The sequence below is a fragment of the Anolis carolinensis genome, chromosome 2 (assembly GCF_035594765.1).
Source record: "Anolis carolinensis isolate JA03-04 chromosome 2, rAnoCar3.1.pri, whole genome shotgun sequence".
NCBI classification, from domain to species: Eukaryota; Metazoa; Chordata; class Lepidosauria; order Squamata; family Dactyloidae; genus Anolis; species Anolis carolinensis.
Window position 1 is genome coordinate 315,999,776 of NC_085842.1, and position 288,358 is coordinate 316,288,133.

A 288,358-nucleotide genomic window follows, 5' to 3' on the forward strand; every position below is an offset into this window, starting at 1 on the left:
GGGCAGGTGTGTTTTCTGCCACTCTGAAGACTAGGGACCTCTCCACATGGGGATTTTTGTGCCTTTTTTTCCTTCTTTTAGATGGGACCTGCCGAGTGTCATCAGATGATGGTGGCTTGGTCCCACTCACATTCCTCCTGAAGTAGAGGGGATTCAACACATGGTATTTCTACCTCCATGACGGAGAGGAAAGTGTTTTTTGGGTAGCTCCAATGGAGCTACCTGCACTTTCCTCTCATTTTTGCTATGTGATGGGGGAAAGGGCGATGAGGCAAGGTGCATTGCCACCATTTCTCCAATATGATGGGAACAGGGACAGGATGCCAACTTGCCTTGTCCCGTCCCACCATATGATGGGAGAAGGAAGGAGGGTGCACAGAGTGCCATGAGCCACCCCACACACCTTCCATTTTGCAGGCAACTGCTTGTAAAATGGCACGGCCCCAGGGGCCAAGTGAAGAACTGGCTAGACACCTAGCAATAGATTTGAAGAAAGTCCTCCTAAATATTAGGAAGAACTGATGGTAAGAGCTGTTCAAGAGTAGAATATGCTCCTCCCTGTGAGTGTGGCAAAGTCTCCACTGGAGATGTTAAAGTAGAGACTGGATGGCCATCTGTTGGGAGTGCTTTCATTGTGTTTTCCTACATGGCAGAATGGGGTTGGATAGGATGACCCTTGTGGTATCTGTTGGGAAAATCATCAAAATAGCAGAGTGTTTAAAAATACAAAACAGGATACTTAACTGAGCAGTTAGCTCACAGCAAGCAGAAGGTGTAGTGTTGTTGCTGTAAAAGAATTCTTGAGCTAAGGAGTTCAATGCAGAATTCAATCCTTAAAATTTCAAAAGGTTTATTTTGAAGTATAAGAACTACATTTCTTGATAGAAAGGATTGGGTTTCAGCTTCTCTTTAACTCCATTACTTCTAAGGTTCAAACAAAAGGAACAAACCTATAAATACTATGTTTTCTCAATCACACAGAGTAGAGCGAGGTCTGAATGAAACAGTGGAAAAAGAAGGAATGTGACCATGAGGTCTTAAAATGAAAGGACATGCATCCTAAATAAATGCCATTCTACATCATCAATTAGGATGGGAGGAGAAAGAGAGAGAGAAAACAGATCTTCAGGAGAGAGGAGATTTCCTCAGCCTAGCGTAATGCTATCTTGTTGCTTCTCATTGAGAACTGCAGAATTGGGAAGTGTGTAGTTGAATTCCAACAGTATCTTCCAACCCTATGATACTATAACCCTTTATTCCCAATCTTAATCGAGATTTAAATAAAACTCGATTCTTCCATCATTAACTCATGGACAGTTGTCATTCACACAACAATGTGTGCACATCAGGAAGTAGGCTTGTGTATGGATTCGGTTTGGTCTGTTCCCTTCGGCCAATCCGGCTTGTTTGGCTGGCCATAATGGCAAGGGTTCAGCCATCATGTTTTTTCTGTGGAAACGGGCCACGTGGCTTATCCTCTCCTATTCGGCATCACATGGCATCCAAAAAGGCTGGCACAGGGTTTCCCTGTGAGTCCTGCCTGTTAGGCCAATCAGAATAGAAGAATGCTGTCACGTGTCTTATGCAAGTTGTGTCTATTTAATGGGGCAAGCTCCTCCATTGCTCTCAGTTGCCTCCTGGCTCTAGAGATGGAAGGATGCTTCCTTAACCCCATTGCTCAAACCCATGCTCCCTTGAGAGGAAGAAAGAAAAGGAGTCCAGGAATGGAAAGAGGAGCCCCATAAGTGTCCCATTAACACCAATGGGCCGGATCTTCCTGGATCTTTCGGCTGCCTAGCTGAAAACAGATTTTTCCATTCATTGATATTTGGAAGGCTTCCGAAAATGGATCTGGATATCCAACAAAATTCGGATACCAAAAATGGATTGCCCTCCAGCTTATCAGGCAGTGTTCTCTCATGAAATTGAGCTACTGAAGTCTTCCACAAATTCATTGCAGAGCCTTTGCCATTCATATCCACCAAGCTGTCACGACCCAGGCAGCAGAGCACCAATAACCATACACAGAAGCCAGAATCTATCTAATATCTTTATTAAGGAAATATATAAAGTTAATAAAAGCAAGCGTATGAATTAGTCCAGGAGTAGACCTTTCAGGAAAGGTCAAAATTAGTCCAAGGAAACAATGTCCAATATGAAATATTAAGGTCCAAAGTTGTAATCCAATAACCGAAACACTCACTTGCCAAGCAAGTGAGGGGAGATGACAAGGTCCTTTAGTCCATAAACTTGAGCAAGGCTAGGAAATAACTTGATTCTTGGAACACAAGGCTTGATTCAAGGCAACAAGGAAACGAGGAGCAAGAATAGGATCCGTGGAATTACTTGGCGAGGTCCGGAAAACAAGGCAAGATCCGGAGAGAAAAACAAGGCTGGAAACGAAGGCTTGAAATCGGGAACAAGGCTTGAAACAGGAACGAGGCTTGGAAACGGAGTAGCTGTCCACACACGCTACTCCGGTAGCTGACGAATTGACTCCGCAAGATCCCTTTGTGGGTAAAACACCTAAATAGGGTCCCGTTTTCCCGCCAAAGAGCAGTTCTCTGGAGAACCAGAAACGAAAGCTATTCTCTGAGTCCAGATGTGTGACTCCTTAAAGTTTCCCATGGAAAGCAGACTTAATCAGCTGAATGCTTAGCAGCTATCCTCGCACTCCTGCGAGAGGCCGCTTGAACTCCCCTCTGTTGTTTACAAAACTCATGGCGAGAAAACGTAGGAGATTTAGGTTCAGGGCTTGTTTGACAGACTTCTGGAAGACAAATCTCTTGCAGGTGCAAGGTTTCCAAATCTGGCTGGGAAAGTTCCAATTCTGACTGAAACGGTGAAAAACCCAAGTTTTCCTCTTCATCTAGCACCACAGTGCCAGGAACGGGACTACATGGCCCATGACTCATCACACAAGCATTAACAGCTTCTTGATATTAGCTTTCTTGAAACTGTATGAGGCTGCAGGAATAATTTCTCCAAATGAATGTCATGTTGGAATGCATTATTCATACACCCTGGTAGGGAGTGTATGTGTTGATGTTGATGTTTCAGACAGTGGTTAAACACTCTACGGCTACCCAGAGCTCTGCGCATTACCTGCTGGGAAGGGTTAGAATGTTGCAAAATGTAAACTTGAAATGTAATTTATTGTGATTAAGTGTCAAGAGAAAGGCAAACAGAGCTACCACTGCGATTTCAGATCTTTTTCCTTCTGAGCAAAAAAGGGCATTCACTCGGAATTTTCATGTATTTTGCTTCTTAAAAATCACAGCTTTCCTTTTAACCTTTCACTGTCATTTTGCACTTTCTGCTAACAGCATTTAATTGCATCTTTTAGAAGTATCACATCATTTTTTTAAAAAATAAAGGAAAGTGATATCATTTAATAATAACATCCCTCATCATTTCTTTTATTTACAGATATAAATTTTCCATTGAACAAAGCATTTGGTGTGAGTTGGGAGCTAGATGCGTTGATTGTTCCAGATTTTTGGTTTATCTTTCTTTATTTTATCATTCATTCAATTTTATAAAAAGTAAAAACAAAGAGATCAGTAGTGCTCAAAAGTAATGAGCTATGAATATTTTTTTTCATATAAGAAGCAGCTTGTGAAACTGCAAGCCGCTTCTGATGTGAGAGAATTGGCCATCTGCAAGGACATTGCTCAGGGGATGTCCAGATGTTTTTAATGTTTTACCATCCTTTTGGGAGGTTTCTCTAATGTCCCTGTATGGAGCTGGAGCTGACAGAGGGAGCTCATCCATGCTCTCTCCAGGTTGGATTTGAACTGGCAACCTTCAGGTCAGCAACCCAACCTTCAAGTCAGCAGTCCTGGTGTCACAAAGATTTAATCCATTACACCACTGGGGGCTTTTAATGAAATAACTTGTCAATACTGTGTGAGAATGAGTGTCTGCGTATACTGTAGTGGTTTGAGCACTGGACTAGGACTTCGGAGATCGAGGTTTAAATCCTGCCATGATTCAAATCAAAACCTGCCAGATGAGGCAAGTTACACTCACTCAGCTTCAGAAGAAATCAAAGGCAAACTTCTTATGGACAAAGTTAACCCTAAGATAGGTTCATCATATGTTGCAAACAACATGTAGGGACACAACAACAATATGCATGTTTGCTTAGGAGGGTTGTCTTGTGTGGAATCAAACACAAAGTGATTTCACCACAATTCTGACACTACCCACCACTGTCCATGTGACTCCTTTCCTTGACCAGCAGGTTTCCTTATATCATTCCTTTGTGAATGTGAGAACTAGATAGAACATTATCTTTGTGTGATGCTTCACAAAAGATAATTACAAAGGTTGCTGCCAATAAAAGCCCATTTAGTCCCATCAATACTTCCTGTTTAATCCCAGCAAGTGCCAAGATGAGCATACCAATTATCCATAAGGACTGGTGGGGAAAGTCAGAAAAAGCTAGCCTCAACATTCACATAATATTACAGACAAAGGCATAGTCTGGGAAGTCCATGATTCCAAGTTAGAAAGCTGTCCTGAACAAAATCTATAGCCAAGGTTGGAATTGCTAGAAATGACCGTTCAAAAGTTTGCACTGAAGGTTAGAGAGCCAGAAAGTTAAAGATGTTAGAGAGGGTTGAAAAGAGGTGAGAGATCTGTTGTTCTGCAGCAACAGACGGACTTAGGCTGAGCTAATTTATAGTCAGCAGTTCTTCAACACAACAGACCTCATTAGCTAACAGTCCTCTATTCAAGTGGAGCAAGGCTTTGCCTGACCTTTTACTCTCTGAGCTTCAACTTATTTTGCTTCAGAGTTTGAAGCACACCTGCTTCCTATCTGGGATGGACTAGGCTTTGTCCTGTCATGGTTCCTATCATCTTGGTGCTCCTCATCCACATATTCACAAGCTTTTTGCAGATAGGGTTGTTGTATGTCTTTCGGGCTGTGTGGCCATGTTCCAGAAGTGACCCTGACGTTTCGCCCACATCTATGGCAGGCATCCTCAGAGGTTGTGAGGCATGGATAAAACTAGGCAGATAGGGTATGACAACTTCTAGATTTCTCAAGACAGGTAAAAATATGGGGAGAAGCCATTTGAGCAGTTTCATGGCCCTCTTGGCAGACACTCACTAAGCTGTGATTTTTGTTGTGCTGTTGTTCTTTGTTTAATTTGGCTCATTTTGTCCTTAATTTTAATCTCTTATTGTTATGATGTGGTTTATATTTGGGTACTGTTCTTTTATGGGAAAGAATATTGTATGTAAGTTTTTTATTATGTATATGCATCTGTCTTGAAAAACATACAAAGAAAGAGAGGATGGGAGAGAGAAAAGCAATGAAGGATTTTGTGGCACCTTAAAGACTAACAAATTTTATGATGGCATAAGCTTTTTTGGACTGGAGACAATACATAGAATGTGATTCTCAATCATCTATATGCACCTGATGTAGGTGCTGAGGGATGAGAAGATTAAAGTCTGGAGTTAACTGGCAACAAAATGCAATAAGTACACCTATGACAGTTCAATTCAGTCTTGAGAGTTCCATTCAGTAAGTAATTTATTATGTAACTTGTAAAAAAGTTCTTATAGTTGGTGGGATTTTGGAGGAGATGGGTTTTCTCAGCATAGTGAAACAGCTGTTAAGGAATCTTCTATGATGAGAATGAAGAACTAATCACTTTTATCCTGCTGTATTTTTCTCAGTTTCCAGGCACAAGAAAACGATGCCTAAAACTTGCATCATCTCCCTTTTCCAAGTACTGTATACAAACTCATGTATAAGTTGGACTTGTGTATAAGTCAAAGGTAAGTTTTGAAACCAAAATAATGTGATTTTGTTATTAGTAAGTCAAGGGCAATTTTACAAAGTAGGGAAAGTGCCAGAGCTGCCTCTGGCCATTACTGTTTTCTTGCCCAGGCATTGAAAAATACCAAAAATGGTGCTACAAAAGAAAGGATTGGTGCTTCTCTTGGGTTCCTCCATGATGGGCTTTCTCACCTTTCACCATTCTACTCAGAGAAGGGGGTGTTTCTTTTTTAAAGAGAATTTAAGGTACCAGATTAACATTGGCCTATGGATATGTTGACCCATGTTTTGGGGAAAAAATGACTATGATTTCTAGACTCATTTATGAGTATATACAGTAAATGTTCACACAGCATGCACAAAAGAATAGACTGAACAACCAAAAGGATGCAAAAAGGTAGATTGGTTACTACTTGACATACAAAAAAGTAATGTGTTGCATTACTCATGTTCTCATTCTCATGTCTTTCAGTTACTTCGGACTTACAGTTTTTTAAAATTGTGTCAGAAGCAACTTGAGAACATACTGTAAGTCACTTTTGGTGTGAGAGAATTGGCTGTCTATAGATACGTTGCCCTGGGGACGCCTGGATGTGTTACCATCCTGCTGGGAGGCTTCTCTCATGTCCCCACAAGCTAGAGCTGACAGATGGGAGCTCACCCCATCTTGTGGATTCCAACCAGCAACCTTCAGATAAGCAACCCACTCTTCAGGTCAGCAGTGCAGCCGGCACAAGGGTTTAACTCATTGCGCCACCATAACTCTCATTGACTTACAGTGATATCCTTTTTTCTGGAACAAAGATAATTTTAGGTCTCCAGAGATTTTAGCTATCGGAGCTGGAGTCTGGTTAATTTGCAAAGGGCAAACTAACATTTTGTTTCCCTCAGCTCTGCCAAGTGTAACATGTTAAGGATTTACACTGTTTATTATTAATAAAAGTAATGTTTAATTCTAATGATTGCATATTTTGAGGTTTAAAATTGTATTAAATTGGTTGTAAGTCACTTTGAATCTCATTTGTAAAGAGAAAAAGCAGGGTATAAATAACAACAACAACAACAACAACTTCCAAACTTTAGTTAGCCTGTGGAGGTGGGGGAGACAGAAGGGAAAGAAAAACACTGCTTCAATAAATTTAGGTGCCATTTTTCACATTATCACACTGCAAACCTTATATCAGAGCTGTACGGCAAATCAGCATTATAGCCTTGGTGAAGATACAGAAGAAACCTCATGGCTAATATTCATAGATCTCAAAGCATGACCTCTCTTCTCCAGTCCTTAGAGTAAATTGGAATAATATCAGTATGAGACTGCTGCCTTGAAAATGTCTATGTGTCTGTATATTTCACTTACTAGATCATTTTTTCTTTTCTTTTTATTTAAAAGTCATTTTCTGTACAATAGTGGTTGACCCAGTATACCAGTAATGTGGTTCACAGCTGTGTGGCCACAAAGTATGCTACACAACCCCTGTGTCCTCACCAATGTGTCCTTCTATGGAGAAACTCCTTGGTAATTGACAGAAATGTCAGAGAAAGTATCAGAAATTTAGACACTGGGAGGGCTCAGCAAGCAATGCACGTTCTGTCCACCTATATATGGTCCACTCTAAAGGCAAAAATTGTACATCTTATTTAGAAACATCAACCTGTAAACTGTAACTTGTTCAGTCAAGTTGCTTTAATTTTACTGATTGAACTCAGGGGGTGGAGGAATCATTCCAATTGAATTTTTATAGATCTTTGAATGTTAAATCTAGTAAAGTTATCTTATTCCTGTAATAAGAAGGTCAGTCCTTACCTGGGGCTCTTCTCATCCATCTTGGCATTTACTAAATCAAGCATTGGTTACAAATTAAAGCAGGAAATTAAATGAGCTCAATAGCTGGGAGTCTCAGCTTGAAGGTTGAAAGTTTAAATACCATTTGGGGTGAAAATATGGCACGGCTCCATATGTCAATGCTTTAACATGTCAGATAGAGATGTTCTGTTCTGTGTTTGAGGGGCAGTGCATGCAAAAAGAAATAAAAGGGACACACACACCTGGGATTCTATTTTAAAAAAAAGAAGAAGCACTGATTAGAAGAGTTCTTTTGGTGCAGGACTACAACTCTGGGAAACCCCGAGTCAACATCATTCCGGGTGAGGTATTCTGGAATCTATAGTCTTAAAAAAAGTAACTTTTTGGGATGTAGCCCTGATGCAGGAATAAGTGGCTGAGGTCCTGTTGGCTGTGGCGCAGCTGGCTAGTAACCAGCCAGGCTGTGGCGCAGCTGGCTAGTAACCAGCTGCTATAAATCACTACTGACCAAGAGGTCATGAGTTCGAAGCCCGGGTCGGGTTAAGCCTCCGACCATTAAAAAAAAATAGCCCCGGCTTGCTGTTGACCTATGCAGCCCCGAAAGACAGTTGCATCTGTCAAGTAGAGAAAATTTATGTACGCTTTATGCGGGAGGCTAATTTAACTAATCTACAACACCATAAAACTGTCAGCAAAACATGAGGAAAAGAATGAGGAAGAACAGCCACCAATGGACGGTGAAGCAACAGCTCCCCCTGTGGCCGGAATCGTGAAGCTGGAAAGATGTTAAAATGCCTCTGTGTCTGTCTAAAACTGAATGTTGTTTGTCTGTTGGCATTGAATGTTTGCCATATATGTGTTCATTGTAATCCGCCCTGAGTCCCCTTCGGGGTGAGAAGGGCAGAATATAAATACTGTAAATAAATAAATAAATATTGATGTAGCATTAAATTATGTTGAAGTTACATCACTAGTGCACTTGCATCTAGGACTGCCTAACATGACTGATTGCTTTTCTGCATCATGACAACACTCTATGAAATGGTTATCCCAATGTAGAACCTCTTGCTTAGCTATAACTGAAATATAGGTTGAATTTCACTTATCTAGACATCCAAATCCCTCCGAAAACCAAAATCTTTTGCCTCCAACTGGTCACTTCTGCCTTTAGGGAAAGGGGGCTAGTCGCTCAGTTTATATCTGCTATTTTTTCCCCTCAGGAAACCCTTGCTATGCCAGTAAAAGAGGTTTGGTAGTTGGAGGAAAGGGTGAAGTGAGGAGGACTCCAGGAGTTCCAGAATATCCAGGCTATTTTGCAAAAGAGGTGAGCCAACTTCCTCTCTTCCTGCAATCCTTGAAGCTGAAGTGGAGCTCCAGCACTCTTTGGCACACAAGGCTAAACCTTTTAAAGCTGCAATTCCCATGATTCCATAGCATTGAGCCATGGCAGTCAAAGTGGTGTCAAACTGCATTAATTTTACAATATAGCTGCATGCCAAGAATATCCAAATAAGACCTTTGAGACTTGGCAGCCCTACTTTCCTTGAGACTCACTTCTTTAATATGCCAAAAAAACCCTATAAACTCATGTATATGTCTAGGAGTTTTAGTCACAAAACAACCCAAGAATCTTGGTTCAACTTATTCACAGGTCAATGTAGGTTGGCGAAAAGTAACCTACAGGAGAACCTAAAAGAAGCACCAAACCCGCCTGTTCTCTTTGCCATGGAACCACTTCTGGCTTTTTGGAGCCCCAGTAGTGAAGTGTGTTAAAGCACTGAGCTGCTGAACTTGCAGACCGAAAGGTCCCAGGTTCAAACCCTGGGAGCGGCGGGAGCGATTGCTTTTAGCTCCAGCTTCTGCCAACCTAGCAGTTTGAAAACATGCCAATGTGAGTAGATACCACTCCAGTGGGAAGGTAATGGCGCTCCATGCAGTCAGGCCGGCCACATGACCTTGGAGGTGTCTATGGACAACGCCAGCTCTTTGGCTTAGAAATGGAGATGAGTACCAACCCTGAGTCAGACACGACTGGACTTAAAGTCAGGGGAAACCTTTATCTTTTGAGTGAGGAAGATGCTGGCACTTTTTCCTCTCTGTGGAATGACCCCCAACTTATGCACAAGTCCTAGCAAAATCTCTCATTATGGCCCCCAAACATGCCCTCGGCGTACATATGAGATCAATTTATAAATAAGTATCTATGTTAGTCTTCCTTTGCCCAGCCAAACATTTTTTGAGAATAATCATCTCATGGCTTGATTTTATTTAATAACTGAATTGAAAGTCAAAGGTCTAACAGCAGGACTCACAAGGGACAAAAGAATGGGGGGCCGTATTTAAATAAAATCCCCAGGTGAATAGTTAACTGCAGAGTGGTTTTTTGGCATGCAAAAGCATTTCAGCCTGGAGAGTCTCATGCATAAGGCAAGATGCTTTGTCGAATCGCAGTGGGATCATCCACTAACTGCCTGCTTTACAATGCCTCTTGTCTTCCCAGAAGCAGCCACTTGAGCATGCTAAAAATGGAAATCCTCAAAGACGAAAGGTAATTAGAACAAGGCTTTGTTTTCCCTGAGAATAAGAAAGCAGGACAAGGTTACAGTTCTTGGGATTAACCCTTAGTTGTACACATAGACGGTAATGGCATCTTTTAACAAGTATATTTTTAAAAAATGCATTTATCCTCCTGCTTGATGATTTAAAACAATGCTCAGAATGGGCGATGAGCAATTAGTCTTCTCACTGCATTCTTTGTAGTGTCTAATTATAATCGAGCACAGATGTATCTGTCAAGGATGAGAAGAGATATGGAGAACAAAACATTTGCAGAAAGGTAGAGGGTGTTGGGTGAAGAGAAGACGTGGCAAAGAGAAAACTTGGAGTTATATGATTGTATTCTTTAAATACCTCGAGTGCTGACATAAAAGGGAAGGGAGAGGCCTGTTTTCTGCTGTCCCAGATGGTAGGACCACATGTAATGGTTTGAAGTTGTAAGAGGACCATTTCAATTCAACGTTAGAAGGATGTTTTTGGTGAAAAAGGTTCAGTAAGGGAACCAATTGCCGAAGGATGATGCAATCTCCTTCTCTGGGTGCCTTCAAGAGAAGCTGGACAGCTACCTGCTGGAGGGAACTCAAACTTTTAAAGCTGAGGGCCAATCACAATGACTGATACCCAATAAAATAAGATTGGGAGTAGAGTGGTGATTGGGTTAAGAAATACTACTTAGACTATGCCTACACTGGGCATGTTATTCCATGCATGTTGAATCTGGAATTGATGTTCAGATGGACTGGATTCATTTTGGTACCACTGGACTATCACCGCATCCTCTGTGTAGCTGCTGCTACTCCCTGCCAACCACACAGCTCTGTGCCCGATGTCAAAACAGGGTGACCATGCAATCAGATAGAAGGAAGGAATTAATTGACCACTTCCTTTTTTTCTTGCTGGTTGTGTGGTCACCCTCTTCTGAAATCAGCAGATGTGACTGCAATCGTCAGACACTCACAAGAAGCACAGAGCAACTGCAGTAGCAATACAGACTTAGGCTTCCCCTGTGCTGATCAGAACATAAAAATTGTGACAATGTTGTTATCAGCCGCATTGCCCCTCTAGACAAGTGATCAGACCAAAACAGACCCAGTCCATCTGTCCATACTGCCACAAAGCCCAGGATATTCTGGAATCCCTGTAAAACCCAAAATTATCCTCCAACTTTGCCTCACGTAGCCAGATTAAGGCATCTTCTCCACTGAACATTTAATGCCATTTCAAAACCATATTGAAGAAAGTGGTTTCAATGTGCATATGATTATCTAAGAAATTCTGGAACCAGTTTGAGGCTTGGTAATCATAGAAACAACAAAGCACCAATGCACATCAAGGTCTTTCTTTCACATGCTTTTGTGGGAGTTTGTTGTCTGGTTCACATATTTTGAAGTGAGTTTTGTACTGAATGAAATGGTAAGTGTAGATGGGACCCTAGGGAGGAAAACGGGGCTGGGCCGTGGCGCAGGCTGGTTAGTAGCCAGCTGCAATAAATCACTCTGACCAAGAGGTCATGAGTTCGAGGCCAGCCCATGTCGGTGTAAGCACCCAACAATTAAAATAAAAAATAGCCCCTGCTCGTTGTTGACCTAAGCAACCCGAAAGATAGTTGCATCTATGAAGTAGGAAATTTAGGTACCACTTATATGTGGGGAGGCTAATTTACAACACCATAAAAATCACCCAGCTGCCATTGGAATGAGGAAGTTGCCGTCGCAGTGGATGATGAAGCAGCTGCTCCCTCTGTGGCCAAAATCAAGCATACCCTCAGGAAGCTGGAAGTCTCTATTCTATGTTATATGGCATTGAATGTTTTCCTTATATGTGTCAATGTGTAACACCCCTAAGCAGCGCGAACACTGGAAACCAACATGGAGGCCAATAAACAATCTAATATCTTTATTAAAGCAAATAAAGTTCTAAACTAAAATAAGCAGAGTATATAGTCCAGCAGATCAAAAATAGTCCAATATAATGAAATTATGTGTCCAGTATTAGAGTCCAAAGTCTATAATCCAAATAACCGCAACACACTGAAACTCTTTGAAAGTTTGAGTGGGGAAAGAGCAAGGTTTTACAGGGAGATTCTTGAAGTAAAGTCCAGAACAAGGATTCAAGGCTAGGCAAGGTAATTCGTGGTGGATCTGAATCACAGTCCAAACTTGACCAGGAGTGGAACGCAACTCCCAGTCTACTCATGAGTAAGCGCACCGACGGGCTGCTTGGAAGCTCAGGAACAAGAGACAATGTTCTTCTTTGAATAGTCACGTTGACACCGCAATAGGGAAAGCTCAGTGCAGAACTTTTATGGAAGTTCAAAAACTCCCCCCAAGCAGGTGTTTGACTCCCCAAATGTTCTCAGAGAGCGGAGCTGTTTCAACATCGTACCAGATGCCTGCCTCCCGGAAACTTCCCAAGGGAAATGGTTTAGTCACAATCGTCTCTCTCCGCTAATCTCGCGCTTCACCTAAAAAACTTCTGCTTTTGGGAGCAATGTGTTTTGAGAAAAGCCTTCCTATCAAACACCAAGCTTTCTGGAGAAACAGGCTCTGTTTCAAGGGCGTCCCTAATTGGCTCTGGCACGGAAATGTCAACAGGAGACATCTGGAATGGAAAAGAATCTTGCTGAGATGGAAAAAAGCCCAAATCCTCTTCAGTTTGATCTATGATGGCTGCGGGGTCATGGGGCAAAGGTCCCTGAGACATCACACAATGTGATCCACCCTGAGTCCCCTTTGGGGTGAGAAGGGCAGAATATAAATACTGCAAATAAATAAATAAAACCCACGGTACTTACTGGAAGTCTCTGTGGGCCCTTCCACACGGCCATATAACCCAGAATATCAAGGCAGATAATCCACAATATTTGCTTTGTACTGGATTATCTGAGACCACACTGCCATATAATCGAGTTCAATGTGGATTTTATACAGCTGTGTGGAAGGGGTTTGCGTGTCATGAAGACAGACAGTGGTGATTTTACGGTGAGTCCAGGTTTTCTAGTTCATATGGACATGCTCTTAGTTAAGTATACTAAGTAACTGATCTAGAGTCTCAGCCACTGACTATAAACAATAGTTTAATTTAAGCATAACCTCAATTACATAAAAGCATCAGACTCCCAATGCAAGGTTGAATTAAGAGAGAATCTAAAACCACGAGGGTGGAATTACAGCATTGTCTGCATTCTTTTCTGTAATTGGATATCTTTATTTTACATGGCTCATCTTTCCATTTGGAGCCTTGCAGCTATTTTGGCCCCGTTGTAAGAACCACACGGATTCAGTAATTAATTTCCTAGTTGCGTTGTAAGCTACATTTCTCATGCGCACCTCTCCCCAGTCTGTATGTTGCTCTTGGAATTAAAGCTTCATTCTTTAAGACTGATCTCCCCTGTTTACTCCAAACCAGTTGGCTGTCATCTTTTTTTTAATGGCTCTGCATGAAGATTATGTATAATTCAATCAATACCTTGGGGCAAACTATTTGATGATTACAATAAAAAAATCTCATTTTGCTGTACTTTGTTGAAAAGGTTTCATTACTGTATGTCACTCTGTTACAAGACTTTATGATACCGTAAGCCCCACAGGACATTTTAAAACATACGTTTTTTACGACGATTAAACTCCAAGATAAACGAAAACATTAAAATAAGGTATTGGGCTCATTTCCTTTTGTCTTTGATGGATACAAATGGGGGATAGGGAGGGGAGGAAACAGCAGAGCTACGACCATTGCCCATGAAAAGTAATGTGTTACAGGGAGACCAGGAGCAATCCTTTCCCTTGTGGCTCATGACTGATTGTTGGTAAGGGGAAAACAGCAGAGCAGAAACACCCAGAAAGATAAAATGTTGTCAGCAAGATAGAGAACCAAGGCAAACACAGAACAAAAGATCTCCCCGCCCAGCATCCAACCTTGCTCCAGTTTAATCATTTACTTGGATGGCTTTATTCTTACAAAATTTATAAAGTATTACAACCATGCCTCATGGATTTCTTTGGTGTATCTAATGAGCTTAAAATAGCATGCACAGCTTTTCTCAGCTTCAGGACTGAGGAGAAAATATCCAGGTAAGCTGAGAAACTGTAGGCTTTTTGACCTATGCTCCAATTCTGTGTAACTCATTGCCTCCATATATTAGAGCAATGTCGGAGTTGCGACCTTTTGTAAAAGCATTCAAGACTTGGCTGTTTGGTTGTGCATTTGAGTAGATCAGATCTAGTTTGCCTAATAGTTACTGCTGAATGTTTTTATGTTGAATGTTTTTATATTGTGGAATGATATTTTAAATTATAAGTCACTCGGAGCACTCTGGTGGAGAGCGACTAATTAAGAAATAAGTGAAGTGAAGTGAAGTGAAGGCTAGACAGTGGCCCCTTCTACACTAACATATAAAATCCAGATAGAATCATAGAAACATAGAGCTGGAAGAAACCTCACGGGCCATCCAGTCCAACCTCCTGTCAAGAAGCAGAAAAATCACATTCAAAGCACCCCCGACAGATGGCCATCCACCCTCTGCTTAAAAGCCTCCTAAGAAGGAGCCTCCACCACACTCCAGGGCAGAGAGTTCCACTGCTGAACAGCTCTCACAGTGAAGACGTTCTTCCTGATGTTCAGGTGGAATCTCCTTTCCTATAGTTTGAAGCCATTGTTCCGCATCCTAGTCTGCAGGGCAGCAGAAAACAATCTTGCTCCCTCCTCCCTATGACTTCCCCTCACATATTTATACATGGCCCTCATCATGTCTCCTCTCAGCCTTCTCTTCTTCAGGCTAAACATGCCTAGTTCTTTAAGCCGCTCCTCATAGGGCTTGTTCTCCAGACCTTTGATCATTTTAGTCGCCCTCCTCTGGCTGTTTTCCAGCTTGTCAACATCTCCCTTCAACTGTGGTGCCCAGAATTGGACACAGTGTGATTCCAGGTGTGGTCTGACCAAGGCAGAATAGAGGGGTAGCATGACTTCCCTGGATCTAGACACTATACTCCTATTTATGCAGGCCAGAATCCCATTAGCTTTCTTTGCCACCACCTCACATTGTTGACTCATGTTCCCCCTCCTCCCCACAAGGACTCCAAGGTCTTTTTCACACACACTGCTGTCGAGCCAGGCATCGTCCCCCATTCTGTATCTTTGCATTTAATTTTTTTCTGCCTAAGTAGAGTATCTTTCATTTATCCTTGTTGAACTTCATTTTGTTAGTTTTGGCCCATCTCTCTAATCTGTTAAGATGGTTTTGGATTCTGTTCCTGTCTTTTGGATTATTGGCTATCCCTTCCAGTTTGGTGTCATCTACAAACTTGATGATCATGCCTTCTAACCTTTCAAGTCATTAATAAAGATGTTGAACAGAACCGGGATCAGGACGGAACCCTGTTTATGGCACTCCACTCATCACTTCTTTCCAGGATGAAGATGACGCATTGGTGAGCATCCTTTGGGTTTGTTCATTTAACCAATTACAGATCCACCTAACCGTAGTTTTGTCTAGCCTACATTAGACTAGCTTGTTTGCCAGAAGGTCATGGGGGACCTTGTCAAAGGGTTTACTGAAATCCAGGTACGCTACATCCACGGCATTCCCTGCATAGACCCGGGTTGTAACTCTATTGACAAAAGAGATCAGATTAGTCTGGCATGACTTGTTTTTGATAAAATGTTGTTGTTGACTTTTAGCAATGACCACATTTATTTCTACGATTATGTGCTTAGACCTGGATTGTATGACAGTGTAGCCTCATATAATTCAGTTCAAAGCAGATAATGTGGATTAGCTGCTTTGAAAATCTGGATTGTATGGCAGTGTATAAGAGGCCAGTGTTATATTTAGATTGATCAGAAGTTGGTTAGCAGACCAAACAAATGAGACTGTTTACCAATGGCTGCTCTACATCCTGTTGAGAACAGATGAGTGGGGCGCCTCAGGATTCTGTCTTCAGCTCAATATCTTTCTACTTTATGCACATCTTTCTAACTATCTTAGGACCCTTCTACACTGCCATATAAAATCCAGATTATCTTCTTTGAACTGGAGTATATGCCAGTGTAGACCCATATAATCCATTTCAAACCAGATAGTGGGGATTTTATAATTTGATAATCTGGATTATATGGCAGTGTAAAAGGGGTCTTAGATGAAGGGATATCAGATTTAAAGATGGCACCAAAATTTGGAAGGGGGTATTGATTCAAAATGGTCTTAACAAATTAGAGAGGTCAACCAAAACTAACAAAATGAATTTCAACTAGAATAATTGTAATGTATTACCTCTCACAATATACATTGTTGTCTTTGTTGTTTATTCATTCAGTCACTTCCAACTCTTTGTGACCTCATGTACCAGCCCACGCCAGAGCTCCCTGTCAGTCGTCACCACCCCCAGCTCCTTCAAGGTCAAGCCAGTCACTTCAAGGATACCATCCATCCACCTTGCCCTTGGTGGCTCCTCTTCCTTTTTCTTTCCATTTTCCCCACCATCATGATTTTCTCCAAGCTTTCCTGTCTTCTCATTATGTAGCCAAAGTACTTCAGCTTTGCCTCTAATATCCTTCCCTCCAGTGAACAGTCGGGCTTTATTTCCTGGAGTAAGGACTGGTTGGATCTTCTTGCGATTCAAGGCACTCTCAGAATTTTCCTCCAACACCACAGTTCAAAAGCGTCTGTACTTGTGTTAAATTTTTCTAAGGCCCCTTCTATACTGCCTTATATTTCAGGATCTGAATCCACTTATGGTCAATCTGGCATCTTCTAGCCAATCTTCTCCTGATAAGTGGGCACTGGTCACATCATCCTGCAGTGCCCTGCCCACCAGCATTACAGAACTTCATTGCTCTGGGTGGTTGACTTGCTTCTAGATTTCCAAGAGCATTTATGGTAGCATGGTGGTAAATGTGATAAGAAACAGGTACACATCAATTCATCTAAATTCTGTCAATCCATGTTCAGAAAAATCTTGTGAAATTGGTCCCTCGACATCATTTGATCACCCCAAATTTGCCGCCCTGTTTGCACTTGAGATTTTCTACTGCTTGGAAAAGCAGAAAAGCAGGAAATGCTATGTCGGATGCTTGGAACAGTAAGTGCCCCCCCCCACCCCCCGGTAATGGGAAAATGAACAAAATTTAATTTTCAGCAGATCCAATAAAAACAGCCACCTGGTATTGCTCCACTTTAAAACACCTGGAGCAATACAAGTTTGAAATTCTCCTTCAGTTCTAAAGTGAGTATAAGAAGAAGGAAGCAACAGAAGCTGCAAAGTGCTGAAACCCATAAAGCATTTGTCTGAAATGAAGCCTTGATAGACACTCAGAGATAGAGCATGTTTTAGAGTAAAAGATTTATGAAAGGATAAGACTTTTGAGAACCAGGCGAAAAGAAATGTAACCTAGTAGCTTCCAATTAGACACTAAGCCTTTGTCAAGTTCAAGTGTCCTCAGAATATTAATCTACAACAGTTTGAATTGTCCATTATTTCAATTATATCTTCTGTAAAAGAATCACCAATACCACAGAGGAACACAGAGAGAGAGAGGGAGTATGGAATATACTGGATGGCGCTCTGGCTTTGGTCTCTACACTTCACAATATCAGTACTGATACCACTGTGGCTGGCCTGGACCCACATTACAGTCTAAATGTCTCCCACCAAACTATAATCCCAGAATTCCATAGTAAGGAAGCATGGAGGTTAAAATTGTGTTCAGATGATATAACTGCATAGTGTTGATGCTTTGCTGATCTGTAGGCTGCAGGATTAGATGGCATCCCTTTATCACAACATAATACACAGGCTGCTTATCTCCTTAGTTGACCTGAACTTTGGGCATTTTACCTTCATGGATTTTTATTTCCTACCAAATGACATCACCAGTTAATGGAACATGCATTTGGGCTTTATTGAAACATTGAAGAATCCATCCAACTCACTTATTTGTATTTTGATTGTACTTTCCTGCATCGCAAGGGGTCGGACTAGATGGACCTTGCGGTCTCTTCCAACTCTATGATTCTGTTTCTCTCACTTAGGGAGCAGAGCTCAGTACAATGAACAGTTTCTGTAAAGTAAAACTCAATGCAGATGAGACTTTCCACTAATATGATGCCCAGTAATCATTTCTTGTTCTCGCATTCACTCTGCTTTTCAACCAGATGCAAATCCATCTGGTAAGGGCTGCATCGTATGCTTCTCCAGCTCTGTTAATCAATCACAAGCCATCTTCAATTGCATTACACTGTATCAGTCATTTGGTATGCCAGAGCAGTTCCTCTCTAAACTAACATGATGAATTATCTTGGCTGTGGACTTCCTTCTATGCTCCATGCTTGCTGTAGCCCATGAATGGTTACTGTGGCAACAGTGGGAGAAAACATCTAAAGATGGTATTTGGGCTTTACATTCTCTGACAGCTCAGGTCTCCTTTAAACAAATGCCTATGAGGAAATGTTGGAGAATGGAGCAACAGTGATTAGAAAGGAACAGCTGTAAACAGCAAGGCAGCTGACAGAATTCAGGGGAAACTAACACTGGAAGAACTTATTGATGATATGAGATGCTCCACAGTGGAGTACACACCTTCTGAAGGTGGTGGACTCTCCCTTGCTGGTAGTTTTCATGATGAGATAGGAGACACACCTCACAGGGGGTAGTATAAGGATGAATATCTGGAAATCCCAGGAATCCATAGGATTGAACCATGGCAGTTAAACTGGAACAATAGTGCTTATAATTGTACTATATTAAAAGTTCCCAGCACTCAAGGGCATAACTGCAGTAAAGGAAGCAGTGGAATCTGAGGTTGGTGAAAATGAGATCAAGGTGCCCCCAAACTTGTTTTTGAGACTTCAAGGACCCATACTCCCTATCTTGAAAGTATTAACATTGTCATCATCGTCGTCGTCGTCGTCATCATCATCACAAACGAAAACTCCTGCTATAATTGTGCTTTATCAACTTTGTGCAGTAAAGTCCTCAGCTACAAATCAGTAACTAATTTCTTGGAACCTCATCACATTGTGGTCCACAATTTGGGTGATAATGGGGGGATTTGTCATATATCATGGCAAATCTGGTGGGGTCCAGCATGGGGCATGGAGAACCCATTGTCCCACACCCCACATCGCCCCTCATCTTATCCCATGGGGGAATTGTCACTGCCGGCTTCCACCCGTTGTTTTTTATGCAACATAGGAAGCTTCCCATATTGCCGGCACTGTCTCCTGCGATGCATGGACCTCTCTTCAGACATGGAGCCCTGATGGAAGTAGATAGATATCATGTGATGAGAATTGGCAGGCTCCATGCTTGAAGAGAGGTCCAAGTGTTGTAGGACAAGCAATTTTGCCCATCTGAAGTCCTACTCCAACAGCTACTTTAATAGCTATCGGTAACGCCAGTGATTGAGGTATAGCAGGATGGCTCTTATTACACTGAGGAAAAGAAAAAGAGGTCCTACTTCTCACTGTTACAGCTTTGGCCAGATCTACACTGCCCTATATCCCAGATAATCTGATCCCAAATTATCTGCTTTGAACTGGATTGTATGAGTCTACACTGCCAGATAAACTGGGATAAGAAGATAATCTGGGTTCAGATCCTGGGATATAGGTCAGTGTAGATCCAATCTTTGTCAATGGTAAGAAAAGACTGGAAACTTCATCCTGTTGCACCCTGATCACCAGCAAAGCATGGAAAACTCATTGCCCAGAGTAGCTCCTTGGAGTTTAAGGAAACATAGCACCTACTTATTATGAATACATAGTATAACCGGATACTGAGCAGTTACAAACCCATAACCATTGGTTGCTATTTTTTACCTGAAATATGGGGTGCCAATTATGATTCTAATAACTTGTAAGATACCTTCAGCCCCATTATTTAGAAAAGGACCAAAATAAATAAATAAATAAATAAACAACAACTTTAGTGATACATTCCCAGTATTGGCACAGTCCACCAACACGTTATGGACTTTCTATTGCCATGAAATAAGTAAATATTTGTTTAATTCCTCCATTTAGTTTTATTTAAGAGTGTTGTACTCTGTCTCAGTTGTGGATATAGTGCTCTCTATATAATTCCAGCAATATATATGAGACTTGGTAGAATACGTTAAAGAAGGTCAGACACTATCTAAAGTTAAGCGGTAGACTGGGTTGAAAAAAAGTAATGACTCTTTGTTACTGTTTTATCATTCCCGGAACAATACAGATAATGTCAATATTCATCCATTTCCCTTTCTCTGACTAGTCTTAAATTATTGAGGGCTTAAACAAACATATGCAAACAGATGTAAGAAGGAAGCAATGATTTTAATAAATAAATAATAAACCATTCCTTTGAGAAGAGACAATTTAGAGCTTGAGTGGATTATGTTTGCTTCCTCCACACCTTGCTGTCTGTTTCCCCACAAACCACTCCCCCCCCCCAGCTCAACAAATTAAGATTGCAAATGCATGGATAATTTTGGAGAAGAAAAATTGTGAGCAGGGAAAATATCACATGTAGCCACCTGTCTCTCTCCAAAATGGTTACTACCCAACATTGGTTGCTGAGGCTTAATTATACATTTTTGTGTAATGTGTAGAATAGATTGTTTCTGATACTATGAAAGGACTGAACTGATCTGTGAATGGATTGTTATTTGTTATTTATTTTACTTTTCTCCTGCCCTGCTTTTCCCCCTTTATCATGGATTTCATGTGGATTTTTTTCCAGGTTCTTGTGATTATAATTATGAAGGCACTCTAGTGCCATCACTGGACCCCACTCAATTAGTTAACTTCTGGCCAGTTTCCAATCTCCCCTTTTTGGGCAAAGTCATGGAACGAGGTGGTGGCCTCACAACTACAGGCATTCTTGGTAGACACTGATTATCTGGACTCAGCACAGTCTGGCTTTAGGCTGGGACACAGAACCGAAACAGCTATGGTCGCCTTAGTGTAAGATCTACTCCAGGAACCGAACAGGGGGAGTGTGTCCCTGTTGGTTCTGCTGGACCTCTCAGCGGCCATCGATATCATAGACCACGGTATCCTTTTAAGATGCCTTGCAGGAATGGGCCTTGGAGGTACTGTTCTGCTGTGGCTCCTGTCCTTCCTCGAGGGCTGCTCCCAGAAGGTGTTGTTGGGGGACACCTACTCGGCCCCACAGCCTTTGTCCTGTGGGGTTCCACAGAGTTCAATACTGTCTCCCGTGTTGTTTAACGTCTACATTAAGCCATTTTGGAGTTCGATGTCATTTGTACACAGATGACGTTCAACTCTATCACTCCTTTCCACCTGCTACTAAGGAGGTTGTTCAGGTCCTGAACCGTTGCTTGGCCATTGTGATGGTCTGGATGAGGGTGAACAAATTGAAATTGAATCCAGACAAGACAGAGGTACTCTTGGTCAGTCACAAAGCCGAACAGGGCATAGGGTTACGGCCTGTGTTGCACGAGGTTACACCCCCCTCCAAAGACACAGGTTCACAGCTTGGGAGTTCTTCTGGACTCATCACTGAGCCCAGAACCCCAGGTTTCAGTGGTGGCCAGGGGAGCTTTTGCACAATTAAAGCTTGTGCGCCAGTTGCATGCATACCTTGGGAAGTCTGACTTGGCTACAGTAGTCCATTCTTTGGTTATATCCCAAATAGATTACTGCAACATGCTCTATGTGGGGTTGCCTTTGAAGACTGTTCAGAAGCTGCAACTGGTCCAACAGGCGGCAGCCAGATTGCTCACCAGAGCTGCATACAGGGAGCATACAACCCCCCTGTTGCGTCAGCTTCACCAGCTGCCAGTTTGCTACGGAGCACAATTCAAAGTGCTGGCTTTAGCCTATAAATTCCTAAACAATTCTGGCCCAGCTTGCCTATCCAAATGTATCTCCCCTTATGAAACATCTCTGAATCTAAGATTGTCTGGGGAGGACCTGCTCTCAGTCCCGCCCTCGTGCCAGGCGTGACTGGCGGGGACGAGAGACAGGGCCTTCTCAGTGGTGGCTCCTTGACTGCTTTGTGGGCACTGTAGTCCCATCATGCCTCTCTCACCTCGGCGCCCTGCGGAGGTGGGACTACGCTTCCCAGCCTGGTCTGGGTGAGCTCTTGTTTCCACAGGGAGTGAGCAGGCACAGTGGCCTGTCGGGTTTTGCTTGTTCTCTTCCCGGACGGTCTGGGCTTCCCTCTGACTTCCAAGGACCGAGGATGCAGAGGCAACGGTAAGCCCCGTAGAGGAAACCGCCCTCTGTCTTGGTGGCGAAAATGGCTGTGGCGGCAGAAGAAGGCAAGCGCATGAGCGACCATTGAGGGTGGGGGTGTGCTGAGCGCGCACCAGTTCTGTCTGGTGCCTGCGCAGATCGTTTTTGTCTGTTTTGGGGGTTTGTGGGTCCCAGTTTGATTCTAGATGTTCGGTTTCGTGGTAGGAACCTAGCGGCAAGGCCATTGGGTGCTGTTGCCAAGTTTCGTTGTTCTAGGGCATTTAGTTTTGTTGCTTACTTCTAGGCCCCCAGTCCATTACCTTTATATATATATTCAACAGGACCTGAACTGATGAACATTCTTCTAATAATCAAAACAATGTCATATATATTCAGCTAAATATCCCAATGTGGCAGCATTAAAAGTCAAAATGAGATACAGTAGACTGGGGTTTGCTTCCAGAAATCTTATGAATATCAAAATCAATGAATACTCAAGTCACATTAAATACAATGGAGTAGTAAAATGTTGTCCTTTATATAAACTCAAGTAAGGTCTATGTTTTGGAGTTTTCTGCTCAAATATTTTCAGGCTCTGGTCAATTGAATCCATAGATGGAGTATCTGCAGAGATACTACTGCTTCCAGATCTCTTGGTTCCACCAGAGAAAGAGTGTAACCCATGAGGACTGCAATATACCAGCAATGACTTATATAACAGAAGTGATGAAAGAGGCATATAGTTAACAGAGCATTTCTAAGTCTTCTCCTCCGTCACTTGCTGCGATCTCTTTGCATCAATGTCCGGTGACTCATATCTTGCTTCAAGGTCTTTGTCGTCAGCAGAGGTATAGACCCTGCTTGCAAAGTGACGCCCTTTCATCATCTCCTCCTGAATGAGGCCGTTTCAGCCTGACTATAGCCCTCTGATGTAGGAGAAGGGGAAAAACACACACAAACTATTATTCTATCTTCTGGTCTTTTTTAAAGCAAAAATTCAGGCACTGTCATCCATCAGCTTTCCAGATATTTGAATATAATCTTTTGTTAACAATACAAAAGCCTGCAAAAGCCTGCAAAATGGATGGTCATGACAGTTTTAAAAAATAAAAGTTTGTTGGCTTTATAGAAATTTAGCCTTCCAAATACAAAAACAACTCCATGATATACAAGGGTTGTTTTTTTTCAACACAACTCATTTTGATATTTTACTATTGCAGTATGCGGTTGAATGAAATTAGTATTGAAATTAGTAATGAAAACTTGCAACAGAGCTTTGTGTGGTATGACACTTGTATTGTACTTTTTGAATTCAGTATTTAAAATATATATATTTAAAACAATTTTAATATTGAAAAAAGGTGTGTGTTTTCATTGCAGGCCTGTGTAATGTTTGTTTGATTACTGAATTTGTGGAGCACAAAAGAAATGAGAATGCTGGAGGAAATATGTATTTTGATTTACACCTTTCATCATATCCAGTACAGAAAGAATGTTGATTTTCCAGGTAAAATGAAATATTTGATTTTTCCAAGCCTAGGGAAGATGAAACCAGAGCACTTTGTGGTCAAACAAGATCAGAAAGTGTATCATCCTTGGTAGATCCATTTCTCTCATCACACCTTTAATGCTGGATGAAAAGACGACAGAAGTCCTTTAGACTAGATATGAAAATCAAAGAATCCATTGCTCTATTGTGTCCTGGTCTCCAGAGCACCAGAAGACAAGCTTGCTTCCTTCTCAATGTGACATCCTTTCAAATATTTAAACATGGCTAATCTAGCATGTCTCCTCTCAGCTTTCCTTTCACCAAGCTCAACATGATCAGATCCCTAAGATGCACCTCGGAGGTTTCCAGACCTATAACCATTTTGGTTGCCCTTCTCTGGACATTTTCCAGCTTGCCCATATTGTTCTTGAATTGTGATGCCCAGAATTGGGTGCAGTTTTCCAGGTGAAGTCAGACCAAAGCAGAATAGGACTATGACTTCCTTCGATCTAGACACTAGACTTCTATTGATGCATCCTAGAATGGCATCAATAGTAGCATAGTGTTTAGATAGAGGGAGTATGATATTGTTTAATGTTTTTATTGAGTGTTTCTATACATAAAAAGAGTGAGAACAATGGTTGGTTTAGGAAAGATAGAGGAAAAAGAGGGGGGGAGAGAAAAATATATAGAGAGGGGAGAGAAAAAAGAAAAAAGAAAAATGAAAAAGAATAGAAAAAAATATTAAAAGTGTTTGTCTTCCAATTCATTCCTTTCAGACATGTTTCATATCCATCTTATATAGTTTCCACCTTCTATCTTTTATGTTTATAAGTATAATTATTTTTCTGACTTCTTATATTGATTTTATAATTAATGGTGTTCTTTGAATCTCTAGGAAGTCCTTGACTCTTGACCAATCTGTTATTTTATGTCTTAATTTTATTTTTTTCTGTCAAAATGTCCATTTGCATAATCTCAGGTACTTTAGTAGTCCATTCATGTGTATCTGGAATTTCTCTTTGTCTCCATTTTTTGGCTACCACAATTCTAGCGTCTAAAGAACAATTTATCTTGGTTTTTGTCTAGTTTGATGCCAGTGATACACAAGAGGAAGTATTCTGGTTTCTTTTTTATATTAACCTGGAGGACTTCTTCCATACTCTTCCTGACTTCTTCCCAGAACTTCTGGATATTTTTACACAACCACCACTGATGGAGGAACGTTCATTGTTTCAAATCTCCAGCATTTATTATTCACATTCCTATAGAATTTTGCCAATTTCTCAGGGATAAGATACCACCTATGGAACATTTTAAGCCAGTTTTCTCTTAAGTCTATTGAAGCAGTGTACTTTAGTTTTTTGTTCCACATGTTTTCCCATTCCTCAAGCTTAATTGTCCGGTCAAGGTCTTTGGCCCATTGTATCATGCAGGGCTTAATCAATTCTGATTCTGAATCCCACTCTAATAATTGATCATAAAATATTGTATGGTTTTTTGTTTCTTTTTCATTGTTTTATCCCAAATATTCTCTTTAACCATGAAGCCCTTTACTTTATCTTCTTTATAACATTCTTTAATTTGGTAATTTGGTAAGCATGATAATTCGGGAGCATGATAATTTGATATAGAAATGTGTTGGGCAGAAACTCTAAACCTACTACTGGCATTTAAAGTACCAGTTTGAGAACTTTGCAAAAAAATAAAAGATACTCTCTGGGACAGACAGTGGCTTTTTATAGCTGTTGCTGAATTAACACCTTAGAATCAGCCATTCTCCTCTTACACAGATAAGCTAGAAGAACTGTTAAATGCACATCCATTTTGCAGTAAAATTGTCAGATGGGTTTTTGTGCTTTCAATCATTTGCAGAATGCTTGTTTTATGGGTTTTAAAAAAGAGACATATATTCCCTCTTTGACCTTATTAAAAGGCAAGAGGCAATTGTGGAATGGGTTTAATTAATTTTTTCAAAGCTTAAAATTGAGTCAGGTTCCCATGGAAAGGAGCTCAATTTAGCAAACAGCATCCTCATAAATTTCCAGATTTTAATACGTCTCTTTTATCCATTTCACCTCCCACCTTCCCCAAATGCACTCTGACATTCACAGCAATAATGAGGCTTTGACAATCAATAAGTCCCTAATGAGAAAAGTCGGTAGAAGGACCACAATAATAATCTTTCGGTAAATCAATAGAGAAAGCAAACGTGAAAATGGTTTGATGAGTTTTGACTTCCTCCGTTCCCATCTCCCGTAATATTCTCTTCCTCCTCCTCCCAGGGGACTGGGAGATTTGGCATCATAGAAGATAATCACATAATTAAGATGTATGAAATGTGTCTGCATGTGACACATGAAATGCAAACAAAATGAAAGGAACTGACATTGCGGGCATGGCACCTTTTTCCTAGCATGAATAATTGCATGTAGGGCCATAAATGATACAATAACCCAAGGAAGAAAAGATGAGAGAAAGGAAGATGATCAATCCACTATATAAAATAATAATGATAATTTAAAAATCATGATATCAACACAGCTGTTTGAGAGACACCTGTGCAGTGGAAAGATGCAAATCTTCTTCTTCTTCTTCTTCTTCTTCTTCTTCTTCTTCTTATTATTATTATTATTATTATTATTATTATTATTAAAAGGTAAAGATAAAGGTTTTACCTTGAAATTAAGTCAATTTGAGTCTGACTCTGGGGGTTGGTGCTCATCTCCATTTCTAAGCCAAAGAGCCAACGTTGTCCGTAGACACCTCCTCGGTCAAGTGGTCAGCATGAATGCATAAAGTGCCATTGCCTTCCCGCCAAAGCAGTACCTATTGATCTACTCACACTTGCATGTTTTTGAACTGCTAGGTTGGCAGAAGCTGGGGCTAACAATGGAAGCTTACCTCATCCATGGATTTGAACTGTCAACCTTCCGCAGCAATTTGAACTGTCAGCAATTTCAGCAGCTCAGCAGTTTAACCCGTTGTGCTATTATTATTATTATTATTATTATTATTATTATTATTATTATGTGACCTGTCAAATATGTGCATATTATTATTATTATTATTATTATTATTATTATTATTATTATTCCACTTTTCTCTCTTGATTGAGACCCATAGTAGCTACCAAGGCTCCTGAGGGTGAGAGAAGTGAGGACATACCTCCATGATGCAGGAATATGTGGAATTGATGGAAGAGAATTTGAAAGCAGTAAAAGCAGGAGAAGCATAGTTTAAGCCGCTGGGAAGAAAGACAGCAGGTTCAAAGGTGATCTGATAAAACAATGTTAAGATTTATAGAGTAAAGGTTCATTTTGTAAATGAAATAATTGATTTTTGAACATTTTAGTCAGTCCATTTTGGAAAGAAATAGAGAATAGTACCATCAAATAATTTTACAGCTATAGACAGATGTGTCCAAAGGGTACATTTTTCAAAGAAATCTATTCATGTCACTTTTTAAGGAATACCAGTACTGCAACTCAAAGAAGTTCTTTCAACATTTTCAGCCAACCAATGAATCTTATTAAATTGTGGGTTTTTATTTTTTTGTAAGAGGGGAAAGGTATACCAGTAGTTTCAGCAATAATGTAATGCAACAGTCTTGTTACTGTGTTATGAAGATTAAAGTTCTAGCTCACAAGGTCATTGGAAGAGGGGCTGAGGAAAACCAAATACAGTACAACCTGCTTATCAATGCGGTATACATTCTTGAACTTACTGATTTATCCTCAGATTTTTGGTGAATTCCCAATTTTTTTGGATCTGAGCGAGTTTAAGATCCCCATAGAAATGCCCCAGGCAGGGAAGGGGGATTTCTCTCCTGGGTAGCACCAGGCTTAAGAGCCCCATAGAAACCAACCAGGAAGGGAAGGGGATTTTCTCTCCCGGATAGTCAGGAGAGAAAACCATCCAGGCTTGGTTTCTATGGGGCTCTTAAACCCCAATGCTAGCCAGGAGATTGGTTGAATTAAAACACTTTCTCATATATCCGAAGGTTATCCAAAGGTATTCCGAGGCATGGGCGTCAACGCTTCAAATTGAAAGTTAAATTCGAAGCACCAAACCACCTCAGAACTCGGTTCAGAACCCAAAATAGATATGATTTTATTACGATTAACAACAATTCTGATAAATTCGTCCATGCCTACTAGCTAGCTATAAAATGCTTAGAAAGAAAGTCCCCTGGGTGTCCTTGGACAAGTCGCACATTCTCAGCCTCAAATGAAGGTCCTCGGAACAAAATTCTGGTAGAAAACCTCATGATAGGTTCACTTTAGGGTCACCATCATTCAGAAATGACTTGGCAGCACACAACAATTACAGGGATAAGGAAGATCGGGCCAGTAACATCCATTTTGTCAAATTGGATGTTCTCCGCTCTAGCTCTCATCCTCTCCTTTAGCATCAAGATGTCTTGGTCTTGAAATGAAGTGTCAAATATCATTTTGCTCCAGATACACAAAATATATGGCTGCCCTTGGCAGGAGTTGATAGCTCAGCGCTCTCCGTGTCAAATGTGTATCTACCTGATAGCGCCTTCTTATAAAAATCTTACCTTGCTCTTCCATTCAACTTCATAAAATGAAGTCAGAGTAGATGCCTTGCTGCCTGCAATTTCCACAAATAGGCCCATTTGTAAGAGGATGAGGGAGGCATCCTCCCCACCCTCAGGAAAAAATAGCTTCTCAGTAGCAAGCTCCAGGTTAAAATGTCAATGCAATGACTTCAGGTATCAGCATAATGTGCACAGGAAGATGATTATTACCTCAATTCTTGGTGCTCTGTTGAGGTGTACTTCCCATTTCCTTGCAGAAAGTAACTTAGAGTGGGGGTCACTTCAGAGCAGATTTTAGGCTTCTTTCTGTACTGTTTTACATTTGGAAAGGTTTTTGCACTGGGCCTCTTTAATACAAGAAATTAATCATAAGTTGCTAAATGCTCATAACCCCTTGCATGCCAGAATTCTGATGGTGAACCGTACTAGAGATTACACATTTTCATAAGTTATAATGTTGTCTGATTATTATATATATATACACACATATACATGCATCACCCTGGTCACACACCCACCATCACAATGGACTCCTCACCGAGCCCATCTTCTGCAATAACCATCCATTCTTCAGTCAAGGAAACCTTCCTCTCTGCCATCTGATATCGATCAGCAAACATTGTTTCTCCTGAAGTAATCCCATCCCAGGCTCATGAGCTCCAGCAGGCAGAAAGAAGCACCACAGATATAGAAGACAAACTCAAGAATTCTTCCTATAAAAAGATTTATTAAGTTACCCACCATACTGTACACCAATCACAAATGTACTTTTGAACCAATAAGTGTTATGGTTGAGCCTTATGGCTCCGATACTGGGAGACGAGGTCGTAAGACTCCTCGAGAGTCAGACTCTCTTGAGGAGCGCGAAAGGAAACGGCTCAGAGACTTATTTGCAGAACCAACGGACGAAGACTCCTTTGAGGGTTTTACCGAGGGAATGGAGGAAGAGATGGTTAGCTCAGAGGAGGATGGCATGGAATGGACTCGTGTGAGGGAGGATTTGGGTGTCACCGGCAATGATAGCATGGGAGGCGACTGGCGGGTTGCAGGATCGGACCCGTGGACGGGCTGGAGGGATGGAACGGGATCCACAGCTGTGGGGCGTAGTCAAAGGTGTTTTAGCTCTGATGAGGATGATGATGATGAGGCACCTGGAATTAGGATAGCAGCTGATAGTGATGAGGAGTTATGAACTGGCATAAAATGGGGTTTAGAATCAATGGCTAATTGCGTTGGGCAAGGTAATCTGGACGAACGCTTGGGCTCTTGTTGGGGAATTTCCTGAAGACGGGTGTGATTCGTTTGCTGAATACCTTGGACCTCCGTCGTCTTTTTGACTGACATTAATTGCCTACTCTGGATTGACGCTGGACTGACTGACTGACTACGACCTCGGACTATCCCTTCTGTGGCTATCGGTGGAACTGGTGAACTAAAGACGTCTGTACCTGGCTTTCGACCTTGGACCGGATTGGGATCCTGCTGACCGCTGCTACCCTGATTGATGTGTTTGGACCCGGAGTTCGCTCGTTGCACGGAGGAGTAACAACTTAGTTACTCAATCGTAGCTTTTGAGTAGCAGAGAAGAATCTGCTGCCAGTTATTTGTGTTTCATTGAATCTTTGTTTACCAACCTTTGTTTGTTTAAAGTGCCAGGCTGAAGTAAGCATTTTTGATTTAACCCGGATTAAGCTCCTGTTTAATCCAGTTTATCTTTTGAACCGTTTTTAGTATCTTTTCACATTGAAGGCAAGTGTTTGCCTAGCCCTTTGTTTCTTACGGGCATTTTTTGGTTCTGTAACTTTAATAAACTGTGTTGAACCTTATTTGGTGGCGTTCTGTCTTTGACAATAAGACTGTGGGTGGTCATGTGAACCAATCACAGCAAATGTATCTTCTTTCACGTGTCTATAAAATGGCCATGTCTGTAACTGTGGATTATGTCAGATTTTGGAATGATTCCCCTGGCATCCTTCTTTAGCCAATGGAGCAATAAATCATTTCTGGTTCTGCCCTCAAACTCTTTGTGTCTCTATTGGAACTGATTAGAGCCAGCATGCTGGGAAATGGACCCCATGATTTTAGATAACAGTACAGAAGTGGAAAGAGACAGCAGACAAAATCTGGCTCCTTTGAGCAGCAACCAGGAATCTTACATATGAGGGTTGAATGAAAAGTAATGCCTCCACCTTTGTAACTCCTCAACAGGTGGCCATCCTGGTATGTGGCAGGTACTGGCTTGTTCAGTAGACTCTCCTCTGCTTTCAAGAATTCAGTGACTGCGGGTTCCTTAAGTCGCATTGACTGACCGTCTGCGCAGATTTCCATACTTCGCACCTTAACAACACAACCACTCAATGCTAAGGCTTCCCAGCAAATGGAACTGTAGAGGAGAGTCTACTGAACAAGCCAGTACCTGCCACATACCAGTACTGCCATCTGTTAAGGAGTTACAAAGGTGGAGGCATTATTTTTCATTCAACCCTCGTACAAATGACAGTCATATAGTTTGGTTGCACACATGTTTGCCATTGCTTTCCTCTGAGGCAGAAAATGGGCTTCCAGGACTGAGTGGGGATTTGAACAATGATCTCCAGAATTGTAGCCCAGTATCTAAACAGTTGTCCAGATGGCCATCTGTCAGGGGTGGTTTGATTGTGTTTTTCCTACATGGCAGGTGATTGGATTAGATGGCCCATGTGGTCTCTTCCAACTCTATTATTTTATTATTCTATGTACCACTCCCGCTATCAAAAGGTAGTTGTACCACACTTAAACCAGCAGACTCTTCAGGTTTACAATGCATCTAAACTGTAGAATTAATGCTGTTTGACTCCACTTTAACTGCCATGGCTTAATGCTCTGGAATCCCAGAAGGTCTATTTTTACAAGGTCTTTAACCTTTGCCAAAAAAAAAAAGAAAAAAAAAAGCTTGTGCCTCACCAAGCTATAAATCCCACTATTCCATAGCATTGAGCCTTGGCACTTAAAGTTATGTAAAACTATAATCATTCTACAAGGTAAACATATCCTTATGGCCAGAGTTTAACATTTGGGAAAACATTCAAACTGGTAAAGGCTGAAGCATCTGTTGGCCTAAATTTATTATCCTGCCATGCAATATTTGATTTGTAGAACACTGAAACAGGTGAAGTTTTCAGCCACAATATTCAACCATTCAGTATGTTGTTTACACTTTTCCTCTAACCATAGCAAAAAAATAATAGAAGCAAGTGCTTTTTCCACTTAAAAAGTTGCAGTTTTCTGTGCAAAATGAAAACACTATGAACATAGTTTTTTAAACAGCAAAAGTATGCATTCAAACAAAATTTTACACAGTTGACATACCATTTTTTTTCTCCCTGAAGATGTTTCCCAAAGGAGTTGGAAACTCCACCTTTCACTCCATTTAGGGAAAATGTGAGTTCTGTTTCCATCCTTCCCACTTGCATGGTGCTGTTTTGCTCCCCATATCTTTCTGGATTTAAAATGCCCTCAGTGCTTACCCTATCTGTTTCTGTTGCTATTGTAGTTTCTGTTGCTACTGAGGACTCTATAAATAAACACACAATATTCTTGTCAATCACTCTTGATAAAAAATTGGCATATGCTTGAATAAAAGATTGTAGCAAGCTGTACCTTTTCAGAGATAAGGGAGCTGGCTGATGGACTGGTGAGTAATACATTCTTTTCCTCTGCATAGACTTTAAAAAACCCAGTGGGTTAAACCATCAGTACTATCTTTCAGTCAGACCTGCAGGGAGACAAGCACTTTATTTTAAATGAATGCAATGGCATTCTGAAATTCCAAGAAAGAGAAATATCTTCTCCTTTTGTGGTGCGTCATCACCTTAAGAAGGTCATGGCCAAACCACTGAATTTGGAGAGGGCTCATGATGTATGGACCTGCCAAGATCTATTTTCCTGTACGAACACAGGTTAATTTACTTGGATGTCTGAGAACTGGATTTGAATTCTGAACTGGATCAGGAGCCGACTTGACTTTTGGGCTCTGGGCTACTTTCCCTGCTTTGGTTGAATCTTTGGTTGAAATCCCATCTGATCTTGGAAGGGTCAGTTCTGGTTAGTACTTGGATGGGAGACAACCAACATAAATGAGGTACTATAGACTATATTTAGAGGAAGGAACTGGCAAAATCACCTCAGACTATTCTTTGCCTAAGAAAAGCAAAGAAATCCATTGTGGTTGCCATGAGTCCTAAGATGTTTTGAAGTCACATACTTACACGAATACACACATGCTGCTAGCAAGAAAGTGGATGTAGAACAAATTAGAGCATGTCATCTATGAATGTAAACAAGATGTTGATTTTTACAGAGAAACATATACCGAGGCTTACTGAAATCGGTATTTTAATTTGGCATTTATTTAGAAAATACCAAAGTCTAAATATTCCAAAGGCTCTGATCTTGGAATCTTAAAAGGATCAGCCCTGGTTAATACTTGGATGGGAGACCACTAAGAAATGCTAGGTATGATAGGCTACATTACAGAAGAAGGAATTGGCAAAACCTCATCTGATTATTTTTTTGACAAGGAAACCCCTATGAAATTTGTGGGGTAACCACAAATCAACAGTCAACTTGGAGGCACATATACACATGCACAATTGCACATTTAGAATTCTCAACCCAAGATTCTGTGAAATTGTCAGTTTTTATGCTGGGATCGTTAGGAAAAGAACTGAAAATAAAACTGCCCATTTCACAGTGACTTTATGTAAATGTATAGTGCAGCCAAATTTGAAACACATATGTGTTTTGTTTGCTGCACCTCACAGGATAATTGCAGATATATTTTATTGAAAAATTGGACCCCAAATTATGAATTATGAGATGTGGCTCCACTGAGAAATACAGCGTGGCGATGTTGCCTTCGCATGAATTGCCTTGGAGTGTTGCTCAATGCATCCCGAAGTCCAGGAAACAATCCCACAAATTACCACAATCCTCTCACAACAAACTGGGAAACATTATTATTATTATTATTATTATTATTATTATTATTATTATTATCATCATCATCATCATCATCATCATCATCATCATCATCACCATCTTTGTTTATATCCCACCTTTCTCCCTGTGGAGACACAAGGCAGTTAACACCACCTTGAGGAACACACAATGGGTTTGTGTCAGAACCACCTGGGTCCTTTTCCCATTTTGCCTGATACGATCTAGGACTGGTTCCTCCCCTATGCCCCAAGCCAGACCCATCCTTGTGACACCCATTGAGATAGAAATCACCCTAAAGCACCTTTTGTTTATCTGGAGTAACACCATTGTATCCACTGGAGCCAGAACATAAAGCCCATTATCTATAGCCACACTGTCTCAAACTTGGCTGGTGGGAACAAGAGTTTCTCTGCAGTTGCCCTCATCTCTGGAACTCTCTCCCGAAGGAAATCAGAATGGCCCCATCACTGTCCTCTTTTAGGAAGCAAATAAAAACCTTCCTATGTACCCAGGCATATGGAAATGAGAATGTTTAAAGTTCTGACTTTTTGTAATAAGGATTGGAATTTGGTTACGGTTTTTAACTTTTTCTTTTAATTCTGTGTAATTTGCTAATTATTGTTTTTATGAGATGGGTTTTTATTGTTGAACGTTTGTTTTTATTTATTGGAATTGTCACGTCTATTGTGGTAATTTTATGGCATTGAATGTTTGCCTTTTATGTTGTGAACCACCCTGAGTCCCCATGGGGAGATAGGATGGGATAGAAATAAAATCTTACTTACTTACATTTCATTCTGTCTGCACCCTTCTCAAGGTTAGATCAATAAACGGGTAGATCAATGTTTCCTGCCACAACAAAGACCAACCAGCGATGTTGTCAGAGAGAATACCAGACTAACAACAGAGCAGATCCTAACACTTTCTATACCAATAATGAGCTAGCATAGGAATCTTGAATAGTTGTCAAATGTAATAAATACGCTCTGTATTCACAATTCTTTAGAGTGCTGTCTCCACTAACATTCTCTCTGACCATTGAGAATAAACCTCTGATTTTGCCTTTGACCTATCTGTGTCTCATTCAGACTTCTGGAAAGCTTGACACATTGGGCCCCCGAACCCCCAGTCTTAGGGGAGCTGAAATCACACACCAAATTAATTAAATATATGGAAACTATCAACCACATTGATCATGGAAGTAAAATAAATATGAGATGAGTTTGTGGTATCTGGAATTCTTCAGCTTAAAAACAAAGGTGAGGGATAGATGGAAGATGATAGGAATGGATAAAATTATGGAAGCTATGAATCAAATAGACAGGGAGTATTTTTCCATCCTTTAAAATACTAAATCTGAAGTCATCAAAGGAACCTTGATGGTAGATGCAGGGCTGATGACAATGTTTTTTTTTTCTTTTTTGGATGGCCAAAACAAAAAACATAATTAGTTAGTGTGAAGTAATAGTGTGAATATCAGAACATGGCTCTGGAGACCAGAGTTCGAAGCTATGTAAACTCATGGAAAACATGACCTTTGGCAAGTCACACTCTCTCAGGTTCAGAGGAAGATCAAAGAAAAATAATCCTTGAACAAATCTTGCCAAGAAATCCCCATGATAGGTTTGCCTTAGGATCACCAATTTCAAGTTGCACAACAACAACAAAGAATACATTACTTATTACTATTTCTGTTCCTTGGTCTTGATAGTGTAATTTCTATATATTGCAATTATAATATAAAATAATTATGCTTTCAATAAATTATAAGTAACCAGTTGTTTTTTTCTAATCTTGAAGGTATAATTGCTTTATATTAAAATTGTAATAACTTCAATAAGCTATAAGAAACCTATTCTTTGATTTATCGCTGGTGTTGCTGTTGATTGCCCTGGGGATGCTCTTATTCTAATCGTATCTTATCGAATTACAGTATTGATATTTATATTTAATATGTTTTATTTATATTGATATGTTTAATATGCAAGATATATATGCTATTTATTTCATGTAGTATTTTTATATTCTTGTACTTTTAAATTGTATATAAAGCCATTAATGTTTAAATGTTTGTTTATGTCTTTTGTTTTAATATTGTTAATGGTTTTTAATTTATAATGATATGTTACTATTTAGATATTATGCTTTGATTTTCACATGTATGTTTGGCATTGAATTTTGCCATTATTATGTTGGAAACCACTTTGAGTCCCCTCAGGGGTGAGAAAAGCGGTATAGAACTATAGTAAATAAATAAGAACAAATTCATACATGATTGGTATTACAATTGTAACTTAACGGAACAACTTCACTTTTTTAAAAAATCAGGACTACAACTTTAAAGTTTTCTATAAGAAATATGGCTCCAGTACATGGTGAAGAAAGAATATAACTTGACATTTTGTGTTAAAAGCTGGAAGTGACTGGGGATGTTGGGGAAAACCAGTTCCTGATAAGTCACATTTATCAGACTCCAGAAGGTGAGTTATGACACATATTTCAAGGGATGGCTTGTATATGCGCTTCATAACACAATATTCTGTTTTTAAGAAAATGTTATTGCCTTAGTAATAAGTAATATTGATTGTGCATTTCACAATATTCTGCTTTAAAGCATTTTTAAAACTCTTCAGACTTTATCATATGAATCCACTATTCCAAGGCAACCATATGATCCTATGATCATATAGTGGATACAAAATAGGATGAACACCTTCGATAGCACACTTCTCTTTGTTGGTGAACTTGTACTGATTCAACCATCTGTGATCCAAAGTCATACTTATTTATTTATTTACAGTATTTATATTCCACCCTTCTCACCCCGAAGGGGACTCAGAGCGGATCACATTATATACATATAGGGCAAACATTCAATGCCCATATACACATCGAACCGAGACAGAGACAGACGCAGAGGCAATTTAACCTTCTCCTGAGGGGATGTTCGATTTTGGCCACGGGGGGGGGGGGGGGCAGCTGCTTCATCATCCACTGTGATGGCACTTCCTCATTCCAAAGTCGTAAATTAGTTAAATTTGCCTCCCTACTTTATAGGTGGTACCTTATTTCCTACTTGATAGATGCAACTATCTTTCAGGTTGCTAGGTCAGCAATGAGCAGGGGCTATTTTTAATTTTTTAATTGACAGGTGCTCACCCCGCCACAGGCTGGTCTCGAACTTATGACCTCATGGTCAGAGTGATTTTTTGCAGCAGGCTGCTCACCAGCCTGCACCATAGCCCGGCCTACTTCTGCATGTGGGAGGCTTCTCTCATGTCCCCGCATGGAGCTGGAGCTGATAGAGGGAGCTCATCCACACTCTCCTCGGGTGAGATTCGAACCTGGCAGCCTTCAGGTCAGCAACCCAACCTTCAAGTCACAAGGCTTTTATCCCCTAGGCCACCGGAGGCTCCTAATTGCAAGATAATATGTTTTGATGGAATATTAGAAAGAATGTCTTAACAGTGAGAACCAATTGCCTAGAAAGATATTGGGGTCTCCTCTGGATATTCCCCATAAACATTAGGGTAATATCTATTGCAGATTGTTCAGTGCGTGTAACCCAGTAACACAATGCACAGTTTGCCAGTTCAAAAAATGAGCAACACAAGAATGCAAAAAAAAAAGAAAAAGAAAAAAAGAAAGAAATTTACTCTTGAGTATTCAGAGCAGTGACTTCAAAACATAATCAACAGTAGAGTCACACTTTCTTCTGAGTTGTATTGCACTCACATATAGTTCATAGACTTCAAAGAAATAAATCCTCCAATGCTTCTTGGATGTAGAGATGCAGGCCAGCATGAAATGTAGCTGCTACCAGTCAAGAGCTTTGTGGTTCCAGGAGCAAACATAAAGTAAGCCCAACTCATAGGACAAACTCTCCCCAGTTGTACACCCTTCTGGGAATCACTCAAACTGATCAGCCTTGATTATTGAAGCCTGTGGTTGCACTTAACCCAGGCATGTTTTTGTCTTAACACACACACACACACACACACACCTGCACACCCAGTAGTAATCCCACTGTAACTTACCCATATACTTTAACAATATCTGTTTGACTGTGCATGGGAATTTTATCCAATTTTTTTGTGAAAGTAATTTTTGGGATATTTTTATTAAGTATAATAAGAAAAAAGTCATAAATCAGTTCAGAAGGAATGCAGTTCCTGCTAGCTTAAACTAGTCCTTTCCTACCATTCATGTCTGACTGTAGTCATAGAAACCTCCTAAGGAGTAAGCATTGCAGTCTCATCTGTATCTGTATTGAAACTTCAAAGAATACTATTGTTTTTCCTTTCCAAATACTACAGTTTCAAGATATAGGGCAGCACACAGAAATTGAGTGCTACTGAGGTGACTCATTGGAAAAGCCAATAATGCTAGGTAAAGTAGAAAATAGTACGAAGAAGAGGAAGAATGCACTAAATGTGGATCAACTCTATCAACTGATACCAAGGTCTTCCTTGCAAGACCTAAGGAAGGAAGGAAGTGACGGGCTCTTGGAGAGCTCTCATTCATAAGGTCAACATAAGTCCAAGGCGATGTGAAGGTAAATAGAAACAACTTTATAACTACAGTAACGAAAATGTCACCTTCCAACTATTGTTAGGTGTAACCTTTATCAGTGCCAGCCAGCATGACTGAGGGATAGCCACCTGAGTCTAAGAATGTATAGATTTCTCCACTCTTACTTTAAAGGGGCATAAGAATGCACCTTAGACAGTGTCAGAACATGGATCCATCTAGCTTAGTACTGTCTACACATGAGGATGCTGCATTCTGGGAGTCTTGGGGGCATTTTTGGCATTTGAGAAACCTCCGGAGTCTATGCTTGAAATTAATGTACAAATGAAAGTGATTGATGTTCTGGGGTGTGGAGCTGTGTGGAAGGGCCCTTAGAGACAGCTGAACACCTTACAAGAAAGAGACAATAAGAAGAAATAAAAGATTCAAGAGCCTCAGTTTGGCCAGAACTATGTCTATATGTGACTGAATCCGAGCTCAAGCTCCAAGTCACCAAAAAACTGGACTTCAAGACAACATACCTCCTGTCTTTCAGTTCTGTTCTGTTCTGTCCTGTATATCCAAACGGTGTTGAATGTTGCCGTGTATGGGTACTGTGATCCGCCCTGAGTCCCCTTGGGGAGATAGGGCGGAATATAAATAAAGTGTATTATTATTATTATTATTATTATTATTATTATTATTATTATTATTGGCACAAGGACATTGTAAGACACAGCAAACAAGATACCGTGTTTCCCCGAAAATAAGACAGTGTCTTATATTAATTTTTGCTCCCAAAGATGCTCTAGGTCTTATTTTCAGGGGATGTCTTATTTTTCCATGAAGAAGAATTCACATTTATTGTTGAACAAAAAATGAACATTTATTATATACTGTACAGTAGTTGTCATCATAATCCAGCATAACCAGACAAACTGTGAGTCCTATCAAGAATTTCTTGTTACTACCATTATTTCCATGTACAACACTTTATGGTACATACATTTACCCATCCTGCATGCTCTGGTGTTCTGTTTGGCGGGCATGCTTCCAAACACAAACTTTGCTAGGTCTTATTTTCGGGGGAGGTCTTATATTTAGCAATTCAGCAAAACCTCTACTAGGTCTTATTTTCTGGGGATGTCTTATTTTAGGGGAAACAGGGTAGATATGCTGGATTTCGTATCACAAAATCACAAGTTGAACACTTCCCAAGTGTTTAGGATTGTGTGATGTATTTTCAGATGATGCGTGCAGATCCCAGTGGAGTGGCCTTTTGCAGTTACCAGATCATAATTGTTTCCAAATGCTGGCTGAGATCTTTTGGCACAGCACCCAATGTGCCGATTGTGGAGAAGTCATAGTTTTTATGTTTAATTTTAACTGTTAGAGTATGTATTTGTGTTTAGTTGACACAGTAGCTGAAACAGAAGCCATCTTGTTTCAATCCACAGTAGTGCTGTTACCAAGGAGACGGAGCTGGCTAGCTCACCAGAAGGAGAAGTGGGCGGAGCCAAGAAAAGGAAAAGGAGGGAGTTTAAAAAAAAGAAGCCAGAGAGTGCGTGGCGGAAGGCTTTTCAGTCAAGAAGGGCTGAGGAGACAGGTCTGGCAAAAATCTTTAGTCAAGGCAGACTAAAGGGAGCCTAGTCAAGATCTCTAGTTGGGAAGGACTAGTGATCAGGAATTTGATCAGTAGTAGATCAAATTAAAGGCTTTTATTGTAGTTGGGACATTGTTCACTAAGGAGCTCAGCTGAGATTAGAGTTCACTACAATTTATATCATCAGTAGGAGAGTGAGAGTGGAATTACACCAAAGACTACTGGTGTGGTGGTTATAAGAGTTATTAAACCACTTGTTTATCTAAAGTTCCATAAGTAAATCAATCAACCTGCAACCATAAGCTTTGTACACAATAAACTTGTTGTTCTTTGCTAACAACTGACTCATTACATCTCATCTGCGTCTGTGGAGCCAAATTTCATCGGTGATAATTCAAAAGCCTCACGTTGGTGGCAGTTACCTTAATAAATCACCTAATTGGGGAAGAGTAACAGTTATAGTTACCTCAGAAAGGGAACAACACACAGAAATCCCTAACTACAGAGACAGAGGCTGGGATCTTGAAATAAAGATCACCCCCTGTAATCCTTCCCCTCATATAAAGGTGATATATAAATAATCTAGAGGGATTAAAAGATTCAAAAATTCCCTCAGTAATAATAATAATAATAATAATAATAATAATAATAATAATAATACTTTATTTATACCCCGCCACCATCTCCCCGTGGGGACTCGGGGCGGCTTACATGGGGCAGAGGCCCAAACAACACAAGGACAAAATATAAACAACATAATACAATCACAATATAAAACAAATAAAACAGTAATGCAATATATCAATTAAAACAACAATACAGGATAAAAAATTACATTAAAAACACATAAAAGGCTAAAGGCCTTCAGTAGTGGAAACAGCATTTACAATTTGCTTTGACACCATTATAATTGGCTTGAGTCTTCCTAATTGGCTTTAGCACCTTCACAATTGGTGGCAGCGTCAGGATTGAGTCTTCGTAATTAGATTAAACCATCCCAATTGAAGTAATGTCCGCGCACCGGTCACCACCGGGACCACCTGCACTGGTTTCTGCCAGAGTCTTTGAAGTTCAATCTTGAGGTCCTGATAGCGGCTGAGTTTTTCCTGTTGTTTTTCGTCAATGCGACTGTCACCTGGGATTGCGACGTCAATGATCCAAATCTTTTTCTTTTCCATAACTGTGAGGTCTTGTGTGTTGTGTTCCAGAACTTTGTCAGTCAATAACTTTTGTTGTTGTTGTTGTTGTTGTTGTTGTTAGAAAGGGTGCTTCCTATTTGGTAGGAGAAAAAAAGCACATCTGGTTTGGGAGGGGAATATCTTTTCCTATAGTTGGACTATATTGCTCCATTGTCTCTGGAGTAGTAGAAAGCAAGATAGTTTTCACTTAGCCATTTAAACACGTCTGTCTTGTCACTTGTCAAAGGTGACAGTCCTGTTTTAATGCTGCTTTGCCTCCTTTGCGTGATAAAGTCCTTAGTAAATAACCATTGGTCTTTAGCAAATAGAGTTGCAACATAAGCCCATGTGCTCTGCATTATATAATACATTGTGCAATACAAGACAACCCAAACAGTTCCTTGACATCAAGTGTGGCATTTCTTCTACATCATGTACTTTCCAGCTTTTTTAAGACACAGAGCATTAAAGTCAGCAGATTATCCCAGCATCTGCTAGGCTGTTATCACACCCTTAAGCTCAGTAGGGACCCTGAGACATACTGAATCCCATGTTGTGAATCTGCAAGACTTTTTCTTCAGTTTAACATTCATTTAAAACATGTCAGCTTTAGGTTTGCTGGCACCTTTGGATTGTTTCGAATTTTGGCAGAGGTCTCCGAAGCTGTCAACTGTCAAATTCCAAATGCCACAAAACACCGTCTATCACACCAGAGTCAGATATTAAATGCCATCTCATGCCAACCCTCAAATATTGTGAAAGATGAAAATTGCATTATATGTCAGCTATCTTGCATGGCCAAATATCAAATAGGGAAATCAGATCAGAAAGGTAAATACCAAGCGTATTGCAGTCCAACCTGCTCAGGTGTCAGGCTTGCATCTCAAGCATTCAAGGAAGCAAAAATTTAGGGGAACAAATCCATTTCACTGTTAGAAAAGGGCAGGTGCACAGCAGGAGTAAATTTGCAGTGATACATCAGTCTTGACTTACTCCGGAATGAAATTTCATGGGGAACCAGATGGTCTGCAAGAGGTAAAACACAGAGTGAATTTGCACCATTTTACAGTGCTGATTTTTATTCCTTGTGAGAGAAAAAGAGAAATCTTACGGGAGAATGCTCTTTAAATCCAAGACAACTGTAAAAGATTTGGAGTGCAGAGCAGCTCCAAAGTGATTTGTGCAATAAGTTTGCTTTAAAAAAGAGAGAGAAAGAAAGACAGACAGACAGAAAGAAAAACTTATGTCGCATTTCTTTCCACTTTTTTATTTTTTGATACAGATGCAACTTAAATGGAATTACTTCTTTCTGCACTAGGGGAAAAGTGAGATTAAAAGTTTGCAGACACTAAAGGAAAGCCAAGTTGATTAAAAGTAGTAAATAAAACTCAAGGCTCATTCTTCCTTTTTTCCTGGAAGTCTCTGTCTTCATATTCTGTATTTGTGTGCACACAGGAGATTAAAAATCACCACTATTTAATTGCAAGAGCAAAAAGCAAGGACTGTAAATTCCTTTCAGCTGTCACAAGAGGTAAACAATTTTATAAGGAGTTTTTTCCCTGAGTTTTTGCATTCACATGTTTCCTTGCTTTATGTTACTTCATTTTGCAAAACTTTTTCATGAAATGAAGTGAGTTTTTAAAGGATAGGGGAAATGTAAACTGGAAAGATGTGGAGGAATTTAGAATCCACGTGAGCCAGCTGTGATTCCCTTCTACCCTTTATTTTAATCAGACTTTGTGAAATCCTTTCTTTATTTGGAATCTGGGAACTCAGAAACATATTTCTAATAATAGATTAGTTATCATTTCCAGGATCTTAAGAGGGATCCTTTTGGCACAGTGCAGTAAAGGATAATTGAGTGATTTTTGTAGGTTTTTTAAGTTCCTAAGATAAACATGGCAAGGAGGACAAACTGCTTCACTGAAGGATATGTTAGAGTTAGAATAGAAGTCTACTACCCCCAACCCAATCTCAATGTGAACGTAAAGGGAAAATTAATAGCTCATTGTTTGGTCACCAGTTGTGTCTATAGATTGTCCCAGATTCTATCCTTCATCTTTGATTCCTGGTAAGGCAGGAATCACCTTCCTAATGCCATGACCCCTCAATACAGTTCCTCATGCTATGGTGACCCCCAACCCTAAAATTATTTCCGTTGAAACTTCATAACTGTAATTTTTCTACTGTTATGAATGTAAATATCTGATATGCAGGATGTATTTTCATTCACTGGACCAACGTTGGCACAAATACCCAATATGCCCAAATTAGAATACTGGTGAGGTTCTTGGGGGAGTGATTTTGTCATTTGGGAGTTTTAGTTGCTGGAATTTATAGTTCACCTATAATCAAAGAGCATTCAGAACTCCACCAACAATGGAATTTAACCAAACATGGCACCCAGGACTCCATGACCAACAGGAAATACTGGAAGGGATTGGTGGGTGTTGACATTGAGTTTGGGAATTGTAGTTCACCTACATCCAAATAGCACTGTGGACTCAAACAGTTATAGATCTGGTCCAAACTTGGCAAAAATACACAATATGCCCAAATTTGAACACTGGTGGAGTTGGGGAAAATAGACCTTGACATTTGGGAGTTGTAGTTGCTGGGATTTATAGTTTATAATAATAATAATAACTTTATTTTTATATCTTTGCCTCTAATATCCTTCCCTCCAGGGAGCAGCTGGGCATTATTTCCTGGAATATGGACTGGTTGGATCTTCTTGCGGTCCAAGGCACTCTCAGGATTTTCCTCCAACACCACAGTTCAAAAGTGTCTATCTTCCTTCGGTGATTCAATGCACAAAAACTTCATTAAAAACATTGTACCATAAAACTTCCAGGCATATAAGGTATAGATGAAATATGAATGAATTTTCTGTTCAGGCTTGGGTCCTTCTCAAGATGTCTTATTTTATACAAACACATACACATGCGCGCGCACACAAATACAGGTATTTTGAAATCTGGTAACACCCAAAATCTAAACCACTTCAGGACTGGAGTATTTCAGTTAAAGGATGCTGAACCTGTAATAACATTAATTTTAAGCCATTTTGGAAAGGCTTTGGAAAGGTGAAGATGGTGCAATAGCATATTCCAAATTAAAAACCTTCTGGAATAGGCAATGACGCTTTAAATCAGAAGTTCTATAGTCTAGGATCAGTTACCAAGAAGGCTTTCCATTCTGTCTTTCAGATAACAGGATCTTGTACCCCTAAAGGACTTCCACCCATGATTATCCCTATGACATTTCACCCTCAATGTTTTGTTGAAAGCCTAATTTGGGAGGAAAGCATTGGACATAAGAGCATTGTGGGGAAAGACGAGGTTTAATAACCAGTGGAGAAGAGTGTCTGAAGTACTTCCCCATGGCTAATTGCTTCTTCTGACCCCAAACTGCATAGAAGAAGGAGTTGACGGGTTCTTCGAGAACCAAGGTTGATGGGGAGCATGTTGTTCTGCCTGATATTTGTCAGTTCAATTAGAAAGTTCCCGGCCTGATCTAGGAACAAAGCAAGTTTCGTAATTGAAAATTAATTCATACTGGAAAGTGCAGTCAATAGACAATTACCAAGATACAGTACTGTGTTTATTGCTTGGTGGAATTTGGCTGACGATTTATAAGAGCTGACGGCAATTATCTTCACATTCAAGGAATGGACAGCAGAGATAGAACTTAATTACTGCATAACCCTTCACGACTTCCTTATTAGGTGTAAATAAGTATCAGTCGGGCACCTGTAAAAATCAGAAACCTATTTTGAATGGCCAAAAATTGGCAGCAGTGTCAAATTATTAAGAGGTAGCAACCAGATAGGGTGATTCTTATCCCATCGGAATTCATCTTAGCATGAATCTTTATAGATCCCAAAGCAAGTGGTCTGTTTGCTTGTATAATGTTTACAAAGCATAAGATCATTTGTGAAGCTGTTGTGGAGTCACAAATAGCCAGATGACCGGCTATTTGTGTGCGGAGTCCAGCCACATTGCGATGTGCCCCAGCATGAATGGCATGCTATGGGAATATCTACACAGGCATTTTAAAGAAGGATGAGTAAGAAGCAACGCCATGGCATCCACATGACACATGTGCCCTTTTCATCCCTATTGTGAGACAAGGCCACTTAAGGCAGTGTTCCCCTGCATTAGCCAAAGTTGGGGAATGCTCTGAAACTTTCCTGAAGTTCTGGAGCAGCCATGAATTTCAAGGCTGTGTAAATAGTTGGACTGGTTCTGAATTGGAACCAGCTCCTCTTTTTATATTGCCATTCCACTTTCCAAAGGCTCTGCAATGTGGGCATGGGGGAATGACATCGGTGGTCCTGTCACTATTGTTGTGTTGGCTATGGAGCTCAAAAGAGGTCCTGGCCATCCTTGGGTGTTATTTCTGACATTTTCAAGGATGCCAATTGAACTCAAAAAGGAAGGGGGATTGCCCTCTCCCTCTTGAGTCATGCAGATGCCCTTGCAAACATCAGCAATGACACCAAAGGATGGCCAGGAGCTATTTGAAACTCCATGGCTAGCACAACAATGGTGATAGGACCATGGAGGTAAGGATGGTCATTCAGAGAGGTAGTAAACACTGCACTTTGCACCATTCCCAGGGCTTTTTGTCCATGTAGATGTGCTTTATGTTAAAGCAATGGAGAAAAAGGGGAGAAGAAGCTACTGTTTCCACCTCTTCCTATTGTATAGCAGTTCTACAGTAAATCTGACAGAATGAATAAAACTTAACAATGTATTTTGGTAATAACTGGTGACTTCCATCTAAATGTGGCAGTGAATCCATTGATGATTTTAGTGAAAAATGTAAATGTGTTCTTTATGGTACGCAGATGATGTCCAGCTCTGACACTCCTTCCCACCTGTCACTAAGGAGGCTGTCCAGGACCTGAACCGGTGCTTGGCTGCTCTGTCGGACTAGTTGAGGGCGAACAAATTGAAACTTAATCCAGACAAGATGGAGGTCTTCCTGGTCAGTCGTAAGGGTATGGGGTTGCAACCTGTGTTGGATGGGGTCACACTCCCCCTGAAGACACAGGTTCCCAGTCTGGGGGTTCTCCTGGATTCATCGCTGAGCCTGGAGCCCCAGGATTCGGCGGTGGCCAGGGGAGCCTTTGCACAACTCAGACTTGTGCGCCAGCTGCGCCAGTTCCTTGGGAAGCCTGACTTGGCCATGGTGGTCCACGCTCTGGTTGCATCCCGCCTGGATTACCACAACGTTCTCTACATGGCATTGTCTTTGAAGATGGCCTGGAAGCTCCAGTTAGCACAATGGGTGGCAGCCAGATTAATAACTGAGGCAGCATACAGGGAGCGTACCATCCCCATGTTAAGCCAGCTCCACTGGCTGCCGATATGCTACCAAGCCCAATTCAAAGTGCTGGTTTTGACCTATAAAGACTTAAACGGTTCTGGCCCAAACTCCTTGTCTGAACGTATCTCCTCCTATGAACCAACTAGGTTGTTGAGATCATCTGGAGAGGCCCTGCTCTCGGTCCCACCTGCCTTGCAGGCTCGGCTGGTGGGAACAAGGGACAGGGCCTTCTTGGTAGTGGCTCCCTGGCTATGGAATGCTCTCCCCAGTAGTATTCAACAAGCCCTGATACTCCTAAGTTTTAGGAAAGCAGTCAAGACATGGCTGTGTACTCAAGCGTTTGAGGAATAAATATCTGAGATGATATGGCCGAATCAAGGTGTACGCGAAAGGCATCAGCGGATGAATCTACTCACACATTTTAATTTTTTATAATTTATGTTTTAATAGCGTTAATGTAACTTTTAATTTATTTTGGCATTGTTATTGTTTTATTGAACTGCAGTTGTTTATTGAATGTGTTTTTGGGGCAATGGAATTGCCGACTGTTGTAAGCCGCCCTGAGTCCCTACGGGTGAGAAGGGCGGGGTAGAAATGATGTCAATAAATAAATAAGGTACTGAACCCGCCTCCCAACAGATTCAGCACCTTAGATTGCTCTTTTAAAGTTTGGGAAAAAATAAAGAATGTGCTTAAGATGTCTCTGATAAGAAACCAGAAGTTTCATTTATTTGTTTCTTAGGAAGCAAAATATATATATCTCTGTGTTGATTTTGCTGAATGTTTCCAAATACCAGTTGGACTCTTATATTTTTGTTTGACATTGAACCAATTGTCAGGCAGAACTACAATAGATGTTTAGTCATCAATGAGAGCATTTTAAAATAAATGTTTGTAAATTAAGCTTATTCAAGAGGTCTGGGGTAACAATTGGATTTTCTTTTGACATGGAAATTATTACATATTTTGTAGTCTTCTCCAAATAGTGCACATCTACACTGTAGAATGAATGTAGATCAGCACTACTTTAACTGCTAGGGCTCAATGCTTTGGAATCCTGGAATCTGTAGTTTGGTGAGGCACCAGCAGTTTTTGATAGAAAAAGCAAAAGCCGTTAAAAACTAGAGCTTTCATATTTTCATGGCATTGAGCCATGGCAGTCAAAGTGGTGTCAAAGGGCATACATTCTACAGTGTAGCTCAGTGGTTCTCAACCTGTGGGTTCCCAGATATTTTTGGCCTACAACTCTCAGAAATCCCAGCCAGTTTACCAGCTGCTAGGATGTTTAGGAGTTGAATGCCAAAACATCTGAGGACCCACAGGTTGAGAACCACTGGTGTAGATGCCCCCCAGGTTTCTGGTGCAAATGAAAAAAAGGTAATCCAAGCTAAATATACTCTCTCCCTCAGTTGTTCCTCACAAAGCTTCTTTTCCAGACCTTCATTCTGACTACTGAATTAAAAAATAGTTGTAAAATATTTACAATGTTTGCTTAAAGCAATGTGTATCATTATTTGAGGTTACTAAATGAGGACTAATGGCCTTGGTGAACTGTTTTCATTTAATAGTGCCAAAATGAAATGAATGTTGGTACCAATTGGGCCTCAAAGTGGAGAGCATCCATATTTGGAGTTGCTTCAGTTGAGAAGGCCCTTTCTTACATCTCTCAAACTTTGTATGAAACCAGCAGTTTAGCAATACCTAAAGGCCACATGGCTTCATAAAAAGCAAGTCAAGCATGGCTTATGTCAAATTGATGAGAATCCCATTGAGCATATATTGGTATTAAAGAGAGACAGCCAGATGCAGACACAAAGGAAACTTATAACAATCTGCATTTAAAAAAAAACTTTCAATGAAAACTCAATAACACCCAATGCAAATCAGAAAGCCGATCTGGCTTCAGATGGGCAAAAGGCAGCACATTTTTCATACACTTCTGAATTATTACCTTTCTTCTCAAATTAAACCAAAAATGAAACATTGGATCAGTTAAGTTGCATCAGTTTGATAAAAGCTATGCAAATCTCTATGCGCAGACCCCATCTATAATGCTGACAGTTTAGATAAAGTATTTGATTCCACTTCCAAAGAGAACATCCAAGTATTTTATGTAAACAAAAGCTATTGTTTTAAGGAGAAAAAAGGCATTCTGTCTTGGCCTGCTATTTCTGACAGTTATAAATTACATATATAATTTGCTATGCTTCCCTGAAATAATTAATATTACAGGACAATATCTAGGAAAAAAATCTTCCTCCTCTTCCATCTTTCTCTCTCTCATTCCATTGTTTTCTTTTTTGGTAGCTTTTGATGATAAGAGCACAATTGCATTCAATTTGTTGTTTTTCAAAACTTTGGTTTGGGCATTGGAATGTAAGGTCCTTTTGGACTCTCATAGTATTTTGAGAAGGATTGCAATTAGGTCAAGATTATTTTTATACAGAATTTCCAGGTGAAATTCCTCTTGGCTGTCAAAATGTGTTGTTATTCTCTGAAAATGAGCAAACAGATGACTGAAGGGGCACAAAAATCTCTGGATTGGGAGCATGAAAAACAGGAATCACTGGGTTATCAAAAATGAAGTTCCATGTTATCGGGACAATCATGTAACAGTCTAGATCTGTGACATCAGATTTTATTGTTCCTTTTCTTTGCCTCCTTTTACACATGCTTTAGCTTTGGTTTGGATGGAATTCTGTTGGCATCTGACACATTCACCAGATGCAGGTGGATGGATATTTTTGTCCTATGTTGGAATGTCCAAGGTGGCAGAAACAGAGCTGTACATGTGGCACCATTCTGATTGCAGGTGTCCATTGTGCATGGATGTAGATCATGTTGCACAGTGATGTACACTGGTTTTTTTATCATGTCAGAAGTGACTTGAAAACATTGCAAGTCGCTTCTAGTGTGAGAGGATTGGCCATCTACAGAGACATTGACCAGGATGTGTTGCTGGGAGGTTTCTCTCATGTTCCTGCAAACTAGAGTTGACAGACGGGAGCTCGTCCCATCTTGCGGATTTGAACTGGCAACCTTCAGGTCAGCATCCCAATCTTCAGGTCAGCAGTTCAGCCAACACAAGGGTTTAACCCATTGTGCACCATAGCTCTACATAAGTACATAGGTGTATGTTATACATTTGATTGGGAATTTGGAGACTTCGTTCAGCCCACATTGAAATCCCCCAATGCCATTTTTATTGAAAACATCTCAGATGGAGTGTAGGCCTATGAATCTAACACCATCACTGATTTCCTTTGTGTATGAATATTTGGATGCTTGCAATAATGTATTTTGTGATTTCGAATCAGCCTCAAAATAGTGCAGGATGAGCATCCCTTATCCAGAATTTGGAAATATTCCGAAATCTGAAATTGTCCACATTGGTGGCTGAGATGGTGTTACTTTTGCCTTCTAGTGCTTCATTGAACACATATCTTATTTTATGTGCAAAAGTATTGAAATACTGTGTATAAAGGTATCTCCAGGCCATGTGTATGTATAAGATGCATATGAAACATTAATGAATTTTGTATTTAGACTAGGGGTCATCTCCGAGATATCTCATTATATACGTACAGTAGAGTCTCACTTATCCAAGCCTCTCTTATCCAAGTTTCTGGATTATCCAAGCCATTTTTGTAGTCAATGATCAATATATCATGATATTTTGGTGCTAAATTTGTAAATACAACATAACATTACTGCGTATTGAACTGCTTTTTTTGTCAAATTTGTTGTAAAACATGATGTTTTGGTGCTTAATTTATAAAATCATAAACTAATTTGATGTTTAATAGGCTTTTCCTGAATCCCTCCTTATTATCCAAGATATTCGCTTATCCAAGCTTCTGCTGGCCCGTTTAGCCTGGATAAGTGAGACTCTACTGTATATGTAAGTGAAGGTATTTCAAAATCCAAAAAAAAAAAAAAATCAAATGCAAAACCTGTCTGCTCTTAAGCATTTCAGATAAGCAAGACTTAACCTTTATCACCTGAATGTGGATTTTATTGTAGCATCCAAGGTTGCAGCTATTGGGCAAGCTGAGCCATTAAAAATAATAAATCACTCTCCACCAGTTTCTTTTCTTCAGAAAAAGTATTGATTCCTCAATTATGTTCTCCCTCTTTCATCTCCCCAATGAAAGCCTCATTTTGCATTAGCTCTTCCAGCTAATTTGGTCACAAGGAACACCTGGTATCTCCATGGAGGAACAAGCTACGACACCTTCTGCATTGCGCTGACCTTTTGCTGCGTTGCCTCATTTAGCTTGCATCATACAGCTGGGTACAGCACTGAAGCATCTCTTGAACAGATGACAGATGTTCTGCTCTGATACCAAGCCCTTCCCTCAGATTCAAGGCAACAGAGACTCTCTGTGCATTGCTGTGCTCTGCAGCAAAATCATTAATTTAAGGAAAAGGTAATCTATATCGCTGACAGACAGGTTGTAGCAGTCTGAGTTTGAAAACTGGATTTCATGGACCTGAAATGCACAAGGCCATTTTCATGTGTCTCTAAACCAACTAAAACTTGGGTGCCTTTGATTGTTTTGAGGCTTTGGTGACACAAAGGACTTTATCACACTAACCTGCTATTCTGCTTCAGTAGTATTATCATAGGTAATGGACACATACCAGATTGAGCACCTTTGATGTCAGTTGTGTTGATTTGCCATTCTATGGTCTTGTGATCATGGGTGATCACTCATGGCCGAATATGATTGTCTTCCAGAGGTAGGGTCTTTGTTAGTAGTGGACCTGTAAATGACTATAAAGTCTTATTCTGGATCCATGTGGTCTGTCACAATTAAGACACAGATTTCTAGGTGGAAGGTGGTCATGACAGAGACTTGCTTGATGTGCCTTCCTCTTAGCAAATTTTGCCCTGAATTTGTGCTTCTTCAGAATCCATAGCATGCAATTCAGTTAAGAGCTTTTGACAGGCTTTACTTTGGAGTTTTACCTGTCAATGGTGAGGGACAGGTGGGAGGTAAACTGGTAGTGGGATGTGTACAGTGGCCTGAAATAAATTGTCTGCCTCATGTGATAAAACCCAAAGTTTATTTACATCACGCAGTTACGTCAGTTTAACATTGCTTTAATTGTTATGTCTTCATGCAGAGGTATGGCTAGAAAATTCTGGCACTATCATTCACAGAAATTCACTTACTGTCTTTTGCGGAGAATTCCAAGTAGCTTGTTGCTGTGTGCCTTCATGTCAGTTTTGACTAAGAGGTTTCTTGGCAATATTTGTTCAGAGAAGGGTTATCATTGCTCTCCTTGGAAACCAAGAGAGTATGAGTTTTCCAAGGTTTCCATGGATGAGTTGGGTTTGGAACCTGGTCTCCAAAATTGCAATCAAACCACTGCACTACACTGGCTCTTCGTTTCAAGTACTTCATCCAACTGAAATCCTGAATTTCCTTGTTTTAACCATGACAGCTAAAGAGGCATCATACTTGTTTAGTTTAAACTGGTTTGCAAAACAATGAAGAGTGAAAATGTGGCAAGGACTTCTCTCCTTGGAAGCCAAGACTGTCATACTTTGGCCATATCATAAGAGATGACTCATTAGAAAATACAATAATACTTGGTAAGGCAGAAAACAATACAAAAAGCGAGAGACTGCATTGTAGGTGGAAAGATTCAATCAAGAAAGCCATGTCTTGAGACTAAAAGACTTGTGCAGGGCAGTTGAGGATAGTGTACTCGGAAAGCTCTTATTCATTAAATTACCATAAGTCAAAATCAACCTGAAGACAACAAACAACAACAACAACAACAACAACAAAGAAATAGAAATTTGTTGTGTTCCGAGTGATTATAGGATCAAGTCGACACACAGCTCTAAATAGGAATCTGCTTAAAACCAATTGCATTAAATAATTACTCACAGAGAGACACACTAAATTGGGCCCATTTTTCAGGAAAACAAGAAGCTCATTCACTGCTAATGCACATTGATCTATCTTCCTTGTTAGATACTGAGTTCTTCTTCCTTTGGAATCTCTCTGTGCTTACCTCCATTGCTCCATCATTGCCATCACATCCCTGTTCCAGAAGTTTCCTCTCGTCCAAGGTCACATCCATCCTCGGAGCCTCCTCTGAGCAGGAGTTCCCTTGGAAACACATGCAATTACGTTCTCCACAGCACCTTGACCTTGGCCATCCAAGGGCAGAGCATGCCTTAACCTTTCTGTGAGTTCTTTGCTGGCACAGTGGGTGAACAGATGAGATGATTTATTCTAATGGATAAAAAAATGGGTTTGAGTGCATATGTCAATTCATTTAAAAAGTCTTAGTCTTGTTTTTTGAAAAGTCTGCTTCTCACCTTCATGGCCTGAGGAGCCCAAGCTGAATGAAGCACACCACCAAAGGTCAGGAAATGACCATAAGTCCTTTTAAAAGAAGCCATGCTGAAGAAAAATTCTGCTTTGGCACAGAGGAAAATATTGTAAGCGCTTAGTGCCTTCAAGTAAAGCTTAACCTTCTGAGTCATATTCTATAACACTATGGCACATTATGCTGATAAAATATTTTGGGTATAAAACAAGAGTAAGACACACAGGAAAAGTTGAACATTCCTAGTCTGGCAGCCACTGCAGTTTTTCACTTATGAAGACTGGGATCTGAGTGTCCGAACTACATCAGAATGAGTGCAACCGGGCAACAACTATTATTAAGGAAGAAAATAAAGCATATGAGAGGTTTTTTTCCTGAGCCTACGGGAAAATGCATTTTTTTCCTTTTCTCTCCTCTGGCTGAGTCAATTGAGTGCTCACAACTTTTACTAGTACTGTTACTGCTGAATTTTAATTCTTACTCACCTTTCTCCAAGGATCAACATGAGATACTGATAAAATAAATGCCTGGATTTACTGGTTTGCGGAAAAGGCTCTTCATGGCATTTTCTACAGGATCTTCAAGGCTGACAGCTTTAGAAATGGACAATTATCTCAATAGTGACCTCAGAAAGGAAAATAAGTCTAGTAAAACAAAATTATTTCTTTATTAAGTAGACAGAAAAAGATAGGGGTTTCCCACTCACAGATTTTTCTCATCTCCTGGTATGAAGAAGGGTTCAAATACAGCAGGGAACAAGTTCTGGCTGAGGGGGTCTTTAGAGGTTTCTGCTGCTCTTGCTTCTGTGGGACCTCTCTCTTCTTTTCTGGGATCTCTGCCTTTGCTTGGTCCCTTAGGAAATCTCTCTCTCTTTTCCAAGGTCGTCGTCTTATTTGCTTTGGAATTTTCTGAAACCCTCTGCCTATATTTAGTCTTATTTCTAATTTGGAGGTTGTCACCTGGAGTGGAGGAAACCCTTCTGGGTTAGGCAAACCATAGTCTTAATGTTGTCCTATGGAGAGTTCAAACTCAAAGGCACTATGCACTTGGTGTGAAGAGAGCAGGAAAAATGCAAAGGGCAGATGTAAACATGACCTCTGCCATAGTGATAATATCTCCTCAAGACTCTTAATTTGTCATCTGAGCATACAACTGAGTTCCCACCTGGGACTCACCCAATCAAATCTAGACAAGTACTGATGTACCATTCAGAACCAATTTCACAAGATCTCCCATTTATTAGGAGTAAACAAGATGTTAAGCACTGATTGCTCTCTTGAATGCAACAATTGTGACATTTCCTTCATATCATCAGGGGTAGGGAGGGCTCGTGGGAAACTTCCAGTTTGTAACTTTAGAGAATTTTGTCTTTCCCCAAGATGGCCAAGGATGCAAGAGGTAAAGGATCCCTATCTGTCCTCTTGTCCAGAATATGGCATCTCTCTGCCTAAAAGCCTGCTTGCAGGTCATGTTCATCAAGCATCAAGTTATCAATAATATATAACTTAAAACACATGAAATCATTTAAAACACGTAAGATCAGTTGATTCAGTTGTGTGTGTGTGTGTGTGTGTGGCTGCACACTTTTCCCTCGCGCTGGATGGGGACAGAGCTAGGGTAGTCCTGTTACTTATTCTTGGTTGTTGTTTTTTTTTTGGGGGGGGGGGTAAGGATTTTGGGTTGTGTTGCCAAGTTTCGTGTGTTTGGGTCATGTTGTTGTGTTGTTGTGCATCTTTGCCGTTTTTTTCAGTTTTGTGGCTCCAGATTGTATTTTTGTGGTGTGGTTGTGTTGTAAGAACCATGAGGCAAGGCTTTTGCATTGTGTTGCCAAGTTTCGTATTTCTGGGGCATTTAGTTGTGTTGTTATAGTCACGGCACAAACAACTTTACCCTTTTATATATATAGGAAGATTGTCACTTTAATTGAGTTGCTTTTGTTAATCTTGTTGTTATTTTATGTTAATTGGTGCTATTTATTATTAATAATCTTAAAGGAAGTGGAGAGAAAGATGAGGTGTGATGGTGGTAGGAAAATCTTCCATTTAATTTAAATGCTGAAGCTTTATAGAAAACAACTCTGCCATATTGTGTAGATTTTTTTGAGTGGAGTTCATACCTTGGATGTGTTGGTGTACTGTGGCCAAATTTGGTGTGATTTGGCCCAGCGGATTTGTTGTTCACTTGGTCCTACAAATGAACAGTACATTTATATATAGATAGATAGATAGATAGATAGATAGAGCGCACACATTTGGCAGTGTTTCATACACACACACACACACATGCTGACACACACATATATAGGATTTGGACAGATTTCATCTCTACATCTTGAAACAGCCTTACCGAGATCCAATCTGTTCTAGTGATTTGTTTCTCCCAAGTGCTTTGAAGGAAGCTTCCACTTCACTTTCTACAGTTTTAGGTTCATGCTTAAATGTTTCTTCCGTAAAGAAATCTCTCATCTTTTTGTCTCTTTTATATAATTCCTCAGCTATTATTTCAGCAGCGTTTTTTCCTCTCTTTTGGCATGAACTTTCAAGAGAAATCAGACCTTTTGCAAATTTTTGTGGATGTCTTTTGCACCTCTCTGCAAAAAGGGCAGTACTGAAAGATGGGGCGCGACTTTATCATTTAGACCAAGGGTCCCCAAACTAAGGCCCGGGGGCCCGATTGCGGCCCTCCAAGGTCATTTACCTGGCCCCCGCCCTCAGTTTTATAATATAATATTTTTATATCAGTTTTAATAATATAATATATTGTATATACATATAATATTGATAATATTGTTATACAATATAATACTAATAGTAATACCATATAATAATATTAATTATATGTTATATACAGTAGAGTCTCACTTATCCAAGCCTCGCTTATCCAAGCCTCTGGATAATCCAAGCCATTTTTGTAGTCAATGTTTCCAATATATCGTGATATTTTGGTGCTAAATTCGTAAATCCAGTAATTACAACATAACATTACTGCGTATTGAACTACCTTTTCTGTCAAATTTGTTGTCTAACATGATGTTTTGGTGCTTAATTTGTAAAATCATAAACTAATTTGATGTTTAATAGGCTTTTCCTTGATCAGTCCTTATAATCCAAGATATTCGCTTATCCAAGCTTCTGCCGGCCCGTTTAGCTTGGATAAGTGAGACTCTACTGTATTACATATTATATAATAGTATAGTGGTATAGTTCAATATAGTAATATATAATGCTAATATTGTGTTATGCTAATAATATAATATATTGTATGTACATACAGCTGCTCTGAGTCCCCTTTGGGGTGAGAAGGGCGGGATATAAATGTAGTAAATAAATGCAGTAAATAAATAATTAATTTTAGACTTAGGCTCAGCCAAAGTCTGAAATGACTTGAAGGCACACAACAACAACAATCCTAATTAACTTGACTATCTCATTGGCCAGTAGCAGGCCCACACTTTCCATTGAAATCCTGATAGGTTTATGTTGGTTAAAATTGTTTTCATTTTTAAATATTGTATTGTTTTGTTGTTGTTGTTGTTGTTGTTGCACTACAAATAAGACATGTGCAGTATGCATAGGAATTTGTTTTGTTTTTTTCAAATGATAATTCGGCCCCTGAACAGTCTGAAGGCCTCTGCTTCAAAAGTTTGGGGACCCTTGATTTAGACAGTGGTGCCTCCTATACTGTAGAATTATTTCACCACTTCCACTGCCGTGGCTCAGTAATATGGAATCCTGAGATTTATAGATTGGTGAGGCAGACTGGGCTAAAGACCTTGTAAAACTACAGCTCCCGGGATTCCATAGTACTGGGAAGTTAAAGTGGTGTCAAACTGCATTAATTTTACAGTATAGGTGCACTCTGACCTTCTGGGAGGCAACTTCACTTGACCTGAATTGTTACTATAGACATATATTGGAGAAGTCCATTTCACTTACTGTGTTATATTCTATCCAGGAAAAAATGACCTGGATTCAGATATATCTGTGAAAGAAAAGAGAGTGGCATTTTGATGAGGGTGTCAGAACAGACAGATTTTTTTTTTGGAATGGAAATTGGAAGTGAAATCCCATTCGTCATCCTCCTTTGCTGCTGTCAAGACATTGCATGGCTGTGCGATTTCAGAGAAACTCAATAGAAAGACACAGGAACGGAGTTTCGTAGGAAGGGCTGGAAAGTGCTTGGTTACTAGAATATACCAGAGCTTTGAATTTCAAGCCTCATTAAAATAAATCTTACATGTTGAAATTATACCATAAATAGATTTGCAAAGATGGTCAAGCGACATTCCTTAAGCTGTAATTCACTGTCTGTTAAATGGGTTGATGTTCTGCAACCTTGGATCTAAGATTCCACCTACATTTCACCTGAATTTAAAGCAATGCAAAAAGATTTAAATGCCCACATATTTAAATAATGGAAAGACCAACCACTTTCTTCCTCAGAACAGCAGTAAACAGAAATATGCCATGTTCAGGATAAAGCAAGGGAGGTTTAAGGCAGGTGGACTGCACCTACCAGATGTTCTAGTCACTATTGTAAGGCATACTGGGAGTTGTGGTTCAGTGTTTGGAGGGCTGCATAGTTATTTTGGTTTAAGCAAGCTATTTGTTATCTTATTAGGTTCTACAAATTTTTCTTTTGTATATGAGTGGGAGTGCATCTAATGTGTAGAATGAATGTAGATTGACACCACTTTAACTGCCATAATTCAGCCCTATGGGATCCTAGGATTTTTAGCCTGCTGTGGCGCAGGCTGGTGAGCAGCCTGCTGCAATAAATCACTCTGACCATGAGGTCATGAGTTTGAGGCCAGTCCGTGGCGGGGTGAGCACCCGTCAATTAAAAAAAATAGCCCCTGCTCGTTGCTGACCTAGCAACCCGAAAGATAGTTGCATCTATCAAGTAGGAAATAAGGTACCACTTATAAAGTGGGGAGGCAAATTTAACTAATTTACAACGTTGGAATGAGGAAGTGCTGTCAAAGTGGATGATGAAACAGCTGCTCCCCCCTGTGGCCAGAATCGAATATCCCCTCAAGAGAAGGTTAAATTGCCTCTGTGTCTGTCTCTGTCTCGGTTCTATGTGTATATGGGCATTGAATGTTTGCCCTATATGTACACAATGTGATTCGCCCTGAGTCCCCTTCGGGGTGAGAAAAGTGGAATATAAATACTGCAAATAAATAAATAAATAAATACTCTTCCCAATAGAGCTACCCTCTTCATCAAACTACAACTCCTGTGATTCCATAGCAAATAAAGCAATTATTTTTCATGGGCTGTGTTTATTTTATTGTTTGATTGCTGAGGGGGTGCAAGGAATGATTTGTGCTTCTTCTATGTGCAGGCTGAACCAGTCATATGGGAGACATCATAAGCTGACATTGCTAGGGTTCTATTCCCAGCTGACATGTGCCAGGCATAACATGGACAGTTAATCTGGATTCAGACAAGAGCTCTATCCATCTTGCTCAAAATGCTAGCGGTATGGAACATACTTCCGAAAGACCTGGACGTGGCTGAGGCATATTTGGCATATTTGTGTACTTCTCATATTTAGGCTTCTAGGAACAAAAAGAGATTACAAACAGATCCAAATTTTGCTAATGGTCTTCAGTCATCTTCAATAATGGGTTGCGTCCAGCTTCACCTTTTCACAATATTTAGATTTTAAATCAAGTAAGGAGAGAGAGAGATGTGGGTCCAGACTATTCGAAGCATGACATCTCTCTTTATGAGCCCAGCAGGGCATTAAGGTCCACAGGAGAAACCCATCTGACCATCCCACCATCTTCTCAGGTTCATTTGATGGGAACAAAGGAGAAGGCCTTCTTGGTGGCTGCGCCCAAACTTTGGATTTCTCTTCTTAAGAAGGTCAAAATGGCCCACTCCTTGGTTTCCTTCAACTGGTAAGCCGAAGCTGTATCCAAAGCTTTTCAAAACTGACTGGGGTGAGTTTTAATGGCGTCATTTGCTGTTTGTAGATTATAAATAAATGTACAACAACCATCCACCCCTAGTAGTTGGCATGAGGGACACAGAGCAACCATGGAAGTGGAAAAAAACATGAATATTATTTTACCTGAGATAATATCTCTGTAGGAATCTAGGCTATATAACATTGGCCATCCCTGTCACTAACGGATAAATGCCCTAACAAGCCTCACAACCCTGGGAGACTTGGATGACATTGAGTTAATAACATACAGTGGCCATGTTGTTGCACCAAAAATGAATGGAAGAATTAGCAAAGTCTTCCACCATATCAGCAACCAAGATTAGGAAAAGCTGAGGTGAGCAGAAGGAAAAAAGGGCTCACTAAGTAGCAAGTTCCCCCACCTTGGGACAGGGATGTTAATTCAAATGGTTGGCATGTTCTGATGAGCCTGGGAGTATGGTGAAATCTCCTTATCTGGAGGATTTTAAACAGAGGTTGGATGGCCATCTTTTGGGAGGGCTTTCTTGCATGACAGAATGGGGTTGGACTGGATGTGTTATGATTCTATGTGATAGAATAAAATTGTTCAACCCAATTATAACATCCCATGATCTTATTCCAAAGCTGTGGGAGCAGCATTTGGCTTTTTGGGTTGCTATCCGAGGTCCTGAAACAGAAAGCAATTGGATTCCTCTTCACTTTAAACTATTCAAAGCCCACTATATGTCTTGAACACAGAATATCAGGTTATCATTTTTCACACAAGTGTTCAATGAAACATTCAGTTTCACAAGTTCTATTCAGAGCAAGCTTTTAGGCTCCCAAGTTTTATATTGCGTATCCATTTTTCAATGTTATGTCTTCTGGATCTTTGTGGTGGAGGCTGCTGATGAAAACAGCAATATTGCTGTATGTAGCCCATGAGAACCATCTAATTTTATGGTTTCTCTTTTGCTAAAAGAACAACATGTTTTGAGCACTAGAGGAAAAAATGGATAACAAAAAAGTAGCATTTGGATAAGGGGAAAACAGGTTGATGGTAGAATAACTTCGCACATACACTCATATGTAACATGGCATTGCCACATGAGCCCCAAAGTAGGCTTCCCAACAAATGCCTTGCCAGACTTACCGGGCAAGGGCCGTTACATGGATGGGGGCCCTCCAGCAGAGCATGGTATCGGCAGGGACTTCTTCCTCCCAGAAGGCTGGCCCCAGGCTGCCCTGGGGCTGGCACAGGTATTGGGCTTGCTTTCGTTGTTCCATCCTACCCACCCTACATATATGTTATGTTTGTGGTTTCTGTTAACTGTTTGTTTTCACAACTCCAAGTTGGCATGTGGCATGGGTGCTGGATCTGGTTTGCTTACTCCCTCCCCCTCAATGGTTGGGGGGGGGGAAGTGTCTGGTGGTTGCCATGGGTGCAGAGATATCATTAACCTGGTATGGTTCTGGTAGCACCCTGGTGTAGATAGTGGTATTGATCAGCAGTGGGCTGCCCGATTCATGATCCAGGACTCATGCATGGCAGCCAACCCTTTGTTCCTATAATCAGTAAACAAGCTGTGGCCATTTTATATCCCAATCCTGTGTTGTGTCATTATTGGTTTTGTTGGACAGAGGTGTGTCACCCATGCACACACAATATCCATTTCATTTTAGTTCATGTACTGGTATTATTGCAATATAATACTTCCTCACCTCAGTTAACTAATTTGCAGAAGTTGGAAGGATCATTACCATAATGAACCATCTGCAGTTGATTATTAATATACAACAAATTAAATTACTTTTTTTCCTTGTTCACCTATTTGTCCTCTGAGGAACATGTAAAGTAACCATGGCAAAATTACAGGGCTTCTTCAACTTGAGGCAGCATTTCCCTGTAAAAAATACAATGGTGTAGTCATTTCTCCACTGGGAAAGAGACTAAGGGCAGGAGATGAGATTTTATATCTGAGGATCCAGGGCTGAGAAGAACATTGAAAAAATTAAAGACAACGTAAGGATGAGTCAAAAGAATTTTATTACAATTGGAAAATTAAGTTAATGTACATTTTTGTCATTTTATCCAAGGATACAAACTGTTGGATCTTTCATGTCAACATCCTTTAAAGGGCATCAGGAATATCATTCAAAATTCTTTGAGTGTGTGTGTGTGTGGGGGGGGGGGGGTGCTTGAATTTGACAGAAACATTTGTCTCTGAAAGACTAGATCATACAACTGCTTCTTCCAAAAAGGTTGTTGGGCCAAGTTTTATAAATAAGTCCATCCAAAATGTCAACCCCAAATCCAGGATGCTTCATTAATGCTATAGGTGAAAACAAATAGTCTGTAATATCCTTCACTCGGCACCATATGGGGATCTGTTAAGTGCATTAGAAAGCTCCGGTTTCTCAGCAACAGCAAGTGTATAGATATACTTAGAAAACTGCAAGACCTTTGTCTGCTTGTCATCTTTAGCTTTGGATGATGCTCTTTTCCAAATGTCATGGCTGAGATACTGAGACAGCAGAACATATTCTTGACCTAGTTTTTTTTAATGAAAATCCAGGCGAGGTGCACTATCAAAGTTGGTAAAAGAATCAGTACACTCCACTAGATGCCATCTCATAAAGTATGATGGGCAGCCATATCTATGAATTCTTGTCTGCAGAATTTGATGGTGATCATTTTCTCCAATACTGGGTGAAAAAGAGAAAGAGAGCGCAAATCAGGCATAAAATGAGACATCGGTTTTATTAGCATGTTGAAGGCTGTTCTACATTGTTTTCTACTATTGACTGAACAGTTAGACCCTCATAACCATGGAGGATATATTTCTGAACTAATTTGGAAACAGGCAACTGGATAATGCTACTGAAACGAAGACATTTACAGGGAGTCATTACAGAAAAACACCTTGTGGAACCTACAACATTCTTATCCTCTTTAGGAATCAGACAGGTATTCCAGGTTGACTGGATATAGGTAGATGAACAATGGGTACAAGAGTTGTATCATACTGGAAGAATAGTTAATTTGGGTAGAATTATGATCAAGGTTCTGTTTCAATCCTTCATTTACTATCAGAGAGCATCCCCATTTTTTCAGACCTATCTTTATAATCTTTATCTTTTCATGAATTTGTTTGGGGCTTAATTGGAGCATATATGTATACAGCAAAATGTATTCAAGACTGAAGAAGCTGAGAAAAAAATCACTGCTGCAAAAAATGTCTTGGTTGTTTCATTAATGCAGCAAGACTTTTAATGGTGCAGAGGGAGAATTACTACTACGTAAACTCCTCTGATATGATGTCTCTCTGTCTTTGAAAGTAGGAATTAGACTGGGTTAGATATCATGTGGCTCTATCTTCTCCAGTGGCTATGCCGGATGGGTCAGTTGGGACTTGCAATTCAACACAGTACTGTATGATTTTCATCCCAGGTTTAGGACCCAGTTTGCACCTTCTTCCTAAAGCCGTAAGCATAAAGGAAGAAGTCCTGAGTAGATGTAGGATTTATACAGCTGCAAGTGTAGAAGTGTTTCATGTTCCAAGATGAAAGATTCAATCTAAAGATAGATTCAATCTTTCAATCTATGTTTTTGAAAGTAAAGAATTGAGCTTCTTTACTTTCAGAACTGCCAGGCAGTTGGATAGACAGAACTAGACTGTAATGCAATCTCCTTCTTTTGAGATCTTTAAAAAGAGGTTGGATGAGTCTGTAGTGGTGTATTCCGGCATGGTAGAATGGGTTTGGACTGGATAGTATTTGTAGTCCCTTCCAACTCTAAGTTTCAAGTATTATTCTATATAAATTAGTCTGAAAGACAAATTACTAATCTGTAAAAGAAGTCTGGCACTACTGTCCCCATACTGTTGCCATCTTAAGAGATCCATTTACCATTGAGATTAGTTGATTCATAGTTCTTCTAGCCATTATGTTACCAAACACAAAACACTCAGATGCAATGCTTGAGTAATCATCCAGTTACATAGAAGAAACCCAATGTGACTTTGGATTCTTTTGTTGTCAAAATAAAGAGCACAAAAAACTGCTGACCGTCTTTTAATTTGGATCATGTTGCAATTCTCACATACAAAACTCAATAGAAAGAACAATTTGGACACACATCTCATTTACAGCTCCAAATAATCTAATAAACCAGAGAAGCAATAGACTCTGTGTTTGCATTATGCACAATGGTTCAGTCAGTTTTTGGCTCCGTTCATCTGGGAATGGCAAAAACAGATTTAGAAATGTCCTTCCTCTGAAAAGAACCAGTGGTGGCAATAAAAATAATTTAATGTGGTTGACATCAAATTTTCAACATTATTAAGTGTGGAAAATACAAAAACACATTAGAAAGGGATAAAACTTACCCAAAGTCACCCCAAAAGTCTAACCAATAGCCTAACCTGTCCTTTGGAAAAATTAACATACACTCATAATCTTGTTGCTTCTTTTGATATAAGGCAGCACCGAAGTCTTTCAGTAAATAATCATACAAAAATCCAATTAGTATTCTTTTGACTGTCATACAACTGATGCATTTGGATTACAGCTACAAAAGCTGTGACCACTTCACATATGTTAGAATCCAATCACTATTCCTAGAGTAGAGTAGCCTCATTGGATCACTTGGATTTACTTACATTTTGACTTACTAGTCAACTAATGACTGAATGGGTTCACACTAGATGGCCCTAACCACTACGTTTCTGTCCATTCAGTTTTGCAGTCTTGGTGTATTAATTTGTTATCCGTGCCTTCAGGTCACCATGTCTTTCCCCGACTGATGATTGCAATGAATTACCCTCTGCGTTCATTTGCACATGATTGCATTCTTTCAATTCCTCAAGGGCTGGCAAAAGTGAGGAGGTGGCAGGCCCGGTTTCTGCTGCCCAAGAGGAATGAAGTCCAATGGTTTGAATTTATAGGAATGAAGATTTCAATTGAACATGAGAAGAACCTCTTGACAGTGAGAGCAGTTTGGCAATGAACCAAACTGCCCAGGGAGTTGGTAAAGTCTGCTTCTCTAGATGCTTTCAAAACCGGACAGTACCTGTTAGGGATGTTCTAGCTGGAGACAGGAGGTTGGACACAATGGACCAAGAGGTCCCTTTCAACTTTAAGATTCAACAGTATTGCAAAAATATCCATCGTGTGTTCTTTGTTGCACAACGGAACAATAAGATGGTACTGGTAATTGCACATTTGGATGCACAACGTCAAGACTCAGCGGAACATGCCACAAGCACGCAACTATGAGAGTAGAGATAAATCCAAAAAGATTTATGATGATTGATGAAGAAGTCAGCAAGGAGAAAGAGTATTTCCCATAGTCCAGGAGGAATGTGCTGCCAAGATCCTTCTGAGTCAACCATAATTGGGGTGGGAGAGTGATAAGTAGCATCATCATACACTTAAATCTATCTTACTTGACTGATTGCACAAGTTTAGTCAAGTAAGCAATTAATTACACCTACATGAATTTGCATATGAATAAAATGATGTTGCTGGGAAAAAGAAGCTTGAAAGGGATCAAATTTCTACTTCCCTGAAAACTGGATTTTGTGACCTGTGCAAATTGTTGAGTTCATTCTGCTCCTTGAACACAGTATCTGTATGCCTATATGAGTCCACAAATTAGAGGATTTGCTTCCACCACCTCAGAAAGAGCCATATTTCATTTAATTAGGAAGGAAAATGATATTTTCCCTCATTTTAGAAGAAACTTTAAAAATTGGTTAATGATTATTAACTAAAGAGCTTTCAGAAACTGTGAGTAGAAGGCACCTTATCAGGAGAAGTATGGCACCTATGTGTTACTGAGTTATGCTTTTATGATGTTTTATGTTTTATGAGCTAATGCATTGACATTTGCAATGTATTTTATGCTGCCATTTTATAGTTGCTTTACTGGGCTTGGTACCCATGTAAGCCATCCTGAGTCCCCTTGGGGAGATGGGGCATGACATAATAAAAAAGCTGTTGTTGTCATTATTATTATTATTATTATTATTATTATTATTATTATTATTATTATTTTAAACAACACCAATGTAAACCTTTGCTTTTTAAATGATAACTACACATGATCTTGTGAAAAAGATTGTTTCAAGTCCTAGGCCAAAGAAGTCCTGTCAAAGAGAATGTAAGTACTGAACCTTTATTTGATCACTTTTCTACCTTCCTGATTTTCTAGTTTCTCACAAATAAAAATAAAACTTGTAAGGTTCCTTATTGTCTCATTCACTTGCCAGACAGGTTTCTTTATTACATTGCTAATCCGGCAGATGACCCTGAAATCGATTCTCTGAGACCCTTTCCTCTGCATTTCCCTTCCAGTATACGATTTAAGTTAATGTTGATATCGGCAGGAGAATCATAATGCAGTCGGCCCTCCACACTTGTGGGTTTGCCTTTTGCAGATTTAATTATGCATGGACTTGATTAATATGGTATTTCTAGGACTAAGTCTTCCAGTATAAGTATATGATCAACATCCAATGGAAGATGACCATAAGGTTATTTATCGCAGGATTTTCTTGTAGAGGTTTCCCATTGGCTTCCTCTAAGACTTGACCAAGATCATTAGTGGGTTTCCATGGTTGAGTGTGGATTTGAACCCTGGCCTTCAAACTACTCCACCACAATGGGTCTTGTTTCAGCTTCTACTGAACTCTATTGAAGGAATTTCACACTCCAATATAAGACATCACTCCCACACACTGCTAGCTTTAGTGATTCAAAGCATGTTGCTCAGCAGCACAGCAGTTGGCCCGGAGTGCTGGTCTGATTTAAAAAGAAACTTTCCTGTGCTTGACTATTTTTTTAGGCTACTTTATCATGCAGATTGGTCTCCAATGGGAAACTGTCAAGGACTGCTGTACCGCTTGAAATAAAGCACCAAAAAAGCCACCTGGAAAAAAAGAGAGCAAAAGCTTGGTGTTGACACTTCCCTGTTAATTAAACTTGATATCCATCAGTAATAATATATATTTACTTTTGCAAAAAGAGGCTCGTAAACTGCAGGGGGTGGGGGAGTAATTGGGGCTGTTGCTTACACTTGTTGAGATAAGAGAGTTTAATAATGCCAGCTGTTGGAGAAACCATCGTATTTCATTTGCTCAGTGTGCCAGTTTGCACAAGAGTGAAAGCGACAATTTATTCGGCCCCTAATTAAAAGACGTCTGGGAGAAAATGGTGTCTGGAATTTTGTTAATGTCTTAAGTATGTGTATATTTTTTTCAGATGCAGAACACCTGTATTCTGCAAAAGCAAAATGCATATTGATGTGTATGTTGATGCATGTGCAAAATGCATATTGGACACTCAGTTGCACATTTGAGCATGAACTGAATTTGCATTACTTTGCTTAAGGGTTATGTAGCACAATCAATGTCTAACTCTTCACAGAGATTTATGTTATGCAGCTTGGCCAAGGGATGTTGTGGGATGCATCCCCAAGAATAACAATTTGAAAAATCAACCAAGTTGTGACACGGTTGAGGGGCACCGAACCATTGCCTGAATGGGCCAATTGAAACAATGGAGTGACTGTTGTCTGGTCTTAAATTAGGGAAGGCAACAGCAGTGGGTTTGGGTCCCAATTTTCTGGAGATCACATGGACTGACAGCAAATCAAACAGAATAGAAATGGCCAGAAGTTTTAAAAATAACAGTATTTTTTGAAAAAAAAATTGAAGTTAAATGTTCAACAGTATGTGCAACCTATTTTAAAAAAATTAAATGTTCAACAGTGTGTGCAACCTATTTAAAAGTGAAATTAAACCTCACTGATGCTTCAATATCAGGCAAAATTTCAGAAAAAAGATTATTTTCAGGAAAAAAAAAGGCAGTTCAGGGAGTCTGGAAGGGTTGAGCGCCACTCAAATCGTTCCAAAAGTCACATGAGGGATGGTCACGTTGCCCACTTCTGAATTAGGGAGCTACAGCTTTCCATTCATGGATACTGACACCCTCCCTGCTCCAAGGATTGCTATTTATCTATATTGAGAAAGTGCGATGAAAGGAAGTATATTGCCTCCTGGAATTACTCAGCCACTTTGTTCATTTCTACTGCAAGCTCCATAGTAGAAGTCCACAATGTGGTGTTAGTTACATCACTGCCATATTTGCTTCTGCCTGCTGAGTAAAAAGAAAAGGAACAAAGGGCCAGGTAGGGTTTACCAGTGAAAACTGGAGAAAGCTCATATCTTTACTGCAGGAGTACACAACTGTAGAGGGTAGGGAGGCACATTGGCTCCCCAGGATACTGTTCCTCTCTCCTCTTGAAAAAAAAATCATTTTTGTAGCCCTAAATAGATGGCGTTTCCACTATGTTCTGGGCATTCCCGGGTCATTTTAGATTAAGGACCCAAGTACCACACTGCAAGCTAATTGTGAAGAATATTGTGTAGAAAAATCAGAGTAGCTACACAGAAAATATGATCCTTTTAAACCTGTGCAGCCCTCATTGTACTGAAACAGCCGATCAGGAGATACCGTTTAACATAGGGATGGAAACCCCAATAGTCTGAGCCCTAACAGATTGTGGCAGACGATGTTCAATACTATTTCAACAACATGATGGTTCCCACCTTTGCCTTAAAGAAGACTTCAGCATCAGTGCCACATCGCACTACATGCACACTCCAATTTTGAATTACTTGCAATGGAAAGGGAGGAAAGTAAAAACTAAGGCATTCCAAGAAAGAGCTGTGTTTTTTTAAAAAGAGATAAAGCAAAAAAATGGATGTCTGAGATCAAAACTGTAAGCTCTGATTTATTGGTACAACCCAGAAAACACATTACTGGCAAAAGAACTCTGAGAAATGGAAACCCATCACAAAGTTCTGAAGAAGGAACACCTGCCATCTTCCCTTTGGAGAGGAGAAAGCAAATGGTGTTGGTTTGTCTCTCGCCCACTTTGGATCCAAATAACTGTCTCCAATCTGCCAAGGTGTATTAAAATGAAAGAGGCAGAGGAAAACAAAGGGACACTGCATGCCATTGGTATCAAAGGAAGCCCCAGGCTATGCTCAGATTATGTGATTTTATGCTCAGAAGCAAAAAAATAAGCCTTCTGAAACCTATTGGGAACTGACAGTTTATGAGGATAAGGCTTTGAATGATATGCTGCATTGTCCATACTTGTTGTTTCTTTCAAGTATTATATTTTTAATTTCAGTGTAATTCTATTGATAGCTCACGTATAGTCTGGCTTGGATCCTATTGGTTGGTCCCAAATAGAGTAGATCCCATTTACTGATCTGCTGACAGTTAGATCTTATTGGTTTAATGCATCAATGCTAGTTGGGAAAGTCAACAGGCTTTAAACTCTTTTGAGTGTTGAATGTTTTTACTGATACTGATTGATTATCATTTACTGAATTGCTTGGGACCAGAAGTCTTTGGGATTAAAAAAAAAAGACTTTTTGAGATATCTATATTTGCATATGGGTACATAATGAGATGTGTTGGAGATGGGACCCCTGAATATGGTTTTGCAATTTGAAATTTCAGAATTCTGGATAAGGGATGCTCAAACCATATGAATTTAGTTTTAACTTTTGTAGGATGGTGGAGTCTCAGGGCTGGGCAAAAGGCAGGATATAAATAAAATAAAAATGCAGATTAATGGAATTAAAGTACAGTGTTCCCTCATTACTTCGCGGTTCACTTTTGGCGGATTCGCTGTTTTTCGGTTTTCAATAAACTCTAAAGTACTATTATAAATCATAAAAAATTACAATTTACAGCCTAAGGAAGGGAGGAAGGAGAAGCCAAAGGGAGAGAAAAGGAGCCCAAGTGGCAACGGGAGGAGAAGGAGGCGATTTATCAATACACAATTGGTTGATAAAAACTTAAAATAGTGTATGACTAAAATAATGTATAAATATTAAAATAAATATAGTGCCCCTACTTCGCGGATTTTCACTTATTGCGGGTGGTCCTGGAACCTAACCCCAGTGATAAGTGAGGGAACACTGTAGTAGACAAAACCCAAATGCAGCTGCATAGGAGGCAGTCAGGTTGGGCCAACCCAGTGTCGACAGCAATCATAAACATGTCGGAAACCAACAGATTAGAATCCCAAGAGAGTCAGACTCTGAATCAAAACCTTTCCAATCAGAGAAGTCATGCTTCCCAATGCAGAGATAATTGAGTGCACAGCTGTAGCTAGGCAGACTGCCCTTTTAGGATTCATAGCTGCATATCCTATAAAGGGGATCAACATCAAGGATGGCATGAAGACTCAACTGGAGCTGAGAGACACAGCAGGTAAGGGCACCTTTGCATCTTTACTTTCAAAATAAGTAATCTCTCTTTATTGGAAGAGTTAGCATGACATAGTGGTTTGAGTGTTGGACTACAACTAGTGAAAACTGGATTTGGCCCCACTCAGTATGGAAACCTACTTTGCTTGAGTCACACACTCTTAGGGTACATCTACACTGGAGAATTAATGCAGTATGACATCACTTCAACTATAAGGGCTCAATGCTATAGAATTATGGGAGTTGTAGTTTGGTGAGGCACTAGCATTCTTTGGCAGAAACGGCAAAATGTCTACAATTCACAAGATTCCACAACTGCTATGATATCTTTTTTGATACACAGCAGGATAGAAATATCACTATCATCATCATCACCAGCCATACCTGGCTACATTGTTTTACAGAAATTTTGAGTCAGGCATCAGGTTGACAACACAAAAATTGCCCCAAATACATCCATCATCTCAAGGTCTGGCAAACCTGGATAACATTACAAATAAATCTTTTTGCACTATGATGACGCACAGCCTAGATTTTTCTGTAACTTGTCAAAGGAATTGGGGGAGACCATGTAGCTTTGGACTCTTTAGAATGACACACTGTCACTAATTCCTTACCTAACAGCAATGCTAACTGATATAAAAACATTTCTTCTACTAAGCAAGCCAGCTGTTGGAGACACTTTTGGCAGTTTCAATTAGATTGACTGGAAATCCACAGGTAGGGGGGGAAAAATCAGTTCTTTTCATATAACTCTAAAGTTCCCTCAACCATGCTGGCTGCAGGATTCAGTGACTTATAATTTGAAAAGAATCCCACCTCTCCAATCTATGATAATCCTAGTTTGAAGGAAAGGTATGGCTACAACAATTATAACCATGACAGGCAAAAATAAAAGCACATTAAGCTCTCACTTTTTATGCTGTTAGGGGCGTAGGGTCCCTGAGAAAATGGAAAAACTACAAATAAAACAACAGCAACGTTTTTCAGCTGATAGAACACTTCTCTAGGGACATCGACTGCAAGTTGACCACATATTTGTACAGAAAGACCTACAAATGTCTAGGTATGTGTTCTCTATTTGAATCATTACGTTATCCAGGGAAACTCTTTGGTCAACCTTTGGCAGAAGTTGACCACAGAATCATACTGGAAGACCCAGAGATTCCTAAAGAGAACACATTAATGAAATTTGCTAAAATTAAACTTGTGAATGTGTACATTTTTGCACAAAAAATGATTAATGGCTGCAATCCTGAATGGCTCAGTGTATCATAGTAAGTCAACATGCCAAGTTGAGACATATATCCTCTCCCTCCTACCTTCCCTGGTCATACTCAGCTTCATAGGGAGCAGGCAGGAACTCAGAAGCAGTTGATAGATGCGAAATACATATATTCACATGGAAACATCTGGGAAATGTCAGCACTGAGATAATTATTTCAGACTAGGCTGCAGGGAGATGCTTCTAGGAGCCTGTGTGTTCTCCATGAAGCATGGCATAGTCATGGGGACATGTGTATAAGGGAAACATGGAGAGCTTTACCTTTTCTCCTCTACTTCCAAAATAAATGTTCCGTCTGTTTTTAGAAAGAGCCAGCATGATGTAATGGTTTGAACATTGGACTATGGTTCTGGAGATCAGGGTTTAATTCCCTGCTCGGCCATGAAGCCCACTGGGTGAGTCACATACTTTCAGCCCCAGAAAACTGCTTAGGATTGCCAAACACCAGAAATGACTTGAAGGCGCACAATGACATTAAGATACATGGCACAGTATGAAATTTACTGTTGCAAGAGGCAGTGATGGTCATGTTTCTAGCTGGCTTTCAAAGTAGATTAAAGAAGTTAATTATCTAAATCATATCATTGTATATGATCATCATCACTGAACTGTGGTAGAAAAGATCTTTTATGGATTGCTTAATATCCCAGAACTACCTATCTTGGCATTCCTGGAAGACTAACGAGACAGACACTTTGCTCTGGTCCAGAAAAAAAAACCTTTTGGTTGACTTACCTGGGCAAACTTGTGGATCTGCTCCACCATAGCTGCGAAAAGTGCATGAACACTTTCATCAATAAGGCTTTGCATGTAGTGGACAGCTTCTTCATCGGAAAGATCCAGGCGGAACTTGTCTTGAACCTGGGAAGAAGAAAGAAGCTGCTAGGACCATATTTTAGAGACACACGAGACATACACATATACTCCACCTAGCAAGCAGCAAGCTAAGGACACGTTTGCTCTTGTGGCTCAACAAGATCCTTGCAGAAAGAAACTTTGGCAACAGACTTCAATATTATGGCCTGGGCTGAAAATATTTCTGCATTCTATACACATGCTGGGTGTTGTGGTTACTACTTTTCCTTATTGTAAGAAATAAAACTTAACAACCATAAAGATCGAAACTAAAAATTGCTGAATATATTACTTGCAAATAAAATACATCTCTGCCATGTTTATGACAGGTGTTTATAACTTAGGTCTATGAAAACTTATGCTACTAACAACTTTTTCTAAGCCCCAGAGATGGTACAAGATTTCTTTGCTTCCTCACCACTATATGGGGCTGTGTGTGTCCAGTTTTTGACAATGTTTGTGAACAATCTGTTTTGACAAACATTGTTAATAATAAAAAAACTTTATTTGTATCCCACCCTATCCCCCCAATGGAAACTCAGGGCAGTTATCAACAAATATACAGCGGCAAACATTCAATGCCAATAAGGTGCAACCAACAAATAATTTAATAATTTAAATAATAAAATATTAAACATCAACATCAGACAATAAAAAAATTACAGCAAATTAGACAGCACACACTAAATATTATATTTTAATTGAGTCATTATTATTATTGTGTACACAAAAATTATTTGGGCTATGTCCAAGATGGCAATTTGGGAAAAAAATGCACAAGGTTGTAAGATTTCTTTCTTTTAAAAATGCACAAGTGACTTTCCCATAAAAAATAACAAAATTACAGAAAAATCTCATGGCAACATCCTCCTTACAGAGTTGGTTATCACAATGTGTTGAGGTGTCCTTTTTATATATATACTGATGGTGAGCCAAGCTCGGTCTTCAGGACGACCAATAAAATGACTGGGAAGCAAAACATGTGTTTATCTGGGACAAAAGAGAAGTTCATATTAGTAGCATCCTGGACCAGAGTTGGTTACGACTTGGTACTTTTAGCCCCTATATAAGCCAACAGTGTAAAGTGAAATTTTGCTGGATCTACAGAGTTTTTGTAGTACTGAACTGTATTCTCCGGCTTCAGTTCAGGCTCAGAAGAAGATAGGGAATAAGGGGTTAAACCAAAGTATTTTCTTGAAGGTCGATCATGCTGAAAACACTCTGTGGCTGCTTAGTATTGAGAAGAAAGAGCCTTTTGGAAAACCCTCCGGCAATTTAAGGAAGGAACGCAGAAACAGCATAACAGATGACAACAGCAGCCCTGTCAAAGCCACTGCTGTACAGTAGGCAAGAATTAGATTAACTGGGGATTACATTTTTCATCCGTGAATTAGTTAGCTGGAGAGGATTTTACACCTGTTTTTATTTCCTCTGTGGACAGCCGTGGTGGTGTGAAATGCGGAGCTGAGAGGTGTCGTGCTGTGCTTAAATACTGTGCAAGCTAAAAGCCCAAAGCCCTCAAACTAAGGGGAGAAGGAAAGCAGCAACTTCCAAGCCGGCCTCCTTGGCTCCTGCAGGCAATGCCTTGACTGCTCTGCATGGGGTGAGAGGGAGAAGAAGCATTTATCAAGAGCCATTCAAGGTTGCTGTGTCTTGATGCTGAGCCATTTCCTCCCTACTGTTAGGCCAAAATAATTTCACGGAAGGACATGGAAAGGAAGGAGGACCCAGGCTTTGAAGTAAAAGGAAAAGACTGTCGAACTCAACCTCCTACTCTGAGGCAAAGCTAAAAGGAATCTTGCTGGGAGTCATCACCGTAAATGTTGGATCCTTGCCCTATCTGGCTCATTAAAATAGGTAGAGATGGTCTGGCTGAGTGGGTATGAAAAGGGATGAATGCATCACTGTACCAAAGCAGGATTCCTTTCTGCCCAAAAGAGACTGTGGTGAGGTTATTTCTGGAAAAAAACCAACCTTCCTTGAACCTCATTGTCCAAGACAGTTACTGAACAGTCTGTAATGTTCCCCATTTAGCCAAGGTTCGTTCTGGAGAATGCTGTGGCTTCCCATTTTCAGGGGTTCCTGGATAAAACAGATTATCTAGATCCATTTTAATCTAGTTTAATCTGGCTATTATCTTTGGTTAACTTGTTAGATGACCTATACTATTCTGTTGGTTCTGACAGAATAGTGTAGGTCATCCACAAAGTCTCAGTAGCTCTGATATCATCGGCCATAGCATCTTGGTGACCCACTGTGCTGGGATGGGGCTTGGAATGTATTACAGTGGTTTCCATCCTTCCTGGAGGAGTGCAATCAGAAGGTGGCACTGGGGGACTCCAACACCCTTGTCATTGGTTTGTAGTGTTCCTCATGGTTCAGTTAAGTCTCCTGTCCTGTTTAAGATCTAAATGTTAATAAAATACAAATAATATTGATTATCCCCCTTCCTCACAAACTAGGTCACAGCTTGTAAAAAGCAGAGAGGTAGTGAACCCTGGCAATAAGGCTGTGGAAGATAAAAGTCACACCTACTCATGTTATTCTGTTTGGTTGTCTGGAGACGAGCACAAAAGTATAAACAGTCATTCAGTCTACTGAAGCTCTTCTCATTTGGCAAAGTACCCAGAACAGTCTTCCCTGAGTTCTTGGTGCTCTACAACTGGCAGACCAACTGGTAGTGACATTTAGCGTATACCATCTCCTGCTAAATAATTTTACATTAGCCTGGCAGTTTAAGGATCTAGAGCAATGGTTCTCAACCTGTGGGTCCCCAGGTGTTTTGGCCTACATCTCCTAGAAATCCCAGCTAGTTTACCAGCTGTTAGGATTTCTGGGAGTTGAAGGCCAAGGTTGAGAACCACTGATCTAGTGGCACCTGGGAATAGGATTTTCTATTAGCAACTTGCTTCTACCATTTTCATAGTTATTACAATGTGTGCTTAAATCACCTTTGTTTGGGTTCTGCACAATACAACCTCCTGAAGACATCTTCCATTTGCCTTATCCTGGGGATTGGGTGACATGCTAGCCCACAGGTTCTGCTATCCAGTCATGGGAGTTGGGAGTTTTGACCCTGGGGAAATTAGTTGGTTAAGAGCTTGCTGTCAATGTGATGTTCCCCTTTGTTGTGGATTATCTGCTACATCTATTTATCACCAATAAAAGTATTCTTCTGGCAGTGATGTGGATCCATTGTCCATACCAAACACAAATCTGTGGAAATCTGGAAGGGGGTAGACTTTTTGCCAATTCTGTGTTTGAAAAGGGAATCCAATAAATCCTTTATGTTCACAGGAAGGGAAAATCTTACTTAAACCAGAAGGCAAGATGACTAAGCTCAGACAGTCATACCTTGGACATTTATAAAAGGCATAGTTCACTCAAAAGGACAAAGATTCTTGATCAGTTAGAAGGCAGTAGGAAAAGAGGAAGGAAGCATTACAGATGGACGGACTCAATCAAGGAAGCCATGATTGACCTGAGTCTGCAAGTCATAAACAGAGCTCTTGATAACAGGTTTAGTTGGAAGTCTCTTTTTCAAAGGGTCATAAATCAAATTTGCCAATGGCAATTAACAACAAACAAATCCTTAAAAACAAAGAAAATGTGAGATGCCCTCTTTTGAGAGTGTCATATTATCCTTCTGCCCAAAACCTTTGAGCAAATTAACTTCTCCCTGCTCTTTTCCATTTCAATACCCATTTTAATGGCTTTATATATTTATACCTGTTTTGTTTTTATAAAGTGCTTTGGCTCCTCTCATGGAAGGTAGTACAGAACTGTTGCTAATGTGCTCATATCATTCACTTCTGGTGAAGGTACAATTATAAAGGGAGGGAGGGGAAGGAGAGCATTCACGCTCAGAATGGAAAAACAGTGGCAAGGTGACAATTTATTTCCTGGGAGTCATTGTGGGTCCAAGATTAATGAACACAAAACCCCAGTCGCAAAAGAACCTGAGATGGGTAAGATCTTGGAAGAAAGTAATGTCCTGGGCGAGAAAGTGAAGCCAATTTGTCTCTAGACTGAACATTTCTAAAATCATTCTATTGGAAGTGGAAACAAATACAGGAAAAAAAACACTACCCCTCCGCCTCCAGCGTTACTTCACATAGAGGTATTGGCACACTTTTTTTGCATTTGTATTAAAATGTTTCTTTTTGTATAGTTGTTAAAATTATTAATGCTTTCTTAGCAGCAGTATCTTAGAGGCAGAAGATGGGAAAGAAATTGGGATATAATTTCTCTGTAGCTTATAGAAAGGCTGTTACAATTATCTTTCAAACAGCATCTAATTAACTATGGATTTTAGAACATTCATAAGACCTAAAACTGAAGTAGTTGGGGAGAGGAGATGACAAAGTAGGATGAGAACGTAAGTCATGGTTCCCATATTGGTCCCATTCAGTGTTTTATATTTGACCAAATCCTACATCCAGAAAGTTATGCAAGAATTTTGAAATTTATAGAAGGAGAGAAAGGAAGTGCGAGAAAAAGAATTTTTAATTCACAGGGCTTTCTGCATTTTTGAAAATAAGTCTTCATGCACATAGACCATGACTAGGAAAATGCATGAGGAACAGGATCAGTTCTTTACCCTTGTGAGTCACATCAAAATGTTTGAGCACATTGAAAATAATAACGTATTACATCTGGTCACCATTTGGGCCATTTTTGGCTGCTTTTCCCCTATCTTCAGTGCTTTTGAGGGGTCACTTTGAAAGGTGAGAGACCACCATACTTGACAGTGGTGTTGGGAGGGAGCAAACTTTCACCACCCTTGATCTAGATCAATGTTCTTCAAATTAATGATACCAAGGAATAATATTTTTCGAAAGTTGAAATATACTCTGCTCTCAAATAGTTTAGCATATTTATTCTTGCAATCAGTTCTTAGAACAAGATGAAAATGTTGACCTTCCCTACAACTGCTATATAAATTAGTCAAAAGCCCTTACCAAAGTCCTGTTCCTTTTCCTACCAGGGAGCAACATTGCCAGGTGAAACAAGACACCGAGCATGTGTTCCTTTAATGGCTTTGTAAAAGATGGAATCAGCAAGTGTAGAAATTCTGTTGAAATTCTGTCTTAGACATAACCAAAGAAATTGGATCCCTGTCATTTATGTCCCCTATCAACCCAAAATCTAAGAAATTGTGAGATCCAGGGGTTTTTTTGTTAGGTGGCATCAGACAATGTGTCCCGTGCATCCTGGACTTCCTCATACTCAAAATTGATGTTACTGAAGTTATATTGACAAAAAGTATAGAGATTAGTATTGCATGAACTCTTCCCACCAGAGATCAAAGTATGCAATTTGCAAATCACAGCTGGCACGGCATGAAGACCAACATGGTATAGTGGCAAGGTCATTGGAAGATCAGGTTTTACATTTGGACTTTGCCATGGAAACTCACTGGGTTGTGTTAGGCAAGTCACCCGAACCCTCAGAGGAGAGCAATGGCAAACTCCTGCTGAACAAAACTAGTGATAGGTTCACCTAGGAGCAGAGGCGGTTCAACCACCAGGCCAACTAGGCAGTTGCCTGTGGCGCCATCTTGTTGGGGGCGCCATCGAGGCAACTCCTGTCTCCTGCGGCCTGCCTCCGCAAGGTATTGAACTGCTTTTCTGGTGATTTGTTGTAAAACATGTTTTAGTGCTTAATTTGTATAATCTTAATGTAATTTGATGTTTAATAGGCTTTTCCTTAATCCCTCTTTATTATCCAACATTTACGCTTATCCAATGCTTTTATTTTTCAGTGATTGGTTTTTTTTTTGGGGGGGGGGGGGCGCCAAAATTCTGTTCGCCTACACTTGAAAAATACCTAGGGCCGGCTCTGCCTAGGAGTCACAAAAAGTCAGAAACATCTTGAAGATATACCACCACCACCACCGCCACAACACAACTCTCATGGCTTATTGTTTGTGCACAAGCCAGAACTTTCCTCAACCTTGCTGTTCCTGGGTTTTGACTTGGTCCCATTTTCAGGAATGCTGGGAGCTAGGATCCAAAGCCACACAGGAAGGGATTTCAACAGATATAGGGAATCTGATTTAAAGGCTGAGATCTTCTTGGGACTGATGTTCAAAATAGTGGCTGTCAAACATCAAAATGTGCTCAGTTGTTCCTGGCCTTGAGTTCTCAGACATTCCAACCAGGAGGGATAATAACAAGAAATTATGGGAACATAAGACCAGCAACTCCTGGAATCTCTCTGGCCGAGAACCACTTGCTTAAGAAATCATGCAGATCACAGCTAAAAACAGTTTTAAATAATAAAAGTGTGTATTTCCATTGCATTCTTTTCTTCCTTCAGGAGGGTCAGAATGGGTTCCCAAGAGGTCTCCCCTTCACATATGGGTGAGATGCTGATTTGTTTCGGTTTCAGAGGCTGAGGCTATGTGATCTGCCTTCAGAATACTCTCTGGACAACGAGTAATAATAAGGGCATAGTCTGAAAGCATGTAATACAGTAACCTTCCAGAAGGTTAGTCCCCAAATGAGATGATGTCCAGAGAGTTCTGTCTATTTTAAGACGGAATAAAGGCAAGGAATAAATGCAAGCATTGAAACACAGGAAACATGCTTTCTCCTAAGTCAGATCCTTTGCCCATTGATCCCAGTATTGTCAACCGGCAGTGAGTGGCTCTCCTGGATGTCAGGTGGGATTCTTTTCTGTTCTCACCTAGGGATTCCCTTGTGGTATTATTAAGGCCTGGCTCACTCAGCTTCCAAATTGGACAAGATTGGTGTGCTCAAATTGGCTTAGTAGCAAATAACTAGCAACTATTCCAAGACCGAGGAAGATGCTTCCTTATATTTCAGTTATACTTTTCCAGTTACCGTTAGAGTCATAGTTGGAAGACAGCAGAAAGAACATCCAATCTAACTCAATTTGTCCTTGCAGGAATATAGAATCAAAGCACCCCCAACAAATGGCCATCCAGTCCCTGTTTAAAAATCTCTAGAGCAGGGGTCCTCAAACTTTTTAAGTGGAGGGCCGGTTCAGGGTCCCTCAGACATTTGAGGGGCCGAATTATCATTTGAAAAAAAATACAAATAAATTCCTATGCACACTGCACATGTCTTATTTGTAGTGCAAAAAACAAAAACAAAACAGCAACAATAAAAGAACAATACAATATTTAAAAATCAAAACAAATTTAACCAATATAAGCCTATCAGTATTTCAATGGGAAGTGTGGGCCTGCTTCTGGCCAATGAGATAGTCAAGTTAATTAGGACTGTTGTATGCCTTCAAGTCATTTCAGACTTTGGGCAAGCCTAAGTCTAAAACTGAGAGTGGGGGGCAGGTAAATGACCTTGGAGGGCTGCATCTGGCCCCCGGGCCTTAGTTTGGGGATCCCTGCTCTAGAGCATCAGACAGCAAGTCAGATCCAATTTCAACCAACATTATGCAAAATCTTTAAACATGGTTACCATGTCACATCTTAACCTTCTCTTAACCTTTTTGTCTCCATACTAAAATATACTCAGCTCCGTAAAACTTTCTCTCGACTTGAACATGAGACCAATTTATACATGAGTATATAGGGTACTCCAGTTGAGACTAAGAACAGAATGAAGTCACTGAATTCATTAGATTTATCTACACAATAACTCACAATTCTAAAACTCTTGTTGGACAAAAAAGAGCTAGCCACAAAGTGACAAATAAATAAATCCCCAGACTGTGACCCCATTCATCCCCTCAATCTAAACCTACAAATGGCCTACTTAACACTTGCAAGACGTTGTCACAAGATATAGGACATCATTTTTCAAAGTTATCCCCCCCTTGCCCCTGGCCTCATGCAGACTTGGAAAATTCAGTAACTATGAAGACAGTTCTTTAGGTGATACGCATCAAAGCTCTCCAGGTTGTGTTCCATCAGTGTCAGACTAAACCACAGATTCCCTTCAGCAACTCAAGAGATCATATAAAACAGCTGAGTTCTTGGTTTGGGGGAAAATATGTATTTCCAGCACTTTTTTTTTTTTTTACTCTAGCACAACATGAACCTTTGACCAAATTGTTTGCTTTGCTCATTCTTTCTCAGAGCCAGAGAAAGGAGGGCTTCCTCTGAAGAAATCCTGCCATGAAAACCCTATGAAGGGATCATCATGGTAGAGCCAACTTGGAGACATTTACAAATGACGATTTAGTTACACAACGAAAATAAAATGGTCACATCATATTGTGTCTCACACATAATGATATGATATCTGGTGAAAAGATAGCATACTTATAGGAGTTAACTCTGCCAAATTATAGACAGATAGCTCCTGTTTCCTTGTTGCTGCCATCCACTTTTAAGGTTTCCCTGAATTTCATTTCAAGAAAATGTCTGGAATTAGGAAATATGGCAGTTATATGGCAGTTCTTTTACGAGAAATTAACCCTGGAAAACGGCAGGGTGCAAACAGTAAGAGTGCATATTCTAGCAATTTTAAAACTTTGATCAAGTATGTGCTGTTACTATGCTAAGACATATTTTGTGCAACAATTGAAATAAAAATTTATGGGTACAGATACATAAACTGAAAAAATGAAAGAGAAATAGAAATAGAAATTAAGACTAGAATTTGTCCTTTAAACCAAGGCCAAAATATTGTGTGAGAAAGTGAGAAGTACATCTGCTTAACAGAACTACTGTTCTTTTGGGTTTCAAAAGATTTAGTTGAGTATTCTACATGTTGGGGTTTTGGACTAGATGGCCCTTCTGCTCCCTTTCAGCTGTTACGATCCTATAATTCAACTTTTAAGATAATACTGACATCAACACACATATTTACTCAATCATCCACAAACACAGAGAAAATAGCTGTAATAATTCATGACTGAATTGGGAAAGGACTCATGATTTATACTGACTGAATGAAAGATAAGTTACCACCAAACACTTGTAAATGCTCTTTCAAACACGTTCTACCTGCTAAGAGAGAAATATGAAACCGCAAAAGAATACTATTCCTCCCTACAATACTGTTTGGAAGGTCATCCACATCAGAAACAATCCCCGTCAATCAGCAATGTCCAATTTCCCTCCCTTCTCTGTTGTCTTGCCACATTTTGTAGGCAAACATGTTTGAATTTCAAATTAGGATCTAATTCAGTTTAACTAGATTCAGAACCCATCCAGAATGGCCCATATCAGACTCCTTTTATTTAGGACTTGTACTAATCCAGTAGGATAAAAAAAAAAAAGACTGGCCAAAATTGTTCCAATGTGGTTCTGAATTCTGCCAAGTCTATTTTGAGGCTGTAGCTATTTGTCATTAAGACTTGGAGAGATCTCCGATATCCCTAGGCATTAGGCTTGCTCAAATAATTCGTTTTCCCCGTTTACCGTTATTGATTCGTTTTTTTCGGATTTTTTGAAGCAATATTGAATCTTGGCTGTCCACACGCCTGGATATCGCGGTTTCGAACCGCGATTGGCCGTTTTCCGTAATGGCGCCTTTTTTTTCGTTTTTAAAAAATGCTTTGTCAAATCATCCAAACTTTTTTAAGTCCACTGGGGCAATCTAGTGTGTTGTTTGCCCCTTGTAGCCAATCAGAGAGCACGTTTAACCAGGGGGAGGGGCTGGTAGGACGTGCTTAATGAAAACAGCGTGCACACGCCTCGTGGCTCAGTCGCACTGGGACTTTTGGAGAGGGTGGAAGGGTAGAGATTCATTGGTGTAGGCAGGCAGGAAACATTGCTGCGTCACAGCATGGCTGTGTGAAGACCAGGACAGGAGAAAAGGTGGGGTGGTCTGTGGCTGAGTTTGGTGGTGTGGGTCTTAGGTCTTTCTATTTGTTTTGTTGTTGCAAACTTGCAAAGGGCTGTCCTGTGGGTGTTTTTCCTGTTCAAAATACAACTCCTTTTGGGGAAAGAAAAGCTTGCCTTTGTGCCTTGCCTTCCTTGTGTGTGTGTCTGCCAGGGACGCTTTGAAAAAGAGTTGCATATCCCATCCTGTTCAAAATACAACTCCTTTTGGTGAAAGAAAAGCTTGCCTTTGTGGCTTGCCTTGTGTGTGTGTCTGCAGGGACGCTCTGGGAAAGAGTTGCATATCCCATCCTGTTCAAAATACAACTCCTTTCGGGAAAATAAAAGCTTGCCTTTCTGCCTTGCCTTCCCCTGGGCTACGGGTGTGTGTGTGTCTGCAAGGAACGCTTTGGGAAAGAGTTGCATATCCCATCCTGTTCAAAATACAACTCCTTTCGGGAAAATAAAAGCTTGCCTTTCTGCCTTGCCTTCCCCTGGGCTACGGGTGTGTGTGTGTCTGCAAGGAACGCTTTGGGAAAGAGTTGCATATCCCATCCTGTTCAAAATACAACTCCTTTTGTGGAAAGAAAAGCTTGCCTTTCTGCCTTGCCTTGTGTGTGTGTCTGCAGGGACGCTTTGAAAAAGAGTTGCATATCCCATCCTGTTCAAAATACAACTCCTTTCGGGAAAATAAAAGCTTGCCTTTCTGCCTTGCCTTCCCCTGGGCTACGGGTGTGTGTGTGTCTGCAAGGAACGCTTTGGGAAAGAGTTGCATATCCCATCCTGTTCAAAATACAACTCCTTTTGTGGAAAGAAAAGCTTGCCTTTCTGCCTTGCCTTGTGTGTGTGTCTGCAGGGACGCTCTGGGAAAGAGTTGCATATCCCATCCTGTTCAAAATACAACTCCTTTCGGGAAAATAAAAGCTTGCCTTTCTGCCTTGCCTTCCCCTGGGCTACGGGTGTGTGTGTGTCTGCAAGGAACGCTTTGGGAAAGAGTTGCATATCCCATCCTGTTCAAAATACAACTCCTTTTGTGGAAAGAAAAGCTTGCCTTTCTGCCTTGCCTTGTGTGTGTGTCTGCAGGGACGCTTTGAAAAAGAGTTGCATATCCCATCCTGTTCAAAATACAACTCCTTTCGGGAAAATAAAAGCTTGCCTTTCTGCCTTGCCTTCCCCTGGGCTACGGGTGTGTGTGTGTCTGCAAGGAAGGCTTTGGGAAAGAGTTGCATATCCCATCCTGTTCAAAATACAACTCCTTTTGTGGAAAGAAAAGCTTGCCTTTCTGCCTTGCCTTGTGTGTGTGTCTGCAGGGACGCTTTGAAAAAGAGTTGCATATCCCATCCTGTTCAAAATACAACTCCTTTCGGGAAAATAAAAGCTTGCCTTTCTGCCTTGCCTTCCCCTGGGCTACGGGTGTGTGTGTGTCTGCAAGGAACGCTTTGGGAAAGAGTTGCATATCCCATCCTGTTCAAAATACAACTCCTTTTGTGGAAAGAAAAGCTTGCCTTTCTGCCTTGCCTTGTGTGTGTGTCTGCAGGGACGCTTTGAAAAAGAGTTGCATATCCCATCCTGTTCAAAATACAACTCCTTTCGGGAAAATAAAAGCTTGCCTTTCTGCCTTGCCTTCCCCTGGGCTACGGGTGTGTGTGTGTCTGCAAGGAACGCTTTGGGAAAGAGTTGCATATCCCATCCTGTTCAAAATACAACTCCTTTTGTGGAAAGAAAAGCTTGCCTTTCTGCCTTGCCTTGTGTGTGTGTCTGCAGGGACGCTTTGAAAAAGAGTTGCATATCCCATCCTGTTCAAAATACAACTCCTTTCGGGAAAATAAAAGCTTGCCTTTCTGCCTTGCCTTCCCCTGGGCTACGGGTGTGTGTGTGTCTGCAAGGAACGCTTTGGGAAAGAGTTGCATATCCCATCCTGTTCAAAATACAACTCCTTTTGTGGAAAGAAAAGCTTGCCTTTCTGCCTTGCCTTGTGTGTGTGTCTGCAGGGACGCTTTGAAAAAGAGTTGCATATCCCATCCTGTTCAAAATACAACTCCTTTCGGGAAAATAAAAGCTTGCCTTTCTGCCTTGCCTTCCCCTGGGCTACGGGTGTGTGTGTGTCTGCAAGGAACGCTTTGGGAAAGAGTTGCATATCCCATCCTGTTCAAAATACAACTCCTTTTGGGGAAAGAAAACCTTGCCTTTCTGCCTTGCCTTGTGTGTGTGTCTGCAGGGACGCTTTGAAAAAGAGTTGCATATCCCATCCTGTTCAAAATACAACTCCTTTCGGGAAAATAAAAGCTTGCCTTTCTGCCTTGCCTTCCCCTGGGCTACGGGTGTGTGTGTGTCTGCAAGGAACGCTTTGGGAAAGAGTTGCATATCCCATCCTGTTCAAAATACAACTCCTTTTGTGGAAAGAAAAGCTTGCCTTTCTGCCTTGCCTTGTGTGTGTGTCTGCAGGGACGCTCTGGGAAAGAGTTGCATATCCCATCCTGTTCAAAATACAACTCCTTTTGGGGAAAGAAAAGCTTGCCTTTGTGCCTTGCCTTCCTTGTGTGTGTGTCTGCCAGGGACGCTTTGAAAAAGAGTTGCATATCCCATCCTGTTCAAAATACAACTCCTTTCGGGAAAATAAAAGCTTGCCTTTCTGCCTTGCCTTCCCCTGGGCTACGGGTGTGTGTGTGTCTGCAAGGAACGCTTTGGGAAAGAGTTGCATATCCCATCCTGTTCAAAATACAACTCCTTTCGGGAAAATAAAAGCTTGCCTTTCTGCCTTGCCTTCCCCTGGGCTACGGGTGTGTGTGTGTCTGCAAGGAACGCTTTGGGAAAGAGTTGCATATCCCATCCTGTTCAAAATACAACTCCTTTTGTGGAAAGAAAAGCTTGCCTTTCTGCCTTGCCTTGTGTGTGTGTCTGCAGGGACGCTCTGGGAAAGAGTTGCATATCCCATCCTGTTCAAAATACAACTCCTTTCGGGAAAATAAAAGCTTGCCTTTCTGCCTTGCCTTCCCCTGGGCTACGGGTGTGTGTGTGTCTGCAAGGAACGCTTTGGGAAAGAGTTGCATATCCCATCCTGTTCAAAATACAACTCCTTTTGTGGAAAGAAAAGCTTGCCTTTCTGCCTTGCCTTGTGTGTGTGTCTGCAGGGACGCTCTGGGAAAGAGTTGCATATCCCATCCTGTTCAAAATACAACTCCTTTCGGGAAAATAAAAGCTTGCCTTTCTGCCTTGCCTTCCCCTGGGCTACGGGTGTGTGTGTGTCTGCAAGGAACGCTTTGGGAAAGAGTTGCATATCCCATCCTGTTCAAAATACAACTCCTTTCGGGAAAATAAAAGCTTGCCTTTCTGCCTTGCCTTCCCCTGGGCTACGGGTGTGTGTGTGTCTGCAAGGAACGCTTTGGGAAAGAGTTGCATATCCCATCCTGTTCAAAATACAACTCCTTTTGTGGAAAGAAAAGCTTGCCTTTCTGCCTTGCCTTGTGTGTGTGTCTGCAGGGACGCTCTGGGAAAGAGTTGCATATCCCATCCTGTTCAAAATACAACTCCTTTTGTGGAAAGAAAAGCTTGCCTTTCTGCCTTGCCTTGTGTGTGTGTCTGCAGGGACGCTCTGGGAAAGAGTTGCATATCCCATCCTGTTCAAAATACAACTCCTTTCGGGAAAATAAAAGCTTGCCTTTCTGCCTTGCCTTCCCCTGGGCTACGGGTGTGTGTGTGTCTGCAAGGAACGCTTTGGGAAAGAGTTGCATATCCCATCCTGTTCAAAATACAACTCCTTTGGGGGAAAGAAAAGCTTGCCTTTCTGCCTTGCCTTGTGTGTGTGTCTGCAGGGACGCTCTGGGAAAGAGTTGTATATCCCATCCTGTTCAAAATACAACTCCTTTGGGGGAAAGAAAAGCTTGCCTTTCTGCCTTGCCTTGTGTGTGTGTCTGCCAGGGACGCTTCCTGATTTTCCCAAGACAACTTTGGGAAAGAGTTGCATATCCCATACTTTCCTGTAGAACTGGAAAGTACAGGTATCCCCTTGTAAATAAATAAAAGTAACTAAATGTTATAGACTACGCTTTTGCAACAGTAAATTGGCCAGAATATAACACGTTGCCAATCAAGATTCAAGAAATATTTCCCACCAGTAACACAACACCTAACCATCATCCCTTCTGTTACCTGAAAACACTCCCCTTGACATGAAGCGCTCAGCTGTACGCGGGTCTGGGGGAGCAAGTCCTAGTAGTGGTCAAGCCACGGCCAGGACACTGTGGGGGGCCAAAAAAGTTAAGGTGGGTCCCATACGTCTGGAACGCCGAACTATGGGAGTGGGTGGACTTGATGAAGAACCAGGCTGTTCTAATGCAGACAGTTCACAGGCATCCACCCGGAGCCGGCTGTCGCATGGAGCTGAGACAACTGGACGATCATTGGAACATACAGGTGTTGCCGTCGTGGAAATACAGGTGGTGGATAGTGAGGATATAGATAACCCCACCCCTCCACCCGCTACTGACAGTGAGGAGGAGGTAGAGGAGGTACTACCATCAAAACGTAGACTTCCTCATGCTGCTGAAAGGGTGCCCACGACTCCCATCTCTGAGGGCGTCGCCACAGTGGCTGTGGGGAGGCCAAGGTCATTTATTTGGGACCATTTCCATGTCCACTCTCAGAGTTCTACTTTGGCAGTTTGTAGACACTGTGGGGCAAATATCAGCAGAGGCAGAGACACGAGACATCTTGCGACCTCGGGGTTGAGCTCTCACATGAAGCGACACCATCCCTCCATTTCGCTGGGAGGGGGAACTGCAAGCCCTTCCAGTGGCAGCCTTAGCACGCAAAGTTCTCCAGGTGAAGATAGTGGAAGGCGGACACAGTCCACCATGGAGGATTGGGCCATTCCATTACCCAGAAAGAAAACGGGGGAAACATTGCTCACACCCCAGCAGATAACCCAAACTGTGGGAGAGATGATTGCCCTAGATCACCATCCCTTCCGCCTGGTAGAACAAGAAGGCTTTGTACGCCTTATGAAACGACTGTGCCCCCGCTACAAAATCCCCTCCCGTCACACCTTTTCCAGAAAAGTAATCCCCGGCTTGTACGAGGGCTGTAAGGAACGCATTATCCAGATGTTGCGTAGCGCCATGGGAGGACACATCCATTTTACCTCTGATATTTGGTCAAGCTTGGGAGGAGGCCACTCCTACCTCTCTCTCACGGCACATTGGTGGGAGAAGGAAGGCACTATGGATACATCCCATCGTTGGGCACTCCTCGCATTGGAGGTAGTTGATCGTGATCACAAGGCAGAGACCATCTGCAACTATCTGGAAAACATGATGGGGGAATGGATGCAGTGTAGGCCGGAAGAAATGAGGAGGGGCTTTATGGTGACGGACGCAGGGAAAAATATGATCAAAGCGGTTGAAAGTGCCGGGTTTCAGAATGTGTCCTGCATGGCCCACTTGCTTCACAATACCGTCAAGGAAGGTTTAAAGAGCCAGGAAGAGCAGTCGGGCAGCAACACAAACATCTCCCTGCTGATCGAGCGCTGTAGAAAGATCGCGGGCTACTTCCACCGGAGCATCAAGGCAGCCCGGCAGCTGAGAGACAGGCAGAGCCTTGAAGGCCTCCCGCAGCACAAGCTGCTCCAGGACGTCTCGACTCGGTGGAATTCAACCTTAAAAATGCTCGAACGCATGGTCGAGCAGCAGAAGGCGGTACACGGCATCTCCCTCACTTTGGTTGCGCCTGTTAGCAAGCTTGTTCCAACTAAGCAAGAGTGGGACACCATCTCCCAGCTTGTAGACGTACTAAAGCCATTCAAACATGCCACTGAGACACTTTCGGAATCAAAAGCTCTTCTGAGCCAGGCAGTGCCCATGGTCTTGAGGCTAAGGAGGCACCTAGAAAGGCTTGGGGCCGGTCGAACAATGGACTCCCTGGCTGGACCGCTGACACCGCCGGTCCAGGAGGTGGTGAGGAGGTTGTCCTTTGCTGTACGGAAACGGCTAGAGCCACTTCTTTCCAGCAAGGTCCATATGCTGGCGGCCTTGTGTGATCCACGGCTAAAGTACAACGTCTGCCCAAAAGACTTTACCATGTGGAAGGCCCAACTTGTTGACCTTGTGAGGGAGGTCTTTGCTGCCAGGGTGGAGGAAACGGGCACAGCGGCCCCTCTTCCAGAACTGCCTGTCACCCCAAGCACTAGCGCTAGTGGCGAGACGGAAAGTCCCGCGGAGCCGGTAGGGGGTTGCCGTAGGGATACGGATCTCCAGCCGCGAACAGGAAACGTTTTCTTTGCAGAGACGGTGGCCATACTTGCCTGCTCTGAAGAATCCTCTTTGCTGGCTTCTGCTCAAAAGGTAGACTCGGCCGAATGCTCGGTCAACAGGTACTTTGAGGAGCCTCCGGAGATAATTTCTTGTGATCCATTGTCCTATTGGGCTTCACGCGAACACATGTGGCCGGATCTGTCGCACGTAGCCCGCCAGTTCCTCAGCTGTCCTCCCACCAGCGTCCAGAGCGAAAGGGTCTTCAGCATAGCGGGAGATGTAGTCACGCCCCACCGCAGCTTGCTGGACCCTCAAACAGTTGAGAAACTTGTTTTCCTGAAGGCCAACCTTCCTGTGTTGAATTTCCCAGATTTGGATTTTGAGACCGACTGCTCCTAGAGCAACAGTTCTCCTCCTTTAACCAACTCTGCTTCAGAGTAACTTTGGCCAATTTTTTGGGCGTCCGGGCGGGGGGGTGGCCCCTTTGGACTCTGTCCAACAACTCTCTCCTCTATCCTACAATGCTTTCCTCTCTCTTTTCCCTTCCTTTCTCCTCTTTTTCATCACTCGACGTTGCCCCACTGACGTTTTTGGGTTCATCCATCTCAAGGGGCCGTTTCACGAATCATGTAATCATGGAATCATAGAAAAGTAGAGTTGGAATAGAACTCATGGGCCATCGAGTTCTCCCCCAAGAAAGACGCAGGAAGTATCATTCAAAGCATCCCCGACAGATGGCCATCGAGCCTATGCTTAAAAGCTTCAAAAGAAGGGGCCTCCAACACAGTCCGGGGGAGACAGTTCCACTCCCGAACAACCATCGCGGAGAGAAGTACTATCTTTCATTTGTCCCTGTTGAACTTAATATACTTTTGGCCCATCTCTGTATTCGGAAGTTACAAAACGTTTTCTCTCATGTAATACTGGCTCTGTAGAGGTTGAAGGATATTCTGTGGAAAATTAGACCATAAAAGCCAAGGTAGATAATGCTTCCTCTTTGTGTTCTGTTCGGATTTCATTCAATTCCCTTTTTATTTGGGGGGGGGGGGAAATATTACCATCACGAGCCATGACTGTTTGGTCTTCTACAGATCCTCGCAGCTCCTGTACAGAAAGAGCACTGTTATATTTGATGTGGATACTTCAGATAATCATTTCAGGTGTAGGAATACGCCAGACTCTCACTTTACAGAGGTATACTATCTGTCCATCTGAACCTTTGAGGATGTCTTTATCCACTGGAATTAATACACCTCGACTTGGGACAGAACTTCTCTAAATTGTCATCTTTCAGTGTCCCATTGTCTAGAGCGGGTGTGGTTGCCGCAGTGGTCATGGGACGGCCGCCTTTGGGTCCCCTAGCCCTCTGCCCGCTTACGCGGAGGGTGCCTTTATAACTCGGAGGGGGGAATCATCAAAGACAGTGGTACTCCTCCGCCTTTGCCAGGATTTCTCCAAATGGTTGTCTAGTGTCCCTTCTCCTTTATATGCCGTGGTCTACGCTGTGGTCGTTAAACGGCCGCTTTTGGGTCCCCTCCCCCTTTGACCTGGCACGCAGAGGGTGCCGTTCCCCCTTCAGGACGTGTGCCTTGCGGCTGCTTTAGATGTTTGGGCGCAGGTTACGCCGAGTGGGAATTGCCTTTTGCTGGCTTGTTGGCAGGACGATAGAAGAGGTACACGGCCTTCCCCTTGGGTGGTGGGGTGTTGCTGTGGGTAGAGGCTTAAATCGCAAAAACAAAAAACTTTGTGGGAGGGCCGTGCCGAATTCTCCGGGATGCATGCCGGCCAACTGTGGCCGGCTGTCTCAGGGTGGGGTCTTTGCTGCCCTTTGTTTTTTTCCCTTACTTTTCTTTTCTTTTTGCTGCCTCTCGGACTACGTGACGCCAGACTATAGAGGTATATGCCCTTCCCCCTTCAGGGCGTGTTCCTTTGCGGCTGCTTGCAATGTGTGGGCGCAGGTTACCCAGAGTGGGAACTGCCTTTTGCTGGCTTGTTGGCAGGACGATAGAAGAGGTACATGGCCTTCCCCTGGGGTGGTGGAGTGTTGCTGTGGGTAGAGGTTTAAGTCACAAAAACAAAAAACTTTGTGGGAGGGCCGTGCCGAATTCTCCGGGATGCATGCCGGTCAACTGTGGCCGGCTGGCTCAGGGTGGGGTCTTTGCTGCCCTTTGTTTTTTTCCCTTAGTTTTCTTTTCTTTTTGCTGCCTCTCGGACTATGTGACGCCAGAGTCTAGAGGTATATGCCCTTCCCCCTTCAGGGCGTGTTCCTTTGCGGCTGCTTGCAATGTGTGGGCGCAGGTTACCCAGAGTGGGAACTGCCTTTTGCTGGCTTGTTGGCAGGACGATAGAAGAGGTACACGGCCTTCCCCTGGGGTGGTGGAGTGTTGCTGTGGGTAGAGGCTTAAGTCGCAAAAACAAAAAACTTTGTGGGAGGGCCGTGCCGAATTCTCCGGGATGCATGCCGGCCAACTGTGGCCGGCTGGCACAGGGTGGGGTCTTTGCTGCCCTTTGTTTTTTTCCCTTACTTTTCTTTTCTTTTTGCTGCCTCTCGGACTATGTGACGCCAGAGTCTAGAGGTATATGCCCTTCCCCCTTCAGGGCGTGTTCCTTTGCGGCTGCTTGCAATGTGTGGGCGCAGGTTACCCAGAGTGGGAACTGCCTTTTGCTGGCTTGTTGGCAGGACGATAGAAGAGGTACACGGCCTTCCCCTGGGGTGGTGGAGTGTTGCTGTGGGTAGAGGCTTAAGTCGCAAAAACAAAAAACTTTGTGGGAGGGCCGTGCCGAATTCTCCGGGATGCATGCCGGCCAACTGTGGCCGGCTGGCACAGGGTGGGGTCTTTGCTGCCCTTTGTTTTTTTCCCTTACTTTTCTTTTCTTTTTGCTGCCTCTCGGACTATGTGACGCCAGACTATAGAGGTATATGCCCTTCCCCCTTCAGGGCGTGTTCCTTTGCGGCTGCTTGCAATGTGTGGGCGCAGGTTACCCAGAGTGGGAACTGCCTTTTGCTGGCTTGTTGGCAGGACGATAGAAGAGGTACACGGCCTTCCCCTGGGGTGGTGGAGTGTTGCTGTGGGTAGAGGCTTAAGTCGCAAAAACAAAAAACTTTGTGGGAGGGCCGTGCCGAATTCTCCGGGATGCATGCCGGTCAACTGTGGCCGGCTGGCTCAGGGTGGGGTCTTTGCTGCCCTTTGTTTTTTTCCCTTACTTTTCTTTTCTTTTTGCTGCCTCGCAGACTATGTGACGCCAGAGTCTAGAGGTATATGCCCTTCCCCCTTCAGGGCGTGTTCCTTTGCGGCTGCTTGCAATGTGTGGGCGCAGGTTACCCAGAGTGGGAACTGCCTTTTGCTGGCTTGTTGGCAGGACGATAGAAGAGGTACACGGCCTTCCCCTGGGGTGGTGGAGTGTTGCTGTGGGTAGAGGCTTAAGTCGCAAAAACAAAAAACTTTGTGGGAGGGCCGTGCCGAATTCTCCGGGATGCATGCCGGCCAACTGTGGCCGGCTGGCACAGGGTGGGGTCTTTGCTGCCCTTTGTTTTTTTCCCTTACTTTTCTTTTCTTTTTGCTGCCTCTCGGACTATGTGACGCCAGACTATAGAGGTATATGCCCTTCCCCCTTCAGGGCGTGTTCCTTTGCGGCTGCTTGCAATGTGTGGGCGCAGGTTACCCAGAGTGGGAACTGCCTTTTGCTGGCCTTTGGGTAAAACGATAGAAGAGTGTGGAACGATTCAAAGTCTCCCATCACCCTGAGAGGCTGTGATTGACGCTATTGCTGCGGAACGGCCGCCTTTGGTTCCCCTTGCCCACTGTCCGCGCACACGGACGTTGCCGATTGCCCGTCAGGGCGTGTGCCTTTGCGGCTGCTTTCAAGGTGTTGGCAGAACGTTTCGCCGAGTGGTAAATGTTTTTTGCTGGCCTGTGGGTAAAACAATAGAAGAGGGTGGAATGATCAAAGACAGTGGTACAGTCTCCCATCACCCTGAGAGGTTGTGATTGACGCTGTTGCTGCGGAAAGGCCGCCTTTGGTTCCCCTTGCCCACTGTCCGCGCACACGGACGTTGCCGATTGCCCGTCAGGGCGTGTGCCTTTGCGGCTGCTTTCAAGGAGTGGGCGCAAGTTCCGTCTCGTGGAAACTGTTTCTTGCTGGTCTGTTGGTAATAACGAGGGTGGAGTGATCACAGACTGTGGGACAGTGTCCCATTCACCTTAAAAGGAAGTGTACTCAACGATGTGGCGGCAGAACGGCCGCCTTTGGTTCCCCTTGCCCACTGTCCGCGCACACGGACGTTGCCGATTGCCCGTCAGGGCGTGTGCCTTTGCGGCTGCTTTCAAGGAGTGGGCGCAAGTTCCGTCTCGTGGAAACTGTTTCTTGCTGTTCCCCTCGCCCTCTGGCCGCGCACGCGGAATCACTGAAAGAAGTGGGACACCTTGGCCTTTACCACTTCTCAAAATTGTCTTCTTTTACTGTACCATTGCCTTGTGCGGGTGTAGTCGAGAGCATGTGATGATAATCTTACGCAGAGTAAGAAGTAGAGAATCAATCCACTCAGAATCTCTTTTGCTATTCAAAACAATTACTTAATAATGCCTTCATGTTTCCTTTGGAATCAACATTTCTGCTTTGTTTCTACTTTGAATTACTTTCTACTTCATTACACACTATATCTTTCATAATTGTACTTCCTCAAGTTTACTTAAACTGTATGTATACCAACTGAAGACATTTCCCTCTATCCAGGTTATCTGCAGGAGAACTTTAATAACCCCTGAAGAACACACTAGTCTTACCTGCAGTGGAACTGCATGGAAACATGTGCCTAACATCAGAGCCTTAAAACCTTCCTCCTCCAAAAAGCATTATAGGTCTGTGTGGTCGTTTGTAGCCTATTTAAGAATAGCTTGACAGGCCAATAGTATTTCGCACTGTATATTTTTTTAACTGTCAAACTACCTCCTCTTCAGTCCTCGGACTCGAGCCGTGTTTTTACACCACTGTTTTTTAAGCTGGTAATGCTGTATGCTGACTGTGACTTCAGTTATATCTTATGTCTTATTGACCCAACATGAACACAGAAGAGTCTCACTGATCAAAGCCAAACGGGCCTACCACTGCTGAAATAAGCAGATTTCTTGGATTGGACTTGTTGAAGAAAAGCATATAACACATCATATCAGGTTATTATTATCCAAATAAAGCACCATAAATGCATGTTATACAACCAAGGAGACATAAGAAGTCGTTCTATATGCTGAAATGATATGTTGCTATTGCTTACTTTATGAATTTAGCTTCAAAATATCACAATATAATGGAATCATTGACTACAGAAATGGCTAGATTTTTCCAGAGGCTAGACGGTTTGCTGTTATGGAGTGTATCTTTGTGTCATGGGTTGTGGTGTGTGGGCGTGGGGCCGGCCAACGGTGGCCGGCCCCCCGGGTCTGATGGGCTTGGGCCCACATTTTGAAAGCAGACGTGAAGAAAGCATGCCCTTCCCCCTCTGGGTTCAGCGGTGTGGGCGTGGGGCCGGCCAACGGTGGCCGGCCCCCCGGGTCTGATGGGCTTGGGCCCACGTTTTGAAAGCAGACGTGAAGAAAGCATGCCCTTCCCCCTCTGGGTTCAGCGGTGTGGGCGTGGGGCCGGCCAACGGTGGCCGGCCCCCCGGGTCTGAGGGGCTTGGGCCCACATTTTGCAAGCAGATGTGAAGAAAGCATGCCCTTCCCCCTGTGGGTCCAGCGGTGTGGGCGTGGGGCCGGCCAACGGTGGCCGGCCCCCCGGGTCTGAGGGGCTTGGGCCCACATTTTGCAAGCAGACGTGAAGAAAGCCTGCCCTTCCCCGTGGGTTGCGGCGTGTGGGCGTGGGGCCGGCCAACGGTGGCCGGCCCCCCGGGTCTGAGGGGCTTGGGCCCACATTTCCTTTTTTTTGGTCTTCTCTCTCTTTCTCTGGGAAGGGTGCCGGCCAACGGTGGCCGGCCTAGTATTTTAAAGTGTGGGCCTTTTTGGCGGTGGCTTTTTCTGTCTTTTCTTTGGTCTTTGCTGCCTCTCGGCCTACGTGGCCGAGTTTCCCCGATGTACCGCCTCTCTCTTCTCTCGCCGGCTGTCGTTCTTTAGCCCTTTATGCTATTTTGCACAGAAGCCTCCTTTGGGGCGGTGTCCTCTGGTTTTTTTTTTCTCTCTCTCTCTCTCTCAGGGATGCGTGCCGGCAAACAGTGGCCGGCCCGGCTTAATGTATGGGCCTTGTCGCCTGTGGCTTTTTTCTTTCTTTTCTTTTCTTTTCTTTTCTTTTTGCTGCCTCTCGGCCTACGTGGCCGAGTTTCCCCCGATGCACCGCCTCTCTCTTCTCTCTCGGCTGTCGTTCTTTACCCCTTTATGCGAGTTTGCACCGAAGCCTCCTTTGGGGCGGCGGCCCCTCTTTCTTCCTGTCTGGGAATCGTGCCGGCCAACGGTGGCCGGCCTAGTATTTTATAGTGTGGGCCTTTTTGGCGGTGGCTTTTTCTGTCTTTTCTTTGGTCTTTGCTGCCTCTCGGCCTACGTGGCCGAGTTTCCCCCGATGCACCGCCTCTCTCTTCTCTCTCGGCTGTCGTTCTTTACCCCTTTATGCGAGTTTGCACCGAAGCCTCCTTTGGGGCGACGGCCCCTCTTTCTTCCTGTCTGGGAATCGTGCCGGCCAACGGTGGCCGGCCTAGTATTTTATAGTGTGGGCCTTTTTGGCGGTGGCTTTTTCTGACTTTTCTTTGGTCTTTGCTGCCTCTCGGCCTACGTGGCCGAGTTTCCCCGATGTACCGCCTCTCTCTTCTCTCGCCGGCTGTTGTTCTTTAGCCCTTTATGCTATTTTGCACAGAAGCCTCCTTTGGGGCGGTGTCCTCTGGTTTTTTTTTTCTCTCTCTCTCTCTCAGGGATGCGTGCCGGCAAACAGTGGCCGGCCCGGCTTAATGTATGGGCCTTGTCGCCTGTGGCTTTTTTCTTTCTTTTCTTTTCTTTTCTTTTCTTTTTGCTGCCTCTCGGCCTACGTGGTCGGGTTTCCCACGATGCACCGCCTCTCTCTTCTCTCGCCGGCTGTCGTTCTTTACCCCTTTATGCGATTTTGCACAGAAGCCTCCTTTGGGGCGGCGGCCCCTCTTTCTTCCTCAGAGGGAAGCGTGCCGGCCAACGGTGGCACGCCTAGTATTTCAACGTGTGGGCCTTGTCGGCCTACGTGGTCGACGTGTTTCCCACGATGCACCGCCTCTGTCTTCTCTCGCGGCTGTCGTTCTTTACCCCTAGGTGCAATCTTGCACAGAACCCTTCTTTGGGGCGGCGGCCTCTATTTCTTCCACTCAGGGAAGCTTGCCGGCCAACGATGGCCGGCCTAGTATTTCAGTGTGTGGGCCTTGCCGGATGTGGCTTATTCTTTCTTTTCTTTTATTTTCATGAAATCAGCGGGGGAGGATGGGCGGGTTGTGTTTCCACAGAACACCACTCAAAGAAACAGTTAGCGGTATCCTATACTGTTCTAAATTGCTCGACAACATAATGATAGAATCATAGAAACATGGCACCAAACATCATATAATCATAAAGCTAGAAGAGACCATCCAGTCCAACGCCATTCTGCCATGCAAAAACAATATACAGTAGAGTCTCACTCATCCAACACTCGCTTATCCAATGTTCTGGATTATCCAACTTATTTTTGTAGTCAATGTTTTCAATATATTGTGATATTTTGTTGCTAAATTCGTAATTACTACGTAATATTACTGCGTATTGAACTACCTTTTCTGTCTAATTTGCTGTTAAACAAGATTTTTTGGGGCTTAATTTGTAAAATAACCTAATTTGCTGTTCAAAAGGCTTTTCCTTAATGTCTCCTTATCATCCAACATATTTGCTTATCCAACGTTCTGCTGGCCCGTTAATGTTGGATAAGCGAGACTCTACTGTATCCAGAAATATCTGGTGCTGTAACCGATATATCATTTACCGTCCCGGAATACTAGCCGGATGGCCCATGAATGGTCACAAAAGTCATAGAAATATGGTCACAGAAGTCATGGAATAATAGAAACATGGTCCCTAAAGTCATAGACTCAAAGAACCAAGTAACAGAATCATCCCAAAAGTCCTAGAATCCTAAAATGATAGAATCATAGAGTCATGGCGCCAAACATCATAGAATCATAAAGGTAGAAGAGACCATCCAGTCCAATGCTATTCTGCCATGCAAAAGCAATATAACACTCTTGCAGGCTTCATCATTACTGGATCCGTCCTTCAGGACTTTTGCAAACGTTGGATGTGCAATGTTGCTATTTCATCCAAGGCAGAAATTCAACTCATTCTTGGATGGACAAACAGAACCACAACTGCTAACGTTCCCTTAAGGCAGTGTTTCTCAACCTGTGGATCTCCAGGTGTTTTTACCTACAAGTCCCAGAAATCCCAGCCATTTTACCAGCTGTTAGGATTTCTGGGAGTTGAAGGCCAAAACATCTGGGGACCCACAAGTCGAGAACCACTGCCTCAAGGGAGAAACTGTGGCATTACCTCCGAAGTTAAAAAATTGGAAAAACCAAACTCTTCCTTGAAAAGCTGTGATTGTCTAGACATGTGGGGGTTAAATCTAGGGCAAAGGAGGGTAAAAATAGATGGGAGGGTCCAATGTGAAAGGTTTGGAACCCCTCCCCTTATATATAAAACAAAGACTCCGCCTCCAATATGTGGCATTCAGATCAGCCATGCACGTGCCACATTATGCCCCTTCCATGTTCAGGGAGTTTGACAGATGGAAGGGCTATCTGAGCCTTGCGAAAGTGGTTACGGAGATCATCGCGGAACGCAAGAAGGTCCCATTTCCATCTCAGAGTTGGGACACAATGGAGTACGACATGCAGCTAGTCCTCAACGAGGACAACTTTGAAACAGCATCACAATGGGTTAATGGAAGCAGTTCCAGCAGCAAGAGCTCCAAAGGTAGTGCCAATGGCCAGGCTTCCCAAAACAAGGAGATTTGCAATTTCTGCAAACACAACGGGGAATCCAAGCAGGTCTATTCGTCCCACCGGCTGAAGGGGATGGACGGCACCGTGGAGTGCCCCATCTTGCGCAAATACACCTGTCCGCTCTGCGGTGCCACGGGCGAAAAGGCCCATACTTTAAAATACTGCCCACTGAGCCAAGGGAAGAGGTCGCTGTATCGCAAGTGCGGACGTAACTCGGCTGGACGCAAGGTGAGGAGATAAGAAGATCAGGAGAAGACCGAAGCATTTATTCTTAGTTTTAGTTTGACTTTGTAAAAGAACAACATTTGATTTCGAGCATCATTAACACTCTTTACATTTCCTCCCACTTTGTTTCAGGTTTGGAGAATGGAAGCCCAATTCTCTTAGACTACATTTGTGAGTCCAGAAATGTTTTTTTATGTATATTGTTGCCTTCTTTCACATTTGTTGTACCTAGGTTAATTATATTGTGTTTCTTTTAGATGTGTCAGTTGCCTAGTGTGATGACTCATGGGCCCTGCAGTCCTATTCCTGACAGTATTGTGGCAGATGAGGAGGAAAATATGGAGTTTTCCCCAGATTTCCGGTCGGAGTCAGAGCCTTGGCAGCTGCCTGAAGTTCTAGTCCAAGAACCAATTAAACCTGACCTTGGTGGGAACTCTCCCCCTTATGGGAGAAAACAGGCTTACACGACTGATAGAGGATCGAGAGAAAAATTTAGAAGTAGTGCTCGCCTTGCTGCCAAATATGCCACTGATTAGAAGTATTTCCCCTGAGAAAATACGGGGAGTCTTGCACCTGCAAGCTGGTTTCCTTCGCTCCCTGTTCTCTAGGGAAAGTGATTGTTGTTTGGGGAAACGAGACCCAATATAGGGAAATTGCGCGAAGGATTCCTTGCGGAGTCAATTCGTCAGCTCCTGGAGAGAGGTCATGTGTGTGTGGACTTCGAATCCTGTTCCTTGCCTCCTGAATCTAGTTCCAAGCCTTGTCCTCGTCTCACGGATTTACCACAGATCTTGTTCCATGCTTCAAGTTGCTTTGCCTTTAGCCACAGCTCCAGCCACGTTCCAAGTAACTTTCAGCCTTGTGTCAAGCTTCATTGGATTCAAGACTTTTTCTGTTTTCCCAACGCTTTGCTTGGCAAACCGTGTGTTGCGGTTATTGGATTATAATCTTTGGACTCTAATATTTCATATTGGACAATAATCTGCTGGACTATATTTGGCCTCATTTGAAAGGTCTGCTTCTGAACTTTATTCTACACTTGTTTTTATTGACTTTATATATTCCTTTAATAAAGATATTAGATAGAATCTGGCCTCAGTGTATGGTTATTGGTGCCCAGCAGCCTAGATCCTGACACCTTGTATCATGCTTTTTTATACATATAATCATGTTTTTTACATATGTAATATCACGTTCCTTTGACATCTGTAATTGCCTTATATCATATTTTATATTGTGTTTTATATATGCAGTTACTTTACATGTTTCTTTTATGTATGGATGTATAATTTTTACATGTTTAATTATATTATTTGCAACTATAATTGCCTAATATCATGCTTCTTTTATATATGCAATGACATCATGTTTATTTAACGTATATAAGTGCCTTATATCATGTCCGGGTTATCATGTGTGTCTCCAGAGGGATGCAGCCCTATCCTTTGCAGGGAAAATATAGAAATATCTTCTAAATGGCTACTGTCTAGAATTTTGTTTTGTAAAGAAAGGAAAAGTTTATATGCTATTGGAAAGAAAGATACTATTTTATGTTTAAATTTTGGAAAGGAATAGAATTGGTTATTATTACTGTGGTCTAACCTTCAATTGTTTGCAAGTTGTTCTAAAGTTTGGATCGTAGAGTTTAATAAACAGAGTTTATGGTTTTGGCATCAAAACTGTTCATGTTGTGCTTAAATGGGATTGAATTTTCTTTAATTTGTGGCCCATAATAGGCTGGTTATAAGCCTGATCTGGAAGGCAGCCAAGGCAAAGACCATTGAGCTGCTGAACTTGCAGACTGAAAGGTCCCAGGTTCAAATCCCGGGAGCAGAGTGAGCGCCCGCTGTTAGCTCCAGCTTCTGCCAACCTAGCAGCTTGAAAACATGCCAATGTGAGTAGATGAATAGGTACCGCTGTGGGGGGAAGGTAATGGCACTCCATGTAGTCATGCCGACCACATGACCTTGGAGGTGTCTATGGACAACACTGGCTCTTGGGCTTAGAAATGGAGGTGAGCACAACCCCCAGAGTCAGACATGACTGAACTTAACGTCAAGGGATACCTTTACACACACACACATGCAGGGACTACACCAATTTAACAATGTTTCAGCCACAAAAACAAATTTTCTAAAGTAGAGCAATGACTTTCACAGTAAAGACAACCCAATTTAACAGGAAATAAGACTTTCAAACCAGGAACAGATTTCTGCAATTATTAAAAAATGGTTCATTATAAAAGCTATGAAAATTTGCCAAAAATCAGAGGATAAGGGAAACGTTCCACATTTTGGTGAGCTATCAGTGTTAAATGTGTTCTACCACTGTACCAAGTTTGAAGAAGATCACTCAAAAAATGAGGGCGGGAGAGCCCCCTAAGTCCCCCCCCCCTTCGGGCTGTTTTCGGGCCACCGCGCATGCGCGTCCGCCATTAACGAATTAATTTCGAAAATAACGAATTTTCGTTAATTTCGAAAAATTTTGGGGGCCAAATTCGTTATTAGCAACAAAAACGAAAAACTGCCCCCTCTAGTTTTGAAACGAGTTTAGAATCAAATTTTTCATGGATCGATCAAGCCTACTAGGCATCAACTTGAAAATGGCATCCTTGATTAAATCAATCATAATATAGTTCCCAATTGCCTTCTACTTGCAACTATTATCCACTTTTCAGTAAGTAAAATCATGTCTAAAATACAATAGGCCAAGTTTAGTCCTATTTGAGGGAAAGTTCTGGTTTGTTTTTCTCTAAGAATGGTTAATTTGTCTTAGTAGTCCATAGTATCCTCAGAAGTCTTCTCAATCTCAAATAATAATGTCTCTTTACTTCAATGTCCAGTTTCACAGCCATCTACAGAAAGCTGGTTCCACAGACCTAATCTTAAGCAAGGGAGGTTGACCCACATTTGGGAATGGGGAGATAATTCAATTCTCTAGTATGCTATTCCAATACGCATGGGCTTCACAGTCGATTCTCACTATAATACTGACAATGAGACAATGTCATCTATCATACCTGTGACAAGGAGGCTAGCTTGGAGGCATTGGCCGCACTTGTTGCTACACCTGCATCTGTCCCTCGACAGAAGCCAGGACTTGAAACCTAATTCATCTTCCGTAGCCAGACAATGAAACAACTGGCATAACTGAGAATTGCTATATACAAAACCCACAGTAGTGTCTTCTTCTGTATCAAGTCCTTAGTTCATCTAAATTGATTCTAGGGTTGATTTTTAGTAACAGGGGGTTTGGGGAGTCTTAGGCATGAGTCTTTCCTATCACTGTCTATCTGTTCTTTTAAGATGGAGATGTGGAGATTTGATTCTTGGACTTTTGTTTTTGCAAAGCAAATAGACAAAATCTGAATTCTGTTTCCTTTTTGCATACAACCACCAGAAACAGCAAGGGGAGGTAGGAAATAGATATAGTGATCTTTATGCTGATGAAGCTACCAACTCAGCAGAAGCAAAATGAATTTCAAAGGGTCATCTAACCAATCCAGGGGAAGGATCTCCTGTCTTTTAGCTCCAGGCACAAGAAAACCCATAAGGTAATAACTGGCCTCAGAGGAACAATGGATTAAAGAAGTGGGGTATACATTCCAGCCCAGTCTTTTCAAGAGAAAAGCTAACAATGCTTGCATCAGCTCTTCAGGGCAATTTTGGTATCAATGTTTAATGACTGCATGTCATGGACTCAAGAGTTACACACCAAAAATCAGTGTTCACATCAATTCCACAGCTTGTCGGACAAACTATTTCTATAAAATGCTCCTTACCCTCCCCACTCTCTATTACTATCTTGATATTTCATTCACAAGACTAATTGCAAGTCAATCACTCTGCAAGCCCTGTTGCTACTGCAATCTACTTCCAGCAAGGTTAATATGGCAGCACTGGGGCTCACCATGATGAATGTATTGCTTAACAGAAATTTCAACACTTTGCACATTGTAAAGCCAACAAAGCAACATTACAGAAGGCAACAAGCCGCTTTATTCCATTAAAGCAGAAGAAAAGACGGTGTTCATTATCCCAGGATAAAAGTCATCTTGCAACACTGAAACTCCAGTCTCAGTGGGATGACCCTATTACACTATGAAACACAATTTTTGTTCCTGGGTTATAAATGTCATTTCCTAATTGGTTCTATCATAAAAAAAACATGAAAAAAGTTTATTAAACTGCAAAAACTTTGCTGCGATCTGCACACTGAAAGATTAAAATGGCATATTTTCCTTTAGAAAAATTACAAATCAAGTGCCTAGACTGAAGGAAACAATAGTATTACCCTCAGCCACAAAAATGAAGTTTCTGGAGTAGGACAACTACTTTTAAAGCAAGGACCACACAATTAAACAGGAAATAACACTTTCAAACTAGGAACAGAACAAATTTCAAATTTTGTTAAATAGTGTTATTAACATCAGAGGTAGGTGTGACCCTACAGCTGATATTAAAATCCCATTAGTCTATGCCAGCATAGCCAATGATGAAGCATGCTGGGAGCTGCAATGAAACAAACAAGATGACCACCTTTGGGTAGGCTTAAGGCATATAGAATCGGCTTTGTTTTTTCCTTGAACCACAAGCTTTAGCAAAACAAATACATTTAAGACCTCTCATATTTGCCTGATGGTGAGGGTGAAAATACGTGTAGAGAAATGGCCATGTGCATTCTAGCTTTGGTACCATTGTTCATTTCCACCTAGTCAGTTCCCAGTCTTGCTGCATTATACACAAGGCCATCAAATAAAAAAAAAGATGGAAGATTCCATAGATCCACCTTCTCTAACTCTGTCATGGAGGAACTCACTGCTAAAGAACTTTTGAGAGGTAGGCTCCTAAATTCTATTTGAAAGCTTGCAATGGAGGAGAGTTGATCACCTTTAAAGATATGCTTATTTTATACTGAACAGTTGTTATTACAGTGTTCTTCCTAACAGTTAATAGGTCTGGAATAGAAAAAAGAAAGCAAATTCACTGTTTTCTATGTGACAGAGTAAGTATCACTTATCTGGAATTCTGAAATCCAAAATATTCCCTAACTGTCCACATGAGTGGCTGAGATAGTGACGCCTTTCCTGTTTGATGGTTCAAAGTACACACATTTTGTTTCACACATGGAAATATTTCAAATGCTATGCATAAATTGCATTTGAAACAAATAGGAACCCCTGGTGTCTCAATGGGTTAAACCCTTGTGCCGGCAGGACTGCTTTCCTGAAGGTTGGGTTGTTGATATGAAGGTTGCCAGTTTGGATCTGGGGGGTGCGCGGATGAGCTCCCTCTGTCAGCTCCAGCTCCCCATGCAGGGACATTAGAGAAGCCTCCCAAAAAGGATGATAAAACATCAAAACATCCAGGCGTCCCCTGGGCAATGTCCTTGTAGACGGCCAATTCTCTCACACCAGAAGCGACTTGCACGCTTCAAGTTGCTTCTGACACACACACACACACAAAAATTGAAATAAATATATTTCATGGTTAGACTTGGGTCCCACCTTCAAGATATTTCATTGTGTATGTATATAAACATACAGGTAGTCAAAAATCTGACAATATCCATAACCCAATACATTTTGGATCCCAAGCATTTTGATAAGGAAACTCAACCTGTATTTAAATATCATTTTATCTCTGAAGTCATTTTGTGGTTATCCATATCCAACACCCTGAATGTCTAGAGAGGATGCCTATTTCCATTAGTTTGGACTTGTGTAGTTGATATGAACACAGAACTCAAGACAACAGATCTCAACTGCATGTAAGTTCTATTCACATCCCACTGGACATGAATATAGTTCCTGTCCCAGATTTTCAGCTGAGTGTGGAAAGGCTGGAAGTGATGGTATATGGAGACATGGGAATGGGAAACCCAGATTGTGAGTTCAAAGGGAATCCATGATATGCAGTGTGGTGATGTCCCCCTCCTTCTACCTCTCTGCTTTCCCTCCTTCTACTTTCAACTCCTTTCTTCCTAAAACCAGCTATTTAAAGAGAGAGAGAGATAGAAAGGAATATACAAGAGAAAATATTTGTGTGTGTGTGCAGGGATTTGTAATCTTACAATGTTTGGTAAATGCAACAAGATGCCCTAGCTTACTATATGAATAGAAACTTGCCCGTCCGTTGGGGCTGCTTGAACTCGGCGGTTGCCTTCTGTCTCGGAGACGGATGCTTTCAAAAGTTAAAAGAGGGCTACTTTTGACAGCTGTGACTGGGTTCGAAGAAAAGAAATAGATGGCCTTAGCAACACTGGGGCTCCTGAACTCTGGGTTTATAAAAATGGTGAGGCAGCGGCCCCTGCTGTAGAACCAGGAATATTAGGCGCAGAGAGTTTCAGCAGCTTAAAGCATTGTTCTTTGAAGCACTGGACGGATTTCTTTTGTCTGGCAATGAATCACTGGCTCAAATTGCTTTCTCATTTAAAGGTCATGTTTGCTATATAAGATATATGCTGGACTATGACGTGGTGCAGCTCAAAAGAAAAAAGAAGCGGCATTTTAGATAACCAACTATCAGTTATTTGCACCGAGATGTTAAAGGTAGAACTTTGTGCCACAGACCCTGCTTTCTCCAACACTTACATTTTAAAGGATAATGAAATTCAGAGTTGAAAGGGGGAAAAAGGACCTCCCCTAAGCAGACACAAGCAGATAAATGCAACAATTTATTTAGGAATACAAGAAAGTTCTTCATATAGACTCAAATTGTCAGTCACCTAGTCTAGTGTTGTCAATTCTGAATGGCAGTATTAGCTATAACAACAACAACAACAACAACAACAACAACAACAAAAACAACAACAACTTTATTTTTACATCCTGCCTCCATCTCCCCAGAGGGACTCGGGTCGGCTTACATGGGGAACATGCCCAACAGAACAGTAAATAAAGGACAACACCCAGAAACTAGAGGAATTCCAGAAAGGAAACAATTAGGGCCAGCCAACACCCCCAACAAAAGATTCCCCCAGGCAGGAAGCAGCCTCACCCCGAATGCCACTCAATGCTCTAATCAAGCTGGCCAATTGCAACATTCACACCTGCAGACAAGAGTTCTTTCCCCCACCCTGGACGCCACCCCACAGATACACAAACCCCACCTGCCTTGTCTCCAACAGACCCCACAACCCCTGAGGACGCCCGCTACAGATGCAGGTGAAACATCTTTTATTTATTTATTTATTACATGCATTTATACCCCGCCCTTCTCCCCAAGGGGACTCAGAGCGGCTTACATTCTGCCACGAGGGCCAGCAACAAGTATACTATAAAACAAAACAATTAAAACATGATAAAAAGTATACAAAAATTAAAACGCTGCAAGGCAGCGATATTGCATTATCCTCAGTCATTTAATACTGCTACAATTACAGATTTGCGACCCGATTACATCGGCCAATGAACTTATTCGCTGAATGCCTGGGTGCAGAGCCAAGTTTTTAGTTTTCTTCTAAATCCCAGGAGGGATGGGGTTTGCCGGATATCGCTGGGGAGGGAGTTCCACAGCCGAGAAGCCACCACCGAGAAGGCCCTGTCGGTGGTGAAAATGCCTCTGGAACATCAGGAGAAAATGCCTCTGGAACACAGCCATACAGCCCAGAAAACTCTCAGCAACCTATTAAGCGGTCTTAAGTTTCAGGATGAATTATTTCATAGCCTCTCCCTGCAGGCTATATTCCAGAGGAAAGACCTGACAAAGTCACCTCCAAGTATTCCTTGCATAATAAAACCCCATGAAAGCCATAAGTTGACAGATGACTTGAAGGTACATTAACACACTTGGAGACTTCAGGAATATCCTGGTACTCTCTCATTTAATTATTAACTAGGTTGAACCCTGTACAAGTTCTCAGAGTATTCGGGGTGGTATGATCCTTTAACATGCACCTTCTTGTTCCTCTACATAGGCTGAAGGAATAAGAACTGGAAATATATACTTTGTTTTCTCTATGAACAACAATGCCATTCCTCCAGAATTCTGAACCCAGTGATATGTTGTTTAAATAAGCATCAAGCTTAGGATTCTCGTCTCCCTTCTTAGATGACATCCCAACAAGTATCTAGATCAGAGTTTCTCAAACTGTGCTCCTCCAGATGTTTTGGACTTCAGCTACCCTAATTCCTAACAGCTCATAAACTGGCTGGGATTTCTGGGGACACCTTTGGCAATCAGTGCAGACATCTGTTTTTACCCATCTTTTCACAGGAAAGTACTCACGCTCACCAACAACATCTAGAGACAAGATAATTCTGAGTTTTTCCTTGATTTACATCTGAGGTTCTCATTCAGCCCACAGTACCTTGAATTCACTATTATTTGTTCCTTTTGCCATAGTTACAGCAATTCACTGTTCTTTTTATCATTTTTAGCCCTGGTAATCTCACTCATAGCCTGAGACCCACCTGCATTGCACCTCATCTCTATTCAGATGCTCCTTCTATTCATGTCTGAAGCTATCTTATTGATAAAATATGAAAAGTCTGAATGGGAAAGATTCCAATATTTATGTGAATTCTCCACGTCAGAACCTTCTTTTTTCAGGGGTCTAATTCATACAGGGGAGGCAGGATGGAAAAAACAGGCTCTATAGCCAGATTTCATGTATATTTAAGTTTAATTTAGATAGTATATAAGAGTGTTCACTCCTTCCATTCTATCCGATCTAGCAAATCAGACTTTCTACCCAATGCGCCAGCACCATGCATTGTTATTGTTTTCACGATATAATAATATTGTAGGCTGCTGTTATCCATGGAGGTTCAATTCTGGGTCCTGCCAAGGATACAAAAAGAGTGGATGAACACATCACATACTGTCATAACCCAGCCACCTTTGGTTTCTGAACCTGATTCAGAAATGAACTTTGACCAGGATGAAGCTTATTCTGACTTTTTACCTAGTCCGCAGAACTCCTTCAAAATACAGCTCCCAGCTGTTGATAGCTTGGATGCTTCCTTAATTGGGAGAGATACTGGAAATATTACTCCCATGGCTGAACCAGATGTTCTTAGTTCCCCAGAAAATGTGTCCTTCAACAGAAGGGAGTTTCTGCATCGTCAGAGATCTGAAAAGCAAGGGCTCCGCAGGAGTAACCGCTTGGCATCTCGAGGGGATAATGGATAGAAGATTTCCCTTGGGAACCTTTAGGGAGTTTGGCTTTCCTTCTTGTGATCAGATCTAAGTTCCATAAAAGTGTCTTGTACCGCGAACACTTTGCGGTGTCAACGTAGCGATTTCCTGAGTAAGGTTCACCGACTCTAGCTCCTGTTTCTCCAAGCCAGGTTTCCTGATCCTGGCAGCCAAGCCGAGCCGCGACTTCCGAGTAGACCCGGAGTAAGTCTATTTCCTTGCCTTGTTCCTGAATCAAGTTTGGCCTCAGCCTCGTCTCATTCCTGCTTTGATATCAAAGACTTCCAAGTGACTTTGGACTTAATATTTCCGTCTTGCTTCCTTGTTGTTCCCTGCTCAAGAACTTTCCAACAGTTTTGAGCGGGTTTCGGTTTCTGGACTTTGGAAAATAATATTGGACATTTCTCTTTAACTCTTTGGACTAATTCATACCTTTTTATAAAGGACTATTATCCACTCAACCTTTCCACTTATTCTTTCCTGAATTTATAATTGTTTTAATAAAGATATTATATGATTATTGGTCTCTGTCTGGTTTCCAGTGTTCACGCTGCCTTGGAGTACAACACATACTTTGAAATGGTGGTGACATGAGCATGCATACCTTAGCATGTCCTTGTTCACATTGCCACAATTTACTAATATGGGGCATGATGATCCACAGTTACTGAAGATTGTAGATCCACATCCTGTGGACTCAGTGGTGGCAATGTATACCATTATTAGAGTCGGCCCTCCATATTTACAGATTTTGCAGCCATGGATTTAACCATCCATCCATTAAAATATTCCCAAAAAAAAAGAAAGAAAAAAAAGAAACAAAAACACAGAAAATCTAAAAGACAGACTTTTTTTTGCAATTTTATTTAAGAGACACCATTTTACAGTGTATAAATGGGACTTGAACATCCATGAATTTTGTTATTCATGGGGTCCTGAAACCAAATCCCAGCATTGTATTACCTCATATTCCAGAAATTCATTATGGACTGGCAGAAAATTGCTCAAAGACAAGCACCAGCATGTAGTTGGTGAGCAATTATCACTTTGACTAATACTGGCAGGTAGGTAGGTAGGTAGGTAGGGGGAGAGAGCGAGAGCGAGATGGCAGATGAACCCTCTTTTATCTCTTTGTCCTGGGTTCTATTCACACTACAGTTATAGTTATTCCATTTTAACTGACCTTGTTCTATCCTTTTGAATCACGGATTTTGTGCAGAAACAAGACTAGGAGCAGATTGTGGCACAGAACATAAACTTCAAACATCAAAAATTAGAATAAGGCTAAAGTACTCTTACCAACCATTATGCTGAAAAAGGTTTATAACTGATTATTAAGAAAACACAAATAACAACCAGATATTATTTGCACAATTTTCAAGTATATGATAAAGATATTTGTCCATGCCATTGTTTTTCAAATTTCTGTGTACGGTTGTGAAAGCTGGCTGTAAAAAAATCTGTCAGGAAGAAAATAAATTTATTTGAAATGGGGAAGAGTTCTTCAGATGCCATCGACTACATAACAGACAAATAAATGGGTCCTAGAGCAAATCCAACTGAACTCTACCTAAGAAGCCAAAATGACTACACTGAGGCTGTCATGCTTTGAACATATCATGAGAGCACATGACTCACTAAAAGACAATAACATTTGGTAAGGTTGAAGGCAGCAAGAACTGCACAGAGTTGTTGTAGGTAAGGTGACTTGGAGGTCTCTCATTCAATGCACTGCCATAAATTGAAGTCAATTTGACAACAGTTGACAACAACAAACAATAATGTAAAAATTAGGTTTTCCTCTTACTTACCCCATACATAAATGGGACAGATATGGGAACAGATGGAGCTCCTGCTGGTGTAACTAACTCAATCTTGTAGGCTCAAAAAACTAAACACAATTTCAAATTAGAACTAATGTGTACTGGCTCTCTGCCATTCATATATAACAACATGTTTGGAATTGTGCTTGTTAATTGATGCAGGGCTGGGGAAGCTTCCCAGTACAATACAGGTTCATATTGGAAAGGATCAGGACCAATGATTAAGGCATGGTGGCTTTCGCTTCCCTGAGATGCTTTTATTATGGCATTTCTAAAGGAAATTTTGAAAAAGCAGGTAATCGTTTGTTTTCCAGTGATAAATATAATGTTTAACACAAATGGCTTATGGTGTGTTGACTAAATTTCAAAGAAGGGAACTAGCGAAACCACTTGTGAATATTCCTTTCAAAAACAACAAGAACCAACACACAATGGAATTAATGGTGCTGCTATAGGTTGGCAGTCAAAAATATGATGATACTGGTAAAAAAGCCAGTGCTATTATTGACTATATCAATTGAAGGTAGTAGTAGTACCACACTGTTCTGCTTTGGTCAGGAATGCTGATCAAAGAATGACTGAAATGCTGTGCCCACTTCTGGGCACCACAATTTAAGAACATGTCCGAAGGAGTGTGACAAAATGGCCAAACATCCAGAAGCCAAGCAGAAGGAAAGAAGCTGGTTCCACCTTCTTCTCAAATATTAAAATATGGCTATCATGTCTCTTCTTAACCTTCTCTTCTTCAAGCTAAACATACCCAGCCCCCTAAGCTTAATCTCATGGGGATCCATGATTCCTAGACCTTTGACCATTTCAGTCACCCTCCTCTGAGCACATTTCTACCTTGTCAATATAGAAGATGTTTGTTTTCTGCTGCTCCAGAGACTAGAATACAACACAATGGATTCAAGCTAAAGGAAAAGGTATTCCACTTGAACATTAGGAAGAATCTCCTGATTTATTTACTGTGGCAGAAGACAATTGAGACTACAGTTATAATGTATCAAAAAACCCACAAACAAAGTTAAAATTTAGCATAATACTAAATGTCTTTTGACCAGAAGCTGGCCACTTGGAGTACTTGTTGGGAGTGCTTCAACTGTGCATTCCTGCATGGCAGAAAAGGGTTGGACTAGATGCTGGATTGCTCTTGTGGTCTCTTCCAAGCTTATGAGTCTATGAAGTTCTCTAACACTGAATTTGGTTTTCAGGTTCAAACTTCACCCTTGGTTTGAACCAGAGATTAGACCTGTGTGACTCTCCAGATGTGGTTGAACTAGAGCTCCTACGAACATACCCACCACTGACAATTATGAGGAATGTTGAAAGTTGCAGTTGATAAAGGCTGTACCATTCTCAGCCCTGGTCTAGAGTCTAAACCTGTGTTTCTCAAACTCTGCTCCTCCAGCTGTTTTGCACTTCAGCTCCAAGAAATCCCAATCAGTTTACCAGCTGTTAGGAATTGTGGGGGTTAAAGTCTAAAACATCTGAAGGAGCACAGTTTGAGAAACTCTGGTCTAGATGATACATCTAGCAATCCTGTAGTTGCTTTGCTGAAGTGTTATTGCTAATATTTTAACTTCCAAAACAGAAAGGTTTCAACAACATCTTATTTTCTGCCTGTATAGTGCACTTGTAACAGCAGCATTGTGGCTGGAATCAGGCTCATTGCATCAATGGTTGAAAGGTATGTCAACATTTATGTCAATTCAACAGGTCTATTCTAGATAGGATTATTAATAGGTGTTTGCATGTGTCAACATGAGCCGCCTGCCAACTTATGTTGTCTCCATGAATTTCATAGAGTTTTAGGAAATCAGAACTATTTTTGAATATTCAATGTGAAAGAATGACTGAGGCTTGGAGATCGTCATTGGGATTACGCTGGTTGATATCACAGATAAAAAAACAAACAAATTGTTCTTGCAAAATTAGCCTATTTGAATATTATGCCACTGTGTCGTTCTGTGTCTGAGGACACCTGATGGGTAAGTGCTCTGGATAAATGGGAAAGCATAAAGTGTTGATGTCCTGCTCTCTATCCAAGAATAGCTATTGTTTGGCCTCTAAGCATGGGTTTGAAGAAGACCTAGTTAGCTTAAAGGACTCTCAAGAGAGCAAAGAAACAAAGATGATAACATGACTTTATAACTGAAATATGGAAGAACTAACTGCATTAAACTATTAGGCAAACTCAGCACTAGTTATTTCCCAAAACCCTACAGCAATAAAAGCTTCAAATCTATTGTGACTTTTGACTGCAACAATCACGGGGAACAGAGAACTCTAATAGGGGCACAGTCATTACTCTGTCGGGATTTAAAGACGAGAAGATTCCAAATACCCAAATTACAAAAGTGTTCCCCCACATTTTGGGGGGTCATTTCCCAGTCTCTCTGTGTTTAAATAGACCAATTTACACCCACGGATCATTGCGAGTTGCATGGGATTTTGTCTAGCAAAATCTTTCTCTGTGTTGATCACTATGGAAACTGTATTCCTCATTACAAATAATCACAGCATGTTAACAGTAAAGCCTTCTTCATGCACAACACACTCGGGGTTTTTTTTTTTTAAGTGCAGCAAAACCTATGATTTCCATTTTCTTTCCACATGCCTCATTGTCTCTGTTTCATTTCTTTTAAATATAATTATAAGGGAAATCAATTGAAGTTTCCTTTAATGTATGTGTATGTGTCTATTTGTATTACACAGAATAATAGCTTAGGAAGACACCCATCCAGTCCAACCCCATTCTGCCTTGCAGGGATACACAATCAAAGCACTCCTGACAGATAGTCATTCAGCATTTTTATAAAAAAAAAACCCTCCAAAGAAGGTTATACCAACTCACTAAGGGGCAGCAGCATATTCCACTGTCAAACAGCTCTTCCCTTGAATTCATCCAGTAAATGAATTCTAATATTTTTCAGACTCTACAAAGTGCTGAACCCTATTCCCCCAAATGGGTTTAACTAACTGAATTATTTGTTTTATAATTGAACTAAGCACTGGAATAAATTTGCTACATTCCTAAAATGGAGAAAAATTCACTTCTATAATTTCCCTTCCCTGCCATTCTCCTACTGTATTTTACATGATGAGATGAGAAAACTGACTTAGAATTACTACTTATGTAAGGTAAATACTACCTACTTGCCTTGTTGCCAGGCAAACACAACATTCTACGCAAGTCTTTACCCTTAAGTGATATTATTGGCAAAATGGGCCATTGACTTAATTCAAGCATAGACAGGTAATTTAATTTTACAGGTCAAAGAAAAATGGATCCTTATCTTGTTTGAGTTTCTTCAAAGATATATATGGATTTCTTGTTCAGAGATGAGAAGAGAGACGCAGGGAAAAATCGATCAAGACACCAAAAACATCTCTTTAAATTCTTCTCGGCACAATGGACTGTATTATCTTCTTTGAATGAGTATCAGCAAGTTTGCTACTGGAACTCAGAAAGGATTGAGGCTTCTTTATCTCTACCTTACATCATCTAAAAGTGTTACAACAACTTGGAAGACTTGTTTATAATGTCTCCATTACCTTTTGTGGGCAAACATTAATTTATGAAGTGGACTACTGATCCAACTCATTCAGTATGGTTGTCTCTGATTAGCAGGGCTTTCCTGGCTTTTCAGACAGGATTTCCTCCCAGTCCCAGCTGGAAATGCCTCACCTGTGTTGAACCTGCTTAGCTTCTAAAGTCAAACCAGAACCAATGTGTTCAAGGTGTTGTGCCTGGACACTTTCCATCTTGCCAAAATTCTCCTTAAATTATGGTGATCAGAAGTAGACACAGTATTCCAGATGGAATCTGATTGAAGCAGAGCAGAGATGTATTATTATGTCTCTTCATCTATATGCTATAGTCCTACCAAAGCAGCCTAGAATCACATTTGTTTCTTTAGCTGCCACATCACACTGTTGACATATTTATATTCTACCCAAGTTTGTTACCTTACATTCCTCCCTGCTCAAATTCATTTTGTTAGTTTTGGTCCAAATCTTCAATCATAATTTTGAATTCTGATTTTGTTTCCTGTCCTGTTAGCTATCTCTTCTAATTTGGTGTCATTTGATAAAGTTGCCCTCTATTCTACCATCAAAACCATTTATAAAGATGTTGAGTAGAGCTTCCCAGTGGCAAATATCCTCTGAACAAACCTTTCCAAGAAAAAGGCCCTCCACAAGTCAGAGTCAGCTGGAAAACATACAGCAGCAAGAAGTAATAGTAATAATACCACCACTACCAGGGACAATTGAAAAGGGAACACAAAACTGGGAATTCATAAGACAGAATAGAATAACTTGATTGTCACTGTATATTTTACAACAAAATTAAATGCTTTTCCCAGCACACATCATGAAAAACAACACACCCATCCCTCCACACTCCAACCACCAGCACACAACCCCCAATGCAACATCAATGTGAAACCATGGAGTTCAATATAGTTACTGCTCTAGGATAAAAGCTATCTCTCAGACATCAGAAGAGCTGCAAGGCCAAGAACAAGTCACGAGAATAAAGACAAAGATCTAACCAGAGGAAAAGTGTTCTTACCAGACATCAAGGGAACCACTGACCGTATAGGGAAGCTATGAAGAAACACAACCTACAAACAATCTACAGACCCAGCAAGAAAATCCAACAAATATCTCTCAGCAAGTTTGTCCTTGGTAATAATTAAAAAAGGAATGTTCTGAGCTTTCTTAAGGCTTGAAGAGCTTCAAAGGATCATGTCCTGAGTGGGAATTTGAGCTCTGGGATCGAGAATCACCACTCAAACCAGTACATTACACTGGCCCAAGGTGAGTTTAAGCTTATATAAACCACTAACAAAATGCTCGACTTTGTGTGTGTGTGTGTGTGAAAGATGAAAGGCTAGAAGAGAAATAGAGGTCTAAGAATAATTCTCTACACACTAAGGTATCCATGCCACAAAGCAGCAATTTTATATTAGCATGTATTGCATTCAACTGAGTTGAATGAAGTACACATTTGTGTATCATTAGAGCAACCTACACGGTTTTGGATTCTCCATTACATTTTTATTCTTAGGCACAAATTAAATCACAATAATGTTCAGTTAGTGTTCTTTCCAGTCTTTCCCTCCTATAATATTAAGACACAGCCATACAAGATGAGAAAAATCTCACAGTCCCATTGAGATATTGATTACTAAGCTGACTCAGATGTCATAAAAGATGTCATGCACTGAGCTTTTTGTTTTTCTTCACCTGGAATTTCACTTCTTTAGGTGCAAACCTAAAGAAAATACGAAGAGCTCTCCCTCCTCCACTCCTCACTTACAGCTACCTGGTTATTAAATCAGAAAAAGGCTGTGAAGTGCAATTTAGAGAATTCAGATGCAAAAGTGTGACAATTGTATAATGAGTTAGGCCTTCACCCACGCTGGGAAAAACTCAAAGAAGCTGTTCCATGAAAAAGACCTCAAGAAATACATCTCAGCAGCTGGCTTATTTAAATAAAGCCTGACTGCAAGAAAAAAAAAAAAAGAAATTGGAATGGATTGCTCACTTTAAACTTTTGGATGGACAGGAATGGAATTCAACCAACACAAAAGATGTTGCCCAGGTATTAACAAGGAGCCAGTTGCATTGTGCATTAATTGGCATCAAAACACAAACAAGGAGACTAACAAAAGAATGTCAGATTGATCCAAAGGCAGCGTCCAAGAGGAACACAAATACCATCACGTCAAGCAACAATGAACTCCTGACTGAGTTGAAAGGGATTAAGCTAAATGGTAAGTCAGAACTTGAAGGCGGCAGATGAGGAAGGGAAAGACTCTTAACATCCAAAATGACTGCAATTTCTGTTTCTTGATACCTAGAGTTTGTTTGTTTGTTTGTTTTTAAAAAAATAGGAATATGAACCGTTGCCACAGGAAAATGATTTTTTCCCTAAAATGGATATTTCCTTCACTATCCACTACCTTACATTTAACATGAGTTAAGATATATTTTTTAATTATCAGAAGACAGTGAAACAAAAGTTGTTTGGCACTGTTGACTTCTTTGCAAAATAGCTAGGACTGCTTCCAATTTATCTTTTTGCTATTCTCTCTTATGGAGCCAGTGTAACATAGTGGTTTGAGTGGTTTGGACTATGACTCTTAAGACCATGGTTTGAATCCCTGCTCAACCATTAGAACCCATTGGGTTACTTCAGAATCCCCCATGATAGGTTCACCATATGTCAGAAATGACTTGAAATCACAAAACACCAACAATTGTCTTTTGAGCTTATTTACTCTACTGAATTTATTCATGTACTAGTTACATCAAGAGAACCAAGGAAGGACTGGTTAGTTTGACTTAATGGATATTTTTTTTATCAAAGGTATGGAGTGAAGGGACTGAAATTATATTGAACATCACAATGACATGAACAGCTATACCACTGAACCCAATGGCCATGCACCACTAAACAACACCACCCAAAGTACTGGAAACAACAACAGCAATGCGTAGTTCACTGCTACATATTCAGATTAATCCAAATGTGCTCTCCAATGTACCTCTACTGGGGCAGAGCACTGGATAACATTAATGCACTTGGGATGAACTGGAGAAAGGAACCTAGAGCAGTCCAAATTGTATAGGGACATAATTCTACATTCATTTAGTTCGTGGGGGAAGCCATGAGATATTTTTAGGAAATTTATTTTTGGTGAGAGAGTATCCTTTAAAATCACAGTTTTGAAGCCAATTCATAATTTAGGATATAGCCTGCACAAAGTTGCTTGTACAGAAATATTTTTTTTTCTGTTCAGAAATGATGTTTTCTGTGCAAAATGAACACAAGTGGGTTTTGCACAGAACAGGTATCAAACATTGAAGATTATTACCTAGTTAGGTTTCTTTATACACACAAAACAACACAAAACCTATGCTTTTCAAAACCATGTTTGAAATATCTTTGGATATTATTTCAATCCTACGTAATGTTTGATAAAATGTTCTGAACGGTTCAAACACCAAGCTGTGCCTCTTGAGACCCAGTCGCAAAACAAATGCAACAATAAATACATAGTTACAAATACCTATCAATGAATCAAGAATGGATGCAGTAGGACCCCTGTATCTCCAGGACTGGTATCCATAAATTTATCCATGCTCAATAAAATTTAGGTATTTTCTAGGTCCTTCACCATGGCTCTCTGGTTTTCTTATTCCAGGTGCCCTTCATTTAAATGGAGTTACTTATTATCCAAAGTTTTGCACATCCAGGAATGTATACACCATGGATAATGTTATTCTTTATCTAAAATTTTGAAAGTATTTGAGCACAAGCATTTTTTTTTGCACAACCTCACTGCCAATTATGAAACTATGATCTGCAAAATTCAGTGACAGAACACTGGTATTGTATGCAAGGCAGGGCCACAAGTAGCAAATAATCTCTGAAGCAACTTCTAGTTTTAATGATTAATATCTAACAAGTCCGCTCTTTTGCACCCATTTTACCATAACTGTATAATTAAAAGAGGGCATGTAAGAAGCAGAAGTAGATAGATAAAACCGAAATGAAAAGGATAAGGAATGGGGACAGAAAAGCCATGACAGAAAAAGATGGGGGATGGAAGAAAACTTTCAATTAATTATCCAAAAGCCTAACGTTGTGTGAATAAGATACTAAAGAACTGCCAAGGGGTTCATTGCAGGTCAGCTAGGATAGTACTATGCAATTACATATGATATAATAAAATGCAATAAAAATCAGTCCTGAATATAATATGCTCAGGCACAAATGGCCATTCCATAAGAGCACAAATAAAAAGACGAGCTTTGAAAGTTAGATGGAATCAGAAGAAAAACTTATGCAAATTAGTAGCTTAAATTAACTAGCAAGTGAATTCTAAGATTGCTCCACTGTACAGATATAAGTAGGTGACATAATGATATAAATCTGATGGGAGAGAGGATTGATGAATGAAAGTGATTCCTAAAATTTATATTTCAGAGATAGGTCAACAGTACTTATTTGACTTTCCTTCTTAAAAAGAAGATTGTTTAAAATGCTTTATTGTCCTTATTCCTGTCTTATCTTGGATCCTATGTTCTTAGGATAGGACAAAGGGGAGAAGCTGGCAGTGGAGTTAAACCCCCAACTGTTCCAAGCTTGGCTGCTTTGTACCATAGGTAAGGGAGCAACCATCTCCAAACGGGGTTTAGTCTACCGTATACCATGCAGCAGTGGACAAGTCTACATAGGGACCACTAAACTCAGCGCCCAAACATGAGTCAAAGAACATGAAAGGCACTGCAGACTAACTCAACCAGAGAAATCAGGCATAGCAGAGCACTTGATGAATCAACCTGGACACAGTATATTATCTGAGAACACAGAAATGCTGGACCACTCCAACAACTATCATGTCAGACTACACAGAGAAGCCATTAAAATTCACAAGCATGTGGACAACTTCAACAGAAAGGAGGAAACCATGAAGATGAACAAAATCTGGCTACCAGTATTAAAAAACTCAAAAATCAGAACAGTAAATAAGAAGCAACACTCTGAAAACAGAGGAGTTCCAGACATGGGAAACAGGGGCAGCTAACAAAGGATGCCCTCCAGGCAGGAAGAAGCCATTAGAATAAGCTATTCAATGCTAATTAAGGTGATTTACTACAACATTCATGCTGGCTTCCAACTAACAAGAGTCTTCTCTCACCCTGGTCTCTCCACAGATATATATAAACCTTCCTTGTTTATTTTCTCCATACCTCACAACCTCTGAGGATGCCTGCCATAGATGTGGGCGAAACGTCAGGAGAGAATATTTCTAGAACATGGCCATACAGCCCGGAAAACATACAACAACCCTGTGATCCCGGCCATGAAAGCCTTCGACAACACATTGAACATCTCCAAACAGAAATATTCATATCCATCTTATAAGACAGTAAACTTGATGCTTACCTTTTTCACAGTCTTGTCTGGCTCCAGGGCAATGTCAGGAATGTTGGCATCAACCATGAGGGAGAACAAGTTCAGAATTAAGTTGGAATACCTACAACAAGTAAGACCACAAGAGAGTCAAGAGAGCATTCACAATGAAAGAAACCATTGGTTAGAGTAGGCGTAGAGTCAGCTTTGTATAGTGACAGGAGGGCCAGACTAAGGCAATGGGAGTTCGGGCTTAAAATCTCCTCTTGACGATGGAAACCCAATAGTAGAGCATTCAAATACACATTTAGACATGGCTGTCATGTCCCATCTTAACCTTTTCTTCTCCAAGCTAAACATATTTAGGTCTCCATGCCATTCCTGGTAGGGCTTGACTTTCAGACCGTTGACAATATATTAAAACTATCTATGCAAACCTATCCTAATAAAGGATATCAAAATTATCTGTGCAACCCTATTCCCAAAGACCTTAAGGTAGCACCAAAATAGATCTATCACTTTGGCATGGAAATTACTGGCTGACCCATACCCAAGAAATAGCACCCTTTCAAAGGTTTCTGCTGATTAGAGTTCTTTTAAAAAGTGATCAAACAGGGATAAAGTAAAATTCTCTTTTTAAAAAAGAAATGTAACTTTTATTGCCAAAAGCATTTATAACCATTAAAGGGGAACACCTTGTCAGATGTCTTGAGGTTTCAAAATTTACTTGGCGTGCTGACAGTCTTATTAAGTACTGAACTTATTATTTGATTTTCAGGCCTTGTTTTTGTTTTTTAAAACTGCTACTTCTCCTGAACACAAAAATAAATCTGTTAAATTAGTCGTGAAACCACTTCTATGGTGACCCATTTGTCATTTTGAGGGGTAAAAATGGGAGAAAGAGTGAATGTGAAAAATGTGTGTAAGAGAATTAATATACAAATGAAATACACTCCCATTTGGAAGCTTCTTTATTAAGTTATAGCTCTCAATGTGCACAGCAAAGAACCATCAATTACAGTTAATTTGGCTGAAGGTTTTTAGCTAACTGGCTCATCTAGCTTTAAGGTTTCTACACAGGAAAATAAACATGGGCGAGTGTAACAGAGAATTACCCTTGTACCAGATTGTGTGTGCTTTTGATTTCAGTCATGGGAAAACGGAAATCTCCAAGTGTTGCACGAGAGCCCCAAAGGACCGTTTCACCATAAACCGCACTCTGTTTAGGTCATCCAGTAAGTAAAAGTTTACTAAGAGAAGGGTGTATAAAAATAAGCAAATCCAGAAAAGGAGAATGAAAATTCAAACTGTTATGTCCAAGATAGCTAAGATTCCAAAATTCTTTCAAATATAGTCTCAAGAGTCAATCCACAGGTATCTCCATAAATATGATAGCATGAATCCAAGGCAGGCAAACTATGCCAGACATGAAACTAGAACCAGGAACAAACTTAGAAACTTGAATACATGAATACACAAACATTGGACCAGGACCCAAGAGCTGTTAACCTGACTACAACATTGGTCTTACAAAGAATTGTACCAGCAGATCACTTAAAAGGCCTCAAACCCTCTCATGACATCATTCCTCACACACCTGCTTTTCCTCTCCTTATCTCTAAGCTGCTAGGAAACGTGAGCCTGTCTCTGTTGTATGCTCTGACTCCAAAGTTCCACAAACCGTGATCTGGACAAATATTCGTGTCCCACATTTCTCTCAGAATCTGGCAGATTCTCATGAGAACTGATATCGCTTTCTCCAGTCTCAAGGGAACTGCCAGGAGATTCCAACAGAACTCTCTCCAGGCCACTTCTATCTTCCTCTGGGCCCTCCAAATCTACCCCAGCATCCCCTTCCTCATCGTCTGAGCACTCAGAATTGACCAGGCTACAATACCAAGCCCTTAACACTGGTCTATTTAGTCCAGTAGTATCAACTCTGACTGAAAACAATGTCTTTCCAGAGTTTCATGACAGATTCACTAATAGCATTGACATCTACAGTATTCTCCAATGCTCCTTGTTCCAAGTACTGACCCAGATTTTATTAAAATACACTCTCTAGAAATCTCTAGGTCTTCTATGGCCAGTGTCTGTTAGAAATTGAGCAAAGAGTCATGCTGAAGGACCTAGGGATTCCTTTTTTAAATGTGTTTTTAAAAATTCATGGTTATTTCCACTTTTGCAGAGTCCAGAATGCCACACCCCTGCAAATGTTGAAGGCTGGTTGTGATTATGAAACCTAATATTGTTGAGATGTATTGCAAACATAGCAGCATAATACACCACCTTCCAATGGAATTTGACTATAGAGATATGTAGGCAGACCTAGAAATTCTTAGAGAGATATTCTCTCTCAATAAATAAATAATAACATCTTTTTTAATATTTAGTTTCAGTTTTATGGGGCTTCTATGCCCCTAACTCTAGCCAATGTGGAGGGCTGATATAGATATTTTCTCCTGCAATGCCTCCGAAATGTATTTTAAACTGCTGTCAGTCACTGAGAGAATTCTTATTGTGTCCTTCCAAGTTGTTATGCATTTGCTTACACAATGAACATTTAAATGGTAAGAAAACACCACCACCCCAACCTCCCCCCCTTCCCCCCACAAAAAGGTAGCTTAAGTTGGAGAGGTTTATAAGCATTTTATATGTCTCTGTGTGCATGTGCATATATAAAACTACTCAAGAATCCCATTCTGGGAGGAAGGTGGGGTATAAATCCAATCAATAAAACAAAACAAAAGACATGAAGTGCTACCAACTCAGACTTTGCCAGCCTTTCCGAGTGCTACGAATGCTGAAATAAAATGTAGTTAATTAGTTCCTGAAGAACAGAGAACATCACCATTAGACAATGACAGTTTCTTCTGACAGCCGGGGGGGGGGGGGGGGGGAATCATCTCCTCTAAAGACAAAAGAGGGATGAGAAAAGAAGAGTCAAAAACAGAAGTAGGCAGAAGATCGGTTCTTTAACAAATTATCTTTCTCAATTTTCAGGCATTTTTGCTAGACACATTCCCTAGCCCCACTGCTGTCTTCAATGCTTTGCGAACACATTTGAACAATTGTTTAAAGTTACCGGAAAGACATCCTAGAGACATATGCAGGATTTCAAATGAGATAGTCATTTTTCCTATTCTTAGATTCCTTTCTTTTTCTCTCTCTGTCTCTCTCTCCCCAAATGCTTTATATGCACTTAAGCATAAAGCATAAAGGGCTGGCTGTGTATGTGTGTGCCCAACCCCTCTTTAACTGAGCTTCTCCAACTTGTTCTCCAATCTTGAAACGAAATCAGTGGGGATGACTTTGAAGTGCATTTTATCTTAACTATTATCTTGAACACCCCCCTACTTTTGTGCACTGTATTCCACGCACACACACACATCATAAATATCCAATCAAGATGTCTCGTCATTTACATTCCTTTTTCTTCGGGCTGCCAGAAGACAAAGGCTATGCTGCTAACATTTTATCACACATTAGCAGGAGTGTTTCAAAGGCAATCATGCTGTAAACGTTAGATCCTAAATGCTCTTCACCCTTTAATCTTACTATCTATTAACACATCTTTGAAAAACTTTGGAGATTTGACTATCAGTACCCGGAGAGAATGAAATTTTCCCCACACTTTAGGCGAAATTACATATATGTAAGTACAAAAAGGCCGCTTTAACCTTGCTCTGATCATGTGTCTAATGTCCTCTTTGTTGGTCTTACCTCCTTTAACATGATTCCTCTTTGGCTAATTTACAATGCAATGCTTCCACTCATATTTCTTTTTCAGCACTAACATCACATCACCTTTTTTTTTTAGTGCTACATGGGATTCTCTTGTCTACATCAATTTTGAATTCATCATCCTTCTTACTCTCAGAGATCTCCACATTTTCCTCATTTGGGTGTTCATCTTTTGGCCGTATTTGAATTCTATTGTCATACCTAAAGGTACAAAAGATGTGGCTCATCTACATTACACAACTATAGCACTATCATTCCACTATAACTGCTAGGATTCCATCCTATGAAATCATGAATTTGGAGTTTTGGGTGGGTTATTTAGAATTCTCCATCAGACTGCTCCATAGAGCTATGAACTCCAGGATGCCATATGACAGCTAAAGTGGAGTAATATTACTATAACTGGAAGTTCTTGTCCAAGTCCTTAAGGTCACTGAGATGACGGACACTGTAGAAATTGCCTCTTTTGATATTTTTTCGGAAAACAGCATTACAAGCTTGGTAGATGCAGGGAATGCTGTGGATGTAGCATATCTTGGCTTCAGTAAGGCTTTTGACAAGGTCCTGCAAAATCTTATTTCAAACAAACTAGTAAAATTTGGGTTAGACAATACTGCTATTAAGTGGATCTGTAATTAGTTAAGTGATCAAAAACAAAAAAAACAAAGAGTGCTTTTCATCCAGGAAATAAGTGACCAATGGGATGCTATAAAAAGTGTTCTGTCCTGTGTCCAGAGCTGTTCAAAATCTTTCTTAGTGACTTGGGTGAAGGTTTAGTGGGCATACTTATCAAGTTTGCAGATGACACCAAATTAGAAAGAACATTAGTTCAGAGGACAGGATCATAATTCAAAATAACCGAGAAGCACAACACTATCGCAGTCCAAAAGACCCCTTCCTTCTCAACAACCTACAAATAGCCTCATAATGCTTTGTTCTTCCTCCTTCTATGACAATGATGGTGTGTGTATAGGTGTGTGTGTGTGTGTGTGAGAGAGAGAGAGAGAGACAGACTGGCCTAGTTCGGCCACCTGTTTTTGATAAATTATTCCCAATTGAAAACACTGCTATTTGGGATTACAAATGTAACAAATGGAATCTGGCAAATGTGTAATGTAAAGGAGAACATGACAATGGCAAAGATAAAAGAAAAAACACACATGCATACACCACACACTTTTGTGATAAGCTTCATACTACAAAGCATGTGTAATCGATTCCTTCTATGTCACTTGCACAAGTTAATCTCCTTGTGATGACTCTCTGGAGGGAAGGGGAGTCACTGCAATCTCCGACTGATAACCCAACTTTATTTTCCTGTTCTGCTGAATTGCTGCTAATGCATTATCAGTGACAGTTTACAAGAGACTCTGTTTTCATTTCGTCTTCCTCTTCGGATATAGCTTCACATCATCTCCCCACTGGATTCTTTTAGTCATCACTATCTGCCCAAGATATTTCTTTTTCCAGGCTTTGGATTCTGTTCTAATATGCCGGACACCCTTTAGTCTTTGGACATAGAGCATTCAATCCAAGGTTATTTGTTGAACTAGAAGTCATAGATCATTATAGAATCACAGAGTTGGAAGAGACACAGGGGCCATTGAGTCCAACCCCTTGATCAAACACGATCACCAACTGGAGCTTTTTCTTTTCTTTCCTTCTCTCTCTCTCTCTCTCTTTCTTTTTGAGATGTTCAATACCCTTCATTGACTGCTTAAATACTGCCAAGGACTATAAAGCAACATCTGAAAGATGACACAATTCTAAAATAAAATATTTCATAATTCAATCAAATAATGAGTGAACCAACTAGTGCAAAAATATGAGGCCAAATGTGAATCCACTTTGTATATGACTACCCTAGCCACCTGGAAGATGAGGTTATATCTCTCCACAAATGACCAGGTTCAACTATTTATGATGTTGTGTTTGACTGTTTATTGTTTGTGTTTTGTTTTGTACTTGTTGTATTTTGTATGTCACACTTTGAGTGTTCTGTGAGCCATCGCAAATCCCCCTGGGAGATGATGGTGGGATATAAATAAAGTTATTATTATTATTATTATTATTGTTGTTGTTGTTGTTGTTGTTGACACAAAAACATAGTTTGACATAGCAAACAAGATATATTATTATTATTATTATTATTATTATTATTATTATTATTATTATTTTATAAAAAAGATTGCACTGATCTTACCGGCGGAGATGAAGGAAAGCTGTGTAGCATTGTTTGCGGAACTCCTGGTACTGTTCACTCTGTGTCCCTCCCATCCCTTCCACCATCTCTTTATTCAGCTTCATGGGTGGTGGAAGAGGCTTTGGATCACGGCCCAAAATGTAACCAAAATCAATGTGGAAAAGTTTGCCTGTAAGGGAAGCAGGAGAGAGATGGAAAGACATTAGTAATGGTGGGGTTGGTATGCAACTGTGCTATGAAAGCTAGCAGACCCCATGATGATGATGATTATAATGGGCTTTTCAGAAGAGCTCTTCTATGCTCCCAGACCTCTGAAGGATGGTATCAAAAGCATAAGTACTCTGCACAAAATTATGCAACACTACACAACTATATATTGAAGAGAGTGGGTTAGAACATATGCTAGATTACCTCCAGCACAATGGTGGGATATTTTTGGCCATAAAATCAATAAGCGAATTTGGGAATAACATTTTCCTAATTGATATGCAGCATAGTCAGATGGCCAATGGTCTGTGGATCGTGTATGGTTCCCATCTTTTTTTCTTCTTTTTTTCATCCAGCACTCTTAGCACAATTATCTTTTCCCTTCAGACTCTTGCAAAATTGATAGCAACCTTTCATGGAATCCTAAGCTTCTGAGAAACCACACTTGGGAAACGCCAGATTATAGTAAGTGATACAAACTGAGACTAAAAGATCTATGTCAAAGTCAGCCTTCAATATCCATGGATCCAACCATCCATAGCTTGAAAATATTTTATAAAAAATTTATATAAGGAACACGATTCTACAACACTATCAGGAATAACAAGACTAGAGCATACATTACATTTAGTATTCCAGGGGCGAGTCCTAGAACTAAGTCCCAGGAGATACTAAGGACCCACTGTATATAGATGAAATGTATCTAGCAATATAAATGATCTTCCCAAAAATGTACTGCTACTGCTTTGTAGACTAATAAACGTTGTTGTTGTTGTCTACTTTCAAGTCATTTTCGACTTAAAGCAGCCCTAAGGCTAAACTATCACAGGGTTTTCTTGGCAATATTCCAGGATTAGTTCAGAAGAGGTATTGGCTTTTCTTTTCTCTGAGGCTGTATGAATGTGACTTGCCCAAGGTAAGCCAGTAGGTTTCCACAACTTATCCAGGCTGCAAACCCTGGTCTCCAGAGCTGTAGTACAACACTTATACCACAAGCTGCACTGGATATCACATAATTCAAATCAAGAATAAACATAAGCAGCATGAAGACATATAAAGTTGGATTTCTTGTATGTCCTTTAACTGCAATTTGTAAAGATACTCAAGTTTAGTGCTGATGCTAATCCACCTAAATGAAGGATACCATTGTTCATAAACTGGAAGCCTAGGCAACCAGAAGGTGAACTGTAGGAAGCTCCAGGGAGATAAAGATTAGCCGACAAACAGCAATGAACTTTCAGTTGCTCAGATTAAAGGGACATGGGTAGGAAATCATAGCTGTTTCACTATGACCCTTTTAAACAGAATAGTTGGAGACAGCAAGACTGGTGAATTCTTCAAACAAACAAACAAAAACTTTTCAAATGAAAGCAGCATTTCAAACGAATGCAATATGCAACAGCCTCCAAAAATCAAGACAGCCAATGCCAAAAATATGTACAAGTGAACATATTATTGGCACATTATTCTCTTCGTAGTTAAACATCAAGAAAATAAAAATAATAGCCACTGATGATTTACATAATTTTAAAGTCAAGGAAAAAGACATTGAAAAAATTGTGATTCCATTCTTGGGCTCAATAATTAATAAGAACAGAAACTGCAGCCAAGAAATCAGAAGACCAGCTGGGAAGGGAAGCCAGGACAGACAAGATTGCCTAATGTAATAATATACTATTGATTGCTTACGTTAGGATTGTCCATGTCATTGTATTTCACATTTCTATGTATGGTTGTGAAAGCTGAACAGTTTGGTCATATCAATGAAAGATATGAGTCATTAGAAAAGACAAAAATAGACAAAAACAACAGTAGAAAAAGATAACCACGTATGGATACAATACATCAAGGAAGCCATGGTTCTCAGAACCTGAGCAGAACAGTTTATGATGGACGGTTTGGAGGTCTCTTATTCATAGGGTTGTTGTAAATCAAACTTGACTCAACTGCAGTTAACAATAACAACAAACAACTGCACAACCAACAAGCAAATGGGAGAAAATACTGAAAGGTCAACTAAATGCTTGGAGCAGGCAACATCTGTTACAACAGAGCTGGGGTGGGAAGAGGCAAAGAGCAAGTTAGCAGGGAGCTGTCAGTTCCTGGGGTCAGCAAAACAAGCATTTGGGCACATCCTGAGAATTGTAAATTACAGCAGTGGGAGTGAAAACCAGACTGCTGAGATGTTAATACTTTGAGCTGGGATACCGAGCACATTTAGTAGGAAAGAAATTCAATGAAACTCACTGAGATTTAGTTCTGAGGGGAAAAAAAATAAATGTAAGCTGGTGGAGAGTGGGAGGAAGGATTCAACGTGCAATGGACAGAACAGGCTTGCAAAAAAGAATTCTGATAAAAGTTACCCTCCCACTGGTCCTAATTGCCTGAGGTCTTCTTCCATCCTACATTCTCTTTGGTTCCCTCCCTACAGTTTGTCTTTCTACTCTAAGCCGGAAGGGAGATGCTGACTGGGAAGAGCTGCTGTATTTGAATTCTCAGTTGGAAAGACCATCCTTCATTGGCTTCCTACAGGCTACCAGACGAGTCCTAGTTCTAAGTCAGGGATGCACAACATAGATGCAGCATTTTCCTATATAAGGGCAGGCATTAGCTAGAACTTTGGAAAGTTACAAGGAAGAGTCAGAAAGGGCAGTTATTCTGTCTGGAGAAGTCCAGAAATATAACTTTCCCAAGCTTTGAGTAAAATGGAAAATACAGGCTATGAGGAGAAATAGCGAGGGACGACTACAGCTTTCATACATTGTTTGCAGGCTTTCCAGAAGCATTTTGCTGGCTACATGATACTAGGTTAGGTAGATAGGTTTCCACAAAGCTGTTCATACTGTGGATGACATCGATGGTTATATGGTCCTAGGGATTAAAATTTTCCCATCCTACATGGCCCCTTTAGCCAGTGTGGTTGTTGCTGTGTGTCTTCAAGACATTTCCTAAGACGAACCTATCATAGGGATTTTTGGCAAGATTTCTTCAGAATGAGGTTGCCTTTGCCTTTCTTTGTGGTTGAGACTTTCCCTAAGGTCATAGAGTGGGTTTTCATGGTTAGGTGGGAATTTGAACCCTGGTCTCTGGAATTATTGCCCAACGTTCAAACAAATAAATTAGGAGGGATCCACGGGTGATAGAAGGCACAAATTCAGAGCAACAACAATAATAATAATAATAATAATAATAATAAAACTTTATTTATATCCCGCCACCATCTCCCCAACGGGGACTCGGGGCGGCTTACATGGGGCCATGCCCAGAACAGTACAATATAGCAAAATATAAAACAACATATCACAATACAATTAAACAATACAATAAATAATCATATACACTGCAACACAAAATCTATCTATCTATATATATATAACAGGGCGGGCCGCATGAGACACTTAATTAAAACTTGGGGTGAGAAAAGGATAAGAATACAATCACGGAGACCAGGGACATAAGATAAAAACAATCTAGAGGGTAGATGATGGGGGAGTAACAAAAGAAGTGTGTAATAGTTACTCTCCGAAAGCACATCGGAAAAGCCAACATTCCCACTTGATAGTTGTCTAGTATCTAAACTGAATGCCTTGTTCAAAGACATAAGACCATGATAGACCTTAAATAGCATGGTCACATAAATATTGTAATAATAATGCTAAAGCCAATTAGTGGCATCTCCTATTGAAAGACCCCCCTTAGGCAGAAGTATGAGAAACACCACCAGACCCAATCATTACTATTACATTGGATCAGGGTTCAAATCACTTCTCAGTAATGGAAATTCTCTGGAGGACCTTGAGCAAGTCCCACTCTCAGCCTTGAGGGAAGGCAAAGGCAATCCCATTCTGAAGAAATCATGCCAAGAACATGCTGTTGTAATAGGGCCACCATAAGTCAGAAATGACTTGAAGGCACAACACAACATCATGTTGCTCATCCTCGGTGGCATCAACGGACATTGCTCAATAGGTGATGATTCTTCATATAGCAGACCACGCTATGTGCTTCAGAGTGCTGACTTAATGATAAGATACAAAAAACATGATTTCAACCCTATCTTAGGTATGTTCCAGTTATCATACTGATCCCAAATTGTCCCAAGAATCAGAAAACTCTATGTTCCCATAGAAACAACACATGCATAGGAAAAGTATCACAAAACAGTATACTCTGAACTAAGCTACACAAGTTAGTGAATGAAGAACACATACAGAAATTCCTCAGTTATTTCAAGACTGTCAATTATGACAAGTGTAGAGATACATGTATAAAAATATGTGTGCTGGCAGGAATAGAAGAGACAACAGAGTAATGGTTGCAATTATGTTTCTCAATCAATTATGTGCATGGGGGATAAGAGGTGTTAATTAATCTTAGCCTTATTTGCACATGTACCTCTCTCTAATGCATTTCAAAAGACATCAGATCAATAGGGATGATTGGCAATGAGTACAAACAGTAGCAAAAAGGTTCATTTTAGGAAAAAAAAACACAAACACGCACATACTGTTTGGTTGAGGAAACTGCAAAACATTATACAAACCTCCTGCATTACCACATTTCCATATAATAGTTCTGAACTCATAAGACCATACTTACATCTATACTGTGAAATTAATACAGTTTGACACCACTTTAACATCCATGATTCGGTGCTATAGGACCATGGGAGTTGTAGTTTTTCAAGGTCGTTAGCCTTCTCAGCCAAAGTGTGCTGGTGCATCATCAATCTGCAAACTACATTATTTTATAACACTGAGCTATGACAGTTAAAGTGCTGTCAAACTGCATTAATTTTACAGTGCAGATGCACCTTAGAATAGAGTTGCAATGTGTTCTGCTTTCTGCCCTATCAGATAAAATTAAGTTTTTCAGCCTACCAAACTCTGAAACCTGTAGTTAAGCAAGCTGAAACACATTTGAGCTGCCCTCTTATTTTGCATCAATGCCTTTGCAAGCCAGACTGAATTAAATGGCAAGTGATTGGAAAGCTGGCATTTTAATGACCTTTTCCTTTCCCCAACAAGTAGAGAGACTAAATACTTTAGGGACTAAAGTCAAGCTGTGTCACTTCCTGCAAACATTTTGAGAGGCGCTACAGAGAAAAACAAAGGTATTGAGGGGATAGTGCAAGTTTTCGGGGTGCTTTTTGCAGAGGGGGGGATTATGCCTGGTTTTGATCAAACTTTATACAAAAATTAGACCAATTTTTCTTTTAAAATGTTGTGCAGGAGATTGAGAGACTCATGAGGAGTTTCAGGGGACACAAAAGTGGGGTCCATGGGTCACATCGGATCCATAGGCTATACTTTCCCATCCCTGTTTTAAAGAGATTATTTTCACATGTAAAAATTAAAGTGTTATTTTTATTGGATTGGATTCTGACTAATTTATCCATGGCCAACTTCTCACCCTGATTTCAAAAGGGCTCAAAATGGAACATACTTGGAATCAAATATTTTATATATATATATATATATATATATATATATATACACACACACACACACACACACACACACACACACACACACATATACACATACATACACACACACACATGCACAAATACAGTGTTGGTGAAAACTGACAAGCATTCAACCCTTTACTTTCCAAAAGACTGGCCGTTGATCTAAACCCATAACGATGGTGTGTATTTAATATGTTGTTGCTGTTATTATGTGACATCAAGCCATTTCCAACTAATGGAGATCCTAAGCTGAACCTATCACAAGATTTTTGACACTCCTCCAAAGCAGATTAGAACAAGATTAAAAGAAAGCATAACTAGAAATACAATTAAAAGACTTGGCGATTCATTAAATGCCTAAGTAAGGACAGCAGAACTTAGGATGGACTTCCACAGCTTAGGAGACGCCAACAAGGTCTTCTCATGCGGCTTCACTAGACAGGCCTATGTGAACGATGCAGCCAATAAAAAAGATGTTTCCTGAGGATATTAAGATGCGAATAGGTGTGTGCAGAGGAACAATCTATGGCAAGGTTGGGAAAAAGTGCAACCCAAAATTTATTTATTTATTTATTTATTTATTCCCAATATTTCTACCCTGCTCTTCTCCCCGAGGGGACTCAGGGCGGCTTACACAACTGGTAGGATCACTACCAATACATCATAATACAATAAAATAAGAATAAAACAGTTAAAATAATTAAATAACATAGTAAAATACAATATATAAAAATTTAACAATGCAACACCAAATATATATACCAATCATCCATCAGATCTTGTGCAAAAGCCTTAATCCAATCCATGTCAATGCTAACTGAGTTCATTCATTAAACGTTTGCGCGCATAGCCACAAAAGTCCCTTAATGTTCATTTCTGTGGTCCCAGAACCTCCAAAACATTGTAGACCTCTTGGCAGTGAGGAGGGCATTTCTACAATACTTTGGAAAACTGAAAAAAATGCAATAAATGTCCTTTCTGCCCCCAAATAGGAAGGCACAAAATATTAATAATACTCTCCTATCTGCTCAGGATCATTCGGAGGCCAAATTAAGTTGATTTTTCAGTAGGAGAGGGTGTACTCTAAAGATGAGGCTCTCCAAGGAATTTGGGAAGCTAAGGAAGTTACCTAAGATCTCAAGATTGCTTATTCCTTGACTATGAACCTGAATCGTGCTGCCTAAGTCCATTATGGAAGGGGCTGGGCATTTTTGTCTAATGGAGACCAGCAATAGACAATTCAAGTTTATGGAAACAGACTAGAGCATGGGTGCATGCTGGGCAGTTTTGCATCAATGTGCATTGTATATGGATGCAAACTCCCCACAAACATGATGTATGATGTGCATTTAGATGTAAAAAGTTACACTTCACTCACGAGATGGCATTGTACAACTTCCATGTAACTTCCAGAGTATAAAGATATGTATCTTTCTGTTTCTTTATTGCACTCTGTCTCTCAATTCAGAACTGTTTTCCAGGAGACGTTACGCGAGTTGAGGCTGACAATTTTAAAAACCGTGGAAATATTATTTGAAGGAAACAATGAAGATTAGACTGACAGCAACAAATAGCCAGGAGATATTTTGGGTGGCTTCCAGACCACCTCTTTCACACAAATGTGCACAGAGTTGACAATATCAAGAGTGAGAATAATTCTTGCAAAGGAGGACATAGCGTTTAGAGAACAGGTGGACAAAGCACAGCTATTGGGTCAAATGCTGTCCTCCAGAACATATTTATGAATTTCCTATTTTTGCCCACAAATGCCCTTGAAGGTGTGGTGGACATGAAGACAAGAATTTTAAAACTTATTCTAATCCCAGGAAGAAATTATTTTTGTGAGTTTTATTATTTCATTTCATTTGCATGCCACTTTTATCCTCACATGGAGCCAAATATAGGATTGGTACCACTTCACTTGCAGTACATGTGAAAAGTATTTAGAAATCTTAACAGACAACAAGCTACAACTGAGTCAACAGTGTCATGTTGTGGTCAAAAAAAAAAAAAGATAAAGATAAAGATAAAACAGTTCAAGGCTCATCAACAGGACTAATGTGTCCAGATCAAATGAAGTAACAAAGCCACTTTATTGTGCTTTGGTCATATCTAACCTGGGATACTGTGTCCAATTCTGGGCACTCATATTTCAAGAAAGGTATTCTCATGCTGAAGCATGTCCAGAGAAGTGTAACTAAGATGATCAAAGATCTGGAGACCAAGCCTTATTTATGAAGATCAACTGAAGAAGCTGGGTATGAGAAAAGAAGACTAAGAGATGACTGCCATCTTTCAATACCTGAAGAATGTCATGTAGAAGTTGGCATAAAGGTGCTTCAGAAACTAGAATGAGAATCACCAGATTCAAATTACAAGAAACAAAATCCTACCTAAACATCAGAAGAACCTATTTTTTTGTTAAGAGCTGTATGACAAGAAAATAAAACTGTTTCAATGATAATTTCTGAGGCAGTGTATATATGCTTAATGCAAACATAAAATGTCGTTGGAGCTCTTTAAACTGAGCTAGATGGACATTTTTCAGGAGTGTTTTATCTGTGTATTCCAATACAGCATGGGGTTGAACTATGCAATCCCTTTGATTTTCTTTTTAAGAAAAGCTCAGATCTCCTTTTGACAAAAAATACTTTTTTACAACTTATAGTTTTGCCTGAAGACCCACTGTAGTTGTTTTTTTAAAAAAAATCAAAAGAAGGAAAGGTTTTAAATAGTTCTGATCATTCTGTTCTTGTAACTGTGTCTCAACAGGTAGAATCATTTCTCTTTGTGAAGGACGTTGTTGTCACTGAGGTAGCAGAAGCAATAGTAAATAAATAATAATGATAAAAACCACTTAAAATAGTTCTGTCAAGTCTTTCCTCTCTAGCAGCAGAGGATATTGCTGTAGTCTCTGGTGTCTCTGTTTCAAAACATTAATCTAATAACCCAGCAGAGCTAGAGACTCTTGGCGGACAAAGAAAACATCTCTACAGGTTCATGCCTTACCCAAAAAATCTATGTTCCACAGTGTTGAGTTTCCACTATTCACCTTCCCAAGACAAAAGGAGTCTTGAGCGCTTTTATTCTTAATAGTCTCCCCTGATGCATATTTGCAGGGAGAGAGGTTTAAAAGGGTCAGCCCAAACGCCTCTTGGCTATTTGTCCCTGTCAATTTAATCAAGTGTTTCCTCCCAAAGAAGGTTGGTCTTTGGTGCGTTTCTTCTTTCAGATTTGTCAGAGTCAACAGACGTGACAAGGCCTGAAAAATAGCCTAAAATAAAGTAGTATAAGAAAGAAACAGAAGGGGGAGAGACAAAGAAGGAGAGAGATGTAGCAGGGAAAAGAAAGGAGGGAACCAACAGTGTGTCTCCAGGCCTTCTCCTCCTTTGCTTTTGCAAATGGCCCGCTTGGGATTTTTCTCTTCTCCAAAGTCTTTATGATCTTGCCTGAACTGATTGAATCCAAAGAAATATTTCAGCATGTTGCAAGTTAAACAAGAGGAGAATGGCAAGTTGATTGGGAATGGGGGGGGGGGGCACCTTCGTGTTATGTCCTCCCCATGCCCGTAGCCAAAGTCTGAAATGAGCCAAATATGGAGTTTGTTTCCAAAAGGTAACAAATCCAAAGAAATTGAAAAATGAGTTATAGCTAGCATCACATTGTTGGTTAGAACATTATGTGCAGACTCTCTCTCTCTCTCTCTCTCTCTCTCTATATATATATATATATATATATATATATATAAAATTCTATCAAATCACTTTGGTACATGGCTTGAAAAATTGCATTTTATAACAAAAGAATGCTTATCCTCAGTACATATTTTTTTTCAGATTCTGATAAAATTTGTTCAGATAGAAACCTTTTGTTACCTTTTGCAAACAAGTTCCACAAATGTGGTCCCAGCCCTCTCACAGACTCGCCTCATAAAAGATCGATGAAGAAATTTTTGCAGACTAGAGACATACACAGGTTACACAACTTGTTGTTGACTACAGTTCTTTATATAAACCAACATAGCACTCAGAGGCAAGTCCCACTTGGATTCAATCAGGACTGCCTTCCATGTAACTGGAGCCTGGTATTATGAAACAGGCACACCATATTGCTTAATGTTGATGGAATTGGAGAGCAAAAATTACATGTAAGCTTTCTGCAAAGAAGAGCTTAGCAGATGCACCTGTCAAAGTATTACGCACTCTTACCTCTGAGTGCTCATTTTTAAAGCTCTCCCTGTTTTTCTCACTCTTTCCTGCTCTAGACCTAAGCAGCTGTTCTCCAAAAACTAGCAAAACAACTGTTCGTTCAGCTTTTTCATGCTCATGTACTGCCCCCTACAGTGCTCTTTGGGGTTTTTCCAATGAAAAACGGAGAAGAGGGGAAAATCTTAACAGCATTCCTTCTTGAGGCTTACAAAGCTGGTCATACGGGTCTGGTTTATCGGGTCTGGGTCTAGTTTATCGCCAAGCCAGAAGGTTTCCCTCTTCATCCAGTCCAGGATTGCAAGGGATTCAGAGGTCTTTTCGTAAACCTGCTTCTCCCATTTTTTAAAACTAAAGATGACAAAGTATGCAACTTGGATTTTCTGTATTCAAAAATGCCAAAGAATCAATCTAGCACACTCCACATGTAGACCTAATGTTCTACCAGTGGACTATGGGTTATCCCCTAACAGAGCCGGCCCTAGGCAATTTCCAAGTGTAAGCAAACAGCATTTTGGTGCCCCCCCTCCTGAAACCAATCACTGAAAAATAAAAGGTAGAATGTAGAGGTGAATAGAATATATATGTGTGTGTGTGTGTTATAGTCCCTGCATATGTGTGTGTGTATATGTGTGTGTGTGTGTGTGTGTGTATGTATACATACACATACACACAATGTGGAGAATATGTGGAAAGGTAGATAGATAAGTAGGGAGCCACAGTGGAGGAACCTTCCCAGGAGCAAGGCCTAATAATAATAATAATAATAATAATAATAATAATAATAATAATCCGAAAATACATCACACAGTCCTAGACACTTGGGAAGTGTTCGACTTGTGATTTTGTGAAACGAAATCCAGCATATCTATCTTGTTTGCTGTGTCATACAACGTCGTTGTGTCAATAATAATAATAATAATAATAATATAAAAATCATCCCTTGCAATATCCAAGATGGCTCACTGCTACAGAATCTTGGGAGCTGTAGTTTGGTATGGTACCATTATTGGCAGAGAAAGCTAAGCTGTAGGAGTTGAAATCCAATCATTTATCCTCCCTATAGAATCAATTTTATATGCACTTTTAGCTATGATTTATTTGTGACTTTATTGTGTTGTGTTTTTATTATTGTATATGGCATTGAATATTTGCCTTTGCATTTGGAAGCTGCCCTGAGTCCTTTTGGGGAGAGAGGGCAGGTTAGAAATAAAATAGAATAACAATTATTATTATTATTATTATTATTATTATTATTATTATTATTATTAAATATCTGGAGGACTAAAGTTTGCCCATGCCTGCTCTATACTGCACTTTCCAGAACTTTCCCATCACAATCTGCTATTGAGCTGGATACATGATTAAGACTATTTCCAGCTTACTGAAGTTGGCTGTATATGTTTTGGCTGAGGGGGCAGAAATTGCCTTAAAGCCATCTTGTGCAGTTTCAAAAACCCAACACTTGAGAACATTTTGCACCATAGCCAGATATTTCCAAGGTCGTACCCAAAGGGATTGCCAAATATACCCTTTTTTGAGATGGATCTAAATCAAGCATGGGCAAACTTTGGCCCTCCAGATGTTTTGGACTTCAACTCCCACAATTCCTGACAGCCAGTATTTGAGAACACAGAAATGCTGGACCACTGTAAAAGCCACCATGTCAGACTACACAGAGAAGCCATTGAAATCCACAAGAAGCACATGGACAATTTCAACAGAAAAGAGGAAACCATGAAAATAAACAAAATCTGGCTACCAGTATTAAAGAAAAGTTAAATCAGGACAGTAAATAAATAACAACACCCAGAAAATGGGAATTCCAGACAGAAAACAATCAGGGCCAGTTAACACCTCCCAACAAAGGATTCCCCCAGGCAGGAAGCAGCCAGGCTTTGAAGCTGCAAGGCTATTCAATGCTAATCAAGGTGGCCAATTGCAACATTCACACTTGCCTCCCACAGACAAGAGTTCTTTCTCCCACCCTGGACTTTCCACAGATATATAAACCCCACTTGCCTAGTTTCCAACAGACCCCATAACCTCTGAGGATGTCTGCCACAGATGTGGGTAAAATGTCAGGAGAGAATGCTTCAGGAACATGGCTATAGAGCCCGGAAAACTCATAGCAACCCAGCCAGTAGGCTGTTGCTGAACAACCTATGCACTTTTAGCATCAAAGGAAAAAATACCCAGGATTTCCTCACTTAATATACAAACTGTTGGCATGTCTGGGGAAAAAGAATAGAATGCTTCTATACCAGGCAAGGGCAAACTTTGCCCGTGTCTGGTGTTAGGAATTGTGGGAGTTGAAATCCAAAACAATCTGACAGAAAACTGGGAGTTGTAGTTTGGCATGCTACTGGCTCTCTTCTGCAGGGAAGGCTAGGGACTTTTTAAAACTATAACTCACATGATTACATGGCACTGAATCTGTTGCAAGTGAGCTGGTGCCATAATCCTCCTGGAGAGATCTCTTAAAGGGATATCCTCTGGCTCTTAAGGATTCCCATTAGAAAGGCTTGCCTGCCTCAGGTGTTCCCCTTTAAGGCTAACTGGCTCTTGGGTAAGTCTGGAAAGAGCAAAACCAAACCGGGGAAGAGACTTTTTTCCTAAGAGGGAGAAAGAGAAAGAGGCTGGTGCTGGTTCCCTTCTTTCTTCCCTCCCTCCCTGCTTTCTCTCTCTCTCTCTCTCTCCCTCTCCGACCTCTCTCTCTCTCTCTCTCTCTGCGACCTCTCTCTCTCTCTCTCTCTCCGACCTCTCTCTCTGCGACCTCTCTCTCTTTCCCCCCCTCTCTCTCTCTGCAACCTCTCTCTCTCTCTCTCTCTCTCCCTCCGACCTCTCTCTCTCTCTCTCTCTGCGACCTCTCTCTCTCCCCCCCCTCTCTCTCTCTCTGCGACCTCTCTCTCTCTCTCTGCGACCTCTCTCTCTCTGCGACCTCTCTCTCTCTCTCTCTCTCTCCCTCCCTCCCTCCCTCCCTCCCTCTGCGACCTCTCTCTCTCTCTCTCTCTCTCCGACCTCTCAGAGAGAGAGAGAGAGAGAAGCAGGGAGGAAGAGAGAGCCATGCCCACTGCTGCGGAAGGTGGAAGGCTTCAACTGAGCCGGTGATCCCCGTGGGGGGGGGGGGAGGGGGGAGACACCTCAACGGCGCCCCAGGGGACCCTGCGCTCCAAGCGGGGGCCTCACTGGCCTCCATGTTGGACCGGGCCTGTCCCCTAAATTAGTGTTTCCCAACCTTTGGTCCTCTGGGTGTTTTGGATTTCAACTCCCAGAAATCCCAGCCAGTTTACTAGCTCTCAAGAATTGTGAGAGCTGAAATCTCAAACACCTGGATGACCAAAAGTTGAGAAACATTGCCTTAAATATGGGATAATATGTATAGTAAAAGCAAGTTTCATGCACAGATACACCAGAATGTAATCAAAAAGGTTGTATCTTGTAATTTAATTGAGTATGAAATGAAGTGATCACATGCTATGAACTCTTTCCCTTGGGATTAAAACATAGCAATGTACAGTGTAGCTTTCCAGATGATGTTGGACTACAATTCTCATAATTTCTCACTCTTTCCTATAGTGGTTAGGACTCATGGGACTTATAGTCCAAAAATATTTCTCTTATCCAGAAATCAAATATACAACTTTTTGCTACCAGTCATTCACTTCTACTTTTGAAGAAAAAAGGCTAGTCACACACCCAGCACCCACTATCTCTCCCCCCCCCCCCTCCCAAAGGAGATGTAAAAGCTACTCCCAGCTTCTGGAACAGTTGCTCACATAGATAGATATGGATGAAGTAAAGTCTGAGAACCACAGATGCACAAAAACTCAATTAGATATTTCCAAAATTATTCTTCAAGATATGTGGTACCATCCAAAAATATCAAAGCAAGACAATCTGGAGAGTTCCTGCATCCCTTCACCTGTCTGTCCAGATACAGATATATTTCACTGGTATTATTAATTTAGTAAGAATTATCCATGTCACAATATCTCCAATTTCTGTGAATGAATTCATGTGAAAGCTAAAGAGTGAAAAAAGTGAACAGGAAGAAAATCAATGCATTGGAAATATAGTCCTGTAAGAGTTCCAGAGATACCTTGTATTACTAAAAAACAAAAACAAAGGGGTCTTAGGTCAAATTAAGCCTGAACTAGAAGGCAAGACAACTGAAGATGTTGTACTTTGGCAATCTCATGAGATAATGAGCACATCCACGTGGACCATTCAGAGCAAAGGCCCACAAAATCATCTCCGTGATGGCTGAACAATGCAAAGTGCTAATCTGGATTAACATGGACCAAAGCTGCTTAATGTAGTCTTCAACTGCATTAACCAAAGGCATGGGTTATTCTAAATTCTGCCCTAGAATCTGGAGCAAACATGACTATGTGATCATGTTCTCTAAATTGCAGTAGCCAGCAGGAATGGCATGGGTCATTTTAAAGGATCTCATTGTCTGGAATGACATTGGCAGGAGCAAAGAGACTATTGGAGAAGGGGGGAAAGGAGGAGGTGATTCCTCCTCTCCCTCGTCCACCTCCCTCATTGCTGTAGCAACTGTCATGACCCATGACATCCCCACTGGCCACTGTGAAGGTGGAAATCTAGAGGGGGAAAGTCGGATCTGATACCACTGGACGGTCAGTGGTTGGGGAAGGGGGGCAATCTAAACCATTCTGGGGTGATTTGCCATTTACCACCCCACATAGGTCCCAGGATAAGATGTCCGTGTAGCTCTGCCCACTGTGATTCATTAAAAAACCCAAAATGTTCATCAAGTAGAAGTTAGTAGAAAAAGAAGGAAACCATACTGCAGGTAGATTGAGTCTAAGAAGCAATAGATACTCTGAACCATCACCAGAGGTTGAACTTGATTTGACAGCAAATTATAGCAACAAATAAATAAAGGCATAGATTCCTTCATACTATCTACTAAAAAAATTCTGGAGAACGGAAAGCCATACATACTTTGAGAACTTATAGTTGACTCTATTTAAAGTAGCATTCACTGGCGAGATACTTAGAGAAGCTGGCTAACCTATCTATAACAGGAATTCTTTGAGAAAGAAATATAGACCACTATTACATGCAAAACACTTTCTGCCACATGACAATTAATATCAGACAAATTCCACGAAGAGCTAGATCAGTGGTTCTCAACTTGGGGTCCCCAGATGTTTCTGGCCAGTTTATCGGCTGTTAGGATTTCTGGGAGTTGAAGGCCAAAAACATCTGGGGACTCCAGGTTGAGAACCATTGAGCTAGATGAAGGTAGTTTGGGAGCTTAATTTGTCATCTTGGGCCCACCAATTAGCCACCACCCAACTTATTTCTAAATGGTAGTCCTGGTCTCCTGAATACTAGAAATCTGCATTAAGGGCTGTATTTATAGGACCAAAGCTCTGCTGCATTAAAGGCTGATTAATACCATAATTGAAGATCCAACGAAAAGGAAAGAATCTCTTTGTTCAATATAAATGTGATTGCGGCCAATATCAATCTAATTAACTAGTACTAATAAATGTTTTTAAATATGCACTGTATTTAGAATGCAGTTGAGTGTATAATAGCTACTAAATCTCATAAAAGTCTTTTTTTAAGCACGGCACAAGGATATAATTAAGAGATTCTGAAACTGCTTTGGCGATGTGCATGTGTGTGTGCCTCCAAAGTGCCAATTAGCTATATTATTTTACAAAGAACAAATTAGGAGTTTTGGAAGTGATATTAGCTTTACTCCATTTGTTTTAGAAGGTTTATTTTCTTCTTTTCATCTGTCAACTTTGTAGCACTTAAAATTGTAAAAAAGTTGGTTTGCATAGCTTATCAAAAGCAATTAGGTTGTCAATACAATTTTTATGTCATCCCTCCCCCCCAACATGCATTATGATCAGCTGCTCGGTTCTATGTGTAAATGCATTTAAATAGGTTGAATATCCCTTATCTGGAATTCTGAAATTCAAAATGATCCACGTGGGTGGCTGAGACAGTAACATCTTTGCTTTCCGAGAGTTCAATACACAGAAACTTTGTTTTCTGCATACAAATTATTTAAAATGTTGTATGAAATTACATTCAGGTTATGTGTGTAATGAGTGTTACTATCTCATCTAGTTATGGATTTTGAATATTTCAGGATTAGGAATGCTCAACTTGCATTGGTTTTTTTTTTTAAATTAATATTGAACTTTAATGATATTTAAAGGAGACGAGATTTAAGTAGGTTCTGGTTGGTACAAAGTACCAACATGATGTCTTTCCTAGCTACGAATAGACAATACAACCAAACTCTGAATGCCAGAGCTGGCTGCCCACCATATTGGCCAGGCATCCAGCCAGTTGTCAACAAGGGAGACCTCCCTAGGGAAACAACTCCATCCCATATTCTTTGACATAGAGAGAAAACCTTCCCCAAGATAGACCCAAAAGTAGCCCTATTCCCACCTTCTAGGCCCCATGACCCACGGAAGGAAACTGACGATATCCTCTTCATCCAATAGATTCCTGGATCCTTATTAAAGAAATCATCTTTAAAAAAAACCCTCTGAACATCACATATCCCCAATTATCCTGTCTGAGATTCTACAAGCTGCAATACATCCCATGAATCAAATGCTGTCAGCCTTAAATTGCTTGGTTCTTTAAATAGCATAAAGTCCGAAGGAAACAAATTACATTTCAAGATTATCTTTGCAGCCTTTATCCCATATGCAGAAAACTCTGTTTTATTTTAGGAGCCCCATTTACCTTCAAATATGCCAGGCATGGGATCACAATTAGAGAAAATTATGATGCAGAAATACAAACTCAAGTGGATTACATATACAAGATTTATGAATTGTAATTGCATTATCCCCAAGTATAATCTCAAAATGAGCACTTGTGTGTGAATAATAGCACTCAGGTGAAAGTGCCAAGTGTTCACATCTGAGCACCAATGGAGCTGGAATCAATGGTGCTTGAAAATAAATTAGCCTCATATTTATACCAGACCAGTTAAACCACAAGCGGGAATAGATACAAACTCGAAAACAGAAAGAGGGTATCCTCATCTTAAGCATCTGGTGGTCATCCAAATAGCTCATGGACCTCTTTAGATGCCTTCACTGCACTACTCATAACATGGAGGGAAGGGCATGGAGCATGTTCTGGAAATCCAGCATAATTTTCTCCCCATACCCATAACTCTAGGGCTGCACTAGATCCTCTCAATGTCAAACCCAAATGTGATTTCATTTTTAAACAATTGCAAAAGAACATAAGGATTTCTTGGTAAATGATCTCATTCCTTCCTTTAGAGGAGAACCATGACCCGAGAGACACAATTCTTGCATGAATGGATGACAATCCTGATGCCTGGTCTAGAAGAAAGAGCAAGAGAATCAAGCAGTGGACACAGATTGCATCCCTTTCTCCTTTTCCTCTCACTAATTCACCATATTAATAGCACTATTCAGGCATTCATAGAATACTAGTTGGTAGAGACCACAAAGGTCATCCAGTCCAACTCCTGCAATGCAGGAATACACAATCAAAGCTCTCCTAACAAATGACCATCCAGCCTTGCTTAAAAGCCTCCATAAAGCAAACTCAACCACACTCCCAGGCAGCATCTTCCAATATTCACAATAGGGTGTTGCGGTCATTCAAGACTTCATCCCCCAGGTGTGGAAATGTGTCAGGTTGGTGACTTTTCTGGGTTCAGACTATGTGTCTTGCCTCTTTAAATTTTCTACAGAAAGAAATAATAACTGGCTTGAATCCTGTTGGGAGTCTTACATGTGGGTAAAGTCCCTTACATAAATAGTTGCCTTTATTTAGGGTATTAGAGGCAGAATTGTTCATGTAATCCCATACACATACCTATTTGGGTGTGCATCAGGGATGGAAAGAATGTTCAAAACAATTCAAAGTGAGTGTTTCTTGAGTATCAGGAAGCCATGATGAAGGGAAACCTAGATTCTTACAAAGTTGTAAGAATCTGCAGTATTGGACATATTCAGCACAAAATTTGTAAATTTTCAGAAAATTGTTTTTTTTTCTTTGCAGAAAACAACATTTTCTACACATAAATACTACAAATCTTGGACTGATTTAATCTCAAACTGCAAATAGTCTAAAGGTTTTCTCTCACACAGTGGGAACAATATTGTGAAAGTTACTTATGTTTCTTTTGAGAATGCTGCAAGTGAAGAATTGCATGCAAGTGTGAACTCATTTTATGATGTCTGTCCCGAGTCCCCTTCAGGGTTGAGAAGGGTGGTAGATAAATACTGCAAGTAAATAAATAAATTCAATAAAAACATAACACAACTAAAACATAACACTGCTAAAGATGTATACTCTACACAGTCCCAGTGTTGAACCTTGATCAATATAGTCTTAATCATGTTAACTATAAGATTTGGCCCCCCTCTCTCTTTTTTTTTAAACTCACTGAAATGGGAGTAAATACTATTACAGAGTTAACTGGTTTCAAATATTGTATTGATTTAAAAAAATACTTCATAATTGGTTCTAGAACTGTTATTTTTTGAGCTAGAGGGAGAACAGATATAACATCACACCATTTTAAAAGATTATTAGTTTGGCAAACCTGAAGACAACGTCTTGCTAATTACATATCTACAGAACACTTACCTACGGTTCTCTTTGTGCAGTTAACTGCATCAAATATTATTTTACAATTATTTTGGGGAAATATTTTAGAGTCTTGTATGCCCCAGGTATGGAGAAGGAAACAGAAAAGACACAATCGCTAGTAACAGAACATGCTTCATTATTACCTGTCTTGGTGAGCAAAAGGTTATCCAGATGTCTGTCTCCAACACCGAGGATGTATGTTATTACACAGTAGCCAGCTAGAAATGAAAAACCAAGTCATTATTTTCTTACAAAGCTTCTTGTTCTCTAGAAATCTATCAAGTGTGCTCTACACAAATGTCTAGTTCAGGATCCTGTGAAAAACAAAGGCAGCACAACTTTCTATCTCTCTCGTCCTTGAAGGTTCCAGACACCGTGCCATCTCATAAACTTAATCTGAAGCTTCATTGCTAAGGGGCATCTCTCCTGATTCGATGTAAACCTCTGCCAAACCAAGTGGTAAATGCATTTCTTGTTAACTAGACAGAACTTAGTCTACTGCTTCTTAAACTGTGGGTCCTGACTCCAAATGGGGTCTCTTTAGCTCAATATTGGGGTCATAAAAATTGGCAACAATAAGAGGTTTCTGAATTCCTCCTAGACATTTACACAAATCTGTTATCAACACATGCAGTGTTTACACTATACTCTGCAGAAAATGCTATAGTTGTACTTCATGAAAAGGAAAATCAGCCTGTTTAGCAAACCTTGCAAATGCTGATTTATTACCAGTAAAATGTTTGATTTTTCAATACCTATTTTATATACGCATGGGGTCATGTAAAAATTTCTTAGGCGGAAAGAGTCATGAGTGGAAAATTGAAAGAATCCCTGAGTTAGTTCATAGTCACACAATATCGTAAAGCCACCCTGGTTTCCCTTAAAATGGAATTCCATAACCTGGGGCTTCCATCTTGCTCACATCAAGCAATTGGCCAAAACTCTAAATATGAGAGATATCCAGAAAGTAAGGTTACAAGACTTTTTTAAATTACAAAGAATGAATATATTTCAATAAAACTTACATGGATCATAGCATAGGCACTACACCACTTTTCCACATAATCACCACTCTGCTCAACACACTCTGTCATCCGTGGCACAAATTCCCTATGCCTATGTTACAGAAGTTTCCCACTGGAGGAAGTAGCACCCACTACGGTGGGCTGTCTCCTGGCTGAAGGGGCTCCCCGAGCTGCCAAGCCCCCCAACGAGCTGTGCCATGGTGAGGAGGGGACGAGGAGGAGGAAGACGATGGGAGGAAGAGGAGGAAAAGCTGCCTCTCCTCCTTGCCTCCGCTGCCCATTCCCAGCTCTGGCTCTATTGCTGCTTCTATGACACAGGCATAGCGAACTCGTTCCATGGATTACAGCGTGTGTTGAGCAGAGTTGTGATTATGTGGGAAAGTGGTGTGTTGCCTATGCTCTGATCCATATAGGTTTTGTTGAAATACATTCATTCTTTGTATTTTAAAAGAGTTTTGTAACCTCACTTTCCGAATATCCCTTGTACTATGGAGCACACACAGCTGTAAAAATATGAGGATTTTTTCAAGATGAGCATTAATGTGCAGTCAAACGAATATATAGTCAGAAGGTGACATGCTCCCTGAAGACAGAAAGGACAGCCCTCTCACATATGTCTTTGTTGTTTGCCCTATTGTTATGAACAAATGTCATAGAGTTGTCATTTGTAATTATTATATCCCATTGCATTAACATTTTAACCTCTGCCACATTGGTTTCTATAACTTTTTTGGGACTACAGTTCCTCGACCAACATGGCATCTAAGGAGATTTACACCTCTATCCTGTTTAAATAGCCATGATTCATTTGCAAACTGGTTCTAGAAAACAGTACTACACATGCCATGGACTGCTAAAAAACAAATAAATGTGCCTTATGGCAAATCAGACATGAACTCTCCCTAGAAGCCAAGATGACTAAAATGAAGCCCATACTTTGGACTTATCAAGGGATGACATGACTCCCTGGAAAACAATAGTGCTGAATAAACATGAAGGCTGTGGGAAAAGAGGAAGACTTCAATAGCGGTAGATAGGTTCAATTCAGACTCATGGCTGTGAGTCTGCAAGATCCAAGGAAGGCAATAGCTGACTGGCTCTTCCAGGTCTTTTATTCATAGGTTTGCTATAAGTCAAACTCAACTTGGTCACAAAAACAAGACTTTGCTGTAAGCTCTAACTAGAGCAGTGATTCTCAACCTGTGGGTCCCCAGGTGTTTTGGCCTACAACTCCTAGAAATCCCAGCCAGTTTACCAGATGTTAGGATTTCTGGGAGTTGAAGGCCAAAACATCTGGAAACCCACTGAACTAGAGCTTCTCCACTAAATCAATGGGTTATACCTACATGATGGTTCTTCATAATTCATGATAAGTGAACTTAGAAGGTTTATTCTTTTGGGCATAAAAGTTTAGGACTCTTAAAGAATGGACTTTGACAAGCTCTAGGCATCCCTTACCACAGCTTTTGACGTAGGTATCCATCACTTCTGCACTTATTCCATGGGGTCCAGTTTCACTGGGTGCGTGTTTTCGGAAAAAGTTCTGAAAGAATATCATTAGAAAGTTTATTTCTTTTCCCAATGCTCTGGAAAGATCCGCCTCCAGACTGAAAACATGGCCTTGGAAAAAAAATCTATTAGCATATGCTTTTCAACGGAGGGCTTTGCCCCCTCCTGCCCTGTATTTAAAAGGAGGACAATATTTAGTGCTGAAATGTTATTTCTTTTTCTTTTCTTTTCCTTTAAGCAGATAACATTAAGCAACGAACAATCAAGCAAATTACATTTCCTTTCCTTAGCGCTACCCTGTAACACTTAGGTTTATATCTGATCAAATTTTCCTTAACCTTCGCAGCCGAGAGATTTAAAATCACTTTACATTACACACACTCAAGGGTCCCGTCTTTTCTTTAAAAATAATCCCATCCCGTTGGATTTCAAAATGCAGAGTTATTGCATAATTATGGAGAGTGTTAAATGCTTCAGAAGCAGATATATTTCTTTTGTGCCCGAGTTGCAAAATTTAAATAGCATTAGCAATTCAAAGCAATTGTGAATGAAGACACACGAAACAAATTACAAAACGTGCATTAATTTATTTTATTTAAGGGAAGAGGGGAAATGGCCTTCGGGGTTGCAACTGGAATTCCAACTGTGAATTGGCCTAGAAATTATATTGCAGATGAAAGAACAAGAAAACCAGCGTGGAGTAGTGGTTTGAGTGCTGGACTATGACTCCAAGGCCAAGGTTCAAATTCACACTCAGGCAAAAGTAAACCCACTTGTCAAGAAACCTTATGCTTCTTCTAAGTCAGAAACAACTTGAAGCCAAACAATGATAACAATTAAAAACACAAGAGATCCCCTCAATAACGGTCCCTTGAGACCAACACTCTGTTTTTATAAAAGTACTTAGCCAAGAGTTCAGAAACAGGGAAGGAAAAAATATTCAATTTTGTATTGTTTACCACCAACATCTAAGGAGAAAGTGCGTGCCTTGGTCAAATGGCTATTACATTGGCCAACACATATTTTGATGCCTCAAATGTTAGTCTTCTTTCTGGGTAATTTTGACCTGCCAGTTCCAAAAATGGCACCAGTTTTCCCCTATCAGCTCTAGTTTTTGAGATACAGAACATAGGTTAGATTGCCCCTGTAGTCTCTTCCAACTCTATGAAATTTTTAAAAAACAAAGTAAGATCCAGTACTCAATTTCTTCCTATCTTTAGTTTCTATAAAAATAAAAGAGCTTGTATGACCGATTGCGCACCAAGTACCAAGTACAATTTCTGCTATTTTTTCAGACTGCTTTGCTTCAAAATGCAAATCAATACCAAGATGATCAGATGAATCAAGTTTTTCTCTCTATTACTACTATTATTACTACTATTGAATTCCTGTTAATCTGTTGTTACTTTTGATGTAAACGTGGTTTGTTTTGGGTTAGGGTGGGATGGGTTATTTTGTCTTGGTCTAGTTTTTACAACATTTAGTTTTTCTCTGATACTTGTTGTTAACCACCCTGAGTTCCCTCGGGGAGATAGGGCGGTATTTTAATAATAATAATAATAATAATAATAATAATAATAATAATAATAATAATATCTCAGCCGGCATTTGGAAACAATAGACATTGACAAAATTACGATCTGCCAACTGCAAAAGGCCACCCTACTGGAATCTGCGCGCATCATCCAAAAATACATCACACGGTCCTAAATGCTTGAAGTGTTTGACTTGTGATTTTGTGATATGAAATCCAGCATATCTTTCTTGTTTGCTGTGTCATATTATGTCGTTATGTCAATAATAATAATAATAATAATAATAATAATAATAATAATAATAATAATAATATGATTCTACCAAATAATAAAATAATAATAATATGATTCTACCAAATATTCTTATTTGAAGCATCAGTAGGTTAAATGTTTTTTAATATTTATATAAAACTGTAATTTAAGATAATAAGATTTTAATAAGATAAGACTGTTCAACTCTGAATACCTATACTCAAATATAAGCCAACCTGAATAGAAGCCGGCCAAGACCCTCACTCGAGTATAAGCCGAGGGGAGCTTTTTCAGTCCTAAAAAAGGGCTGAAAAACTAGGCTTAAACTCAAGTATATACAGTAAATGTTCCTCCTTAGTCAGTTTATCACATCTCTTGTCTGATTCCCAACCAGCATCACACTACATCCAAATAACTCCATATGGTTATCTACCAATCCTGGGGCTTTGGCAAGATCTTTCCTTCTGCCTGTCCCCAATGACCATCAACGAACACTGACTATCTTAACACTAAACCTATCTCCTTATCACCATACCCGAATGTTTTGCATTTATATGACTGTCCATAAAATCCCATTACTAGGTAGTAGGGCGCTCTGTGAATCTGAGGAAGTAGACTTAAGTGTATGATAGTTTATGCTACAATTTATTTCACTCATACTCTAAGACATTACAAGATGGCACTTTATTATGCTTTATTGCAACCACAGCAATTTCAGCACAAACACACACCTGTATGCTTTCTTCAGTAGCAAGAACTTCTGCCACAGGGACTGACTGGATGAACTGCATAAAACCTATGGGAATAAAGAAAGGTAAATAATGAGACAGTACAAGCACATGTAGTATTAATATGGTTTAAAGGTGTATTTGCTAAACCAATTATCTTTAGTGTTGTTATTTCATAGTTTAATACATGCTGTATCTTTAAGTAATTGTTGCTGCAGATTTTGTGGCTGGCAAAGGATATGAAAACCAGAACTACAAAGGCAATAACACTAAGGGAACTTATTGGATATTGTAAAGTCTTATGGTTGAAATGTGCAGATGTAATAGCATGAACATTTAGGAATGTGCACTACATAAACACCAATGGCTCCTCCAGTGAGAAAAATGAATCATAGAATCATAAACTTGGGACACCATGAGGACCAGCTCGTCCAATCCCATTCTGTCGTGTGGAAATATACAATCAAAGCACCCCTCAAAGATGGCCATCCAGCTTCTGTTTGAACTCGAATAAGACTCCACCACATTCTCAGGCTCAGGCAGCATATTATACTGCTGAAAGACTATTATCATCAGGAAACTCTTCTTCATTTGTAAGTGGAATCTCTTCCTGCAGTTTGAATCTATTGTGCTGTGTCTCTGGAGCATCAGGAAACAAGATTGCTCTCTCTTCCTTTCCAATATTTCATAGAATTACAGAGGAATCATATTTAACTATCACTGTCATGTCCCTCCTTCATTTTCTCTTCTCCAGACTTACCATGTTTTGTACTAGTAGCCAAGACTTTGTAAGGAGTGAGCTTCAAATCCAAATTCTCCTTTCTCAAGAGCTGCAGAGAAGACAGGATGACATGTGTTATGGCCAAAAAGGTGAAGGAGTTTTGCTCACCTACCATGTAGCACTCGCTACTAAAGTACAGTAGCACTCCTGTATGCCTCAATCCCACAGTCATGGGTTCACTTATCCACTGTTTACAAAACAGCCTCAACTTTCCAGGGTGGGAGAGCGGGGGAGAAGTAGAAAGATTTCCTCTGCCACCAAATCTCACCTGCAGACTAAGATTGTTGCATGCAATTTTAAACAACGACTTTGGGCTGCAATCTTCCTGGTGAGTACAAAACTGTCACACAACACAATCATTTCCCTCCCCACCTCCTGGGGCAGACAGATGGACTTATAAATGTTTGCTATTATTCCTAGTTTATTTGTGGAAAGTCCTGGAGCTTATCTAGCTCAAATATAAGAATCCATAGTGAGAATATCTGCTTTGACTTGCATTATCTGAGTCCACACTGCCATACAATCCAGTTCAATGTGGATTTTATACAGCTATGTGGCCCCTTCTACACTGCCATATGAAATCTAGATTATCTGCTTTGATCTGGATAATATGGCAGTGTTGACTCATATAATCCAGTTCAAAGCAGATAATGTGGATTATCTGCTTTGACAATCTGGGTTATATGGTAGTGTAGAAGGGGCCTTACTGAACAGCTACTGCAAGCAATCAGAAGATAGTATTTGCAACTGCCAGTAAACCAGGCAGCACATAAGGTCTACAAAAATCCTATGTTCTTTTTAAGATGTGGAGAATCTTTGGTCCAATGAATCCTTTCCAGATCTCACATCAGCACCTTAATTTCAAGTCTTTATGTGATACCCAAAAACTGCACATAAGGCTTGGCCATTCAGTTCAGCGGAGCCAAAACTAACCAATCCCTGCTGAACTATATGAACAGAGAAAAGAGGCTGGGAATGTTCTTATGCTCTTGTCAGGGATCAGAAAAAAATGGTATGTCAACCAAAAATGGTTCTGTCTTGACAGAAAACAGCTGGGAGGAAGAAAAGCTCAGATGACAGGGCATAGGAGAAAAAGCCTTTGTGTTTCAAGAAGTTCTTCCTCAAAAACAGCAGCAATTCAGCAGTCGAAATCCTTCAGATACTCTGACAGAGATCTTTCCACCCTATTTTCTTTTCTTTTTTTTCTTGCTGTCACTGAACACCACCCTACGATTTGCATTTTCCTCCAGTCCAGGGACATCGTCCTTTGCTGATTTTTATTACTTGAAGCATGTGGACAACTTCAACAGAAAGGAGGAAACCATGAAAAAGAACAAAATCTGGCTACCAGTATTAAAAAAACTCAAAAATCAGAACAGTAAATAAAGAGCAACACTCTGAAAACAGAAGAATTCCAGACATGAATCAACCAAGGGCAGTTAACAACTCTAAACAAAGGATGCCCCGGAGGCAGGAAGAAGACAGCAGATAAGCTTTTCAATGCTAATTAAGGTGATTAACAACATTCACACTGGCCTCTCTCACTCTGGACTTTTCACAGATATATATTAACCTCTTTGCTTAATTTTCTCCATACCTCACAACCTCTGAGGATGCCTGCCATAGATGTGGGCGAAACGTCAGGAGAGATTGCTTCTGGAACATGGCCATACAGCCCGAAAAACATACAACAACCCTACTTGAATGCTTCTTATCTTATTCTATCTCTTGCTATGTTGAGAGTCCAAGAGGCCCACAAACGTGTATGCTAGAAATTGATTTTTCTCAGTTAGTCTCAAAGGTATTAGAGGATTACTTTATATCTTTCTCTATGATGAAAAAAAAACTTCTACTTAATAAAGTCACCTGTTATTTTCCATGATATAATTAGATTTCCAGGAAAACCTTTATCTTACAGGTATAGGCAGAGCATCCTTTATCAGGAATTCTGAAATCTATATTCCAAAATAGGTGGCCGAGATAGAGGCACCAAAGCATTCTGGATAAGAGATTATTAACCTATAAACACTTATTTATAAAATGTTGTTTCAATTAACAACATAGTCACCTTGTCCATGAGTGATATGATCTGGAGAATCAGTTGATCTTGGCGTAAGTCATCCCCATGCTTAAATATCACAGGATATTTGCCCCCGTCTTCAGTCTTGAAGAATAGCTGGGCTGGCATTAGAGCACTCTGGTTGGAGGAAATAGCAAAATAAGCAAACAAATGAATAAAAAAAATAGAAAACAGAAAGTATTTGGCATGTGCAGAGAGCCAGTTTTTTCAACTAAGCTTTCATCTCCTCCAGACTCCATGCAATGTCATTTAACGCAAAACTGAACAAACATAAAAACCCTTCTTTTGCATCTGAAATCTCCTCCAACTCAGTTGTTGGTGGGCTCAATTCCCATCATTCAAAGCCAATCCAAAGACAGAAATGATGGAGTCTGGAATCAAATGTCAGGAAAGCTGTAGTTTGGTGAGGCACCAGCATTATTTGGCAAGTAAAACAACATCTCTCATTATTCCATAATACTGACCCACGTAATTAATGTAGTGTTCAGATTTTCTTAATTCTACAGTGTAAATGCGGCCATCATTGGGAATTTGGATTTAAAATAAAGAGGCATGTCTTGAGGTTCCAAAGAGATAACAGAAAAATTGCAAGGAGGAAAGAAGAAGCATGCAAACAAATGCACAACTTACACACTCAACTACCTCTTCATGCCAGTTGCCATTGCTCCTCACTCACAAGTAACATGGACAACAGCAAGACAAGTGACTTTACCTTGAACAATGTTGCTTTCTCCGGGATTATTCCTCTAATTTTGACCTGTGGTTCTAGAGGCAGTGGAATGGGCTCAATGTCTGATAAATTCATCTTTTCATTGTCTGCCAGAAGTGCCTGCAATCTCTCATTCTAGAAGTGGAATGAGACAGAGGAAGGAGAAATAAATACAAGAGTTTAAACACTTTAATCTGTTGTTTTCGCCACTGAGTGTCTTTCAAGTCATTGGAGTGTTGTGTCGTGTGTGTAGTGTGATGATGATAGCAATAGTAATATTTATTTCCAAGATACCTGGATAATCTAACCCACAAAGTTGGAGTCTGAAAAGTGAGGGAGATTAGGTTATTTCCCCACACATGACAGAGCTTTACAGTACTTCATCCAAAATCTATTGAGGATAAAATTCAGAGGGGCCCCATCCCATATCCAGTCTGGAAGACCTGATGTATCTACACATGGGATTCTGAACTCGAGTAGAGAAAACAGTTTTTTACCATTTACCTTTTTCTTTCGGTTCCCGCTTTCCCTCTGCACCGCTTTCATGAGATGGACCAACCGATCGACAAATGTTTGCTGGGCTGCCAGCAAAGAACGCATCACCCTGACGGACTTATCTCCCTGAGCAAATTAGAAGGGGGAAGACAAAAAAGCAAACATTACTTCTTTTAACAGTTTTCCAGCTGATACCCTCTGCATGAAGATACAGAAATGTTCCATCATACTTCCCCTGAGGAGAAGCTCAATGTCCCAATTCTAGCCCACTGGTCAGTGCTGTTATTGCATTTATTGGGATTAAGGTATGCTTACACCCTTCCATAAATATCAAAAGCTTTACCTTCAAAAGAGCTTGACTAAACCTCCGCATGACGTTCAGGTACATTTCATGAGTCCTTGGGTCTCGCTGCTGAGTGTCTTGGTCTTCACATTCCACAATCACATACCTGCCATTGAAAATAAGAACAATAAAACAAGGCTTTTGAGAGATAGATGCAGCATTAATGATTATGAACTCATGACAAAGAACCAACAGATTGTGCCTCTGAATGTATATTTATATGGATGTTTTAACTTAATTTTAATTATTATTATTGTTGCATTGTAATTGTTTTTATACACTTTGTTTATATTGGTTGTAAGCCGCCCTGAGTCCCCCCTCGGGGGTGAGAAGGACGGGACAGAAATGTTGTAATAAATAAATAAATAAAAACTATGGTTGGATCAACCATTTATCAGAAATAGCAAGATGGCAGGGAGTCCCAGAATATACTTATACAGTAGAGTCTCACTTATCCAACATAAACGGGCCGGCAGAACATTGGATAAGCGAATATGTTGGATAATAAGGAGAGATTAAGGAGAAGCCTATTAAACATCAAATTAGGTTATGATTTTACAAATTAAGCACCAAAACATCATGTTATACAACAAATTTGACAGAAAAAGTAGTTCAATAGGCAGTAATGTTACGTAGTAATTACTGTATTTACAAATTTAGCACCAAAATATCACGATATATTGAAAACATTGACTACAAAAATGGCTTGGATAATCCAGAATGTTGGATAAGCGAATGTTGGATAAGTGAGACTCTACTGTACTTTTTCTCCCAACAGGGCAACAAAATGGGAACACACATTGAACAGTGTCAGATCTTTAGCCGGTACAGTAATTATGACCCACTCCTACTGTTCTTGACGTCCATTAAAATCTTGTTGCCCCAAAATGCAATTTTTAAAAAAATTGGAAGCAAGCTGGAAATCTTCCCCTTTAGAGGCCATTGGTGGCATTTGAGGAAAGTGTTTTGTTTATTTGCATAGTGTGTGGTACAGCATTTGAGATCTCCTTGGTGAACAATGTCAACCCTTAGAAGCTCTCCACAGTGTATGACAACAAACAGGAGTGAAACTCAGCAAGCAGCTAAAAACAATCTTAACTTCCTGATCACTGAACAATATTAATGGAAGACAGCTAAAGGAAAATCTAGTCCAGCTATTGCCAGGATTCACAGTGCAAATAACGTTGACGCCTGAGCATTCAATTTTGCTTAAAGCCACCAATGCAAGAGAATCTACCACCATGTCCATTGAAGGTCTTTAAATGGATGTTGGATGCTTTTATTATCGATTCTTATACTGGAAAACAATGAAACTATATAATATTTCCTAGCTGAACTTATCAACAACATATACCTTTGTTAGCACAAATGCTTGAACATACCACATGCTCCAGAAGTATAAAATGGGTTCCACCATTTTCCAGATGTCATTTGAAGAAGCATATAAGTAGAACTGAATCATAATGGGAGTAGGAATTTGAACACTGAACATTTGAACTCTAGGAAACCAGGGTTCAAAACTAACCTGGCCATGGAAATCCAAACAGGTGACCTCAAGCAAGTCATACTCTCTTATCCAAAGAGGAAAGCAGTGTCAAACCTCTCTAAATAAATCCTGTCAAGAAAACCCCAAGATAGCTTTGCCTTGGCAGTCGCCATATATCTTAAATGACTTGAAAAAACAAGACTATATATAGGTGGAGTGTGGACTACAGTGTTATGTGCCAAGGCCTAAGATCCTGTCAGGGAATATTGTCAGTTTCCTTCTTCTTTCTTCCCCAGAAAGATTTAGGGTTCTTTACCTACCCATTTGGGGCCTTCAAAATTCCTGTTCTCTCCTACGGAATGGGTAGAATAGCTACTTTCCCAATATTACAAATGGTTTCCATCTATCACAGTATGTCCCACCATTACTACAATCTTTTTTTATTACTTCCAGCTCCTGCTGAAGCGGGTCAGCCAAAGCAAACAATTGATCAGTGGGCCTGGGGATTTATAGCTACAAGTGCTGGAACTATAGCTCTGACATTCAGATTTTGGCAGTGAGAAATTGAGTAACCTGGAAGAAAACCAGGCCAGGGGGATAATAATAAATTGGTCAATTTTGCAGTTCAAAAGAGAAAGGTTTTGAAGGGATCAGGAGGTATTGGAACGATCTAGCATACAGGCCATTTTTATGAAACGAAAGAGGGATTGTAGTAAATGCGACCTGAAAAATCCATCTCTGCCTCAGTTCTTTCAGTAAAGATAAAAGAAAGAGGAAAGACAAAGCCAATTCTTTTCCACACATGAACACGAGGCAATGTGGTACACTGCATGCTAACTTATCAAATGGTTTAATTACAGTACAATCCCCCATATTTATAATAGAGACATTATAGGACACACATATATATATACACACAAACACTATGGATACCTAAAACTATGGACAATATTGAACTTTATATTTTAACTTGGGATGGAAGCATAACAAATAATTTGATGGAGAAACCAAACACTTCTGGAACAATATTTTTTTGAATGTGAGGAAATGAAAATGTAGTCATCAAGTCCACAGATAAGAGGATCACACTATATTTTCAAATAACTTTTCTTAAAGTGTTTATATATTTCATAAGTTGCATTGTTTTGAAACATGTTGTTAGCTGCTCTTGGTCCCATGATTGGGGCACAGACTATACATAAATGAATAAAAGCTATGATAATAATCATGTTTCCCAAACTGTGGGTCACTTCTTACGCAACTAGCCATGTTAGCTAATGTTTCTGAAGCCTGGAATCTTCAACAAACAAACAAATAAACATATGAAGATGTATGGCTAGGAACCACTGCTTCAGCACAGTCCTCTGATTCTTCCCTAAGAATTATTATCAGTTTTTAGAACGTCTTCTTAGTTCATTAAACCCATATTGAGTTCCATCAGTGTTTTCTCCTAGCCTTGCTACCACTCAAACCAGATATAAACACGACTCACTAAATCACGTACAAAAGAACTGTTATCTCCTGTACCATTTGCCTTCTCTCCCTTGATTTTTGTCCCAACTGGAAAAGTGCACAGTAGAATGTATAAAAACAGGACTGAAGAGCACATTGTGAGGAAGGAGGCTGTAGGTACTCCTGCCATTCCAAGAAATTTAAAAAGCCATTCTGGAATAAGAAGTTGAAATCTTCTTTCTATACTTACCAATATAAGTAGTTAGCCAGAGTGGAATTTTTGCATGCTCGGGATATCAAGAATGTGCAAAGATCTTGCTGAAAACAAATGGTTTTTTAAAAAAGGTTAGTGTTTACAGCTATAGTTGCCTTCAGAAAGACAAAAGGCCCCTTTGGAGCTAAATGGGGAACTTGTGCCACCCCCCCGCAAGAATGTTCCTAATCCAGAGGAAGCCGAAAAGAAGACAGTCTTCATACACACACATGCAATCAGGTAGGTTCATGCATACTATAAGGTATAGAGCAGGACTTTGAGACCTACATTCTCGTTGCCATGCTACACCAAGTATATAGGTAAGAAGTGCTTATTCTTTTGGGTATCTGAACAGGGAAACCACAGTTTATGTATGTCTTCAAATCTGTATTGCAAAACACAATGTTACCTCCAGATTTTCACTCTCAGCGGACTCCTTGGATTTAGCCGTAGGAGGTGGAGAAGACACAAGAGGGAGTGGACTTGTGATGATCTGTGAACTGGGAGAAGAACACCATCAAGGGTCTATGCAAAGATTGAAGGCACTGAAATATGAAGCTGACTTATCCAAAATGATCACCACCAGAAACAGAATACTAGATTAGATACATTTTTACACATACCCACTAAGGCCAGTCTCATCTCCTTACAACCATCTGCTTGAACCATCTGCCTGAACAGACAATCTAACAAGAGAGAGAAGAGGCTTCTGTGTCAGGTATGTTTATTTATACCCCGTTTTTTCTCTCCACAAGGAGACTCAAAGTTGGGTATTGTTTCTGAGTTTTACTCTAAACATTTAAAATACCTATCCAAAGTGGTGAACCTTTTGCTGTATCAAATGGAGTTGAGGCTTCCTTGGTTGAGTATCTCCATCTGGAATAACATACTTTTCCCTCCTTAATGTCACCAACCTTAACAAGTATAATTGTCTTTTCTAGTGAGTCATGTCTTCTCTTGCAAAGTATGGCCAAACTATAACATTCCCAGTTTAGTCATGCTGGCTTCTAGGGAAAGTTCAGATGATTTATTCTACAACAAATTTATTTGTCTTTCTCAGCTATTCACAGTATCTATGGAACTATTTTCCAGCACCATGTTTCCAATAACTTTAGAACAGGTTCAGCACTCTGGAGAGCTCCATCAAACTTGTACCAGGTTCACCACTCCAATGGCAGGGAAGCTATCAGGCACTTCTCTGGCTCTCAGTCAGGTTTTTTTTGGGTGGGGAGGATTTCCCAAGTTTATGAAAACATAGTCCAAGATCAACAAAATCCCACAAGGGCTTCTGCTTCTGTTTCCATTGCTTATTGGCAGGTGGGAGATGATCATGTCATCTGCAATGCCTCACTCACTAACACTGGAAAACTTGTAGAATCCTAAAGTTGGAAGGACAACCCAAGCACCATCCAGGGCAACCTCATTCTGCCATGTAGGAATACACAGCCAAAGCTCTCTCAGCAGACAGCCATCCAATCTCTGTTTTAAAAAAGTCCAGCAAAGCAGATTCTATTGAATAGCTCTTATAATTTGCACGTTTTTCCTAATATTTAGAAGAAATATCTTTTCCTGTAGAATCTACTGCTGTGTCCTAGTCTCTGAATTAGCAGTAAACAAGTTTCTCCCCTCCTAAACATGACATCCTTTCAAATACTGAAACAAGGCTTCCATGGTATCTCTTAGCCTTCTCTTCTCCAGGTTAAACACACTCCATCTCTCAGAATACCTGACTGCTTTTTAAGATGGGGTTTAGGGGGTTTTACCATTATGAAAATAGTACCATAATCAAAAATATGAGCTGGGAACATTTATTCAATTTTAAGAATAATTTATGGCATTGAAATTGGCAAAATGGCTAAGAGTATGTAGGGAGTGAGGCCCATTGAAGCTCACAGAATACAAAATCTGACATATAGCATCATAGAATCATAGAATAGTAGAGTTGGAAGAGACCTCATGGGCCATCCAGTCCAACCCCCTGCCAAGAAGCAGGAAATCACAATATATATGAAAGTTTCAGGATAAAATACCTGTTTCTGACAAAGCTGATAAATAAGAGAATATTTAAAAATCTGATGGAGAGCCAGTACACACCTCCAGTAAGGCAAGCCTGTAGCTTACCTGTCAATTTCTCCAGCATTTGTTCCAGATGTCGCCATGCTCTCAGACATTGAGCCTTGGCTATCCTTCTTTGTTGGTTCTAACCCACTCTTGATGTCATCAAAGTTTTCGTATTTCAGTGCTTGGACCAGTTGCAGCAGGTACATCAGCAGATCCTGGTTTACAAGGTGGAGGAGGAGGTAAAATTGGGCTTGTGAGGAATGATGCAGAATCGTAGTATGGTTTAGAAGAAACCAGTGAGAACAGAAAAGCAGGGCCAAAGACATTCAGAGAGCAAGAGAGAAAACAAGACCATGGACTCACAGAATGGGAATATATCTCTGAGAATGGAACATATAGGATGATCCTTCAAGTACTGAGGAACTGCAATTTCCACAGTTCTAAGGGTGAGGAATGCTGAGATTTGTAATTCAACAAAATCTGGAAAATTTTGCTTATCCATATTATAAAGGTAAATAAGGTCTCACTGCAGAGCCAGCTCTACCATTAGGCAGAATGACGAAGCTACTTCAGGTGGCTCACTTTGGCTTACAATTCTGCTGGTTAGTACATTACTGAATGTTGAGCCAAGTCATAGGTAAATCCCATTGATTCAAGAAATCTATTCTAGTTGAGATGAACAGGAGTTAGATCATTTAATGACCTAAATTTTATGAAAGGCCAGCAAATTCTCATTATCACAGTGTTTTATTTTCTGCACCGGGATCAAAAAATACAGTGGGTATTTCATTGTGTCTCTTAGTGGTGGGTGGAGCCCACCTGGAGTTTTTGCAGCTCTCCCTCCATAACCAGCATCAACAAAGATGAAGAATGTTAGGAGTTACACTTGAGCAATATTGGGAAGGCCAAACTTTGCTGACCCTTGTACCACACCAAGTAGGTTATTTTATGTAGAAATCACATAGCGTTCCTAGATCTCAGGCCTCCAGGAAAAGGGGAGGAATTTCTGGGTGAAAAATCCTACTTAAAAAGGATGTGTGCCTCATCGTCATTTGTTCAACTTGTATGTTGTTGTAGTTTGAATGGCAGACTCTCTGAAACTGTGGTTGATACTTAATGCCATTTGTAACATCACACCTATAACATCACAGAGGTGTGTTCCAAGTGATATCATAAGTGAAATGTCCCAAGGTCTGAGATGTAGACCCTGAAATCTCAGAGCCTGAGATAGTCCTTGCATGCCTATCCCACTTCAAAATATTAGAAGCCATCACTGTAGTAAGAGACAGCATGAACTTTTAACACAGTACTGACATAAACCTAAATTCTCCCCACACAGAGAAATATTTAGCCAAGTCATCACAGTTGGATGATATGCAGTCACAATCTTTTGCCCACCCTAAATAGCACACATGGATATGCCAATACTGGAAAGAGGAATCCTTTTCATGCGTAGGACTATATATATATAGAGAAATGAAGCATTTCTGCACCTCATCATCAGCCTGCTGCAGTCTGGCAACCGCATACCGCCGCACCGTGGGGTTGGTGAAATGGGAAGATAAGAGCTCAAGGGAATCCTCTACATCCATTGGTTTCCATTTGCCCAAAAGCTCCAGGGCCTGTTTCGCTTCTTGCGGGAGACCCCAGTTTACACATTTCAGGAATTTAGTCAGGGCCTGGATGGAATGAAAACATGGTCACACAACATCTTTATCTTTATCCAAAGCTAAACCAGAGTCAGCATTGGCATTATGACCCTGGAGATCAGATTCAAATACCTGTTTGGCGATAGAAAGCCAGTGGGGTGACCTTTGGCAAAATAACACTCTCTCAGCCTCAGAGGAAGGCAAAGGCAAACTCAATCTGAACAAATCTTGCCAAGAAACCCATAGTAATTTGGCCCTAGGGCTGCCATAAATTGGCAAACACAACAACAAAGCTGTTTAAACCATTTTAACTGAATGTCATGTTTAATATGTTTTATTCTATTTAAATTATGCTACTGTTTTAATTAGGAATTGTTTTACATCCTTCATTATTTTATCTAAACACCACCCTAAAATCCAGTGATACAGAATGGGATATTAATACTTCATAAATCTTTTTATAGAAATATTTTAATGAACAAATGAACAAACAGGCTTTGGTTCTCACCAGGACAGAAACAAAACTCCATTTGTTTCCCAAGAAGAACATTCATGCGTTTACTGGCATTCTGTTATTGAATTTATCATTCACTATACGTTTTAACAACATTAAAGAATTTGCAGTAGGATTGTTGCGAGCAGACATAAATAAAAATAATAATTCCATTAGTAATGGAAATCTGGAATACAGCTGAATATAAATTTCAGAGCTACGGTAACTGCAAAACCAAAGAATGTAAACTAAAAAATTACGGTCATATTACAGCAATAGTTTTTATTTCTATGAGTAGAACACCTGTGTTTTGTAATTGCTACTTATCTACGGAAAATTGCTTTGACATCAACTCGATTCTTCAATTTTGTGCTCTTTCAGAACCTGATAGGAAAGTTGTATAGCATACATTGCAGTGGAAAGGCCATGGATAAGAGCAAACCCTGGTATTTGCACTTACAGCAAAGACGTACAGCAAAGAGGGTCTAGCCTGTAAAGGAGGCCCTAAGTGAATAGCTGAATAAGTGAAACCAAGTGTAAGTTAAATTATTCCGCAGATACGGGGGGTTATGCTGTACTGTTCAGAGAAGAGCAACCAAAATGAGTCTGAAAACTAAGTCTTATAAGGAATGACTTAAAGAGCTGGATACATTTTAATTCTACACTGTAAGCCGTCTTGGTTTCCATACAAGGAAAAGTGAGCTATATATTAATTACTGAATTAAAACAAAAACAAAATTAAATAATAATTTTGAAAACAGACAAAAAATAAGTGAAGAAAAGATATATTTAATCTGGATACATACCTTCTCCTGATGGGTAAGATAATACCGGAATTTCCAGACAAGATCCTGCTCCTCATATGATAGTTGCTTGGTTGGTGGGTAGCTCACAATGATCTAAAAAAGAGATGTGTATATAAGTGCTTATCCTCCTTCTCCAGTTAATGGCATGGATGGGTAGCAGCCTAAAAACACTCCTGTCAGAAAGAAAACACTCTAGAATCCTTCAAACCTTTTACATTTTAAAGTTCTGGCTCCATGAACCAAGTCCACATACTCAAAGGTTATTCATAACCTTATGGACCATAGTATTATAGTCATGTGGTCTGAAAGCGACTACAGGTGCATCTACACTACTAAAGACCTTGATTCCATTATTTCATTGCATTGAGCCATTGATGTTACAATGGTGTTAAACTGTGATAATTCTATAGTGTAGATGGACTGTATGTATATGGAATGGAAACAAATACTCAGGATAAAGAAGTGTGAATGAATGAACAAAGAATTACAGGCACCTCCCTAAGAAATGTTAATTTAAAAAGTTCTAGGAATGTAAATTTTTCTCATTCATATTTCATTTTCTTTCTCATTCATATTCATCCTCATTCATATTTCATTCTTTTTATTATTTCATTCTTGTGTGCAAGAACAAATCTCATGTTTTTTCTCCACTGGGTGAAATCATTAGTATGCATGTATGCATGTATGTATGTGTGCATTTTGCACATTCTGGGACATTTTGAATTTCACACCCACACACATATGAATACAGGGTGTCCAAAATGTATATATCTTTAACAGTTTCAAATTCTTGATTATTATTTTTTCTTTTTTTCCCCAAAAATTATTTACACTCTTCACAAAATTAAAGATTACAATAATAAAGAAGTGTCACAAAATTACAAGACAAACTTTAAGTGAGGTTTGCAAACACTTTGTGCTTTGATAATGCAGGAAATTCAAAGCTGCAAATAGATGCTAATTTGAACACCTTACATTGTTAAATCCAACATATTTATTTATTGTAATGTACTAGTCATTAATTGCATTTATATCCCACTTTTCTCTCAAAATGAGATAATTTAAGGTGGGATTTGTAACTCATTAAATCAGCATTTTTCCATATATTCTCCAATAAGTAGATAATCTTTTTCAGCTATTTACATTTTGGGGGGAACACCCTGTATTAATCTGTTACTTATTCTGTTTTCAATATGTTTTACTCTGTTTTAATCCTGATTTTTTTAAATGCTACTGTATGCAATTCTTCTTTTTAAACTAAACTAAAATAGTATTTTAATATATTTATTATTATTATTATTATTATTATTATTATTATTATTATTATTATTATTATTATTATTCTTACCCGCCTTTCCTTGAGGTGGGTCACAGCACAATCAAAACAGATAAACATTACAAAAATTCTATAAACACACATATTAAAATTTAGTTCTGTAAAAGATACATATTAAATACACAGAACAGAGATTAAAATACAGGACATGAGCTCAAAGCTGTAAGTTTAATTTTTATGGAATTATCTGCAAACATAGAAAAATACACAAAAAATACAACATCCTATTAAAAAGGAAGAACAGTAAGGCAGAAACAGAGTTAGAACTTACATTCAGCTGATCTCGGGTTGCAGCGTTGGGCTTGAGATCATGATCAGACGGTCCACTTCTCAAACTTCTAGCAAGCTTGTGATGTTTGCTTTCTACCAAGTTTTCCTTTAAAAAGAATAGTATTTTTAAGAACTCCTTGATGCTATTTTAGGAATGAAGTGCAACAGCACAATTATAGATGATAACACAATTAGGATGATGATTCTGGAGCCAGGTAGAAGTCCTCTTAGATTTGGAATTTCACACTAAAAACTGTTGAGGCCTGTAAAGTCTCTGAGGATGAGGACAAAGATTTTCTGGTTGAGCCTGGTGTTTCTGTGGGGGAAAGCGAAAGTGTTTTTCGAGATGATCGGGATGTTTGGGTAGATCTATTGTCAGGGAAACAGGCAGTGATTTTCATGAGAATCAGCCAAACATTGACTCTGAAAGGAATGTGGAGGAGACAAGAGGGTTACAGATAACCCAGCGTTTACAGATCAAAAGGGATAGTGTGAAACAGATGAATCAGATGTTCTCAGAGACTAAAAGATAAACAAACGGAACCCAGGTGTGAGAAAGTGTGACGTCATGGACAAATGAGTATTCCTAAGGAATTGGAGATCAACTTTGGATTTTCAGGTGTCAAGTTGTTCTTGTTCATCTGTGTGGGGTTTGGGTGAAAAGAGGATCAAGTAGGCAGCTGGGCTGCAACAAAAACTTTCTATATATAGTCATTACATCAGCCAGTAGCAGAACTGAACCTCCAACACTTATCTATAGGTATCTAATCAAGGAGAATATTCCTAAAGTGCAAATTCTCAAAAGAGAGGCTGCTAGAAGCTAAAATTTTCCAGAAAATATGGCATTTCAGTTGGTGCTACTTGATATGCTGTTGGATACCAAGCAGCACCTGCTGAAATTCCCCCTTCCACACAACCATTAAAAGTATGATGACCTGATTGGTATAAAAGTGAAAAACCAAAAATATAAAATAAAGTTATTTGCAGATGACATTATTTTAAAGTCAGAAGATCCACAGAAAGAATTTCCCAAAATGATATGCCTGGTCAATCAATTTGGATCAGTTGCGGGTCTTTCAATCAATCTACGCGATTTAATTTCTTGATCTTAATTCACCAAAGAAAAGGAAAAAAATCGTTCAATACCTAAGATCAACAGAGGCGGACATAATAGCTATCCAGGAAACTCACATCAAAAAATCAAATATAGATTTGATCACATTTAAGAAATTAGGCCAAGTCCACATTGCATCAGACAATGTTAAGAAAAGAGGGGTAGCTACATATATAAAAGAAAACCTAATATCTGCCAAAATAAAAGCAGATCAAGAAGGGTGCTTTCAGTTGAGCACAATTGAGCTAGACAACAAAAAAATATTATTAGCCAATATATATGCTCCAAACAATGGACAGTCTGTCTTCTTTACCAAATTGCATAAAGAAATAGAAAATATAAACTATGATGAACTGATTATATTAGGTGACTTCAATGCAGTAGTGGAACACAACATAGACAGAAAATACGTGAAGAAAAAACAAAGCAAAGAAAAGGAACTTCCACAAAGTTTTTGGAAATTAGCAAATGATCTAGAGCTTATAGATGTTTGGCGATTTCAGCATGGACCCGAAAAAGATTTTACATTTAGATCAGACAGACACAATTCGCTCTCAAGAATTGACATGATCTGGGCCACAAAAAGCCTTACTACAAAGTTATTAAGTTCTGATATCCATCCAAGATTGGTTTCAGACCATGCCCCCATTTCGGTGCAACTAAAACGACAAGTCAGACAATGGACATGGAGGCTCAACGATAATTTACTCAAGAAGGAAGAAATCCTAAAGAAATGTAAAAAAGACCTTCTAGAATTTTTACAGTTAAATACAACACCAGGTATGTCACCATATACAATTTGGGATACGGCAAAAGCCTATATGAGGGGTAAATTAATACAACTCAACATAATAGAAAAGAAAAAGAAACAAACCAAATTGCACAAGATTCAACTGGAAATTAAAGAAAAGGAACTTGAATATAATAAACAACCAAAAGATAAAAAACTAGCTGAAGAACTAAAACTATTAAGAATCCAAGCATCGATGATTTTGGTGGAACAAATGGACAAAATATTGAAATTTAGTAAACAGAAATTTTTTCAACATGCAAATAAACCAGGCAGATGGTTATCAAATAAATTAAAAAAGCAACATCAAAATAAATACATAATCTCATTGAAACATAAAGATAAAAAAAAAAAGTATGGAACCAGTTTTGAGTTTTCACTCTGCAACTCTAGTCACAAGTTAGTGGGGAAATAGGGGACTGAACAGATTTTTCATCTGCTGATGTCACATGCCATGCTGCAGACACCTATCTTCTTAGTGCAGAGAAAGGACTGAAAGACAATCACTGCACAGAGAAAGTCTCTCCTTGTATACTAACAGAACTCTATAAGAAGAATCACTGCTATCCCCAATCATTAATTGGCAATATTAGAGAGTGGGTCAAAGAAGTCTCTAGTTATTTCCAACAGGTTCCTACTACAAGTTCACGTTGTCCCACATATTGCACATCTCCACAATTGTGAAGGACAGAAGCAGGGGAATCTTACCCATAGTAAAGGATAGGACAGACCACTGTGTCCCTCCCATACTCAGTAAATCAGATGGAATCCCTCTGGCAGTTCCCCACTCCAGCTAAAAGAGGCAGGCTATAACAAGGGGCACATCTACACTGACCACTTACCTGGAGGGAGGGTGAATCAACTCCATGAGATGAAACAAATGCAGGGCCACCTTAATATGGACTTGAATCTCATTAACTAAAAGTAAAGGGTTGCTCCAAATCCTCCCCAAGAACCTGGAGCAAACTGTGGACCAAGAAAACAGTTGGGCTGGTTCTGAGACAAAACTGGACACAACTGTTTACTTGGTCATCCTGTATTCCCTTGCTCGGGTGCACAGGCTGGAATTAACCATTCCATCCTCTGTTGTCACTGTTGTGATGGTCAGCAAGAGTGACATGGCTCATGTTGGTCTCACATTCTCTGGAATGATGCTAGCCATTATGACCAAGTGTTTGAAGTGGGGGCGATGAGGGGCAATAACTAAGGGGGGGGGGGGCAGAACAGTAAGTGTGGTCATCCAGGGTCCAGGTCACTGGACAGTTAGGGTTTCCTCCTGTCTCTGCAGTGGTCAGAGTGATGGTCTCAACCATCCCAAAGCCAATCGGACATTTGCAACTCCAGATTAGGCCCGGGATAAATGGTCAGTATAGAACAGCCTGTTGATGCACAAAAGCTTCTTACTAACTTTAGGAGCAACCCTTCTGAAACTTTCATATATGAAGAAGCCATTTCTGCCCTAGTCCTGATTAAAATGCAGGTCATCATTAACCTTCCATATTCCTGTTTGCATATTAAGCTAAGCAACAACATAAACAAGCTCCCCACCTGGTGCGTCAGGAAGAAAATTACTCACCATTGACATCTGGGGATCTGGAACCTTAACGATCTCAGAGCTCGTTAAAATGGGAGATGACTCATCACCGTCCTAGATGACAAAGTCATTCAAAAAGGTACATTAAACCTCTCAAGTTATAAAAATCAGTGTGACATGTCAATGCAATTTAATACGCTCCAGGGACAAGATTGAAAACAGAGCTATTAAGCCCCAAATTCTCTCTCTCTGTGAAATGAGCAGCCAGTGCAATGGCATCAATGAAAATGAGGAAGGAAAGTGACAATTCAACCTTGCCAGAGCTGGATACCAAAAAGGATAGACTACACTACCAGATACTGAGCAGTGCCCAAAGAAATGGAGTAACAGCTCAAGAAGTCCCTGTTTTGAATCTTGCCTCTGCGATGGAGCCCTTTGACAGTACTATATGATTTATGGAAGTCACCATGGCATAGTAGTATGAATGTTGGACATGGACCTTGGAAACAAGGTTCAAGCCCATGCTCAGCCATGAATCCCAATGAATGACTGAGTATTTATTCAATAACTTATTAAAGGGATTTTTCAAACTAAATTCCAGGAATCCTCCAAACACAAAGATGATCGACTATGTTGATGGGAAATTCTGGGAGAGACATTTCAAAAAAGTAACTTTTCCAATCTGCTGTTTGTTCATGGAACGTGAATTGCAACTGTCCTTTTCCTCCCTGTTCTTCTATGCATTTAACTCTCACAGTAATCAAAGGATTGTAAAAGCAAAAATACTTTATGCCCTGTCCTTCCTTCTATAACACTCAAGACTGAATGCTGGAGTTTTTCCCAGTCCACATTCATTACAACTCCTGAAGAAAGCAGAATTAAACTCAGTCAACATGAAATATAATATAATACAGGGGTCCCCAAACTTTTTAAGCAGAGGGCCGGTCCACAATCCTTCAGACTGTTGAGGGGCTGAATTATCATTTGAAAAAAAAATACAAAAATTCCTATGCATACTGCACATGTCTTATTTGTAGTGCAACAACAACAACAACAACAATGAAAGAACAATACAATATTTAAACATGAAAACGATTTTAACCAACATAAACCTATTAGGATTTCAATGGAAAGTGTGGGCCTGCTACTGGCCAATGAGATAGTCAAGTTAATTAGGATTGTTGTTGTTGTTGTGTGCCTTCAAGTCATGCCAGACTTTGGCCGAGCCTAATTAATTATTTATTTACTACATTTATATCCCACCCTTCTCACCCCGAAGGGGACTCAGAGCAGCTGTATGTACATACAATATATTATATTATTAGCATAACACAATATTAGCATTATATATTACTATATTGAACTATACCACTATACTATTATATAATATGTAATATATAACATATAATTAATATTATTATATGGTATTACTACTAGTATTATATTATATAACATAAGATTATTATCAATATTATATGTATATACAATATATTATATTATTAAAACTGATATAAAAATATTATGTTATAAAACTGAGGGCGGGGGCCAGGTAAATGACCTTGGAGGGCCGCATCCGGCCCCCGGGCCTTAGTTTGGGGAACCCTGATATAATATAATATAATATAATAATAACAACAACAACAACAACAACTTTATTTTTGTATCCCGTCTCTATCTCCCCAAAGGAGCTTGGGGCAGCTCACATGGGGACATGGGGACGAACCCAGCATCAACATAAATTAAAAAACAATCCATGAATTAAAACAATTTAACAATATAATATAAAATGACATAAGATGCCATAAAACACTATAAACATATCAATAGTTTTGGATTTCAGAGATTTTTTTTCACATTATTATACTTATATTTGCATATAGGTTCATATCTTAGAGATGGGATCCAAGTCTAAACAGGAAATTAATTTATGTTGCAGATATACATATAGTCTGAAGGCAATTTTATACAATGTTTTAATAGTTTTGTGCATAGGACAAAATGTTTGTAAATCGAACTATCAGAAAGCACAAATAGACTGTCTTAGACACTCAAGAGGACAATTTTGGATTTGGGGGTATTTTGGATTTCTGGCTAAAGGATGCTCAACCTGTAATATGAAAGGGACTCTGACCTCTCAAAATAAAGTCTTATTTTGCATGAGACTCTAACTCATATTTTTAAGATTGTAAGTTCTTAGTTTCTTCTACTTTTTGTTTTCCTCTCCCCCCCCCCCCCCCCCCATCATCCCTGTAAGATAGACTAGGCAAAGTGTGTGTATGTATGTGAGAGAAAAATCCAAGGCCTCCCACTTTAATTGACCACTAATAAGAGACTTCAACCCTTGAATTGTATTTATCACAGACAGAGAGGAGATGGACTAGTCATGAAACATCCTTTTGGTCTGCCCATCCTTTTCAGAACAAGTGCTGCTCTTCAGCCCTCGAATCAAAGATACTATTAAATAAAGAGTTCATGCAAGTTAAATCTTTACGGCATTTTTGAGAGGTGGAAGTGGGGGGGAAAGATAAGAGAAGGAAGAGAAGATAGTAAATTGAAGACTTCTTAAAGTCACTCATGCTTATTAAAATTCAATAAACCTGAAGTGCATTACATGAATGATTGGATCCTGTAATCACGATGCAGCTATGCGCATTTGATTCGCGACGTGCCTATAAGTATCTGCCACCTGGCAAGTGTCAGACACTTACCTGGAAGGAAATATTTCAATCCCGGCAGGAGGGAAGGGGCCACTGTGTTTGTTTGGCGCTCAAGTAATTTAAAGAGAGCAAAATAACAGCACACACCTTCTCATAGTATACAATTCCATATTCTTTGTCATCACACTTGGCACAGCGGAATTCAATCATCAAGTACATGAAATTAGAGCTTCGCTTCTCACTCTGAAATTAAGACGAAAGGGAAAAAAAGATTAAAATTGTGGAGGAAAGACCTTACAAGGTCATCAGAAACACTGTGGTACATCAATGCAATTTGAAACCACTTTAACTATCATGGCTCCATAGAATAAATTCCTAGAAGTTGTAGTTTGGTGAGATGAAAGCACTCTTTGGAGAAGCAGGCTATAGATCCTATAAAACTACAGCTTCCAGAATTCCACAGCATTTATTTATTTATTCATTTGCAGTATGTATATTCCGCCCTTCTCACTCCGAAGGGGACTCAGGGTGGATCACAGAAAACATATATGGCAAACATTCAATGCCAATTATAACAATGACAAGACAGACAACAGATAGAAGAATATATAGGCTTTCCCATCTTTCAGCATCTTTGGAGGCTGTGCTCAGTTCAGCCACCAGGGGTGCTGTTGCTCCATCTCCCTGCCGAATAGCTTTCTTTGTTTGTAAATGTCCTCCTTTGTTCGTAAATGAGCCTAAATACCTCTCCGCTTTAATGCAGTTCCTATTTAACTACCTACATTGGTTTTCGAACTGCTAGGTAGGCAAAAGCTGATCTCAGGTCAGGAACTCACCCTGACCTGGCCTTTGAAGTCTCAACCTTCCAGTTGGCAAGATTTATTGCAGCTTAGTGACTAACCTGCTGGGCTAAAGCCTCGTCTTGAACTATGGCAGTGAATGGCAGGCCCGGGCTGTGGCGCAGGCGGGAGAGCAAGCCAGCTGCAACCAGCTGCAATGAATCACTCTGACCAGGAGGTCATGAGTTCAAGGCCCACTCGGAGCCTATGTTTGTCTTGTCTTTGTTCTATGTTAAAAGGCATTGAATGTTTGCCTATATGTGTAATGTGATCCGCCCTGAGTTCCCTTCGGGGTGGGAAGGGCGGAATATAAATGCTGTAAATAATAATAATAATAATAATAATAATAATAATAATAATAATAATAATAATAATAATAATAATAATGTGGGAGCCAACTGCATTAATTCTACAATTTAGATGCCCCCTGAGAGACTCCCATCAGAAATCAACAAAAGAAACAACTTTCCGGTTTGCTTAGAACACATGGATCAGATTATCTCTTTCTTGCAGAACCCAAGAATAGACCATTTTTGCAGATATGAGGAGTGGATGTTTTTTGTCTTCTATACTCCAAGATCAGAATGGATATTAAAAAGATCCCCAAGTAGCAGGAATTTTTTTGCAATAAACCACTTTTACTTTTTATGGGTTTCGCTGGTTGTTGTCCTCTCTGTATCTACCCATTCAATGCGTTGAGATTAAAGCATAATGCTGTGCTGCTTCATTAGTTATTTATATTTTGCTTTTTAATGAATTTGAAATGTGTTAAATTCTATAGCATCCACAGCATTAAGCCATAACAGTTTAGGTGGCTGACAAATTACATTATTTCTAGAGTGCGGGTGCATCCAATATCACTCAAACTATATTGAGAATACAATCTTAATCACGCTTATGATATTCAATTGTCATTCACCCCATAGAACCATAACTGAATATTGTGCAATGGATTAAACCCTTCTTCCGGCAGGACTCCAGACCGATAGGTTGATGGTTCAAATCCGGGGAGAGCGGATGAGCTCCCTCTGTAAGCCCCAGCTCCCTATACGGGGACATGAAAGAAGGCTCCCACAGGATGGTAAAACATCAAATATCTGGGCGTCATCCTCACAGACGGCCAATTCTATCACACCAGAAGCGACTTGCAGTTTCTCAAATCACTCCTGACACAAAAGAAACCCACAGATCACAGAAAGTGATACACTGACCCTTAAGTACAGGTCTGTCTATCCTTAGGGGTCTCTGAAGTTAGACTTTGAAGCCCAAGAACCCAGAAGATTGAGCTGTTCTTTTAATACATATGAGGGAGAAAAGAATGAAAAAGAAAACAAATAGGCACCTTTTCTGGATTACTGATGGATTCTGCATGAAAAAGGTCTGAAAGCTCCTTAAAAGCCCAACGCACAGCATCACCTACCTCATTGATCATCTCAATTTCCCGAAAGGTCAGTCTGTCCAGCCAGTCGACTTTGACCATGTGACCTTGCCGGTGGGACTTGGTGAGCTGCCACAAAGAAAGCAAGCAGAACATTTAAAATCAACACAGCCACAGAAGGAGCAGTATACTATAAATCTTGTCATTTTTGAGAACAGCAAGAAAGTATATGTCAGATACACACAAGAGAGATAGCATGCAATTTCAAGCTTTTGCAAAACAGTTCAACTGCAATTGTTAGCTGTAAATAAGTAGTAAAACTTCAGAAGATATTCATCAAGCAACTGTTAATCTATGCAGGAAAGGGATGAAATGTTCTAAGTGTTCTTCAGAAAAGCGACAAATGTATCTATCCATGGAGAAAGCTCCACCGGGTTCAATAAAAAATAATTCCACACGAATTGAACTTTGGGAATAACACATCTCATTCTTCTATTTGTGTTGATGGTACAAAAATAATGTATATTCATTTTGGCTTCATCGTTCATGAAAGCTAGAGATGTAAGAAGTCATATCTCCGAGTGTATCTTGAATTGCCATAGCAAAATGCTACGGAATCACGGGACTTGTAGTTTTTCAGTCTTTAGACTTCTCTGCTGGCCTCACTAAACTAGAACTCCCATAATTTCATAGCACTGAGCCAGGGCAGTTAAAAAGTGGTGTCAAATTATGATACAACTCACAAAATAGAAGCTGGGCATTCCTGGGGCCGGGCTGTGGCGCAGGCTGGTAAGCAGCTGCTGCAATAAATCACTCTGACCATGAGGTCATGAGTTCGAGGCCAGCCCATGGCAGGGTGAGCACCCATCAATTAAAAATAAAATATTGCCCCTGCTCGTTGCTGACCTAGCAACCCGAAAGATAGTTGCATCTATCAAGTAGGAAATAAGGTACCACTTATAAAAGTGGGGAGGCAAGTTTAACTAATTTACAACGTTGGAATGAGGAAGTGAGGAAGTGCCATCAGAGTGGATGATGAAGCACTGCTCCCCCCTGTGGCCAGAATCGAACATCCCCTCAGGAGAAGGTTAAATTGCCTCTGCGTCTGTCTGTCTGTTGTCTCTGTCTCGGTTCAATGTGTTTATGGGCATTGAATGTTTGCCCTATATGTACATAATGTGATCCGCCCTGAGTCCCCTTCGGGGTGAGAAGGGCGGAATATAAATACTGTAAATAAATAAATAAATAAATAACTTCTTTAACAGAAAATGTGGTAACAGAGACAGAAATATCATGGGAAGGAAAGGGGAAGAGATTCTTCACCATAAAAAGAAGAATAGGAATTCAGCACATTCAGGAAAGGATTCTTGATTCAGTTACAGTTTAACTTGCCTATCACCACTAAGACCAGCAGTTTCCAAACTTTGGTTCTCTGGATGTTTTTGACTTTGGTTCCCAGAAGTTTCAAGCAACCTGATTAAATGCTTGGAAAGTCTGGGACCTGAAGCCCAAAACATCTGGAGTACTAAAGTTTGTGTACTGCTGGTCTAGAGTATAATTCTTCTGTATCTCTTAAAACGAGATACATTTTTATTGAAGCATTCACTATAGACACGTGCTGCAACACAACACTGAAAGCAGGATAATAATAATAATAATCTTTATTTATATCCCACCACCATATAACATACAATGGGTAAAAACAGTACAAAAGTATAAAACAAGTCACATAAAATTATAACAACAACCCCTGTCAACACATATAGCATAAAATCAAACAGCCATCCATTCATAAAGTGCCAAGTGTCAACTTCATATGGGTCCATTCAACCTACTTAAGGTCAAAAGCCTATTTGAATATCCGTGCTTTCAGGATTCCTTGCTGGGGGGAAAAGGAGTATAAAAATGCAATGCATTAATCAATCAACAATAAAGAAGGACCATGTAGTTGGAGTTGGGATGTAAAGTAATTGTGAGTGAAGTCAAGAGTCAAAAGAAATGTATCTATTACAACTTCAAAATGAAAACTTTCAATATTTGCTTGTATATCTTCATAGGAATTTAGGCAAGAGTTTTGTTTAGACATTTTAATCATATAAATATTTCATGTTAGATCAACCTACATAGCCTGATGACTCATCTAGTGGTAATGAAATGTCTTTTTACTACTACAGTAAAAATTTTACTACTAATTAATACACATTTGCCATTTATGAAGGAGCTGGAGTCGGAGATTAGAAAAACAAAAGAGTTAGGATCAAAGGTTTCACTTAGTGCCTCTACAGAACTACTTTGACTATTTCTTCATCAACCTTCACCATTTTCTCATTGGTGATGCTGCAATTTCTTTCCAGTTAGATAGAGGATAGGGAAGAAACACTGAGGCTAGTTGGGCATTCAAATACGTTGTTAAAATAGGACATATTGGTCAGAGTTTTTGGAATGTACCTAGAACTGAGTATACAAACGTGTGATCCATCAAAGAGTTAAATATCAGAGAAGACAAGTCACATGGAAAGCTTGGGTGAGTTACACTCATGGAAACCAAAAATGCATTTCTTCTAGCACTTCGATTTCATCAGGCAAACATGGACAATCAGATGCCAGCAAGAAGCTGCTACTATCCAGAAAGTAGATTACATTTTGGAATTAAAAATGAACAAAGTATAAGAGAAAACATTTATCATATGCAGTTGAAAGCCAGACCCAAATATCACTTCTCAACATAGTCCCCATTGAAATCTAGGCACTTCTCATAGCGATAAAAAAATTTGGAAAGTCCTTCCCCACCAAACTTTGCCGCTTGGCTTGTGTCCTCAACCAAGTGGGTGTCCCTTCCCACAGTTGTGCATGTGCATGTTCTTAACATTCCCCCACGCTCGTCCTGGATCGCTCTTCTAAGTTTTTGCAAGAAGCACACCTTTTCTGTCCCAAAAAAGGTTGCCATAACCTTCCTTGAAAGCATTTGCAAAACAGAAGAGCGACCCAGGACAAGCTTGGGGGAAAGTTGAGAACATGCACATGCGCAGCTGTGGGAAGGGACGTCCGCCTGGTTGAGGACGCAAGCCAAGTGGCAAAGTTTGGTGGGGAAGGACTTTCCAAATTCTTGTATTGCTATGATAACTGCCTAGATTTCAATGGGGACTATGTTGAGAAGTAGTATTTGGGTCTGGCTTTCAACTGCATATGTTAAATGTTTTCTCCTATACTTTGTTCATTTTTAATTCCAAAACGTAATCTACTTTCTGGATAGCCCTCATATCTTTGCCGCCAATCAATCCTACATACAAAAACATTGTTTAGCCCTATTTTTTAAATTGTGTCAGAAGCAACTTGAGAGCATACTGTAAGTCGCTTCTGGTGTGAGAGAATTGGTCGTCTATAGAGACATTACTCAGGGGACACCCGGATGTGTTACCATCCCGCTGGAAGGCTTCTCTCATGTCTCTGCAGGCTAGAACTGACAGGTGGCAGTTCACCCCATCTCGTGGAGTCAAACCATCAACTTTCAGGTTAGCAAACCAACCATCAGTTCAGCAGTTCAACCAGCACATATTACGACCATATTACATTCACATGTAGCAAACAATGCAAAGTCAGCCTTCCAGATTTGCTGAGGTTACTCTTGAAAACACCTCTTTAGGAATGTTTAGGTCCTCCAGTTCAACACTCTGGTCAATGTCCCCTGGAAGTTGACCACAGAATTGCACCTAAGAACTGAGAGATTCTTAAAGAGAATATTTTAATCACATCCATAAAAAAACAAGTGTACAAAAGTCAAAACCACCAATGTGGAAGGCCAACTATATTGGATTGGAATTATAAGTGAAAATTTGACTGTCCTCAGAAGCTTCCTTCTCAACGACACCACTCAGAATCTTCTATAAATTGTCTGTTACCCTCTTTTTTCAATAAATATCTCCCTATAAGTATCTAATAATAAGCATCTAAGGAGTTCCCCCCTCCCTTATCTTTAAAAAATTTCAAACACCAATATTAAATTAAGGCACCAGGCTTTCACATACAAGTACTGAGTTTATTTGCATAAATGTCTTCACCAAAAATCCGTGCTGTACATAACCTTCACCTTAACAAGCCTTGCAGCTAAGCATAGCAGTTTATTTACCTTAATACGCACAATTTGCATTTTAAGAGGTTGGTTATTTAAAAAACACTATTAAAAATTGAAACAATTAGGGTGGAAAAGTCAGTATCACACAGGATGACTTAATTTGCACATTGCAATTTATCAGCATAATTATACTTCATTTTGGACACTATAAGGACTGCCCTCATGCAAAATGTGAATTTTTTTAACCATAGCAACATCAACAGACACATTTGATCCATCACTGTAATATTAATAATTAATATGAGTAGAAGTTTTAAAGACCTCACCAAGTTAAAAAAAATGAGTTTTAAGGGTTGAACAAACTGTAGATTGTTAATTCTTGAACTATGAGATTATGAAAGGGACTGGGAGGCTATTTTGCAAAAGTAAAATCATTGCATTAAATCATTCTATCAACAAAACTGCTGGGTTTTTTTTCTTTAATTTTGTCATGATTCTGTTTAATATCAGTTATATGGAGGCAAAAATGGAGAAATCTTTCAGGGACACAACTCTGCTTTGACGCAAAAGGTCTTCAAGCAGAATGCATCTTATTTTAAAGCCAAGGCATCCTTCCAGAAGCATCAAGGAGTTTCAAAACCAGTTGAATGCTTTCAATATGCCTTATGAACTAAAACCACTTCTTTTACAGATATATCTTTCCTAGCTACGAAGTTAGTAAACCTTTTAAACTATCATACTCAAACAATTCACATTTTTCAATGCTATTTTGCAAAACAAAATGCTTTTGAAAAAACAAGTGTATCACAATGCTGCACTCAAAACAATAATGTTAAGCACCAAAGATTCAAAATGAAAACAAAGCCATACAATCTAGAAACATGCACTCCACGTACTTTCCATGTACAGTTTTAGTCACAAACATTAAAATGCAATAACAAATTCGGCACATAACTACTACGCATACGAAAATAACTATTCAATTAACCCTTTGACACTCTGATTAGAACTGATCCAAAGCATTAATTATAATTATTTCCCAACATTTGCTTTTTATTATGCTACCTATTTACCAGTAAAAATACAGATAGATTATTTGGTGTCATTTCAATCTCATTGATCTTAGTTATGGTTAGATCAGAGTTTTAACCCCATCTTCTTCAATACTGGAAGTCTAAAAGACCACTGATCATTGTTGGTGGTATCTTTAATTTACCTAAGCATTGTCCACTGTGATAATCTGTTCTATCTATTCATTCCATTTAATTTAATTGTACAAGTCATATATATGGGTTTGAGTGACTCCAAGCAAAATTAATAAGATATTACCCTTAATAAAATCTCTCCATTTTTAAAATAAGGGATTAGAATTATCGGCCAGAACCTTATTGGTTACCCCTAGCTAGAGAAGACCCAGGCCCCTTCCACACAGCTTAATAAAATCCCACATTTTCTGCTTCAAACTGGAATATATGACAGTGTGGACTCAGATAACCCAGTTCAAAGCAGATATGGTGGAATTTTCTGCCTTGATATTCTGGGTTATATGGCTGTGTGGAAGGGCCCCCAGTGAATCAACTTCTGAACTATAGATCAACATTGAATCGATTCAACATCCAATTGATTCAATGGGTTCCACTGGTTCACTTGATGGGATATAAAACCTTTGATTTACCGAACCACAGGATTCAGTACATTTTATTTGTGGATAAAAATAATAACTGCTGACAGACTACATTTTCATCAACCTGGTTCTCAATAGCCAATTTAACAATTGTATTTACAATGATGACGCACTGAGACCAACTTCAGAACGGTGACTTAGAGCACAGGGGAAAGCTTTCACATTATTAAGATATTAGTTGCCCTATGGTCACAACCATGCAAGTTGTCAAAGATGCTGGCAAGTCATATTGTCTTCCTACTTACTTCCTCCAAACGCTCTTCATCAGAAGCCTACATCAAAGAGACCGATTCATTAGTCACAGGCAGTGAACGGCAGCCATTTCCAAATCATTAGCTGAAATTTCATATGTACTCTTTTTAGAATCATTTCATTGATCTAATTGGCCAAAGGTTATTCTTTATTGACTTAACTCCAATGGAGTTAACATTTCATGGATTATCAATCAAATATGAATAGAGATGTAAGTTCAATCTTAGTCATGTTCAATCAATGCTCCTCAATTTTTTCACCATGTGAGAAGTTACTGCCCAGCTTCCTCCGGTTCACTCTCATTGCTTTCTTGAAAAGGGAAAGAGGAATGTTAGAATAAAACAAAGACGTGGTGACAGGGAAGTTTTCCTCCTGAACAAGAAACCTTGAAACTGCTTTCCATGAGAGGGAAATTGGTACCACATAAGGCAAGTGGGGTGTGTTGAAGAGAATGGAACAAGAAGAACCTAAACAAAGATCTTGTGACATAGTATTTTACAATGCTGCACCTTTCTATACTGTTTGGGTTAAGTGTGAATCCTAGGCCACTGGTCTGTACCTCACACAAGTGTTGGCCATATGGTCCACGATCCTTCAGGTGAACTGGACAAGATCAGAACAAGACAGCTATTGCTGTTGTTGCTATGTGCCTTCAAGATGTTTGCAAGTTATAGAGACCCTAACACAAAGTTTTCTGGGGCTGAGTGTTTCATGCACCCAGCACCCAACATCACCCAGTGGGTTTTGCTGGCTGAGTGGGGAATCAAACCTTGGTCTCCAGACTCTTAGTCTAATGCTCAAATCAATACACCCCTTCAAAAATGTGAGTATGAATGCCATTGTTCTGTAAGAATGCATTCAGACGTTTCATTCCCAATATTTTTCCAATGAGCATGAAATCAAGCTCACCTTCTCCATCATGAGGAGGGCAAGGGGCTGATTTCCCCTACAGGCCCATAATTCTCATGGTTACAACGGTTGCACTAGGATGAAATTATTTGAGTGCAACCTCTATGTAAACATAGTTAAGCTGGAGACATAGTTTTGCCAGAAGCAGAAGTAGGAACAACAATGATAAGGAGAAGTACTAGATGATACTAACAATGGGGCAGAGAAGAAGGCAGATACAAGAAGAGGTTGGAGCTGTCATCAGATTATTTATTCCATAAAATGTCCCATACTCCTGTCAACCAGACATCAAGGACTAAGAATGCAAGAATTGTTGAGTAATTAATTTGGTCCTGGTCAATCACAGATACTCCAACAAGTCAATGGGCAAAACAAGAAGGTGGTCATCAGCTGGTCCAGAAGTTAATACAACAAATCAGCAGTACAGATACAGTAAGTGGATTCATCAAAGTCAGTTTAAGGTAAAGAAAATACAAATGCCAAAAAATACTGCCAGTCATCCAGATGAGATAGTTGTGAGCAAGAGACACTAGGAACTGCTGTGAGATTTATGGACAACTGTCTCCAAAACACCAAGTGTCTAATTCATTAGTGTCTCCTATTTAACAGCTGCAAATAATTAGTGTAATATCTATTAATTCTTCATTCAGAAATGGATAGTGGCATGTCTTCAGCTTTTTTCAGGGTCCACCACCTTTTCCTCAACCTCCTTGTCTCCTGAACTTGGAAGAGAGCACTCTCATCAGGAGATGTACATTCCTGGAGTTTGACTTCTTTGTGTCTGAATCAGCTGCTTCCAGAGGATGAGGTATGCCATAAACACTTTTTCCTCCAAGTCATAGCACTATGGGATGTGTGTTTTAGAAAATCAGTCATGGCATGACTTCTATATGACTTTCTCTTGGGAAAAAAAAACCCACTCTGAAAAGGGGTCGACATTTCCTTCTACACCCTCTAGAATAGTGGTTCTCAATCTGTGGGTCCCCAGATGTTTTGGCCTACAACTCCCAGAAAGTCCAGCCAGTTTATAAGAATTTCTGATAGTTGAAAGCTAAAACATCTAAGGACCCGCAGGTTGAGAACCACTGTTCTAGAAGATATTGAGCAGGGGAGACATTTATTTATTTATGTCATAAATTTTATCCCATTCTCCTCACCCCTTGGGAGGGGAGGACTCAGGGCAGCCTCACAACTGTCAACCATTAGATGCCAAAACACAACAATTCTAATAACAGTTACAATTAAAACAAATAGTAAAATATCAATTATAAAATCATCCATTTAAAATTACATCCATGGTATCCCATGGGCTTTCTATGGCTGTTGTAAACCTACATGAAGCATAGTGAACCACACCAAATTCAATGTTTCCTCCCTCCAAATAGGCACACATAGAGTTGCGTGGTTATAACCTGTCATAATGATCAATCCCATGGGTGCTTACTCAGAGTTAGATCTCAAAGAATACAATAGTCTGAGCTAGTAACTATACAACGGGTGTAAATTTTCTTTTCTACAAACAACTCTGCAGTCGAACTCTCCCTTTACAAAGACTGTGGTGACACCTTATGGAAAATCCCCAAATCACACATTGTTTGTTCCTAAAGCTCAACAAAAGACAAAATGAACCATAGATTTCAAAACACTGGGTACCCTATTTTGGGTCCAATTTTGTTTTGCAGAGAAAAGTTCAAATGTCATTGAAGGTCACCAATACCTCCCTTTTTAATAATGCCATTTCTGTCAAGCTCCCCGGCGCTGTAAAATGCTTCACTTGTCTTTTAATTTCCACTCAGCTTCATTATTACTGTTGCTCTTTTAAAGACATTGCTTCGACAAAAAAAAAACCCTCTGCCACTGACACAAATATAAATCAATATCCTGTTAGCACGCCTCTGTCTAGACAGTAGAGAAAAAAAGCCAGCTTCACTATCTTTACTCTCCGGAGACAGTTCTTAACTTAAATGCAGACAAGCAAGGCTAGTACTGCAAAATGAGCAGAAGGCATTATATTTAATGATATTCTTCTGATACATATCTGAACGACAATACATTTTCTTTCAGTATTTGACTTTGTACACATACACAAACAGGCACACATCAATGTGGGTTGGAAAGATATTGTATATGGAGAGAAAGGCAATTACCAAACCTTTCAAGCCAAGACAGAGACCCTCCAGGTCAGTTGCGGGACCAATCAGGATATTGGGTGGCAACCTGTTCGATGGGGGTTGCACCCCCCCCCCCCGAGGGCACAGGTCCACAGCTTGGGGATCCCCTGGACTCAGCGCTGATGCTTGATGCCCAGGTGTTGGCGGTGGCTGGGAGGGACTTTGCACAATTAAAACTTGCCAGCTGCGACCATACCTCAAGAAGTCCGATTTGGCCACGGTGGTCCACGCCTTGGTTATATCCAATTACTGCAATGCTGTCTACGTGGGGCTGCCCATGAAGATGTCCCAGAAATTTCAGCTGGTTCAAAGGTCGGCAGCCAGGCTTCTCATGGGAGCTGGCTATAGGGAGCATACAACACCCCTACTAAAGCAGCTCCACTGGCTGCCGATAAGCTGCCGGGCCCAATTCAAGGTACAGGTATTGACCTATAAAGTCCTATACAGCTTGGGCCCTGCCTATTTCCGTGATCGCATCTCCCCCTATGAACTGGCCCAGGCCTTAAGATCTGCTGGGGAGGCCCTTCTCTCAGTCCCACCGCCGTCCCAAGTGAGGATAGTGGGGACGAGGGAGCGGGCCTTCCCGATGGTGGCCCCCCGGCTCTGGAACACCCTCCCTAGGGAGATCACACAGGCCCTACTTTGCCCACTTTCCACAAGGAACTGCCTGGTGGTTCCGACAGGTCTTTGAACAAGATTAGTTCCAGTGTGCAAAAAAGCAGACCCTGCCCTGTACACTATTTATCTCTTGGCCCTACCATATGCTGCATAGGTTTTATCTACCCCTTAAAATGGACCATGTCAACCTCGCCCTGACTACTGGTTCCCGATCCCTTGATGAAATGTTCTTACTGTAACTATGTCTATTTTAACTGATTTGTTTTGCCTTGTTGTTATGTATTTATTATGTTTGCTGTGTTTCAAGTTGTTGTATGCTGTTTTGACAATTGACTGTTTTTGCATACATGTTGGAAACCGCCCTGAGTCCTCTCGAGGAACTAGAGTAGTATATAAAGTGTAAGTGTGTGGGAGTGTATATATACGTGTGTGTGTGTGTGTGTGTGTGTCTGTGTGTATATATATATATATATATATATATATATATATATAGAGAGAGAGAGAGAGAGAGAGAGAGAGAGAGAGAGAGAGCGCATTTGGAACCCACTGAGCCTCCCCCTTGATTCAAAAATTAAGTCCGAAAACTCCATCCCTCCAAAAAAACAAATTTTGAGGAGGAAAATATAAATTGCTTTTAAAAAACATTTCATGCCAAATGTCCACAAAATATAACCCTACAATCCCAGAATTGGAACCAATTCTCCCCAAGCCAGATGTAGCATCACTCATACAAACAGACATTGAAACCCAAGTGATTTTTGGTCAGTTCCGGATGCAGTTTGAAGGCAGTTTGAGAGTATGGTGTTTATATAATGCACATTGCAAATGTGTGCTGCAGCACATTTAAAGGGCTTTAAACCGAGATAAGCAAAATCCAAATAGAGGACATAATTAACATCAGCACACTCTAATATAAACCAAATGGCATGGTGAAAGCAACTCCGCAGAATGCAAACTGCTGTGTGGACATTCAAAGTGCTCTGCTGATTTGAAAAATGTGCATTCCAGCAGAAGGAGTTGAGAGGGAAATCATTTTCCATGGCTATTGAGCTGAGAATATTGCAAATCCTGGAACTGGTTAGAGGCCAGACTCTGAAATGTGTTCAAGCACCATCTGACAGCTGAACTGATTCCAGGGCTCGTAATGTAATCATCCACACAACAAAACCACTTCTTTCAATGCTGCTTTCACCCTGGATTAAGCGGCCCATGTAGATGTGCCCAATGCCAAAGTTGCAGCCATGTTCCTGACTTTTTGGCATGCTTCATATGGGCAATTGGTTGCCACTACGCAAACAGAAGCACGGACGATCAACAACTGTGGAGGGCCACATTACCCTCCCACTGGAGATCTTAGAAAGCCATACTTGCTCCTGCAAAAGAAAAAGAAAAAGAGTTTGCCCACAAGGTGTGGGGGCTGTTTTGCCATGTTTTGGGTTTCAAAAAAAAGGTCCTTCCTGGGCCTAAATTGCCCCAAGGGGCCTTCAAAATGTAACAGAGTTACAACCCACAACCACAATTGACACTTTGGAGGATTTGGGGCAGAAAATATTTTTTTAACCCCAGGTAGGAAGAAGTCAAGAGGCCTCTAAATGTGATAGAAATGTCCTTCACACCCTGAGACTACATTTGAGGACATTTTAGAGAGAGAAGAAGAAAATTAACCTCTGGAGAGGCTAGAACAACAACTGGTCTCATTCAGCAGGGCTCTTACATTCCAGCAGTAGATGTGCACAAATGGATCTTGCCCATTATATACATCCCATGAACAGACTTTAGTGGAAACCTGGCTCCAAGAGAAGTGAAGTTAGGTTACAACTCCAAAGCTTTGTGTGGTGAAGTGGCAAAACTCAGCCCTATGCCACATGAGCTTTCTTGTCTCTAGCAAGATAGTTGTGGGTATTAGGAAGAGATGACCAGTAATACAATGTAAAATCTCCCTTATTCCCCCACTTTCACGTCTCTAGCTCCGTTATCCATGTTGGACCATCTCACAGCCAGCAAGCGTTTCAGTTCAACTTTTGTGCTCCAAGTAGTAGTAGTAGTAGTAGTAATAATAATAATAATAATAATAATAAATAAGGATAAGACCTGGTTATGGCTCATGAATGGGACACTGAAGGAGACAGAAGGCCTGATCCTTGCAGCCCAGGAGCAAGCCATCAGAACAAAGGCAATTAAGGCCAAGATCGAAAAATCAGCTGATGACCCAAAATGCAGACTGTGCAAGGAAACAGACAAAACCATTGATCATATCCTCAGCTGCTGTAAGAAAATCGCACAGACAGACTACAAACAGAGGCACAACTATGTGGCCCAAAGGATTCACTGGAACTTATGCCTCAAGTACCACCTCCCAGCAGCAAAGAACTGGTGGGATCACAAACCTGCAAAAGTATTGGAAAATGAGCACGCAAAGATACTGTGGGACTTCCGAATGCAGACTGACAAAGTTCTGGAACACAACACACCAGACATCACAGTTGTGGAAAAGAAAAAGGTTTGGAACATTGATGTTGCCATCCCAGGGTGACAGTCGCATTGACGAAAAACAACTGGAAAAACTCAGCCACTATCAGGACCTCAAGATTGAACTTCAAAGACTCTGGCAGAAACCAGTGCAGGTGGTCCCGGTGGTGATGGGCACATTGGGTGACGTGCCAAAAGATCTCAGCCGGCATTTGGAAACAATAGACATGGACAAAATTACGATCTGCCAACTGCAAAAGGCCACCCTACTGGGATCTGCGTGCATCATCCGAAAATACATCACACAGTCCTAGACACTTAGGAAGTGTTCGACTTGTGATTTTGTGATACGAAATCCAGCATATCTATCTTGTTTGCGGTGTCACACTATGTTGTTGTGTCAATAATAATAATAATAATAACAACAACAACAACTTTATTTTTATATGTCGCCTCCATCTCCCCAACGTGGACTTGGAGCGGCTCACACGGGGTCAAGCCCAGCAAATCACATAACATCATAAAATCAACAGTTAAGACAACAAGCATCACATTAAAAAACTAATTAAACATATCATAGTTTAAATAAACATAATTTGAAGCAAAAATATTTTAAAAAATCATCGAAGGCATTATAAGTCCACTATAGGACAACAGTATGGGCGACAATCAAACTGATGAAGGGAGTTTCTATGTCAAAATAGAACACACATCAAACAGACAAAACAGGTAAGGAAGATAAATCTGGAATGGAAATCAAACTATAAAGGGAATGTCAGTCCCTTTAAGTCAGTCAATTTGGTTCCTCAATCTATTGTTGAGGAACGACTAACTGCATTTAGAGGAATTGAATGTGGCAAATTATATCAGCTAAACAATTTACAAGTTTCATCTTTTCAGTGCCATGTGTACTTTAATTTGGCAAGAGAAATAAGGAGCTTTGGGAGTTTATTCTCCAAAAATATAACCAAAATTCACTCGTCACCAACTGTTGCCCAAATGCTCTGAGATCCTTCTTTGACACAATGACAAAAACTCACTACTTGTTTTTTTAAATTACTACCAGTAAAATGTTTCAGATCCCATATTCCACAACACACCCCATATCTGTGCCAGCATAAAATTGCAGAAGACACCTCTACATTATTTCCAAGAGTTAACAAACAACGAAGATGTTGGGCAACCATATACCAGCTATCAAAAATGTGTGTCGTTATTGGTGGACTGATGCGACAAACTTTACATGTATGAAAGTACCATTTGCTCTTGAATTCAACCTTGGCTATGTCACAGTGACCTGCTGACTATAAATGTGTGGATTATAATGCATTTTTATTAGAATCCCAAGGTAAACTAGCCTTATAAGAGGAATGTGCAGGTTCCATACAAGTTAGTTTATTGCCACGGTAAATCTTCAAAAGATCAAACAGACATATTTATAGCCCTGTTCCAGTTGCTCACTTCAATTTGCACAAAGCCAAGGAGAGTTGCCTTGAAACTTGCAGAATTTGACATCAACATTTAATAAAAAGAACAAGCTCTAACAGTGTCTTGCTGAGCTTGACACCTACAGTGAATGATACGGAATGGACAGAAAAGCACAAAGTTTTGGCCAAAATTATGAGGGGGGAAAAGTAATCCAAAAAACCTAAAAGTAAGTGCATGTGTTGTTTACTATGTATACGGAGCCTCCAGTGGTGCAGCGTGTTAAAGCACGGAGCTGCTGACCTTGCGGACCAAAAGGTCATAGGTTCAAATCCAGGGAGCAGAGTGAGCGCCCGCTGTTAGCCCCAGCTATTGCCAACCTAGGAGTTCGAAAACATGCAAATGTGAGTAGATCAATAGGTCCTCTAGCGGGAAGGTAACAGAGCTCCAAACAGTCATGCCGGCCACATGACCTTAGAGGTGTCTACGGACAACGCCGGCTCTTTGGCTTAGAAATGGAGATGAGCACCAACCCCCAGACATGACTGGACTTAATGCCAGGGGAAAAACCTTTACCTACTTACTATATATACTCATGATAAGTTAACCTCTTGTATAAGTCGAGGGCAGTTTTGAGGGCTGAAATTATGGAATTTGATCTGTGGATAGCTTGAGGATCATTCTGCAAGGGAGCAAAGCACCAATGCCACTTCAGGAGGCTAATCACCATTTCAAAAAAAGTATTCGAAAAGATCAGAAGCAACAGTGATGGAAAAAGTAGAAAGGTTGGGTGTTCCTTTTAGGTTCTCCTGAAATGAACTAAACTCTGTCCTTTTGCCACTCAACTCGGAGAAGGGATGGTTCCTTTTTTGATCAGAATTGAGGTACAGTAGTAACATTCACCCATAGAAAGGTCAACTTAAGGTTTTCGGGTAGATTTTTTAAATTAAAATTTCTAGACTTACACTTGAGTATACTAGCCTTACAAGAGGAATGTGCAGGTTCCATACAAGTTAATTTATTGCCACGGTGGTTATCACATGCAATACCTGTTCAGGTAGAAGATGTTCAGTAAGGAAATTACTACAGCTTACAGCTTCCTATCCAATATATACGGAACCAATCCAGCCAAGAGATTACAATTCAGAAAGATGTGACTTGAGCTAAAGTGAGCAGAGTAAAAACTGGAAATGGTTGGGTAGAAAATTATGTTTTATTAGGTTCCATCTCCAGTGTCACAGTGATTTTTAAAGAGAGGCTGGATGGCCATCTATCCAGAATACTTTGATTCCGTGTTCCTACATGGCTGAACAGAACTGGGTTGAATGACCCTTGTGGTCTCTTCTATGATTATATCCTTCAAAGGGCTTTTAAGATTAAGGATAACACAAGGGTAACACAATCTTTGTGCTCCAGCTACTGGACATGGATTCAGGATCAGGCTCCAATGTCACCCTGATTTTTCATTGAATCATAGAGTTGGAAGAGACCACATGGGCGATCTAGTCCATCCCTTTGTCATGCAGGAAAAGCATAATCAAAGCACCCCTTACAGATGGTCATCCCGCCTCTGTTTAAAACCCTCCAAAGATGAAGCTTCCACCACATTTCACTGCTGAACAGCTCTTATGGTCAGGAGGTTCTTTCCAATGTTCAGGTGGAATCTCCTCTCCTGTCATTTGAACTCATTTCTCCGAAACCTAGTTTCCAGGGCAGCAGAAAACAAGCCTGCTCCCTCTTCCTTATGACATCCTACCAAGTATTTATGCATAGCTATGGTGTCTCCTCTCAACCTACACTTTTGCAGGTTTAAACAGTCCCATCTATTTAAGAAGCTCCTCATAGGGATTCATGGCCTCCAGACTTTGATCATTTTCATCTTATATTTCTCCTTCTTGAAATTCATTTTGGCCAATCAGTTCTCTAATCTGTTAAGGTCATTTTGAATTCTGATCCTGTCCTCTGGAGCATTAGCTCTCCCTCCTAATTTGGTGTCATCTGCAAACTTGATAAGTATGCCCTCTAAACCTTCATCCAAGTCACTAATAAAGACGTTGAACAGAACTGGGCCCAGGACCAAACCCTGTGGCACTTCACTAATCATTTCTTTCCAGGATGAAGTGGAACCATTGGTGAGCACCCTTTGGGTTTGGTCACTTGTAACTATCAAAAAAGAGATAAGATTAGTCTGGCATAACTTGCTTTTGAAAAATCCATATTGACTTTTAGTAATCACAGTATTCCTTCCTAAGAGATTGCAGATTAGCTCCTTAATGATCTGCTCCAGGATCTTTCCTGGTATTGATGTCAGGCTGACTGGACGGTAATTTGTTGTCAAAGGTTTTCATGGCTGGAATCACTGAGTTGTTGTGAGTTTTCCGGGCTGTATGTCCATTTTCCAGAACATGGAAAGTCATTGTTTGGGTCCTCTTTTTTCCCTTCTTGAAGATAGGGACAACATTTGCCCTCCTCCAGTCTGCTGGAACTTCTCCTGTTCTTCAAGAATTCTCAAAGACTATTTCCAGTGGTTCTGAATTCACTTCTGCTAGTTCCTTCAATACTCTTGGATGTAGTTCATCTGACCCTGGAAATTTGGATTCATTTAGAGTAGCCAGGTATTCCTAGTCACCTATTTTGGGTTGCATTTCCCTATTACCTCATCAGCTTTATATAGCTCACGTTGAACACCAATCTCCTTTTGGGAGAAGACTGAGGTAAAGTAGGTGTTGAGCAGTTCTGCCTTTTCCCTATCCACTGTCAGCATTTCAACACCTTCTAGACGCAGAGGACTTACCAATTCTTTGTTCTTCCTTTTTCTTTTGACATAGCCAAAATACACCTTTTATTGTTTTTAATCTCTTTTAAAGAGTCTTTGAGAGCAACAGCAACCACAAGGACTAAGGTTCACCTCTCTACCCAGTTCTGAGCTGAAACTGGGGTATTAGTTTGGGATGTGCTAGAAGCTAGCAAAACAAAAAGTGAAAACCCCGTAAGTCCTCCAAATCAATGAGAGATAACAGCATTACATGGTCCTTTTCTCAGGAAACAACATCTTGCTTCAACAAAGTCTCCACATCTCCAGGGGATAACAAAGAGAGGAAAGTACTAGGCTTTTACTAGATTAAATCAAGACGCACAGAGGTGACTTTTGCGAAGATACAATGATGTCTAATATATAGAGCAAAAAACTCCAATTGCTTCAACAAATGTATGTTCATTTCCAGGATATAAAATATGATCAGTGGAGGAGAAGTTCACCTTGCAATTCACAATCTTTCCTTCTAAGAGACACAATTGAGTTAGTTCTGCTGTAAACCGGACATATATTTCCAGTCTGGAATCTCTACTTGCCTGCAGGTTAGAAGAACAACTTGTCCTTCAGGCAAATTAAACCTTTCTCTAAGGTCTCTTTTACAGACACAGTGTACTTTTGCAGTACTATACCATGGACTAGCATCCCATTCAAACCGAACCCAAGAGCTTTCCCTTACCTTGGCTAGTCGACTCATCTGATCCTCGGAAAGGGTACTGCTAGTCCTCCCCGGAGTCTTAGTGGGCTCAGATCCATCCGCCTCCACATTGGGCCACACTTTCAGATCATGCATTCCTTGGCGAAACATCCTATGGGAGAAGCATAGATCTTTCAGTGGACATAGAAAGAGACTCTTCGGAATCCTGTTCCTTGATCCTGGAAGCAAATATTCCACTATGTTGCACAGGTTTCCTTTTGGGAAAAATGGGAACACCTGGGAATGCCAAAAGACTGAGGTCTGTTGGAAGCACACTTCTCTATGTACCACCAGTGGCAGCAATGTATTGTATCAGAATGTGGGAAATGAACTCCCCTTTGGTGGTAGCGCTGTTCTGGAATACCCTTCTCTTCTCAAGCCTAACTGGCACCAATATTGCCTTGTAGTCGACTTTATCGTACAATGCAGGCAAACCAGAGAAACTGGGGTTATGAGAAGTATAATTGTGGGATCACAAATTGGTGAATTGGTGTGATTGTGTAATTGAAGAGAGATCCAATATTGACGGTGCTCAACGCAGCATATATCCACTATCAATGCTAGCTTGGCTGTGATGGAATAGTGGGTTTGTGCCATAAGAACAAACACACACACTCATCTTTGTGTTGTTGAAGGCTTTCATGGCCAGTATCACCGGGTTGCTGTGAGTTTTCTAGGCTGTATGTCCATGGTCCAGAAGCATTCCCTCCTGACATTTCACCCACATCTATGGCAGGCATCTTCAGAGGTTGTGAGGTATGTTAGAAAACTAAGCAAATGAGGTTTATATATCTGTGGAAGGTCCAAAGTGGGAGAAAAAGCTCTAGTCTTTTAGAGACCAGTGTGAATGTTGTAATTAATCACTTTGACTAGCATTTAATGGTCTTGCAGTTTCAAGGCCTGGCTGATTCTTGCCTGGGAGAATCTTTTGTTGGGAGGTGTTAGCTGGCCCTGATTGTTTCATGTCTGGAATTTCTCTGTTTTCAGAGTGTCGTTCTTTATTTAGAGTATTAAAAACTCTAAAATCAGGACAGTAAATAAAGAACAACATGTGGGCGAAACGTCAAGAGAGAATGCTTGCTTCTGGAACATGGACATACAGCCTGGAAAACTCACAGCAACACACTCACTTTTTTTTTTTTTGCACTATTAAGTCCCTGCTCCAGAAGTTTCAAAGAAAATAATTTTTCTTGCTATGTTCAAGGTTTTGGGGGGAGAGGGAATAAAGGCAAGACTGAGAGAGGGCAAAAACCAATACTGGACACCTGGATGTTGCCCAATACAGACAATGCCCAGGTTGGGATCAAGATAGGTTCTGTAGGTTTGTCTTAAGTTGAATGTGTATTTAAGTTAGAACAGGCATCAAGCATAACTCCAGCCGTGTATGTGTGTGTGTGGGCTTTGGATAGCACAGGGAAGGTCAAGACCCCTGTGGCGTTTGTTTTGCTGTCTGTGCCTGTTCAGGAGATTTCACCTCACTTTCGATCCCTGTGACAATGGGATTTTGAAACATTTGGCTTGTTGCGGAAACAAGGATTGTTCACCTGAGACCCCTTTTTCCATGATAATAACTCTTTCAGGAGTAAATTTCCCTTCCTAGGGGCATATTTCTGTTGTCTAAGCCCCATTCTGAACTATTAGCCATTTGTAACTTGGGGACTTAAGCCCAAGATTTCTCTCACTTCCTGTTGTCTAAGCCCCGTTTTTAACTATGACCCGTTTGTAACTGTCTGTAATAAGAACCAGCAAGAGGGAAAAATGGGGACTTACCCATATTTTCCAAAGAGCGAGACTGTCGTTCCCCCGACTGGTACTGCTTTGCCAGGTCCATAGACATCCCATATGGTGAAGGCCACCTGAGCGTTCCTGGGCAAATCTGGGTACTTGACTGGCAGTTTCAGCCATTCATTCCAACTGGAGAGAAAGAGATCCAATGTTAGTTTGAGGCCCTGTTGATTTCACTGGACCAATGACATCTCAGCAAGGCAATTTGGGTTTGTGGGAGCTTGTTGGCAGTCTCTTCAAGCAGCCTTCCTCAACCAAGATCCTAATGGATATTTTCAGGCACAATTTCCATCATCCTGGATCAGTGGTCCTGTTGGATGGGGCTTTTTGGATGCAAAAATCCAAAATAGCTGGAGCGCAAGGATTCCCTACTCTTTGCCAAGATGCATTTTCATATATGTTTCCCCTTGATCATTCCAGCCATTGAGGACTCTTCTAAATAGTCCTTAAGCGTCCTTCCACATGGCACATCTTCATTCATATTTTGCAATGTAAAAAGTTACAAACATATCTAACCAAATAAATAATAATTAAAAAATGAATGTGTGTGTGTTAAGAATCCTAAAACCACTATGCAGAATAATGGCCACTTTCGCTCACAGATTATTTATATGGTAATATAATCTGTGAGCCATATAACCCAGAATATGAAAGTTGATAATCCATAATATCTGCTTTGAACTGGGTTATCTGAGTCCACACTGCCATATATCCCAGGTCAATGTGGATTTTATACAACTGTGTGGAAGGGGCCTATATCCCAGGATCTGATCGCAGGTTATCTGCTTTGAACTGGATTATATGAGTCTCCACTGCCAAATAATCTGGGATAAAGAGATAATCTGCAATCAGATCATGGACTATAGGGCAGTGTAGAAGGAGACCAAAATATAATAAGGAATCACCAAAATTCTAAGCACATTTGCAGTTGTTGTTGTTATTATTTTATTGTATGACACAGCAAACAAGATAGATATGCTGGATTTCGTATCACAAAATCTCAAGTCGAACACTTCCCAAGCGTTTGGGGCTGTGTGATGTATTTCCGGGTGATGCGCGCAGATCCCAGTAGGGTGGCCTTTTGCAGTTATTATTATTATGTTCATGTATAACCTGCATTTTCTCTCCACAAGGAGGCACAAAGCAGGAATACGAGCATTCCAACCAAAGAATGGCCAAACAAGTGAAAGCAATTAATTAATTTGTTGTCTAAGGCTTTCATGGCCAGGATCACAGGCTTGCTGTATGTTTTCCGGGCTGTATGGCCATGTTCCAGAAGTATTCTCTCCTGACGTTTCACCCATATCTATGGCAGGCAACCTCACAACCTCTGAGGATGCCTGCCACAGATGTGGGTAAAACGTCAGGAGATAATACTTCTGGAACATGGCCATACAGCCCGGAAACATACAACAACCCCAATTAAATGATCTGGTAGCAATGATAAACTAGATTATAATATTAATAACAATATTTAATAGATACACCCACAGCCACCCAATTATCACTCTTAGGCCCCTTTATAGTGCCATATAATCCAGATTATCAAATCAGATAATCCACATTCTCTGCTTTGAACTGGATTATCTGAGTCTACACGGCCATATAATCCAATTCAAAGCAGATAATCTGGATTTTATATGACAGTGTAGAAAGGGACTTAGTCTACAACATTAGAGGAAGAAACTTAGTATTGGATTCCTTCTAGGTTCCTGAAGATCAGTATGCTGGCCACGGCTACTAGCCATTGCAATCCATTGGAGAGTCTCCAGCTTCCCAACTGTGGTCCGAAACGTATTCAGAGACGGGACTTACTTCCACCTGGTGCTGAAGGCTTTGTAGGAGGTCCGGACGGGAAGAGCAAGGGGTTTCCCTTCTGCAAAGACTTGGCAGGTCACGTATAAGTCTGAGCAGGTCTCCTGGTACAGCCCCGAAAACCTCAGCATGGGATTTTCCAAAACAGCTTTGTAGCTCTTCTGCTCTCTTTTCCCCTCCAAGCTTCCTCTAAAAGGATTATGTTAAAAAAGCAAGTTTCAAAAAAGTTATGATTTGCACACATTCAGAGCTAAATAAAATCATCAGGTAAAGTAATAACATGGGCTGCGTTAGTTCTTACTAGAGGCATTTACACGGTGGAATGAATGCAGTTTGAAAGCCTTTGATGCCATGGAATTATGGGAGTTGTAGTTTTACAAGGTCTTTAGCTTTGCTTGCCAAAATGTGTTGGTGTTTCACCAAAATACAAATCCCATTATTCCATAGCATTGAACCAGGGCAATTAAAGCAGTGTCAAACTACATGAACTCTACAGTATTTTCTCCTGTGTTTTAAAAATTTGAATATATAGTAATTTATTTATTTATTTATTTACAGCATTTATATTCCGCCCTTCTCACCCCGAAGGGGACTCAGGGCGGATCACATTACACATATAGGCAAACTTTCAATGCCTTTTAACATAGAACAAAGACAAGACAAACATAGGCTCCAAGTGGGCCTCAAACTCATGACCTGGTCAGAGTGATTCATTGCAGCTGATTGCAGCTGGCTTGCTCTCCCGCCTGCACCACAGCCCGGGCCTGGATTGTAACTTTGGATTGTAACTTTGAATTTTTAAATACTGTTTATATTTAATCCTGTTTTAATATTTACATATTTGTATAGTATAAATTGTATGCTAATGCTTTAATGTTGAGTCGCTTTGAATCTCCTTCGGGAGAGATAAAGCAGGGTATAAATAACTATAATAATATAAAACACAATAATTCTTGTTTTTTTTCCTTCTGTTTCTGCGTTAGTCTTGTGGTCTTGATCCCATCAAATGTGGAGAGATAGCTGCATTATTATTATTATAGTATTATTATTTGATACACAACAAGATTAGTACACAGCAAACAAGATGACTATGAAAGCTGTTGTATTGGATCACACTTCGGACGCTTCCCAAGTGTCTAGGATTATGTGATGTATCAGCGAATAATGCGTGCAGATCCAAGTAGGGTGGCCTTTTGCAGCTGACAGATGGTAATTTTGTCAGCGCCGATTGTTTTTAAGTGCAGGCCAAAGTCTATAGGCTCTGCACCCAGTGTGCCGATCACCAATGGGACCACCTTAACTGGCTTGTGTCAGAGTCTTTGCAGTTCAGTCTTTAAATCCTCATATCATGTAAGCTTTTCCAGTTGCTGCTTATTATTATTATTATTATTATTATTATTATCATCATCATCATCATCAGTACTACTATTATTTTCTATTTCTGCATTAGTCTTGTGACCTTGATCCCAACAAATGTGTAGGGACAAGTGCATTATTATTATTAGTAGTAGCATTAATTATTATTTCCTATTTCTGCATTAATCTTACGGTCATAACCTCATCAAATGTGGAAATATAACCGCATCATTATATTATCATCATCATCATCATCTATTTCTGCATTAGTCTTGCGGTCTTGATCCCAACAAATGTGGAGGGACAACTGCATCATCATCATCATCATCATCATCATCATCATCATCATTACTATTATGTATTTTTGTGTTAGCCTTGTGGTCTCAGTCCCAAAAAATGTGGAGAGACAAGTCCATTATTATCATCATCATCATCATCATCATCATCATCATCATCTACTTTTGCATTAGTCTTGTAGTCATGATCGCAACAAATGTGGAGGGACAACTGCATTATTATTATTATTATTATTATTATTATTATTATTATTATTACTATTATGTATTTCAGTGTTAGCCTTGTGGTCTCAATGCCAAAAAAATGTGGAGAGACAAGTCCATTATTATTACCATCATCATCATCATCATCATCATCATCATCATCTATTTTGGCATTAGTCTTGTAGTCATGATCCCAACAAATGTGGAAGCACAAATGCATTATTATTATCATCATCATCATCATCATCATCATCATCTATTTCTGCCATAATCTTGTGGTCATGATTCCAACAAATGTGGAAGCACAACTGCATTATTATTTATTATTATTATCTATTTCTGCCATAGTCTTGTGGTCATGAGCCTAACAAATGTGGCGAGAGAGCTGCATTATCATCATCATCATTAAATTGAAGATATTATTAAATTGATGAAGGTGAGGAACAAGAAAATATTACAATACAACATATATCATCATCGTTCAAAAACACATCATACTTGAACTATATGGTTATTATGGCAGGACTGGTGTTGCAGCTACACTGTAGAAGTAATGCAGTTTGATACTACAGTAGAGTCTCACTTATCGAACATAAACGGGCCAGCAGAATGTTGGATAAGTGAATATGTTGGATAATAAGGAGGGATTAAGGAAAAGCCTATTACACATCAAATTAGGTTATGATTTAACAAATTAAGCACCAAAACATCATGTTATACAACAAATTTGACAGAAAAAGTAGTTCAATACACAGTAATGCTATGTAGTAGTTATTGTATTTACGAATTTAGCACCAAAATATCACAATGTATTGAAAACATTGACTACAAAAATGCGTTGGATAATCCAGAATTTTGGATAAGCGAAAGTTGGATAAGTGAGACTCTACTGTATTATTATTATTATTATTACTATTATCATCATCATCATCTATTTCTGCAGTAGTCTTGTGGTCATGATCCCAACAAATGTGGAGGGACAACTGCATTATTATTATTATTATTATTATTATTATTAATAATAATAATAATAATAATAATAATAATAATAATAATAATATGTATTTCTGGGTTAGCCTTGTGGTCTCAATCCCAAAAAATGTGGAGAAAATAGTCCATTATTATTAGTATTATTATCTATTTTTGCATTAGTCTTGTAGTTATGATCCCAACAAATGTGGAAGCACAACTGCATTATTATTATTATTATTATTATTATTATTATTATTATTATTATTATTATTATTATTATCTATTTCTGCCATAGTCTTGTGGTCATGAGCCCAACAAATGTGGCGAGATAGCTGTATCATCATCATCATCATCATCATCATCATCATCATTAAATTGGAGATATTATTAAATTGTTGAAGGTGAGGAACAAGAAAATATTACAATACAGCATATATCATCATCGTTCAAAAACACATCACACTTGAACTATATGGTTATTATGGCAGGACTGGCATTAAATTGAAGATATTATTAAATTGACCAAGGTGAGGAACAAGAAAATATTACAATACAACATATATCATCATCATTCAAAAACACATCACACTTGAACTATATAGTTATTATGGCAGGACTGGCATTAAATTGAAGATATTATTAAATTGACCAAGGTGAGGAACAAGAAAATATTACAATACAACATATATCATCATCATTCAAAAACACATCACACTTGAACTATATAGTTATTATGGCAGGACTGGCATTAAATTGAAGATATTATTAAATTGACCAAGGTGAGGAACAAGAAAATATTACAATACAACATATATCATCATCATTCAAAAACACATCACACTTGAACTATATGGTTATTATGGCAGGACTGGTGTTGCAGCTACACTGTAGAATTAATGCAGTTTGATACTACTTGGAACTGCTATGGAATCGTGGGGTTTGTAGTTTGCACTCTTGGGCAGAGAAGGCTGAAGAAAGAAAGAAAAACCTTGCAAAACTACAAAATCCCAGCATCCCATGACATTAAGCCAGGGCAGTTTCAAAGTGCATTAATGTTGCAATGGTGCAGACTGCTGGGAGTTGTAGTCCTGCACCTAAATCCCATCTTAAAAGGGCAAATGTACATAAAAGGAGACCATCCACAATCCCAAGGCATGCATCCCATTGCCTCCAAGGCACTCACATCTTGAGCTGCACATTGATGTCCAAATCACAGCTGTAAACATAATAGAACTTCTCTGCTTCACCCATGGCGGCTGCTCCAGGAACCCCCCTCCGCTCTTCCTTCCCCGGGCCCCGGGCTGCCCCTCCCACCGCTACGCGACAGACTTTCCTCCAATCAGAGGCCGGCCGGTCTCAAGCAGCCGAGCTGATTGGTACAAAAGGAGCTTCTCCGCCATTTTTTTTAAGGGCACGGAAGGCGGCGCTGGTCCGCCTCAACCTTCCAGTCTTGCCCAAAGGCGTACCTTGTTTATGTTCCCCATTCAAAGATGGAGGATAATCCGTACGGAGAGATGGCTGCGCCCTGGAAGAAAAGGAAAGATGGCGTTCTCCTTAAGGTTTTGCCGGAAGTTGGTCGTTTTCCGTACAAAGAAGGAGCCTATGAAAAATAGAAGTACAGTAGAGTCTCACTTATCCAACATAAACGGGCCGGCAGAACGTTGGATAAGCGAATATGTTGGATAATAAGGAGAGATTAAGAAAAAGCCTATTAAACATCAAAATAGGTTATGATTTTACAAATTAAGCACCAAAAATAATGTTATACAACAAATTTGACAGAAAAGGTAGTTCATTACACAGTAATGCTATGTAGTAATTACTGTATTTACGAATTTAGCACCAAAATATCACAATGCATTGAGAATATTGACCACAAAAATGCGTTGGATAATCCAGAACGTTGGATAAGCGAGTGTTGGATAAGTGAGACTCTACTGTAGAAGTAAACCTACTGGGAAGAATGTATCTTTTCTTTGAATATTGCCAAAAATTAAAAATAAATAAAAACAGAAACAGCGCCTCATTATTTATATCAATGTAATAATAAAACAATAACTTTGCATGGTTTGAAAATAGCGAAAATTAAATGGAAATTAAAATTAAAATAATAAATTTAAACAGGAGTTAAAAGAATGTAAATTAAATTTCATTATTTTAATTTCATTTACATTATTTTAACTCCTGTTTAAAGTTAAATGCATAATAAAATGATAGCAATTAAATAGGAATTAAAATAACGAAAACATAAAATAATAAAATTAAATTAAAATAGAAAAAATAGCACAAAGGAAATAAAATTAAATAAGACTTGAAATACAGTAGAGTCTCACTTATCCAACGTTCTGGATTATCCAAGCCATTTTTGTAGTCAATGTTTTCAATATATCGTGATATTTTGCTGCTAAATTTGTAAATACAGTAATTACAACATAACATTACTGCGTATTGAACTACTTTTTCTTTTCAAATTTGTTGTATAACATGATGTTTTGGTGCTTGATTTGTAAAATCATGACCTATTTTGATGTTTAATAGGCTTTTTCTTAATCTCTCCATATTATCCAACATATTCGCTTATCCAACATTCTGCCGGCACGTTTATGTTGGATATGTGAGACTCTACTGTACTAATAATACAATATAATAATATTAATTATATATTATATATTACATGAAATATTAGTAATATTACAATATATAGATATATATATTGTAATATTATACTATACTATACTATACTATACTATACTATATATAGTATAAATATAAATTTATAAATATATAAATATGGTAATTTATTGCCAATATGGTACAATGCTAATAATATATTGTTGTATGTAAATTTAATTTGTAAGCCGCTCTGAGTCCCCTTCGAGGTGAGAAGGGCGGGATATAAATATATTAAATAAAATAAATAAATAAATAAAATGTAAATTAAAATTAAAATAATAAATTTAAATAGGAGTTAAAATAATGTAAATTAAATTAAAATGATGCAATTAAACGCATAATATAATGATAGCAATTAAATAGGAATTAAAATAATGGAAAAATAAAATAATAAAATAAAGTTAAAATAGAAAAATAATAGCATAATGGAAATAAAATTAAATAAGAATTGAAATAATAAAAATCAAAAATAATGAAATTGAATTTAAATAAGAATTAAAATAATAAAATGATACTAAATAAGAAGTTAAATAATAAAAATTAAAATTAAATAGTAAAAATAAAAATAAATAAGAATTAAAATAATGAAAATAAAATTGAATAAATAATAAAACAATGAATATTAAATAAGAATAAAAATAATAAAAATAAAAATAACAAAAACTAAATTAAATAAGAAATAAAATAATCAAAATTAAATTAAATAGGAATTAAAATAATGAAAATTAAATAAATAATAAATAATAAAACAATAAATGAATTAAGATATTTAGTGTTTAATGGCCTCTTGATCTCAACTTCATTGCTAAGATATCTATATCATCTATCTATCTATATATCTATATTATCTATATCTCTATCTATAATAAAAGTGAAAATCTGTATGTGTGTATGTGGCACGGGTATCCGCTCACACAGACAGCTTCTGGCCTCCACAAACAGGCTATAGTTTCCAGTTCTGTGGAATCACCAAGTCACTCCCTCACCTGACTTTGCAGGTTATAGTGAGTGCCACGAACATGCAGCCCAGATCCTGCCAGTGTCCTCCACAAACATCATTCTGCCCCCCACCCAAGTGAAGACTTTCATGCGGGGCCCATTTCATCCTAGATGTTCTGTTTTTCCTCCAGAATGGGCATCCTAGGGTTCCTTCATTTGCATGACCCCACCCACTTCCTCTACCTTAACCCTTTCATACTATTTCCTGGCACACAGTGAACAAAGGAATTGATCAGTGTAATGAAGTATGAATTTTTATTTACAGATGTTATGTTTAATTGCGTGTTTATGTTTTAAAAGGGTAAGTATTACAGTTATTGCATCTCAGCACTCAGAGGCTGGTTGCCATGGAGAAGTAGGCGGAGCCAACTGCCGTTTAGTTGAAGAAGTGCAGAGTTTAAAAAAAGAAAGTCAGTCTGTGCTCTGATGAGGCACAGTGAAGATTGATTCTAGGTTGATGGGATCAAGGAGAATCAATTGTTCATTTTGAGTCGGGTTTAAATAGGTTTGGTGACTTATTTAATGTAGTCTGTGTCCTGGAAAGGCACAGAGAATTTGTGATAGTATATCACAGGGGTGACTGTGGTTTGAAGTTTCAGACTTTGGGAACCAATCCCAGCTGGACTCATAGAGATCCATTGAAGTAACAGTTAGAAAGGAGCAGAGGAATAGGGTTTAACTACTTTAAGTAAAAGAAGTGATACTTTAAAGAGTTGATTCATCTTATTCTAGTATTGTAACTGTTAATAAGAATACCTCTACGTGAGAAACAACATTGTAACCACTAAGCTCTGTGCCTGAATAAACTTGTTATTGTTCTTCCAACATCTAAGCCTCTGTCGCATATATTCTAAACCAAGTTACGCTACCATCTAAAGTGAAGAAGAAGAAAGAAGTAAAAGTAAAAGGTCTCCTTCCTGAGTCTTTGGTGGTTGCATCTTTCCAAGTTGGTGACAGTCGTTATTAGTTCTTTAAAATCAGCAACTGAACAAGAGGTTAGGGGAGAATTCATACCACAATTTACATGACTTGTACTTGACCTACATCCAGAGGGTACTATTCATCCAACCAACAATGAATCTGGACCACACTTGCCACGGATGATGGGACTTGAAGTACCTTCACTGGTACTGTGACCTTCACCAACAATCGATTGGGATCAAACCTGGCACAGAGAAGCCCCATGACCAACTGAACATACAACAGAAGGTACTGGGAATGGACCCTGATTTTGGGAGTTATAGTTCACCTGCATCCAGAAAGCACTGAATCCAACATGGCCAATTCTGCATACAGGCCTACTTTGGGGGTGATTGTCCTGGGAATCCGGAAGTTGTAGTTCACCCTTATCCAGACAGCACTGACGGATCTGGACCAAACTTAAGTGATATTTCTTAACATCCCAAAACAAATAGTGCCTTCTTCTAATAACCCGGGCACCGCTGGGTCCCCAAGCTAGTTTCCCTATAAAATCCTCCACTTCTTTGTGTTCTTAAGTTCAACTTTATTCATTTCTTTACTCTCACGGCTTTCCCTTCCTGAAACTTGTCACTTTCCATGATCTCTTCTGAATATTATTGAGGGAGGGGAAAAAGACTGCGATTAAAATTAGCATTTCAAGTGTCTGGGTCTAAAGGCAAACACATTTGCTTTTGTGCACGTTAAATCAAATATTAGTATTCCACAAGGTGAATATTATGCCAGCTATTAGAGGATGTTATGCTTCTCCAAAGAAACAATTAATGCATCCCGAGGTGGTCAAATATTGCACAAACTGGTAGCCAAAAATTACATACAGCTCAGTACAAAAATAAATATTTCACTCAATGAGACGTTTTCTGATTGTTAAACATGGCTATAAGGCACCAGGTAATGAATTCAACATTCTGGATCCTTCTTTTCCTTTACAAGGTGTAACATTGAATCCTGTTATAAAGAAAAATTGCCCCATTGATAACACACCCATCCTAATTTCAGACATGTTTTGCTACAGTTTTGAGACTTAGTATGGTAGGATTTTTGTTGTTTTATTTTCTGAACTCCATTCATCTTTAATTCTAGTGATTGGCTGGATCTGAAAAAATAATTGAATTCCAGCCTGGCCCTAATTCCAGTTTGACCCCAGTGCTATGGAATCTAGGAGTTGTAGTTTTACCTTCTCTGCCAAAGAACACTGGTGTCTCATCAAACTAGAACTTCCATGATTGCATGGATCCAAAAGCTTGTGAATGCCAGATAATTTGAAGGACAACTCCCGAAGCCTAAGAGAGCATGGCCAATTCTTAGGCATGATGAGGATTGTCATATGAAGAGTTCCAGAAGAAAAGAAGTCATAGTCTGCTTTGATCATACCTCACCTGGAATAATCCCGTGTCCAGTTTTGAGCAGAGCAATTCAAGAAGAATGTGGACAAGATGGAACGTGTCCAGTGAATAGTGGCCAAAATGATGAAAAGTCTAGAAACCATGAATCTATTGAGTGATTTCAGCATCCGAAAGAATCAAAGGTTTGGGGGCCAGGTATGCCAAGCTTTCCAGATGGTTTGAAGACAAAATCAAAAGTTTATTTTCAATGGCCAGACAGGATGTCCGTGGAGAAAGCACCTCAATGTGCTGACACGCCACAATTGTGAACACAGCGTATTTTTATTTCATTTGACAACTATTCAAGAAATCTGCACCAGCTCTTGATTGTTTCAGAAATTATCCATCTAGGTTCCGCATCCAGATTGGCTCAGGACTTCATACGACATAGTCCGTTACACCCCAAGGTTGCGAGGGCACCTTGAAAACCACACTGGAGCCAGGATCATAAGCAAAGTGGTTTATTGAAGGCTATATAAATGCAAGCAAATAGCATTAAAAGTCAATAGAGAGAATAGTCCATAATATATTGTCCTTAACCGTTCAAAAACAAGTCCATTAAAGTCTTTCAATATTGTAATCCACAAATGGAACTCATTAGTTCCACCAAGAAGCCAGAGTTAATCTGTAAAGGCTATCCAAACAGGATCAGCCATAAGTCGCAAGGAACAGGAACAAGACACTGGAAATCCACAAACTGCAATCCACATGAAAAGCAACCACTCAAGAATCGTAGAACTGAGGTTAACAAGGCAAAGTATACTCGAGAGTCACAAGGCTCGAACTCGGCTTGGAAGTCATGAAGCAAAGCACAGGAGCAAGGCAAGGAGCAAGGTGTGTTTCTGTTGTTAGATTGAAATGTTATATCAAGTTTTTGCTGTTGGGTGTTTGCAACTGTGTGCTTCCGACAAAGCATTCCAGCAGCACAAGGGTTAAGCACAAGCCAGCTTGATTGATTGCCCACAGGACCAATAGGTCAGGGCTTCCATTTGAACTGTCTGGCCGGAACTCATGAACTCAGGAATGCAGGAGGTGCCAGCCTTGTACAGATAACAGCCCAAGCTGAGAAGACTCACCATGTGTGTGGAGAGCTATGGCTATTAGCAACTGTAAATATTTGTATAATATGGGATCAGCAGTATATCAACGACTCAGCTGAGGTTTTGTTGGTGCCACTTTGCTGCTGCATAAAGTGGTCCTTTGGGTGAGCAGACGGAGAGAAGTGACTCACCAAATCAGTCAGGGCGACAGATGATCGATTCAATTCCCCATCCCAGCATCCTGCCCACACCCTGACATGCTCCCCTCCTTCGCTTACCAACCTGTAGAGTTGGATCTCCATCTGAATTGAAGGTATTTTGCAGGCCTGCCTGCAGCACATTTTAAGTCTTCTCTAGAGCAAACAGCTTTAAAACTTCCTTAAAGTGCATGCCTACTTGCAGCGCCAGTGTCCTCTAAAGTAGAAATAGCTTAAATGTCTAAAATGATGGAAAGGGGAGCTTGGGAAGCCCCCTCCCCATAATGGGCCAATAGAAAATGGATATTTCGGCACCCCAGAGTGAAAACAGATATCTGCCCTCCTGAATTCAGGAGATACGCCAAAAATGGATCGTGGCCCTCACCGAAAGCCAGGACATGAAATGGGTCAAGGTGTACCTGGATTGCACAAGCCTAACAGCTACATAATGTAAAGGAAATTATTAGACATGAGTAAATCATGAAGAGAATCCCAGCCAAATTTGATGGTATTCACTCTCTTTTTAATGGGCCGCTTCTCCCTGGGAAACTTCATATTGTGCTCTTCTTCGTTTGCAAAGTGCTATCGCAATGTAGCCACGTTAAGATCTCAAATAAAAATTCCAATTACACATTTAATAGCTTGACATTTGTGGGGATGCGGACTAGCGCTAATTCACCTGTTCTGTCTTTTAGCCCTGTGGGGTTAATCGAGTGCAAATGTCTATTCTTATCACAATATGCAAGAAAAATGATTAATTATTTTCCCCTAGAAAAAAAAACACAGGAAGAAAAGCAGGACAGGTAGCAAGGGGAGATTTAGTTTAAAAAGCTATTAATTAACAGTGCATTCCTTCATGCAAATAAATCCCCACTTGGTAGCTCTCTTGTTTCTCTTTGTGTATTTCTGGGGAGAAAATACTTAACACCAAATGTGTATGTGTGTTAGCACGTGGTAAGGAATGTTCTCCAAATGCAGCTCTAATACAAGTAAAAGGGAACTATGGATGTCCACTGATCCCAGCAACTTTTATCAAGTTTAGCCAAAGTTAAGAAAGCTTGGAGTTGCAATCCACAAACATTCAATTTAAATGAATGTTCTCCCTAGAATGATGTTTCTTTTCCAAACAATACCAATATTGTTAAATGATACTTGCTTCAAACAATGAAACAAAGATATTAGCAAATTCATTTGGAAAGGCAAAAAACCCAAGAATTAAGATGAAATCATTGCACAATGTGAAAGATAGAGAGAGTATGGCTCTATCAAATTTTAAGCTATAGCAAAAAGCTGCATGTCTAGTTTGGATGAAATAATTGATAACTCTAGGTCAGTGATTCTCAACTTTCCTAATACCGGGACCCCTTAATACAGTTCCTCATGTTATGGTGACCCCCAACCATAAAATTATTTCCGTTGCTACTTCATAACTGTACTTTTGCTACTGTTATGAATCGTAATGTAAATGTCTGATTTGCAGGATGTATTTTCATTCACTTGACCAAATTTGGCACAAATACCTGATACACCCAAATTTGAATACTGGTGGGGTTGGGAGGGGATTGATTGTGTCATTTGGGAGTTGTAGTTGCTGAGATTTATAGTTCAAAGAGCATTTGGAACTCCGCCAATGATAGAATTGAACCAGACTTGGCACACAGAAATCCCATGACCAACAGGAATACTGGAAGGGTTTGGTGGGCATTGACCTTGAGTTTAGGAATTGTAGTCCATCTACATCCACAGAGTACAGTGGACTCAAACAATAATGGATCTGGACCAAACTTGGAACAAATACTCAATATGCCCACATTTGAACACCAGTAGAGTTTGGGAGAAATAGACCTTGACATTTGGGAGTTGTAGTTGATAAGATTTATAGTTCACTTACAATCAAAGAGCCCATTGAACCCCACCAACAACAGAATTGGGCCAAACTTCCCAAACAGAACCTCTCATGATCAAGAGAAAATACTGGTCTTTGGAGACCCCTCTGAACCCTGCTGGCGCCCCTCAGGTTGAGAAACACTACTCTAGATAATAAAAGACTACTGACATTAGAATGGCATGATTTAAGATATGGATGGTATGGACACTTAATATATGATAAAACATTCATTAACTCTAATTTTTGTGCAATATTTTTATTGTGAAGTTTATAAGCAACTTGAACATTTCTTATTACAGTAAAGATTTTCTTTTCTCAATGTAATAAAATACATACACAACATCTTGACACCAATCTACCGGTGTAATGGGGGGAAGGGTGGGTATCAGGAAGATGGGAAACAGGGAAGGAATATGTGACCTCGACACACAAAGTGAGTAACAATCTTAAATAGGAAAAGAAAAGAAAAAAAAATATGAAGACAAAAGAAAAAAAAACGAAAGAAAGGGGAAAAAAAGAATACTTACAAAAAGAGAAAATTAATTTCTATATAAAGTTGAACTAAGGAAATTTCCTGGGAAAATAATATAAAGTAAAGGTAGTTAAATACGTGTAACTACAAAACTAAAAGAAATGAAGGGGGAAAATAAATAAATAAAAGGACCATATCCAGAGCTCTGGAAGTAATAAGGACATTATAGCAACTGTATACATGTTAATCATGGGCTAGGTTTATTAACTCTAATTTTATGAGCCACCTGCTTTTTTCCATGTCTGGTGTGAGAGAATTGACCGTCTGCAAGGACGTTGCCCAGGCGATGCCCGGATGTTTTACCATCCTGTGGGAGGCTTCACTTATGGGAAGCTGGAGCTGACAGATGGGAGCTCACCCTGCTCCCCAGTTTCAAACTGCTGGCACAAAGGCTTACCATATATATATATATATATATATATATATATATATATATATATATATATATATCTGTGCATGAAATGGAATGGGTATATTGAGTAGCCAGCACACATCTATACGACCATATAATGTAGCTTAAAATTATAATTTATGTCTAGTGTAGAACCATATAATGCAGTTAATGAGTCTGCACTGACCAATTATATGTTTCAAATACATTGTGTGGTAGTCTTGGTGGGGCCTCAGTCACTAATGGGTATGATTTTGGAGTTTTTGGGATTTTGGGATTCTGGAATACTGTTAATATGAAATGAAATAAAAAAAAATCCAAGGCACTTCTGGTCCCAAGTATTTTGGAGAAGGGATACTCAGCCTGTACTTCTATTGCTATCTCATTCCAAAAAAAAAAAAGACACATACACTTAGAAATATTATTTCTCTCCAGGAATGCAAATTCCATTGCAACCACTAGATGGGAGTAAAACATAAGAGTTGAGCGAGGAAAACTGGGATCTTTTTCAGAGGACTGGTCTGAAAAGTAGACTGATGGATGGATAGACAGATAGGCAGATGGACGGATAGAATTAAAACTGTGCACCAGCCGGACAAAGGAGGAGGAAGAGGAAGCAAAGACCAAACAAAAATAACAGCAAAATACTATATATCTATATATCTTCCTTGCTTTGCCCTTTTTTTTTTTTCTTGGACGGAAAAAGAAAAATGGGCATTTCAAAAATGTTCCTGATTAGTTTGGAACAAAAAGATGATGCATCCATGCAGGATGAATCATGAGGCGCAGGGCTTTCTGTCACCCTGATATAGACCTGAAATGCTTAGCTTGGATTTATAGTGCGTCTATGCGCCGCAAGACTCTGTTTACTCATAGGGGAGAATTGGGTGCCGCTCTGGCCGTGCCTCAGCCTGATCGGCCACTATATCACCTTGATGGATCCGGAAGACACAATAACTCTCCGTCTCCATAGGAAGCACTACAGTAGATTCTTTATCAACTCTCTTTGGTTTTAATCTCATCTCTTGGGGAATAACGCAACCCCCCTCCCCATCTCTCACTTTGATACACTCACAAACACACACATCCACACATCGTTGTAATTCTTTGCCAGAGAATAATCCATTTGTTCCTCGAGTACGCAGGGGACATAACTGTCTGCTGGCCAAACTTTGAAGCGGGAGGTGAATTTTCAGCTTAGAAATGCAACTTGGAACACTACACAACTATAGTATGGACTCATGCCATATAACCCATTTTCTGAATCCAGATTATTTATTTATTTATTTACAGTATTTATATTCCGCCCTTCTCATCCCAAAGGGACTCAGGGCGGATAACATTATATTATTATTATTATTATTATTATTATTATTATTATTAAACTTTATTTGTACCCCGCTAGCATCTCCCGAAGGACTCTGTCAGAGACAGAACGCCAGTGAGTAAAGCAAAACTCAGTTTATTGAGATTACAGAACTAAAAATGCCCGTAGGAGACAAAAAAACAGGGCAAACACTTGACTTCAGTGTGATAGGTAACAAAAAACAACTCAGATTGAGCTTAAACAACTCAAAGGGAAAAACCAGGTTAAACAGAAGTATAATCCGGATTAAATCAAAAGTGCTTACTTCAGCCTGGCAAACAATGCAAACAAAGGAGGATCAACAGGAGTCAGAATGTAAACAACAGACTGGTAGCAGATTCCTCTTTGCTACTCAGAAACAGCAGGAGACTAAACCAGGCTTGTTTATTCCTCCCTGCAGCGAAGGAAAACGTGGTCGTAGTCAGGATTCATTTTAAGGTTCAACAGCCAACGATATCCAGGTCCAGGCTCAGCAGTCAGGGAAACAGCAGTCAGCAGGGTCCCAATCCGGTCCAGAGGTCAATAGCCAAACGTAGTCGTCTAGGAATCCCAAGATCTCACCGATAAGCAGCAGAAGGGATAATCCAGAATCGAAGTCAGTCAGTCCAGCGTCAATCCAGTGTGAGTAGGTATTGCCCGTCAAAAAGATGACGGAGGTCCAAGCTATTGAGATTAAACACAAGTTGCACAGAGAAAAACCCCGCACAGTTCCTCCCGCCGTCGATGCCCAGTGTCCTTGGTAAACTTACGTATCCAGTAACGAATCACACCCGTCTTCAGGAAGTTCCCCAACAAAAGCCCAAGCATCCGTCCAGATTACCTTGCCCAACGCAATTAGACATTGATCCCAAACCCCAATTTATCCCAGTTCAAGCTCATCATCGCTGTCAGCTGCCATCCCAATTCCAGGCGCCCCAAACTCATCATCCTCATCAGAGCTAAAGCACCTTTGACTACGCCCCACAGCATCCCCAGCTGTGGATCCCGCTCCATCCCTCCAGCCAGTCCATGGGTCTGATCCTGCAACCCGCCACTCACCTCCCATGCTTTCATTGCCTGTTTCCCCAACACCCAAATCCTCCCTCACACGAGTCCATTCCATGTCATCCTCCTCCGAGCTGGCCATCTCTTCCTCCAAACCCTCAGAAAAACCCTCAAATGAGTCCTCATCTGTCGGGTCTGTAAACAAATCCCGGAGCCGTTTTCGTTCACGCTCCTCGAAAGAGTCTGACTCTCAAGGAGTCTTATGCCCCCTTCTTCTATTATCGGAGCCCAAAGGCTCAACCATAACAGACTCGATGAGGCTTACAAAGGCCAAGACCTCAACACACAATATAACAGTACAAATAAAGGCAAATTAAAAGAATTAAAACAGTATAAACCACAAACAATAACAATATGCTAATACACAATAGAACTGGGCCAGGCCAGAGTAATGGGTACAAGATTAAAAGTGCTGATGTGACAGGTGATACATAAGGCTTATAGGGCATGTGCAGAGTGCGATATGCGATCTTAATTCTAATGAAGTGCTTATGGGACTTGGTATTGGAGATTTCCTATTAATCTGGGAAGGCACATTGGAACAGCCAGGTCTTCAAGTTCTTTCTGAAGACTGCCAATGTAGGGGCCTGTCTGAGATCCTTGGGGAGGGTGTTCCAGAGTCGGGGGGCCACCACGGAGAAGGCCCTGTCTCGTGTCCCCACCAACCGCGCTTGCGACGCAGGCGGGATCACGAGCAGGGCCTCTTCAGATGACCGAAGTGAACGCGTGGGTTCATAGACGGAGATGCGATCACGGAGGTAGGATGGTCCCAAACCGTTCAGGGCTTTGTAGGTAAGCACCTGCACCTTAAATTGGGCTCGGAAAATAAATGGCAGCCAGTGGAGCTCCTTGAACAGGAGGGTTGACCTCTCTCTGTAAGGGGCCCCAGTTAACATCCTGGCTGCCGCTTGTTGGACCAGTTGGAACTTCCGAGCCGTTTTCAAGGGCAGCCCCACATAGAGCGCATTACAGTAGTCCAATCTGGAGGTGACCAAGGCATGGACCACCCCGGCCAGATCAGCCTTCACGAGGTACGGTCACAGTTGGCGCACCAGTCTCAATTGTGCGAAGGCCATCCCAGACATATAGGGCAAACATTCAATGCCCATAAACACATCGAACCAAGACAGAGACAGACACAGAGGCAATTTAACCTTCTCCTGAAGGGATGTTCGATTTTGGCCACAGGGGGGAGCCGCTGCTTCATCATCCACTCTGACGGCACTTCCTCATTCCAATGTTGTAAATTAGTTAAACTTGCCTCCCCACTTGTATAAGTGGTACCTTATTTCCTACTTGATAGATGCAACTATCTTTTGGGTTGCTAGGTCAGCAACGACCAGGGGCTATTTTTTATTTTTAATTGACGGGTGCTCACCCCGACACAGGCTGGCCTAGAACTCATGACCTCATGGTCAGAGTGATTTATTGCAGCAGGCTGTTCTCCAGCCTGCGCCACAGCCCACAGATTACCTCAACTTGTCCCAAAGTGGAGTTTCATGAAAACAAATCCAACAAAACAAGGTTTGCACCATTAGATTAAGATGGCAACCCAAGCACATAGTTGCAAGTGAGTAAGTCCTCTAAACGCCAAATGCAACTCTGCACCTTAATATTCATCCAGTTTAAAGGTAAAGGTAAACGTTTCCCCTGACGTTAAGTCCAGTCATGTCTGACTCTGGGGGTTAGTGCTCATCTCCATTTCTAAGCCAAAGAGCCGGCGTTGTCCGTAGACTCCTCCAAGGTCATGTGGCTGGCATGAGTGCATGGAGCGCCGTTACTTTCCCACCAGAGCGGTATCTATTGATCTACTCACATTGGCATGTTTTTGAACTGCTAGGTTGGCAGAAGCTGGAGCTAACAGCAGCTGTTCACGTCGTTCCCAAGGTTTGAACCTGGGACCTTTCGGTCTGCAAGTTCAGCAGCTCAGTGCTTTAACACACTTCACCACCAGGGTTCCTTCATCCAGTTTGGGACCACTTTAACTGCCATGGCTCAATGCTATTGACTTATGAGATGTGTCATTGTATAAGGTCTTTCTTTAACCTATTCTCCCAAAAAATACTGGTGTCACACGAATAATTCTTGATTTAACAGGGTATAATTTGTCCCAAAATCCAAAGGCCGTGGCTGGTACAGCAGGTTAAACCATCAGCTACAGAAGATCTTGCCAACCGGAAAGTTCGCAGTTCAAGCTGTGGGTCAAGGTGAGTTCCTGCCATCAGCCCCAGCTTCTGCTTAACTAACAGTTCAAAAACAGCAATGTGAGTAGATAAATAGGTACCGCTTTGGCGGGGAGGAAAAAGGTGCCTCTGAAAACATGTCGGCAATTAATCAGGAAGGCGTCCATGGACAACAGGCTCCTCGGCGTGGAAAAGTGAAACAACAATACCTCCCCATGGACGAGTCAAGCACAGCCTCCAGATGCCAGAGATGGAAGAAAGAGGGAAGCCTTGTCACTTTCTATGTACTGTCTGTCTTTGTCAATTATATAACAGCATTCAATATTTTCCATATATGTACTTGTAATCCACTGAGTCCCCTTGGAGAGATAGAACAGAATATAAATAAAGATGATGATGATGATGATTATTATTATTCACATAGACTGCAAATGTAGAGAGTGTTGGTTTTCAGAAGTTTAGTTATTTACTTACGATGGCTAAAATACGTCCTGTCCAGTTCTGGCAGAACAAAAATATTCCAACAATAATGACGCGGTTAAGGAGACTATGTGGGAAATGGCTTGAAAGTTTAAACTTACTCATTCTCATCAGGAATGACTTCTCTAGTAGGATAACCATATATTGAAAGATGATCCTTACACACCAGTGTTAGCAAAATGAATTTTTAAAAAGCCTGTGCATTATTTTCATGATATCTGTCAGCAGAGAGAAGCAAAAAAAAAAAAAAGTCCTCACATAACATTCCATTTTATGTGCTGCCCCATTGACAAGGTCTTTTAAAATAATCTAGGTTACAATCTAGGTTACAGGTTACAAGCTTGCAATCGCTAATGTAGAAAATGCACATGTCTAAGTTATAAAACTTCATTTTTTTTTTTAAAAAAAACCATGTTTATTATAAAGGTAAACAGAAAGAGGGTAACATAAAACTAGTGGGATATTTGACATTGTTTTTTGGAAACTAATGCATCAAAATCTGGTTCAATGGAAGTAGTTGCAATTCTCCGTGAAGCCACTCACAAATAGTGAGAGCATACAGCGCGCAGTGGCACTATGCCTTATACAGAATACACACTTGAATTCTTGTTCACAGTTCATTTTATGTGACATTGTGAAGGATCTTCTTGTGCTTTATTATTAATTTTTACAGTTTTTCGTTTCTTCGGGCTGAACTGTTTGCTGGTATGATGTGAGTTACGAATAATACTCTGATATTTGAGATGTAACATACTCTGATTATCCTATTCCATTCCGTTGTAGTTTACGGAGCTCACACTCGAGAACCATGCACTTGAATTACCAAAAAAAATTGCAAAAAAAAAATCTCATAAATGTTTTAAGTAATTTAACAATTTTGTGTTGGGCCACATTCATAGCTGCTTTGAGCCCGAAGGCTGTGGGTTAGACAAGCTTGATCTACATCATTTGTTAATATCAGAGGCAGTATGTCTTTGCATGAAATTAGTTGCCATATAATCCAGTTCAAAGCAGACAATCTTGATTTTATATGGCAATGTAAAAGGGGCCTGAGACTACCATATACATTTAGATGTACAAATTTTCATATGGCATCAAAAGATATAGCATTGCATTGTACAATTTATTTGTTTATTTGTTGTCTCTTCAAGTCAGTTCTGCCTCATGGTGACTTCAGACAATCCTATCAAAGGTTTTCTGAGATTAAGAGTGTTGGATTTGCCCATTGTTGTCCATTGCCAGATAATCCAGGTTATCAAAGCAGAAAATCCACATTATCTGATTTGAACTGGATTATTTTAGTATAGATTGCCATATAATCCAGTTCAAAGCAGATAATGTGGACTCTATGTGACAGTGTAGAAGGGGCTGCAATGGGTTTCCGTGGAGATCCAAACCTGGTTCTCCAGAGTTGTAGTCCAATACTTAAACTACTGCACCATGCTTCCCTCCCATATAGAAAGCTCTCAGGACAGCATACATTCAAAATCAATGGAAACAGATTAAAACAATTTAAAATGAAAGAAATCAATAGGCTAAAAACGTATTAAACATGATTAACAACTTAAAAACAGGTTTAAAAGATTAAATCCATTAGCATTTTGGGATTAATCAGTGAGGCCCAGAGGCTTTCATAAACAGTCCAGTTTGGGTTGTTTTTGTCTTTTTGTTCCTAAAAGCCGCTCCCAATTTATGGAGGTCCTAAGGCAAACCAGTCATGGGGATTTCATGGCAAGATTTGTTCAGAAGTGATTTACTATTCCATTCCTCTTGGGCGGGATCTACACTGTCCTATATCTCAGGATCTGATCCTAGATTATCTGCTTATCCCAGGGCCCTTCCACACAGCCATATAACCCAGAATATCAAGGCAGAAAATCCCACCATATCTGCTTTGAACTGGGTTATCTCTGTCCACACTGCCATATATTCCTGTTCAAAGCAGAAAATGTAGGATTTTATTCAGCTGTGTGGAAGGGGCCACAGGCTGAATCTACACTGCCATATATCTCAGGATCTGATCCCAGATTATATGCTTTGAACTGCATTATATGAATCTACATTGCCAGATAATCTGGGTCAAGAAGATAATCTGTGATCAGATCCTGGAATATATGGCAGTGTAGATCCAGCCTTGGAGTCTTACGTTCTCATTCAAACCACTATAGCTGTGCTTCCTAAAGTTTGATCTTCCAGATGTTTTGGGCTTTCACTCCCAAAATTCTTGACTGTTGGCCAAGATGGCTGGAGCTTCTGAGATAGCTGGAGTGCCAAAGTTTGGGAACTACTGAACTATACCATTTCCATCTGTTACCTAGATTAAACCACTCTTGGTGCCAATTGGAGCTGAAAGGAGAGGTCATTCCACAACTAAGGGGCCATAGCTGAGAAGAGTGTATTTCACTACTTCATTGACATCACTGGTGGGACATAGAGGAGAACTACCTTCTCCTTAGTACAAGCCCATCTTATCAGTTGCTCTCCCCCCGCCCTCCAAGAGCCATTTACTGGCTGGTGAAGTGGTTCTCAACCCGTGGGTCCCCAGTTGTTTTGACCCTCAACTACCAGAAATCCTAAGAGCTGGTGAACTGGCTGGGATTTCTGGGAGTTATAGGCCAAAACACCTGGGGACCCACAGATTGAGAAGCACTGGTCTAGTGAAAGATGACAGTGTTGGTGGTGGAGCAACATCCAGCTCTGTTTCTATAGCTGGACAACCCATGGCTGTTGTAGCCCAGCCTCCATCTGAGCTTTCAGGTGAGCCTGAGGTTGGGCCTGTTCAGCCTGTCATTGTCCCTGCACCTAGCTTGTCAGAGCCTCAGATTCCTCTTCCCATGCATCCTGAGTTTGTCCCAGTGGATTCTGGGACCAGAGACATAATGGTTTCAAGCAGGCAGCTTAATCCGCATTCCTCAAAGGAGTCAAGGTCAGATCTCCAGGTGCCAGATGGACATTCTAGTTTGGATTCTGGAAGTGATAATATTAATGAGTTTGACAGAAAGAGGGTGATTAATCAGCAGAGGAGAGAGAGTATTTTCAGAAGAGGCAACCGTTTGTTATTAAAACAAAAATAATGAGCAGACTTCTCATAGGAAGAGACCTTGAGTTTCCTTTAAGAAGGGCTGATTTCTCTGAAAGATTCAGAGGTGGTAACTTTGCTTATCCAAGAGAAGAAGATATCTGCTTCGCTCTCCTGTGAATTCCATGTTATTTCCTGTAGCTTTGTACCTTGATTCTAGTTCCAGCCTTGTTCCTGTTTCTGGGGATTTCTATGTATACAGCTGATGTTCCAGTAACCTTGCAGTTTAGATTTCTGCTCCAGCCAAGATGCTAGGCTTGTGTTCCAGCATTGACCTTGTACCTTGAACTAAACTTGGAGTTTTGTTCCTGTGTTCCAGTTTTGGCTTCCTGTGTTCCAGTTTGACTCATGCCTTGGATTAATCCTTGATATCTTGCTTGGACTATTTTTGATACCTTTCTTGGGACTAACTTTGATATCTGGTTTGGACTATGTTCTCTGAGTGACTTTTATAGACTCTTGTTTCAAGATTTTCAAGTACTTTGTTCTTGTGGATTTAAACCCATTCTATTGACTCTGAACTTTGATTTGCTATTGCTTGCATATAATCTTCAATAAACAGCTTGCTTGCTTATATTCTGGGGCTCCAGTGTGGTTTTGAGGTGCCTTCGCAGCCTTGGGGTGCAACAATGACAAGCATTTTCTCTCAAGGATCCCCTTGCTATCACAAAGTTTTCTGTCATTGCTCTGCATCTATCTATAGAAATATAGTTGGATGCTGAGCCCTCACACACATCACATGGTACATGGTCATATTGGGAGAAATATGACAGCCTTAAAAGTTGTTTTGAGTTTCCATTGTACAATTATAGCCCATGGATGACTATTTTATATGCATCAGGATACACCCAGCATGCATCCCAATACCAGAAAATTTAAAAAGAAAAGAAGAGCTCACACACAACAAGACTGAACAATGTGTATCGGGAGCATTCAACAAATATCAGAAATACCTGGTGCTCATCAGGATCATCCAGTGTGCATTGAAACAGCATGGATACATTGGAACACTATAGTTGATCCCAAGATATCAATCTTTGCTATTATTAACAAGATTTTGTGGCATTATTACAATATAGCCCTTAGTATGCCTGCCAGCTCTATAGTTGTATAATACTGTGGTTTCTTTCCTCAGAATTTTACCAATATTGTAGCTTGCAAAAAAGTCTCACTAAGAGATTTGCTCATCCATAGCTTTAAAATCCTGAATAAGTATGAAAAAAATGATTGTAACAAGGAGGAACACATCAAAATGAGGACTGTTGACTTCATGCCTTTCTTTTGGGCTCTTCAGAAGCATCCTAACAGTCAGAAATATTGGAGAAAGTTGCTTAGTTAGACTACAATATGTTGCAGCAGATGGAGCTTTTGATCAGGCGGGTGTTTGCATTTCTATTTTATTATGTTTTTAATGTGTTTTTAAAACTATTTTCAACTAGTGTGTTTGTGTTTTGAAAATAGAAGTTGGTTTAATTGTGTTTTAACTTTTGTATTAAGTGGGCAGTTTTTGGTTGTATTGTGTTTTTTAAAGAGATTGGAAGGAATTAGAGAAGAAATAAAGAAATTGTGCAGATCCTGTCTGATTTTGTAAGTTAAGAAGAATCTGTCCTGGTTAGTATTTAGATGGAAAACTGTTGATGAGTGCTATAGGCTCTAATTCACAGGAGAGGACTAGCAAAACCATATCTGAATATTCCTATAGGGTCACCAAAAATCAACAGGTGACTTGGAGGCATGTACACAGAGGAGCTTCACTTAGGTCCCTTCTACACTGCCCTATATCCCAGGATTTGATTCCAGATTATCTGCTTTAAACTGGATTATATGAGTCTCCACTGCTAGGTAATCTGAAATAAGACAATCTGGGATTAAACCCTGGGATTCAGGGGCAGTGGGGAAGGGGCCTTAAATACTCTAAAGACAATAGATTCCTATCTGATCTTGGAAGCTAAGCTAGGCCCTATCTACATCTAATCTAAATCTAAATCTATCTAAATCCATAATAAAAGTGAAACCCATATGTGTGTATGTGGCCCAGGTGTCCGCTCACACAGACAGCCTCTGGCCTCCACAACAGGCTACAGTTCCCAGTGCTGAGAACCCAGCAAGTCACTCCTTTGCACTGATATTGAGGTTACAGCGAGCACCATGAACATGTAGCCCAAACCCTGCCAATGTTTTCCCCAAACACTACGGCCCACCACCATTTGGAGACCATTTCATCCTAGATTGTGCATTTTCCTCCACCACAGGCAGGCATCCCAGAGTTCTCCATTGCTGTGGAATTTGCATGACCCCGCCTACTGCCCTTCCCTTTCAAATCTGTCTGCAGAACAAACACAGCAGAACTGAGCTGCAACTAAACTTACTGGAGGAGTTTCGGGGATTGTCTGCACATGGTGGAAGTTGTAGTTCACCCTGCATCAAGTCAGAGCACTGTGACTCCTACTGGGGAATGTAGAGGAGTTGTAGTTCATCTACACCCAGAATGCTATGAACCCAAACAATGATGGGTCTGGGCCAAACTTGCAATGCATCCCCGATATGCCCAGATTTGAATACTGATGGGTTTGGAGGGGAATTGGCCTGGTCATTTGGGAGTAGTAGGTACTGGGATTTATAGTTCACCTGCAATGAATGAGCACTTCGAACCCCTCTGATGATGGACCAGGACTAAACTTGGCACACAAAGCTCCCATAACCAATACAACATATTGGACAAGTTTGGGGAAAAGGGAGTTATAGTTAACCTGCATCCAGAGAAACAGTGACCCCCACCAACAATGGACCAGGACCACACTTCGTGCAGAGAAGCATTCTGGGAATTGTAGATCACCCACTCCAAAGAGAATATGTAACACTGAAAGACAAATAATACTATTCTCAAATGACCTGGGCACCACCGGGTCCCCAAGCTAGTTACCATAGGTAGAGGTAAAGGTTTTCCCCTGACGTTAAGTCCAGTCGTGACTGACTCTGGGGGTTGGTGCTCATCTCCATTTCTAAGCTGAAGAGCCGGTGTTGTCCGTAGACACCTCCAAGGTCATGTGGCTGGCATGACTGCATGGAGTGCCGTTACCTTCCCGCCGGAGCGGTACCTATTAATCTACTCACATTTGCATGTTTTTGAACTGCTAGGTTGGCAGGAGCTGGGGCTAACAGTGGGCGCTCATTCCTCTCCCGGGATTTGAACCTGTGACCTTTCGGTCTGCAAGTTCAGCAGCTCAGTGCTTTAACCCACTGCACCACCACCAGGGGCCCAAGTTACCATATAAAACCTATCTGCTTTGAACTGGATTATGTGGCAGTGTAGACTCATATATTCCAGTTCAAAGCTGATTATCTGAATTATCTGCTTTGATGATCTGGATTATATGGCAGTGTAGAAGGGGCCGAAGTCAACAGATAACCTGAAGCACATACCTAAGTGAACATCCCCTTGAATCCGGTGCTGAAAATAAGGCAAGAAAATAAATAAATAATCAATTAATCTGGCCAATTAGAGTTGTGATCTAAAATTAATTTTCATATATCATACAAAAGTGGGTTACTGAACTCAAGCAGCAGGTTTTCAGAAGAGTAGACCTTTGGTTGATCCTACCAGTCTTCTTGAGAACCATATCTTTCCTTTCCCAAAGGTCTTCCTCCAAAGAGGCTCTTCAGCAGAGTCTTTAGGAAGCTCACAATTTATCCCCTGCCTCTTTCCCCATCTTCTCCTCCCCTCCTTTCCCTCTCCCCCCTTTTTGTGTGTTTGCGCTAATGTTCTGAACATCTACGCCACATAGCTGATGATTATTTGCCAGACAGAGCGACTTAATGCAGATCTGCAAGCTGTTGCCATTTGTTAAATGTCAGAAAAACACATGCGAGTCAGTGGCTTTAGCACTTAACTGCCAGCTGGTACTTCTGAAAGGAGGGGACAAATGACACTCTATCAAACAGCAGGCTTTCAAAAGAAGAGGGGACCTGTTCCAGAACTGTGGTTCGGATGCTCTTTTAACAACATAAGCAAAACAAGGAGCATCCCTCCCTCTTCTCTCCCTTCCTCCTTCCTGCCACCCAAGTCTCTCTTCCACTATTTTCGCTTGAGACCCGGTCTGGCATTTGTTTTTGTTTTTCAGTAAAAATTGTTCTTGGTGACACAATAAGGCCAGAAATTTCTCAGAAAAAAAAAGAGACAGAGTTGATTCACTTCGATGCTTTGCAGGCATTGTTTCCTGTACTGAAGCCACAAAAGACATGGAGTAATAGTATCAGTGTAGAATAAAGAAAATATCTCCCAAAAACTTTATTCCTAAATTGACTGTGTCTGATAAATAACTCAATGGACAGACAATGGGGGAATCTACCATTTCGCATTGGGAAAAATGGCAAACAGAAAATCAATACACACTTACGTACTTACTTAGGCAGTCCCTCGTAGCTTGAGGATGATGGTCCTCCAAGTGTAGTGTCTTGGTTGTGGATGCGTAGGTGGCTATGGAAACCTATTCTTGACCCACATGTTTTTCCGCAGTGAAGACATCAGTTTCCAGATGGAAGGCGGTCCTGGTCAGGGTTGGCTTGATGTACCATCCTCTTGGTATGTTTCTTCCTTAAGCCCTCATTCATAACTCTTCAAATTCTGCAGCACTGTTGGTTACAGCTGATCTCCAGTTCTCGGTGTCTATGCCACAGTTTTTAAGGTTGGCTTTGAACCCATCTTTAAATCTCTTTTCCTGTCCACCAACATTATGTTCTTGAGTTGGGAGTATAGTAGCTGATTTGGGAGACGGTGATCAGGCATTTGGACAACATGGCCAGTCCAAGGGAGTTGATGGTGCAGGAGCATCTCTTCAGTGCTGGTGGTCTTTGCTTCTTCCAGCATGCTGGCATATGTCCGCCTGTCTTCCCAAGGGATTTGCAGAATATTTCAGAGGCAACACTGATGGAATCTTTCCAGGAGGTGAGTGTGACATCTGTAGACAGTCCATGTTTCAGAACAGCACATACATGTGTTGTGGTCAAATGTGCTGTACTGAAGTCCATCTTCCCATTTGCAACAGTTTTCTTCACTTTCACAACAACAAAAACACTGAAATTTTTATCCACAAATTCTGTATCCACAGATTCACTCCATGTCTTGTGATGCAGAGAATGGGATGTTACACATGTCCCTGGACTGCCTGAGCCAAGAGAATGTGGGATGGCCGCATTAACAGTTGCAACCAGTTTTGTCTCTGAACCAAGTCAACAGGTCACATGAGCACCAAGTCAAGTCATAGTTTGCTCTTTATTCTTGGGGAGAATTTGGAGCAACCTGCAACTTTTGTTAATGTTATTCAAGACCATGTTAGGTGGACTTGGCGCACATTAACCCAATCAGGTGCAGGCATCTTGCAGCCCATTCACCCCTCTTCAGGAAAATGGGTCAGTGTTGATCCACCCCCAATATTTGCAGTGTATTACATTACTAATAAGTAAATGTACTGCCTTCAGTGGAAATGCTCACAGAGCTCACAGAGCTAGGTAGCTAATGTTGCAATTTCCCCCCTTCCCAGTGACTGAAAAGAAGGATTGCTCTCATTCTGACTTGTGCCACAGATGGAAATCTTTGATTATTTCACCTGTGCATGCAAGGGCAAATAATTACCATAGCCTTCTCCTTGCTGAAAAAGAAAATTCTTTGCAGTATTATCCCTGTATTTGCAAATTCTATGGGCTGTAAGATTGCTCTGCATAGACATAGCATGAGATTTTCTGCAAGGAGAAAATGTTTCTGCTCAGAAAAAACTACATGCATTTCTGTGCACAAAAATACCCAAATAGGAGATTATTGAACAGAATTTTGAAACTCTATCAATATCCTTCCCAGTGGGGTTTCCTAAGTATCTGGACCCCTCCTTTTTATTTTGGCTGCAAAATGAATAATTGTAATTTTTTTTACATCCCAGGTTAGTGCTATTCCATTGTTTATTTTTTAACTAGTAAAGAAATGGGTAATGTTAGATATGGCTCGATCTCTATAGATGAGCAAGACATTTTCAGCAGATGGTCTGAACTTTTTTGACACTATTCATTCTGCTTCTTAAAACTCTTAGCCAAAATTAGGCAATGAGTGAAGAAAAGAAACATCCCTTTTTTCCTCCCCTAAGACTTTCGTTCCTGACAATTTTCATAAATCAAGGGAACATCTGCAAGTGTAAATGTTAAATAAGTATTCACAGTTAATTTTTAATCAACTAACAACAGCAACGTGTTAATTGGATGTCATTACGCAAGCATAACTGGATGCCTCAGTGCTGTCCTGAAGCAAGGAAATGCTACCCTTTTGTTTATCCTCCTGGCTCCTTGGAGAAATAAATAAATGCATCTCTATCTCATCCGTGTCAATCTCTGAAGCTAGGCAACTTTTCTGTTAAAGTTCACTCTCTGTTTGGAGAAGTGATGATAGAATCACAAAATCATAGAGTTGGAAGAGAACACAAGGACACTCCAGTTCAACACCATTTTTCCATGCAGGAAGACACAATCAAAGCCCTTCTGACAGATGGCCATCTAGTCTCTGCTTTAAAACTTTCAGAGAAGGAGACTCTAACACATTCCCTACAATATATGCCATTGTTGAGCAGCACTTTCCATGGAGGAAGTGCTGGTTTATCACTTTGAACTCAGTTGCAGCAATTCAGAATGAAGTGAGAAAGTGGGAAACAGGGAGAGAAACTGGGACATAGCAGGAAAAGTGGGGTGGCAACAAAGAATTACTCAGAACTATCTCTACCAAATCAAGACAATTAGAGGGAATGCGGAAAGTGTTTTTCAGTCCTGCCTTTTCCTAAATCGATAAAGATGTCTCATTTAAGAGTCCATTCCTTCTTGGAATTATTCCAAAAAGTGAGGGACATGCTGAGAAAGGTGTCTGTGACCCCTTCTACAATGACCGCTGAATCCAAGGCCAAGCTTTTTTCGTGTCTGGAGTGACTTGAGAAACTGCAAGTCGCTTCTGGTGTGAGAGAATTGGCCATTTGCAAAGACATTGCCCAGGGGACGCCCAGATGTTTTGATGTTTTGAAGGCCAGACTGGAGCACTATGTTCCAGATTGGCCCCAGATGGACCATGATGGCAGTCATGCACACCAGGCCAAATCATTTGTGTATATCTAGTTGATTGCAAGCCAGTCCTGTTGGGTTGGCCTCACATCAACTTCACATCAGCCCACTAGCCCACCCCCTTATCTTTGTTCCACCATTGCCATTGCTTTACTGGCCAAGGAGAGCACTGCAAGAACCTGGTCATGACAGATGGGTCTGCTGAGGTCATACATTTGAACCTCTTCTTGTTGTTGTTTGCACAGTCAACCCTATTTGGACCTCATCAGACACAACAACAATGGCCAAGCTCTTTCAGGGAGCAGCATCAGCAACATGTGGACGACCACATGTTTGCTTAAAATGTCCAGAGACTCTACCACACTCCGAAGCAACATATTCCACTGCCAATATCCTTCTTATATGAATTTATCCAGAACTGGACACAGAGTTTTTCCAGATGTGGTCTGACCAAAGCAGAATAGAATGGAACTATGATTTCCTCGATCAGGACACTTTAATTCTATTGATGCAGCCTAGAATCAAATTGAGCTTTAAAGCTGCTGCATCACACTGTGGACTCATGTTCAGCTTCTGGTCTCCAAAGACTCCTAGATCCCTTTCACATGGACTGTTTTCCAGCTAGTTGTCACCCATCCTATATCTGTGCATTTCATTGTATGACCTCTCCCATTCCCTGTACTGATCAGCACAGAAAAAGGGAGATGGCAGTGATATGTATATGAATAATCGATGTGGGCTGACTGGAACCTGATTCAGCTGTCTACATGGCCATAAACCCCAACGACCTTCCTGCAAACTGTGGAGTATCTTCCAACTTTCCGTATTACTGAACAAGGTCATGTACAGGTTCTTCCCAGAGGTAGTTCTGTGTCGTGAAGACTGCCAGCACCTGTTTTGGAGTGAGTGTGTTTTTTCCTCCCTTCATATACATATCCCAAAGATTGTAATGGGCAAGTCTATCTGTCAATGGGATTGTATCCAGTATCAGGCCAAGGTTTAGCATTCATTTGTCTGGGCAAAGTTTCATCCTTATTTTGCACCAGGGGCAAACTCTGAGGTCTCACAATACATGAAAGAAGACAAGGGAGAGACATTTTCTTCCTGATGTAAATTTTGTACTTCCCTTGTATTACTTACCCATTCCTTCTCCAACCAAGTAATCTTATCTTCTTGCTCCTTTCTAGGGAGACAACATTTTGCTTTTCAATGAGTCATGCTTTGCCTTCCTGTTCTTCTTTCTCTGGCAGGAATACCAACTGCTGCAATTAGGGTTTCAAAATAACCCTCTGTTTTCACCCACCTTTCCAGCTTCAGAGCAAGTTTGTACATTGCCAGATTGACTTTTTTCCCCTCTAGACTCACTCTTATTTGCTATAGTAAGAATGTTTCCCCCTTGTGCTTCACTCATTTTGTCAAATCTGGTGGCAGAAAGGGATTACGCCTGTATTTTCATCCCCTCTCTCTGTGTTAAGTTAATACTTTTTCAGCAACCACGCTATCGGTTCTGGCTGCCCAAAGAGCATTTTGCCCTGAGAGTCAAGCACATTGCTTTCTTTTAAGTGAACTTTCTGCATCCACCAATGGTCCTCTTCCTCATCCTATTTCCTTCCAAAGTTAAACTATTCATAGCCTCTTTTTTGTTATTTACCAGATAACTAACACATTCTCCCTCTCACACATATTTCCCTCTCGCTCAATATTTTTAATCATTATTTCTATTTTCTATTAAAAATGGAAGATTAGGGCAAAAGAGGATATACAAATCAGACCTCAAGTCCAAATTCTTTTTGAAATTCATTATTTACAATATATTCCAATCTGGTCCACAACTTGCTAAATTAGGTTGAAATTTCATGGGAAAAGGAGCAATCTCAAAGTATATCATTATCTACAGTCTAAAGTGACCTATAGCTCCAAGGTCAATGGGGCAGTGAATCTTCAGTTTTAGTCTGAATTTTAAAGGGGTCTTTGGGTGTGTCCTCACCAAACTCCAACTTCCAATGGTTCCATAGCATTCGGTCATGGCAGTGAAAGTGGTGTCAAACTACATTAGTTCTACGATGTAGATGCATCCTTACAAGGCAGTATAAAAACCATAACGGAATGTTTGTTGGACCTGAAATCCAGGAGACAAGTGTTCACATTCTCATTCAGCCAGGAAGTTGGGCAATGCACATCTCCCAGGCCTAGGAAAAGGCAATGAAAAGCTTAATCTAAACAAATTTTGCCAAGAAGAATACAACATAATTTACTAGAAGGCATGTAATAACAACAACAATAACAACAGCCACAATATAAATGTTTGTGAACTTAATTTGAGGTTTGGATTCAGAACTTTGTATAATTTCTTTAAAATTTGACACAAGATCCACCTAAGTGTATTTCAGGTACACTAAGTGTATGTTGGATTGCAGTCATAATGTGATAGTATTTTGTTGCGATTCCATCCTGATATGCAGTTGGCAAGGCATGCACACATCCTGCTAGGGAGCTCCAGCTGAAATCCTTAGCATCCACTTCTAAACACCAAGATTTTTCCAGAGTTTTGCAGGATGGTGCCATGACGGGTATAAGTGACATCTAGCTTCCATAACTGCACTGTGTGGACAAATCCCAATTCTCCCAAAGCTTTTCCTGCAGAAGCTGGTATCGGCATCATCCGTATTGCCCAGTCTTGAGTAAGATTATTATTGCAACAAGATTGTCTGCTTTTCTAGCCCAGCTCTGCAGAGCTTGTCAAACGTGATGAGCACCTGACAAATGGGAATTGCCATTTCGGATCTTCATTTAGAGAAGGAGGAAAAGAAGAACCATTCTTCTGATGGCCCGACAGATTCCATCTTTTTTCCTTTCAGGCCTGTAGTTTTTTCAGGCCTGACTGAATGACAGGTCACTATCCAATAAATCATGGCCACAAGTCAAAGGGTTTTGACTCAGCACAACCAGAATTCCTATTAAGAGGGTAAAAATGGAGGCTAGGTTTTCTGTCTAAAACAAATAAGTGAGTAAATCAGATTATTGCCAATATTCCTTTATTTTGAACATTCAGCCAGCATAAATAGGGCCAGGGACATTTTCTTATATTCATGATCTTGTTTAAATGAATGTAACATATGTTAATGTGGGATTTGTGTATTGATAGTGTTTAAATGCAATTTGTGCCATGCTTGTATTGCAACTGATTGCATCATCCAGAATGTACCATAATGTGGAAAGAGTTAATTGCCAAGAAGCTATGATGACCTTGATGCGTGGCTGGAACTAGGGAGTATCCAGACACAAGGTTTTGTGCATAACGATTGCATCAGTTCAGTTCAGTTCAGTTCAGTTCTGTCTGCAAGTCTGTTTGTGTTGATTATTGCTGCATACAGTAAAACTTTGTAAATAGTTTTACCAATGTTTCTGTCTCTTCGTTCTGCTTTCCACTGCTTCCATCCAACTACTGCTGCGCTGCAAATACTCTGACAACATAAACATATATAAAGCAAGTAAAACTAAACTGTGGTTGAAGGAGGCCATCCCAGACAGATTTTAGCATTGGAACTCTAACGGAGAATTCTACATACCCCATGAAGCTACACATTCCCAAGAAAGGAAATTGTTTAAGTTCTTTAATATTCATGAATGGCATCTGATAAAATATTGAATTTAGCAGTTTTTGAATAACACAACACTGAGTGGATTTTAGTTTGGAAGCACCAATAACGTTGGCTTATTTTTGTGTTTGTACATAATGGCTAACCAGGTTTTATTCATTTAGGATTATATGGCTTTATTAGATCTGTGGGAAAGATGTTCCTAGTACTTCATCCTAATTTATCTTTTCTCCTTCTTGGGGTGGTAGAGCTTCAAGGATTCTAGAGGGCAATCTTTGAACATCTCCTTTTCAAAATATGTAGCTCAGGACATTGTGTTTTGACAGAGGACATGCTCCCTTTTGTAGGTTTTTATAGTATGTGAAGTATCACAGAATCTGGACCAATCCATCTAGAACTTTGGAACTCTTTAAACAGATAGGAGAGTGTTACAATTTGGTATTGTCTGGGTCCACAGGGAAGGACAAGAGTCTTTGCTGACTTCTCCTCTTCTTCTCGCTCCCCTCCTAATAAATTTAGTGCAAATTGACTTTGTACTTTGAACTCTGTTTGCAGCAATTGGGGGTAATCCGAAGACAAAGAGGAGAATGGGAGGAGCAAAAAACAAACTGGAACATTTTAAACAGAGTTAAAGTCCAATGACATTTGGAAGTTTGGACTAAGAAATTTATGTGTGAAGCACTCTGACTTGGTATATATTGTTATATGATATATACTGATATAGTTCAAGATTCAACAGACAAGCTACATGTCAGAATGCTTTACCTGTGTATCTACAACACAAGTGTACTTTGCTGTCTGCATAGTGGATCTCAACACTGTGCAACCAACAGTGTGGACTAATACCACTTTGATGCAAATAAATTTTGCTAAGGGATGCACTTATCCAATACGTTGAGCAGTATGACTATCTGCACAATGCTTACACCATCAGAGCTCTGCATGTGCAACCATCATCAAGGTATAAACTTTGTACAACATCCTTAAAACAGCAACCATATGTCTATCTAGGAACTTGAGCCAATCCAAATCACCATTAGAATCCTAAGCCAGATCCCCTCCTGATCACTTTAGATTATTAGTTGCAACAAGCCTGAGGTAGCAACCCATAAACCCCTTCATCACAGGTCTCCGTAACCTGTGGCCCTCCAGGTGTTTGAGACTCCAACTCCCCTTAGCCCTGGTCAGCATGTGCAAATATGGGAGCTGAAGTCCAAAACATGGGATGGCTACACCTTGTAGAGACCTGATCTAGAACAATCAATTTCATAAAATATTCATGCAGATGGTTGGATGTCCTCCTCAGTCCAATCTGCTGATGATGGTTGTTGTTAGGTCTTACAGGAGGAGGAAGAGGAGGAGGAGGAGGAGGAGGATCTCTTTTTTCGATAGAGTTACGAGTTCGGACGATACAGGGAATGCTGTGGATGTAGCCTACCTGGATTTCAGTAAGGCCTTCGACAAAGTCCCCCACGACCTTCTGGCAAATAAACTAGTAAAATGTGGGCTAGACAAAACTACGGTTAGGTGGATCTGCAATTGGCTAAGCGAACGAACCCAAAGGGTGCTCACCAATGCGTCATCTTCATCATGGAAAGAAGTGACAAGTGGAGTGCCGCAGGGCTCCGTCCTGGGCCCGTTTCTGTTCAACATCTTTATTAACGACTTAGACGAAGGATTAGAAGGCACGATCATCAAGTTTGCAGACGACACAAAACTGGGAGGGATAGCTAACACTCCAGAAGACAGGAGCAGAATTCAAAACGATCTTGACAGACTAGAGAGATGGGCCGAAACTAACAAAATGAAGTTCAACAGGGACAAATGCAAGATACTTCATTTCGGCAGAAAAAATGGAAATCAAAGATACAGAATGGGGGACGCCTGGCTTGACAGCAGTGTGTGCGAAAAAGACCTTGGAGTCCTCGTGGACAACAAGTTAAACATGAGCCAACAATGTGATGCAGCAGCTAAAAAAGCCAACGGGATTCTGGCCTGCATCAATAGGGGAATAGCGTCTAGATCCAGGGAAGTCCTGCTCCCCCTCTATTCTGCCTTGGTCAGACCACACCTGGAATACTGTGTCCAGTTCTGGGCACCACAGTTGAAGGGAGATGTTGACAAGCTGGAAAGCGTCCAGAGGAGGGCGACTAAAATGATTAAGGGTCTGGAGAACAAGCCCTATGAGGAGCGGCTTAAAGAGCTGGGCATGTTTAGCCTGCAGAAGAGAAGGCTGAGAGGAGACATGATAGCCATGTACAAATACGTGAAGGGAAGTCATAGGGAAGAGGGAGCAAGCTTGTTTTCTGCTGCCCTGCAGACTAGGACACAGAACAATGGCTTCAAACTACAGGAAAGGAGATTCCACCTGAACATCAGGAAGAACTTCCTCACTGTGAGGGCTGTTCGACAGTGGAACTCTCTTCCCCGGGCTGTGGTGGAGGCTCCTTCCTTGGAGGCTTTTAAGCAGAGGCTGGATGGCCATCTGTCAGGGGTGCTTTGAATGCGATTTCCTGCTTCTTGGCAGGGGGTTGGACTGGATGGCCCATGTGGTCTCTTCCAACTCTACTATTCTATGATTCTATGATTCTAGGAGGAGGAGGAGGAGGAGGAGGAGGAGGAGGAGGAGGAGGAGGAGGAGGAGGAGGAAGAAGAAGAAGAAGAAGAAGAAGAAGAAGAAGAAGAAGAAGAAGAAGAAGAAGAAGAAGAAGAGACGGTGGATACTGCAGCTCAGCAATTATTGTGCCTTTTTGGGAGCATAGCTTCCTACATTTTGAAAATGCTGATGCTAGAGAGCTGTCAATGCCTTACTTTGGATTCATTTATTCATTCCATTTCCATGACAAAACAAGTGATTTTTGTGCAAATGTGTCACCTTTTCAAAAGTGGAAGAACACACTTGCCGTGAGGTGAAAAGGTCCAAGGTACTGTGTTAGCACAAGGAGAAGTTCCTGAGGAACATTGATATTAAATTGCTCCCCCTCCCCTTTCCTCTGCCCCTCTGCAATAAAAACATTCGCTCTGTTTTGTCTGATGCCTTGTCTTTTGCTTAACCATTGTCAGCAGGATCCATCAACATAATAGCATTTAAGTGGTGCCGTTCAGCCAGCTTGTAAAATAGGCCCTGTTAAGCACTCCCCAAGAACTCCATTAAGACTCAGAAGTGCACATGTTGACCATGGATGACCAAGTTAGTAGGATTTTCTTTTTAAAAGAATAAAAGGTTGCACAGGATGTTTTTGGAATTTGCAAGAATCTGGGGCATAGGCTCTCTTGGCAAAATGAGGCCTGTTCTGTCCTGCCAAATACATTTGTTGCCTATATGGAATATTGGACCTTTTATGGGGTCTTTTCACACTTTGACATTATGATTCACCTTGGCATACTCTCCAACAGGTCCAGTTTGGCAGGGACATTCATAATTAATTTGCTGTCATCTCAATGTATTCAGCTTGTAAGCTCAGATAAAGGAAATGGCTGCACCTTCTCCAAGATTTCTTGTTCTCCTTCAATGACTTTGGCTACCTTGACCACAATACTTGGTCATAGGTGTCCCTTAATTTATGAAATGTTGGAGGTGATAGAGATAATCACATATGAAAAGTATTTAAGTCTTAGTAGATAACAAGCTGAACATGAGTCTACAGTATAATGTGGCAGCCTAAAAAGCCAATGTGATTTAGGCTTCTTTGATTGGAGTCTAGTGTCTACGTTGAGGAAAGTAATAGTCCCACTCTATTTTCCTTTAGTCTGACCTAACCTAGAATCCTAAATCCAATTCAAGAAAGATAGTGACAATCTTGAAAGTGCCCAGAGGGAGGCGACGACAACAATAAAAGGTCTGAAAATCATAAATCCCTATGAGGAGAAGCTTAGGGAGCTTGGTATGTTAGCCTGGAGAATAGAACATTAAGGAGTCCTGTTTAAATAATTTGAAAGGATGCCATATGAAAGATAGATCCAACTTGTTTTTTGTTGCCCTTTTATAGCCTTTTCTTTTAAGTTGTTTTTTTCCCTGTTTTGTATTGATTTTCTTGTGGGAGTTTGCATGGGAACATCTATAACAAAAGGATATAAATAAATTAATGCAATTTGAAGGCTGGGATCCTACATCATCCCTGTGTAGTATCCTCTTGCTAATCCAGACTAAAGCAGACTCATTGAATTAATGAGATTGACTGGTGTTGACTCATCATTCAACAACAGATTGAATTAAATGGATCTAATCTTGTTGGGATTTACCAACAGGAAGCCAGTTAAGAAGTGACACAACTGTTGCACTACATGACCTTTCTGCTAAATATTTTCACTATGCAACTTATGACATATATGCCAGTGTGCTTCCATATTGTCCCATAATAAAATGTGGACAGAATAGCAATCTCAGTAAATCAAATATAACAGTGAAGACACTAACAAGGGAGTTACATGCCATACAGGAGTGCACAATACAGTCAGCCTTCCACATATATTATTTAACCAAGATAACATCTCTAGAGCTTCCAGTGCAATTTTGGCTAAAAGTTGATCACAGAGTTGCACTGGAGGACCTAGAGAGATCATATTAACCAAATCTGTGAATAATGAAATCAACAGAAGTTAAACCGATGAATTTGGAGGGCTAACTGTACACGTAAAACCATTATGGGACAGAGAAAGTGTGATCCATCCTGGGCCTTCCAAAGTCTCCACCTAGTCTTTAAAATTGCCAAAGGGATTTTTGTCCAAAATTTAAGCAGATAAATCCCTGAGAATCTGTGCAAATACATCAAAAGGCCTTTACATTCATGACAAAATCCCTTCCTCCTCAAATACCTGTTTTTATTGCAGTCCTTCTCAAAATGGCAACTTGAAGGGATGCAACATTACAATCATGGCCAGTTGCCATTTTGAGGGGGACTACAATGAAAAGGAGGCATTTTGCGGTATTGTACGCCTTCTATATTTATGGGTTTAACTTTTGCAGATTTCATTATTTGTGGATTTGATTACTCTAGGAATCTCTAAGTCCACCAATGCAACCTCTGTGCTCAGCGTTTGCTGGAGATTGATCATAGAATTACACTGAAGGACCTAGAGGTTCCTAGAGAGTTGTTCTCTCAGTTTTTTTTAATTCGCAATTATTTTTCCACTCTTGCAGAGATCCAGTACTCCTAACCACAGGAAATGTAGAGGGCCTACTGTAATGTATTTGCACCTCTCTGTATAATGACCTGCAGGAGGAGTCAGAGAGGAAACGGCCCCCAGGTCCTCATGCTATTGTTCATTCACACTCTCATTCTTTGCTTTCTATATGATTTTTTTGCTTTATCTTTTGAATTTGCCCCCTTCATGCTATGACAGTGGAAGTGTTGGAGAGGGAGAGGAAGGCAAAGGGGAAAAAATGACTCATGGTTTGAAAGGAGCCGGTTGTTGCAGGTAATTGTTGAAATATCAAGGGTATTGCGTCCTCCATTACTTAAACTTTCATTTGTGGCTTTCATGGTTTTGAAGAATGTTTATGACTGACAATCCTTTCTTTACAGCTCTATCCTTCAAGCTCCGTCTGATACCGTGGAGAATGACCGCATGAGTGCTTGATAAAATGTCAAGACGCCATTATTTCCAGGAGAGTGTTTGGGAGCACTGAGGTCTACTTCAATTTATTTCAAACAGCTGACTTTGGGATTTCACTTCCTGGGCGACTGGGACAAGCGGGCAGAGAAGAAGACACCGCTTCTTCACGTGATGTCGACACTGCTTTCCACAATGATACCAACACAGGTCCAAGTGTGCCGTGTTTCTTTTTTAAAATAGCCTTTGGTGTTTAATTAATTACTTTCTGGGAGGAGAATTTGCGGAGAATAATAGCCATATTTTAAGATACCTGAAATACCACTGGAAGGCAGATGGTGGGAATGGAGCAGTGTATGTGAGTGGACAGATCTTGTCATTTTATTGTGCCGGTACAAGTAGGAAAAGAAAGGAAAACAGCGTGTGCAGAAGGGAGAACACAATAAATGGTCTTCAAGGAAGTTTATACTAATCTCAAGACAAAACTGCTGAAACTAAAGATTTATTTCTTTCATTTCTGTCCCATCTCTCCATGAAAGAGGTTAAAGGCAAATTCAGAAAGGAATAAAAAATCTCTGGAAATACTGAGACTATCCAGTTTTTAATTTTTTTATTTTACCGACATATTCATAGGTTTGTATACAAGCTCTCCTCTCTTTCTTTCCTTTGTGTTTTTCTTCCTCAATTTCCAGTGATCATGTATCTCATCTAGACTCATACAACATTCAAGAATTTGTTTTTTCACCCATTTACATAGCGCCTTCTTTACTATTGTTCTGGAATTATAGTGTGCCCCTTATCCAAAATGTGTGGGACTAGAAGTGGTCTATATTCCAATCTGTTTAATTTTTTTTAGAAAACTTACAGATACATAATAAGATATCTTAGTGATTGGATATCCAAAATATGGTCCCCCAGCAAAACACTGTGGTATTTATGGGTCCAAAGTCCATCATTTCAGTAGTCCACATACACACAAAGCCTGAAAATGTATATAAGTGGATACAAGGGTTGAACTGTACTCTGCTATTTTTTTAGAAGAGTAGATTAGAGCTCGTCAACAAAATTTCCATACACTTTATATCAAACTGCCAATATTCTAATCTACTGGATGAAGCCATGACAATGATGTGAGATTGAATAGTGTAGTATAAATACTCTTGAAAAATACTGTTTAATTATGCCAGCATAACTGCAAAGGGATGGGTGACAGTAGTGCAGAGTCAATAGTTCATAAAAGTACATCATGACCATGAAGAAATAATGCTGATTTATTCCTGTAGTCATCAAGAGAAGAAGGTTGTTGATTCCAAATAGCCTGTTTCTCCATTGTCTATCTTCTGGGTGAGTCCTCAGGGATAAAGGCACTCTGGGGAAGTTGGCTTGAAAAAATGGTGAGGAATCAATTTTACTTTTTCATGGCTGTTGAAAAAAGTCAGGATAAAAATGCCTCCTCCAGTACCAGGCGCCCATTTTTAACCTTGACTCCATGATTTGAATCTCAAGAGAGGTAGGCCAAGAGTCTGCTGCTCTAGAGACTAGGACACTGAGCAATAAATTCAAATTTCAGGAAAATAGATTTCACCTAAACATTAAGAAGAACTTTTTGACAGTAAGTGCTGATTGTCAGTGGGACATGATGCTTCCAAATGTGTTGTAAGCTTCTTCTTGGAGATGTTAAAGCACGGGCTGAATGGCCAATGCCATCGGTCGGGAAAGCATTATCCCTAATTATACCTCCATTGATCACCAATGAGTCCAAGGAATGCATGCAGCTCATGGACTGCAATTTCCTCCACTGTTTACACCATGCTTGTGTAGCATAAACCTTTGCCAACATACTTATAGGAGGTGGAAAAGACTGATTTATCTGCTCTTATTGTGATGGCAATGTTCATAAAATCATAGAATTGGAAGAGACTCCATGAGCCATCCAGTCAAATCCCATTCTACCATGCTGCACACACAATCAATGCACTCCTAACATATATTTATCCAGCCTGTTTAAAAAAAACGTTGAGATTCTACCACACTTCAAGGCAGCATATCCCACGTCAGACAACTCTTACCATCACGTTTCATGAGTCTACTTCTTTCTGGAGTAACCCATTTTTGTTGTGTGGTAGGATGGGTGTTGTTCATACTCCAGATGTTTTCTTCTATAAAAGATCCAAACAAGTACACCAAGGAGCACTATCCCTACATCTCAATAGGTCACCAACAGAATACTAGCCATTGCATTTCTCTATAGACCAGATTGTGAGGTTGTATATGTGCATGTTGAATCAAGCTACAATACATAGCTGATGGGCTGTGTTGGTTTACTAGGTCACAATGTCTGCATAGCTTTCATTTATACACATAACAAAAGTCTATTTTCCATCACATTCTTCATCTAATCTAACTTATTGTGTACTTAGCCGACTACACAGATGCCCAGGTCTCCTCGGTGATTGGTTACAGTCAATTTAGAACCTAGCAATCTGTGTCAACACTGCAAATTACACCTTCCCTATGTGCATCATTTTACATTTTGCTGAGAATGAGTTATATGGGAAATCTTTTAGGCTTCACTTCTTGCAGATTTTCACTGTGTCCACCTCTTGCCACGGGTCCATTTTCCCCACATGAATTATGCAGTGACAACAGCCTCTGAAGATGATTGCAAAAATAGTTGAAGCTTGTGCTGAATTCTTAAAATTTTATACAGATGATGGTACAGAGATAGAAACATAATGGTCAGCTTCCCCGCATTCTGTGATTTAGCTTCTCTTTTCAATCTGGTGTGTACTTTTAGGTTGTAGCCATTGATTCTTTCCAGTTATGATCCAGCTGAAAGCTACAGCTTTGTCCACATGCTGTCAGTATAGAAGGAACTGGTAGTTACATTGAATCATAAAAATAGAACTGGGAAGGTGACACAAGAACTACTTAGTCCAACCCCTTGTCATTAAGAAATATTCAACTGAAACACCCCTGAGAGATGTCTGCCCAACCTCTGTTTAAAGACCTCCAAGAAGTAAAGCGCACCACCCTCCAAGACAATCTTTTCTTCTCACTCTAAAAAAAGTTCTTCCTAAGGTTTAGGTGGAATGTCATTTCTTGTAATTTGAATCCCTTGGTTCATCTCCCAGTATGTGGAACAGCAGCAAACATGCTTGCCCCATCTTCTACATGATGTCCATTTAGATATTGAAAGATGGCTATATATGATGCCAGAGATTTGGGTTTTTTCAAAGCCCCACTGAAATTGAGGGACACCTGGCAAGCTTTGCTAACTGCAGATGGCCCAGAACAGGAATCAAGAATCTCACCAGGTTGAAGGCAAATGACAGAGACTTTATTTAATCTGTGTAGAAAGGACACTTGGACAGCAATTGATGCTTAAACGGTACAAGCGCAAAAGCATAATCATAAGTAGGCATTTTTTTATACATAAGAATTTCCATGCATTAACATTGCTACATTTTGAAACTCCTCCCTTCTGCCTCAGTGGCCAGCACTGAGATGCTAGTTGGCAATTCCCAGGCCTCAGATTGACTGGGAGGTGAGTCCTAGCCAGTGCATGCCTTGATTGGAGGAGGCGGTGAGATTAAATTTTCATTTCTTTATTTTTAAGAAGTTGGAGAGTTCAACATCTTGTTTTAACTCCAAGTATATTTTTTCTGCCTTGAAATTTGGAGTCATAGAAATTACCTTAAGTTTGGACATGGATTTGAGAGGCTAATGTTGCCGTATTTTTTGCTCTTGTGGATCATCTTCCACGTTGCTTTTTGTTTGCTTCCTGAGGATGCAGCCAGGCCCATCTGATAAGTTTAGTGGGGAAGCAGGGGAACAGGAGGGGGGTGGGGGTGCCATTCCACTTCTGTACACAGGTCCAGCATCTAAACAGATGCTGCAAGGTCTGGATCTGTTGAGGGTTTTTTTTAGTCTGGAGTAAACCAGGAAATCCCAGTTTACCCTGAATTAACCTAAGAAGTCATTTGGATGCTTTGGGTTAACCCAAAACCCATCAGGTGATTTGGGCCTATGTGGAAGAGCCCTAGGTCCTCCAGTGTGATTCTATAATATGCTTTCTTTGGAAGGTGAGCACAGAGTCATACTGGAGGACCAAGAATCCTAAAGAAGCATTTTCTTGGTCTTCCTGTGCTATTATATGGTATGCTTCTACCAGAAGTTGTTCATATGAGTGAAGTTCTCTATTACAGTAGAGTCTCACTTATCCAACATTCGCTTATCCAGCATTCTGGATTATCCAACTCAGTCTGCCTTTTAGTAGTAGATGTTTTTGTAGTCAATCTTTTCAATACATTGTGATGTTTTGGTGCTAAATTCGTAAATACAGTAAATACTATATAGCATTACTACATATTGAACGACGTTTTCTATCAAATTTGTTGTAAAACATGATGTTTTGGTGCTTAATTTGTAAAATCACAATCTAATTTGATGTTTAATAGGCACTTCCTTAATTCCTCCTTATTATCCAACATATTCGCTTATCCAACAGTCTGCCGGCCCGTTTATGTTGGATAAGTGGGACTCTACTGTATCTGCAGTTTCACATTTCCTCACTAAGTCCAGGAATGTATCCCTCTTGGGTATGTGGTCATACAGTAATTGTGTAATGTGAAAAGGGCCTAAGTATCTTCCTGATTATCAACATATTCAGTTACCTTTCATTTTCAGTGAACTGGTTCTATAGAATTAAGTATTTTTATTATTATTGTTGTTTAATTATTTCACCTATGGATTTTATTTCTTTTTGTTTTCACTGAAAATCCACTGGCATTTGTAAAATGAAAAAAAGTGATTTAAACTATACTTAGATAAATAATTAAAAAGACTACAACCAAAGTGCTAGGACAGGCTTAGAGATGTGTTGGGCATCAGTTTTCAGGGTCCAAATAATCATTGATCATGTTGGCTTGAGTGTGATGAGATTGTGACTCCTAACAAAAGTAGGGGACACAAAAGAGGGGAAATGTTCTGGCACAGTATTCTTTAAATGCCTGCAAAGCTGAAGATCTTGGTAACAGGGCAGAGTCTACCTTATTATTTATTAGTATTGTGTAGGCTATTCTAGGAGCACTTTTGGGATCAAGGGCAAGGTGAACAAAACCTTTAAAGACACAAATACATGAATAAATAATGGTCCACCTTGTCTTTTCATTCTTACTCATTTATTTGATTTATATCTCACTCCAGATGGCTTGATCTTGCATTCTCTGTTCTACAGAAGTCAATCAAATGCCTCCGAAATCCTCTAAACTAAAGGGCCATTCACGCTACAGAATTATACTTCTATTATTTCACTTTAATTCACAAGGTTCCATCATAGGTAATCCTGGGATTGGCCATTTAGAGAAGGACATTTTGATTTCTCAGCAAGAGGACTCAAACTACAAAGCTCAGGATTCCATAGAATGCAGCCAAGGTTGTCAAAATGGATAGATAGTGGGATAGTTTTGTGGTGTGGATAGGCCCCTTGTCATTTAGTTGATGGCCATTCCCTTTTCCTTACCTAAACACCTGATTTAAAAAGCATATTGTTTTTGAAAATGGGAGCTCTATTTAACAAAAACAATTATGTAAACTTTTATTATGGTCAATGACCAGCTCATATCAAGGCTACCCAGTCCCGTACATTCATATGAAACAGTTATATACTTCAAACTTTAATATTGATAAAAACCAATATAAAATTGAATCATTGACAAAATTTAAAATCTAGGATAAAGACCACATACCAGTATAAAACAATTAGTAACCCTTGATAAAATCATCCTCTATGAATATGTACGGTGCAAAAACTATCTAGTGAAAGCTAATGAATCCATTTAGTGGCTGTGAATCTCACTATAGCTACACATCATGTTGCGGTCAGTCCAAATATTACAAAATAAGGCGTGGATCATGGTGTATATCACTTTTTTTCCTGACAAGACCCAAAGGATCTAAAAGATATTTTGATTTCTATTCACTTCCACTTTACAGATTTGTCTTAATCCCCCATTTTATGCCTCCCAACTCAACATGGTTTCAAAATGAAATAACTTAGCAACTTAACATGCTCTGATGTGGATGAAAGTTATGAGGGGAGGAGAGGGGAGAAAGGAGGGAGAGAGAGAGAGAGATTGAGAAAGAGAAGGGGAAGGAAGGGAGGATGAAAAAGCACTTACCTGGTCAACATTATTTCATAAGATGCCAGGATATAAATCAAGAATGGGGCGACCTTCATAGAAATTTCAGACTTATTTACAGTAGGATGCACTGATCGCTTTATCTACCCATAGCTTCAGTTTCCCCCCCCCCCCTCTCTCCTCCCTTGGTGACTCATAAGTAATGTGGTCCACACAGACCCCGTGTAAATAGACCCAATATTTCAAGGAAGGTCATAGTATATACTTCCTTCCTCTCTCCAGAATATATGATGGTGTGCAGCGGGTTGGCTACAGCATCTGTCTTCATGAGTGAGGAGCTTGATTGCATGGCTCTTAGGCTGGTAGGCATGGCTGGAAAGCTTCCAAACAGAATGAAGCATGTGCCATAATTGCATCTCGGATCCCGTTTGCAGGAGGCCGGAACAGAGAGCAACTTTGGTGCAAAAGAAATGGGGGGGCTGGGCGTAACTTCAAAATCCTCTGCTGTTTGTTTCTTTGTTTATTTTATATATAAGGCTCTCCATTTTCACATATGTTAAAGGCACAGAACACACACACACACTTTTTTAATCTGAGAGAAAATATCTCTAGGTCCTTCAACATAGTTCTATTCAACGCCTGGTGAAAGTCACACTGTAGGATCTAAAGATTCCTAGAAAGAACATATTAATCAAACTGGTACTTTGGTCCATTGTATCAAAAAATATAATGGATAGACATACAAAACCTTATCACATTGGGATATACTTCATTCCATTTCTTTGAATGATTCTGAATGGGTCCTACTGCATAATGTTTGTCCCATTCTTTCAGTAATGTGTTGGAATCTATCTGTAACAGGCTATTGTTGAGCACAGACTCTCCCGCTACCCCCCAGGTAAAATTATATTAAATTGTCCCACGACAACTGCAGTGGAGACAAATCATGGCCTTTTTGGGGAATATCTATTTCACAGATATCTGGAAGTTCGGAGGAGCTTGGCAGAAGCTACTAGTGCCTGGGAGACTTTTTGAAACAATATTTCCTTTCTTTAGTTGTATTGTTCCCTAACTCTTCAATAAACATGTACCTTGGTGTGTTATCCTCTCCTTTTGACTACTTTGCATCACTTTCTGCCTTCTGAGTCTTTTTCTTCTGCTCTCACCCTCTTGATTCTTGATTCCCCTTTCCCAGGAACAGACTACTTAATCCTGTCAGTATGGACCATATTTTACTGTTAGAACTCAATGGACAGCAGCGCCAGAGGTGTTGAACCCATTTGCTGGGTATTCATATCACCATCTAACTGCAGATGCAGACTGCAGCCAGGAAATCAGAAGATGTCTACTTCTTGGGAGGAGAGCAATGGCTAACCTCGCTAAAATAGTGAAAAGCAGAGACATTACACTGGCAACAAAGGTCCGCATAGTTAAAGCAATGGTATTCCCCATAGTAACCTATGGATGCAAGAGCTGGACCATAAGGAAGGCTGAGCAAAGGAAGGTAGATGCTTTTGAACTCTGGTGCTGGAGGAAAATTTTGAGAGTGCCTTGGACCGCAAGAAGATCCAACCAGTCCATCCTCCAGGAAATAATGCCTGGCTCCTCACTGGAGGGAAGGATATTAGAGGCAAAGATGAAGTATTTTGGCCACTTCATGAGAAGACCGGAAAGCTTGGAAAAAATCATGATGCTGGAGAAAATGGAAGGAAAAAGGAAGAGAAGTCGACCAAGGGCAAGATGGATGGACGGTATCCTTGAAGTGACTGGCTTGACTGGCTTGAACTGTGGGTGGCGACGGCCGACAGGAAGCTCTGGCATGGGCTGATCCATGAGGTCATGAAGAGTCGGAAGCAACTGAACAAATAAACAACATATCACAATCTTCTTAACAATAAGATGCATGGGATCTGATGGCTCCATTCATTCGTCCCTTGGATGGGACACAATAATCCACTCAGAACTCTTTCCACATCCTTTGTCTCCAGGACCAGCCTGTCCCCGTCATCCATTGGATAACAGGAATCTGCATTGGAAGCAGGGAATTCTCTCCTATTTGCTGGGAGGTGCTGCAGTCTCGCCTCTGCAGGGAATCCTCCCTGACATCAACAGAGCCCAGCCAATCATGGCAAAGCCAGCTTCAGCTGGGGTACGAGCAGGAATTTGAAGTGATTGTACTGTATAAAAATGTCTGTTTTTCAATGTTATGGCATCTCAGCTTATTTTGGTGGATTGCTGCGAACTTTGGCTGACTTGAAATAAATACCTTGGTATTTGAATGAATATAAAATAATATGAATATAAAATAATAATAATATATATTTTAAAAAGAAATAAATACATTGATGGTGTCTTCTTCAACTTGGTGAAATTTCTTGATTTGGGAACATCGGACTAACTTTTTTGTGTGTTGTCGAAGGCTTTCATGGCCGGGATCACAGGGTTGTTGTATGTCTTTCGGGCTGTGTGGCCATGTTCCAGAAGCATTCTCTCCTGACGTTTCGCCCACATCTATGGCAGGCATCCTCAGAGGTTGTGAGGTATGGCTCACAACCTCTGAGGATGCCTGCCATAGATGTGGGCGAAACGTCAGGAGAGAATGCTTCTGGAACATGGCCACACAGCCCGAAAGACATACAACAACCCTGTAACTTTTTTGTCTCACCAGGCGCATTGATCGATAGGTGGCCTGCAGCCAGAACAGGTATCCACTTCATGGGACTCGGTATCCATGCTTTAGGTTTCTCTATCCACAGCCTGGATCTTACTATCCATGGCTGCTTTAAATTGCTCTATTTCAATGCCGTAAAAAATGGAATCATTGTACATGGGATTCCAATATGTTTTTTAAAAAATTTCCTATGATTTTATACATTACTGAGGCACTGTTTTTACATCTGATCAGAAAACCAGTGTACACTCTGTTAGCTAAAATCTTGTAATAACAGTAATTTGAGCTTTCCGGGCTATGTCTCTATGCAAAATTAGGGGGAAAAAGAAAATAAAAAGTGATATAGGAAGGTATTTTAACGGATTGGGAGGAGCCAGCCTTCTGTGGTGTGACGAGTCAAGGCGCAGTATTTTCAGAGCATTAGAATCATAATAATCGGGTGTGATGGGAAGAGGATGCATCCCGTCTCAATAAAGTATGCACCCAGTCCAAAAATATACGGGATGCATATTGATATAAATGGATTATATCCCAATGTGATAAGGTCCTAACAGAGAATGAATCAGTGGGATTCACCAATGTATTGATTCTGCATTTCCGTAACTGATTGTGTGAGTCTGTTCCTGTTGGTACTTATCCATAAAGTTGCCAATAGATTTTACTGAAGCACAGTTAAACAGATTTTGATATTGAAACAATAGCAAAAATAAAAGCAATTGATAGCATCATATTCCTTCATGAAAAGCCACTTTATCAGAAGCCAGTCAGTTGCCAAAATAAGGTAAATGCTTTTTCATGAGTCGTTAAGGATGATTTTTCTATTCCCCACCCCCTTAATTGCTATTTATCACATAATTGTGGAGACTCTGTCACATCCCCCTTCAGTGATGGAAAACAATGTGGTGACAAAAAAACCTATGTATGTGTGGCATGCACTACAGTCCAATTGTTATCAATACAAAAGGAAGCTATCCTGAGTTCACTTATGAGTCTTATTTCCAGTGTAAATGTATATATGAGTTTGACATTTTTTAGAAAAATCCTTCATATCCATCCCATGTTTACCACACTCTCTTTTTTCTTTACTTTCTTCTGTTTTCTACACAGTTCTGATGTTTGTATCACTATGTTCCCTCTAAGTAGGTATTTGTTCCCATTACAAAGGGGTTATTTCTACCTATTTACACATCTCTAGTATTGTTTTAATTAATATATGAGATTAGCACTTAAAGATTGGAGGAGGAAGAGGAGGAGGAGACCAAGCCTTTTTCTGGAAGGACTTAAGGGATGTGTAGTTTGAAGAAGAGAAAGCTGAGAGGTGATATGATAACTATTTTTTTTTCCTGATGAGCTGCTTCACAGTGGAATGGACTGCATTGGAGAGTGACAGACTTTCTTTCTTTGGATGTCTCTAAACAGATGTGATAGGAGGCTTCTTTCTTCATCCAAGGCTAAACCAGATAAGAAGCATGTGAGGGTCGACTTGCACAGTTTTTAAGTTCTATTGTCATCCTGTCCAGGATTTCATTTGGCATAGAGCTAAGTATAAGCACAGGGCCAAACCAATTCTTCGTCTCAAATATGAAGCAATTGGAATTTTACAATTATTGCCTTTCCAAGTTCCTCTTGACTCAATAGTTCTCTTCTGGTTGAGACTAGCAGTTAACTTAGTCCAGAGAGATAATTTCTCAAGGAGAATACCTATTGTTGTTCCTCTTCTGCTGGAGTAAATGGAAAACTGCACAGCAGTCGCAATAATACATTTTGCAAAATATATGTAGAGATGTTTCATACATTTCTCCTGACATGGAACTCTTCCCCCTCCCATCCTGAATAATTTGCTTTTCTTCTGTGTTTGCTCATGGCCACTAAATGAATAGTAGAGACATGGGACTTAAGAGAAGTATCTGCCTATGTTCCTCCAATAAGATGTGAAATAACAATATCATCTTCCAGGAGGATGCCTGTGTTATTCTCCATACTCAAAGAGCATCAAACCTTTCTGTTCCTACCCACCTGAACTTCAAGGCTAAGCAAGTGGTAGTAGTACTCAGATGTGAGACCACAAATGGAAACCAGGTACTGTATATTATATTGTAGAGTAGTGGATCTCAACCTGTGGATCCCCAGGTGTTTTTGCCTACAACTCCCAGAAACCCCAGCCAGTTTACCAGCTGTTAGGATTTCTGGGAGTTGAAGGCCAAAACATCTGGGGAACTACAGGTTGAGAACCACTGTTTTAGAGAAAGGAACTGGCAAAACCACCTTTGGGTATTTTTTTTTTGCCAAAGGAAAGCCCTATGAAAAATGCATGAGGCCACCATAAGTTAAAAAGCAACTTGAAGACACACAACCAAACCCACGTAGTTATATCAAGGGTGGATAAAGTGTGACATATGGGCTGTATTCAGTCCCCATCACACAGATAAAAATGGTCTTAAAATGTCTTCTAGGGGGCATGAAGAGCAACTTTAGCATGCTTATGCTCCACTATGACATTTTAGGATGAGGTGAGACATTTTCCAGTGCAGGAAATTACTTTCAGTCATTTCTTATTAGAAAGAAAATGTATTTCCTTGGTCTGAAATGGTCCAGCAAACCCAAAAACAATAGAGACCACTTGGAGGCAAATGTTTGATTGTGTGTGAGGAAGGTAGTTGTGGTGGTGTGTGTGTAGCAATGAGAAGTATAATCCTTCAAGGTCTCTTGGTGACATAATGTAGACTTCTGGCTTGCCATTGTTGGTTACCAATAAGCTATAGGGACACAATCAGATGTTTCTCCAATATAATTCACTCTCCACTGGCCACTAAATGGTTATGGAGTCCCCCTGTAGATGGTAGTGAATCCTGAAAGAATTTGAGGGGAGCAGTGAATTCCCCTTTTTCCAATGTCCAAGGAAATTCAATATGCAGACATAACTTTCAATATGTCACAAACAAGATGTCAACTGTAGTCATATTGAAACCCTTGCCTACTGATTTGAAATTCAGGGCAGTTACTCAAAATGGTCTCCTGCTGTTCCTCACTTAGGACTGAATTCTGAAATGGACTTGTAAAATGGCAAATCTCGGAATGCCTTTGAGACTGAAGGACTGCTCAAAATGTACTGGAAATCCCATGGTTAAGCTGTGATTAAAGGCCACATTATGCAAATGTATCTCGGCTTTGATGGCCACCAATGGAAAAAAAAAACTTAGCTGTAGGCAGTATCCGTTCCTCTTTGCCTCTGCTTCAGGACGAAGCCTGGAAGGAATGAGAGATGTAAAAGCCTTGTCACATGCTATCCATCAATCCAAAAAGCATGTACTTTGTAGCCACCCCTGGCAACGGAGAATCAATATGTATGAATTTTTGTCACTCAGATGGTGTTTGTCTGAGAGGGAGAAAAACAAACATCACCAACGTAATTTTTGGCACTTGGCCTCGGAGCCCAGGTCAGAGTTGTGAGGTGGTGTTAGCATCACGAAGGGAAAGCAAATTGACAGCTGGTGAGGAGAGAGGTCAGGTGCTGTTGAATAGCAGGAGGTAAAACAGGAAAGGAGAAGGAAGATGAAAGAAGGAGTAAAGGCCCAGCAGGAGGGAGACCATGACCTTCAGGTGAGCAAGCAGGAAAAACTAACTTCAGAGAAGAACTCATGTCCGGTAGTAACCCCAAAGACCTTCAAAGTGTCTGCAATGTTTTTTCTCCTTCCTGCCTCTTTAGAAGCACAAATGAAATAAGCAAAAAGCTGGAGCTGGAGACTGTAGGCTCTTAGAAACAGAAGGCTGAGTTCTGTAGGTGTTTCAGAAGTTAGTCTGGTGCTACTACAGACCAAGCCGCAGTATCTCCAGTAAACCATGACTCCGCCCATGTAGTCCACTATGGTTAATTCTGACTGCAGCAATGGTTTTCCAGGATTTCAGAAACAGAGATCTCTGATCCTTCCTTATTGCTGGTCAAAGTTCAATCAGATAAAAACTCTTCATGAAGAAGGCTTTTAAGGAGGTATTGTATAGCATTTTTAGATATGGTAATAGTTTTAAATGATTTTAATGGTTTATTTTATTATTTTGATATTCAATCCTATTTCAGTGTCTGTATGTTGTATTGTTTTTAGTGTTGTTAGTCACTTTGACTCTCTTTTTAAAGATAAAATCAGATATGAAGAAGAAGTGGAGGAGGAGGATATAAAGCCTCAACAGCAGTACTACTCACCAATTGAAACTGATCAAGTGTAATCTCACTTATAGAGTTGCTGGACACCTTGTTGTTGGCTTCTTCTCTAAGATCTAAGTCAGTCCTTATACAAAAGATTTTATGTGCAAAATGGTTGTTAAAAGCATCACAGTGAGGTACTAAAGGTTCTAGCAATTAGTTCAGAGGGGAGATTACCTGAGTTAAACCTAGTGATACCCTTGCTTTAAGTGTAGAGAATGTTTGTTTCATGCACAAGCTTGTGGGATTTGTAGTTTGATGTGGCATCAGTAATCTTTGTCAGAGAAAACTAAAGAAATCATAAAACTATGACTCACATGATTCCATAGCATTGTGCCATAGCAACTAAAATAGTGTCAGGCTGCATTGATTCTGCACTGTTCTTGTACCTTGTCCTTTGAGAGTTCCTAGTGTTAAAAACACTAGGAAAAAATCCAGATATATGGAACTGATATATGTCAAGTCCATTTCTGTTATGTAAATTGATGCTTTATTTTGATACTTTCTGGTTGACACAGTTTTTTATTTGAGCTGATGATTCTCCAAGGCCAACACGTGTTCATGTTTTGCTTGTGGAATTGTATATCCTCCATAATTGTACTGATGAAAACTAGGAAAAATTTTGCTTAAGCAACATCAGAATATGGCCCAAAATGTAAGCATCATTATCAAGGAAGAATGTACAAGCTAGGGATGCTGCAGCAGTTTGCTTTTGCCTATGCCTACCAGAAAGACAAAATTCCACTACCTCAATTTCTTTCTCCTCTTCTGAGTTAGTAGAATGCAAACGACATTTGTACTCTTAATTCAGGGTGCATCTATACTGTTGAAAAACTGGTTTGATTCCACTTTAACTGCCATGGCTCAGTGCTATGGAATCCTAGGGTTTTTAATTTGGTGAGGCACCAATGCTCTTTGGTGGAGAATGCGAAAGATCTTCTTAAACTACAATGACTATGATTCCAGAGGTTTAAGCCATGGCAGTTAAAGAGGTGTCAAACTGTTCTTATTCTACAATGTAAATGCACCCTCAGTTAGTAGAAAGGACAAAGGCAGAAATTAGTAGTAGTAGTAGTAGTAGTAGGAAAGAGAAACTTGTTCAGCTGAGAGTGAGAACATTAGAACTATCGCTGTCAAACTGGGAAAGTTGGGGGTACGAACTTTCTGAAGTCATTGGCAGACTATATTCAGAAGCAGGGTGCTCATGTACCTGAACCTTTTGTCTGAACCAGAAATGTTCTTTTTTTCCATGCATTCTTAATTTGGCAGAGTTTATTCCTCTGCACACCCAAGTTTTCCACTGGCCGCTGCTGAGTCACACACTGGAACGGCTGCGCTCTTCAAGTATTTTAAAAGGCGTAATGATTTCCATTCCTCTTTCCCCAGTAGAGAGAATATTCACCCAGGCAGATATGATTTAAATATAAAGGAGAAGTTTACTAGAATAGAATTTAAGAATATTAAGAAGGGATTTGGTTCTGAGAGAAATATTAGCAGCGGAGGCATGGATAAGGATTTTGAAGGAATTTAATTAAAATTTAATCTTCTTTCTAATTAAATTTCCTTTTAATTAAACTTAAAATTAAATTTGCTTTGTTTAATTGGAGGAATTTAAAAAGTATTACCTTGGAGTGTCAATCAATTATTTTAAATATATATTTAAAAGTTGACTTCGGTTCACCCTGTTTAGGAGATGGGTTCCCTCGTTATTATTATATTTTTTTTGGTAAAAGAGAAAGTTAAAAAAAACACACGCATCACCACAATGTAGATTTTTAAAGCTATTCTTTCCTTGCCTTATCTTGCTGGCAAATTGAAAGTAAATGTGGCTTGCTCTCATGTTGTACAGCTTGAAGATACAGACCAGTACTTTCTGATCATTTGCTTGGATTTCATCCCATGAAATACTGGTACGGTCAGTCAAGCCCTTCTTTTTCCCTCAATGGATAAGCTCTAGGCATCTTACAGAATAAAATAAATACAAGGAAGTCTAGCATGAGTCATGCAAACAGGGAAGATTAAAATGATAGGCTGCTAGATCAGCTACTTGACTATATAACTATTTGGGGTAGTTAGTTCCTATTTGAGAGTGATTGTTACAGCTCTTGTTCAAATTATGAGAAGATAGTCTGAGACAATTAAAACATTGTGTATTTTTAAAAACAACAACAAACAACTGAGAATTACAACAATAGTTTTGGCTACATAGCTAGTGTCTCTTGGCCTGACCTTGCAATATTCACTTACTGGGCTGCAGCTACTGCAAGCAGCACAGGCATGTTCTCCTGTCAATCACAACACAGAAGAACGATGCTTTCATCACCCACTAATATGGGATCTCAGGTGTGACAGTCAGAAGCAGGATCCCAGTCATAATTCCCTTTTGCACCAGAGATTGTTCATGGAAGCAACAGTGGAAATGCTAACCTTCTTCATCCCCATCAAGGGGGAGAACAGACCACTATTGCTTGCAGTGACTACTGTACAGTAAATGGGATTTGCTGGATTTCTTTGTATTCTCTAAGTTAATGGGTACATAGTATTTGTGAATGTGAACCATTTATAACCATTTATAGGTTATGTGTTTAATGGTCTTGTGCCCACAGTTTCACTTACCTACATCTGGAAAAAAATATATTTCTATATATTATCTAGATCCTACAGCACAATTGTATGGCATGCTTTCACTGGAGGTTGACCACATAGTCATGCTGGAGGACTTAGAAATGCCAGAAGAGGAAGAGCAGTATTATAAGGGAATGGCCACAGTGAAAATGTTTGAGGTTGAAAGGGAAGAGAAGACAGGTGCCTTCATTGGGCTACATAGACTTGCAGGATACCTTGTCCTGCCTATTGCAATCTGTTTAAGCTTAATGCCTTGAATCCCATTCTGAGAGTAAGGTGAGATGTAAATTCAAATGAATAATAACAAAAGCAGGTTCCAAGAATCTTGTCCTGTATCTAGCCTAGCAATCCTATCAATGAGCATCTCAATGAATACCAATTACTTAATGGAGCATCTGTATCTTGTCAGTTGTGACAGATGCAATGGACTGACAACTATGAGGATCTAATCCATAGATCATGATATACATGTGCTGTATGGATCAGACCTGGACTGAATTATGGCTAAAACATGAGGATTGTGGATGAACGGATGTAACCATATGTATTATATTTTTATATTGTATTGTTTTTAATTAATTTTATATATTTATATATTTTATATATTAATTTAATTGATTATATATATATATATATATATATATATATATATATATATATATCACTCTGCCCCGGTGGCATTGAGCTGGAGACCGAAAGGTCCCAGGTTCAAACCCCGGGAGCGGCGTGAGCGGCCGCTGTTAGCTCCAGCTCCTGCCAACCTAGCAGTTCAAAAGCATGCCAATGTGAGTAGATCAATAGGTACCGCTCCGGCGGGAAGGTAATGACGTTCCATGCAGTCATGCCGGCCACATGACCTTGGCGGTGTCTACGGACAATGCCGGCTCTTCGGCTTAGTAATGGAGATGAGCACCAACCCTCAGAGTCAGACATGACTGGACTTAACGTCAGGGGAAAACCTTTACCTTTACCAATGATTTTAACTATGTGTCGGCATCGAATTGTTGCCAGTTGTGTAAGCTGCCCTGAGTCCCTTCAGGTGTGAAGGTTGGGATATAAATGTTGTAAATAAATAAATAAAATAAATGTCCAAACTCAATCATAACAAAAAAAAATTGTACTCAGCCCCAGAAAGTGGGTTTCTAGTTCTTTTCTCATTGGGTTCAATACAAAATCAAGAGGCCACATCTCAGCCAGTCTACATAATGGATCATAGTGCAACCACGTCGGCATGTATTGAACCTGCCTACCATTGACCTCCATCCAATGTACTAGGAGGGCAACATCACTCTTGGCCAGTTGGGACTATAAAATAACACATACAGACACACAAAATAATATTAAATTGCACGATATATGTTTAATGTAATATCCAAAGTGACCCTGAGTAGATGCATATCGGACTGTGCTACTACACAGACTGGTTAACATTGAAATAGATGGACCTTCTTTCGAAGAAGCAGCAGCTGAACTTAAAAGTGCTTAGGGCTGAATAAAGCCCTACTTGATTATCCTAGCAGTGGGTCAAAGAAGGTGAAAGATGCTACAATAGACGAAAGTCTCCTTTTGCTTTAATCAGTAAAATCATTTCCCCCTGTGAGCTAACCTCAGTCCTCGCTTATTACAGATTGCAGATGCCAGGTTGGCTCTTTGCAATCCTTGAATATATTTTCATAAGAAAAGCTCTAGCCCCACGTGCAGGGATTAAATAAGGATGGTGTATATCTTTTATGCAAATTTCTGACACCTCGGCATTCATAATTTATTACAAGTTGTTACAAAGGTAAATAGATTTTTATTTACTGTGATTCCCCCACCCCTCACCAGCTGGGAGCCATCTCATTTGTTTTCCATTCCATCTTAAGCTGAAACCTAAATAAATAATTAGACCTTCTCCCCGTTTTCCTTTGCCCTTCACCTTCAATAGGTTACATCTTTTCTAGCTCACATTTTCAACGTTCTTGGCTTTGTCATATGCTGAGCTGAGCTGTAAATGCTAGGTGGGATACCAGCTTTTCTCCTTGCCCACAATCTCGGTGGAATGTTGTCCTTTAAAACTTTCTCTAAAACAGCAGTTTTATATCTTTATTTATTTGAATGATTTATATCCTACCTTGCTCCTAGCAGGGAACCCAAAGCAGCTTACAACCATTTGAAACAAAGTTCAGCTAAAAGCCTTTCTTTTAGAAAATTACCATACAAACAATTCTATTCTAAGAAGTACAGATTTAAAACAATTTAAACCACATTGCAAAAATACAGTATGGCTGCTTTGAAGGATATATATCTGGACTTATTGTGGTTCACAAAAACCCTGTTGAGTGAAAAAATAGAAAGTTATGGTGGAGGACCTATGAAATATGTAAATAGGACATAAGGTTGTTGGCCATGTTCCAGAAGTATTTTCTCTTGACGTTTCACCCACATCTATGGCAGGCATCTTCAGTGGTTTATATATCTGGGTGGGGAAAAGAACTCTTGTCTGTTGGAGGCCAGTGTGAATGTTGTAATTAATCATCTCAATTAGCATTAAATGACCTTCCCCGTTTCACCTCCTGGCCTGGGGGAATCCTTTGTTCAGAGTTGTTAGCTGTCCCTGATTGATTCATGTCTGGAATTCTTCTGTTTTTAGAGTGTTGCTCCTTATTTACTCTTCTGATTTTGGAATTTCTTTTAATACTGATAGCCAGATTTTGTTCATTTTCATGGTTTCCTCCTTTCTGTTGAAATTGTCCTCATGCTTGTGGACTCCAAAATCAGAACAGTAAATAAGGAGCAAGAGTTATTTTCCCCACGCAGGATCTATCTTCCACAGATATATAAACCTTCCTTGCTTAGTTTCTCCATATACTCACCACCACTGAGAATGCCTGTCATAGATGTGGGTGAAACATCAGGAGAGAATTTGGAACATGGCCATACTGTCTGGAAAACACACAACAACCCTGCGATCCCAGCCATGAAAGCCTTCGACAACAAATAGGACATACTTTGTCACGTGTGGGTAAATGGAACTGCAGGTTCTCGTCCCATAGATGTGGGCTCATACCACAATTTTAAAAGGATATACGATAAAGTATACTACATCAAAACTACCCTTCTGAGACATGATTTAAGAACTAAGGCCCCCCTAAATAAAAAAGATCTTTGTCTACCAGTAGATAGGAAACATAGGTATTCAGCCAAACCTCCAGCGGGAAGGAGTCCCACAGCCTGGAAGAGGCTACTGAGAAGGTCCTCTTCTGTGTCCTTACCACAGATGAATATGGAAAAGCCCTACACCAAAAAACATAATGCTCAGGGAGAGGAATACGGTTTTCATGACTTGATGGACCTATACCATGTAGGGCAGAGGCGTCAAAATCATTTTCCTTGGGGGCCACATCAGCCTTATGGTTAACTTCAAAGGGCTGTTGACTCCATGGGCGGAGAATCTGTGGATAGGGCAAACTATAATTTTCCGACATAGTGTTCAATAGTGCTCTCTAGTATTTACCCAGATGTTATTGACCCACAACACCTATCACTTTGGATTATCCACAATGCAGGCTAGGGATAATGGGAATTGCAGCCGAATAGCACCTGTGGCTCTGAGGTTGAGAAAAGGTTAAATAACATTTTAATATCAACCATCACATCCACAAGTCTTGTATCTTCACTTCACTTTATTTCTTAATTAGTCGCTCTCCACCAGAGTGCTCCAAGCGACTTACAATTTAAAATATCATTCCACAATATAAAAACATTCAGCATAAAAACATTCAGCAGTGACTTTTTGGCAAATTAGATCTGATTTACTTAAATGCACTTCCAGGTGTACCTCCCTAGGGCCCGGTAGTATAGGAGATTTTCCTGGGAGGATCGAGGTGACCACTGATGGAAAAAAGGAATGAGGCGGTCCCTAATATATAATGGTCCTTGGCCATTTCGAGCTCTAAATGTCAGGATTAGTATCTTGTAAGAGATCCGATGTTCTATTGGTAGCCAATGCAGTTTTTTCAGAATCGGTGTAATATGGGATCTTATAGATGATCCCGCTAGCAGCCTAGCTGCTGCATTTTGGACCATTTGGATCTTCTGGGTTTTTGTCTTTGGAAGGCCGGCATATAAGGCGTTACAATAATCCAACCTAGTGGTGACTGTTGCATGGATTTCCATTGTCAATGCTTCTGTCGAAAGGTAGGATGCCAATTTCCTTGCCTGGCGAAGATGAAAAAAGGCCTGCTTACTTATGGCAGTGATCTGGGCCTCCATTGTCAGCGATGAGTCCAACACAACCCCAAGGCTTTTAACAGTAGCAGATGGAACCAGAACTTCCCCATCAAAATCAGGCAGTGACTGGATTAACTCTGGCGGCTGGCCAGGCCAGAGTATCTCAGTTTTTGCGGGATTCACTTTTAGTGTACTTGCTCGCAGCCAACTCATCACTGCTTCCAAACACAGCTTAACATTCTCAGGAATCGTGGTTGTCCCAGGTTCAAGACACAAGAGTAGCTGGGTATCATCTGAATACTGGTAGCACTCTATGTCAAAGCTCCGCACTAGTCCAGCAAGTGGTCGGACGTAGATGTTAAATAACAGGGGTGAAAGGATAGCACCCTGGGGAACTCCACTAATTTAAACCCCTCTCTCTGACTAAACAGAACAAACTGCAGCCTTCCAGGTGTCCCTGTATCCCGACTCCCATCCGCTCTAGTCATGATGTCAAATGATGAGGAATACAGGAGTAGTAGTCCAGCATCTGGAGGGCCACATAAAGAGTCATTCCAACTTGCTCTTTTTAAAACATCTTAGTGATAACCAGTAATAAATTATTATTTTAAAAAGTAATTTTCCATGCTCTGGGAAGATACCATTCCATTGCTAGTTTTGAAGAAGGGTTTTTAATTTGGTCAGTTTCTGTAAAGAATGGAAGGGACACACATGTTGTTTTATGCATGGAATGAATTGAAAATGCCATCTTGCCCTTAAAATGAAAGGAGCTGCAGGTTCCATCTTGATTTTTGTCTCCAGGAGCAAAATGTCTAGGACTAGATCTGGCTACCTGTTTTTTTAATCCTTAATTGTATGAGAAAATTTTGTAGCAGAGCTATGATTATATAGCTCTTCTTAAGGTTGTTTTTTTCACCCAAGATGGTAGAAAAGAAATCACCATAGAAGATAATGTCAGCAGGAATTTGCTTCTGATGTCTCTTTTCTCCTCCTCTTCTCCTCCCACCATGTAACAAGAGAGGTCCTATCTCCCTCAGTCAGATAGGAAAGAACCGAATTTCAGATGCCTCCTTTGTGACGTAGCCTTCCCAATTCCCTCTCCAGGAACCTCCATAAAAGTTGCCCAAAGAAGAAACTAAGTAAGCCTTTTATTCTCCCTTTTACAATCTCACAGCATTTTGCGATGAAGAACAGGGAGAAAAAAGAAATAACTTGCAACTTCAGCACCTAATTCCATAAAACTATCTGTCAAAAAGTTGATATTTAATTCCCCAAGCTTGCATTTCCTTTGTAAGATCTTGGAATATTAGACTACATTTACCATTAAATACATTCTTTTTCTTTTCTTGTATATGTCAAAAATTTATCTCTATTACCCACAAAGTGGTGGGAAGAAAAAACTTTAAACTGTTCCAACTGAGGCTAGTTCAAACCCACGGCTTCCTGCTGTTTTCACAGACGATTCTCCACAGAATGGGGCAAACCAGAATCCTGATTTTGCATTTATGTGAAAGAAGAACTTTGTGCAGGCAAAAGAACTTTTCTTTTCTTGCTGAGTTCCAGTGGAACTTCCTTGAAGCTGGCTTTTTTTTTCATTACCCATGTCTGTTTCAAAATGGGGAGGGAGAACCGGGTCTTCTATGTTTTCCTGCCAATTGACATTACTACCGATGAGTTTCCAACTCAGCCCATGTATATCAATTATTGTACTTCCCTATGTCACCACTTATCCTATACATTGGGCTCTTAATCTATGGTCCATAAACCCCTGGGGGCCATAATATGAAGATTTGAAGGAATGCTATGAGTGTTTACAGTTAAAAAGGAAGGATGGATGGAAGGAAGGAAAGTCCTACAATGATCTCAAAGCATTGAAGTCTTTTGCTGATGATGGCCATCATTTGTACGTAGCTTCACTACAATATCTCAAACCACTTTAAATCTTGAGTTGAGACTGAATGGTCAGTTTTGCAAATGCACAAACATTAATTAATATAGACCAAAGACATATAGACCAATTCACAGCCATAGCAAGTGGTTTTGTGTTGTAATTACAGATGCACATTGCAAGTACAGTTGCACAAGCCCAGTTGGTTGCTCAATATCACAATTCAATAATCATTGCAGCGTTCTACAATTGCGTTACAATTTTGTGGCTAACATCCAGTTAGTTACACATGGCACATCTTCATCTGCTTAACAAAAAGGCCAATGAATCAGCTCTGTTTCTGCAAAATAGCACATGGAGTTGATTCAGGTGAATACAGGCCAAAGCTGCTTAACACGTCTGTGAACCATATTAACCAAAGTTGCTCTGAATTGTCCCACAGAATCAGGAGCAAACTGTGACTTTGACCTATTTATTTATTTATTTATTTATTTATTTACAGTATTTATATTCCACCCTTCTCACCCCGAAGAGGACTCGGGGCGGATCACATAATACACACACAGGGCAAACATTCAATGCCCATAAACACATCAAACAGAGACCGAGACAGACAAACGCAGAGGCAATTTAACCTTCTTCTGAGGGGATGTTCGATTCTGGCCACAGGGGGGAGCAGCTGCTTCATCATCCACTCTGATGGCACTTTTTCATTCCAGGTCGTAAATTAGTTAAACTTGCCTCCCCACTTTTTAAATAAGTGGTACCTTATTTCCTACTTGATAGATGCAACTATCTTTCGGGTTGCCAGGTCAGCAACGAGCAGGGGCTATTTTTTATTTTTAATTGACGGGTGCTCACCCCGCCACGGGCTGGCCTCGAACTCATGAACTCATGGTCAGAGTGATTTATTGCAGCTGCTCAACAGCCTGCGCCACAGCCCGGCCCCCTAATGTATACAGTTGGGCCAGTCACTATTTATATGGCCATCCTAAGTGGCCCAGGGACATTGGATTGCACTCATCCAATGTGCCACCCAATGTCTCTGTTCCCTTTGTCATGGTGGCCAGTGGGTATGACATAAGTGATGCTCATTGTCAGTGCAATGAGATGAATAGAGAGGGGACGGAAAAAAAAAGGAGTCATTTTTCCTCTCACCCTCTTCCTAATCTGGACAACATCACTCCAGTTGACAACATGACGCATATGGTGCCTGCTGACCACTGCAATGAGGGCAACAGGATGGGATGGTAATGGTAGCCATCCATTTGTGCTGAGCTGGTTTCAGTGCTGCTAGACAATCAAGATCCCCCCCCCCCCACCCAAGCAATGGTCAGAAAGTGACATTTTAAAACATCCTTAGAGCAATATGGCATTCGCCACTCCAGATCAGACCAGGTATAAGTGGTCGATGTAGATCCACCCTTATACAGGCTTTAATTGTGATAGCCATGAAGATTGCTTCTTCTGGATTATAAATAATGTTCATATCCTGTTGAAGGTGGTGTAAGCAGATATGTGCATGAGGGACCATTATGTGTGTTAGCATGTTGGATGCTCATTGTCTATATGTATTGCCTTTGTACATTGCACATTGCAATGGTTTCTCAGTCATGCATATTACCCATTGATCTCCATATTATCTGCTATATTGGTATTCAGTACAGGGGCTGCACAATGTAACTCCATTGGTAGATAGTTAAACTGTGCAGAAGCTATGCAGGATTCAGCCAATGAGTGTAAAGTTACTTTCTGTATTCTCCATGTAGGATCTCGGCCAAAATCTCAGGCCCATATCTGCCTTGCAGCATCTACCCATAAGACATTTGGCAAGCTGCTCTTTCTATTCTTCACCTTGGAAGGGACTTTCTAGAAAGAAAGAAAGGAGGAGGAGAAGGAGAGATTGATTTAAATGGAAATACATTCAAATAAATGGATTTTTGGTTTGAAGGTTGTTCCTGAGCAACCTCTCCTGTGTGGGGAAAAAAGGCCCATTTGAAAGTATGATGGCTGTTCTGCAGGGGCAACACTGTATCTTAATTTCTTCTCATTTTGAAGGGTATTTTTTCATATGAAGTTTATTGAAATGCTATGCAAAACAGGGACTGCTAGCTATAAGACAAGACAAGGAGGGAATTGGGAAGATTTGATGGTTTCGAGAGTGGCGTGATAACAAAACCTTATGATTTCTTCATGTACCTGGCCAATATTTTATTTCCCAATTGCACTAGCAATGGTGTCATTGCTTCAGATTGATGCCAAGTTCACAAATGCAGTCACCTTCGTCACAAACCAAATAACCCTCATAAAGATGAAGATGAGTTTTAACAAAGGCCTGGAAGGTAGGATCTGATCCTGCCTCCAAAACTAACTTGGCATACAGGCACTGTTTGGAGGAAAACAGAGGATATGGATAGGTGAAGGGCATTAAATTAGGCATCCATTTGAATGCTCACCAATAGATTTGCCCTGGGCAGGAATAGAACATTTGGAAGCAGGTATCTAATTTTAATGTAATATAATAATAATAATAATAATAATAATAATAATAATAATAATAATAATACACTATTATAATGGTATATTTATATTACATGGAATATTACTAATAATATTACAATATAGTGTTATAGTACAATATAGCAATATATAATGCTTATATTGTGCTATACGAATAATATAATATATTGTATTTACATATGACTTGTAAGCCGCCCTGAGTCCCCTTCGGGGTGAGAAGGGCGGGATATAAATGTCGCCAATAAATAAATAATTTTCTTCTAAAAGAAACAACATTTAGCATTTTCCCCGCTTCAGGAAAAACTTTAGAAAAACATGCAGTTTTCAAAGCATATTTACAATTCAGGACTTCTGCTGTGCAAAATTATGGTTTCTTGCAGAAAACCCTATTTTCTTCATAGGAAATAGATTGTGTTGCAAACACATATTCATGTTGTGTTGATTTTGCCCAATTCTCTGCATGGGAAATAGCATTTCTAATGGAGAAGGTGATATCTGGAAGTATTATTTTATTTGCAGAAAAGGCAGTTTCCTGGAGAGAAAATTGTATTTTGTGTGAGAACCATCTACCTGCAAATTTAGCACAGAATAAGCCCTGAACTACAAAGATTCTTGTCAGGCTAAGATTCTTCTCAACACTCAGAAAATAAGGTTTTATGTCACAGAATCATAGAGTTAGAAGAGACAACAAGGGCTACCCTGCCCAACCCTCTGTCATGCAGGAACACAGAGCCTGGAACTAGAAAATGTCCTTCTTTGGGATTGAAAGAGTCTTCGTTTATAAGACAGCAGGTTTTTTTATACCATGAAAGTCTCTTCCACTCATCTTCAGGCTGCTTCCTCCAAATACATTGAACTGCCATGCCTATACAGGCGGTCCCGTGTAAGTTAGAAACAAGACAAGTTCTGTAGCTTTGTTCAGAACAGGTACATTTTTAAAATGTAACACCACACACACACACACACACACACACACACACACTTTGAATAGCATAGTGTCCATTTTGCTATATATGCACCTGTTCAGAAGATTTCACCTCACTTACTGTTCCTGTGATAATTGGATTTTGAAAAAATTGGCTTATTATGAAAGCAAGGATTGGTGATAAAGCTTCAGTTGAGACACTTTCTCCCCATGATAATAACTCTTTCAGGAGTGAATTTACCTTCTGAGGGGTAAATTTCTCTCACTTCCTATTGTCTCACCCCTGTTTATAACTATGAGTAATTTATTAGTCAGATGTTTGTAACTCAGGGACTTCCTATAGTTACAAAAGAACAAGACCAGATCTAGATTTTGAACCAGAAAGTAAAGAAATAGTAGAATCTGGTGGCTCTGATGTCGTTGGAGAAATGAAACCTCTCTAAATTGCTGCCTGACTTCTCAAAGGAATTATCCAAGATCTGAACCTGTTTTGAAGAGAGTCCTAATGTCTGTGAGATAGTAAATCCAATTTAGGTTTTATTCTGAATGTTAAAGCAGCTTTCATAGGTGATTAACCTATTATTATTATTATTATTGACACAAAGACATAGTATGACACAGCAAACGAGACATATATGCTGGATTTCGTATCACAAAATCACAAGTCAAACACTTCCAAAGTGTTTAGGACTGTGTGATGTATTTTTGGATGATGCATGCAGATCCCAGTAAGGTGGCCTTTTGCAGTTGACAGATCATAATTTTGTCAATGCTTATTGTTTCCAAATGCAGGCTGAGATCTTTTGGCATGGCACCCAATGTGCCGATCACCACGGGGACCACCTGTACTGGTTTCTGCCAGAGCCTTTGAAGTTCAATCTTGAGGTCCTGATAGTGGCTGAGTTTTTCCTGTTGTTTTTCGCCAATCTGACTGTCACCTGGTATGGCAACATCAATAATCCAAACTTTTTCTTTTCCACAACCGTGAGGAAACTGTTAAGCTACAGTAGAGTTTCACTTATCCAACATAAACGGGCCGGCAGAATGTTGGATAAGCGAATATGTTGGATAATAAGGAGAGATTAAGGAAAAGCCTATTAAACATCAAAATAGGTTATGATTTTACAAATTAAGCACCAAAACATCATGTTATACAACAAATTTGACAGAAAATGTAGTTCATTACACATTAATGCTATGTAGTAATTACTACTATTTACAAATTTAGCACCAAAATATCACAATGCATTGAAAACACTGACTACAAATATGCCTTGGATAATCCAGAACGTTGGCTAAGTGAGTGTTGGATAAGTGATACTCTACTGTATTATTATTATTATTATTATTATTATTATTATTATTATTATTATTATTATTATTTTGGTATTCCAGTTTTACAAAAGGATTGTGGTGGAACGAATAGAAGGGTCTTTGGATGATTTCAGAACCCAGAACAGCTCTTGGAGATAGACAGGATATCAGTGATTTGGTGACTCTGCTGTAGTCAGAACTTGGAAAAAGCTATCCAAAGTGCTGGACCTATTTTGGCAATAAAGTTCAGCATCTTGGATGGCTTCTTTTAGGTTTAAACTAAAGTTAGGGAAAGATTCACATAGCCTCTCCCACTGGTGTTGGAGCCTTTAACCTTCACAGCAATGAAGATTTGCGCATGCAGAGAAGGATTTCCCCTCTCCCCCCCTTTTTAAGTGCAAGCAATGCTGGCTAGTGTGAGCATGAAGGTGAAGTAAAGGCAATCACACCCAGCCAGGCTGGCGACAGCGCAGGCTTCCTATTAACAGCCTCAGCGTGTCACTGAGCAAGGCCCGGAGGCAAGTCTGCTGCCGACAAAACTTGCCCGAGGAACCTGTCAGAGAGCAGATGAAGCGCTCTGAAAACAGAAACAACAAAACCCCCAATAATTTCCAGTTGGCATCTAAGATCGTTTAAAAAAAAATCTTGGAGAGACAGAAGTTGCTGCTGTTGATTCTGGGATTAATTTCTGTCAGCAAACGACCACAGAAACATCTTTTAAATGCCAGGATTGACTTGGGAAATTATCCTAATGAAGACCATAAAATTATAAAAAATTAGCAGGTCTGGCTAGAATATGCAAAACACTTTTTTTTTCTTTTTAGAGCACCACTTGTGAAAGTCATTTTGGGGACCATAGCTCTCAGAATCCCCCAGAATCCCCCAGCCAACATTGGAGAAAATGCAAGTTTTTCTTATTGGCTGATCAAAGCCTGTTGCTTTCCTCACCAAGTATTGGAAATGTTTGGATTCAGCTGTGTTGAAACTATTTATTCTCTCTGTCATGTATGTACACACACACATACATAGACAGATAACTGATTGGAGGTCTATTTGCAAATCTTAGTTGGAATTCTTTTGCTTAGTCCCAACAAGAGTCAATTCACTGAATAAACTGAAAGTACAACCAGCCATCTACATTCATGGGTTTGCAGATTTGATTATTTACAGATTATTCACAGATTTCCATTGTAAATTGACCTTAGGATGACCTAGGTTTTCCTAGGGCACCACTGTACTGACCACTTAGCATGAAGAGCATCCAGTTTAGCTCCATGGCAGCAAAGCTGTGAATGTAATTGATCCGTTTTAATGTGAGGCAAAGCTGCTTAATGTGGCTTTGACTCATGTTAAACAAAGTTGCAGGTTGCTTGGAATTCTGTTGCATACTTCAGTGCAACCTGAAACTATGGGCCCTTGTAAACAGTTTCAAGATAGAACTGGACACAGCTGCTTACACGGCTATCCTGTTTAGGGTGGCTCCGGCAGCCCATGGACATAGGTAGGCACAGACTGCACATTTTTGTTCTTCTTGCGGTGATCTATGGGTACAACATGGGCTCTGCCAGTTGTTCATCACTTGGAGAGAAGTCAGTGTTGCAGCTCAGCCACATACTTGATCCCTTTTCACCCAAACACCACACAGGTGAGCATGAATAATAAATTCATAAGGAAAAGGGTAGTTAATATAAAAATAGTTTCAAAATACATACATGAGCTAGATTTCCAGAAGCTTAACAGAAAGCAAGGACCAACTCTGAATAGGAATTCCAAAAATCACTTAAGGCAAAAGCAAGAAACTGTAATCCCAGGGTTGTTGCACTTAGAATTATATCTAAGAACTTGAAAGCATGAAGATGACTATAATTCAAAGGCTTGAAACTTGAAACAAGGTTTATAATCCAAACAGTAGACCTGGAACGTAAATAGGAAAACCAGATACAGATCCAAGAACAGAACTAACTCAGAGCTCCCAAGACAGGCAATTTGACACATGAAAATCCAACGTTGACTTCCCCACCGAACATTGACTCCAGTTGCTTAAGAATACTCCCACTTGCCCATGACATCACACTTTCTCACACCTGGGTTCCCTTTGTTTATTTTTCAGTCTCTGGGAATACCAGATTTGTCTCTATTTCACACTATCCCATTGAGAATCATTGTCTGTTTCGGTTTGAGGTATACCAACTCATATGACCTTAAAGAAAATTGGTACAAAATGATGTACCAATGGTATATGACCCCCCAAAAGCTGGCAAAGTGCTATAAAAATGTAAAGGATCACTGTTGGAAATGTGAGAAACAGACAGGCACATTCTTCCATATGTGGTGGGGATGCAAAGTGGCAAAAGATTACTGGAAAAAAATACACGAGGCGATACAAAAAATCATCAAGGTCAACATCCAATTAAGACCGGAATACTTTTTACTAGGGATAATCAATATGAATCTTAACAGAAATAAAGAGATTCTATTTCATTACTTAACAACAGCAGCCAGAATAGTCTACGCAAAAAAGTGGAAAACAACAGAAATACCAACTAAAGAAGAATGGATATTGAAAATAATGGATATAAAGAATATGGACACATTGACATACTATTTGAAGACCCATCATGGTAAACCAATAAAAGAAACTGATTGGACACAACTAACAACTTATATAGAACAAGAAAAACTTTTTTTACTAAACCAGAATGTCGGAGTGGACTTATAGCGAAAACAAACACGAAATTTTTCACTACCCAAAAGAAAAGACGGGAAGTACCGTTTTTTTTTTTTTGATTTCTTTTTTTTATTATTTTTTTTTTTTACTTTTTATTATTATTATTACTACATATTTTTTTTCTCTCTTTCCTCTCCTTTCAAGACCCTTTCCCCTTTCACTATCTTTACCTTTACACACAATGTTCTCACCCTTTTTATGTATATAAAAAATCTGAATAAAATATATTTAAAAAAAGAGAATCATTGTCTGTTTCCCAACAACAGATCTACCCAAAACATTCCCATCATCTCAAAAAAAAAAAAAAAACACTTTCTCTCCCCCCCCCCCCCACAGGCTCAACTAGAAAATCCTTGCCCTCATCCTTAAAGGCTTCACAGACCTCAACAGTCAGCAGAGAGGGGAGGAGAGAGTGTGATTCCTCATCTTTTGCCAATTCCCTCATCACTCTGGTGCCCTAGCCAACAACACCCCAGGTGACAACCAACTTGCAGGACCCATGTCATGCCCTAGACTGCTATGACAATGAAGAATGGGGGAGATGATAATAATGGCCATCTGGCTGTGCTGAATTAGCTTCAGCATTGCTGGGCAGTCAGGATTTCTTCCTCTACACCAGTGGAGGTGATGGTGGCTGTGTAAACTATCCTGGAGTCAATCCAGCAAATATCAGATGAGCCCTAGGATATGAGCTTAGTGTAGATCCACCCCTATATGAAGTCTCGCTCAGTTACAAAGTATAGCATTTATCATTTGCAGTTTTTCCATTTTTGCAGGCATCCTGCGCCCCTAACATGAGTAAATGTGGAGGGCTACATGTTGAGCCACTATTTATTTATTTATTTATTTATTTGTTTACAGTATTTATATTCCGCCCTTCTCACCCCGAAGAGGACTGAGGGCGGATCACATTATATACATATAGGGCTAACATTCAATGCCCATATACACATAGAACAGAGACAGACGCAGAGGCAATTTAACCTTCTCCTGAGGGGATGTTCGATTCTGGCCACAGGGGGGAGCAGCTGCTTCATCATCCACTCTGACGGCACTTCCTCATTCCAACGTTGTAAATTAGTTAAACTTGCCTCCCCACTTTTATAAGTGGTACCTTATTTCCTACTTGATAGATGCAACTATCTTTCGGGTTGCTAGGTCAGCAACGAGCAGGGGCTATTTTTTATTTTTTAATTGACGGGTGCTCACCCCGGCACGGGCTGGCCTCGAACTCATGACCTCATGGATAGAGTGATTTATTGCAGCAGGCTGCTCACCAGCCTGTGCCACAGCCCAGCCCCACACTTACCACACTTGTACCCCGCCTTTCTCACCCCGAAGGGGACTCAGTATGGCTTTACGAAGGTAACAATTCAATGCCACATATACATTTACATATCAATAAACAAACAAATGCATTAAAATCCAAACCAATTAAAAATTAAAAATCACACTATTCCATGTTGATTTGGTTAGACATAACCAACAGGGTAAAGGCCATTTGTTTTTGTTATGTCATGTCAAGTCAACTCCTTCTTATGGGAGGGATCCCCTCCATGGATTGTCACCTTGTTTTGGTGTGGCTTGCATATACCAGTGAACCTGTGAGTGAAGCTGTCAGGAGCCATGTACTCCCAGAAGCTGTTAGAAAGCCTGTAGAGAAGAGTTCCACATTTTAACATTTTGTTGTATGTCTCCTAATACCAAGCCGAGTCTTCTCAACAGCCTTTTGCCTTTGCAAGAATCAGAACGTTTGTGAATCACACCAGTTTCTTTTGGAACATCTGTAGCCTGCCGTGGAGTGTGAAAGGCTCCTTACACCAGTTGTGATGAAGAAAACTAGCAGAAGCATGGCAGAATGTTTTGACAAGCTTCCTACATACCACCTTGGCCCCATAACTGGAATTAATTAAGCCTCCTTGCTGTTTGTCGCCGATAAATTCTAATAAACATGAAGAAAATGTTCGGCTCAGCCTTATCATGCCAGAGGAATTAAAACACAGTGTCATGTTGAAATCCAGATGGTTTCTCATTGTGCCGTTTACGTCGGAGTGGGATATGACAGGGAGGCAGTATATCAAATGAGCAACAGAGACAGAGACAAGCAGGGCTCCCCTTTTGATTATGGATATTCATTCGCACAGCCAAACCAGGGTGCCATGACTTGGAACTTCTAATTCCTTTTCTGAGTTCTCTCCTCTCTCGACAATCTCAGCCTCCTTTCCCAATGGTGGTTTGTTTTTGTTTTCAAAGTTTAGGCATGTCAGTAGCACCTTTGTGCAATATTTATGAGCTCCTGCTTTAAATGGGGCCTTAATTGGTTTAGTTACTGCACTTGTAAGACAAGAACCTCATAACCAGAAGTCAAGTAAGCAAAAAAAGCAAAGAAAAGGCATGGCCTGCCTGCCGACTCCCCAACAGAAACAGAAACATTAATGCATTGCAGCACAAGCTAGGTGCATAATGTTAGAATCCCCTGGCCCCAATGCTGTCATCTCAGCAGACTATGCACTGGCCCCACATAAAATGACTGAGTCGGGAAAAGCAAATTAACAAGTATAAATGATAATCTGTGTTGCACATATTCTGTGACTGAAATGCGAGTGATGATGGCTTGGTTCTCAGATACAGTAGACCAGAGGTAGGCAAATTGGGCCTATTGACCATTGAAATGGGAAGAAAATTGCTAAAATATCAAAGAATTATGTCCTGTTTCATAGAAGAATGTCCACATCTCCAAGTCACAAACAGCCAGGCTGCGGCGCAGGCTGGTTAGTAGCCAGCTGCAATAAATCATTATGACCAAGAGTTCATGAGTTCGAGGCCAGCCCTTGTTGGAGTGAGTACCCAACAATTAAAATAAAAAATAGCCCTGCTCGTTGTTGACCTAAGCAACCCGAAAGACAGTTGCATCTGTCAAGTAGGAAAATTTAGGGACCGCTTATGTGGGGAGGCTAAATTAACTGATTTACAACACCGGATGAGGAAGTACTCCATCAAAAAGGACTTGTCATTACAGTGGATGATGAAGCAGCAGCTCCTCCTGTGGCCGGAATCGAGCATACCCTCACAAAACCAGAAGCTGGGAAGTTAAATAGCCTCTGTGTCTGTCTGTCTGTGTATTGTTTGTCTAATGGCATTGAATGTTTGCCATGTATATGTACATTATGATCCGCCCTGAGTCCCCTTCGGGGTGAGAAGGGCAGAATATAAATACTGTAAATAAATAAATAAATCTCCATCATTGTTGGTCTTTTACTTTAGAAATGCCACTGAATTCCAAAATGTGCTCTCAAAACATGAAAAGCTGAGAACCATCCAAGTACACTAACCTCAGCTGAAGCAATAAATAAACTGATATGGTCTAAGATAGTTTAGTGTGTTCCTATTTAAATAAACCATAGAATCATAGACTCCTTGGAGTTGGAAGAGACCACATGGGCCATCCAGTCCAACCCCCTGCTATGCAGGAAAAAGTACAACAAAAGTACCCCCAAAAGATGGTCATCCAACCTCAGTTTAAAAGCTTCATAATAAAGAGCTTCCACCACACTTCAAGGCAGAAAGTTTCACTGTTGAACAGTTCTTATCATGTTTGACTGTTCAGTGTGTGGGGTAGGAGTCTTGGAGTGTTAGAAGATCACAAACTGAATATGAGCCAGCAGTGTGATGTGGTGACTAAAAGAGCCAATGTAAATCTCTAGGTGCAATCAATAGGAGTATAATGTCTAGATCAGGGGTCCTCAAACTTTTTAAGTGGAGGGCCAATTCATGCTCCCTCAGATTATTGAGGGGCTGAATTATCATTTGAAAAAAACAAACAAACAAATTCCTATGCTCACTGCACATGTCTTATTTGTAGTGCAAAAACAAAACAAAACAACCCTTCGGGTGAGAAGGGTGGGATAGAAATATTGGAAATAAAATAAACCCAGCAACAATTACTTATTTACCGGTATTTATTTACTACATTTATACCCCACCCTCTCTCACCCCGAAGGGGACTCAAAGCTGTATGAACATGCAAAATATTATATTATTAGCATAGCACAATATTAGCATTATATATTACTGTATTGTACTATACCATTATACCGTAATATTATTAGTAATATTACATTTAATATATAATATATAATTAATATTATTATATTATACAATATTATTATATTGTATTATTATTATTAGCCGCCCTGAGTCCCCTATTGGGTGAGAAGGGCGGGGTAGAAATACTGTAATAAATAAATAAATAAATAAATATGATATTGTATTACCTTAAAATATTATTATTAATATTATATGTATATACAATATATTATATTATTACCATATCATTCATTTACAATATTTCATTTACAATATTGGTAAATGAAAGAACAATACAATATTTTAAAATAAAAATAATTTTAACCAACATACTGTAAACTTATCAAGATTTCAGTGGGAAGTGTGGGCCTGCTTCTGGCCAATGAAATCATCAAGTAGGATTGTTGTTGTTGTTGTTGTGCCTTCAAGTCATTTCAGACTTTGGGCGAGCCTAAGTCTAAAACTGAAGGCGGGGGCCAGGTCAATGGCCTTGGGGGGCCCCCGGGCCTTAGTTTGGGGACCCCTGGTCTAGATCAAGGGAAGTAATAGTCCTTCTCTATTCTGCTTTGATCTGGCCTCATCTAAAATACTATGTCCAGTTCTGGGCACCGCAGTTCAGGAAAGATATTTAATGGTTCTATATTGCATTTCCCATGAAACCAAGATTTAACAGTATTGTTCCATTAGCTGAGCAGAGGCCAGTAGGAGGCACTAGAGAGAGAAGGATAGTCCATTTTACAGGAGGGAGAGTTGAAGGAGGAAAACCATTTTCCCATTTTTGCAAGTTATTCCCCCTCCCCACTTCCAATTTCACAAATGAGTGTTGTTTCCACGACAGGGACGTGGGTGCAGGGAATAACAGGAAAACAGGGGGATACAATTTTATGCCTTCAACCCATCCTCTGCCTCCATAAATGGTCTATCCTTCTCTCTCTAGTGCCCTCTAGTGGCCTCCACTCGGATAATGGAACAGTACCAATTTAACAACCAGTTTACAAGCTCTTTAAAATGCTGTGGCATGCCAAGAGAGATCCATTTGGAGGGTGGCTTTCTTCCAATTTGCTCTCTCTTTCCCGTCTTTCCTGCCAACAGATTACACAGCTGCAAGATCTGACTATCACCCCCAAGTTCATGCATGGAAACAGAGAAAGTAGGAAATGATAGCTTGTCAGTTTCTTTTTATAAAGAGAGAAAATAAAGGTGCCATTGCTGTGCCAAGAAAGCCTTCAAAGGCATTCAGAATAATACCTACATCTACTGTAATGATTCCATTTAAGCTGTCATTTTTTGCATTTACCTCCTCGCATTCAAACACAACTGCACTTAATGGGCTTTTTTTAAAAAGCAGGTCTGGCACTAGTTTCTTACACACAGTAGGTTGTGTGTGTATGTCTTTGTGTGGCAGGGAGACCGAGAGAGAGAAAGAGAGAGAGATAGGAAGAAAAGAATAATGTTGTATGGTACATTTCAAAAGAACAAAATTCATATGGGAAAATTAACAGTAATCTTGACGTTACTGCTGCTGGAAGGAGAGAGAGGGGGGAATTAATAAAACTTGCAAAGCTGACACATACTTTTATTTTCATTCAAAAAAATGCAAATAAATAGTTTCAGAAAGTCCGATATTTATTTGAGTTCAAAGGGAAGTTGAACATTCCTCATGTTGTTCATAGACTCTTTTGCCTGGGATCAAAATGGTAAATCCTGACCTACTGAATCAAGCAATAAATGGTGAGTTAACTCATGGGCAAATCCTATTTATTTAGTTTGCCTGTTTTAGTTGGGATTAATAAAATGACTTAGATCACTGAATTGGGTTTAAAGTAACAAGCGTAGAAAATTATGACAAAGTAGTGGTTGCGAGTACAAAATTGTTATATTTAGGTAACTGGAATCCAGGATTACGGATTAATCACAATTTTGTCACTATCGCCATGATCATAACTTGACCTACTTTACAGGACATCATCTGCAAGGGGAGAAGGTGGCCAGTCTGCTGATAATAACAGTCTGGAGAAATGATGTTTCTGTCTGGTATTTTTCAGGAAGCAGGGATAGTTAGGCCAGGAGAAGTTATTTAGTTAAATACTAAGGATGTATCTGTCTACAGAAATAACTCCACTTGGAATTACTTTGAATCCAGTGCTGGCAGTCTATATAACACTCGTTGACTTCTGGTAGATATCCCAAATCTTTTGCCCTTCATTCAACTTTGCTCTGCTTTAGGCAAAGTTGGGGAATTGTCAGTGGGATTCAAAACAATCTGGAAAACTGGATGTGGTTTGCTTTTACACTATCCACAATTCAGATGAATACTGTCACTATCACCTGAGCTGATCAGTGATTTATCCCCATGTCACTGCTAGCACTCCCCACCATCCACTGACCTCAATACAAGAGCCTGACTATTGAATTTACTGAAGAATGGGGTGGTAGTGCCACCAGGAAGGAGAAGTTTACTCTACCCCCACCTTGCTGGGTGCCTGGGCACCCCATTATGATAACAGCAGACATGACAGGCAATGGCCAAGTGCTTCCTGGGAACTCTGTGGCTGGCAAGGAGCAGATGGGGCAACACACAGATAAGGCAACAAGTGGATGTGCCAGCAAAGGAGTGAGCTGGACCATCTGGCCTCAATTAAGTGTAAGCTGATACAGGTTTTCAGCCATAATGTTTTGACTACTTGATTTCTCATATGGTTCATGTAATCATATCTTCCTGTTCATAAGAGATACAAACTGTGTTGTCATTGCTGCTGGAGTAGGGGCGGGTATATAAATGGAAGGCAAGACTCTTAAGTGTCTATATCAATGATTCTCAACCTTTGGTTCCCCAGATGTTTTGGCTTTTAACTCCCAGAAATCTTAACAGCTGATAAACTGGCTGGGATTTCTGGGAATTGTAGGTCAAGATACCTGGGAATGCACAGGTTGGGAACCACTGGTTTATGTGAACAAAACTGAAAAAAAGACAATAGTAGAATGGATCATAAAGCTCTTCAGTTTGGCAGAAATGTACAAACTTGCATGATGCTCAGAGAAAAATCTCAAAACAACTTCAGCAAGGATTGAAAACTATATATATATATATATATATATATATATATATATATATATATATATATATGAAAAAGACACATCTGTGTGTTAATGTGGGATTTGTGTATTGATAGTGTTTAAATGCAATTTGTGCCATGCTTGTATTGCAACTGATTGCATCATCCAGAATGTACCATAGTGTTTAAAGAGTTAATTGCCAAGAAGCAATTATGACCTTGATGTGTGGCTGGAACTAGGGAGTATGTGTGTGCTTGCTGATTGTGTCTGTTCAGTTGAGTTCTGTCTGCCTAGAATTTGAGTCCTGTGTTCATTTGTCATCTGTAAGTCTGTCTGTGTTGATACAGTAAAACTTTGTAAATAGTTTTACCAACATCTCTGAGTGTCTCTTCATTCTGCACTCCACTGCTTCCATCCAACGACTGCTGCGCTGCAAATACTCTGACACTGTGTACATAGGATTTCAAACCATTTTGAAGCAGGAAGAGACCTCATCTTGTAGATATAATGTTTAGCTGGAGGGATCCAGTTGGAGGTGCAATCTAGGAAGGTATATTTTATATATGTCTTGAGAAAATTTGTCTTCTATATAAGGTATGGGATGTTGGTTAGGAAGGTTAAGGGGGAGCAGGAGCAAGAGGAGGGAAAAGAAATAATGTCATTTCATTGTATTTCATTCGGAGCAAAAGATGAAACATTGGCAATGCAATTGTAAAGAGAACACACACATACAAAAAAGAAGTTGGTGCCTTGGCTACCTCTGTGCTCTTTGCTGGCTGATGTTTCCCAAATTCAATCTTCTGTTATTAGGAGGGTCCCTGAAACACACCCACTCCTTTTGATTGAAAAGTGATCCCTATTTAGATTCTCTCAGGATATCAATTGCATCTCTACTACCTTGGGCTGAGTATAGGATATGGGCTGAGGCATAAGAGTATCAGTTTCAAAAGCCAGAGCTCTGTAATATATTCCTCTGGACCACGGCTGTACGTGCCTCCCCTCCCCAGCGCTACACCCAAATCCAGTCCTGCATCACATCACATCTCCAAGGTTTCACCTTAATCTTCTTATCAATCCACTTCAATTTTGAGCTACAACTGATCGTCCATCCCGTTCACCCTTGAGAAGTTCACAAAATTAGTTTCCTTTATTGCTTCATTGTTTCCTTCTTTGCAAATAAGATTGTGTTCTCTTTATCCCTTCCCGTGCCCCTCTTCCAAATTCCATCTCATAACTGCAAGGCTGGCAAAAAATCTTTGCTTTCTGAATTTCTAGCTGCCACCTAGCTTTTTCCTAGTTCAACATTAAAATCACAATACAGCACTGGCTCTCCATATCACAATTACATATCCACAAATGTGTGCCTGCTATATATATTGCAGCATAGAGCAGTGGTAACTGATGGGCACTCTGGACTTCAAATGAGCTGTTCAATGTATAGTTGGCCCTTGCATCCATGAATTTTGCATCTATAGCTTTCAACATCCAAGGTTTGAACATGCGTAAAACTAACATATCTTGATTTTACCATTTTATAAAGGGGACACCATTCTACTTCACCTTTGTATATAATAGGACTTCAGCATCCACATGTCTTGGAAACAAGCCCAGTGGGTACCAAGAAACAACTTGTACACTATCCTCAAAATGGATTCACACAATGTAACAATGTAATCAATTTATATCCCCATACCAAAAAAGGGAAACGCTAAAGAATGCTCTAACTTTTGTACAGTGGCACTTATTTCCCATGCCAGTAAGGTAATGCTCAAGATCCTGCAAGGCAAACTCCAGCAATACAAGGAGTGAGAGTTGCCAGATGTCCAAGCTGGGTTCAGAAAAGGCAGAGGAACAAGAGACCAAATTGCCAATATCCGCTGGATAATAGACGAAGCCAAGGAGTTTCAGAAAAACATCTATTTCTGCTTTATTGACTATTCTAAAGTCTTCGGCTGTGTGGATCATAATAAACTATGGCATGTTCTTGGTGGTCTGGGGAGACCAAGTCACCTTGTCTGTCTCCTGAGAAATCTGTATAAAGACCAAGTAGCCACAGTAAGAACAGACCACGGAACAACAGACTGGTTCAAGATTGGGAAAGGAGTGCGGCAGGGCTGCATACTCTCACCCTACCTATTCAACTTGTACGCAGAACACATCGTCCGACATGCGGGTCTTGAGGAATCCAAGGCCGGAGTTAAAATTGCTGGAAGAAACATTAACAACCTTAGGTATGCAGATGATACCACTCTGATGGCTGAAAGTGAGGAGGAGCTGAGGAGCCTTATCACCAAAGTGAAAGAAGAAAGTGCAAAAGCCGGGTTGCAGTTAAACATCAAGAAAACCAAGATCATAGCAACCAGACTGACAAATAGAGGGAGAAAAAGTGGAGGCAGTGACAGGCTTTATATTTCTAGGCGCGAAGATCACTGCATATGCAGACTGCAGCCAGGAAATCAGAAGACGTTTACTTCTTGGGAGGAGAGCAATGGCCAACCTTGACAAAATAGTGAAGAGCAGAGACATCACATTGGCAACGAAGGTCCGCATAGTGAAAGCAATGGTATTCTCCATAGTAACTTATGGATGCAAGAGCTGGAACATAAGGAAGGCTGAGCGAAGGAAGATAGATGCTTTTGAACTTTGGTGCTGGAGGAAAATCCTGAGAGTGCCTTGGACCTTGGCAAGAAGATCCAACCAGTCCATCCTCCAGGAAATAATGCCTGGCTGCTCACTGGAGGGAAGGATATTAGAGGCAAAGATGAAATATTTTGGCCACATCATGAGAAGACAGGAAAGCTTGGAAAAGATCATGATGCTGGGGAAAATGGAAGGAAAAAGGAAGAGAGGCCGACCAAGGGCGAGATGGATGGAAGGTATCCTTGAAGTGACTGGCTTGACCTTGAAGGAACTGGGGGCAGTGACGGCCGACAGGAAGCTCTGGCGTGGACTGGTCCATGAGGTCATGAAGTGTCGGAAATGACTGAATGAACACACACACAACACTCATAGAGGAGAAAAGTAGCTGGAAGCCTCGTGGTGCTTTGCAAAGACATATATTCCCTTATGAATGCAGTTGTACTTTTTTCGCCATCATATAGGATCCATATTTAATTCATTTTTCTGTAAGGGGAGTACTGTTGCACATTCTTGGATGGTGCGCAACTATACATCAGTGCTTCCAGTGTTGCCAGTGAAAATGACTAGGCATATGTACAGGTAAGGCAAATGGTTGTTTATTTATGATATTCACAGGAAAGGCATACAAAACAACAACCATGTACATGATGCAAACATGAAGTAGGAACTTGAATATTCCCAACCAGCTGCGTGTTCGCAATGGACAATCATCTTCTTTTTCCTAGACAAGTTGCTGATGCTTGTATGATGAATAGCTCCTGAAATAGGGACATCCCTGCTAGAAAGGGGAACAAAATGATTGCAACAGTGCTGAGACCTCAATAAATCTTAATGAAGGAAATATAACCAGTTGCTTATTCGATCCTGCATGCTTTTTATTAAACTTAGAATGATTGTGTGTAGGGGCTTCTGGTGCTGCTATATGGCTTAGACTTGTATAGGCCCAACACATATAATTACTAGACTATCTATATTGAGCCATACAGAAATGCATCTAGGATTTGTACTTCTTCACTCTGGAACTGTTTTTTTTTTTTTTAATATCTCCAAGTATTTGTGTATGTGCATATTAAAGTTACATGTCAATTCATGGAGATTCAATTAATTTCATTCCTTTCAGGCAAGGAATATTAGGCAAGGTGGTTTTTCCCTGTCCACTCCTCTATCTAAGTGCTAAACAAACTGACATTGCTTGGTTTCAAATAGGATCTGGTAATCTTGGGGTATTTCACAGTCACCATCTTATCTTGGTTGTTGGAATAATTAATTCCAGCTCCCGGGCCCAGCCTTATTTCTTTTGACACTTAGTAGTTGATTCTGTTTGTGTTTCAATGCATCTCTCTTTCTGGATTATTTCCCCAGCCTGTGGACTCATAGCCTCTGGACTTTGGATTTCTAATGATCAATGCTAGTGGCTTGCTACTCCTTATAATAATTTACAGTACTGCTCTGGGTTTTACCTGAAGTTTAAAGAAGCTATTAAAGGTGACTTATGCTGGGGAAATGGTTCCCTGACTTTATATAGGTAAAGGCAAAGGTTTCCCCTGACGTTAAGTCCAGTCATGTCTGACTCTGGAGGTTGGTGCTCATCTCCATTTCTAAGCTGAAGAGCCAGTGTTGTCCGTAGACACCCCCAAGGTCATGTGACCCAGTGGCATTACTGCATGGAGCGCTGTTACCTTCCCGCTGGAGCGGTACCTATTGATCTACTCACATTGGCATGTCTTCGAACTGCTAGGTTGGCAGAAGCTGGAGCTAACAGCGGCCACTCACGCCGCTCCCGGGGTTTGAACCTTGGACCTTTCAGTCTGCAAGTTCAGCAGCTCAGTGCTTTAACACACTTCGCCACCGTGGTTCCATGACTTTATATAGCTTGTTTAAAACAGGACTAAAGTTCTGGAGCAAATTCATCATGCCACTGATAGGAAGGCCACCAGCTGCCCCATCTTCATGCTGTTGAACCATTGAGTTAGGTAATTGATAGGCATGTTTGAAATTAGATGTTTTAAGATCCATTGAAGGGACAAGGTTGTCCATTACTAGTCTGTGATTTTGAATAAAATAGTAAAACTAACAACCATGAGTAGACCCTCAGAATGGCTATGATCCTTCATTGAGCAGTCACATGTGCTGTTGACTTGCTAGTGAACTGCAAGACTCCACAACTAAGTTCACATTGTATACTAGCACATGTATGTGATTTCTTCTTTCCCTTTTATTTGTTTTACATCTACCCTTTCTTTCAACAGGTAGCTTACAACAAGGGTAAAACTTGGCACCAAAAAAAATGATACAAAAATGACGAACTTGCATGCATTTTGATACATAACCATGAACAATGTGCATTGATCCATGATGCAGATTCATGTGTTGCATGCAGGAATCAGTTATCATAAACTTGAACAAAGTGGGCAAACCTGCATCAAAGATGCCCCACCACTTCCATAGAGGATGGGATCCATGCATAAGACACCAACAGGATTCCAGATTCTCTTTTGAGCTGAATTCAACTTCAGATGTGCCAATTTGACCTATGAGTTAAATCCTATGCACAAAACCATTCAAAGATAAGGAATGTCTCTTTGACTCCCTTAAACCGATGGGTTTCAGGCTGTTGATAGGTTCTATTCACATCCAGATGAGATTGAGACATTATCTTTTCTCACACCATCATATCTAGCTCAAGACAACCAGTGTACTGGTTTATGATATACAGAAATATACATACCTCTGGCCAATTAAGGGATTACATTTGCTGCCCAAGTCCTGTCGACTTGATGGGGCAAAATGTTTGATGCTCTGTTAGTATGTGATAAGGCATGTGGAGGAGATGTCAAATGAAAGAACATTGTTATTCGGGAGATGTAGATGAACTGGGAATAAATTCATAGGAAAGTGGCAAAAATGATTATGGAGCTAGAGGCATGGATTTGCAAAAGAAATTGGGGACTTACGTGTTCACATAAAAATAGGCAAAAAAGTAATTGTACATTGAAAGCAATAGGAAATGTTGTTATTTGTTCCTGTATCAATTGTGACTTATACTGAAAGTAGGAATGGGAGAACTACATGGGTCCTGCTCATCTTCTGAAGTTTTGTAAACTTACGGTCAAACTGGACTAACTGGACTAAAGTCTTCCACTATCTGTAATGTGGACTTCTTTTTCCCCAGTACTACTTCTACTTTACCAAATGTTACCATTTTTTCCCAGTGAGTCATGCCATATCATGATGCATCCAAAGTACAACAGCCTCCGTTCAGTCATTTTTGCTTCTAGCGGGTATTCTGGCTTGAATAGTTGCAGAACCCATTTCCTTGTCTTTTTATTGGTCTGTGATATTTTCAGAGTTTTTTCCCCACATCACATTTCAAATGAGTTGATTTTCTGTGTATTGCTTTTCCCCTGAACTGTCCATCTTTCACAAGATGAGATATGATGTCATGATTGAACTTGACTTAAGTAATATAATACAGTGGGCTTTTGGTATCTGCTAGAGTTTGGTTCCAGGACATCCATTAGAAACCAAAATCTGTGGATGCTCAACTCCCATTATATACAATGCCATAGTAAAATGGTGTCCCTTATATAAAATAACAATGGTTTGCTTTTAGCATTCTTAAAATATGTTCAAGCTGTGGATGGTTGAATCCATGGATGCAGACTCTTTAGATGCAGAGGGGTGAATGCTCTTGTTAACATTTGCATTATTGATTTTAGAAAGTATGTATTGACTCTAAAACTTCCTGATGAAGAAAGTGACACCAGCCATAAGAGTCTTGTACAATTTGTGAAAATCCTACACACATTTCAAAAACAGATGGATTCCTATGCAGGAAAAGAAAACATGTATAGTTGTTTTCATGTATACATTTTCTGTGAAAAACTTAGTATTTTTGAAAGGTGCAGGTGGAGTAGAACTTAAGGGATTTTATGCCAAATGCATGTTTTCTGTCCCAAAATATGTTAGTTTAGCTATGTGTATTTTTGTACTAAGGAATGTTCTTCAGAGTTGTGCAAAACTATGCATAGTGTTTGATAATTGCATAAAACGTCTTATAGTTGAATAGAGATGGGAGAATAATGCTGAAATGAATTAGTGTGGTTGTTGTTGCTGCTGCTGCTGTATTTGTTTCCCATATTTATCTCTGGATATATTATCCTGCATGGGACTGAACTTTGTGAAAATTCACACTCCTATAAGATGGGTCTTGTATGTGCAAAGGGCCACTTTCATGGGGAACATATAAACATTTGATGTATTTGTTGGGAATCTATTGAGCGGTTAGACTCAAAAATAACCATCTCTTGGGGTGATTCCTCAAAAATAGAGCAGAGTGGCAGAAGCACACTTCATAAACAGCAGAAACTTACGTGTGGTGAGCTGGGAGCGGCCTTCCTTCCTTAGGATGGCAAAGGATTGCAAAAGTCTCAATAAAAGTTCAAAAATCATTTATTGAGGTAAAAAAGAAATCCATTGTAGATAGAAAAGGTTCTTGGAGCTAACTAGCTCTCTAGGCTAGCCACTAAGGAAGGTAAGAAGGTAAAAATAACAAAATATCTAAATAGCTACATTTTGCCAGGAGAGAGGGCAAAATGTGGCCTTCTCAGGTTGAAGACAAAAGAGGAAGAGGGGACAAAATGGTCGAAGCCTTGGGGAAATTAACATTCCAATAGATAGAGGAAGTTGCCTCATCCCTAAAGGGTCATTACTACAACAACAAGGTAGGAAATAAATGTAAACACAGGAAAACAAGAGAGGAAAAACAGCAAAGGCCTATCTAGGCATGCATGGGAATACAGAGGCGGTTCTCTCAGTCTAATCCTATCCTCTACCTAACTACTTGAGACTTGTGCAGTCCAGAATGACATCCAACAGTATTATAGTGGTGTATGGAGACTCAGCATGGTCTAGCAGTTTGAGCACTGTATGACTATGGAGACGAGGATTTAGTTCCCTACTTAGCCATGAAAACTCACTGAGTGAGTCACACACACTCCGCTGCAGAAAATTCAGTGATAGGTTACTATAGGGTCTCCATAAGTTGGAAACAATTTGAAGGCACACAACAAAAATGGCCAGGTATGCCAGCTTAAGGCATTATTTTTGTGGCACGGTTATAATAATGTCTTTATTGCTTTACAGCTTTGTGACTGTGACCTCACTAATAATCTCATGACATTCAAAGGCCTAAGTGGCTTGTAACTGCAATATTTGAAGGAGTGTCTCACCCTATATCTCAGTATCTGAATTAGCATTTATTCCTAGATAGACTTATCTGAAGACTGAGGTCTCTTAGAGAAGTCATCTTTTATGCATACTGGTTGGAGTAGTACAGTAAAACTCCTGTATTTGTGGAGGATACCTCTCTAAGAATTTCTACATCTTCTAACTCAGCTCTGAGGTATTCTGGAGTTGGAAGCCAGATGATTTAATGGAGTTCAGCCATATCTGCAGTTTCAGCCCAGTCGTGAATGTATCTCCCATGAATACAGGGGTCTTACTATAAACTCTGTGAAAACACGAGAGAGAACCTTCTGAATGGGAAGCCTCATGGAAGATATTGTCATGGGGATCTAGCTTCTCCCAAGTTCTGAGTGTCCAAATTGACATGGCAAATAAAAGGTAAAGGTTTCCCCTGACGTTAAGTCCAGTTATGTCTGACTCTGGGGGTTGGTGCTCATCTCCATTTCTAAGCTGAAGAGCCAGCGTTGTCTGTAGACACCTCCAAGGTCATGTGGCTGGCATGACTGCCTGGAGCACTGTCACCTTCCCGCCGGAGTGGTACCTATCGATCTACTCACATTGGCATGTTTTTGAACTGCTAGGTTGGCAGAAGCTGGAGCTAACAGCGGGCGCTCACTCCGCTCCCGGGATTTGAACCTGCGACCTTTCAGTCTGCAAGTTCAGCAGCTCAGTGCTTTAACACACTGAGCTACCGGGGCTCCCCAACATGGCAAATAGAGCTTGGTTAATTTAGAAGAGATTCAGTTACTCTCTAAGCATTTATTTTTTAAAAAAATCTTAATTCTTAAAAGCATTAACGGAATATTAGATATTCTTTTTCCTGAATGTTGGCTTCTAGATTCTGGTTCCTTGGTGTTTCTGGTTTTACACCAGGTTAGTTAAATAGCATTTATACAAATAATAATTCTTTTAATGTAGGCCTACAATAAGGTTTCCAACTTGTCCTATGGAAGTGGAAATGTGGAGACTGCATTTTCCTTAAGAGGGCATTACAGAAATCATTCAGGGCACTCAAATGTGACACAAAAAGGACATCAGGGTGTGAGGAAAATGAACAGACAAATTAGTATGAAATTTCTAACAAGAGGTCACATATGAGGCAGTGTAAATTCTCCTGAGAGATACCTCTAGCTCCCTATTCAATGTATATTTCAGTCCATAGCTAGACCTATATTGTATGCCAACAATTTCCCATCAATAAGAAAACGCTGCAAGGAAATCTGAACTTTCTGTCCATATTACATAGAGGTCTTGCTCAAAGTAACCATTTTTAAGGCCATTGCAAGTTTATGGTTGTTTCACTTTGGCATGGCATTGCAGTAATTTACAGGAGTGCTCTTTGAGTTCATGCACTTCTGAGCCCTCTGCCCAATAAAACAGTGATGTTCTTTTTCTTGATTGAAAGGAGAGGTATATTTCATGGTGTGTGCTGCAGGCTTGATATAATTTCCTAAAAAAAAAAAAGAGGAAAAAAATCTGTGGAACTCTGTTGGTTGCTCAAGGAAAGGAGAACAAAAAAAAACATGCCAAGAAGAACACAGCACGGTGGTCCTATGAAAGGGTATTTGGCATTTCACTGGCAGTGGAAGCAATGTGCATACACAGGAATACAAAATTTAAAACTTTCTTTCAATCACAGCTGTCTCTGATAGAAATAAAGTATACATGGAGGTCAGAAGAAGCTGCATAGAATCATCAAAGAAGGACATCTCATGGTCTTTGGTGTTCTCTTCATTACCAGTGTGATGCAATGGTTTGAGAATTGGAGTATGACTCTGGAGACCAGGGTTTAATTCCCAGATCAGTTATGGAAATCCAGTGGATGAATCTGGGTGATTCACATACTCAGAAGCCACCAAAAACCAATGATAAGTTCACCATAAGTTGGAAATTATTTGAAGGCTGAATTACAACCTTTTCACTGCTGGATACAGAGATACAGGGCTCTTCCAAATAGCCATAGAACAATGATGGGCAAGCTTTTGCGCTTGGTGTGTCAAAATTCACCAAAAAACCTAGCATGACTTGGGTGGTGTGTCACTTCGAGAAAAAACCCATAATTTCACAATATATATAGTTTAAATAACAAAAATATACAATTGTAATATATAACTGTATTTAATAAATCAAAAACCATTCACTACCATTATTTCCATGTACAACAATCTATGGTAGCTCTTGCAGTTTCCACGCTGATTTCTCTCTATTGTAGTTTCAATGTAGTCATGAATAATGAATAATATAATAATAATATAATAGTAATAATATAATAATATACTACAATAATAATAGAATAATAATAGAATGATTGTGTGTGTGTGTGTGTGTGTGTGTGTGTGTGTGTGTGTGTGTGTGTGTGTGTGATGTGCATAATTCCCATGGAGTAAACAACAAAACCACTGGACCAAATCACACCAAAATTTGGCCACAAAGACATAGTCATCCAATCAATCTGCATGCGGCAGCGTGTCAGCAAAAATGGCTAGGTGTGTCAGTGCTGACACGCATGTCATAGGTTAACCATCACTGCCATAGAATGTGACTGAAACCAGCATTAAAATGCCAGTTCTGAACCACATGGAGGTTACATCAAACTGCTATATGCTGCCATGGCAGGAGATCGGACACAGAGCCCAGCAGTGCTGAAACCAGTTCAGAAGGGCTGGGCATAGGCAGTGTCTTCCTACCCTACTTGAACTTCAATTCCTTCCCCCAAATGAAGGAAAACCATTTTTACCATTGCTACAGGGTCTGTACTTTCTGGATCTGCATCATTCAGGATGCAACAAAGCTTTTGAGTGGTATACCCTCTCCCTTCCTCAACATTCTGCTGCATCCTGACTGAGTACAGACTCTGCAGTGATGGTAAAGAGGCATTTCAGTCACTTTAGGAGGAAGTCATGATGGAGAGACAATAGGAAGTCACTTCCATCCCAGCTTCTTGGGCCACTTAATGCTGAGTAGTGTGGGATGGATGAGGAGATACAACCTGAGATCATGTCTGGTAATTTGAGATGTCAGCCCACACTCCCAAAACACTGGTAAAGGTCCACATCTTCCTGGATAATTACTGTATATACTCGAGTATAAGCCTAATTTTTCAGCCCTTTTTTTAAGACTGAAAAAGCCCCCCTCGGCTTATACCCGGGTGAGGATCCTGGTTGGCTTATATTTGGGTCAGCTTATACTCAAGAATATATGGTACATTTATTATTTTTCTCTATTATTATTGGTATTACTACATTGATTATTTTTCTGTATTATTGTTGCTACTATTACATTTATTTTACTCTATTATTATTATTATTATTATTATTATTATTATTATTATTATTATTATTATTACATTTATTATTTTACTCTATTTATTATTACATGTATTATTTTCCTGTAATAATAATAATAATAATAATAATAATTACATGTATTATTTTATTCTATTATTATTGAAAGGATACATAAGCACATTTACATTGAAGAAGATGAGAATAATGTTTTGATCAGATCTTATTATTATTATTATTATTATTATTGCATTTATTATTTTACTTATTTATTATTACTTGTATTATTTTCTTGTATTTATTATTATTATTACATGTATTATTTTACTCTATTATTATTAAAATAATACATAAGCACATTTACATTGAAGAAGATGAGAATAATGATTTGATCAGATCTTATTATTATTATTATTATTGCATTTATTATTTTACTTATTTATTATTACTTGTATTATTTTCTTGTATTTATTATTATTATTACATGTATTATTTTACTCTATTATTATTAAAATAATACATAAGCACATTTACATTGAAGAAGATGAGAATAATGATTTGATCAGAGCTGGACAGTCTTATCTTAAATTTGAGCTTTATGTAAATATTCAAAAATATTTAATCTACTGATGCCTCTATTAAGGTAATTTTATTGGTATCTATTTTTATTGCTGAAATTTATCACCCTCGGCTTATACTGGAGTCAATTTTTTCCAGTTTTTTGGGGGCAAAATTAGGTGCCTCGGCTTATATTCGGGTCGGCTTATACTCGGGTATATACGGTAAGTTCTTTGCTAGTCTGTTCAAAAGCTGGGGTCAAGTTGGATCAAATGGATTACATGCATTAGTCTCTGTGCATCATTTGAATGCACCAGAGTAATGAGTTTCCTACACTGGATTTTATTGCAGTGTAGATGAAGCCATAGCTAGTTGCTTCTCTGACCTTCTGAAATGTTTTTGAATACTTTTAAAAAAAATACATTCTTGGATGGCATGCCCGCATTTATCGGTTCCTTCTAAATACCACTTTATTTGCTAGCTTTGTGATTGTTCATTCTTCATTGCACAGTGAGACAACCAACAGCAATGTTGTAAGATATACAATCAGTTGCAGAGTTCACTATTTGGTAGGAGGCTGATGTAATGCAACAAGCATATAATATTAGACAAGCATGAGTTCGGAGCTTAGCCATTGCAGTTTACTGTTCCATAAGCTCTTTGTTGACAGATTGTGGACATACTTGTCACTCTGAACTCTTTGGTAGAAAAATGAAATTAAAAGATATCAAGCAATTTCAAAACAAAACAAAAGAGCAAACAACAACACATAACAACTAAATAAGTCATTGCAAGCTCTTGCTCTTTTTCCCTATAATGTGGAGTTTTGTTTTTCTTCCATGATTTATAGAACTCCATATTTTGGGCAAAATCACATAAGACAGTTACCTCCTGGAGAGTAAAAAAAAACACAGGTTTTTCTTTTGAAAAATATCATTTTGTGCTTTGATTTCAATTGGTCTCAATATCTTTCCAGAAATGGGCATCCAGAATGATTTACACAGAGACTGATGTATCAAAAAGACTGGCCCAAACCCCTCTGAAGTCCATGTGAGTATTTTTCTCCAAGTTCAATGAACAATGAGTTTGGCTCCCAAAGGCACCTCAAGGTCCAGACCTGCAGTGTGTTTCTGAGCTCTTTCTTCTATCAAGTCATCATTTGATCTTTGACTAACTGAAGGATGCCCCAGTCTAGTAATATAAGGTGAAGTGTGCTGAAGGGGATTAGAAGCTATATGAGCATTGTCTTAGAACCAAAGCTACAAGAATAAAGGCACAGCCAGTGGTTTTTTCCCACTCAGACAAAGCTTGTGTAAGATATTTTTTCCCTGGAATAGAGTCAAATTAAAATAATTCTCTTAAGAGAACTTCTCAGGTGCTTTTCCTGCAGCAATCATTTGGTTTATTTATTTATTTTGTGACAGTGCAGAAATTGCCTGAAGAGAAAGGGCCAGATACAGACAAAAAGCTGTATGGAGAAAGTGTAGCCTTGGCTAACTGCAGATGTGTGAGAACTTCTACAAATGGTATGCTACCTCCTGTTGTATACAAAGACGTTCAAGCTAGTGGGCAAGATCACAACTGACTCTTCAGGAATGGGATATGCATTACATAACATCAGGCTTACAAGAACCAGATAATTTCCAAGTTGGTTCTGAGCCCAATTCAAAGTGCTGATCTTGACCTTAAAACCTCTGTATGACTTGGGGCCAAGGTATCTGCTGAGTTCCTACATCAGAAATATAGTTACAAATGCATAGCTATGGACCTCTCTTCAAGGACTAAAATAATCATATTCATATTGTAGCTGCTATATTCTGGACACACAATGTTCTTGATTATTTGTTTAGAATGTGGTTCTTTGAGCTTTAACCTGGTTCAGAAATAGTTGCCTTTTGCCCCACAGTTATCTAGAAAATTTGGATTTTAGGTGTGTGGCCAGCTGTTAGGGATTCCTCTTCTTCAGAAGAGGAAGGGGAGCAGGAAAGTGTTCATGAATCTGAGGGTGAGTTGGAGTCTGAGGAGGAGACTTTGCTAGTACCCTCATTCTAGGAGAGGCAAAAGGAAACAGAGCAGAGATGTCGTTCAGCTAGATTAGCTGCCAGAAATGCAGCCGAGTAATTAGGAACTGCCCTAGCAGCTGTGAGGGGACTCAGGGCTATAAAGCAGAAGCAGGTGCAGCCAGCTCTTGCTGGTTACAAACAGACTTTTCGCTCCCCTTGCGCCTGCTTCAAGTCTGCATCTGGGAAACTGCTCCTAAGGATTGGTTGCTGTTTCTTTGTCTGAAGTAAGACTGCTATTTTATTTGGGAATTTATCAGGAACTAAGAACTGTGCTTGCCCTAAGACCTCCTTGCTTTCTTTTGCATTATTCCACTGAGTGTGCTGTATTTTATGTTTTACTGAAGTTAAGCAGTTTTCATTTACTTATCACTGTGTTTTAAGGCTGTTCTTGAAAGACAAAGCAGAACACCAGCACTCTTAAGATGCCATCTCATCATTGTTGAGTTAAGGGGAGAAGTTAGTGCAAGGTGGAATAGGTTAGTGAGAGGCAACCTTGGCCAAGCAATAACCTGAGTTATTTTTTTTGGCATTCATGTGTTTGTCTAGATAATTATGTTATTTAATTATTAATTTTATTTTCTGGTTTAGTACTCATTTATTATGATGTGATTTTGTACTGTTTGACATGTGTATGTTTTTTTTTAACTAAAGCATTAAATGTTTGCTTTTCTTTTCTTTTTTTGTCTGGAAGCCACCCTGAGTGATAAGGTGGCCTATAATTGTTGTTACTGTGCCTTCGGGGATTATGGTTGATGGTGATGGGATTCAAAGAGGAAGAAAAAACCCTCGTGATGAGGGTTCACTGGAGGAGTTGCGCAGGAAGCGACTTAGAGAGCTATATGGGGGATCTCCTGAGGAAGATTCAGATGGGGAGTATGGGGAAATGGATGTTGAGGAACAGGTGGTGGCTGGGGAAGTGGGCACTGAATGGGCACAGCCACCGGAGATGTCTGGGGATTTGGGGCCTATGGATACTACTGAACCTGGGGTTTCTGCAGGAGCTGATCCCACTTGGGATGCTTGGAGAAGGGAGGATGGTTCATGGGGCTAAGTGTGGGCAGGATGATTGGGACTCTGACGAATTGCTAGGTACTCCGGATCCATGAGCTCTAGCTGTGTGGAGTTCGGACTCTGAGTAGATTTGGGACACCTGGTGTTTGGGTGTGAGTGTTTGGTCACCCAGGAGGAAGAGGAATAAAATGGGAATATTTGGCCACTGCACTTTGCGTGTGGCAAGGTGTTGCTGAGGCGCCATTGGGATCTCTGTGTTTCCGTGAAGACTGGACTTGAACTATGATTCGGATGTAAGTTATCTGGGACTGCTCTGCAGCAGAGGGATGGAACTGTGTGGGTTTCCCTGGACTGCATTCTGATTACTATTTCTAGCCGCTGATACCATCTGGCTTGGCTCTCGCTGTGTCTTATCGTGGACCTGGTTTGGATGACTGCACCCTCTTCGGACTTTGGATTGAATTTGACCTGGCTTCTGTCTACGCCCTCTGACTGACGACTACTCCCGGCTTCTGACTACTGGTTTGCCTTTTGGAATTTGCTGCTGCCTCCTGACCTGACCTTGGATTCTCCTGACGATGGCTATTCATCATCCCTTTGAAGCTTTCAGCTTTATCTGCACCGTGGAAGCAGTTTATTGCTCTTCTAGTTTGTTTGTTTTCAAGTCAGTTTGCTGTTTTTCTTTTGGGAACTGTCCCTTTAAATCCACAGAGCCGGCTGTCTGTTTTCAGAAACGGTTTGGAGCCAAAAGAGGCTTTTGCACTTTCAGTTATACTCTGCAGCTTCTGGAAGGTTTCAAGCCTTCGTTTATTTTGCATATTTTCTTGCAGTCAACTCTATTTGTTCTCCAAAGCTGAATTGAAGCGTATTTTAGTTTTTATTGAATGCCAGCATGGGAAAATAGCGTGGCTTGTTTTTGAGTTATTTTTATCCAAACTACTCTTGAAACACTGATAAGTGAAGTGTTTCAAGGATACTTTCTGTGTTTATGTTATTTTTGGCTTATCTTCGGAATAAACTCTGTTTTGTTTGTTAACTGGCGTCTGACTCTTGACAATAATTATATTATTATTATTATTATTATTATTATTATTATTATTATTATTACAATAATAATAATAATAATAATTCCAAGTGTGGATTTTATTTTGTTTATAAAGGTGTGTGTACTTGCATATCAACAGAGTGGCCATGGCCATGTGGCCAAAAAATAATGCAAAGTATTAGAGATTGCTGCCTACCACCTTCCCATTTGCTAAGGGAAGATGTGTGGCTGGTTATGATGATGTGTGTGGTGTTATTGGGGCTTCTGAGGCATCATTGCAATTGGAGAAATGTGTGAAACACATTTTTTCCACCAGCGTAGACAAGCCCTATTTTTTCTGTGTCAGTAGCAACTTGAGAAACTGCAAGTTGCTTCTGGTGTGAGATAATTGGCCATCTGCAAGGATGTTGCCCAGGGGACGCCCGGATGCTTGATGTTTTATCATCCTATGGGAGACTTCTCTCATGTTCCTGCATGGGGAGCTAGAGCTGACAGACAGGAGCTTACCCCACTCCCCTGATTCGATCCACTGACCTTTCAGTTAGCAATCCTGCCAGAAGAAGGGTTCAAACCCTTGCACCACTGGGGGCTCTGACAAGCCCTATGTCTGATTTTTTACTTGACTCCTCAAACTTTAAAAGTCCAGCATCTTCTTCAAGAGATGGGGGTCTGTTTTATGGTTGATTGGGATGTAGGAGTATGATCTTTCCATCGCCTTTCCACCAAGTATATATGGTGAAAAGTTGCAAGAAAGGTCCTGCTTTGTATTGTCCCATCAGAGATCACTGGTGAGAAGGGGCTGGAAACATCATACTGCTGTGTCTTAATTGCCAGAAGAACAGACCTCCATTTCTTGATGCACCTGCTGCCCATTAAGGTAGATTTGAGAGGAGCTGTTTGCAGTCATGGTGAATGGTGCAACCCTGGTGAATCATGTTCAGCAAATTCTAGCTACAGCCTGATTTTAGAGACTTTACAATCATCTCACCCACTGGAATCATAGAAGTACAGCATGTCCTCTCTAGGGACAAAAGTTATTTATTTTACTGGAGTCCAATTTGTGTTTTTTTGTATCTACACAAAGTCCAGGAACATATCCCTCACAGATATGGGGGCTGCACTGTATACATTCATCTTGACCAAGTGGCACTAACCGAGATGACAATAATATCACAATCATAAACACAGAACATGCTTGCATATGGAGCAGTTTAGAATCTTTAATTGCAATGTAACCAGCTTCTTATACATCTAGACTATCCCAGATCTAAGATCATAAGCAGGATTTTATTTTATATCTTACCATCCTGTGAATTTGGCTGTCTCGAGCAGCAGCCTGACTGTGGGACTCCCTCCCAATTGAGGTTAGCTTGGCTCCATCACTTTTGACCTTCAAGATAGCACTGTTTCATGTAGCTTTTGATTCTTAAAGTTAGGGATACCTGCTATGGCATTTTTTTTAAAAAAGAAAAAGCTGCTTGTCACCTTGTAGACTGTTTTAAAGGAAGAGTTTGGATTGCTGTAAACTGTTCATAAGTTATTTATGGGATGCTTTTCAAAAGTTTTTTAACTCATTGTTCATCACCTTGGGGACCCTGCAGGGATGAGAGGTGATAAATCCTTCAAATAAATAAATAGAATATGACAGTACAGTATATAGTGTGCATTAATATACTTGTTTCTACTTTCCTCTATAAAGCAGAAGGGACAGTTGCCTCATTCCATCTTGCAAAGTTGTCTTCTTACTAGTCCCTGATCTAAGAGAGTTGAAAGAAAAGTAATGCCTCCACCTTCATTATTTCAGTTTGAATAGGAATATTTTAATAAATCAAATGCAGAAATAATCCTTAGAATGTGTTCTTTAACTACCACTATTTACTTTTCCACATAACCACCAGACAATTGGATACATTTCTGCCAATGATGAACAAGTTTTCTGAAGCCGTCACGAAAGAAATCGACACTCTGTTTCCGCAACCAGCGTCTCACAGTACCCATTGTGCACAGATCTTACGATAGCCGATTATGCTTGAAATTTCTCTCCGAGTGATACGACGATTGTCCTGAATCAATCTGTCAAACTTTTGCTTGTGAAACTCGGTGGTTGCTGTCACAGGACGTCCAACTCTTTGTTTGTCACGCAAGTCAGGTGTTTCCACCTCAACATCTTTAAACTTATTCTCCCAACAATGCACAGGACTCACATCAACACAATCACCATAAACAGATTGCATTCTCTGATTAATCTCCTTTGGGGTGACACCTTCTGCTGTCAAGAATTTGACAACTTCCCGTTGCTTAAGTCGCATTGACTGACCATCTGCGCAGGGTTCCATACTTTGCACTTTAACAACACAACTGTTCAATGCTAAGGCTTCCCGCCAAATAGAACTGTAGAGGAGAGTCTACTGTACAAGCCAGGACCTGCCACAGACCAGGACTGCCATCTGTTGAAGAGCTACGAAGGTGGAGGCATTACTTTTCATTCAACCCTCGTAGCACTACCAAAGCTGGATTTGTACTGCATGCACATTCACAAAATGTTCTTTTACATTTTTTCTCAGAACAAAGGTGTTTATGTTTTCACCTTAGATTTGCTGAGGTTGCTGCTTCAGCAACAACATCGGTTTGCCCAGTTTGTATTTGTCCAGCAGATGGTCAGTACTGTCAAGCTGAACAGTAGAGATTTATTTCATTTCTTTTTTTCTGGGGAAGAGATCAAGTCTGGAATCCTCTCTACCCAACAACCTTTCAGAAATGATCAGCTCCTTTGAAGATAATGGCAGATGGATGAAAATTGTCAGAGCTCACTCTGAGAAATTGGGCACAAAGGAATCTGAGTTAGAAAGGCCTCTGGCTTCAAATGACAGTTTTCTTCCTGAATCTGGGCATCTAGTAACAAAAACAGATGATGCGCACCTTGGGCAAGAACCCCTCGCTCAGACCAGAATTGAGGGACACTATTATCTGTAGTGTGCTGAAAAGAAAAACAGCAGTGTCAAAACAGTCAGCACCTCTTGCAGAAGATTAAATGAGAAACAGAAAGCAACTAATCCTCTCCATTCTTTTTTTTACCCACAAAATCTTTCTCCCTATTGAAGAATCTTCGAAAACTTTCCAAGATGTTTGACCACTGGGAGAAGACTGCATTAAATCCCATAGCTCTAATATTCTATGGTGCCCTTTCTACACTGCCATATAATCCAGATTATCAAAGCAGATAATCCACATTATCTGCTTTGATTACACTGCCATTTACTCCAGTTCAAAGCAGATAATATGGATTTTATATGGCAGTGCTGAAGTGGGCTTGGTCTTCTCAAACACTTTCAACCAGTAAACAAATAATAGAGAACATTCTTTTCATCCTTAGTTCAGTGTCTTTAATTGTAGAAGGGTGAACGATAGTTGCATTATTGTTAATAATGGATACATTCAATCAATATTGCAGTTGTGCTAATTCACTAAATCCATGGCACTACATTTGTACTTTCACAAGTTTTCATATCCCTGTCTTCTTGTACTACCACTGTTCCTTTTTAAAATCACAATTGTGCAACTCCAGCACTTAAAAATGAGAAAAAGGACAAATATCAATATAAAGAAAGAGGAAAACTACCAGCTTGCGAATAGCGAGGAGAGATGGGAGAAGAAGAAAAAGAGGATAATCTCATTACCTGATGTCTTTTTTTCTGGCACAGAAGTAGAAAGGACCGAATGTGGAAGAATTACAGAATCAACAGAGTTGGAAGAGACCCCAAGGGCTATCTGGTCCAACCCCATTCTCCCAGGCAGGAACTTCAGACAAATAGCCACCCAGTCTTTGCTCAAGATCCTCCAGAGAAGGAGACTCCAACACATTCCACTGCTGAACAGCTCTTACCATAAGGAAGTTCTTCCTAATGTTTAGATGGAATATATTTTCTAATAGTTTCAATCCATTGCTCCATTAGACTCTAGGTAAAGGTAAAGGTTTCCCTCTGACATCAAGTCTAGTCATATCTGACTTGGGGGGTTGGTGCTCATCTCCATTTCTAAGCCGAAGAGCCGGCCTTGTCTGTAGACACCTCCAAGGTAATATGGCCAACATGACTGCATGGAGCACTAATACCTTACTGCTGGAGCAGTACCTATTGATCTACTCATATGTGCATGTTTTTGAATTGATAGGTTGGCAGAAGCTGGGGCTAACAGCGGGAGCTCACCCTGCTGCCTGGATTCAAACCACTTTCGGTCAGCAAGTTCAGCAACTCAGCAGTCTAACCTGCTGCGCCACTGGGGACTCCTCCATTAGACTCTAGAGCAGTGATTCCCAAAGTGGGCGCTACCGCCCCCTGGTGGGCGCTGCAGTGATCCAGGGGGGCGGTGATGGCCACAGGTGCATTTGGATGCGATGAATAACTGTATTACCTTTCTATTCGAGTTCAAAAATAGTTTCATAATTTCAAACTTCAATGTTTCTAATTTTCACCTTTCTTTACTATATTTTACAAAAAAGTAGAAACATTAATACATATATCTTTCTGTTTAATTGCTATTAAAAATTAAAAAATAATAATTTCCAGGGGGCACTGAGTAATATTTTTTCTGGAAAGGGGGTGGTAGGCCAAATACTGTATATACTCAAGTATAAGCCTAGCTCCCCTCGGCTTATACTCGAGTGAGGGTCCTGGCCAGCTTCTATTCAGGTCGGCTTATACTTGAGTATATAGGTATCCAGAGTTGGACGGTCTTATCTTATTAAAGTCTTGTTATTATCTTAAATTACAGTTTTATATAAATATTCAAAAACATTTAACCTACTGATGCCTCAAATAATGCAATTTTATTAATATCTATTTTATTTTTGAATTTGACCCCTAGATGCTGCATTTCCCACCCTCGTCTTATATTTTAGTCAATAAATTTTCCCAGTTTTTGTGGTAAAATTAGGTGCCTTGGCTTATATTCGAGTATATACGGTAAGTTTGGGAACCACTGGTCTACTGCATGGTTAGATAATAGGCCAGAAAGCAAACTTTTCTCCTCCTCAATGTGACAACCTTTCAAATACTGAAACATGACTATCATGTTTCCCCTCAGTCCTCTTATCAAAAAGTTAAACATCCCTAGTTCCCGAAGCCACTCCCCATAGGACTTGGTTCCCATACCTTTGATCATTTTGATCGCCCTTCCCTGGACACGTTCCAGCTTGTCAATATCCTCCTTTAATTGTGGTGTGCAAAACTGGCCACAGTATTCCATATAAACTTTGACCAAAGCAGAATAGAGTGGGACTCCACATGAGGAAGGTAATGGGAATTCTGCAGGATTTAGAGATATTGGTGGATTTTGCCCGTTAATAGCTAGGGATGAGGAATCAGATTAGCATCAAAATACTGCAAATACCAATTAATTGCAATGTCCAAAGTCTCCTTGTTCAGTCCTCTTCCAGCATCCTATGACCTCATCATATGGAAGTTTTCCTCTGTTCCACATACATCAAAGATGGATTCCCATGGAGCACATCAAAAGACTACTTCTGGTGGCTGCTCATGGGACTCCATCTCTGAAGTGTATAGCAATGGAAGGATTTCATAGATGGGCAGAAATAGACTCCATTCCTTTCTCTGCAGATATAAATGCTTAAAATTGATATTTTTCCTTACGATAGGAAGTGGTGGATTTGTCCGATTACTTTGTGATGTTTCAGTGTGGGTGTTCATGTGGGTGGTCTGCTAATGCTCCTTCTGTTTCCACCACTGGTTTAAAGATGGTGTAAGTACTACTGAAAGAAGTGTTTAAAAAAGTGTAGGGACTTAAGGAAAGTGGCATTTCCAAAAAGATGCCTGTTTTTAAAAATGTGCTTGAAGTGGTTAAGCTAGAAAGGAGGAAGAGGTGATCCTGAGTGATGTGGTTGAGCAAATTCTCCATCTTCTTTAAGGACGGAAGCCCATGAAACAACACCCAAAGAAGATGATTCCACCCACTTTCCCATCCTTGTGGAATGAGGCTCCCAGTCAGTGCTGAAGCTCTTTAAATTCTTCTAGCTAGATAGAGGAACAGAGAATAAAGTAGTGCTGGACAGTTGCAAAAATACTTTTTTAAAAGGAGCTTCCCTTCTCAGAATCTTTGTAAAGGGAGAAAAACGCTTCTGAAAGAAAAGAAAGCATGTGTTGTCGAAGGCTTTCATGGCTGGAAAACTGGGTTGCTGTGAGTTTTCCTGGCTATAGTAAGAAGCATTTTCTCCTGATGCTTCTGCCACATCTATGGCAGGCATCCTCGGAGGTTGTGAGGTCTGTTGGAAACTAAACAAGTGGAGTTTATATATCTGTGCAAAGTCCAGGGTGGGAGAAAGAACTCTTATTTGTTTGAGGCAAGTGTGAATGTTGCAGTTGGCCAGCTTGGTTAGCATTGAATAGCCTTGCAGCTTCAAAGCCTGGCTGTTTCCTGCCTGGGGGAATCCTTTGTTGGGAGGTGTGTTATTTGAGAACACAGAAATGCTGGACCACTCTAACAAACACCATATCAGAATACACAGAGAGGCCATTGAAATCCACAAGCATGTGGACAATTTCAACAGAACCATGAAAATGAATGAAATCTGGCTACCAATATTTAAAAAACTCTAAATTCAGGACAGTAAATAAAGAACAACAGGGGATTTCCAGGCACGAAACAATCAGAGCCAGCTAACACCACCAAACAAAGGATTCCCCCAGGCAGGAAACAGCCAAGCTTTGAAGCTGCAAGATGATTCAATGCTAACCAAGCTGGCCAATTGCAACATTCACACTGGCCTCCCACAGACAAGAGTTCTTTCTCCCACCCTGGGCCTTCCAGAGATATATAAACCCCACTTGTCTAGTTTCCAACAGACCTCACAACCTCTGAGGATGCCTGGGTGAAAAATCAGGAGAGAATGCTTCTGGAATATGACCATACAGCCCAGAAAACTCACAGCCACCCTAAAGAAAGCATGTTTTTTCTCATCCTGTCCTTTCTTGACTCTAATACTAATGGGACCGGACACAGACAGGCAAACACCAGACCACGTTTGCTAGAAGAGCTCCATTAATTTATGCCCTAGCCATGATGACTCTAAGACTGGAACACGGTACGTATTAATTCCTTTTCTCCATGTTACATTACTAAGTTAAGACATTTAGGGGTGTTAACTGGCCTCCTGCTGAGAAAGCAAATGAAGCCTTTTTCAGAACAAGAGAAATGGCATCTTTGGGCCACGAGATGGCAGCTAATGCTTAGGGATGTTGCGAAAATATTTGGAATAAAAGAAGATTCCTCCTTTTTTCTTTCTCCCCCCATACCATGCATTTCTTCACTCTCTTTTTATTGGGAGGATACAAAAGGAAGTAGGATGGTTTTAGTGTGCGCTCTTCACCAGTTTTTGTTCATAAGAATAACACGCCTCATAGAATACTATAAACATGGAGCTGGGAAAAAAACCCCAAGGGCCATCTAGTCCAACTCCTTGTAAGTGCAGGGAATACACAGCTAAACTATTATCCTGGAACAGAATAGTAAAAAGAGCTATTTGATAGCAGAATAGACTGCTTTCTCAGAAGATAGCAGCTTCTCCTTCATTGGAAGTTGCTAAAATAAACCTTTAACCATTTTATTTTCGCAAGCACAGTCCTGCTGAACTCTCCCTTGTCCCACTTTTTCAATTGTTTCCTATATGTTCCACTTACTCTTTTCCTGCATCCACATTGTTCTCAATTGATGAAAATAGAGCTCACAGGGCAAGAAAAATATTTTTTCACTCAATTATCAGCAAAAAGAGGAGAAAGTGTGATAGGCTCTCACTTTTTCCCATTAGATTCCAGCAAAAGCAAACTGCCACAGCCTCACCCGCTCTTTTCCATCAAGAAGTTTATCATCTTCATTACAGTTTAATGACACTTGGCTACACATATCCCTATTTTCATTGGTAAAGTTTTGAAGGGTATGAAGGATATTAGAGGCAAAGTTGAAGTATTTTGGCCACATCATGAGAAGACAGGAAAGCTTGGAGAAGATCACAATGCTGGAGAAAATGGAAGGAAAAGGGAAGAGAGGTCGACCAAGGGCGAGATGGATGGACGGTATCTTTGAAGTGACTGGCTTGACCTTGAAGGAACTGGGGGCAATGATGGCCAACAGGGAGCTCTGGTGTGGACTGGTCCATGAGGTCATGAAGAGTTGAAAACGACTGAACGAGTGAGACGACAATGACGAACATGATTCCTATTTTCTGGAGCTTCCAAAATTTGCAGAATCTGAAATCCTCAAAAAACTGTAGAACACTATTATGTGATTTTTCACACATTACATCACATTAAAACTGGGTATATCACAAAACCATGTATGGCCATGTTCCTGAAGTATTCTCTCCTGACGTTTTGCCCACATCTACCGAAAGCATCCTCAGAGGTTGTGAGGTATATTGGAAAAAACGAAGCAAGGAAGGTTTATATATCTGTGGACGTTCCTGGGTGGGGGGAAGAACTCTTGTCGGTTGGAGGCCAGTGTGAATGTTGTAATTAATCACCTTCATTAGCATTAAATGGCCTTCTAAGCTTCACCTCCTGTTTTGGGGGAAATCCTTTGTTCAGAGTCATTAGCTGCCCCTGATTGATTCCTGTATGGAATTATTCTGTTTTCAAAGTGTTGCTTCTTATTTACTGTTCCGATTTTTGAGTTTTTTAATACTGGTAGCCAGATTTTGTTAATTTTCATGGTTTCTTCCTTTCTGTTGAAGTTGTCCATGTGCTTGTGGATTTCAATGGCTTCTCTGTGTAATCTGACATGATAGTTGTTGGAGTGGTCAAGCATTTCTGTGTTCTCAAATAATATACGGTGTCCAGGTTGGTTCATCAAGTGCTCTGCTATGGTTGATTTCTCTGGTTGAATTAGTCTGCAGTGCCTTTTATGTTCTTTGACTCGTGTTTGGACAATGCTGCGTTTGGTGGTCCCTGTGTAGACTTGTCCACAGCTGCATGGTATACGGTAGACTCCTGCAGAAGAGAGAGGATCCCTCTTGTCTTTCGCTGACCGTAGCATTTGTTGGATTTTCTTTGTGGGTCTGTAGATATCACAAAACCTATACTCAGCAGGAACCTGTAGTTACTCGTGGCCCATGAAGAGGTTACTTTGATGATACAAACATGATCAAAAATAAGTTGGACACATTTACAGGTTATATTTGTTAGGAGCCAAACATACGAATGGGGTTCTTCTTCCCCACACCCAAATTGTTAATATAAAACAGCAAAAGATGATAGAAACTAAAAATAAGAGTATACTTGGATTTGTAGCTTAGGAGAGATTTGATTATTTTATTTTTAAAATGACTTCTTAAGTTGTTTATTTCTGCACGGCATGGAGTAGATGGTCTTTGTGGCCCCTTTCTACTCTAAGACTGTTAAATACGTAAATTCATCTGAAATACTTGCCCATCTTGCAAATGTTCAGGACGCGGAAAGAAAAGAAGGAAGTTGAATCCAAATCAAGCATGCTGACAATTATGAAGGCAACAGAAAGGAAAGAATTCAGAATGCCACAAGTGAACAATATTTATTTATGTATCGTGTCAGAAGTGAGAATACAGTTATAATGTATAGAAAAACCACAAACCAAGTTAAAAACTTATACCAAATTTCCTTTGACCAGAAACTGGCCACTTGAAGTGCCTCTAGTGTCTCTGTGAGATAGTCCTCCGTTGTGCATGTGGCAGGGCTCAGGCTGCATTGTGGTAAGTGGTCTGTCGTTTGCTCTTCTCCACACTCGCATGTTATGGACTCCACTTTGTGGCCCCATTTCTTAAGGTTGGCTCTGTATCTCTTGGTGCCAGAGTGCAGTCTGTTCAGCACCTTCCAAGTCGCCCAGTCTTCTGTGTGCCCAGGAGGTAGTTTCTCATCTGGTATTAGCCACTGATTGAGGTTCTGGGTTTTGACCTGCCACTTTTGGACTCTCATTTGCTGGTGTTTTCTTGTGAATATCTCTATTGATCTTAGGAAACTATTTCTTGGTTTAAGGCCTTGGTCCTTTCATTACAGGCTGCTACTTCCCATCAGATATCAAGTGTTGCCATATCAGCTGAACAGTACAATTTCTTCAGTGTTGTAGGGTGTAGACATCCTGTGGTAAAGCAGCATGTTTCATTAAGAGCCACATCCACTGTTTTAATGTGGTGAGATGTATTCCACACTGGGCATATGTATTCAGCAGAGTCACAAAGTGCAAGGGCAGAAGTCTTCCCTGTGTCTGGTTGTGATCCTCAGGTTGTGCCAGTCTGCT

At 40.2% G+C, this 288,358-nt stretch overlaps 1 protein-coding gene and 1 long non-coding RNA gene across 2 annotated transcripts; both read right to left on the minus strand.

Moving 5' to 3' along the window:
* Nucleotides 1-27,356: 27,356 nt before the first annotated feature.
* On the minus strand, nt 27,357-37,334 carry LOC103277716 (uncharacterized). Its single transcript, XR_505635.3, has 4 exons — nt 37,107-37,334; nt 32,031-32,145; nt 31,740-31,944; nt 27,357-29,104 (listed from the first exon to the last, which is right to left on the minus strand). It is a non-coding gene; the product is annotated as an uncharacterized LOC103277716 (long non-coding RNA).
* Nucleotides 37,335-60,290: 22,956 nt separating this feature from the next.
* On the minus strand, nt 60,291-192,704 carry pik3c3 (phosphatidylinositol 3-kinase catalytic subunit type 3). Its single transcript, XM_008103672.3, has 25 exons — nt 192,573-192,704; nt 188,562-188,750; nt 186,732-186,875; nt 184,944-185,073; nt 167,895-167,981; nt 165,783-165,878; nt 163,021-163,092; nt 159,542-159,646; nt 157,935-158,027; nt 156,480-156,665; nt 155,047-155,201; nt 153,335-153,425; nt 152,923-152,990; nt 149,735-149,840; nt 149,401-149,517; nt 148,900-149,031; nt 148,176-148,304; nt 146,087-146,156; nt 145,330-145,394; nt 142,761-142,845; nt 140,421-140,495; nt 121,747-121,915; nt 115,833-115,923; nt 70,575-70,700; nt 60,291-60,968 (listed from the first exon to the last, which is right to left on the minus strand). Exons 1-25 carry the CDS (start codon nt 192,638-192,640, stop codon nt 60,954-60,956), a joined length of 2,664 nt encoding a protein of 887 aa, XP_008101879.1. The 5' UTR covers nt 192,641-192,704; the 3' UTR covers nt 60,291-60,953.
* Nucleotides 192,705-288,358: the final 95,654 nt, after the last annotated feature.

What these genes read in the sequence shown, in the direction of transcription:
- pik3c3 (XM_008103672.3), bottom strand. Translation starts at nt 192,640, where the DNA reads ATGGGTGAAGCAGAGAAGTTCTATTATGTTTACAGCTGTGATTTGGAC. An exon ending in TCGCTCTTTGGAAAATATGG is followed by an intron (nt 185,074 to 186,731) that starts GTAAGTCCCCAT and finishes CTTCTCCCATAG; the next exon opens with GATGTTTCGCCAAGGAATGC. An exon ending in TTAGTCAAGCTCTTTTGAAG is followed by an intron (nt 149,518 to 149,734) that starts GTAAAGCTTTTG and finishes TAATTTGCTCAG; the next exon opens with GGAGATAAGTCCGTCAGGGT.